Raw genomic sequence first — 288358 nt, 5'->3', positions numbered from 1 at the left:
TGTTTTGTCAATCAGTTCTCTTGTATCTGTAAACCAGTAAATCACTTAGAGTTACATCTACTGTATGAAAGGTTCTATACAAGTTAGATTAGATCTGATAAAGACTTGATCTGTAGTCGCTCCTGTGTGTTCAGAGTCTTGTGGGTTCAGTTGATGATGTATTTGTGTGTGTGTGTGTGTGTGTGTGTGTGTCTGTGTGTGTGTGTGTGTGTGTGTGTGTGTCTGTGTGTGTGTGTGTGTGTGTGTGTGTGTGTGTGTGTGTGTGTGTGTGTGTGTGTGTGTGTGTGTGTGTGTGTGTGTGTGTGTGTGTGTGTGTGTGTGTGTGTGTGTGTGTGTGTGTGTGTGTGTGTGTCAGTCTGCAGTGTCTGTACTGTGAGAAGACGTTCAGAGATAAAACCACTCTGAAGGATCACATGAGGAAGAAATCTCACCGCCGCATCAACGCCAACAACCGAGTCTACGACCGCTTCTACGTCATCAACTACCTGGTACACACACACACACACACACACACACACACACACACACTCACACACACAGAGATGTTGAACCTCTGTCTGTCTTTAGGAGTTGGGTAAAACGTGGGAGGAAGTTCAGAGTGAAGACGACCGGGAGCTGGTGGACGACCAGGACGAGTCAGTCACACACACACACACACACACGTTAACTTAATAACTAAATAACAAAATAGTAGTAGTAGAAATAATAATAATACATTTAAAAAATAAATAAATAAAAATAAAATGTTAGAAAGAGGGGAAAAGATGGGGGAAAATTAAAATAGGAATTAAATCCTAAGACTAGAAATAAATAGATAAAATAAATAAACAAATGAGTTAATTAAATATCAGGGATGCAAACAGCGCACCGAAAAGCGAAACTCGCTTTTTTCATGACCAATTAGGTGACTTGTGTGAATCGTTCAGATCCGAAGAGTTTTTGTTTTTGAGGGGGGGGCGGGGGGGGGGTCTCAGCGTCTCAGCTGGGGTCAGTAAAATGTTTTTCTAACAGGCTGACAGTGACAATCACGTGAAACTGAGGCGAACTCATTCATGGTCTCTGATTATACTGATAACAGCCGACCTCAAACGTAGACGTGCGACATGCGCGCTCATTAAGCGGCGAGTATCCGCGTGCAGTCGGTGCGACGGCGACGCTGTTTTTTCCCCCGTGCATGTCATGGATGTATTATATTAATGGTGCATGTCCGTGGAGCTGTGCACCGTTTCAGAGGTGAAGGAAGCCCTAAAGACATCGCCTCCGATGTAGAATGTGTTCAATTAAAGTGAAACTAACACATTATATAGGCCTATATGTCCATTACACACTGAATGAAACATCCCATGTCTTTATTTATTCAGTTTATTTTAATAGTAATAATTATGACTAACATTCAGTGAAGACCTAAAATTCAGTATCTCCAAAATGGAAATATTGCAAAGGATTTTTTTAAAAAGCATTTTAATATAGAAATGTTGGCCTTCTGAAAACTATGTCCATCTATATGCACTCAATACTTAGTTGGGGTTGAACTACTGGAAATGGACTTTTCCGTGATATTGTAATGTACTTATTTGTTAATGGTGAGCGCCCCCCCCCCGGAAATTCCTCTCTTTTTTGGTCCTGACCCGTTTGCATCCCTGAAATATACATTTCTAATTATATACACAAAATATTTGAAGTATCTATTAATGTATGACCAATTATTATTAATCCCCCACGGGAAATATTCAAGTCATTAATTGTCATCTAGACCAAATGTTTAGGTTTAGTTTTTCATTTAAATTCATTCTACCAATTCAATGTTACGTTGGGTAAACTGACATTACTATGCATTTCTTTATGATTATTGCTGCTCATGTGATCTAACCCTCTGTGTGTGTGTGTGTGTGTGTGTGTGTGTGTGTGTGTGTGTGCGTGTGTGTCTGTGTGTGTGTGTGCTGTGCAGCGATTGGTCGGACTGGCAGGCTCACCCGGTGTCGGCCGTGTGTCTGTTCTGTGATCACCAGTCAGAGACGATGGAGCAGATCTACACACACATGAAGGTGGTGCAACAAACACACACACACACACTCACACACACACACACACACACATGAAGAATTAAAAGTGTTTTTGATCAACGTGATGTTTCCTGTTGTGTTGAACTTGTTTTCATCTCTTCAGGAGTCTCACGGCTTCGACCTCCACAAGCTGAGAACAGAACTCAGTGAGTAAAACAAACCGTCCACTTTGATCCCTGTCTATGTCCTGAAGGTTTTTACAGATATATCATTCACAGCCTCATTTATACAACATTTTATTACTACAAACATGGAAAAATTAGATGTTTTTAAAGGGCTGGTGACAGTATTTTCTCATTTACAGAGTGATAAAAAGAGATATCCAAAATCCTCCTCTGTGAAAACTTTTGACTCTAATATGTCAACAAAATAAAACAAAGTAGCTTTATCCATTGGTCAGATTTATATATGTAATTTAGTGCATATTTAATTAGATATTACCTCATTTACATATTTAAAACCCTGCTGTTATTACACCTGGGTCAAGGAAGGAAGGACAAAGGAAAAGTAGGAGGGAAGGAAGGACAAAGGGAAAGAAAGAAGGAAGGGAGGAAGGACAGAGGGAAAGATGGGAGGAAAGAAGGAAGGGAAAAAGGAAGGACAGAAAGATGGAGGGTCAATTGGATCAAAAGAGGAAGGAAGAAGTAAGGATGAAGGGAAGGAAGAAAGGACAAAGGGAAAGAAGGAAGGGGAAAAGGAAGGAATGAAAGATGGAGAGTCAATTGGATCAAAAGAGGAAGGAAGAAGAAAGAAGGAAGGAAGGAAGGGGAAAAGGATTGTGTAAAGAAGGAAGGGAGAAAGGAAGGAAAGAAGGAAGGATGGAGGAAAGGAACAAATTGTGTCAATTTGACCCAGAAAGACAACAGGAGGGTTAAACATAACATTTGACAAAACTTGTAATACAAATGTTTTTATTCAAACCTTTATTTTAACTCGTTGGTCACTGAGGTTTCCCGCGTTTACAGGGACGATGATACGTTTACAAGCAGCAACAGAAATAAAATAAATACAATTACATGCAGATTTAACAAACTCTGAATGTACAAGACAAATAATACTTGTCTTAATGTGAGTGTTAAACTTGAGAAGTTTCATGGTGATATGTGTTACTTAAACGTTCCTCTGTCTGTCCTCAGACCTCAGGTTTTACCAGCAGGTGAAGCTGGTCAACTTCATCCGGCGGCAGATCCACCAGAGCCGTTGCTATGGTTGCCAGCAGAAGTTTGAGTCCAGCACGGCCGTGCTGCGCCACATCGTGTCCGAGGGTCACGTGATGCAGCTGCCGGACGCGTCCACCTGGGACCAGCCGCAGTGAGTGGAACACGTTTTACTTCCTCGGTCAAATATCAAAACCAAGGATCAGGATTAGGGTTGCAAAATTCTGGGAATTTTCAAAGTTGGAAACGTTCTATTGGAAATAACGGGAATATATGAGAATTAACAGGAATAAATCAGGAATTTACAAAATTGAAGGTTGGCCTTTAACAGGGAAATTTGGGGGTGGGTGGGTGGTAATATTTTACTCAACATTCATGTTTTTGTTGTTCAGTAAAAGAATTGATTGTTCATACAAGAATTAAAACTTGATAAAGTTCTCACAAATAAATCTGTTGAAATGTTTTTTAATTGTATTATTTTGCATGGATGTCACAATGCTTATGACAAAACAAAATATTTACATGTATGTTTGGAAATGATACAGTTTGTTTAAATTACCCCCAATTTCCAGTTAATTCCCATAAATTCCCTTAATTTCCATGGAATGTTTCCCATTTGGAATATTTCAAAAATTCCCCATCTTAAAGGGACAACGAGGAGTTTCTATTTGGTTATAAAAAAATCTCATATTAATGTGGATGAATCTACGCTACCACTTGTTAATGGGTCCATTATGGGCTCATAAATGTAGTGTGAAAACGCTTTGCTTTTCCAAAACTCCTCGTTGTCCCTTTAACTTCCCATGGAAAGTTTCTGGAAATTTACTGGAAATTTCCCGCCCCTTTGCAACCCTAATCTGCAAACAACAACTGACCGTCTCTGTCTCCGTCTCCTCAGGTATTACTTCCCCACCTACGAGAACGACGCGCTCCTGTGCACGCTGTCCGACAGCGACCATGACGACGACAGCGACGCCACCAGACGCCACGGTAGACACGGTGACGGCGGCGACGTCCCGGTGATCGCCGAGGACGTGTCGGAGCTGCGAGCCCTGAAGCAGACGAGCGTCTTGAACCAGCTGCTGAGGAACCGGAGCTCCTGCAGCTGAGACACACACACACACACACACACACACACACACACACACACGGCTCCAACAAGCACTTTACCGCCGCCGCCGGAGACACGGACTCGACCGACCAATCAGAACGCAGCAGCTTCAACAGGTTTATTTTCTTGATGATGAACTTTATTACTGAAAATAAAATAAAAACCACAAAACTGCATCAAAGCTTTTTCTCTGTGTTTAATGACGTCACCACGGGAACAAACACTGATGTATAAATAAATAAATCAATAGACCGAATCTCCTTGTTGTTTACATTCTACTTCCGGGTAGAAAACCAGCACGTAATTTGAATGAGAACAATAGTAACGAACGAGAGTTTAGCTATATATCATATTTTTCACGCCCTATCACCGTTTAGACAAATCTGAAATGATTGAAGAAACATTACTATTTCTGTGTGTGTGTTTTGTGTTGCTATGTGTTGTATTTATTCAGTTTGGGGGAATCACAGTGTCTAGAAAGCATCAGTGGCTCAGCTGACAGGGACAGCTAACAGCTCAGTAGCTAAACTAACGGTAGCTAAGCTAACGGTAGCTAAGCTAACGGCAGGACCAAGGGGGCAGTTGTGGGTCTGAGAAGTGAAGCTCACTTCCGCGTTCAACAAACTGCAATCCCCTCTTCTTCCTCTGGGGGCTGGCTCCAGAAGGGAGCAACTCCACTTGAGCCCCATGTTAAAATAGCCGATTTTACAGCTTAAAAAAACATATTTACAGCCTGGTACATTTCATTTTTTTGGTCTCAACCGATAGTTTCTACCCCCGCACACACTCTGAGGGGGGTGAATTTTTTTTTAACTCTACCGTTTTACTATTATTAGGTTTAAAGTTCTGGCCAATTAGGGCGCAGAACCGTTGAGTGACAGGTCTGGAGACCGCTGCTACGAGGCCAGTGGGCGGGCTCTCGGCCGGCCAACGGCCGCACCGCTCCAAATATGGCAAGTAGAATCCAACATGGCGCGGCTCAAACCCCCGTAGTAGCGGCACAAAACAGACTCCCCCAAACCAATGGTGACGTCACGGTGCTACGGCCGTTCTTTTTACAGACTATGGTCAGGACGTCAGCTGTTAAAACCCTCCCGTTGTGGGACACGACATGAAACTACTCCAGTTAGCTCAGTCATGTTGGAACTCAGATATCCGCTGGAGAAAATATTTTTTCATGGAGCGTTTATTGAGTCACTGAGTTATTAAAGTTAAACAGGTAGCTAACCGTTAGCCCGGCTAATCTATGATAACCATGACTAATTACAAATATGTGCACACAGAAATAGTAATGTTTGTCCAGTCATTGGTTTTATAAACTTTACAAACATCAGATTAGTCTAAACGGTGATATAGTGACATGAAAAATTAGATAAATATAGTGAAACTCTCGTCCGTCACTATTGTTCTCATGCTGGTTTTCTACCAGGAAGTAGTTGTAAACAACAAGGAGATTCGGTCTATAAATAAATAAATAAACAGGAGGCGGAGCTTCAGTTCATCTGTTTCGCCGCCGCCGCCTTGTTGTTGTTGCTGCTCTTGGTTGCCGGGCCGACGTGCTGCGAGGCCTTGCCCAGCGACACCTGGCGGATGGTGGAGCCGAACTGCAGCGTGCTGAGAGTCTCGGCCGCGTCCTTCACGTCCGGACTCACGTTCACAAACACACAGCACTGCAGAGGAAACAACACACACGGCACAGGGTGGGTAAAAATATCGATATGGCAATATTTAAATATTAAATTTACGAGATAAAGTCGTACATTTCCTACGAGAAAAAGTCATAACGTTACGAGACTAAAGTCGTAAATTTACGACTTTATTCTCAAAGTTTGTGATTTTTTTATTCATCAATGTGGCCCTAATACTCCGTCGTAATCATCATAACTACAATAAAAGTCTTCAGATGACTTTGGTTCTCAAAAAAGTGTTATATTTTTGGAAAATATACAATCTGTTGATACACAAAAGACTAGAAGTTTTCAATTCTTTCCAATGGGAAGTTTCTGAAGGTTAAATTTGTTGTAAATTTGAGTTGCGTTTTTTTCCATCCCAAAAGACAACTTGTCACAACTGTCATAACACCTATACGTATAAAATGAACATTTTTCAGCATTTGTCACGCTGTATATAATAATGATACAGTAAAATGAACGTGGTTTCTCACCTTGGCGTCCCCGCTGAGACTCGGCTGCAGCAGGTGGGTGAGTTTAGAGTTCCTGAACGGGATGTGGAGGGCGTTGCACTTCAGAGCGCTGAACACCTGAGGGAAGAAGAACAACAAGGTTCACCTCAGTAGAAGAGACATAAGACTCTTTATTAATCGCACACTTGGGAAATGTGGTTGTTACAGTAGTAACTAGCATAGTAGCGTATATAGCATTTGTAACATAAAAGGTAAAAAAAAAAAAAGTAGAAGAATATGCAAATAAAAAGATCAGAGCCACAACTATAACAGTCTCTGTATTTCCCTCTAAAACAACTCTGTGTGGTAACGTTGTGTTATTATCTCATAGCGTGGTGAATGTGCAGGTCACAACTTGTCCACCAGAGCGTTGTGGAGTTGTTGGATTGTGTATTTGATGAGTTTGATGAGGGAAACCAAGAAATCCCATAATGAGCCTCCGTAGCGTAGCTCTGAGCAGCTCACGGCTCTGCTCCGCCGTTCTAAAAATAGCTTGCACCGACAATTAAAGGTAACGAACCTACTGCTATGAATATAGGGATTATGGCAATGGGCCAATTTGACAAAATGTTGAACTTAAAGAAAAAAAGGCAAAATTCTCTGATTCCAGCTTCTTCAATGTGAATATTTCTGGTTTCTTTGTTCCTTTATGACAATAAACTAAGTCTCTCTTTGGTTTGTGGACAAAACAAGACAAATTGCAGCCCTAAAAAAGATATAAAAACAATGGAGGATAAACATAATAAAAGGTGTAGTTCAGTCGTGTCCTGAAGGAGGCGCTGCTCAGCTGTGAGTCGTCTACCTGTCCGAGCGCCGTCAGCGACTTGTTGATGGCCGCCGCCTCCACCAGCCTCTGGCCCTCGGCCTCGGTCTTGGAGATCCGCTCCGACCCGGCGAGGTCGCACAGGGTGAGCGTCGCCCGTGACGTCAGACCCGACACCTCGTCTGAACCCTCCACCTGCAGCGCCACCACCAGGTGAGAGCGGGAACTGGCGGCGGAGACGAACGGAACGAGAGCCGGTGTGAGTGAGAACGAGGACCATTAGTAGGAACGTGAGTATCGAACGTGAATCACATTGTTCGTTTTATGTCATAAAAGTTTTTGTCAAAAATGTATCGGACAGTGTAACGACCATTTGACCATAATAAGAGTAAATACAGTAATACATATAATATTGATCTTTTTGGAAGTTTTGTTTACGTTAAAGGGACAACGAGAAGTTTCTCCATCGGCAGAACAAAAAATTCTGCGAGAATAAAAAAGTCTCATATTAATGTGGATGAATCTACGTTACCACTTGTTAATGGCTCCATTTTCAATAAATATTTTAATTTATTCATTCATTTTGTCTCTATCGTTATTTTGTTATTATTAGTGGTGGCAGAAATGCTGGTCGAGCCGACCTTAAACGAACAATGTGATTCACGTGCGATACTCACGTTCCTACTGCCATCCATATTGTCCATATTTCGTATCTGTCATATAGCAACAAAACCAATAGTAACCGCATGCAATAGAACATTTAAAAGCATTTAATCGGTTATTAAAAAAGTTTAAAAATGTTCCAAGTTTTACAAACAATTAGATGCAGACAGATACTATTATATATACTACCTTTAAAAAGCAACAATGAGGTAAAATACCAAAGACACATTCAGTTCACATTAATAAATAAGTAGTAACAGTAAGTAACACACATAACACACGTTTGCGGTGGCACAAGGTAGTTAGTCCTGATAATAGTGAGTGAGTGAGAAGAACAAACGGGTGTGAGTGGATGTGACCTCTGACCTCTGGATGTTCATCTTGGTGGAGGCGATCTTCCTGTTCTTCTCGCCCGTCTCCATGACGCCCAGGATGTCGGCCTCGGTCTGCACCTGGATCTGCGTCAGGCCCGGGACCGTCACCGACTTCCCCTGGACCCGGAGCTCCAGAGCGCCGGCGCCGGGGCTTTTGGTCAGGAGGTCGTTCAGAGAGTCGTTGTAAATCTCCAACATGGAAATCTTGGAGAAGACGAGGATTATTATTGGATGTTAAACCGCAGTTTCAGATCAGCAGAGCCCAGTTCAAAAAAGTTCAGAAGGTTTTAATCTGGATCAAAATAATCTGGATTTAAAAATCCCCAGGTAATCCATCTCAAGTTTTATTCCAGTTGTTCAAAGCAAAGTTGGATTGGATCAGTCTGGTCCAGATACAAACTTTTCAAGATTAACAAATCCAGATAATAATGATCATTTTAAACAATCAGACCATTTCTTATCTGGTCTGGATGTTTAAATGAATAAAAACGCAAACATACAGTACCTTAGTCAAATACATAGTGAATATTTTTCCATGTGTTTCATATTCAAACTTCAAATTTCTAATTTAAAAAAAATTTCCAGTAGTTGAGGAAAAGTTCTTAATTTGTGGAATAAACTTCAATTCAATTCATTTTATTTGATGAAGAGGGACAGTGTACATTGACAAACATTTAAAAATAAAATGTAAATGTACTCAATTGTAGCTACCAAACTGAAAGTTAATTTTATTTAATGTAAATGTTTAAAAATCAGGAGCAAAATATAAATCAATTAATGTACACAATATACTACATTATAAATGTTACTCATTAGACCAGTTTGTTCCTGAAAGGAGTGGGAATAAGTAAAACTTTACTCCCACCCCCTAATCATAAATTAGCTATCAAGCTTCTTTGTCATTATAATCTATACAATAAGTTAATTTATAAGTTTATTTAGCTGGATTTATTCTAATATATTATCACTAATCTTTATCTCTCTGAAATATAGGCATATAAAGACATATACTGTATAAAGACAAACTGAAGGTAACACCAACAGAGCAACAAATAAAACTAAGTGGGTAAATACCCAAATAAATAATAATAAGCACCTTGATTCCTGTACATATTGAAAATCATTTCTTTGTATTTCTTTTTGAACTGGATTATGTTTGGGCATTGTTTTAAAGAAGCTGCAGTTCCTCTCCCGACCACTAGAGGGAGTCTCCACCAGTGACCATGGCTTATTTTATAGAGGATTTACGTCATAAAGAACTGGGGGCGTGGCCTCTTTGAGTGACAGGGCCCAGCTCCACACAGGCTCCTCCTCCTTTTGGGATTATCTAGGAATTAGGGGGCGGAGTTACAGAGGTGACGTCCATCTTTGTTTTCAACCAGACAAACTGTCACAGTATCACAGCAGGTAAACATTACATCACCCTGTTACCTTCAGAGTGTAGGAGACCTTCTCTTTCTCTGCACAGATACGAAGCAGCTCACGTATAGACCTGAGAAACACACACACACACACACATACTTTAATCCCAGCCAGGTGTGTGTGTGTGTGTGTGTGTGTGTGTGGAGGAACAGGAGCCGGCTGACGAGCAGGAAACCCGACCCCTCGGTGTGTAAACCACCCAGCTCTTCACCTCGTCTCGTATTGATGAGGAGTTTGTCGTCAGGTGACACGTCGCATAATCAGACACAATTAGTCTCATTTGTCCTCTGACAGCTGCAGGTGTCACCTTCAATATTTAACTCCTCGCCGACACGACGAGGCTCAGGTGACTGAGCTCTGCTTCTCCTCTGTGTTAATGAATGATAAACCACCTGAGGTCCGTGCCATCATTATGACAGAGCATTAGGGCCACATTGAGAGATGACTTTGAGAATAAAGTCATGATTTTACGAGAAAAAAATGTCATATTACCATGAAAAAGTGATAATATTACAAGAATAAAGTCATAATATTACAAAAAGGTCATAATAAAGTCATAATATTATGAGAAAAAGTCATAATTTTAAAAAAAAGGTCATAATATTATGAGGGAAAAAGTCATAATTTTACAAAAAAGGTCATAATTTCATGAGAATTACATCATAATATTACAACATAAAGTCATAATATTACAAGAATAAAGTTATGATTTTATGAGAAAAAATGACTGGATTGTGCATCACAGACCTGAGGTTTTACAGGGATTAATACACAAGGAGAACAGGAGAAGAAAACACAGTAGAATAAAGACAATGCCACAGACTGTGAATGAAGTAAAGGGTTAAAACCTGATGTTGACTCCGGGGTTTTCCCTGGTGCCCATCATGGTGTAGGTTTTCCCTGAGCCCGTTTGTCCGTAGGCCAGGATACAGACGTTGTAGCCGTCCACACAGGAAGTGATGACGGGGAGAGTTCCTGCAAACACGTCCTCCTGCACAGAACAAGACGTATAACAAAATATTAAGTAAAGTCCTCATTGGATAAAAAGTAAAAGTTACAACATTGATCTCACCGGTAAAATAAAGTTTTTATTATCATTATATTAAAGTTTTAAAGCTTTTATTTTGAAGGGCTGATCCATGAGAAGATCTAAAAACCATCTCAGTGTAGTTTTCCATCTCCTTTCTAAGCTTCTCTCTGGAGCTCTAGCAACAAGGTCGGTGTCAGCCAATCAGGAGAGAGGAGGAAGCTCTGAGCCTCTCTTCTGATTGGTTGACTGCTTTTCTAAAGTGATCCAGTAAAAAATAGAGCAGATTTCAGAATAAAACACTCAGAGAAACCAAATCCTGCAAGTTGTTGTTGGATGGTGGGTCCAGGTGGTGAGGGGGCGGGGCTTAGTTGTGACATCACAAAGTGACAGGAAGTCTTGACGGCTGGTTTTAAGGCTTCAATGGAGCTTTAACAGAAACATCTACCTTTATTCTGAAGGAGCTTTATTGTTACCTGGGAGCTGTTCTGGGAGTAGACCTTGTCGAAGCTGAACTTCTTCCTGTTTCCCCCCTTCTGGAGCAGCGCCACCACTTCCTGGTCGTCGTTGGTCTCCAGACTGGACGCGGCGGCGGCGGCGGCCCCGGCGCTCGGACTCTTCCTGCAGCGACAGAAGACCCGGATGTTTCCCTGCAGCTCCAGCAGTTTGTTGTAGAGACTCTTCCTCTCCACCGCCTCCCGCCGGTACAGCGACCGCAGCTCCTCCGCCTCGCCGGCCGCCTCCCGCTCCGCCCGGGCCAGCGTCTCCACGGCGACCCTCAGCTCCTCCAGCTGGTTCCTCATGTCCGTCATGGTCTGGTCCACCGTGGACCGCAGCTGCTTGTTGGAGACGTTCAGCTCGCGGCTCAGAGCGCTCACCGTCCGCAGCCGCGCCGGGTCCACCCACGGTTTGCTGGCGGTTCTGACAGATGGACAGTAATGGAGTAAATTTACTTGAGTGTTAGATTTCTTTGGTACTTATTACTGTGCGTTCACACCAAAAGCTTCCAAAGCGTCAAAACGCCGGAAGTCAATTCATTTTCAATGAGCGCCGACGACACTAAGCGTCCAAAGCGTCAACAGACGAGAAGTTGAACCCTGGTTAAAGCAGAAGTAAGCGATCCGGTCGTTTTGGCTAATGCTGCGTTCCAGGCAGGCTTTTGAAATCGTAAATTACAGCTTCAAGTCACAACTTACGACTTTGTAGCGTTCCAGACAACCCACTCGTGTTTTTCCGACCTGTTTTACCGGTGAAAGTCACTATAACGGCCACTCGTAACTTCTGACCCGTGAACTCGTACCAGATCGAACTGGTACGACTTCACAGGTCGGAAAAACACGAGTTACGAGTTTCCTTGAACGCACCATAACAGTCCTCGTCCCTACGTCGCCACATTTACGGCGTCCCTTGGCTGCACACACAGCCCTGCATGCCGTTCTCTCTCCTCATTGGATAAAAATTGTAGGATACGAGAAAAGTTTTCTCCTGGGCTCAGAGCAGAGCAGAGGGACTGAGAGACCCGTGTTTCAGACCAAACACTCTATGTAAGTGATTGCTGTCGGAAGATAGAACTATTTAAGACTTATATTAACACAAATATATCACTTACTTCTGCTTTAACTTTAAGGTAATGAGCTATAACGCGGTTCAGCAGCAACCTGTCAGAATAGAGATGTCCGTCGGCTGCCTTTTTTTTCTTTTTTTTGTCCTTCGGCTCCCCAATGAGCAGCAAGATCGAACTTTGACGTCAGTCACGTGACAAGCGGCCAAAGCAGCTGAAAATATTTGCAGTTTGGGAGCTGTCTTGTCTGAAGCCCATGACCCTCGCTTTGGAAGCTTTTGGTGTGAACGCACAGTTACGGCGTGTTCACACTGGGCGCGAAATTTTTCGCACGATCAGATTACATACAAAGTCAATGTACAGATGCGAATGGACGTGAATTTGTGCCGGCGGCACGAATGAAGCAAAAACGCAAATTCAAAATATTGAATGCTGCGAGTAAAAACCAATATTCCAGCGTGCAAACTCGAGCGAATAAAGCGAGGCGAATATTTACTCGCGCCCGGTGTGAACGCACCCTTTCTCTTACTTGAATACATTTCCAAGACAAATATTTTTACGTTTACTCGAGTTAATTAGTAGGAAGGCTGAAAAGTACTCGTTACTTTCAGGTCTTTTTCTAAAATCCTATTGGACACAAGCTGTGTTTGTCTGTGAAGGAAACCCTAAGCCCTAAAAGCAGCACATCAGTGCAGCTGCTTTCAAAGAGTTCATTCTCAGAGACAAGAGTTAAAAGCTCCTTACATTCATTTACAAACAATTAGAGTCATTCATTGATGTGGACAATAAGACATTTACTCTTACTCTTACTTTTACTCTCTTGCTCTTTTACTCTCTTACGTAAAGTAAATTTAAAAGCATGTACTTTTGGATACTTAAGTACCTTTAAAAGCAAGTACTTTTTTACTCTTACTGGAGTAACATGTCGACTGAGCTACTTTTACTTGTAACGGAGTACATTTTGACCAGTAGTATTCATACTCTTACTCAGGTACTGGGGTGGAGGACTCTGTCCGTCTCTGGACAGGCGGGACAACGACGGCGGCGGCGGTGTCTCTGCGGTTGAGCAGCGAGCGGATCTTCTCCCGGGCCGTGTGCTGGTCGGTCTCCAGCTCGGCCAGCTTCTGGTTGAGGTGCTGCACCACGTCGTTGAGGTAGCGCAGCTCCCGCGACAGGTAGCTGTTCCTCTGGAGGAGGGTGTCCACGTCCTTCTCTTTGGTCTGGAGCTGCTGCCTCAGCTCCTCGATGACCCGGTCCCGCTCCAGCAGCGCTCTGATTGGACCAAAAGACAAAACAAACACACTGTAGACGGTATTTACTCCCGTGAGAGCCTATGGTAACGTAGAGGAACACACTAGCAAGGATGTTATTAGCTGTAGGTTCCAGAAGGTGGTCTTGGATTGCTACCACCTCTCATCATGTTGCCTCTCTGATGGTACCAACTGGTAGGGTTGGGCACCGGGAATCAAGAATCCAATGGAACTGGTTCTAACGTTACGATTGGAACGTTAAGAAGTTTTCTTAAAGGGATACTTCACCCAAAATTGATAATTCACCAATTTTCTACTCACCATCATGCCAAGGAAGGGTTTGGAGAACTTTCAGAGTCATCAAAATGCTTTTGGAGTTCCAGAGGGGGTCCGGCTGGCAACAAATTTTCATTTCAGTCAGGACCACTATGTCAAAAATAATCTTTATTTACTTGCACAAGATTTATTTGGCGGTATGATACTGTTCTGGGAAAGCCTGAGGCAGGAAGAGCACCTTCCTGCCCTTCATGAGCCATCATGAACGGCATAAGCAGGGAGCACAGCAGCCAAGAAAACCCAGACAGACCAGAGCAACTAACAAGACACAATGACAAGGTTCATAACAGATGACGAGAGGAGCTGGGGTGGAGGTGGGTTGCAAAAAGCCGGCAGAGAAGCAGCAAGGGAGGTGACGTCGGGCTACAGCAGTTTAAATAGCGTTTTCTGAATGCAATTTCCCAATAGGAAGCTGCCACGGGGAGTCAGCTGAGCCATCAGATGCCGATTCAGAGCTTGACATCGTGGCCTGCCAGAACTAACGCTACGCTTGATATACAGTATATGTAGTAGTAGCTCCAGTGGCAGCGGGAGATGCACTATTTTTGCTGCAAGATGTTCTTCCGTGTTTACATCAAACATCCAATAGTTTACAACAACGAACAAACATTTTGCAGCAAATCTCGCGCATGATCACAAACATCAACAGCCACTGGGAGCTGCTGCTACAACAAGGATAAAAACAGAGATCACATTAACTTTTCCATGTCACGGCTTCAGGACACTTGGGTCAGTACAGACGAGCAGTATGGAGGAATCTGGATGTTACATAGTGTGTGTTTTGGACCATTCAAAAATGAACTCTATCCACCGCCATTATATAAAAAGAACTCCTAAAGCATTTTGATGACTCTGAAAGTTCTCCAAACCCTTCCTTGGCATGACGTGAATTATCGATTTGGGATGAAGTATCCCTTGAACAATTTTCATTTGTTGTGTTGACTACGACACTACCACCAACAGACCAGGACCCGGTCTGGATTCTGTGTTTGCTGCCTCGGACCTGAAGGAGTTGAGGTCGGCGTAGTTGTGATCTCCGCCCGGCGGCGCATGAAGCAGGATTTCTCCAAACATGGTGAGGTAGACGGAGGCGACCTCGTCTGGGTCGTAGTTACACTGTCGGAGCGCCGCCGTGATCTCCTTCTGGTCCACCAGGCCCGGCAGCGTGGACTGGACCAGGAGAACCACAACATGTTGTTTTACACACAGGAAGTTAGATATTTCATCAGAAAAGTCAGAAAAGTAACTCCTTGTTTCTCATCATTTACCTCCTTATTTTACAGGCTACATTTCATATTCATTAGGAAACAAATCTTAAATATTCCTGAGGATAACAGGTGTGGAAAGCCAGTCCCATTTCCTTCTGTGCTGTACAAAGTATGAGGATTTAAAAGAGGTACTATTTTGTGTAATCTATACACAAAACCTTCATTATCGTTATTATTTTGGTGCTCTGATGAGCAAAAACTGGACTGGTTGTTTAATTTCGATGTCTGGAAAAGAAGACAGGATAGTTTGTTGAATTCATCTTTGATCAATCCTTCAAAGCTTGGTGTTGTTTCTTTTTTTTTAATAATGGTTTTGAACTCCGTAGATGAGCTGACTGCTCCTGAGGATCTGGCTGTTTTAATTGTATTTTTCTTTGTTTTCCTATTTCTTTGATGTGTTGATGGTGTACTGGTTTGTGTGAGTTTTATTCATTAATTCATTCATAATTTAAATAGTTTCTAATCAATATTGAACATAATTATTCAGAGTCGCTCAAATTCGTGACAAACAAGAAATCAAACATGAGCAATTGATGTATTTTTTGAAATGTCCATCACTATCTTGTCCATTTTCTAAGTTAAGCCTTTGTAATCTCTTATGTTTTCATCATTGATTAATGTTTTATGTTTAGTTATATTTTAATCTTCCTCACCATGACTCTCTGGACTCGAGCTTTGACAAAGTCCACGTCCATCTCCCACTGCAGCGGCAGCAGCAGCCAGACGCCAGCGTGAGGATCCCAGAACCTGCAGACGTTCACGCGCTCCTGGAGGAGAAGAAAGGATCAAACGTTCACATCTTTTTCTTTTTTTTTCGTATATATTTTTTGGCCTTTTTGCCTTTATTGGATAGCACATGGTGAGATAGACAGGAAAGGGGGAGGCAGACGTTCACATCATAGCTGTATCTCCTCATCTCCTCGTCTCCTCGTCTCCTCTCACCTCGAACATGTAGGTCATGACGGTTCCTCGGCCCTGGATGTAGACGCTGGCCGTGCGGTCGTCCTCCCTGACGGCTGATTGGCTGCTGGGCGACGTCTGCAGCTGAGTCTGAGGGAGGAAACACATCAACTCATCACAGCTTTTAGGTCTGGGTGAAAAACTAACCTTCAAACACACACACACACACACATACACACACACACACACACACACACACACACACACACACACACACACCTCATAGCCGGCGGTGAGGAATCGACCCTGGTTGTACCACTCCTGAGGAAACGGCTGCAGCTTCTGGAGACGAGGTCAAAAACAAAACACAACACATTAGAGATCGAAAAATTAAACTTCCACTTACATATTTTATGGACATATTTTATGTCCACATGCTGAACGTCGGTTACCTGCGCCTCGTCGACGTAGACTCTGTTGCCGTGGTGATTGAAGCAGCTGTAGAGCATCCCGTTGTTGTGGAGGAAACTCTCAAAGTCCAGAGACACTTCTTCACCTTCGGCCACGGCTTCCTGAGTCTTAACAACAACAACTACTACTACTACTACTACTACTAAACAACAACAACTACTACTACTAAACAACAACTACTATTACAAGTAAATATTGTATTAAATATTGTACTTGTACTTGTGGTTTCGTTTTCTTAACCTGCTTGTTTCTATTTTAGCATAGGAGGACTGGCAATGGAAATTAGCTTGGTAGCTAGAATTGGGTACATTTACATTTTATGTATATTAAAATGTGTATCAATGTACATTGTCCCTCTCCATCAAATAAAATAAAATAAAATAAAATGAATGAAATAATATAATATTATTTTATTTTTCAAAATAAAACTGGCCTTTTATTGTGAAGTACTCAGAAAAAATAAAACTGAAAACGTAAGTCAAAAAAGTTGCTACATTTTTAATTTTGTTCAATTAAAAACATATGTTGTCTTTTATGACGTGAATTGACGTCAGATAATGTGTGTGTGTGTGTGTGTGTGTGTGTTCTTGTATTTACTACCTTGTGAGGACCGTCGATAGTTTTTAACCAACAGAGTGAGGACATTTTTACCAAGTGAGGACATTTTGGACGGGTTAAGACTTCAGGTTATAATTAGGTTTAAATTAGGTTAAGAGTAATGGTTAAGGTTATAGGGTCAGGGGCTAGGGAACACATTATGTCAACGAGTGTCCTCACAACGATAGCATTGCAAGAATGTGTGTGTGTGTGCAGCTCACAGTCGCAGCCGGGTTCAGGACAGTGTGTGTGGTTCTTTCTTCTGCTTCCTCCTCTTCCTCTTCCTCCTTCCTCAGTGTGTAGTTCTGTTCGCTCTTTAACGACCGGACCTCCATCACATGACTGTCGGCCATCGCTGACCGCCCCTCCCCCTCCTCCTCCTCCTTCTCCTCCACCTGAAACACACACACACACACACACACACACTCACTCTCCTGTCACCAACACACACACTAACCTGCAGCGCCAAATTCTTTTATTCTAAGATGATTCCCCCTCAAAAACGTCAAGTTTGTTAAATATCGTAATACTGTTGGGCAAATACCATATACACACTCCTGCATATGGAAAAATAAATCCCCATCAATAAACATGTTTCAAAAAAGAGTTAAACAAATATTTTAGTTCCTTACATTTACTGGCAGATGGAAATGAAAAAAAAAATGGTGCAAATTGCAATTCAGTGTTTATTTGCAAAGAGTCCCAATGAGTACAGCGCCTTCAATTTGTGTGATACCTTTTATTATATATATGTTTTTCTTTATATAGCCTATATATATACACTGCTCAAAAAAATAAAGGGAACACTTAAAAACAATACATTGTAACTCCAAGTATATCACACCCATGTGAAATCAACCTGGGATGATCATTTTGATTTACATTGATCATTTTTATGTTATGTTGTTTTCAACACAGTCTACTATATATTGAATAACAATTTTAAACTGCAATATTTCATTAATTGAGATCTAAGATGTGTTGTTTAAGTGTTCCCTTTATTTTTTTGAGCAGTGTATATACACACATATTTAAAAGTAGCTATTTTCATATTCTGTATTGCCTTGTAGATTTATTTTTCTATTTTATTGTACGGAAATGTATGTCTTCTGGAAAAAAGAATGCAACATATGTCCCTGTTAAATGTGTATGTAAATTCTGTAATAAGAAGTATTAAGTGTCTTGTCTTTGCCTACGTATCTATTGTCTATGACTAGTTTGTCAGGTTGATTTTGGGTTTGAACAGTTTGCAGTCAGAGCTCGAACTCCAAAGTCTGGTATCTCTGAATGTATTCAAGTCCATGATAAATTCCATCACATCCAGGCTTCAGGAGTGCAAATGTTTTAATTGAGTGCAAATGTTTGACTAATCTTGTAAATTATTTCAACTAATTTTGAAAATTCATTTTTTTGTTTTGTTTGTTCGTTTGTTTTATGTTTTTAATTAATGTGACTATGTGTTGAAACTATGTGCTGTCATTCTTGGCCAGGTCTCTCTTGCAAAAGAGATCTTGGATCTCAATGGGACAAACCTGGTTAAATAAAGGTTATAATAATAATAATAATAATAATAATAATAATAATAATAATACAGAGAATATGATTGTTTTATGTGTTAACAGAAAATTATAAATAAAGTGTTAAAAAAAATAAAGTGTATGTAAATCTGAATACAATAAAGTTAAAAAAATAAAAACTAACCTGCAGCGTGTCGTCGCTCCGTTCTGCAGGAGTGGGGGGTCGTTCTGGTCCTGGTTCTGTTCCTTGTTCTGGTTCTGGTCTTAATACTGGTCCTAGTCCCGGTTCTGTTTCTAGTCCTGGTCCTGTTTCTGGTCCCGGTCCTGGTCCTGGTCCTGGTTCTGGTCCGGCCTCCCCAGGCTCGAGCCTTTCGGGCCGGGAGCCGTCGCTGGCCGAGGCGCCGCTGCCCATCCTGACCACTGACAGAGAGAGAGAGACGGAGAGAAAGAGGTGGTGAGGTGAGAACAGGTGAGAAGAGGTGAGAAGAGGTGAAACGTGACACCTCCTCCTCCTCCTCCTCCTCCTCCTCCTCCTCCTCCTTAGTTACAGTAACCGTCCTGTTACCTGCAAGGAAGTCTGACCCCGCCAAAATAAAGGTTTAGATTTTAGACATAACAATAAAACAGCTGTTTAAGGAGGTAGAGGTGGAAATATAGTTTAGTATTTCTCACTAAACAGCTGCTGCTCAAGTAAACTGATGTAAATGTGAATAATATAAATATAGTTTTAGTTTTAGTTTTTTTATTTGCACATTATAAAACCTGTATAAACAATGAAAATAGTAAAATGAAACATTGTGCAGGAGAGGTAGAAGCCAAAAAAGGCTTAGAAAAATACCTCCCCTATGAAAAAAAACAACAAGAACAACAGTGGTGGTTTTCAGAGTAGGAAGACAACACAGAAATTCACAACATAAAAAACAGAAAAGAAAGAAAAACAAGTTAACATAGAAAAATGAAAGATACTGAATTAACATGTATGTAAAATGTATACATCTGTGTTTATTATATCCATTACATTTAATATGATATGTTAATATGCAATATTTAGTTGCTCAACTCAATTGATGATTTATATATAAGGTGAAATCTGAGACATCTGAAGTCACATCAGAAACGACTCCAAAATGTTCTTAATGAATCAACTTTGTTTGATTCCAATGTTTATTGAATTACACTACAAGCTCATATCAGTCCGTAAGGTGATCACCTGAATCAAATCATATTTTAATGAAGATCATGCTGCGATTAAAAATTGGGGTTATTCCACCTTTGTTGATTTCTGAACCCTTCCTAAGTTTAAAAATGAACATGAACATGTTTTCTTTTGCATTTTCATTCGATGTCTGAAAACAATGCATCTATTTTGACCAGTTGCCATTTTATGCAAACAAATGCATTCTCTAAATAACAATATTTTATTTCAAATTTTGCAGAAATGTTGTAGTTTTGTAGTTTTGTAGAATAAAACACAAGTGATCATTTTACTGAAACATGTACTATCAATACTAAAACCAGAGAAACGGATAAAAGTCTGGATTTGTCTGCACAGCCACCACCGCTCAGCAGGGGGCAGCATCCTCCTGTCTACAGGATCTAAAGCAGCGTTGATGCAGAGAGTGAATGAAATCACATCACAACATGATGCAGGTAAAAACTGAACAGAGAAACATTTAAAGGCCACAGAAACAGCTTAGGGCCAAACTGGGGCCGAAGTAGAATTTTATTTGGAGGCTGAGATGTCTTTACTTGCAGTTAAAAAAAAGTTTATTACAAGACAGAACAATGTCACAGAAATGCAGAATGTGAGATCTCTACTTTCCTTATATATGTTTTCTAACTCCAAAACTCTTCTCCAAAGAGAAGAATGTACCGGATGGTCATAAACTAAGACAATATCTAACCTGTACAATTTACCCTCTGGTATTTAACCTCTTGACCAGGAAGTTAACCTAAGGCTAAAAAGTAAACATAGGTGGGCCAGAACCAGAATAATAATAAGGAAGTCCAGAAAAGTCACATAACCTCTGACCTACTGTAAGTGTGTAGCCTTTAGGCCAAACAAAGCATTAGTTCACATTATAACGGGTCATTTTCCTTAGGTAAGAAAAGAACACAGCTGAAGAAGAAAGTACCGGTAAGATAATTCAGAACATAGAAGTGAAGAGTTTCAGGTGGATAATATACAAGGCCGAACTCTCCCAATTCCAAATGTATAATAGTTACAAAATGACCGTATAAAGATATGCCATTTAATTTGACAACATTCAGTCCGAACAAATCAATTTAAAAATATCTTAAAACTAAAATCAATTAATAAATCTTTTTTCTTTTCTTTGGAGACCACCTCTCTACTGCCTGTTGCTGCATCTGACCACTGATTGGTCACTCTGAGTGTGTTTAAACTTTCAGCAGCTCAGATGAACTCACACACACCGGTCTCTCCATCGACCCCGTGACCTTCCCTCTGGCTCCACCTGCAGGTCGGAGTTCATACATTTTTAACCAGTGCAGCTGCTGAAGCCTCATCGATAATCAATAACCTGGTCTGAAGTCAATCTGAGCGGCTGTGAGGTGGAGGCGCCATCGCTTCTATGGAGCGTTCAGCACAAAAACAACAATATATAACATACAGTATATACGTATGTCCCTGTATATGTGATGTAGTCTTACATGTGCCTTTATAACCTACAGGAACAACATGTACAGAACAATTAAACAACATCTATATGAGCGGTCTTCAACAGGGTTCACATTCTTTTCTTGAAATCATTTTCCAGCACATTCCCAGCTGCTACAATATTGCATTATTATCATTATAGCTACATATTGTTATATTTTTGTGCAGTCTATGGCTGTAATTTATGAAATAATCTAGAAATGATATGATAACTTTCGATCAACTCATAGTCGCTAATGAGAGGTACTCATTTGGAAAAGTCAAACAGAGCTCTGGTATCTGATGTCATGATGTGATACATAATTTTCCAGGACAACTCAATCTTTTCCAGTATATATATTGACTTCTTTTATTCTCATTTTCCATATGTTTTCCATGACTGGAAATTTGCTCAACCATTTTTCCAGGTTTTCAAGGACATGTGGGAATCAATTTGAAGAGCTTGTCTGCATGACTATCATATCTTTATTATTTGAAAAGTTTAGTAGTGAATGCACAATAACAAGATATATTTATACATGGCACTGGGCCCATTCTAATATAGTGCACGTTTATACAATATAGTATATCCCTGCTCCATCTCTCCATCAATGGGGGGGAAAACATTTATGATGAATTTTTATTTGGTATAAGATGTTGTAACCATATAGTGTGTACATTATTAAGCTATATATATATATTTGTGTGTTGGAGCCACTTTAATTTAATTTAAATGCATATTTTCATGTTCACTTCATATTTTTGAGGTGTGGTGAGTGTTTCAGCCTCCAGGGGGCGACGTCAGGCTGCTGTTGTCAGGGTGATCAGTTATCAGTGATCAATGACATCTATAATTCAAGGTATATAATTCTGTCAGTTGCACCTGACTCATCGATCCCACTGTTAATGTCTCACTGATGACTGTGATTTATTTAAACACATTTATCTTTATTCATCTATTGATTAGTGTTTATATGATTTATTCTTTTATCTTTTATCTCTCTGTCTGATCCGTACGTTTTTTTTTTCTTTTTACATCTTATCTATCGATTGATCAGTCTTGATAAAGATGTTTGATCCTATAATTCCTGGTTAAAGGGATAGTGCACCCAAAATTCAAATTTCACTCATTATCTACTCCCCCTCATGTCGACTAGTTTCAGAGTGGTGCTCACTTTTCTTCGTCCAAAAAGACACACCAAAAAAACATCCAAATACCTCCATAGTGCTCATATGTAATGTCCCTCTTGTATTGAAGCCCCGACATGAGAAATTGTTCTGAAAAAAAGTAAATAAGTCTATGTTTTAAGCTTGTTTGTAACGGAAGCTCCCAGTGTCTCAGTTCACTGCTCTTCCTGACCGGTGTAACAATTTCTCATGTCGGGGCTTCAATACAAGAGGGACATTACAGACGAGCACTATGGAGGTATTTGGATGTTTTTTGGTGTGTCTTTTTGGACGAAGAAAAGTGAGCTCCGTTCTCAACCATTATAAGGACAAATCCTGCTGCGCGGACCCCCCCCCGTAACTCAGAGAAGCCACGGAGGACTCTGAAACTTCTCCCAGCCTTTAGTCCACATGAGGGGGAGGAGATAATGAGTGAAATTAGAATTTTGGGTGAACTATCCCTTTAATTTTACTTTTATTTTACTTAATTTTTTAGTGTGTGTTGCAGCTCGTTCCTGCTTCACACCTCTGAACGTCGTCCTGATCTGAATCCGGACCAGTTTTCCAGTTTTCAGACTGAAGTGTGAGCAGATGGTGAAGCCTGGCAGATGTTCCCGTCTCCGCCACTGACTGAGCTGTAAAACCACCGCTGATTGCCCCTTTTAAAAACCGAGAGGGGGTAGTGGTGATGGGAGGAAGAGGAGGAAGCATCATCATCTCTGGCTCCGGTTTGGACGCCGGCTGAATAACGGAGCGCCGGCCTCCAGAGCTCGGGCCAAAATCAGGGAAAGAAAAAGAAAGAAAAGAGGAGAAATGAGCCGATTTCCCCGGAGAACAATCAGGAAAACGACTCTGTTCCTCACAGGAGGAGGAGGACGAGTTTTTATCTGAACCGTCTGAGAGAAACATCTGCTGCTTCCTGTCGGCCTCGCTGCCAAGAGCCGGATTCATCCGGGTTTGTTTGTCTGTTTGTTTTCCAGGTGCACACTAAAAAATGTTGGGTTATCTTTGTAACCCAATTTCTGAGTTATTGGTGTTGAGTTAAATTTTTGGGTTATTTTTCTAGAGTGTAACCCATTTTCAGGGTTATCCACCTTTTTCCGAACGTCAAAAACGTAGCCTGTTTTGCCGGTTTTTCGCTCTTCCAGTAGAATTTTATGTTTACGTTTCCATGGTTTCAGTAGTCACGGTAAATGCATGGATTTCTTTTTCTTTTTTTTTCAATGAAAATCTGTAAAACGCATGGATCATCACACCAGCTTTTAACAGTGGATATTACACAAATTGACATCCGTGTTAAAAGCCAGCGTTAATAGATCCATGTGTTTACCGCAACTATGACAACGACTGAAAACCATGGAAACGTAAACGTATAATTCCACCAAACCGGCAAAACAGGCTTCCGGTTTTGACCATAGATGACGTTCGGAAACTTGTGGATAGGGCTATGAATTTAACCCAATTCCTGGGTTGTGCAAGTAATTGGGTTATTTTTCAGTGAGTAACCCATTTGTTGGGTTGGGTTGGGTAATTCTGTGACTTAACCAGCCGGTTCATTTGAAAAATGCTGTCCGCGCACTACAACATTGGGTTATTCTTAACCCAACTATTGGGTCGAGCAAGTGCTTTATACACGACCCAATGGTTGGGATAAAAATAACCCAACATTGTAGTTAGCGTAACCCAACGCTTGGGTTGAATATTCAACCCAAAAGTTGGGTCAAAAAGATTAACCCAACGGGGTTCGTCCTTATTTGAACCAGCAGTTGGGTTAAAATTGGGTTATTTTTTAACCCAACTGTTTTTAGTGTGTGGAGCGTTGTCTGAAGCTGCAGGTCGACTCGTGTGAGGAAAACATCACCTCTCCGTTTTGTTTTTCTCTCCATCGTGTCCTGTGGAGCCGTGATGGAGAGAGGTTTCACTGTGATAAATAAATAAACACAGCAGCTCCAACTGCACAGATATAAATGATGTTTCCTGGATCGCTGGAGTTTAAACCGGAGGCAGGAATTCATCACAGCCGAGGGAAGAGATGATTAAATGTTCCACTTAAATCATAATTATGGGACAGGGAGTCAACACAGCTCATCTCAAACATTTTAGTTTTATTCTTTACAGATGTCTGACTGTGAGTGATGATGATGAAGTCACACGTACCGGCCTTTTCTCATTGGCTGTCGACTCGTCGCCCCTTTCAAAATGATTTGGAGCAAACAGGAACAAACACAACATCTCCACTGTGTTTGACAATGTATATTATACTATTTAATAATATTAATACTAGTGTTTTAGAGGAAACAAACCTTTAATTCCTTAACTTGAGTAGCCTAATTTATTTGACTCTCTGCCTGTTGGGAGTCCACACATCAGTCAGCAGCGTTTCCCTGGCGACCTGAGCACATGTTTGTTTATGAGTTGGTAATCTGAGCGAAGAGATGATGATAATGAGGAGAATATTTTCAAGAACTGAATAAAAACCGATCCAAACAACAGGGCCCTGGTGTAAATATACAAACAGACTGACACAGAATAAACATGGAGGTGTAAATGAAAGTAAGACAAAGGAAAAAGGGGGAAAACAATATGAACTCTTCTTGGTAAAGTTGTGTGTATTGTTCCTGTCTAAATGATCATGTGCACCACTTATGGTTGGTTTTAAAGATGTAACAGACATTTTTGTATACCGTGCTAAATGTTTTTGTATTGTCCTATTGTACTAACACTATCGTGGTGTGTAACATCGGTGCTATCCTCAAAAACAGGGCTTTTATTGTGAAAGAACTGTCTCATGTTTCTGTCTTTCTGAGTGGAGCTGTCCATGGTCCTGAAGTTGTCAATGTAAGTCAATGGGGCTTTTTTTTTTTTAACCATGAGGGTCCTAATGTCCTAAATTTTAAACTGTGCAAAAACTACTGTTATTGCTAATCCCTGACACTACCAAGACTCTGATATAAAGCAATGACTCATCTCTCCACCATGTATTATATCGGAAATATCTCATGTTTTGTGTTGTTTTTTCACTAAAACAACCGGCATCCCAGCCCAAAACTGGCATTTAAAGAGTTAAAATGCAGAAAATTATTGAACATTTGGCAGTTTTGAGCAGAACTGAAGTGGTTTAAGAGGTTTACGCAAAAAAAAAGCTGAAAAAAATATTGATGTATGATGATTTTATAGCCATTTTTATTTCCGTGTACATTTTTTGGGGGGGATTTTGTGTATCATGTTTCTGTCTTTCTGGGTGGAGCTGTCCATGGTCCTGAAGAGAGGAGCTCTTAAACCTCAGACCCCTTTAAACTGTGCAAAAACTACTAATACTATGGAATTAATGTTATTATTGCTAATCTTTGACACTACCAAGACTCTGATATAAAGCAATGACACATCCCTCCAACATGTATTATTTAGGAAATATCTCGTGTTGTGTGTTGTTTTTTCAATAAAACAACCAGCATCCCATCCCAAAACTGGCATTTAAAGAGTTAAAATGCTGAAAATTATTGAACATTTGGCAGATTTGAGCAGAACTGAAGTGGTTTAAGAGGCTTATGCAAAAAAAAAAGCTGGAATAAATATTGATGTACGATGATTTTATGACTTGGCTTGTGGGTCCCAGTCCACAGAGGTTAAATGAGCATTTACCTTTAGTTCTGGTGTGTGTGACGGTGTCCCCTCTTCTAGTCCACATTAGGACAAGGACAGTGAGGTCAGACCAGGACTTAACTTCAGCTTGAATCCTCTCTAAGTATTTATTTTGTGTTTCCTCCTCTGATCTTGTGTAACATGGAGCCCTGTGGGGAAGTAAAAACTCCACAGCGTCTTATTTCATGCTTCATTGTGAAACTGATCATTCATGCACTAATTAACACCACCATGCTAAACAATGACTGTCCACGTGTTTATCCACTTGTCTGCGGACGAGTGCAGTGATACAGTATGAGGCTCCGGGCTCCGTGGTGCGTTCAGGGGCATCTCGTCATCTTATGTCATCAGGAGTTGTAGCTGATGATGCCCTGAGGTTAAATGTTTCATGTAGCTCCACAATTATGTAAGAAAAAAAGATATATTTACTCAAAAGTTGATGTGTTATGTTCTCATCAGTTCGAGCTTTGCTCCTCTGCCTCCATCTAATCTTTTAATCCGGTGCTTTAATGAGATATTATCTCAGTTGTTATCTGCCTTTTCTCATTACACTTTTTACTTCTCTTCATAAGCTTCTTAAATTTATAAATGTTACATTGAACGACCTCTGCGTACGAACGATAATGTGATGGTGATGTACAAATAAACTTTATTTGCCTTGTTAAGATGCTCACGTAAAATGGAGAGCAAGGTAAATTTATTTTATTTTATTAACATCGGCACGTTAGAACCGTTAGCACATTAGCTTATTGTGTGTTGCTAACGTTGCTGAAGCAAAACGCAAAGACGTAGGACGCAACGATCTGAAGTACACGGCTAACTGCTAACGAGCGGTGCTGGGCACGTTATGTTGAAAAAGTAGCTCATTAGTTATAGTTACTTTCCCCAAAAAGTGAGTTAGGCGACTACTTGATAAAAGTAATAAATAAAAAGCAGAGTTACTGAGTACTTTTTAGAATGCTCAAATATGTCAAATTACTTGGACTTCCCTCCCTAACCCCCGTTTATCTGGAACTAACCAACTCACTCAGTAGTATAGTATTCTTCCACACAGACAGGCTCCACAACAGGATAAACAACTTTTTCCGACCAGTTAATGAACTTAAAATAATGTGTAGCTAACGGGTGTGTTTTTTTCGAATGGGACTTAACGATAACAGTGTTGTAACGGGGGAAACAGTAACTTTTTGGTTTGCTCGTTACTGAAAAAAGTAGTGTCGTTAGTAACGCCGTTATTCCCATCACTGCTAACGACCTAATCTGCTCCTGTAAGATATTAGGATATTCACCCTTGTTGTTGTAAATCCTCTGGGGCTCATGATGCAGTTTGTAGTTGAAGCATGCGGGGGGTGGGACATCACGGGAATTGACATGCTACATTCAGAGCTATGCTGCTAACCGCTAACTAGCTAGCTAGCTCAGCCCCAACCGCCATTTTCTCCTCTTTCCAGCTTTGTAAACAACTGACATCATCTCTATCTGAAAACACCTGCTCTGTTTTTCTCAACAATGTCTCTGTTTGAACCTCACTATTGATCTCACACACAGGCGATCAAACAATGTGATTAGCTTGCTTACTTGTAAGAGCTGCGTTTCACCTCCACACAAAATAAAAGAAAATTGTTTTTTTATAGAAGAAATTACACACAAAATCGCTTCAAAAATAATAGCCAAAAACAATATTGATTTAAAACAGTGGAAAGTTGAGAAGCCTAAAGTATTTAGGCTATCTTCGTTTACTATACTATAGTTCATTTTCTACAGTTCTGATTCTTTTCTTTTTTTAAATCATCACCCTACCAATCATCATTGTTCTGACTTTCTTTGTGTGCTGTTCATATTTTTTGCTGCTTATAACTGTTTTTTTAAAAAAAAAAAGGTTCCCATTTATATTATCCCCAACACTTTTGTCCAAACTATCATTTCAAGCTGACAAACTCCACAAGGGAAGAAAATCAAACTACAGTAGTTGCAGAGATAACAACAAGCTGCTGCCACAAGAAAATTAGCTACATAATGAACCAACAGAGGTATTAGAGCCTTTACAGAACAGAAAGCTGTCCTGGGATCAGATGTAAGGAGAGATATGGCGTCCAGTTCAGTACTGTCCTTACTTATTTTAGCTTTTATTGACGCCATGTTGCTGTTTTTCAATGATATGAGAAGTAAGTGGTATCAGAACTATAGCTATTAGTTAATTAAAAGCATCTTTGCCCACAGATTATCAATAAGTGAGGCCAATATGTGGAAATATGTTCATGAAGGATCCACATCGGAGTCTGGTTTGTAGGAAAATAGGTTTATTTACAAAGAGCAGAGTGAGGAGAGCGTGGACTGAAGGCCTCACCTGAACAAACACCTGTCTGTCAGTCAGCTGATGGTCAGACTTCACAGTGTCGGTCACTCCATCACATGTTGCAGGTCGCCTCCTTCATGACAGTTAAACAGCTGATGTTCGTCTGTCAGGCTCAGATCAGATCAGCAGTTGCTGCACACCAGGGAATCGCTGTCACACTCCTCTGAGGTGTAGATTGTTTGGTTTTTTAAAGAAAGTCTTCAGTATTTTTTGCACATTTCTCCACAACAGGATGAAGTATGACTATAGAAAGTCGTCTTATTAATTCTGACACTTCAGTGCTGCTATAGCTGCCAATTAAAACTGTTATAGACGCCTGAGCATGATGATGATGGTGATGATGATGATGATGGGTCCAGTTCGACCAGATGTTGGGTCTGAATTATTTAATATTTTCACATGGGAACAAATGTATGGCTTTATTATTAAAGGTTCCCATACAGTATAAAGTGTAGTGTGATTATAAAGCAGCTCTAGGTTCTATATTAATACTGTGAAAGTATCAAAGCCTCAGTCCACAGAGAAATGCACACAGCCTGTAATCAGAAACCAGCCGTCAGGACTTCCTGTCACTTTGTGATGTCACAACTAAGCCCCACCCCCTCACCACCACCTGGACCCACCATCCAATAACAACTTTGCAGGATTTGGTTTCTCTGAGTGTTTTCTGCTCTGGTTTTGTTACTAGAGCTCCAGAGAGAAGCTGAGAGGGAGAAAGGAGATGGAAAACTACACTGAGACGGGTTTTAGACCTTTTCATGGATCAACCCTTCAAAATAAAAGACAGTAGAAGAAATAGAAGATTGAAACGTGGAGCTGTGACATCTTCTCCCAACAGTTTACACAACACTCAACAAAGTTCATTCTACACGTTGACACCGAGCAGCTACAGGAGTTTTATGGTTGCAGTCGTTTTCATGCAGCGAACGGACTCTTCTTCAGGCAGCAGCACCTGTTACCATGGTCACCTGAGCCCCCTCCATTCGCTGCATGAAGACCATGACAAGGTGTTGAGAGCTCCTAAACACACAGGACACTGTTCATCACATTTAAAGGGATATTTCACCTAAAAACACACACTAGTAGTCACTCAGACATGGATGGGAGTGATCTGGACCTTCTCATTCAGACAGCAAGTGTTTCCCTAAATATCAAATTATTGCAGTTTAGGGCTGGTTGTTATCACCAGTATCAGGTTTTTCCAGAATAAAATGTATCTAATTAGATTCCAATGCACATTCAAGTAAATGTCTTTTACTTTTAACTTTATATTTGAGCACAAATATGTAAAATAAAGCTATAATACACAGCCAATCCGCAACAGTTTTTTAGATCTTGGGCCAAACATGCTGTAAACCGATTGGCTCATTGATTGATGCTAATGAGATTTACTCATCTACTTCCATTAGGTATTGACATTTGGTTCCAAATCTATAGCATTAAACCATATTGGTCAATTTAAGAATCAAAGTTGAAGCCCCGCCCACTTCATTTTTCTCTGCTGACCATTTAGTTGACTGGTCAACAGCCAGCAGGTGTATGATAAATCTAACACATAGGGATTCATACGCTGCTGAAAATAGTCCCAACTGTTGGGGAAGGTATTGAAATGTGGTTCCAAATCTGTCAATCATCTATAGCATTAAACCATATTGGTCAATTATTGGGCCAAAGTTGAAGCCCCGCCCACTTCCTGTTTCTCTGATTGACCATTTAATTGACTGGCCAACAGCCAGCAGGTGTTTATGATGAAGCTAAGGAGAATGGAGGGGGGAGGAGAGCGCTGCTAGAAGCAACATGGCGGAGAACCCCAAGAAGCAGCCAAGAGGTTCAGAAGTGGATCCTACTAAGGATTCATACGCTGCTGAAAATAGTCCCAACAAAATTCATAATTTCCTGCTGTTTTGGGAAACATTTGGTAAATACCTGCAGAAAGCAGGTGTTGTAGGAAACGACTGAGTGATTTTCAAAATAAAACATCATGTAAGGAAGGTTGTTTTACGACCAACAGACTGAGAGACTTAGAGGAAGTGTTGACAGACGGAGAGACGACATCAGAGACAAGGGGGATTGTGGGTCGACTCCTCCTCCTCCTCCTCCTCCTCCTCCTCCTCCTCAGCTGAAGAAGTCTTTGGAGATGGCCTCCACGAAGTTGGGCGCCGACATGAGGATGCCGATGGTGCAGAGGATGGTGAAGAGCGAGAACGCCACCAGACAGAGGCGGTCGATCACCGCCGCCGCGAACTTCCACTCGTTGCACACCGTCTCCTCCTCGTCCTGCCCGCGGAACCGCTGCGCGATGTACCGCACCTCCTCCAGGATCTGGTTCAGCTCCGCCTCCAGCGTCGAGCTCGCCATCGCTCCTCCTCCTCCTCCTCCTCCTCCTCCTCCTCTTCCCGCCGCTCTCATGGCGTCCTCATCCGCCGCACCGATACCGCCGCCGCCCATCAGCCGCGAGCACAGCAGCTCGGGCTCGGCGGCCGCGGCGTAGTGCAGCCCCTCCATGCCCCTGAAGCCCACGTAGAGGAGGTTGCCGTTGGTTACCTGCTGCTGCGGGTGGTGTCGCAGCGAGCCCTGGCTGACGCTGAGCTCCAGGCTGGACAGGCTGCCGCGGCGACGCTTGGCGTTGTGACACGCCAGCCGGACCTTCTCCTCGCCGGGACGACGCATCCTCAGGAACCAGGCGCACCAGTTCAACAAGATGACACGAGTCTGAGGAAGAGGAAGAAGAAACAGCGTCACTTAGAAAAGCCAGACAAAGGTTCAGCAAACTTTTAAAGGGACAACGAGGAGTTTTGGAAAAGCGAAGTGTTTCCACACTACATTTATGAGCCTCCGCACCGTGAAATTCTTTGACCGGCGCAAGACAGACTCATGTTTTCATTCATCAAGAATTAAAGTCAGAGGTTGGAAGACGATGACATACCGTCGTAGTTCCCACCATAAACGGAGATTCGGCGGCGTTATTCTCATGACTCGCCACAAAACCTAAAGTAAAGAAACGCTGGTCGGCTCGCCCAGCATTTCCACCACCACTAATAATAACAAAATAACCATAGAGACAAAACCATAGATTTATAGAAAATGGAGCCATTAACAAGTGGTAACGTAGATTCATCCACATTAATATGAGACTTTTTTATTGTCGCGGAATCTTTCGTTCTGCCGCTGGAGAAACTCGTTGTCCCTTTAATCTGACAGTGCACACATTGTTCTGTTTGTAAAGTTATTATCATTTAAAGCAGAATTCCGGCCATTTTTGACGCCTAAATCGTTTTCCTCACCCAGTGTTGGGGGGAGCAAAAAACGCACAGTTTTATTGTCAGTAACGGTAGCTGCGTTATAACGGGGTAAACAGTAACTACTGTGTTGGAGTGTGAACCAGAATAACCTGGTTATGTGCTGTTGCTGATCCAAACGTTTCTTTTTCTTTAGAAAAAAGCTCCCGAATTATGAGGAGAAACTTCGGCCAGCAAAACTATTCGGGATCAAAGCGCTATTTGCGTACTTCCGAATACGTATTTGGGTTCGGGTACACCGCTAGCCGTTAGTAACGCTGTTGTTTTATAACGTCGTTATTCCCATCACTGGTTAAGTGTAAACAGATGAGTTGTATAAACAGGAAGTGATGAGATTACGTGTGTTTCTGTTCCAGGCTGTAAACATGTTGAGTCTATGGAGACTGACTCACTCTAGTGGTCAGGAGAGGAACTGCAGCTTCACGTTGTTACAAAGTTAAAAACTTTTGCTTTTACAGTAAAATCAACTTCACTTTTTCCAGATGAGAAGGAGAGAAGAAAATAAAGGAACAAATATTTGAGTGAAAAGAATAAAGGAACAAGTTTGTGGATCAGATGGCTGCAGAGGAGGAAGAGGAGGAGGAGGAGGAGGAGGAGGAGGAGGAGGAGGAAGAGGAGGATGAAGATCTGTCGTGTCGTTAACAGGAAGTTGACTTTACAAAGTACGAGTCAAAAGTATTTACATGAAAACAGGTCGATCAAAATTCATTTATGCAGAAACGCAGAGTTGATGTGGAAAAACGAGCTGTGAACTAATGTGTGTGACAATGTGTGTGTGTGTGTTTGATGATGAAAATGGAGCATGAATAAAGTGTGTGTGTGTGTGTGTGTGTGTGTGTGTGAGCTTCCAGTTGAATCTCTTCACACTCGGCTCATTAAATATTGAAGCGTCGTCGACTCTTTGACAGTTTCGACATCACACACTCGTCCGTCGTCGTCGCTGTGACTCGTCCTTCATCACGCCGCTTCACCATCCTCTTCCTCACCGTCGCATTAATGAACTTCATTAACTGAGTGTTTGTCTAATCGGCTTCGTTTTAGTTTCTTTCATTTGCTTTTTCTATTGTTTTGTTTCTGTTCCTTTCATCTCCTTTTGTTTCTTTTTCTCCTTTTATTTCCTGGGAGTAGCAGCTTTTCTTTTCTTTTCTTTTCTAAAATTCCCTTTTCTGTGTTTTTTGTAATTTTTTTCCATTCTTTGTTCTCCTTGGATTACTTTTCCTTTCTCATATTTACATCACATTGTTGTTTTCTTGTCTTTTCTCTCTCTCTTCTCTCTCTGTCTTTGTATAATTTTTGCCTCCTTCCTCCGTTCTTTCCTCTTCATTTTCTCCTTTTCTAACTCTTCTTTCTCTTCTCTTTCTTTCTTTTCTATGTTTTACTGAAATTGCTTAAATTACTTAACTCTAGCCTCTCTTATGTTCCTGTTGTTTATTTTAATTCTAGTCTTCTTTTATTTCTTTTCGTGCTGTTGTCCGACTCCCGACTCGTCATCTCACTGTGAAAAATCACTGTAATTATCTTCATCAGTGTCACAGATTCTCCTCAGTTTCTCTTCACTCAGTTAAATGTTTTAATTTCAGATTTCAGATCAGAACAGAACGAGACGTCCAGACAGAAACAAGTCAACATCCTTTGTTATTTTGCAGCTTTATGTTAATATTTAAAAAAGTCTTCAATCACTCACCACCTCATCATGACAGCACAAACCTAGAATTTTAGACATTTTTGCAAATTAATTACAAAAGAAAAACTGAAATATCACCTGAACATATAAGTATTCAGACCTTTTGCTGTGACTCTCCTGTTTCTCATTCAGGTGCCATCACTTTCTTTTATTCATCTTTGAGATGATTCTACACCTTCATCTGAGTCCAGCTGTGTTTTATTCAATAGTTTGGACATGATTTGTTTAAATAAGACCTTACATTACTCATTTACAGGAGAGTCACATAAGGGTCTGAGTACTTATGTTCAGGTGATATTTCAGTTTTTCTTTTTGGGTTTGTGCTGCCATGATGGGGCGGTGAGTGTAGATTGATGAGGAAAAAAATTATATTATTTTTATTTTATTTTAAAGCTATAGTGCGTAACTTCTATCGCCCCCTAGAGGATTTCTGCGTTATTACAACGATACGGCCGTCAAACTCGTAACTTCCGAACCGTGAACTCGTACCAGATCGAACTGGTACGACTTCCCAGGTCGGAAAAACACGAGTTGAAGTGGAACGCACCATAACTTCTTGGCTTCCTCACACAACGGCAGCAGATAGTCAAGATGGGGAAAAGAACATCCAGCTCCGTCACTGTGAACACAGGGTCCCCCCAGGGCTGCGTTTTGAGTCCCTTACTGTTCAGCTTACTCACACACGACTGTGCTGCATCACATACTTCCAACAAGATCATTAAGTATGCGGACGACACCACAGTGGTAGGACTCATCAGGGAGGAGGACGAGGCTGCTTACAGGATGGAGGTGGAGCAGCTGACGTCCTGGTGTAGGTCTCACAACCTGCTCCTCAATGTCAGTAAGACCAAGGAGATGGTTGTGGACTTCAGAAAAACCAGCAAGCTGGACCTCAGACCCCTCATCGTCGGCGGGGCTGTGGTGGAAAGGGTCAACAGCGTTAGATTTCTCGGAGTTCATCTGGCAGAGGATCTCTCTTTTACTACTAACACTGTTGCCATCACGAAAAAAGCCCAGCAGAGACTCCACTTGCTGAGGAGACTGAGGAAGGTTGGTCTCCCTACTGTCCATCTGACCACCTTCTACAGGGGCACAGTGGAGAGCATTCTCACCTACAACCTTACCTCCTGGTTCGGCAGCTGCACCAGCAACGAGAGGCGGCAGCTGAACCGGGTGGTAAAAACAGCCAGCAGGATTACAGGCTGCCCCCTTCCAACGCTGGTGGACCTGTACAGAAGGCGCTGCATCCACAGGGCAGCTGCAATTACCCGAGACACTCACCATCCTTCTCACAGCCTGTTCTCCCTGATGCCTTCCGGTAAAAGATACCGGAGCATCCGGTGCAGGACCACAAGGTTCCTCAACAGTTTTTTCCCCCAGGCTGTGAGAGCACTGAACTCTGAGAGCGCACTGTCGAATGGCTGTTAAGAACTGTTGCTGCACCTTTAACCACTTTACCTTAACTGCTGCTGCTTTTTAAAAATTATTATTACTATTAAGAGTATTTATTTAGTATATTTTTAATTAACATAGGATTTTATTTTGTATGCTTTTATTCTATTTGAATGTTCAGATTTTTTGCACTGCTTTTAATCTAGGAGCACACAATTTCATCTCGTGTACACCGTACAAGAAATGACAAATAAAAAACCTTTGACCTTTGACCTTTTTGTCTGCCAGCGCGGGAATGTCGCCAACGTCACCAAATACAAAAAGAACAAATACTGAAAAATAGGGCGAGGTGTTAGAGGAGCAGAACGGCTTCATCAGCGTTGTATCATCTCCTCTTGTTGTGGCTTGGCTGAAACGGATATTTACAGACACGTAGCCTACAAGTTACGCACTAAAGCTTTTAGGGGTGGGAGAAAAAATCGATTCACATAAATATTGCAATATCTTTTTTGACGATTTTTAAATCGATTTCTTTTTTCAAAAATCGATATTTGTTTTTTTTGGGAAATGTTTTTTTCTTTTTTGAATTTTTTAAAATATTGTGCAGTGTGCATTTGTTTGCCTTTTTTACATACAGAGAGTACAAGTTTTGAAAAGGGTTTAAGTTCACTTTACAAGGGAGTATGTTAATTTATAGACTCCTACAGTATTTGTGTGCAGATAAATGTTAAAAATGCAGACTAAAAAATCGAATCGAATCGAATCGCCCAGCCCTAATAGCTTTAACATTAAGCTGCAAAATAAATTTAAAAAATCTGTGACTTCTCTTCCTGTTGTTGTTTGCAGACAGAATATTATATTATATTATATTATGTTCACTGTGTCAGGCCCGGAGGCAGCGGCAGCAGCTCAGGCAGCGTCTCTGATAAGAATCAAACAGCAAACTGGTCCTGGATCAGCGGCCAGGTGTGAATCTGAGGCTGTATTCGAAACCGCATACTATACTGCTAGTACGTACTGATTTGGCCAAAATGTAGTATGTAGTATGCAGTATGCGAACAAAAGCAAAATCTGCAGTATGCGAAAAGTTCCCGGATGTCGTACTGATTCGGAAAATATCTCCAGTATGCATCTGACCAGTCTACATGGCCTACTGTATCCCACAATGCAATGCTCCCCTGACGTCCTAACCGTAACCAGAGCGTAACCAAAGACGGTAGTGTAGCCGTGTACCGTAACTATAGTTTAATAAAATAAAACTTAATGCAGACTGATCGGTTCATTGTAAAATATTTATTTATTTTTTGTAAATGTGGTGATTTCTGTACGTAACGTTAGGCTCCAGAGCCCCGAGGCAGCGCTGCTTACACACAAGAAGCTTCACTTTACATTCAAACAAACTAATGCTACTGCCACAATTGAGATTTCATCAATGAGATCAACATTTATCTCCTGAAAATAATTTAACCAGCCGGTGGTAAACCTTTAAAAACCTGCGGGTAAGTTAATTAGCGACCGTTTTCTCCTCCGGAATGACGTCGTAGTGCTGGGCGGCCGAGCACGTCAGGAGCCGGGCTGCTGTCTCTGTGATGTCCCGGTCGCTGCGGAGCTTCACTTCTCCGAAAAACATCGGAGAAAACTTTTAAACAGCCGTCATTTGGATAAACTGGCTGTATATTTGGGGTCTTAACAGTTACTTTCTCGCATGAAAAAATATTAAAACTTAATAAAGTTACATAATTACAGCGCTAGAGCGAGAAATAAAACAGCTTTTAGCCTGTTTACAGCTGCTGCTACCGGTTGCCGTGAAATGCATTCTGGGAAACTCGTATACTGCATACTGCGATGATAACGGCGTCGGTCTGCTGAAGCAGTATACTGAATCCCACATTCAGTATGCAGTATACAGTACATATAACGCAGTATGTAGTAGGCAGTACGGTAGTATGCGGTTTCGAAAACAGCCATAGTCTAAATGAGTTCACTCTGATGTTTCTTTTACTTTGTGGCTTCAGACGCAGCAGAGACGACGACGGTTCAATCTCTGAACTGTCAGGACCGATCTGAGCCGGGGACACGGTGTGTGTGTGTGTGTGTGTGTGTATGTGTGTGTGTGTGTGTGTGAGGCTAAGAGGACTTGTCCATCATCCCCTCCTACACACACACACACACACACACACACACACACACACCGGTGAGAGCTCTGACCTTCAAACTAAATCCCACCTTAATGGAATTTCTCTTGTTCAGCTTCCCAGCGGAGCTCGAGTGTGTGTGTGTGTGTGTAAAAGCAGTTTTTTTTTCAAGCTGCTGTAAAATAAATAAATCTCATGTAAATAAACAGGACGAACACGTTAACGGGCGTCGGCTCGTTAGGAGCTCGTTAAGGAAACTGAAAGATGAGTCAGCAGATCAGAGAGAAACATGGATGAACCAGGACACACTGAGAGAGGAGGAGGAGGAGGAGGAGGGAGGAGGAGGAGGAGGAGGGAGGTGGAAGAGGAGGAAGAAGAGGAGGAGAGGAGGAGGAGGAAGATGAAGAGGAGAAAGGAGGAAGAGGAAGAAGAGGAGGGAGGAGGAAGAAGAGAAGGAAAAGGAAGATGAAGAGGAGGATGACAAGGAGGAGAAAGATGAAGAGGAGAAAGGAGGAGGAAGATAAGGACAAGGAAGAGTAAAAGAGGAGGAAGAAGAGGAGGAGGGAGGTGGAAGAGGAGGAGAGGAGGGGGGGGAAGAAAAGGATGAAAAGGAAGAGGAGGAAGATGAAGAGGAGAAAGGAGGAAGAGGAAGAAGAGGTGGAGAATAGGGAGGAGGAAGAAGAGGAAGAGGAGGAAAAGGAAGATGAAGAGGAGGGAGGGGGAAGAAGAGGAGGGAGTTTGAAGAAGAGGGGGAAGGAGGAGTTAGGAAGAAGGAAAAGGAAGATGAAGAGGATGAAGAGGAGAAAGGAGGAGAAGAGGAGGAAGAGGAAGAGGAAGGAGAAGAGGATGAAGAGGAGGAAGAGGAAGATGTAGACTGACCCACTGGGGCATGTGTCCTCCGTCGGGGTCGTGGTGATGATACTGTAGAACCAGGACGGTGGCGATGACCGACAGACCCACGATCACCATGGTGGTCGCAAAGTACTGAGCTGCAACACACACACAGGTCAGAGGTCAGAGGTCACAGGAAGCTCCTAACAACATGTCTGCCTCACTCAGCCTCTCTACCTACAGCTGCAACTTCACTGGACGTAAACAAACTGAGAAAAGATGAAGACATGGAGATGAATTCAGTCAGATAAAATGGTTGATGACATTTTACACCGTTTCCCTCTGGTGCAGATTTTGCAGATGGTGATGATGGAGGGATGAAGGAGGAGACATGTGATAAAGTAATGATGAGGTGATGATAAAGTGATGATGTAGTGATGATTGTATTTTTTATTTTATTGTTTGCTCTAACAGACATACAATCAATACAAGTACAAGTACAAGATCAGTAAAAGACAGTTAAAAAAAACAAAATGTATTGTGCAGGAAAGATCATAAAGACCGAGGGGCTTATAAGCGACCTCCCCTTTTAAACCTATGAATAACTTTTCTCAAGACTTTACTCCCCCCTCCCCACCCACTACCCCCCCCTCCTCAATCACACATGCACAAGCACACAAGTGCATATCTTCATCTCATACACAGATATATAAATACAGCATTTAACATTAGTATAATATTATATAGCAAAATAAAAAATAAAATACATACAAAACCCAATGATGCAAAGATGTGACTAGGTCTGTAAGTATTGTTTGAGCTTGGTTTTTAATGTATTTAAATAGAAAGAAAATGTTTTATATCATTCCACAGCACTGCACCTTGATAGACAAATGAGAATTTAGCAATGATGCAGTGATGATGTAATGATGATGTAATGATGATGTAATGATGCAGCTCTCACCGATCAGAGGAACGGAGTCGGACGTGGCCGGCATGATCTCAGCCACCAGCAGCATGAAGACGGTGAGAGAGAGAAGCACCGTGATGCCTGAGGACAGACAGGAGGGTTACTGCACTGGGACCAGGGCTGTAAACTAACGGTCGCCACTCGCCAAATGCGACTAAAATATTCCCCTGGCGACTTAAATTTGGAGGGCTACACGCCACGGGGGCGGGTAGATGTTTGTCCTGCTTGTCCCGTGTTGTTGTTGTTGTGTCGCACTGAAGTAGCTCCCCCGACGACCCCGCTGTAGAAAACAGTTTCCCTCAGAAGCAACGAAGCAACGTAGCCTCACGCCAGTGTCACACGCGGACACCGCGGAAGCGCTACAGCGCTACAGCGCCGCGCTCCGCGTGAGCCGGAGCCCTCCCTTCCACACCAGGCGTGCATTTCTCCGCGCCGGTTGACAGCGCTTTTGCCCCGCAGCTGTGTGTGTGTGCGTGCGTGCCTATCTCTCTTGCGCTCACGGAGCTATAGACCAGAGATGAGGACTCAGTTTGCGACTCGAACTCGAGTCACACACACAGAGACTTCAGACTTGACTAGTTGGACTCGTGTTTTGGGACTCGTGAACAATCATTATTATTATTTTTGGCTCGTGCCAGAGTGCAGCCAAACACAAGAGAGAGAGGGACAGCAGCTCCTCTGACAGCGCAGTCAGCTGCGAGTGAGTGACAGGTGACTGCGAATCGGCTTTTTTTTTTTTTCTTTTTAATAGCCTATAGCCGCACCGTCCGTACAGGTGAGGCACAACGTCTGTTGTCTGGCCCTCCTTCACGGGGACTAGCTGCTGCATAACTGGTCTGGCACATATCAGGCTACTGTAGGATAAGTTGTTGTTGTTTTTTTGCTGCGAAATATGACTGAAGGCCCGTATGGAAGTCTGCACGGGTCGACACGCCCCCACGAGTTGACTGAGCTAATTAAAAAATAATAATAACAGCAGTTAATCTGTCAGACACATGCAGAGGGGCAGAGCAGCCTTGATTCTAGATACAGTTTTTCTTTAAAGGAAAATTCATTGTGTGTTTTCTTCATATTGCATTGCAATAGCCTATTTAAAGTGATCATAAACAACTAATAAATAGGTACTGTATGCTAATAAAGGAGTGATAATAATACAGTAAATGCTTTAAATTTCTTAGATTTAGCTGTGCAGTATTCTTAGTAGACCGGATAGCAGCAGATGATAGAAGGGTCATTACAACCAGAAGAGACAGGAGACTTTTATATTTTGGAGATTTGAGACTTGACTTGAACTCGTGACCAAAGACTTGAGACTTGATGAAGTCTCACCCCACAAAGACTTGAGACTTGACTTGGACTTGCAAAAAAAGACTTGTGAACATCTCTGAGTAACAGAATACAGAATAGAATAAAATAGAATAGAAGGAGTGTTTCGTTTGTTAGTTTTGCAATGTTAAGGATTCCCAATTTGGAATGTTTGGATTATTCAATAAGATTACAATTTATTTGGCTTTGGCTTCTTTTCTAAGCATGTATTGCTATAAAATACTGTTATCTCAATGAAAAGTGCTGAAACTGATGTACTGTAAATGTAACGAAAAGAGGTAATTTATTATTTGGCCGGTAAAAAATGTCCTTGGCCGGTAGATTTTTTCATCTACCGGTCCCCTTGGCAGGTGAGTCAAAAAGTTAGTTTACAGCCCTGACTGGGACCAAGGGGGGAGTTCTCCAAGTGAAGACCACTTCCGCGTTCAAAAAGCTGCAGTTCTCCGTCCGGCCTCTGGGGGCTGGCTCCAGAAGGGAGCAACTGCAATTGAGCCCCATGTTAAACTAGCCTTTAGACTTTACAGCTTAAAAAAACATTTTTACATCCTGGTACATTTTATTTTTTTGGTCTCTACCGATAGTTTCGGGGGTGAATTTTTTTGTACCACAACCGTTTTAGTGATTAGGCTTCAAATTCGTGCAGAAATTACGTTGAGTGACAGGTTCACAGACAGTTTACCGGCCGTTAATTGGTTGCTCTGAGTTCAGTGGGCGGGTTCTCAGCTGGCTAACCGCCGCACCTCTCCAAATATGGCAAATAGACTTCACCTAAAATCCAAGATGGCGGCGCAGTTCAAATCCCAGTAGTAGCGGCACAAAACAGACTCCCCCAAACCAATGGGTGACGTCACGGTGCTACGGCCATTCTTTTTACAGTCTATGACTGGGACAGACACTGGACCAGTTTGGACCAGTATGGACCAGTACGGACCAGTCTGGACTAGCTCCATGTTTGTTCTTCTGTCTTTTATTTTGAAGGGCTGATCGATGAGAAGATCTAAAAACCATCTCAGTGTAGTTTCCCATCTCCTCTCTCTTTCAGCTTCTCTCTGCAGCTCTAGTAACAACAGGTCGGTGTCAACCAATCAGAAGAGAGGAGGAAGCTCTGAGCCTCTCTTCTGATTGGCTGACTGTTTTCTAAAGTGATCCAATAAAAACTGAGCAGATTTCAGAATAAAACACTCAGAGTAACCAAATCCTGCAAGTTGTTGTTGGATGGTGGGTCCAGGTGGTGAGGGGGCGGGGCTTAGTTGTGACATCACAAAGTGACAGGAAGTCTTGACGGCTGGTTTTAAGGCTCAGTTTTCCATCTCCTCTCTCAGGTCGGCGTCAGCCAATCAGAAGAGAGGAGGCTGGTTTCACAAAGTAAGAAGAAAGTTCTTGACTATTAGGTCCAACTGTGGTGCAGTGAATTATGGGTAAATTGAGTCTTTTTTCAAAATAAAACAAATGGACGATTCAGCTCTGTTCACCCTTTTCAGCACATGTTTGTCTGCAGGAGCTATTATTTTGAAAATCCTGCAAAAAAAGTGAAACATTAGACAGATTTCAGAATAAAACACTCAGAGAAACCATATCCTGCAAAGATATTAGAAATAGAATATTTTATCTTATCTTATCTGACGCCACCTCAGTAGCTATAAGCGAACACCTCTGACTATATTAAAACAGCCGGACAGAAGTAACTCTTTGATGACCAGTGTTACAGCTGTGATGGGGTGAAGAGGTCAAAGGTCAGGGCTTTACACGCCGCGGCTCTGCCTCCTCCCAATGAAAACAAACCGGATCAATAAAAGCAACAAAACCAAGAGAAAAAGCTCATCAACAGAAACACACACACACAAAGGAAAGTTAATTGAGCATCATCACGTTAAGTGTGTGTGTGTGTGTGTGTGTCATAAAACTGGTTTATTGATCAGCTGTGTGTCATCAACATCTACGTCCCCTTGACGGTGACAAATAAACACAAGGAGGGGAATAAAAGAGGAGGAGGGGGAGGGGGAGGGGCTGCAGAGTGATGGCCCTGCTGACATCCAGGTTTGATCGAGAGCGTAAATTCATTTTCTAGTGTCTGGTGTCGGAGACAGGAAGCGTCTCAGCAGCTTTAACTTCCTGTTTCAGGATGTTTTACGGCCGATGGGAATCGACTCGGAGGCATCGGTCATCTGAGGACGGAGCTGCTGCACGACTGAACTCTGACTGGCTTTTATTTTGTAGTTTCACTGTAAATCAAAGCCCCCAAACTGTTTCCTCCTGTAGGTCTAATGTTAAAGCTCCATACAGTATAAAGGTAGATGTTTGTGTTAAAGCTCCATACAGTATAAAGGTAGATGTTTGTATTAAAGCTCCATACAGTATAAAGGTAGATGTTTGTATTAAAGCTCCATACAGTATAAAGGTAGATGTTTGTGTTAAAGCTCCATACAGTATAAAGGTAGATGTTTGTATTAAAGCTCCATACAGTATAAAGGTAGATGTTTGTATTAAAGCTCCATACAGTATAAAGGTAGATGTTTGTGTTAAAGCTCCATACAGTATAAAGGTAGATGTTTGTGTTAAAGCTCCATACAGTATAAAGGTAGATGTTTGTGTTAAAGCTCCATACAGTATAAAGGTAGATGTCCATGTGTAGTGTGATTATAAACAGGGGTGCACATAACTTTTTTTGTGAGCTACTCAGATGAGTACCAGGGGATAGTGTTTGGTACTCACCCCTGCGGCGCGCGGTCCTAATAAGTGCAGTCTTCCTCACTATCGTCCTCAGTCGCCCCCCCACTGTCCTCTGCTTCAGCTTCCTGCGTGGTGGATGATGAAGATTCGCCTTCCTGTCTCTGATTGAGCCTCCGAGCAGCTGTCTCCATCCAGAGGTCAACAGCTGGCTTTGGGTCAAATGTCTCTGTGGTCTTTTTTGACAGGTGAATGTGCATCAAGGCTGAGAGACGAGCAGGTGACAAACGAGATCTGTACTTGGTTTTTATGATGTTGAGATGTGAGAATCCCCTCTCGCAAGCTGCACTGCTTAAAGGCAGTGTAAGAGACAGTTTAACCAACTTGTTGATGTTAGAGTAATCATCTGGGCCACTTGTATTCACTATTTGAACTAAGTCATACACAGAGGAGGCTCCCAAACGTTTTCCTGCCTGCTTTAAGCGCATCCATTCTCTCACAGTGGTGTCTCTGTCAAGTTTCAAGGTGGCCTCATATTTCTGAAGAATGCTGCAAACTGTTGTGTTGCCAAAACGGTGGAGTTCTTGCATTTCTTGAGGCCATGTTGAAGGATCAAATACTAAGAAATGATCACATGACTTGAGGGAGTCAAATCTGATTTCAAACTGTTCAATTAATCCCCTGAGTAAGTTTGACTTGTCTCTGTCAGCATCAGCATTAGAAACAGTCTTGCTGCTGTGGTGGCCTTCACTGTCAAGCAGAAGTGTGAATTGTCCAATAGCCACCATGAGTTCATCCTTACATTCTCCAATGGTCAGCTTTTCCTTCTGAAACCTAATGGATGTGGTCTTCAAAATGTTGCCAATATCCAGCATGTTGGCCAGAAAGCACTGAAAACGCTCTGTGCAGACATGCTGCAATTCACTGTTATCACTAGTGGCCAGTTGCATTTTAATGGCTGGCAATAGTCTAGATATTTTTAACAGTGTTTCATGTCTCCATGCAGACCATCTGATATTATGAAACTTGCCCAGTTTCACAAAGGAGATGCCATTTTCTTCACACAATTTCTTCAGTGCTGCAGTGTGTTTTGCTCCACCTTTTTGTAAATAAAACTGCAGCAGCTTGACCACAGAGCGATTAAATGTCTCGCAGTAAGGAACGTTGCGATCAGCTGATTTTGCGCAGTTCTCCAGTGTGTGTGCAGTGCACAGAATATGCACAAGAGAGTTTCCTACCGCCACAAGTTGTCGTAGTTTGGGCACAACACCGTTGTACGTACCGACGTTAACAGCAGCCCCGTCTGTGCACACGGCGACCAACTTCGTTGTCCAGTCATTCAAGCCTGCGTCGTGGAAAAGCCTCACAAGTCCATCTGTTATCGCCTGCGCGGTTCGGTCAGCACCCAGTTCAATCAATCCAAGAAAGTCCGACGTGAATTCTCCGTTGCTGGACACAGACACGATGTAAACGATTTCCTGCTCGGTTTTTGTGATGTCCTCAGATCCGTCAAAAAGCAGCCCCCAAAATTCAGCAGACTGCAACTTTTCTCTTAACTCCCCGCTGATAGTGTGTGCGATGGTCTGCATTATCCGTGTCCCTCCTTCACGTGAGTGATAAGCACCTCCGACATTCACTCCGAGCCGCTTCAGTAAAGTGATATCCTCAGAATAGGAAGACATGGGACGTGTGTGTTTAGCCTTATGAAAGGCAAGGAGAAAAATATTACACAGGGCTTGCCGTTGTTCTTCATTTAGCTTGTCTCGCCATTTGGCAAGTGGACGAGTGGATATTTCTTCTTGACTAGCTTGTTTATTAGCAATGGCGTTTGCCACATTCACGTGCTCCTTGCTCTTTTCGTGTTTATCAAATAAAGGATGATTGAAATTTTTTGAGCCCTTATAAAACGCACCTGTTTTGTCTGCTAGCTGGGGATGCGAGCGGCAAATCTTGCACCACATTTCAGTGCGTTCCTCATTAACATCAAGCCACTGCACATCTTGGAGCCACTTTTCAGAAAAACCTCGTTTCTTCGGCTCAGGCTCAGTTTGTCGTTTCTTTGGTGGTGGTGGTGAAACGCCAAAAAAGCTGCTTAATGTCTTTTGTTTTTTAGACATGTTTTTTAGCTTCGTGTAGACAAGGTCTCCGATGGCGGTAACTGTTGGGTACGCAAATGCGCTGTAGCGACACACGTGATGTTACGCATTTCTCATTTTCGCCGCGCATGCGTACCTGCGTACCAGTTATGTGCACCCCTGATTATAAAGCAGCTCTAGGTTCTATATTAATACTGTGAAAGTATCAAAGCCTCAGTCCACAGAGAAATGCACACAGCCTGGATTCAGAAACTGAGCCTTAAAACCAGCCGTCAGGACTTCCTGTCACTTTGTGATGTCACAACTAAGCTCCGCCCCCTCACCACCTGGACAACACCATCCAACAACTTGCAGGATTTGGTTTCTCTGAGTGTTTTATTCTAAAATCTGCTCTATTCTTATTGGATCATTTCAGAAAGTCAGCCAATCAGAAGAGAGGCTCAGAAACTTTCTCTTCTGATTGGCTGACACCGACCGCTTGTTACCAGAGCCCCAGAGACAAGCTGAGAGAGGAGATGAAAAACTACACTGAGATGGTTTTTAGATCAACCCTTCAAAATAAAAGACATGAGAAGAAGAACATGCATTTTTAGGGAGGTGTAATTGATTAAGGAGCAGAAAAGTCAGAGTTTGACGTCTTCTGAGTCAAAAAACATAAAAATCACTTTTCTTTGACATGAAAAGGTGACTTTGTTTTATTTTGAAGGGTCAAATCAATCGGTTTTGAACACGACAACTGGAAACTGCCATATTTTGACATTTAAATATGTTGCAATAAGAATGTCGGCATCAATAAAGATTGACAGACACAGACACAGACACAGACACAGACACAGACACAGACACAGACACACACAGACTGACCCAGAGAGATCTTCTCCCCGGAGTCGGCCGGCAGCAGGAAGACCAGCAGCGCCAGCGTGGAGATGAGGACGCAGGGGATGAGCAGGTTGAGGCCGTAGTAGAGCGTCCTCCTCCTCATCACCACGGTGAAGGTCACGTCAGGATACGGCTCCTTGCAGCAGTCGTAGAAACGCTCGTTCCTCCGCCCGGGCACCTCTGAACACAACACAACAACATAACAACATAACAACATCAACACACAGTCGAGTGGAGTTGACAGAAAGTTCACTCAGTCGTTTAACTTCCTGACTTCTAATCTGCACAGTGTGATTTTATTTTCCTTCACTTTCTTGAACTTCTCTCGTCTTGTTGCATTTTAAAAACACAGGAGAGTAAAATGTTGTTGTGCAGCCGTCCGACCTTCGGATCAGAGTGAAGCGTGAGAGTTTAACATTGATCCATTCACAGATTAGAAGAGAGAAAAATAAACACAGAGTTTTCTTCAACGCAGCACTGGAGAATTTCATTTTTTTTCTCCATCTGATGAAAGTAAAAGTCAGAGCTCGTCCACAAGGATGCGGGTGTAAGTGAATCTGCATAAGTTATTTATTGTTTCGGCGAAAACTGTATTTTTTGGAAACGGGTCCAAGAATGAGAAAATCTGAAAACACCGCCCCAGTGTTTCCATGTAGACATCCAAAATGGATCTTTTATGAAACAATTTATTTAAGTGTCATGCACATCACTGCCCACATGGGCTTACAAGACACTTTTACACCACAATTAGTGGAGCAGATTGTGGCAAGAATCATTCACTTGGTATAAATACTCTCCGATGGTCACATAAAAAAACTTTAGACCAAAATGAATTGATTTTGATGATTACATGCTGATATCGGACATATTGGTACAATACCATCTTGAAAAATGGCCACCATATTGGATTTTTTGGGTGGCCAGTGAGTATTTGTACCAAATTTGCATGCTTTTATCACCAAGTGAACGATTCTGATAAAAAATAAATGCCATCAATCTGCTGCAGTAGATGTAATGTTTTCTGTCTCAGAGTTCAGGCTTTTTCAATAAATCTGGCTATAGAAAGAGAAAGACATATAGAAGACATATAGAAATCCTCCTTGACAATCCAGCCCAACATACTATAAGTCGGGATTCTTCACCTGAACTTTTTCAAACATGGATTTCCTCAGTTCATTATACAGAGAGCACTGAAACAGGAACTGAGCCACGTACACCTCTAGACACAGATACAGTCTATGGATGTAACACAACAACAACAACAACAACAACAACAACAACAACGTCGTATTTGCACTGAAACAACTCCCTGTCAACATTGAGTGAACTTAGATAGACAAACTAGTCGATAGCCTTCTATAGAACCCACATGCACGGCATTTCTACCACAGCGTTTGGAGTCGTTTTCAGTGAATCCGTGTGAATACGCAGATATTTGTTGAAACAATGACGTGTTTAAGGGAAAACATTTTCAAAACGAACCAGAGCAGAGGCCTGTACTGCGAAGCCAGTTTAGTGGGTTAGCGAGGTATGTTGAGTGTAAAGCCAGCCTCTCCTGTACTGGTCCTGACCAGGTTATGTTCAGAGTTTAATCATAAAACCGGCTATAAAAGCGCCGCTGTTTCACTATTTTAACTCATTTACAGCTGGCGGCACCTTTACTTTGAAAGTCCAGTGGAGCTGGATCAGAACGGAGCGTTTGTACGGAGGGAGAGATCAGCTGATCCGCTGCTGTTGACTTTCTCTCTGAGCGTCTCCGCTGAGTCTCCGCCTCCTCACCGTTGAGCTGAGCGTCAGGAGCTCATTATATATTAGACTATAGCCTATATTTTACTTTTATATAGGTACAGTCAGTCACGACTGATAGAAGTTGTTCGCTCGCAGCAGGACGGATAATCAGATGGATAATCGGTAAAGTTAATAATTTCACTTAATGTGGCCGTGAATAAATTAATTCCGATGTGTCGCCTGTTATATTTCAGTGTTGCCCAAACGCAAATCTTGAATAAGTCTCCGCTGTTTTCACATTTAAAAAGGTCTTTGTTTATGAGATTTGCTTGTAGCTACAGCACCTAAAAAAAACCTCACTGTAACCTATCCAGCCTCGCTTCCAATAAAACACACACTCGCGTTATAATTGCGATCAGTGAAATATATAACAATATAACACAATTTAAAATGACAGTTGATGTTGCTCTAGTTTATATGGATAAAGCTTCATATTTAAAAGTAGCGCAAGAGCTGTCAGAAAAATTAAAAGCAGCCTCCTCTCTTGTCATATTTGCAGCAACACTGTTGCTTCAGGCTGTGATCGTGCTTTTTTTAAATATCGCTCATACTCTCTCCATTAAAACAATTGCACTCGTCTTGGCTGAAATCAGCCCGTTGTGGATCCATTTCGTGCGGAAGTAGAATAATATGACGTCAAACGCCCCCTTTTATGTGAACACGCGCAGAGCACAAAGCTGAGAACCGGACTTGACTAATTAAGTTGATAACCACCGTCACAGTACCGTTTAGCTCTGATTGCGGACTTGAGGGTTTGTTGAGCTGCATCATGAGCACAAAGCCTAGGTATGTTGAGCCTCCTTCGCAGTACAGGCCTCAGGTCAGGAGGCAGTTAGCTTAGCACAAAACATATGATTTTCATTATATTGATTTTAATATTTCATTTAATAATGTAAAACCAAATGTGTTCTACTGACTGTGAGAGAGACAAATAAAGTCTCTTGAATTGACTCTGTCCTGCCTCCTCTGTCAGTGTTTTAGCCTCAGCTCAAAGTTTCCATCTCTACTTTCTTCCTCCTCTTCTTCTTCTTCTTCCCTCTCTCTTTCTTTCTGGTTATTTTACTGATTAATTACTGGACGACGCAGCAGATAACCCCCCCCTCCTGCTCCTGTTTCATCCTCAGTGCTCGGCACCGTACGCCCGGCTGCTTTTCATTAGCCGACACGTGGCTACATTGCTCAGTACACTGGTTTCAATCTGTGGAGGATGGGGGGGGGGAGGAAGGGGGGAGGAGGCGGGGTGGGGGGGTAAATGTGAAACAAACTGCTGAGATTTTCAATTAAGTTCCTGTGAACGGCCGATTGGCTGAGAAACTTCCTCTACACTCGTTTTTAACTCTCTGTTCATTTCATCCTTTATTCCACCAGAGAAGATCTTCATCCTCGTCCTCATCCTCATCTTCCTCCCTCACCGTCCTCCGTCGGGTCAGAACCAGAACCAGAACCAGAACCAGAACCAGAACCAGAACCAGAACCAGGTGTGAACAGTGAGGTCAGGATCCACAGCTGAAGTCGACTCAGTTCTGGTTCTGGTTCTGGTTTTGTTTTGTTCCTGGTTGTAGTTTTACTTCTAGTTTTAATTCCTAAAAAAGACCAGATGGGGTGTTTTTTTTTTTTTCATCATTATTATTTCCTTTCTCGTCTTTTCCTTTTCCTTTTCCACTCTGTTTGTGTCATTCCCGTCTCCATGGCAACGGAATCATGCATCTTTCAGAAAGGCTGCATTCAAAGGCCGGTCATGTCTCCCCGGTTGGAAAAGAACAAAAAAAAAAACATCTTTTCTTCTCCTGTCCTGTGTGTGTGTATGTGTGTGTGTGTGTGTGTGTGTGTGTGTGTGTGTGTGTGTGTGTGTTTGTGTGTCCAGTCTATCACATATAATCCAGACAGATGGTCCAATCACACGTCTCATTCATGTCCCTCCACCTGTGAAATGAGACATTATCACTAAACCAGAGCATGTGGTCATCACCTGCATCATGACTCACTGATCTCAGTTATTTAAAAAAAAAAGAAAAAAAGGTCAGATTGATCCTCTGCTGCATCAGATGTGAACTGTGCTGTCGAATCAGATCGATCAGATGTTCAAACCACCTCATGATCAAACTTCATGTCTTTTTATTTGTTGTTCAGGTTGAGGTCGATTTGTCTTTTTCTCTTTCCTCCAGTCGTTTCCAGCTGCAGCTTAAGCAAAGACAGTTTAGAAACAAGACGCTCCACTATGAGCCAGTTTCCTGTTTCTGTGTCCCGTGGGTTTCTCCATGACTCCGCCCCCTTTAGGAAACCAACAGACTGTGACTCCGCCCCCTTTAAGAGACCAGCAGACCATGACTCCGCCCCCTTTAGGAGACCAACAGACCGTGACTCCGCCCCCTTTAGCAGACCGTGACTCCGCCCCCTTTAGGAGACCAGCAGACCATGACTCCGCCCACTTTAGGAGACCAGCAGACCGTGACTCCGCCCCCTTTAGCAGACCGTGACTCCGCCCCCTTTAGGACACCAGCAGACCATGACTCCGCCCACTTTAGGAGACCAGGAGACCGTGACTCCGCCCCCTTTAAGAGACCAGCAGATCGTGATTCCGCCCCCTTTAGGAGACCAGCAGACCATGACTCCGCCCCCTTTAGGAGACCAACAGCCCGTGACTCCGCCCCTTTTAGGAGACCAGCAGACCGTGACTCCGCCCACTTTAGGAGACCAGCAGACCGTGACTCCGCCCCCTTTTAGGAGACAACCAGACCGTGGCTCCGCCCCCTTTAGGAGACCAACAGCCCGTGACTCCGCCCACTTTAGGAGACCAGCAGACTGTGACTCCGCCCCCTTTAGGAGACCAGCAGACCATAACTCCGCCCACTTTAGGAGACCGTGACTCCGACCCCTTAAGGAAACCACCAGACTGTGGCTCCACCCACTTTAGGAGACCAGCAGACCATGACTCCGCCCCCTTTAGGAGACCAGCAGACCATAACTCCGCCCATTTTAGGAGACAGTGACTCCGCCCCCTTTAGGAGACCAGCAGACCATAACTCCGCCCCCTTTAGGAGACCAGCAGCAGCAGCAGGTCTTGAGGACAAAGTTTTGAAGCAAATACCAGAAATACATAGGCTAAATATTTGTTCTGAGATATTTGTACAAGTTAATGTAGATTCAAATTAGGGCCAATGCCGTGAATTTTTGGAAAAATGTAAGAGAAATTTCTGTCAAATAATGTAATATTTCAGGGAAAAAAGTGGTAATATTTCGAGCAAATATGAAAATATGACCCCGGATGAACTGAAAACTAAACTGAACATCTCTGCAGCTGTTGACCACTCGTTTCTCCGTCTCTTACCCACGAGGTCCCACTCTCCGTTGGCGATGTACCCGGTGATGTCGGCCTCGACCATCTGCAGGTCCAGGCTCCAGCCGCCGTACGTCCACGAGCCGAACTTCAGGTCGCAGCGCTGCACGTCGAAGGGGAACCAGCGCACGTCGATGTAGCAGGTGCTTTTAAATATTCCTGAAATATACGACAAAAATATTAAACAAACACACAGGAGGAGGCAGCGGCAGCTGAGAGGAGGAAGATAAAGACGGCAGCAAAAAAATAAATAAATAAATAAAAGTAAACAAAGATTAGAAACACTGGAGGGAAAAAGGAGCTCAGCGAGAAACAGAAAATGACTGTTTGTGTTTGTGAGTGTCAGCGGGAGATCGTTATCAAAAAATACATGCAGAAAATAAATAACAAGCTGGAAGAAGAGGAGGAGGAGGAGGAGGAGAGAAGAGGAGGAGGAAGATGAGTAGGAGTAGGATGAGGGAAAAGAGGAAGAGGAAGAGGGAGGAGAAGGGAGAGGAAGAGGATTTCAGACTCTGACTTCAGGAATAAGGAATAAAAGCAGGAGGACAGAGAGGAGGAAAAGGAGGGGACGGAGGAGGAAGAGGAGTAGGATGAGGCAGAAGGGGAAGAGGAGGAGGGAGGAGAAGGGAGAGGAAGAGGAGGAGTGAGCAGAAGGAGGAGGAGAAGAACAAGGTTGAGGAGGAGGAAGAGGAGAAGGAGGAAAAAGAAATAGGAAGAGTAAGAGGAGGAGGAGCAGGATGAGGCAGAAGGGGAAGAGAAGGAGGGAAGAGAAAGGAGAGAAAGAGGAGTAGGAGAAGGGAGGAGGAGAAGGAGGAGGACAAGGATGAGGAGGAGAAAGAGGAGAAGGAGGAAAAAGGAGGAAGAGAAGGGAGCAGAAGTAGGAGGAAGAGGAGGAGGAGGAGGAAGAGGCAGAAGGGGAGGAGGAGGAGGAGGAGGAAGAGGAGGGAGGAGAAGGGAGAGGAGGAGGAGGAGAAGAGGAAGAGGGGGAAGAGGAGGAGGAGAAGGAGGAAAAAGAGGAAGATTTCAGGAGGAGGAGGAGGAGGAAGAGGAGTAGGAGGAAGAGGAGAAGAGGGAAAAGAGGATGATTTCAGGAGGAGAAGGAGGAGGAGGAGGAAGAGGAGTCCAGCGTTGGTTCAGGTGAACAACAACAACAACAACAACAACAACAACAACAACAGGAGAAGTTTCCATTAACTCTGAACAGGAGAGAAAACAATCTGATCTGAGAGCAGCCGACACCTGAGCCCCGGGATAAATCACCACACAGCTGAGACATCGCCACGACAACCACCACGACAACCACCACGACAACCACCATGACAACCACCACGACAACCACACCATGACCTTCAGGTGCAACCATAAATAACACAGCGAAGAGGAAGAGGAAGGTGGCGAGGTGACGACGATAAAAATGAAAAAAAGAGGAAACTGTGAAATTCTCTGTTTAGATTTTTATTACATCACATTAAATCTCCTGTTGAAGCCTCTTCCTCCTCCTCCTCCTCCTCCTCTTCCTCCTCCTCCTCCTCTTCCTCTTCCTCCTCCTCCTCCTCCTCCTCCTCCTCCTCCTCTTCCTCTTCCTCCTCCTCCTCCTCCTCCTCCTCCTCCTCTTCCTCTTCTTCCTCCTCCTCCTCCTCCTCTTCCTCCTCCTCCTCCTCCTCCTCCTCCTCCTCCTCCTCCTCCTGATGAGCAGTGATCAATGCCAGCTGTCAGCAGTAATGGAGCTGTTAACCACATTTTATTGGTTATTGATCACCGATCAGCTGATGAGTTTCTCTCCTCTCACTGACAGAACTGAGTCTGAGTCTGATTCACTCACGATGTTCAACTGTCTCCACTATTCACACATATTCATATTATATATATTTTTAAATATATATATAATTTTTCTAGATATTAAAGTTTGTTTCAACACAAATAAATAAAATAAAACATAAAACAAGACGACGAGATGAGATGAGAAATAGAAACGAGTGGACGTCCATCATGGTGATGAGGATGAGGATCATAACTCCTCCTGACCTCCTCATGTCGACCCCACGACCTCCTGATGACTCCCCTCCCCCCTCAGTGTGTGTGTGTGTGTGTGTGTGTGTGTGTGTGTGTGTGGCCTTGAACAGACGACTGATGAAGGAAACAGATGAATCTTCTTCAGTCTGTGATGAACAGCAGATAAAAGTGTTTCCTAATCTGTTTTCAGTCTACAGCCAGAGAGGTGATGAAGATCCAGTCTTAAAGGGACAACGAGGAGTTTTGGAAAAGCGAAGTGTTTTCTCACTACATTTATGAGCCTCCGCACCGTGAAATTCTTTGACCGGCGCAAGACAGACTCATGTTTTCATTCATCAAGAATTAAAGTCAGAGGTTGGAAGACGATCACATACCGTCGTAGTTCCCACCATAAACGGAGATTCTGCTGCGTTATTCTCATGACTCGCCACGAAACCGAAAGTAAAGAAACGCTGGTCGGCTCGACCAGCGTTTCCACCACCACTAATAATAACAAAATAACCATAGAGACAAAACCATAGATTTATAGAAAATGGACCATTAAAGCAGATATCATCGGCACGGCCGTTTCGGCTAATGCTGTGTTCAAGGCAGGCTTTTGAAACCGTAAGTTACAGCTTCAAGTCACAACTACGACTTGGTAGCGTTCCAGGTAACCCGTAGCTCGTGTTTTTACCGTCCTGTTGTCTGTGAAAGTTCCCTATAACGGCCACTCGTAACTTCCGACCCGTGAACTCGTACCAGATCGAACTGGTATGACTTCACAGGAAGGAAAAACACAAAGTACGAGTTTCCTTGAACGCACCATGAGTTAGCAGCCCCCGCCCTTGTCAGGCATCAATTGGTCCTCGTGCTACGTCACCACATTCACGCGCATCCCTTGGCTGCACACACAGCCCTTCATGCCGTTCTCTCCCCTCATTGGATAACACTTGTATCCCACAAGGAAAATTTTCTCCTCGGGTTACAGCAGAGCAGAGTGACGGAGAGACTCGTGTTTAGGCTGAAATACTTCATGTAAGTGATTGCTGACGGAAAATAGGACTATTTGGGACTTATATTAACAAAAACATTCCACTGATATCTGCTTTAACAAGTGGTAACGTAGATTCATCCACATTAATATGAGACTTTTTTATAACCAAATAGAAACTCCTCGTTGTCCCTTTAATAACATGTTGGACAGTTCTTAACCCAGTTCTAGTCTCAGTAATCTCCTTAGATGTTTTATTTGATTGATTAATTTAATAACTTGACCCCATCTTTTCCACAACAACAGGATGTGTCTTCAGACATGGTTGTTTAAGAAGTGAGATGCATCACGGTTAAATAAGTTGTTTCCAGCTGAAACATCATCATCCATGCAGTAATTACCCAATGGGAGGCTCTGACCTGTTACCTGCTTACAGTAGTTATATCCAAGTGGTGACGTGTTTTTGGACGGGCAGTTTATATGTGTTTATATGTTATATGTTTATATGTTATTGTAGCTGAATTTGCCTTACTTTGTGTTACTTTGTAAAGATTTAATTCATTGATATATAGTTGTTAAATGTTGTTCGCAGGTGAACTCTGAATTTTTTCATTGCTATTTTATATTTTTGTGTATTTGATCACTGATCATTAAACAAATAAATCAGAGGTGACTCAGCAGTTACTCAGTACTTGAGTAGTTTTTTTCACTAATAAGTACTTTCTTACTCTTACTCATGTAAATGTCTGGATGGCTACTTTTTACTTTTACTTGAGTAATATTCTTACTTGAGTAAAATGTTTGGCTACTCTACCCACCTCTGAACTACAGTATCTGAGTGTGTGTGTGTGTGTGTGTGTGTGTGTGTGTGTGTGTGTGTGTTACCTGGGGGCAGGTACTGACAGTATCCGGTGGAGTTGACCAGGATGTTGGTGTGGAAGGAGGCGTCGAACCGCTCGTCAGCGCTGAGAGAGAGAGAGAGATGATGATGATGATGATGATGATGTCAGAGCTTCATCATGGCTGTAGTCACACACACACACACACACACATACAGCTGGAAACATGTGGCCACCCTCAGCCCCTGGTCTAAAGTTTCTGTTAAAGGGACAACGAGGAGTTTTGGAAAGCAAAGTGTTTTCACTACATTTCCCATGAGCCTCAGTGTGCACGGTGAAATTCTTAGACCAGCGCAAGACGGACGAAAGAGAAAACATTTACCGAGAATGTTTTCATTGATCAAGAATGAAAGTTGAATTCGAAGACGATCAGATACCGTCATAGTTCCGACCATAAACGATGCCAACCAGCGTTATTCCCATGAGCCGCCGGGCAGCGTCTGGGAAACCGAAACGAGGAAATGCTGGGCGTGTTGACCACTAAATAATAATAACAAAATAACGATGAAGACAAAACGATATATTTATTGAAAATGGACCCATTAACAAGTGGTAACGTAGATTCATCCACATTAATATGAGACTCTTTTAGAACCAAAAGCAAACTCCACATTGTCCCTTTAATGTGAACAGTTCAGCAAGTGGAAGATCAAATGATTTCCAAAGTGCCTGTAGCGCCACATTATGTATAAATCTGCCACATTTTGTAATACATTCTTGAACATAATATGCAATAAACTTTGTCACATTTTGTAATAAGTAGTTACATGATGCACCAAATGATTATCTTTTCTTCATTAAAAAAAGAGCAACACCCACATTTTGTTATATCTATCTTGGGGCGGTGGATTTCTTGCTTGACATTTTCTCTAGTGGCAGCCATAAGGCACGGCTCATGCGTGCTCAAGCGTGTGTTAGTACGTCAAGTCCTGAGCACGTGGAGAACGAACGCAGCCAGAAATCAACCCGCTTCAAGGTTTACATGACAGACACAACGCTTTAGAAAAGGTTTAAACTAAATCCTTCAAACCCATTGGAAGTTCAATCGGTTTGGGGTCATTGAGACGGTTTGAGGTGTTTATATGAAGCATTTTCAATCAGTTTGGTCTCCCAAACCTATTGAAACCGTTTAAAACTGTCCATGTAAACCCACCTACACTGCAAAAAGTCAAAGTCTTACCAAAAATATTTGTCTAATTTCTAGTCAAAACAAATCTCATTCTACTTAAAATAAGACTCATCACGTTAAAAGTAGCTTGTTTTTAGACACTTTTTACTTCTTTCAAGCAGATTTTCACTTGAAATATGTAGAAAAATCTGAGCAAGTTTTTCTTTCTTATTATAAGCACAAAAAACTTACTTTCACTGACAGATTTTTCTACTTATTTCAAGTGAAAATTATCTAAAAACAGAGCTACGCTACGGAGGCTCATGGGATTTCTTGGTTTCCCTCATCAAACTCATCAAATACACAATCCAACAACTCCACAACGCTCTGGTGGACAAGTTGTGAGCTGCACATTCACCACGCTATGAGATAATAACACAACGTTACCAGACAGAGTTGTTTTAGAGGGAAATTCATGCAAAACCTCTGATGCACGTTGCCTTCAGGGACAGTTTTTCATCAACAGTCTCTGTATTTCCCTCTAAAACAACTCTGTGTGGTAACGTTGTGTTATTATCTCATAGCGTGGTGAACGTGCAGGTCACAACTTGTCCACCAGAGCGTTGTGGAGTTGTTAGATTGTGTATTTGATGAGTTTGATGAGGGAAACCAAGAAATCCCATAATGAGCCTCCGTAGTGTAGCTCTGAGCAGCTCACGGCTCTGCTCCGCCGTTCTAAAAATAGCTTGCACTGACAATTAAAGGTAGGGATTATGGTGATGGGGCAATTTGACAAAATGTTGAACTATCCCTTTAAACTAGTGTTGAAACTGAAAAACCAACCAGCACCCAGAGAAAAGCAGCGCTGCCGTTTCCTCTGAACAGAGTTTGTTCAAGTAAAAACACACAAGTTTGTTTTAAAACTTGACTCTGTGCCTGATAATAATTCAAAGTCTGTGTATCTGCCCCCCCACCCCCCCACCCCCCCAGCCCCCACCTTCCTCCTCCTCCTCCTCATTAATGACCACCAGACCCACAGTCCTGCTCTAACAGCCGGCCTCTTCCCACCAACATCAAACTTTGCTCCTGAACGCTGCTGCTCAGTTAATGAGCTGAAACGCTGTTTAGCATCCAGCAGAGAGCCCCCGACCCCCCCTCACCCTCCCCCTCCTCCCCGTCAGCTCTGATGTGAGCTCACACTGAGGTGTTAATCCTGACAGAGAGAGGAACCTATCTTTGGCGCCGATAACAGGAAGGGAATTAGCTGAATCAGTGCCGAGGCGACGGAAATAAACCGTGACGACGAAGCAAAGTGAGTCGTCTCCAGTGTTTGTGGATGAAAACCTCCTCGGTCCGACACCAGGCCTCGGTTCAACTCTATCGATCCGTGGGAAAGGGAAGAGAAAACATGGATCCTGTTGTTCTTTGTTCTGACGTTTTCTTTTACATTTTAAAGGAGAAACTTTATCGATCGTTTCTCTTTAGAAGTGGAGGAAGTTAAACTGCAGAGATGAAACTGAATGTTAAAGTGATACAACACAATATGATTTCAGCAGTAATGATGCAGCTTAAACGCAGCAGCGATGGTTCAATAATTAAAGCTGCAGGAGAAAGTGGGCGGAGCCTCACACTGCTGAGAATCCATCCATCAATCAATCATCTATCTTTCAGCAGCTGCATTTCCATCACAGGTTTTTGCAAATTAAAAGCGATATTTCTACATTTTCGAAAAAGTACAATTCCTGTTTGCAGGTGTGCAGGTTTCCATTGAAAGGAGTTTTTTGTGAATGAGCCTAGTCTCATCAAAGTCTAGTAACAGAAGGAACTATTGTTTGGTTAACCACACAGACATGTTACTGTGTGACACCGCCTGAGTTGGATGATTGGACCTCACAGGCCAAAGTTTTATTAAAATAACCCTCAAATCGTAAATGGTAAATGGTCTGTATATATAACGCTTTATACCTGCAACGATACCCAAAGCGCTTTTACATCATACATCACATTCACCCACAGACACCGATGAAAACACAGTTAAAAATGTTTTACTCTTCATTGATAATAACAAACTATATTTATAAACTACATACTGATGAGTATTCATGTGTTATAAATGAATAATTCAGTATTTATTAATGCTTAACTAATGCTTAATAGTGTGTATTTATTATAAAGTGTTACCATATGAAAAAAAGTGTTTAAATATCGACATGTATGAAAAACCGGCTAATGAGAGCGTAAAAATGTTTTTGCAATATTTGGGAGGTTTTTCCAAGATGGAGGTGTTTCCAATACTAGTTTCTGTCTGGACGAAATGCTAACGCGATAAAAAAAAGAAAACTTACGTAAAGTCCAAGTAATTCAACATATTTGAGCAACTCATAATAAAGGTAAGACAACAGTTACTTTTTCCAGTTAGTTGGTTACTTTTATAATGTATCAACTCAGTTACTTTTTGGGTAAAGTAACTAGTAACTAGTAACAGTATGGTGGTTACCTGTTGTACAGCAGGATGTCCGGCCTCCAGATCTGGCTGTCGGGGAACCGGACGTTGGTCACACCTGGATAGTCGGACGTGTTCCACTGCAGGTAGAAGTCTGTCCAGTACTGCACACACACACACACACACACACACACACACACACTGGCATTAAAGGTTGAATATGGAGAATTACCAGAATACCGCCATCTATTGGTCAAGATAGGCAACAACAACAACATAAAAGTAATTCTAGCAGTCGGTTGCCAGACCGTTGCTATGTAAAAAAAAAAAACGTTGCTAGGGATGCTGTTCTGACCAGAGGACACATAACAGAGGAGGAGAACTATACAGGATATTTATCTTATGTTTCATTTTTACTTTGCTTCATTAAACAGCTTTGGATGACTTGCACTACAAAAACTCAAAATCTTTCCAAGAATATTTGTCTTATTTCTTGTCAAAATGTCTCATTTCTAGTCAAAATTAATCTCTTTCCACTTGAAATAAGACTCGTCACCTAAAAATCAACTTGTTTTTAGATCATTTTCATTTGTTTCAAACTAATTTTCACTTGAAATAAGTAGAAAAATCTGCCAGTCAAAGCAAGTTTTTTGTGCTTGTAATAAGAAAGAAAAACTTGCTCCACTATCAGATTATTTCAAGTGAAAATCTGCTTGAAAGAAGTAAAAAGTGTGTAAAAACAAGCTACTTTTTAATGTGATGAGTCTTATTTTAAGTAGCCTATAATTAAATGTATTTTTTACTAGAAATAAGACAAATATTCTTGGTAAGATTTTGAGTTTTTGCAGTGTGTAACTTGTTACAGGATCTCTTGTTTATGACAGATAAGACTAAACAAATACAGGCATCGTAACATGTGTATGATAATCTATTGATCCACCGATTGATTATTAAAAAGGCTTCGTTGGAAAACAAACGCGAACTACCGGGAGGAAAACAGCGGAGAATTGAGCCACAATGGCGGCGACTGCAGGGACGATGTAAACATAAAGTCACTGTCGAACCCGGTAAAATCATTTTTAAATAATTCATTCAGATTAAATAGAATTTTTTATGGAAAAACAATACTTTCATTCTGCACCCCTCTAACACCTCGTGGGTGTATTATTATTGAAAAAATATAGCTTTTAATAAAGATTCTACATATTCAACCTTTAATACAGACGTCTGCACTTGTTACCCTCAGATGACCCCTGGACATTTTTGTCGTTCACCTCTCACACTTTCCCAACTCCCGACGGTCAAATGAAAGGTCACTGGGGGCTGATTTCAGAATGAAAGTCCATTTTCTGGACTCGTAATGCATTTTTACAACATGCACACCTATGTTTTTATTTTTTATTTTTTATGTATTTTAAGGTAAAAAGATATCACCATGAAACATCCCAAGTTTATCACTCACATGAAGACATATATTTTTTGGTATTACAAGTGTTGTCAAATTTTATGTTCAAATATGTAAATTAAGCAATATCTAATGAAATATGCGCTAACTTTACTTGCATACATTTCCAGAACAGAAATCTGAACAATGGAAAAGCTACTTTCAAAATTCTTGTTTTATTTTGTCAACACATTAGAGTCAAAAGTTTTCACCGAGGGGATTTTGGATTTTATCTCTTTTTATCACTAAAATAGTCGCCAGCCATAAAAAAAAAAAAAAAAAAATTAGATTTCGCTTTTTTTGTTTTTGTTTTTTGGAATAAAATGTTGTATGAATGATATATCAACAATCCCCTCTGTAAAAACAGGGTATCCGCGGGGTCTTGAAAAGTATTAAAAGGTGATAAATCAATTTTGGGAAAATTAAGACCCTTCAAAAGTATTAAAAAGTCTTTTCACGACTTTATAAAGTCTTAAATATTGAAGGTAGTTTTTCTGAATTAGCTGTCCAAGAGTTTGAGTTGTAAAAAACATTGCGGAAGTGTGTGAATTTATGTGTTTTATTAAAAAACAAAGATGAACCGGTTCATGAAAAAGAAAAGAAGATTGTTGTTTTTGTTTTTTTTGACAGTTGAGCAATGTTTTTTTTTATAAACTTTGCCTTTGATTTATTATCCCAGCCTTTTTTTTATTCTGTTATATCATAGTGGTCTATAGTCTGTATCACAAACTAAAACTGTTCAGTTAAAAGTGTTACTGATGTAAATGGTTACAGCTTGAAGTGGCGGTGAGGTGTTAAAAAATGTTGAGAAGGTCTTGAAAAAGTCTTAAAAGGTTATTAAAATTAACTTCAAGATTCCTGTATATAGCCTGAAAAATCTTCAGAATATAGACAGGAATAAAAAATAATAATACAAAAAATAAAAAAATAATAAATACTTATTATGAGAAATCATGTGTTTTTGCTGCAAAAACAACTGGCCAGGAACATTTTTGAAACCCATGACAAAAGCGATCTTCATGTTTAGTCAAGACCCAGACCTATCAGTTATGTATCACACATATTTTGGGCGTAACTGATGTTAAATGTCTCTCACTAGGTGGACATTTTTGTCCTGGTGGGAAAAACTGAGAGGTCATCTGAGGGTAAACTGAGCAGAAACTTTTTGTTGTTGTGGTGGTGGATTAAACAGCTGCTGCTCCTGCACAGTGAACTTTTTTTATTTATTTTTTTAATATATTTGTGCAGTTTGTGGGTCGTTGTTTAAATCACAGAGGGAAGCGACAACAGACAGGAAGTGGGTCTCTATAAACAACAGAGGTAATTTGTGTGTTTGTATCGTCTGAGTGCAGCTGATAAAGCTGCAGCACGTTCCAGCTGCTCACACACACACACACACACACACACACACACACACACACACACACACACACACACACACACTTATGTAAGAGGCATTGTTACAGAGAAGTGTGTGTGTGTTTGTGTGTGTTAGTGTGTGTGTGCTGCCAAGAAACATAGGAGTGTGTTGATTTGCATACACAGCTCTGCCGGCCCTCATTACACTTCAGATCCTCTCTGAGATCTCTGCTCTGTGTGTGTATGTGTCTGTGTGTGTATGTGTGTGTGTGTGTGTGTGTGTGTGTGTGTGTGTGTCGATGTGAGGCTGCAATGGCTGGAGGTTGCACACACACACACACACACACAAACACACACTCATCGTCCTCTATCCTTGTTTACTTCCTGTCACTGAGCTCAGACGTTTCTCCCTGAGGAATCTGTTGGAAGCTATAAGTCGGATCGGCCACACACACACACACACACACACACACACACACACACACACACAGACTCTGAAGTGTGACGATCTCATCTCGTATTTGTGACAAACTTCTAACAAACGTGTTTGATGTTTCTCTTTTATCACCACGCTGCGATGAATCTGTTTGAATTTAACACGTAAAGAAGCAGAAAATGACTTTTTAATTTGTGTCAGCTGTGTGTGTGTGTGTGTGTGTGTCAGCTGTGTGTGTGTGTGTCTGTATGTGTGTGTGTGTGTGTGTGTGTGTGTCTGTGTGTGTGTGTCTGTGTGTGTGTGTGTCTGTATGTGTGTGTGTGTGTGTGTGCTGTCTCTCCGTCAGACGTCGGTGACCTGGATGTTTGAACACACACAGCTGATGTTTCTGAAACCAACTCTACGTGAAGCTGATGAGGATCTGAAAAATATTCACCCATCCGGTTACTATGGCAACGATTCAGAGTTTCCTTCGGGAAAATGCAGCATTTAACACTTCAGTGTGGACGTCAAGGAAACGGACCAGTCGACCCGACACCAGTCTGACTCCACCGGTCGGACTGGAGAGATGCTGACTTCACATTAAACCTCCATGTTTTCTTTTTCTGTGCTTTTATTTTGAAGGGCTGATCAATGAGAAGATCTAAAAACCATCTCAGTGTAGTTTTCCATCTCCTCTCTCTCTCAGCTTCTCTCTGGAGCTCTGGTAACAACAGGTCGGTGTCAGCCAATCAGAAGAGAGGGGGAGGCTCTGAGCCTTTCTTCTGATTGGCTGACTGTTTTCTAAAATGATCCAATAACAAAATAAAGCAGATTTCAGAATAAAACACTTAGGGAGACCAAATGTTGCAAGTTGTTGGATGGTTGTGGGCGGGGCTTTGGGTGACTGCTTTGTTGTGACATCACAAAGTCACAGGAAGTCCTGACAGCTGGTTTTAAGACTTTAACACAAACATCTACCTTTATACTGTATGGAGCTTTAACACAAACATCTACCTTTATTATGAAGGAGCTTTAACAGAAACATCTACCTTTATTGTGAAGGAGCTTGTAATACAGAAATCTTACTTTAATACAAACATCTACCTTTATTTTGAAGGAGCTTTAATTGAAACACCTACCTTTATTAGGGTAATTAAGTTGCTTTTCTGTAATTAACACTTAATACTAAGTAACTATCAGTATTTAAAACACTAAACTTCCATTATAATGATTTTACTTTGTGTCTTGTGTCATTTCCTGCAACATTTTACACTTTAATCCTCTGTTTCATTAAAGTAAAAAAAATAAAAAAATAATAATAGAAACCTCAGTTGTTGAATTACATCAGTCTGCTTCCAGTCAGAGCAGCAACATCATGAAATCACCACAGAGACACAGAGAGAGGAGGAGAAGAAGACGAGGAGGAGGAGGAGGAGGATGAAGGACCAGAGGACAGATGTGAAAGTGTTTCTGTGTGAACGTGTAATTTCGATGAGCAGGTGAGGACGAGTCGACTGATCAGGTTCAAAGAGGACGAGACCAAAAAGACCTAAAAAAAAAAAGACCAAAAAGAGACCTGAGAGTGACGCAACGCTGCAAAAAAAAAAAAAAAAAAAGTTCAAGAGGATTTAATGAGGATGAGAAACACACAAAGAGACTGGAGACGTCCCGCTGGAGCAGAATCTGATCCAGAGTCAGCGTTCGGATAAAACTCTGTGTCCAGTTTTAACCAGATTATCGGCCCTGACACAGTTATTATTAGTATTATTATTATTATATTATTCTAACTGTCCACGTTTGGACCAGTGCTGCTGCTGCTTTTTTAAACTCTCCTCCGCTGCACAAACAGGATTTAACACAAACAGACCCACCGTCGCCCCGGGAGACACGGAGGAGTCTGAGATGCCTTGTTCGCCATGACAACGCCGTCGCACCGTGAGAAAACAACAACTCGTGTAAACATGTGGAGACACGATGATAAAACCAGAGACCGACCGGTCCTGGGTGTTTAGAGGATGGAGGTCTGATTCTGGAGCATCTTGAATCCCTGTTCAGACTGTGTGGGTTCACACGGAGCCAGATGTTCTGAATAGAATCAGTTTAGAACCAGAACTGGAACCTGAACAGGACTCGGGACCACCACCGGGACCAGGAACTGGAACCAGGACTGTAACCCTTACCAGAACTGGGACAAGTAGTAGGTCAACCTATACAGACCCCGGATGTTGATAACAGCTAACCCCGGACTCAGAGGGGAATAGCACTAGCCTATCAGAACTAAATATTGGTGAAATGAACGAGTTTCTCTGCAGATAATGTGTTATTTAGAGGCTGCATTCTGCTGCCCTGTAGACTCCATTATACGGATATACGCGGCTCTCGACTGGAGATAATTTCATCTGAACGACTTGTAATGACACCAAAGTTATCTGGGGGAGGAAATGATCAGATTTTATGCTAGAAATAAGGTCCAGATTGTAAAAAACGGAAATTATCCTTTAACACCTGCAGTGTTAAAGGATTTGGTCCCGTTTGGGTCAGTGTGAAAGCACCATCGCACTCTAATGCGCACCAAAACTAGTGCGGCCTGAGGAGGTGGTCTCGGTTCGGCTCCAGCTGAACTCTGGTGCGAGCCAACTGCCAGACGAACTCAACGCGTTTGAGCTAAAAGGGCTCCCGTAGTTGTTGACAACGGGTTAACGCAGCGGGGAGACGCAGCTCTGTCCCCACAAACGAAGCAGCAGCAGCAGCAGCAGCGGGGCAGCCGGTCGGTGCGTGTCCGCTGAGTCGCTCAGACATTGGACAGGTCGGCGGGTCCGTCCCTCGGGTCCGCGGAGCAGCTGATTACCGAGCTGCAGCAGCAGAGGTCCACCGTGTTTAACGTTTAACCGGGAACTAACGGGGCCGAGCTGGGTGAACGCAACCGGAAACCAGCCGGAAGTACCAAACTAGAAAAGTAGATCGGAACTATCGTTTGCCAAGAGTTATACATCAATCAATATAGAAATAAATGACCAGAGCTACTAACAACTTACTTGAGTCTCCATCATGAAAGTTTTATCAATTCATCTCTGGTTTAATTAAGCTAATGCTTCCAGATTTCAACCGGTAGTCATGGAGACATAACGCTCTCCAAGCAGCTATTGCGGCGTTTGGTCCCGAGTGACAAAAAGCAGGTGTGAAAGCAACCGCACTAACTGAAAAATGAAACAATGTATCATTTTAACATTTGGAGCCACACTAAACATGTGTGAAGACACCCTAAGACCTGGACCAGAACTGGTACTAGAACCAGGACAAGGACTTGATTGGCTGCAGCACAGATGAACTTCCTGTAGCCAATCAGACGAGACCATTTTTTTTTGAGCAGTGGAGTTGAAACAAGAAGAAAAAAAAACTGAAAATGATCGAAAACGCTGTAAAAATCGGAGCTCATCCTGACGCCCCTGAAGGCAACACGCTCTCTCTGCTCTGGAAATGTCGATACCGAGGCTGTTTCTGTTCTCACAGAGATGAAGTTCAGGAGGAGAAAAAACTTCCAGCACTTTGACATTAAAGAACTACACACACACACACACACACACACACACACACACACAACCTGCTGCTGAAATGTTTCCTCTCGCTTCAAGACATTCACTAAAAAAACACACAATGAGAGGGAGGAGGAGGGGGAGGAGGAGGAAAGTAGACGAAGATGAGGAGGGGGAAGACGAGGATGAGGAGGAAGAGGAAGGAAGACGAAGAGGAGGAGGAGGAGGAGGAGGAGGAAGAAGAGGAGGAGGAGGTCAGGCGGTCTACAGATTATATTAAATAAAGCTAAAACTGTGTCTGGTCTGATGGAAGGAACTGCAGAGGAGGAGAGGAAGTTCCTCCAGGGAGGAAGCAACCTTCTCCTTTTCTTTCTCCTTTCCTTTTCCATTTCCTTCTCCCTTTCCTTGTCCTTCACATTTTCCTTCTCCTTTCCTTTTCCTTCTCCTTTTCCATTTCCTTCTCCTTTCCCTTTCCTTGTCCTTCTCCTTTTCCTTGTCCTTCTCCATTCCTTCTCCTTTCCCTTTCCTTGTCCTTTTCCTTTCCTTTTCCTTTTCCTTTCTGTGACAGTGGTGGTCCTGTCACTATGCCTCCAATTGATCATGCGCCCTGGCTACTTGGCCAAGGGGATGTCCCTTTGGGTGACTGGCAATCGCACATGACTCTTACCCGGGAGGTGTGGGTTCAATCCCCGCCCGGGCCCTCTTCACCTTGCCACATTCTGGCGTTGTTGGCAGGATCCATGTAGCACTAGGGGTGGGTCCATGGATTCCTAATGTGTGGCAGCCTGCGTGGAAGCACGAGGACGTGCTTGTGAAAAGAGGGGGAGAGATGTGACAGTGGTGGTCCTGTCACTATGCCTCCAATTGATCATGCGCCCTGGCTACTTGGCCAAGGGGATGTCCCTTTGGGTGACTGGCAATCGCACATGACTCTTACCCGGGAGGTGTGGGTTCAATCCCCGCCCGGGCCCTCTTCACCTTGCCACATTTCCTTTTCCTTCTCCTTTTCCATTTCCTTCTCCTTTCCCTTTCCTTGTCCTTCTCCTTTCCTTGTCCTTCTCCTTTTCCTTGTCCTTCTCCTTTCCTTCTCCTTTCCCTTTCCTTGTCCTTTCCTTTTCCTTCTCCTTTTCCTTTTCCTTTTCCTTCTCCTTTCCCTTTCCTTGTCCTTTCCCCTTTCCTTTTCCTTTTCCTTGTCCTTCTCCTTTCCTTCTCATTTTCCTTCTCCTTTCTCTTTCCTTGTCCTTCTCCCTTTCCATTTCCTTTCCTTTTCCTTCACCTTTTCCTTTTCCTTTTCCTTTTCCTTCTCTTTTCCTTCTCCTTTTCCCTCTCCCTCTCCTCCTCCCTCTCCTCCTCCTCCTCCTCCGTGTCGGTGGCGGGAGCAGCAGATTAAGGCGGATTAGTGCTTCACCACGTTACAAACACACTGACGCTCCGGAGCAGAAACCAGAGATAATTAAATCTGGACAGACGCATGAAACGAGATCAGGAGGAAACTGCTCTGACATTCACACCAGAGGAGGAGACAAAGGAGGAGGAGAGGAGGAGGAGGAGAGGGTTCACCGAGCAGGAGGAGGAAGGAGATGGGGGGAGGAGGAGGAAGAGGAGGGGGAGGAGGAAGAGGAAGGAGGAGGAGGAGGGAAAGGGGGAAGAGGAGGAGAGAGGAGGAGGAGAAGATACAGGAGGAGGAGGAAGAGGAGGGAGGAGACGTGAAGAGAGGAGGAGAGGGTTCACTGGGCAGGAGGAGGAGGAGGAGGAGGAAGAGGAAAAAGATGAGGAAGAGGAGAAGGAGAAGGAAGAGTTAGAGAAACAGGAGAAGAAGAATGGGGAGGAGGGGGAGGAGGAAGAGGAGGAGGAGGAGGAAGAGGAGGATGAAGGAGGAGGAGAAGGAGGAAGTGGAGGAGAAGGAGGAGGAGGAAGAGGAGAAGGAGGAGGAAGAGGGAGAGAAGGAGGAGGAGGAAGAGGAGGAGGAGGATGAAGGAGGAGGAGGAAGAGGAGGAGAAGGAGGAGGAGGAAAAAGATAAGGAGGAGGGAGTGGAAGAGGAGGCGGAGAAGGAAGAGGAGGAAAGGGAGGAGGAGAAGAAGAAGGAGGAGGAAGGAGGAGGAGGGGGAGGAGGAAAGGGAGGAGGAGGAGGAGAAGGAGGAGAAGGAGGAGGAGGAGAAGGAAGAGAAGGAGGAGGAGGAGGAGGAGGAGAACAAGAGTCTGTGTAGAGAAGTTTTGATCCGGTTCGTCTCCATCACAGGAAACTAATCTGGGTCAAACTCCTCCGTCTCTCTGGGATTCAGACTGAGAGAGGAGACGGGACGGTGCTGCTGCAGGTTTCCATGGAGACGGGTACCAACATGGACTCACTTCAAACCACCTTAAACATCTGCAACAGCTGGACCAGACCAGACCAGAACAGACCAGTTCACCATTTACATCAACATCTATGTTTTAATAACTTATCAATCAGAAACCAGCCGTCAGGACTTCCTGTCACTTTGTGATGTCACAACTAAGCCCCGCCCCCTCACCACCTGGACCCACCGTCCGACAACAACTTGGAGGATTTGGTTTCTCTGAGTGTTTTATTATGAAATCTGCTCTATTTTTCTTTTTCATGGATCACTATAGAAAGGTAGATGTTTCTGTTAGAGCTCCTTCAAAATAAATGTATGTTGGTATTAAAGTTCCTTCACAATAAAGGTAGATGTTTCTGTTAAAACTCATTCAAAATAAAGGTAGATGTTTGTATTAAAGCTCCTTCAAAATAAAGGTAGATGTTTGTATTAAAGCTCCTTCAAAATAAAGGTAGATGTTTCTGTTAAAACTCATTCAAAATAAAGGTAGATGTTTGTATTAAATCACCTTCAAAATAAAGGTAGATGTTTCTGTTAAAACTCATTCAAAATAAAGGTAGATGTTTGTATTAAAGCTCCTTCACAATAAAGGTAGATGTTGATGATGTATTAAAGCCTAAAACCAGCCGTCAGGACTTCCTGTGACTTTGTGATGTCACAACAAAGCAGTCACCCAAAGCCCTGCCCACAACCATCCAACAACTTGCAACATTTGGTCTCCCTAACTGTTTTATTCTGAAATCTGCTTTATTTTGTTATTGGATGCTTTAGAAAACAGTCACTCAATCAGAAGAGAGGCTCAGAGCCTCATCCTCCTCTCTTCTGATTGGCTGACACCGACCTGTTGTTACTAGAGCTGCAGAGAGAAGCTGAAAGAGGGAGGAGATGGAAAACTGCACTTCTCATGGCTCAGCCCTTCAAAATAAAAGACAGGAGAGGAAGAAAACATGCAGCTGGTTTGTTTAGCTTAGCATCAACTCTGTAAACAGTCTGTGCAGAGTGAATAAAATCCATTTTCCAGCTCCTCTAACGATGTTTGATGTTGTTTTTTTCTTTGTCTCTGAGACTTAATTGTTTCTGCAGCGTCAGACTTAAACACTTTTCCGTCACAAATTTAATCACAAAAACCAAACTGTTGTTTTCACACTTTGGTTTTTTGTCTGGATTAAAAGCAAAGTGACTATTAATAGCCACCAGAGGCTGGTTCCAGAAATCCTCCTCCTCCTCCTCCTCCTCCTCAGAGAGATAATCAGAGCAGCCGGTTTCTACCACAGGAACAATTATAGATAAATCAGGATTAAGTGGATTTTCCATCAGAGGAACCAGAGTCGACCTGAGGGAGTCTCTGATCTGGGGGTCGCCCTCGCTCACGGCCCGGGAGGAGGAGGAAGAGGAGCTAATACACCACATCTGGAGCAGCTGCATCACAGAGGGGGGTCGTCATGTGACATACAGCTACAGCTACAGCTACAGCTACAGCTACAGCCTTAAAATAGCTTAGACAAGTTGAACAAAATGTGTAACAGAAGAAAGAAGATGATGCTAACTAGCCGCAGTGGGTAACACTTCATAATAAATTACACAAAATTAGTAGCTAGAAATCTTGCTGCACCCTAGCGGCAGCAAATATATTTGCTCTGTAGATGGGTCTAGAAACGAGCCATAGGAACTTTTTGAGTCTGGAACACCGTTTGTGTTAACCAATCACAGTGCTCTATCTGTTTAGAGAGTCGTTGGGCGGCTTAACGCCATGACGACATACTTGCGACGGTGAAAAACATGACAAGATGGCTTTGGCAAAGGAATCGTTTGAATCGGCGTTGGTATCAACTTTGAAAGAATTAAACTTGTCATTTTCTTTAAAAGTTGAGCAAGAAACTGAACTGAAGTCGTTCATTTAGAAGAATGATGTATTTGGTGTTTTGCCGACGGGATATGGGAAAAGTTTAATCTACCGACGTCATCCTGCTCTTTGCTCTGATTGGTCGTAGCGCTGCCCTATTGGTGCAGAGGCAGTTTGAAAGACAGCCTTCATCCCGCCCCCTGGACTGAGCCGAGGTCTACCGGTCGTTGCCAGACTAGACATGTTAATGATATAGTCTGGCTTGTCAGGCTACAAAATTAGTGTAGTTACTGAGGAACAAACTTTTACTTAAGGAGCTACTGCTACAATAAGATAAAAACAGAGATCACATTAATTTTTTCAGAACAACTTTTCCATGTCTTGGCTTCAGGACACTTGGGTCCGTACAGACGAGCAGTATGGAGGTATCTGGATGTTTCATTGTGTGTGTTTTGCAGTGAACTCTGTCCGCCGCCATTGGGTCCAGTGCGGCATTCTGAAGGGCTGCCATTCCGAACGTTTACTTTCATGTTTTGTAATGCTGGCTCTTAATTATTTTAGAAAAAGGGCCGCTGTTCCAAACCTGAAATAAGTTCTGCCATTTTGAAAGCTAGTAATTGAATGTTAAAAATGAACAAGAATTTATGTCACTGTGAACATTTAATCTGACGTGAAAGATAAAAAAAAATCTTGTAGTTTGAACCCGGCCTAAGAGAGTTATGTGTGTGTTTCTGGCGTTTGTTTCAAATTTTTGTCCACTGGAGTCTGCAGTGTAATTTGTGTCAGTTAATGTAAAAAAGTTTCATAACCACTGGTCTAGTTTAATGACATGTAACTGTAGCAACACAACATCCAGAGTGATGTGATGCTAGTTAGCTTTGATTCGACTGATGGATCCTGCAGATGTTTGGCCACATCGAGTATTTAAATCATCCAATAAACAGCTTCAGGCCACAGACTTAATTAAAACACATGCAGCTGTTTCCATTTAGTTTTTAGACTTTTTTTTAATATATATACTGTATATAACTTTAGTTATTTCAAAGTTTTCGGGAGGATCAAAGCTGCTTTTCCTTTGGATCCTCTGGCTCAGCAGCTCCGGGGAGACGTTCCTTTACTCTGTAATATACTCTAATATTTTACACTAGGTTTGTAGATAAAAGAGGGTTTTTTTTTTGTAGCTGAAACAACAGAAGAGAAGCTGCAGACGACGGGTGGATGGAGAAAAAAGAGTGAGAGAGGAACACTTCCTCTCTGGAGGAGGACAAATGTCTTTGATGGAGATGAAAACTCACCAGCTGCAGCCAGATGTTGGTCGTCAGCACCTGGTTCTTCTCATCCTGAGGAACAAGAAGAAGAAGAAGAGGAAGAAGAAGAGAGCAGTCAGTGTGTGTGTTGTGTTCTTTTGGAGTCACTGGTTCGAGTCCGTCCGCCCTCTCCCACTGCTCCTTTCATCGAGCCAGCGAGAGAGAGAGAGGATGAATATGAATAACGTCACTTTGATGAATGTCCGGCCTCTCTAATGTATTCACTGGAAGCCGAGCGTTCAGAGGGAATTAAAGAGAGGGAAGGACATAAAGAGATAAACAATAAAGACTGACCTTCGCTTAGTTCACTTAGTTCTGCTGTGAGCTGCAGTTTTGCTCCTGTAAAGACCTGAACATCGCAAAACGATGTGTGTCACAACTAAACATATTGTTCTTTTTCTTCTGTCTTTTAGTTTTACATCTGCTTCAATAAAGAACAGAGCAGATTTCAGAATAAAACACTCAGAGAAACCAAATCCTGCAAGTTGGATGGATGGTGGTTTCCAGGTGGTGAGGGGGCAGGGCTTTGTTGTGACGTCACAAAGTCAAACAAAGTCCTGACGGCTGGTTTTAAAGGCATAGTTCATCCAAAATTCAAGTTTCAGAGTCCTCCGTGCCTTCTCTGAGTTACAGCAGGGCTCCGTGCAGCACTGCATGTCCATATGACGGTTGCGAATGGGCCTCACTTTTCTTCGTCCAAAAAGACACACCAAAAAACATCCCAATACCTTCATAGTGCTGTAGTAATGTCCCTCTTGTATTGAAGCCCCGACATGAGAAACTGTTCCGAAAAAAAAAAAAAAAAGTATAGGTTTAAGCTTGTTTGTAGCAGAAGCTCCCAGTGTCTCAGTTCACTGCTCTGTGTCAATGCAAATCTCACGCGATTCGCACTGACACCCAGTTCACGGCTCCGCAAATCGTGCAAGATTCCGGCAGAGCAACACTGTGAAATTTCAATTTTGGGTGAACTATCCCTTTAAGGCTCAGTTTCTAAATCCAGGCTGTGTTGCTTTAACTTTTATTTAACTCAGGGGGGGAAAGTGTGTGTGTGGATAAGAACCCCAGGCTGATCATCACCTGTGGTGATCTGAATCATTATTGATATAAATGATTGATCCGTGCAGCTTCACGGTGGAGTCGGTCCCCACTGTGACTGTGGATTGATGAGAGATTCCTGGGCTCTGATGTTAATCAGTTTGCTGCTGGAAACCTCCTCTGATGGACGACGCTCTCTCGCCGTGACAAAGTATTTGCCCGACTAAAAGTACAGAAATGATGCGATAAATTATTTCTCTGCGGAGGTATTGACCGTGAGCTCCGGTGTTTCATCACTGTGTCGCAGCAGCAGCAGGAGGAGGAGTAGGAGGAGGAGGAGGAGGAGGAGGAGGAGGAGGAGGAGGAGGAGGAGGAGGAGGCCTCACCTGGGGGCCACAGAGCGACACCTTCAGCTGGAGACAAAACCTGTTTGTCCAAATTCAAACCTCCGGAGCGACGAGGCAGAGCAGCAGCAGCTGTGACCGTGTGGAGCAGCTGAGCTGATCGGAGCTGATAACTCCACCCGCCCAGAGCCGCCTCCTCCTCCTCCTGCAGTCTCTGGGAGGACAATCTGGGCCTCCACAGAAAAATGTCTCTTTATGAGACGCCAGTTAATGCAGCGTGTCGTGATGAGCAGCTGCTGCTTCACCGTCGACACCAGAGACTCTGTAGCTGTGGTTAGTTCACTGTCTCGTTAACCTGCCGCTCCACCAACAGGAAAACTGCAAAAACCATGATCCTCAATCAAGAGAGAAAACATGTCTGATGTATGTTATTCCAATTTGGATTACAACGAAGAGAAGTTTCCATCAGCTCCTTTACTTACTGAGACTTTCGGACAGATGGATGCATGGATGGGTGGATGGATGGACAGAAGGCTGGACAGGTGGTTGAAAGGATGGATGAATAGTTGACACATTTCATTGATCTCAAATTGGTAAATTCTTGTTGGAGCAGCTGAGTGGAAAATAAATGAATAATAAAACAGATGTCCTCATTACAGCTGCTGTAAAACACAACGGATTCCAAGTCAAGAATAAAGTAAGATGTCTCCATGAATAACTCCAGATAATACAAGAATCTACTGTTTTAACTGTTGTTAGCTCAGTGTGCTACATGCTAAAGCTGCCGTGATTCGTTACGTAGTGTCTTCAGTCACATGATTGGACGAAAACATGAACTCAAACATCAAGTCATTGGTTGTCATGTTGTGTGACAGGATGGTTTTTCGTCTCCTGGTGAGCTGGGACATCTTCACTACTATCGTCCTTTCTAAAGTCCCCACTAATGTTTTCACCATCGTCCTCACCACTAATGTCCTTGTTAACGTCCTCTCTAACATCCTCACCAACGTCTTCACAAACGTCCTCACTAACTTTTGTCCAGTTGTATGGAACAGCTCCCAGTTTGCCCTCTGGGGTACTTGCCATTTCAATGTTGTGTAAAGTCTGTGTGGATGTGCTCTATATGTTCTGTGTTTTTTGCCTTTCTGCAACATGAATTTCCCTTTGGGGACAATAAAGTTGAAAGTTGAAACTTCTTCACCAACATCCTCACTAACTTCCTCATCAATGTCCTCACCAACTTCTTCACCAACGTCCTCACCAATGTCCTCACCAACATCTTCACCAACGTCCTCATCAACTTCTTCACCAACGTCCTCATCAACTTCTTCACCAACGTCCTCATCAACTTCTTCACCAACGTCCTCACCAACTTCTTCACCAACGTCCTTACTAATGTCCTCTAATGTCCCCACCAACGTCCTCACCAACTTCTTTACCAATGTCTTCACCAATGTCTTCACCAACTTCTTTACCAATGTCTTCACCAATGTCTTCACCAACGTCTTCACCAACGTCCTCACCAATGTCTTCAGCAACTTCTTCACCAAGTCCGCACTAATGTCCTCACCAACTTCCTTACTAACATCTTCACCAACGTCCTCACCAACGTCCTCACTAACATCTTCACCAACGTCCTCACCAACGTCCTCACTAACATGTTCACCAACGTCCTCGCCAATTTCTTCACCAACGTCCTCACTAATGTCTTCACCAACGTCCTTACTAACATCTTCACCAACGTCCTCACCAATTTCTTCACCAACGTCCTCATCAACTTCTTCACCAACGTCCTCACTAACATCTTCACCAACGTCCTCACTAAATTCTTCACTAATGTCCTCACCAACGTCTTCACCAACGTTCTCACCACTGTTCTTACAACGTCTTCACCAACGTTACAATGTCCTCAACACTGTTCTTACAACCGTCCTCATCAATGTCACAACGTCCTCACCAATGTCCTTACCACTAACATCTTCACCAACGTCTTCAGCAACCTCCTGACCGTCCCAGCTATTGTCCTCAATAACATCCTCACCAATGTCCTTGTTAATGTCCACTCTAACGTCCTCACCAACGTCCTCACCAATGTCCTTACCACTAACATCTTCACCAACGTCCTTGTTAATGTCCACTCTATCGTCCTCACCAACGTCCTCCCACTTTAATACAGTGTGGGAACTGATTAGAGCGCAGTGGGGAACTCCCTGAAGTGACTACGCTTTCCCACAACAGCCTGAGTGTTGACTCTGCAGCCACCAGACTGATGCTGCATCCTACATGAGTCGAACTGTCTGTGAATGCACCATCAGAGGTGGTGGTGGTGGAGGTGGGGGTTCACCTGAGATCAGAGGAGTTGAAATCCTCCAGGAGCTGAGAGACGACAGAGGGCAGAGCTGCTGAATGTGAATCTGTGTCATTATCAGTCATTAATAACTAATGAAGCGTGAGGCTCAGTAATGAATCAGGATTAAAACAGAGAGAGTGAAGCTCTGAGGCCTCAGAGACACAAACTGATCCAAAGTGACGCTTTAATGATGAGACACAGATCAGAGCATGTGATGAATAAGTGACAGATACAGATGGCGAGGAAAAAATGAGAATTAGGACCAGTAATGTGAGGATAAGGATGAAGAAAGATGGAGACCAGGGAAAAAGAGGTGAAAATAATAAGAATAAGAAGACTGGACGAGCAAAATAATTATTATGATTATAAATGAAAAGACAATGGTGGTATATGTACGATGTACGGTGGTATATATATATATATATATATATATATATGTATATATATATATATATATATGATTTAAGGTGGTGTATGTATATATGTCAATTAAGTAACTGTCAATTTGATTTAATGTGGGCATATTGTAAAACGGGCAGGGGGGATGAAATAATAAAAACTTGATCACAAAAAAAAATAAATGAAAAGACAATGGGATATAATTGTTAGATATAATTCATCTCCACAATATTAAAGGTAGATTTCCATGTTCATAAATGTCTTAAAACCTTAAAACTAGCCGTCAGGACTTCCAGTCACTTTATGATGTCACAACAAAGCCCCGCCCCCTCACCACCTGGACCCACCATCCACCAGTTTGCAGGATTTGGTTTCTCTGAGTGTTTTCTTCTGAAATCTGCTCTATTTTTATTGGATCACAGTCAGCCAATCAGAAAATAACCTCAGAGGTCCACTCTTCTGATTGGCTGACACCGACCTGTTGTTACTAGAGCTCCAGAGAGAAGCTGAGAAAGGAGATGGAGAAATACACTGAGATGGTTTATACATCTTCTCATGGATCAACCCTTAAAAAAAACAGAAGAACAAGTAGAAAAATAATGTTATCCAATATGGGACCTTAAATACTGTACTAAAACTACAAACTGAGTATTAACTGCAGTTGGGGTGAAGTTAGAGGCCAAAAGTTAGAGTCAGTAGAAGCTGAGTCACCTCTATTGATCAGCGACTCTGTCGAGCCCCCACAAAATCTGTTGACTCTGTTCTGTGGAGCAGCGAGAGGAGCCGTAATTGACTCGTTTAACTAATCAAGAGCGTTCATCAACATGGAGAGACTGATGCTGACTGCCTCATCCTCCTCTTCCTCTCTGCTTCCTCCTGGAGGAGCTGTTGGGTCGAATCTCCCGACTCGACCCTGAGCTGCTCAGACAGGTGGAGATCAGGGAGGGAAAGTGTGGATGACAGGAAGTTCTCCCCCAGCAGAGAGGCTGTCAGAGAGCCGACAGAGAGTGGGCGCGGTGAAGACTGGAGGAGCCGGAGGAGAGAACAACATGAAAGACGACATCCGATGAGATGAGACAAATCGAGATGAAGCGAGAGATGAGACGGGACGACGGGAAACGGGTTTGAAACAGGCTGACGGATGTTTACAGATGAAACGAGACGCTACAAAAACAAAGTTTACATCAGGTTATGAAAGGAAGATGTTAGTGTGTTTTCTCTGTCGCTTCACGACAGCTTCAGCTTCAGACATCTTTGAGTTTACAAAACGAAAAATGTTAGAATACGTCCAACTTCAGGACAGACTGGAGGCTGCAGTGACTCGCTATCAGAAAATGACTAAATAGAGTGATGATGGCTGGTTAGCATGCTAACTTTAGGAGAAGAGTAGATGTGAGATAAAAAATAGTTCATTAGCTATGTTTCCACCTCTTGAGAAAATGGAAGAAAAATTTACAAATTCTGATGCTAACCCTAATGCTAACGGTAGCAACACCAAAACTTAGACAAAACTCTTTAGCTTGGTGCTAATTATTTGCATTTGTTGTTAGTGAGTTAATGGATTACATTTGATGCTAAATTCACATTTCCCCCCAGACAAATTAGTAAACAGCTGATAAATCTTCAATTATAGCCATGCAGCAAAAATGACAAACTGAGCCTAGTTGGTTAACATGCTAAATTCCGTAGAAGAAAAGACACGACAAACACAAGATGGTGTTTGTTTCCACATTCATTAGTGAGTAAATTAATAAAGCCTGATGCTCAAATGGTAAGTTGTAGCAATATGTTTGTAGCAATAGCAAAATTAACATTTAGCCAATTTAGGCAAGTTTCAGAAACTGTGAAATGTGAAAACCACGAGGAGGACATTAATGTTTCTATTTAAGCTTCATATGTCTAGCCTTAAAACCAGCCGTCAGGACTTCCCGTGACTTTGTGATGTCACAACAAAGCAGTCACCCTAAGCCCCGCCCACCACCACCTGGACCCACCATCCAACAACTTGCAGGATTTCTTTTTCTCTGAGGGTTTTTGGTTTACATGCTGTCATTTCAACACACCACCATTCCGACATACCGCTATTCCGACATGCGAACGTCCCACCATTCCGACAAGGCTTTCCATATAAGGAAATGTGCGTTACTCAACAGGTACCTCCCTTCTTTAAGACATGCTAATAGAGGAATACCCACATGGTTGTGTGTAATTACGCAGCAGAGCGCAGACAGGGACTAGTCTTTTTACTGAACTTAACCAACTCCTTTCTTCATCGCCTAAGCCCAACCAGTACAAAATCTTTTTGGGAAAAAAATACGCTATTAAAGGAATTGTCGGAAAGGCAGGATGTTTAAAAAAAGAAAAAAAAATACCGTCATTCCGCCAGAGGAGGCAAAAATTGTCGGAATGACGGGACATTTGATAGAAAATTAAGTGTTGCCATTTAGACAATTAGAGGCCTATGTCGGACTGGTGGGATGTTGGAATGGCGGTTACCCCCCCGAGGGTTTTACCCGCTACATCTTATCTGGATACACAGGTTGCATTGTGGGTAACGTAACATTTTCATTACCTCTACGTCTGTGTGTGTGTGTGTGTGTGTGTGTGTGTGTGTGTGTGTGTGTGTGTGTTCTCACCACGTCCATGATCTGCAGCAGGCTGAAGCTGAAGTGCACCGTGAGGCTGTGAGAGTCGTTGTTGACCGGTCGCTCCAACGGGTTGTAGTTCCTCATCAGCTCCTTGTAGAGGCGCCGCTGGTACACGCCCTGCAGAGAGCCTGCACACACACACACACACACACACACACACACACACACACACACACACACACAAAGTATTCAGTGGAGTCTCTCTCTCTCTCCCTCTCTGCTGTTTTGTAGTGATGTCGTTTTCTCTCTGAGTCGCTGCATGAAATGTAAATTTTAATCCTGTTACTGCCGGAGAGCGGAGACAGTGTTGAGACAGCGAGCAGGTCTCATGAGGTCTCATGAGGTCTCATGAGGTCACAGCGTGGGCGGAGTCTAGACCTCTGTCAGGTTGTGTTACATCACAGTGAGGTCATCAGGTCGAGTGATGACTGACGGTGCTTCATCAGCTCCCTTGGTTTCTGTCTCTGTGTTGACCCACGCTGCTCTCTGATTGGCCGGTTTGGCCTTAGGCAACTTAGATTAGACTTCTTTTTTTTTTAAACTGAGTTAAAGTTTCCCTTAAAATAAAAAGTGTAGTCTTTTCCTAAATTTCCTCTCAAGCATTTAAAGTTTTACATCCTCTTAGAAACTTAAGGAATCACTGACCAAACACCTTAATTTAAGATTTTTCTTTAAAGACTGACTTTAGGTTCTCTCCTTAATGTTTCCCCTCAAGTATTTAAGATTATCTGATTGTCTTAGTTTAAAACTTCAGGGATCACTTAATGCTAATTAAACTGCACCTTAAATTTAGATTTTCTTTAAAGGGATAGTTCACTCAAAATTGAAATTTCCATGCAGCACTGCATGTCCATATGACGGTAGCGAACGAAGCTCACTTTTCTTCGTCCAAAAAGACACACCAAAATCCAAATACCTCCATAGTGCTCGTCTGTAATGTCCCTCTTGTATTGAGCTTCCGCTACAAACAAGCTTAAAACATAGACTTATTTAATTTTTTTCGGAACAATTTCTCATGTTGGGGCTTCAATACAAGAGGGACATTACAGACGAGCAGCATGGAGGTATTTGGGTGGTTTTTGGTGTGTCTTTTTGGACGAAGAAAAGTGAGCTCCGTTAGCAACCGTCATATGGACATGCAGTGCTGCACGGAGCCCCGCTGTAACTCAGAGAAGCCACGGAGGACTCTGAAACTTCTCCCAGCCCTTAGTCCACATGAGGGGGAGGAGATATTGAGTGACATTTCAATTTTGAGTGAACTATCCCTTTAAAATCTGAGTGATGATTTCCTTAAATATACAACCAGCTGCACAAAAGTAAAGTATTCCTACTTAAACATGTAATATTTTCTCCTTATCTCAGTCCAACACTTCAAAAAACCACTTGAACAGCTGAAGAAAGAAACTAAGTGACCAAAGTTCAAAACAACACTGGAAACAGCAGATTATTGCTGCTGTAAAATGTCTTTTCATTGTTGCAAATGACTTAAAGAGTTTCAGTGCGTCACCCTTAAGTTCCTCCCTCAGCTAAGGGGAAATTAAACCTTAAAGTAGGAAACTTCAGGTGGTAAATCTCTGTCTTCTTCTTTTTCTTTTATCTGTGAAGTTCAACGGTTCAAAGACCCGTCACCTTTCATGTGAGCGGGGGCGGAGCCTCAAAGCTTCACGAGCTCATCAACCTCAGTGGAGATGAAAGCTTGTCAGGATGATTGACAGGTGCTGGGTTGAGGGGGGGGGGTTGGGGGTGGCTAACAGCAGCTCTGGTGGTGAGTTCAGGGTCACTGTCAGGATGTGGGACAAATTGATGTCGTGTCAGAGCAGCTCTCACTTCACTGACTCTGTACAGACAGAAGCCCCGAAGTGTCTGTATTTAAATAATAATGGTTATACTAATAAACATATAAAATAACAGTAATAACATCAACAAATCCAACATGTGACTTTTAAATTAAACACGACTCCTCTGTGTCTTTGATTCACACATGTTCTTGCAGCCGAGGGCAAAAGAGATAAAATGTAAATTTAAACAAATTAAATATGACAAAGGTTCAAGCTTCAGGTAAAAACATGATGATTAAACCTTCCTCACATCGACACACAACAGAAATGTAACGTCACTAACTCTTCTTCATCTTCATCTTCTTCGGTTTATTGGCCACTCAGCTGTTTTTCCTTTGCTCATTCAGTTTAAACACTATTTAAACACATATATCTGATCAATAATCAGTAAAATAGAAACAATCAGAGTCACATCAGATGTTTTCAAACAGGCTGATTTCTCACTTTCATTTTTTTTTCTCTGAAGTTTTCGAGTAATCTTTGTTTTTAGAATAATATTCTAATAATCCTAAATACAAAGATGTGAAAAATGTGACTTTCATCAATCATTTTGATTTTTTTTTCTTCCATTTTCAAATAATCTATAAATAATAATCAGAATTTTAGTCTCTACCATCTGTTCCCTGCTGCTCAGACTGAGATAAAACTGAAGCACCGCAACTGATGCAGTGACAGGTGAAGACAAGGGTGTGTGTTTGTGTGTGTGCGTGTGTGTGTGTGTGTGTGTGTGTTGATCATCCTACCGTGGATGAGGCAGCAGAGCGTCAGGACGTGCAGGGTGAAGATCCGAGCGTCCATCCTCAGCAGAGACGAGAGAGCGAGTGGAGTTCCTCCTGAAGAGGCAGAGAGAGACGGAGAGAGAGAGAGAGAGGAGGATAAATGGAGAGGGGGAAGAACAAAATGCTCCTCCCCCCAAAAAACATCCACTGAAAAATATTCGGCAGCTGCAGAGAGAGAGAGAGAGAGTGTGTGTGTGTGTGTGTGTGTGTGTGCTGATGATTTATTGGATGTTTCTGTTTTTTTTAAGCTCAATACTCGAAGCTGCTGAAAATCAATAATCCAAATATTCACAGTTGCTTCTAATAGAGGACAAGTTCGTGAAAATAATTAAAGCTCCATGTAGATGTTTGTGTTAAAGCTCCTTCAAAATAAAAGTAGACGTTTGTGTTAAAGCTCCTTCAAAATTAAGGTAGATGTTTGTGTTAAAGCTCCTTCAAAATAAAGGTAGATGTTTGTGTTAAAGCTCCTTCAAAATAAAGGTAGATGTTTGTATTAAAGCTCCTTCAAAATAAAGGTAGATGTTTGTATTCACTGAGTGTTTTATTCTGATAACATCTCTATGAACACACATTTAAATGTCTGACTGTAGTGTTCAATCATATGTTGCATTGTGTGTAATGTAGGTAGCAGGTGTAGATTAGTTCCCTCTGATGTAAACTTCAGAGAAGCGTCTGATTGTGTCGCTGCAGTTTTGTTGTTTTCTCACTTTATGAGTCACAACAGGAAGTGACATCACCAGCGCTCGTGTCGTCGCCGCTCGTTCGACCTCAGTTGAACTTTTCACACTCGAACAGACTGAACTCCCCGAGGGACGAACAGAGAAAACACCTTCAGTCCCATTTACACTGTTCTGCTGACTGAAGCACTGGAAACACAAGGACACTGTGACCTGCTGGATGACTGACACATACACACACACACCCACACACACACACACACTCAGCCTCTGACTATCCCTGTAGATATAAATCTGAGTTGATGTTTGATGTGAGAACATTTGATGTTGTTCACTTCACACAGACACAAAATGTTTCTCCAACGTCTTCATGGGTTTTTCTGTTTAATATTTAAATTAAAAAAAATCTTATCAGGCTTTTGATGAATGAGTTTCCTCTGTCACTTTGGCTTATATATTTATAAGCCAAAGTGTACATCCCACCCAATGGCAACTGCTTAAGTTCCATCTGAAGTTCTCCATGAAGTTGTTGTTAGGATACAGACTAAACATCCTGAGGCACTAGAGCACTGAAGAAGGAGGCAATTCTGGACAGCCTGGATCATCCACTTCATGGCACCTTGACTGACCAGGAAAGCAGTGGTGGACGGCTCCTCTCTCCTTGCTGCAAGATGGAGGACTGTAGTAGTGGGGCAGATAAGCAAAATGATTTGGCCCCTCCAACAATGATCCTGATCCACCCAGCTGCCCCTTCACCATCGGTCCTGCTCCATCCAGCGGTCCTGCTGCATCCGGTGGCCCTGCTCCACCTGGTTGTTCCTGCTCCACCTGGCGGTTCCTGCTCCACCTGGCGGCCCTGCTCCACCTGGCGGCCCTGCTCCACCTGGCGGCCCTGCTCCACCTGGCAGCCCTGCTCCACCCAGAGGCCCTGCTCCACCCAGAGGTCCTGCTCCATCCAGAGGTCCTGCTCCACCCGGTGGCCCTGCTCCACCCAGAGGTCCTGCTCCATCCAGAGGTCCTGCTCCACCCGGTGGCCCTGCTCCACCCAGAGGTCCTGCTCCATCCAGAGGTCCTTCTCCATCCAGAGGTCCTGCTCCACCCGGTGGCCCTGCTCCACCCAGAGGTCCTGCTCCATCCAGAGGTCCTTCTCCATCCAGAGGTCCTGCTCCATCCAGAGGTCCTGCTCCACCCAGAGGCCCTGCTCCATCCAGAGGTCCTGCTCCATCCAGAGGTCCTGCTCCACCCGGTGGCCCTGCTCCACCCAGAGGTCCTGCTCCATCCAGAGGTCCTGCTCCACCTCGCGGCCCTGCTCCACCCAGAGGTCCTGCTCCATCCACAGGTCCTGCTCCACCTCGCGGCCCTGCTCCACCCAGAGGTCCTGCTCCATCCAGAGGTCCTTCTCCATCCAGAGGTCCTTCTCCATCCAGAGGTCCTGCTCCACCCGGTGGCCCTGCTCCATCCATAGGTCCTGCTCCACCCGGTGGCCCTGCTCCATCCATAGGTCCTGCTCCACCAGGCGGCCCTGCTCCACCCAGAGGTCCTGCTCCATCCAGAGGTCCTTCTCCATCCAGAGGTCCTGCTCCACCTGGTGGCCCTGCTCCACCCGGTGGCCCTACTCCATCCGGTGACACTGCTCCATCCGGTGGCCCTGCTCCATCCGGTGGTCCTGCTCCATCCAGAGGTCCTTCTCCATCCAGAGGTCTTGCTCCACCCGGTGGCCCTGCTCCACCCGGTGGCCCTGCTCCATCCAGAGGTCCTGCTCCACCCGGTGGCCCTGCTCCATCCAGAGGTCCTGCTCCATCCGGCGGCCCTGCTCCATCCAGAGGTCCTGCTCCACCCGGCGACCCTGCTCCATCTAGAGGTCCTGCTCCATCTTTCTTTCTTTTTTGTGTCATTGTCATGTGAGCTACTGGACTAATTTGCATTTCCCTCCTAGGGACATAGACATTTTTTCTAAAAAATGGTTCTATGTTCCCCGGTCCGGTTTTGGGGAATAGCGGGGAACATAAGATCCTTTTTTAGAAAAAGGGTCCTATGTTTCCCGGTTCGGTTTTTTGGGAAAAGCGGGGAACATAAGACCCTTTTTTAGAAAAAGGGACCTATGTTTCCTGTTCCGGTTTTGGGGAAAAGCAGGGAACATAGTTGTATGTTTTCCCGTCCGGTTTTGGGGAAAGTTTCGGTTTATGTTCCCCGGTCTGGACACAGTGGGGAACATAGGACCCTTTTGGGAAAAAAAACACATAAAAAGTGGGGAAAAAGTGGGGAACATAGGACCCGGGGAACATAGGGATGACCCCTTGGAGCACCGATGTCGACTAACTCGACTCAGGATGAAGGAAACGAACAGAAAAACGACAACCTCTGTGATGAATCCTCCTCTTCCTCCAGCTCAGAGGAGAGGGGAATTGTTTCCACACTCTACAGGAACAGGAAGTTAACGGAGGCAAGCAGCGGTTTTCTATTTTCAACTACTCTAACGACGAGCAGAGGAATTTGGAGCAGACCAAATGAAAACAGCAGAGAAGCTATTTCATATTTTAATACTAAAAATTATTACTGTCTGAAATCCACATGTGAAATTGTCTCAAAAAAATGACCGGAAATATCCCGAAAAAAACCCAAAAGATGTGAATTGAACCGATAGTCTTTTTTTTTTTTTAAGTATATTTTTGTTGGGCTTGTATTGCCTTTAATTGATAGTGCAGTCGAGAGAGAGAGAGGAAATGGGGAGGCAGAGAGTGGGGGAATGACACGCAGGAAAGGGCCGTCCGACGCGGGACTCAAACCGGGGCCGCCTGCACCGAGGACTGAGCCTCAACATGGGGCGGCAGTTCTACCCAGTGAGCTAAACGCCGCCCCGAACCGACAGTCTTTTGACATAGTTTTGTCTTCAGGGTTGAGACACACAAGTCTTCATGTTATCTCACTGCAGATTAAACGTGTTAAAGTTTCCTCACATGTATGAAAACTGAAAACTGTGGAGGTCAGAAGGCCGTGATGTGTAAAAACTTTTGACTAAAGCAGCAGATTTGAGCCGATCTCTGCTGATCATGATCTCAACTAATGATTGATGAGCTAATTAGAGCTGAATAATGAGCTCGTTTTCTTAACGATCGTCTCCATTAGAGACGTCGCTGACGATCAGCAGAAGGAGCGGGAACACGTCAGATGTTTGGCAGCGGCTTCACCGAGCGGCTCCGTGGTTGTGTGTTTACCTGGCGGCCATGACGCCGTCACACCGAGCCGAGACAGATGGCTTTAATACTCAACAATGTTTCCCAGCATGCTCTGCTCTCTCTGCAGATCGGTGCCAGCTCCCTGCCTGCAGCGCTGATGAGAGAAAACCACACACAAACACAAAGGAGTCAAGTCTGCAAGTGTCAGCAACTTCAAGCTCCAGGAAATCCTGTTAATGTCAAGGAGAAGAAGAAGAAGAAGAAGAAGAAGAAGAAGAAGAAGAAGAAGAAGAAGAAGAAGTGAAAACAAAAGAAAAGAGAAACAGATTTAAACATCTGCAGCTCAAATCAAGTCAACATCTGGAACATAAGGAGCAGGTTCATGTTTAACACTGAGAAGACGTGAAGGAAACTCACTGAGGCTGCGCTGCCACCTGGTGGAGAAACAGAGAACTGCAGCTTCATCCTTCAATCATTCAATTTCAGTTCATTTTTCATTTGACATTTAATTCAACTTTAAACTTAAAATTAAGAGTTTATAAGTCTGTCCTTTTTTTAATTGTATTTGCAAAAATGTAGGCTACAATTCCATTATAAGTTGAAGTTACAACACTTAGACACAAAGTTGATGACAACATGTGTGATGAATGAGACAGAGAACAGACTGAGCTGTAACTTGTAGTGGAGTGTCTTTAAATCTCTCAGCAGCTCTTCTACCACAGCTGGATCTCAGCTCACTGTTTATTCATGGTGTCAGCGTCATGCTCAGTTTAAAGTTCATGGTGACAGAGCGAGGCTTTTGTGGTTTCCTGTAAACGTAGAGTCAGGAAGTGAAAGTAAAGATGTTCAGACGCCATTTTAGAGTGAACGGAGCAGAAGGAGAGAAACTGAAGTCTGAGACGAGTGAGTGTCAACACAACATTATTATTATTATTGTTGTTGTTGTTGTTGTTGTTGTTGTTGTTGTTGTTGTTGTGTCAGAGTGTGAGAGTCAGTGTGTCTGTGTGGACTGTGGAGGGAAGAAGAGTCAGACGTAGTCCGTACATACGTCAGCACATTGTCTCAGATTCACCTCCACACAACTTCTTCAAACTCACAACAATCAAAGGTCAAAGGTCACGGTGACTGGATGAACATGGATTTAATGTCAAAGTTCTATGAGTGGTGGAGGTCAACGACTGGATCAAACAAGGAAGTGATTATAGTTTGTCCTCGTGGATTTGGGTGTGTCTTGATTGTGTGTGTGTGTGTGTGTGTGTGTGTGTGTGTGTGTGTGTGTGTGTGTGTGTGTGTGTGTGTGTGTGTGTGTGTGTGTGTGTGTGTGTGTGTGTTACTGGTTTCCCTCTCAGACTGACTGAAGTCCTGAAGATGAGTGTTAATGTGGAGGAACAGGAGGACAGATCAAAGTCTCTGGAGAGTGACCGGTCCAAACATGAACCTCCAGACTCACAGTAAGAGACCAGATAAAAACCTGAAGTGTGTGTGACGTCACAGAAGATGAAATGTGTGTGTGTGTCCACTGATCAATGTAATGTGAATAAAAACATGTTTGTGTTTGCAGAGGTCAGAACCACAGACTGAGAGCAGAGTCTCCAGGATCCATCTGTCTGTCCATGAGGAGTGACTGGTCCATGGGACTTTTTCCAGACTTCAGTCTTGGACCTGGACCTCCAGAGTCACAGTAAGAGACCAGATTCAGACCTGTGTGCAGGGTTTGGAGGGTTACTTTAAAAATGTAAGCAGTAACTTACTTTAAGTATCACACAATTTGTAATCAACCAGATTACTTTTAGTTACTTTTGGATTACTTTAATACAAAATATGCAAATTAAGAATATCACACAACCAGCACACATCAATTCACGTCGATAAGATATATCAAAACAGGAAGTGAAAGTCACTGAGCATCCGGTAAATTTCAAAATAAAACACGATGGACAAACTCCCATGACAAACGACCTTGAGTCATCGGTCAGTCAGAGTCCTGAAGCTGACGTCATGAAGGAAATGTGTGTCCTCTGTATGAGTGTGTGTGTCTGGAGACTTCCCACAATGCATCTGTGATCAGAGAACTGGTCAGTGATCAATGTGATGTGAATAAAAACATGTTTGTGTTTGCAGAGGTCAGAACCACAGACTGAGAGCAGAGTCTCCAGGATCCATCTGTCTGTCCATGAGGAGTGACCGGTCCAAAGATTGGCCTGTGCAGTTCAGACCTGGACCTGGACTTGGACCTTCAGAGTCACAGTAAGAGACGGTTTCTACTGTAAACTGAGCTGAAGATGATTCAGTCATTAGACTCATGTGAAGGAAACAGAGAGAAACCAGGAACCAGATCCATCAGACTCTGAAGGTTCACAACAAACCTCAGAGACAGAAACATGCACACACACTCTGTCCATCAGACTGATGAAGCACAGCATCCTCATGTTCCTGTGTCATCAGCCTCAGTCAGTGTGAACGTTGCTGCACCAACACTTTAATGATCCACACGTCTGAACCTTTAAACTGAAGTCACAGTAGAGATTAAAGCAGCTGATACACACAGACTTTTATTTTGAAAAGTCAGGAACCAGACAGGAGTGATCAGTGTTTCCTGTTTCCTGTCTGTGACTGTCTGAGCTTCTCCACAACATGTAGTGAAGCTCAGGTGGAGCTGCTGAAGCTTCTGTTGTCAGCTTCAGTCTCCTCACACTGGATCAGAGCTCCAACACAGGTTGATTAGAGCCACACAGCAGCGTCTGGATGAGGAGCTCATTAGTTAAAGAGCTGATAGGACTCAGTCCAGAACCAACATCAAACACATGATCAGTGTCTGAAAGAGGAAAACACCACCAACAGCTTCTCAATCATTTTTTTAAAAATACTTTATTGCAGAATTCAAGTTCATATTCCAGCACATATCTTATCAGTCACTGGCACGTTCCTGCAACATTTATGACATTTTTTTTTTTTTGTGAAAACCATCAAAGGAAAAATGAAAAATAAATGGATAAAAAAAAAAAAAGTAAAATAAGAATAAAAAATAAGCTTCTCAATCATTTCACACATTTGGAGTAAAAACCAGACGAGACGACGCAGAACTGAAGAGACTCAAACTAACAGGGAGTTTTTTTTAGAGTCCAGATTTAAGGTCAACAGATAAACAGAGACAGAAACCAGACCAGTTCAGGACCAGGTCTTCATTCAGCTCGTCTCTCTACACTCTACTTTCTCTCTCTCTGCTCCTCTGCTTAATGAAGCCCCGCCCCCTTGAGGTGGTTAACCAATCAGAGCTCAGATGTGCAGCTGTGACATATTGTTGATCCAGAAATGTCTTGACAGGAGGAAGAGGAGTGGTGTCTCTGTGGACCAGCAGCTGTCCTGCTGTGGTCTCTGTCAGGACGTCCTGAAGGATCCAGTCTCCACCAGCTGTGGACACTGGTTCTGCAGACAGTGCTTCACCTCAGACTGGGACCAGTCTGGTTCTTCAGGACCCCCCTCCTGTCCCCAGTGTGGAAAAAGACCCAGAACCAGAGGTGAGCTGCAGACAGCCAATCAGAGCAGCTGTGTACAAAGTGAGACTGAACATCTGTCTGCTGATGTGGTCATTTGTGAAACCAGGACCTGTTGTTTTCTCCAGAGTCATTGTTCCATCACACAGCACTGACATTTAAGATGATGATTCAAACCTTCTCTTTGTTGTCTGTAGTTTTTCTGTAGCTGATGAAAATAATCTGATCACATTGTCAGACTCTCTGTCTTCAGTCTGACTCTGTCTCTTCTCTCTCAGCAGATCGTGGTCTGCAGGAGGTTTTAGATCAACATAAGATCAGTCTGAGGAGCAGATGTGAACGAGTGACTGAAGGAACTGAGAGAACAGGAAGTGGAACCCTCCTCAACAGTGTCTACACTGAGCTCTACATCACAGAGGGACAGAGTGAAGAGGTTAGTACCCAACATGAGGTGAGACAGCTGGAGACAACGTCCAAGAAGAAGACCCTCCATGACACTACAATCAAGTGCAACGACATCTTTAAAGACTTACCTGTCCAACAGAGAGAGGACGTCTCTACGGTCTCATCTGTCCAACAGAGAGAGGACGTCTCTACGGTCTCATCTGTCCAACAGAGAGAGGACGTCTCTACGGTCTCACCCGTCCAACAGAGAGAGGACGTCTCTACGGTCTCACCCGTCCAACAGAGAGAGGACGTCTCTACGGTCTCATCTGTCCAACACAGAGAGGACGTCTCTACGGTCTCATCTGTCCAACAGAGAGAGGACGTCTCTACGGTCTCACCCGTCCAACAGAGAGAGGACGTCTCTACGGTCTCACCCGTCCAACAGAGAGAGGACGTCTCTACGGTCTCACCTGTCAAACAGAGAGAGGACATCTCTACGGTCTCACCTATCCAACAGAGACTCATCAGAGTGGTTCTGACCAACGGTGTCGCTGGCGTTGGAAAAACCTTCTCGGTGCAGAAGTTCACTCTGGACTGGGCCGAGGGCTTGGAGAACCAAGATGTCAGTCTGCTGGTTCTGCTTTCCTTCAGGGAGCTGAACCTGATCAGAGATCAGCGGTTGAGTCTTCTCAGGCTGCTCCATGTTTTCCATCTAACATTACAGAAGGTCACAGCAGAGCAGCTGGCTGTCTGTAAACTTCTTTTCATCTTTGACGGCCTGGATGAAAGCCGACTGTCACTGGACTTCAACAACAGGGAGGTTGTGTCTGATGTCACACAGACGTCATCAGTCAACGTGCTGCTGACAAACCTCATCCAGGGGAATCTGCTTCCCTCGGCTCTGGTCTGGATCACCTCCAGACCTGCAGCAGCCAATCAGATCCCTCCTACATGCGTTGACAGGGTAACAGAGGTCCGAGGCTTCACTGACGCCCAGATAGAGGAGTACTTCAGGAGGAGGTCCAGTGATGAAGATCTGTCCAGAAGAATCATCTCACACATCAAGACGTCCAGGACCCTCCACATCATGTGTCAAGTCCCAGTCTTCTGCTGGATCAGTGCTACAGTTCTGGAGCACATGTTGACCACAGACCAGAGAGGAGAGCTGCCCAAGACCACGACTGACCTGTTCTCACACTTCCTGCTGGTCCAGACAAAGAAGAAGAAGAACAAGTACGGTGAAGGACATGAGACGAGTCCACAGGAGCTGACGAAGGCCGACAGGGAAGTTCTTCTGAAGCTGGGGAGGCTGGCGTTTGAACAGCTGGAGGAAGGAAACATCATATTCTACCAAGAAGACCTGGAGCAGTGTGGTCTGGATGTCACAGAGGCCTTGGTGAACTCAGGACTCTGTACTGAGATCTTCAAAAGAGAGAGTGTGATCTTCCAGAAAACAGTCTACTGCTTTGTTCATCTGAGTGTTCAGGAGTTTCTGGCTGCAGTCTACATGTTCCACTGTTTCACCAACAGGAACTCACAGGTCCTCAAGAAGTTCCTTGGTAAACAACATTTTATTTTAACCCTGGATGTTTTCCTGCAGGGAGTCTTGCAGAAATCCCTCGGCAGTAGAAACGGTCACCTGGACCTGTTTGTTCGCTTCCTTCATGGCCTCTCTCTGAACTCCAACCAGAGGCTGTTAGGAGGTCTGCTGGGTCAGACAGACAACAGTCCAGGAACCATCCAGAGAACCATCAACAACCTGAAGGAGATGAAGACTGATAAAATCTCTCCTGACAGAAGCATCAACATCTTCCACTGTCTGACGGAGATGAAGGACCAGTCAGTTCATCAGCAGATCCAACAGTTCCTCAAGTCAGAGAACAGATCAGAGAAACTCTCTGAGATCCAGTGTTCAGCTCTGGCCTACATGCTGCAGATGTCAGAGCAGGTTCTGGACGAGTTGGACCTGCACAAGTACAACACATCATGGGAGGGACGAGTGAGACTGATCCCAGCTGTGAGGAACTGCAGGAAGACTAGGTGAGTCCAGACATGATCAATATAATTATTGATCAGTAGTTTAGATCAGTAGTTCACATAAACAGAGTTATTCTTTTTTTCTCATTATTTATAGTTTGACTTTGACAACATTACGTAAGGGATAATATAGAGTGAGCAGGCTTTGCTTCAGGGTCCCGTCCATCCTGTGAGAGTGATGAGGATCAATGTTTCCTGTCAAACTCAGTCAGAGAAGATAAGCTGAAGCTCAGATGTTCATCACATCATCACGTCCTGTCATCAGATGCATCAACTGTGTTTTTACTGCAGCTTTCATCTGATTTGATTCTGACATTTGATATTTTCTCTCTTGACAGACTATGTAGTTGTTTCCTCTCAGAGAGTCACTGTGAAGTCGTGGCCTCAGCTCTGAAGTCCAACCCCTCCCACCTGACAGAACTGGACCTGAGTGGAAACCACCTGAGTGGTTCATCATTGAAGGTTGTGTGTGCTGGACTGGAGAGTCCAAACTGTAGACTGGAGACTCTGAGGTGAGTTCACTGACTGGACCTGTTGGACTTTTGTCTGTGTTCAGTTCAAATGTGTGAAGTTCAGTTTGAAGCAGCGACTGATTGTGACTCCATGTTACTGCAGCTGGTAGAAGGTGAAGGGTCAGAGGTCACTCAGAGGTCAGTGTGGTGATGATGATGATGATGATGATGATGATGATGATGATGATGATGATGATGATGATGATGATGAGCTGGCTCTCAGATGAAGCTGCTAACAGAACAGCTGGATCAGCCACTGTAGCTGAAGCTGAGGAGATGTGATGTAGATCTGAGTTTTCCCTCTTTGCTTGGTTCAGGGTCAAAGGTCAAAGCAGCTTCCCAGTGTGAGAGGTCAGGTTAAAGTCCTGTAGCTCAGAGAACAGTGTTGGTTTGATGATCCCACTGTGGAGACACTGAGGCTCATGAACATCAACACTGGGCTCCACAGGAAGGAAGCTTCAGCTCATGGTCACATGACATGAAAGGAGTTTACTTCCTGTCCACAGTGTCTGTGAAGCTGTATTTTGTTTTTCGTGGGATGGAGAGCAACACTGCCATAATACAACTTCTAATTATTCTTGGAAAGTTTCATATTCACAAATCAAAATGGTCTGAAACGAAACCCTGTTTTCTTCATTTCATTGTTGAACTCCAGCAATATGGCACCGTACTTGGACTGCTTAACAACAACAAAGCTGAGAAGACTCTCAACCTGTTAAAAACTATGCATTTAATTTGACTCTTGAAAGGACTGACAATGAACTGCAGTGTCCCCTGGTCTGTTCAGTGTTCAATGAATTTCTGTCATGTGTTTGTTAAACCTCACGTTTACAAATAAAAATTGTGAGGGGGAAAAAGAAAAAAAGGGGCTGTGAAACAGCCTCTGGTCACATGACTCCACTGTCAGTGAGGGGTCAGAGGTCAGCTTCGGACAGTGGACAGTTTCTCCTGAGCCACTGTGACTGTGTCCACAGCCTCTGGACCTGAAGCTTCTTCAGCTCTGAACAGATGATGAGACACTGAACGCTGTCAACAAGGAGCTTTGTCCTCAACTCACTGCTTTTATTCTTTTTTCAGATTGAACAGCTGCAGTTTGTCAGAGATCTGCTGTTCTTCTCTGGTCTCAGCTCTGAAGTCCAACCCCTCCCACCTGAGAGAACTGGACCTGAGTCACAACGACAAGCTGCAGGATTCAGGAGTGAAGCATCTGAGTGGTTTTCTGGAGAGTCCAGAATGTAGACTGGAGACTCTGAGGTCAGTTCACTGACTGTTACTGTTGTAGATCTTAGATCTTTGATCCACAACTGAACCTGATTGATCTTCACTCAGAACTTGAATCATTGACTTTGATGTCATGAACTAAGGACGTTTTAAATAGTTGTTGTCTCATGTTTCCACTTGTTCTTCTCTCACACTGACAATGACTCTTCACTTTCAGCTCATTTCACTGTGTGTGTGTGTGTGTGTGTGTGTGTGTGTGGGGTCCTGGATCAGGTCTGGACCTTTAACCTTTGATCCAGTTCAGTCCTGAATCAGAGAGTTGTAGTCAGTGTTTAGTCCAATAGGTATTGATCAGATATTGATTGCATATTGACAGACTGATCTGAGGTCAGCAGCAGCTGGTGAATCTGTGCTGACATGTGGATGATGTGTGTAGAAGGCCACATGATGATGATCCACAACAACACAAGGACAAAGTCCCTCTACTCATTTACACACTGATCATTGATCAGGACACATCTGATCAATCATCAATCATTTCATTTTCTTCTTTTAATCTTCATTCAGATTGAGGAGCTGCAGGTTGTCAGAGATCAGCTGTTCTTCTCTGGGCTCAGCTCTGAAATCCAACCCCTCCCACCTGAGAGAACTGGACCTGAGCGACAACAAGCTGCAGGATTCAGGAGTGAAGGGTCTGAGTGGTTTTCTGGAGAGTCCAGACTGTAGACTGGAGACTCTGAGGTAAGACTCTGTTTTATTTCTGTGCTCAGATGAATGTGATGTGAAAATTGTGTTGATACTGAGCTGCAGACATGAGGCTGATATTCTACTGAGCCACACTGAGGCTGTAGGACAGGGTAGGCAGGCGCTCACAGACCAAGACCAGGGCTGTGGGGGGTCGGCACCTCAGACAGCTCATCACACAACAACCTCACAACAAACACATTCATGCACAATGGTTTACACAGATCCAAGTCTTAAATATGTGCAACACCTTTTCCCCACAATCCATGCCGTCCTGACATCAGCTGTTATTAACACACAACTCAGATCAATAACAGGATCACATGTTGGAGCACCGCTCACATCACACAACAAACCTTTAACAACATCCACACTCAGACCTGAGCAACAAGGATGTTAACTGTACACAACAAGCTGTTATTACAAGGTTTACAACAGATAAGACACACAACCTGGGCTGTGTGTGTGTGTGTGTGTGTGTGTGTAAAAGTGTGTAAGTGTCAGAGAGAGTAGGTTAAAACTTGCTAACTGTTAGCCATCTTTAGCTCAGTCGTTGGTCTCCCGTCAGATAAAAGCTGCTGTTGTTCTTCAGATGAAAGCTCATTAAGGTGTTCACCTCTCCAGTGGAGCATCACTGCAGTTGAATTAGCTGCTAAACTGCTGGACGCTAAAAAGCCAGGGGACACGTCTGTGTGTTGACCATTCACCAAGGCAACGTGAACAGAAGTGCAGCTCAGACATGGTGCAGTTAAAGCAGATATCAGTGGAATGTTTTTGTTAATATAAGTCCTAAATAGTCCTATTTTCCGTCAGCAATCACTTACATGAAGTATTTCAGCCTAAACACGAGTCTCTCCGTCACTCTGCTCTGCTGTAACCCGAGGAGAAAATTTTCCTTGTGGGATACAAGTGTTATCCAATGAGGGGAGAGAACGGCATGAAGGGCTGTGTGTGCAGCCAAGGGATGCGCGTGAATGTGGTGACGTAGCACGAGGACCAATTGATGCCTGACAAGGGCGGGGGCTGCTAACTCATGGTGCGTTCAAGGAAACTCGTACTTTGTGTTTTTCCTTCCTGTGAAGTCATACCAGTTCGATCTGGTACGAGTTCACGGGTCGGAAGTTACGAGTGGCTGTTATAGGGAACTTTCACAGACAACAGGACGGTAAAAACACGAGCTACGGGTTACCTGGAATGCTACCAAGTCGTAGTTGTGACTTGAAGCTGTAACTTACGGTTTCAAAAGCCTGCCTTGAACACAGCATTAGCCGAAACGGCCGTGCCGCTGTTATCTGCTTTAAGTTAAGAGGCAGCGTAGCGTTGTGCCTTTTCACCTCCATGTGAACTCTCTGTGGGAACTTACTGCACATGTGCAAACAGCCACATCCACACCGTACTGACAGAAGAGGCAGAGCAGCTCTGGGCCTTTGCTCTGTAATACTACACATGGCTGAGTGGTTTGTGCAGCTGCTGCCTGGACAGAAGCTAGCTCTGTTTACTGGCTTTTATTAGACCATGAAAATCACCACATTCTGACACATTGAACTTGTAGTAAAGTTATCTGAAAGTCCAAAAGAATCCAACTTTAGATGAAGTGAATAAATCAAAGCCCTGACTGCACGTCACTGGTTTTTAGTCCAGTCTCTGTTTCCCTTCATGTTTACTGTTTACTGTTTATTTCACACCAGACCACAGCAACCAAACAGAACAAACTACAGACACCAACATACCAATACAACAACAGCACAGTTAGAAAACAACAACACCTGGTGTGAAAAGGGGATGGACGAAGCATAGCTTTTAAATTTCCATCCCCCACATAAAGACACTATCGAGACATACATAACAAAAAAAACAAAACAAAAAAAACAAGCGAGCAAACAAACAAACAAAAAGCATTGAAGTAGGAGCATTGCGAGCTCCCTCAACAGTCCTACATTTGTCCTATATTATTTATGTATTTATTTAATCAATTTAATTTAATTTAATTTAACCACCACCGTCTTCCCTACTGTACACATCAAACATCTGCTGTTTAAACTTTCTTTTAAACTCGCTCAGGCTTTTACTATTTCTAATGTTTTCAGCCAAACTATTCCACATAATTACTCCACAAACTGAGACACACATAGATTTAAGGGTTGTTCTTGTGAGCTGCTGTGCCAGTTTATGTTTACCCCGGAGGTCATATCGCACTTTCCCTTTCACAGAAGAGACCTTGTATAGTATCAGGTAATTGATTATGTTTGGCCATATAGGCAATTTGTACAGTTTTTAGTTTAATCAGGTCCAGGAATTTCAATACTGCTGCCCTAAAGAACAAGTCATTTGTATGATCATTGTACTTTACATTACAAACATTACGAATAGCTCTTTTCTGTAGAATAATCAATGGGTGCAAATTAGTGTTGTATGTATTGCCCCAGACCTCCACACAGTAGTTCAGATAAGGAAAAACAAAAGCATAATATAGTGAAAGTAAAGACTTATGATTTAGTATATACTTAACTCTTCGGATGACACCCACACTCCTTGCAACTTTAGAACAAACATGTTTTATCTGAGGTTTCCAGCACATTTTTTCATGAATGATCACTCCAAGAAATGTAGTTTCTTCTACTTTTTCAATTATTACATTATCAATTTTAATTTGAACTGGGACATCAGTGTTGTGTTTACCAAATAACATAATCTTTGTTTTTTTCAAATTTAGAAATAGTTTGTTCAAAGTGAACCAATTTTTCAGCTTGTTAATTTCATGTGTAGTCGTTTCCAGGAGTTGCTGTAAGTTTTCACCGGAGCAAATAATGTTGGTGTCATCAGCAAAGAGTATCCATTTCATCACATTTGATATCAAACAAATATCATTAATGTACAGTATAAATAAGATGGGGCCTAATACCGACCCTTGAGGAACACCACAAATGATATCTCTACAGGTTGAAACATGGTTATCTATTTGGACAAATTGCTGTCTCTCATTCAGATAGCTTCTCAGCCATCCTAGAGCAATACCCCTTATACCATAACGCTATAGCTTATTTAACAAAATTGTATGATCTATCGTATCGAATGCCTTTTTAAGATCGATAAAGATACCGACTACAAATTTCCTTTCATCAATACAGTTTGTTATTTCTTCAACCAAGTCTATCAACGCCAGCGCAGTTGATCTCTTTTTCCTAAATCCATATTGGCAGTCTGAAAATAAATTATATTTCTCAATAAATACATTCAACCTATTAGCAAAAAGCTTTTCTATAATTTTTGAAAACTGTGAAAGGAGTGAAATGGGCCTGTAGTTTGTAAAAAGATGTTTGTCACCTGTTTTGAATAATGGGATTACTTTAGCAGTTTTAATTTTACTTGGGAAAACTCCTGTTTGGAAGGACAAATTACAAATATATGTGAATGGTTTAATCATTCCAGCCATGACCTTTTTGATTATTGTCATATCAAAATCATTAAAATCTGTGGATGTCTTATTATGACAATTATTTAGTATGCCAATTATTTCATTTTCATCTGTTGGTTTGAGAAACATTGTATGTGGATTTTGCTCCACTAATTCCCCTGGTGACCCGGAATTTTCCATTCCACTCTCGATGATTTTTTCAGAGAGCTGGGGCCCAACATCCACAAAAAAATTGTTAAAACCTTCCACCACTTCCTCCATATTTGTAATTGATTTATTATTTTCTATAAAGTAATCTGGGTAAAAGTTCTCATTTTTCCTACTGATAATGTTGTTAAGTACTTTCCATATGTCCTTCAAATTATTTTTCTTACTTTCAATTAAATTAGCATAATAGTCCTTCCTGCAGAACCTCATAATAGTAGTCAACTTATTTTTATATTTTTTATATTTCAGTTCTGCCTCCTTGGTTCTACATTTAATAAATTGCCTATATAAATGATTTTTCTTTTTACAGGCATTTTTCAGTCCTTTTGTTAACCATGGGCTGTTCGTACTATTATTTTTCAGATTGACCTTTTTAAGTGGACAATTCTTATCATACATTCGTGTAACTATTTCTAAAAATTTATCATAAGCTATATCTACGTCGTTTTCTTTCAAAACTGGATCCCAGTTTTGAGCTAATAGGTCAGCTTTGAATGCATCAACTGATTCTTCTGTTCTTATTCGTTTGTATTTGATATTTAATTTATCTTTCCATAATCTATAGTTACAATCATACACCATAAAAACTGGTAGATGGTCACTTGTATCATTATACAAAAGCCCACTGACTATATTATTATATGTAATGTTGGTGAAAATATTATCAATCAAGGTGGCACTTTGCAGGGTTATCCTACTAGGTCTTGTAATTGCTGGAAACAAACTCATAGAGAACATTGTATCAATGAAATTCTCTGTTGGTTTGTGTTTCCTGGCATTTAAAAGATCTATATTATAATCCCCACATATAAGTAAATCTTTCTGGGTGCTTGAAGAAAACAGCTTTTCTATCTCTTCCTTAAATACCTCTATATTTGCTCCAGGAGCCCTGTAAATACAGCTAACTATTATGTTTTTCTGTTTTCCCATATATATTTCCACTGTTATGGATTCATACACATCTTCTACAGCCACAGACATATTTTCTATCACTTTGTAATCAAAGTTTTTGTCTATATATAGCGCAACACCACCACCATTTTTACATTCTCTGTTTGTGTAAAACATTTCATACCCTTTAATTGCAAAATCTGTACCTTTGTTTGATTTTAGCCAGGTTTCAGACATAGCTATTATGGTAAATGGTGAATTAAATTGGTCCAGACAATGTATTATGGAATCATAGTTTGCATAAAGACTTCTGCAATTGAAGTTTATAAGAGATATTTTATTTTGAAGATCAATACATTCGTTAAATTTTGTTTCTGAATAATATTTACAGCTATGATTAAATTTTGCATAGAAATTATTATCTGGATCAATCTCATCCATCATGCTATAAGGTTTGTAGTCTGTGAACACAGAAGTTTCTATTTCTAGATTGTCGTGTTCCATCCACAAGGAGTTTTCATTCACAACATCATTCCCCAGGGAAGTATGAACATCAACAGACATACAGCAAACTTGTCCAAATTAACGGGCATGATGGGGAGTGGCTGGACAATACACTAAGCGGGGAGCAGACGGCGCAACACATAAAACAAACAGGCACACAGACAAGAAAACAGTTGTGAAGAAAATACACACACCTCCACACACATCCACTTGCAAAATAAGACAGGCCAAAACTTGCTGCTGGAGAGGTCATGTAAGTTGTGTTGAAAACAGTAGGTAAGCGTGCACACTGACATAACACAAAGACAGACAGACAGACAACGGACAACATACAGACAGACGGATAGACAGACAGACAACAGACAACATAGAAGGCACAGAGCAACATCCTCCTTAAATACAGGCAGGAGCAAAAGGACAGGATGGACAAAAACAAAACCAATAGTCCCATGCCAATAAATGAATATGTCCACATATGTAGATGACCCATAGAATGATCTGCAATGAGATCCTAAGGTTGACAGGAGTCAGAGCATGAGTCACGTGGCTACTGTTTTGTAAGGGGAAGGGCGCAGAGCGCACTGATGACGTCAGCAGCATGCGACCTTGTTTACATGTAAGCGCAACACAGGATCACAGCATGGAGCATAGCCATAGCATGGTAACTCCATCAAAGTTGGGCAGAAAGTTACAAAACAGAGTCAAAAGTGGAGATATACATACGGTTGCCAATGGAGATCAGTACAGGCTTGTAGGCTCATCACGCCGAAGGATTAGATGTCGGAATACTTGGTGACGACTCGGGCGAGGCACCTGCTGGAGCCAGGTGAGCTGTGGACGGAGCATCTTGCAGCGGCGGCTGCACCTCAGTCTGTTCTGGCCTCCGGTTCTCGTCGTTTCACCTCCACTGCAGAAACACATGTGATGTATCAGACAATAACTGATCTATAATCAATAGCTGCTGGCTCCACCTCTTTCCTGAGGCTCTGTGATGTTTATAGTGAAACATTCAACGACAACATCCCATAATGAGCAGGTTTCAGGTTTTTCTGTCTCTGAGCTCCATTCAACATCTACACGTTAGTTGTCATGGTAACAGAGTTCAGCCTCACATGTTTGTTGTCTTGAGCATGGTCAGTAAATCTCTGATCAATGTGGCTGCACAACATGAGTTTGTCTGGATGGAGCCACAGGTGGAGCTGACAGGTGAAGAGGCGGAGTCACTGCGTCTGTGTTGAAGCAGCAGCAGCTTCTCATGAATATTAATGAGCTGTTTTCTCTCTATGTGACTGTTTAACCTGCTTCCTGTTGCTTCAGCTGTTGGACTTTGATTTTCTAAACTTGTTCTTTCTGAAGCTTCTTCAGCTCTGAACAGATGATGAGACACTGAACGCTGTCAACAAGGAGCTTTGTCCTCAACTCACTGCTTTTATTCTTTATTCAGATTGTGGAGCTGCAGTTTGTCAGAGATCAGCTGTTCTTCTCTGGGCTCAGCTCTGAAGTCCAACCCCTCCCACCTGAGAGAACTGAACCTGAGGAACAACAACCTTCATGATTCAGGAGTGAAGGGTCTGAGTGGTTTTCTGGAGAGTCCAGACTGTAGACTGGAGACTCTGAGGTCAGTTCACTGACTGTTACTGTTGTAGATCTTAGATCTTTGATCCACAACTGAACCTGATTGATCTTCACTCAGAACTTGAATCATTGACTTTGATGTCATGAATGAAGGACGTTTGAAATAGTTGTTGTCTCATGTTTCCACTTGTTCTTCTCTCACACTGACAATGACTCTTCACTTTCAGCTCATTTCACTCAGTCTGATCAATAATCAATGATCTGATCACTGCAGCTGTGTGTGTGTGTGTGTGTGTGTGTGTGTCCTGAATCAGAGAGTTGTAGTCAGTGTTTAGTCCAACAGGTATTGATCAGATATTGATTGTATATTGACAGACTGATCTGAGGTCAGCAGCAGCTGATGAATCTGTGCTGACATGTGGATGATGTGTGTAGAAGGCCACATGATGATGATCCACAACAACACAAGGACAAAGTCCCTCTACTCATTTACACACTGATCATTGATCAGGACACATCTGATCAATCATCAATCATTTCATCTTCTTCTTTTATTCTTCATTCAGATTGGAGCGCTGCAGTTTGTCAGAGATCAGCTGTTCTCTGGGCTCAGCTCTGAAGTCCAACCCCTCCCACCTGAGACACCTGGACCTGAGTGACAACAAGCTGCAGGATTCAGGAGTGAAGGATCTGAGTGGTTTTCTGGAGAGTCCAGACTGTAGACTGGAGGCTCTGGGGTCAGACTCTGTTTTATTTCTGTGCTCAGATGAATGTGATGTGAAAGTTGTGTTGATACTGAGCTGCAGACATGAGGCTGATATTCTACTGATCCACACTGAGGCTGTAGGACAGGGTAGGCAGGCGCTCACAGACCAAGACCAGGGCTGTGGGGGGGTCGGCACCTCAGACAGCTCATCACACAACAACCTCACAACAAACACATTCATGCACAATGGTTCACACAGATCCAAGTCTTAAACATGTGCAACACCTTTTCCCCACAATCCATGCCCTCTTGACATCAGCTGTTATTAACACACAACTCAGATCAATAACAGGATCACATGTTGGAGCACCGCTCACATTACACAACAAACCTTTAACACAATCCACACTCAGACCTGAGCAACAAGGATGTTAACTGTACACAACAAGATGTTATTACAAGGTTTACAACAGATAAGACACACAACCTGGGCTGTGTGTGTGTGTGTGTAAAAGTGTTTAAGTGTCAGAGAGAGGGTAGGTTAAAACTTGCTAACTGTTAGCCACCGTAGCTCAGGCGTTGGTCTCCCGTCAGATAAAAGCTGCTGTTGTTCTTCAGATGAAAGCTCATTAAGGTGTTCACCTCTCCAGTGGAGCATCACTGCAGTTGAATTAGCTGCTAAACTGCTGGAGGCTAAAAAGCCAGGGGACACGTCTGTGTGTTGACCATTCACCAAGGCAACGTGAACAGAAGTGCAGCTCAGACATGGTGCAGTTAAGTGAAGAGGCAGCGTAGCGTTGTGCCTTTTCACCTCCATGTGAACTCTCTGTGGGAACTTACTGCACATGTGCAAACAGCCACATACACACCGTACTGACAGAAGAGGCAGAGCAGCTCTGGGCCGTTGCTCTGTAATACTACACATGGCTGAGTGGTTTGTGCAGCTGCTGCCTGGACAGAAGCTAGCTCTGTTTACTGGCTTTTATTAGACCATGAAAATCACCACATTCTGACACATTGAACTTGTAGTAAAGTTATCTTAAAGTCAAAAAGAGTCCAACTTTAGATGAAGTGAATAAATCAAAGCCCTGACTGCACCTCACTGGTTTTTAGTCCAGTCTCTGTTTCTCTTCATGTTTCACCTCCACTACAGAAACACATGTGATGTATCAGACAATAACTGATCTATAATCAATAGCTGCTGGCTCCACCTCTTTCCTGAGGCTCTGTGATGTTTATAGTGAAACATTCAAAGCCAACATCCCATAATAAGCAGGTTTCAGGTTTTTCTGTCTCTGAGCTCCATTCAACATCTACACGTTAGTTGTCATGGTAACAGAGTTCAGCCTCACATGTTTGTTGTCTTGAGCATGGTCAGTAAATCTCTGATCAATGTGGCTGCACAACATGAGTTTGTCTGGATGGAGCCACAGGTGGAGCTGACAGGTGAAGAGGCGGAGTCACTGCGTCTGTGTTGAAGCAGCAGCAGCTTCTCATGAATATTAATGAGCTGTTTTCTCTCTATGTGACTGTTTAACCTGCTTCCTGTTGCTTCAGCTGTTGGACTTTGATTTTCTAAACTTGTTCTTTCTGAAGCTTCTTCAGCTCTGAACAGATGATGAGACACTGAACGCTGTCAACAAGGAGCTTTGTCCTCAACTCACTGCTTTTATTCTTTATTCAGATTGAACAGCTGCAGTTTGTCAGAGATCAGCTGTTCTTCTCTGGTCTCAGCTCTGAAGTCCAACCCCTCCCACCTGAGACACCTGGACCTGACCGACAACAAGCTGCAGGATTCAGGAGTGAAGGATCTGAGTGGTTTTCTGGAGAGTCCAGACTCTAGACTGAAGAGTCTGAGGTCAGTTCACTGACTGTTACTGTTGTAGATCTTAGATCTTTGATCCACAACTGAACCTGACAATGACTCTTCACTTTCAGCTCATTTCACTCAGGCTGATCAATAATCAATGATGACGATTCTGGTGTGTGTGTGTGTGTGTGTGTGTGTGTGTGTGTGTGTGTGTGTGTGTGTGTGTGTGATCTTAATCATCCCTTTTCTGTTCTTAATAATATAGTATGTACATTCACACATTTCAATGTCTTCTCCCTGAATGTCCTCCCATACAAAGTATCTACTCATTTAGACGCTGATCATTGATCAGGACACATCTGATCAATCATCAATCCTTTCATCTTCTTATTTTATTCTTTATTCAGATTGGTGAACTGCGGTTTGTCAGACATCAGCTGTTCTTCTCTGGTCTCAGCTCTGAAGTCCAACCCCTCCCACCTGAGATACCTGGAGCTGAGAGACAACGACCTGAGTTCTTCATCTCTGCAGCAGCTTCGTGATCTTGTGAAGAGTCCAGACTTTCGACTGGAGACTCTGTATTGAGTCTGATCTGTAGCTGTTTCCACAGCTGATGAGACTATGGGAGTGAAATAAAGTGTAAAGTGCAGCAGGTGAACCTGTCAGGATGTGACATCACACATGACATCATCTATGACATCACAGACTCAGAAAACGCTGCAGCAGCTTCAATGTGTCAATCATCAGTGATCCAGTCACAGGTAAAGGTGTTGAGTCAAACAGGAACAATGAGCTTCATCTGTCACTCAAGTACAGGAAGTACTTTTACTCCAGTGACTACTAACTAAATACTTTTACTGTGATACTGTAATTATAGAAACTTTTACTCTGCTCCTAGTATTCACTGTGATACCTTGTAAGAAGTACTTTTACTGTGATGCTGTATGTACAGAAACTACTCTTATTGTTCTACTGTAAATACATGAGTTATTTTTACTGTGTTACTGTAAGTACAGGGAGTACTTTTACTGTTGTACTGTAAATAAAGGATACCTTGAAGTGCAATTATTGTGATTCTGAAAATACTTTTACTCTGGTACTGTAAATGTGATAATATCCACTGTGATACCTTGAAAGAAATACTTTTACTCTGATACTCTCTACAGAAACTACTTTTATTGTTGTACTATAAATACATCAAGTACTTTTACTTTGGTACTGTAACTAAAGGATACCTTATATAAAGTACTTTAACTCTGATACTCTATCTACAGGAAGTACCTTTATTTTTATATTATTACATATGGCTCATTAGGTAATTTTACTGTGTTACAGTAACTACAGTGAAGAACTGTTTACTTTGGTACTATTAATACAGTAAGTGTTTATAATATTATAACTACAGGAAGTACTTTTGCTGTGGAACTTTAAGTACTGTGAAGTAAAAATATCACTAACTTTTCTCTCCAAAAGAAAGAAAAACAAACATCTCTTATCAAAACTTTATTGACACAAACTCTAAACTGAAAAAGCAAATCTCATATTGTCTCTTTACAAAGACAACAAAGAGCTTTTTAACTGTGAAAACAGTTCAATCTGTTCAAGAGTTGTGTTTGGGCAACACGGCCACATAACAGGAGAAACACTGAAATAGTTTATTCTTGTCCACATCAGAGTGAAGTTATTAACTTTACTGATTATCCATCTGATTATCTGTCCTGCTGCGAGCGCTCAGCTTCTTTCAGTGGCCTCCATAGACTGTAGAGAGAAGTAAAACATCCCATAATGAGCTCCTGACGCTGGGCTCAACAGGTGAGGAGCGAATTCCCTCAGCTGAACGTCTGTAGGAGGAGACGCTCAGAGAGAAAGTCAGGAGGAGGTGGAGGAGGAGGAGGAGAAGGAGGAGGAACTGAAGGAGTAGGAGGAACTGGAGAAGGGGGAAGAGGAGGTGGAGGAGGACAAGGAAGAGAAGAACAAAGAGGAGGAGGAGGGAGAAGAGAAGGAGGAGGAGGTGGAAGTGGAGGAGGGAGGAGAAGGAGGAGGAGAAAGAGGAGGGATGAGGTGGAGGAGGAGGTGGAAGAGGAGAGGGAGGAGGTGGAGGAGGAGAAGGAGGAGGAGGAAGCGGAGAAAGAGGAGGGAGGAGGTGGAGGAGAAAGAAGATGAGGAGGAGGAAGAAAAGGAGGGAGGAGGTGGAGAAGGAGGAGGAGGAGGGAGAAGAGGAGGGAGGAGGTGGAGGAGGAGGAGAAAGAGAAAGAGGAGGGAGAAGGGGAGGGGGAGAAGGAAGAGGAGAAAGAGGAGGGGGAAGAGGAGGGGGAGAAGGAGGAGGTGGAAAAGGAGAAAGAGGAGGGAGAAGAGGACGGAGGAGGTAGAGGAGGAGGAGGGAGAAGAGGAGGGAGGAGGGGGAGAAGGAGGAGGAGGAAGAGGAGAAAGAGGAGGGAGAAGAGGAGGGAGGAGGGGGAGAAGGAGGAGGAGTAGGAAGCGGAAGAGGAGGGAGAAGCGGAGGGAGGAGGTGGAGGAGAGGAGAAAGAGGAGGGAGAAGAGGAGGGAGGAGGTGGAGGAAGAGGAGAAAGAGGAGGGAGAAGAGGAGGGAGGAGGAGAAGGAGGAGGAGGAAGCGGAGGAGGAAGCGGAGAAAGAGGAGGGAGAAAAGGAGGAAGGAGGAGGAGGAGAAAGAGGAGGGAAGAGGGGGAGGAGGAAGAAGATGAGGAGGAGGAAGAAAAGGAGGGAGGAGGTGGAGAAGGAGGAGGAGGAGGGAGAAGAGGAGGGAGGAGGTGGAGGAGGAGGAGGAGAAAGAGGAGGGAAGAGGGGGAGGAGGAAGAAGATGAGGAGGAGGAAGAAAAGGAGGGAGGAGGTGGAGGAGGAGGAGGAAGAGGAGAAAGAGGAGGGAGGAGGTGGAGGAGGAGGAGGAGAAAGAAGATGAGGAGGAGGTGGTAGAAGAGGAGGAGCTGGAGGAGGAGAAAGAAGATGAGGAGGAGGTCGACACAAACACACCGTTGTAACGCTCTTTCAAATAAATGTCGTCACTCTGGTGAAAAACTCTCTCCGGTCCTCACAACGTAGTAAGAACAAGAACACACACACACACACACATGAAGCCTCGGTCTGATCCGACGTCAGGAGACGAGCAGCGTCAGATCACCTGACTCACCTGAACGTGACGTGAGTCGTCCTCACCGTCACCAACGTGCACTGAAACAGACGGAGGAGAAGATCCACTTCACTGGAGTCTGAGAAAAACCGGTTTCCTTGAACGCAGCCTGAAGAGTCATGAGTTATTAAACCAGGAGACAAACTCATTCACAAAACCTGACGAAGCTTCAGACATGTGAACACAGCGACACCTGGTGGTCGATCAGAGTTACAGCAGCTTTTTACACATCACTGACTTCACTGTGTCAATCTGGTCTCAGAGTTATTAGATCTAGATAATTAATGTTTAATGGTTATTAGTGTCGTTTACATGTGACGCTGTTAATGAGCTACAAACGATGGGACGTGATTGGACAATAAAACACCATCAAAATACAACTTCACTACAGTAAAGGAAGGAGAGAAAAGAGAGAAGAGAGAGGGGGAGAGATATGAGGGGGAGGAGAGAGGGAGAGAAGAGAGAGGAGGAAGAGGACGAGGAAGGGGGAGGAGGAGAAAGAGGAGGAGGAAGAGGAAGAAGAGAGGGAGGAGGAGGAGAAAGTGGAATAGGTGGAGGGGGAGGAAGACAAAGAGGAGGTGGAAGAGGAGGAGGCAGAATAGGAAGAGGAGAAGAAGGATTTGTGATCCTGTTGGCTTGCCATAGAGGACATACATGTGCTATATTCAAATCCAGATTGATATTAAAAGGAAACTACCTGTTTCCACCATAGACTGTACAAGAAACACTGGTTTGTGGAAACAGTATGGGCCGGATTTACTAAAGGTTTGCGTGTATTAAAACGTGTGCAAACGTGATTGCACGCGCAAACACATGTGGAACCTGATCTACTAACCGGACGCACCTAGGATTGCGTCTCTCACACGGGCAGAATAGCACGTGCGATCCATTTAGCGTGTTTGCCTTGATGAATATGTAAATATGGTCCAGTGTCCAGCTGCTGAACATCTGTCTCACATCAGCTCTACACAGGATCACTGACACTGACACTGACACACACACACACACACACACACACACACACACACACACACATACACACACACACACAGGACACACAACACAGGCAGGCTTGGGGAGTAATGGATTTCATGTAGGAATGACGTAAGAGGAAAAAAAGGAAACTGTAATGGCAAGGCAATTTTATTTGTATATTCTGTTTTTACAAACAGTTTGTCTCAAAGCAAGGCCGTAGCTACCATTGAGGACACCGAGGTCATGACCTCGGTATTTTTTTCGGCCTAATGAATGAAAAAAAAAAAAAAAAAAAAGTGCAAAGTATTAGGGAGGACAGATGGAAGGTGACTGAGTGACTCTCCTCTCTTGTCCAAACAATTCCGGTAGGCCTATAATGCTCTTGTTTATTGACCTCACGTACGCTGGTGTTTGTTTACTGGTCGCGGGAAAAAAGGCGATTCATTCGGAAAAAGCGAGTGATACAGCGCGTCGCGGAGCCTGCGTGCATGGAGGAGAAGGCTACTGAGTGAGTTGGTTGGCTCTAGATAAACTGCTCTTTCCAACCAGTTGTTACACTGTAAAAGTTTCGTACATACGTGCACTTGAAGCGCTGTATTATTTCGGGACGGAACCTCATGTATGCGGAGAAAACAGCTGTTTGGGTCAATTCAGCGCTGTTTACTGTCTGTGTCCTGTATATTAGTTGAGCTACAGTAAGTGGGGGAGAGCAGAGACCTCTTTCCTGCAGATACTATACTGAGGGGGCATCTACTGCACTGTCCATTCTTCCATCAACTTTATGTGAAAAGCACAGTGACATGATACATTTTATGTTTACAGACAGGGGCGTCACTAAGTTTTAAGGACAGGGGGGGCTTAGCCCCCAGGAGACGCACAAGATGTGAGCATATGTGGTGCGCAAGCACAAATATTTCACAAAGACTGTGAAATTTTTTCTAAAAAATTTTGGACAGATTTAACAAAGAGCATACGGTGTAAAGTTTAGGCAACCATTAGTTTTATTTCAGTCTTTTTTATTTATTTAAAGAAAGCTAAGACCTGTGAGATTACTACAGACATGTCTGGAGTAGGCTACAGTAGAAAATGTAAATTTTTCATCTCTGCCTAGTAAGAATACTAACAAAAATCACATTAGAGTAAAATCTACCTTTGAATCATGGGATATCAGGCAAATGAATAAGTAATGTGTAGGCTAACTGTGTAAAAGTAGATGCTAAAAAAAAATGAACCTGAGCAATTTTGCAGCTGTTTTATTATCAGAGATATGTATGTCCAGGTGGAATTTGACCTTTGGAAAACTAATTAGGCTATATTTCACTAATAGCCGGTGTCATAATATTCACTCCATCCAAATACAACTGTTTTTGGCTCATTTTGATTTCACCTAGACCTCTTCATAATTTCCCATTCAAAGAAGACCATACAACCGAAATGAAGTTTGACACCAATATTTTACTCATAAAAAATATGCATAGAAATGTGAAATACTACACAAACCAACAACCAAAATTTGCTGCAACAAGGAGCAGTCAGATGTATGTTTGTGGTAACTATAAGGAAAAGCAAACAAACTTCCTGGGCCTGTTTCAAAGTGAGGAACACAGCTGACGCTCCAGAAGGAAGTCACCCAAAAATAGTAGGCTATAGCTATGGTAAAAAAAGAGTGCACACTTCACCCTAGAAACCTGTTCATCTTTATGTTAACAACCAGGACCTTCACATTGCATTTCAGACTCTTTTTTTTTTCGAGCTGGAATTAAACTTTATAATATAATATTTTTGCTACTCTGTGGCTGCTATGAGTGTGAGGAGCTAGTCTCCTGTTTGTAATAGATGGTGTGTTCTCATCAGAATTCAGTGAAGTTGGGTCTTCTCTGGATGATCACTAGTGATGATAATATCATAAAAATGGCATTAATCTAATATGATGTGTGTAGTTTTTATCTGTCAAAGTGCACCAGATTGAAGCCTTTTAATATAAAATTGCCCAAAATTTCTGACGCCACCCCCCCGCGCACCACGACTATGACCTCGGTATTTCAAAAATCCTGGCTACGGCCCTGTCTCAAAGGGCTTCACATGGCATCGTAACAACATCCTCTGTCCTTAGACCCTCACATAGACTGAAGAAAAACTCCATGGAAAACCCTTTTAACAGGGAAAATCAGAGAAACCTCAGGGTGAGCAACAGAGGAGGGATCCCTCACCCAGGACGGACAGACTTGCAATAGATGTTGTTACAGTAGAAAAAACATGTCATCAGATTGCTGGTCTATTTGTTAAAATGGGGATTACTTCTTGTCAGGATTACATTTTTTAAATGTTGCAGTTGTCCTCCTCCAATATTATTTTCTATTTCCTTTATGACGTCCTATCAGCTTCAGGACTCTGACTGACCGACTGACTCATGGTCGATTGTCACGGGAGTTTGTCAATCGTGTTTTATTTTGAAATTTACCGGATGCTCAGTGAGTTTGACTTCCTGTCTTGAGTGATCTAATCGACGTGGACTGATGTGTGTTGGTTGTGTGATATTCTTAATTTGCATATTTGGTATTTAAGTAATCCAATAGTAACTAAAAGTAATCCAGCACATAACTTTAATTGTGTGATACTTGGCGTAAGTTACTGATTACATTATTTTTCAAATGTAGTTTGTAATTGTACTGGATTACATTTTTAAAGTAACCCTCTGTATCTGGTTTCTTACTGTGACTCTGGAGGTCCAGGTCCAAGACTGAAGTTTAGAGGTTGTCCGTTAGACATGTCACTCCTCATGGACTGACAGATGGATCCTGGCAACACGTTCTCACTCCCAGTGCGTCAACAGCCTGACGAACGGTCACTGTCCCTCACCGTCACATACCTGACTCATTAGGTACCCGTTTTTCGTCAGGTTTTGACGCGCTCGGCTTTCAGTTGATTCCAATGCAGTTCCCTTCGCGGCGATATGTGACGCTCAGAGCAAGTGATCCAGCCGAGCCGGCGTGCGGCACTGACGGACGCTGTGAGCAGAGGAAAACTTTTTTTTTTTTTTTTTTAACTTTTCCTTAAATCTTTATTGAACCTGATGCTGCTGTGTCTGACGTAGCTTTCGGCAAGGACGTCCTTTAGGTTATTTATTCATTTATTTATTTATTTATTTATTTAGTGATCATGGTGTTTGGTGCAGAATAATCAATCAATAAATAAATAAATTACGTCCTTGTCGGAAGCTGCGTCAGACCAGGAGAGGGGGGGGGTGGATTCTACAGGTGTAGACCACTTCCGCGTTCAAAAAGCTGCTCTGTTTAATCAATATTCTGAAGAAAGATCTGATTATTAGCCACAACGCTGTGAAGACTGTGTAACAATATTATGTGCTTCTGCTGAGTCCAAAAGCCCTGTGTAATATCAACTTTATTTTAAGAAAACATGCTTTGTTTCCAATGTCATATCACAGAGAAGCACTACATTACCCATAATCCTCATATTTATCAGCGACGTGTCTGATTGGTTGAGCTTGCTGTTACCAGCAAATGAAAAAATAAAACAAATTGAGCTTATATTATTTTCTTAGTAACTAAAAGGTCTTAACATCTTTTTTGTTTTCAACATTGAATAAAAAAAGGGTGCTATATTGTTAAAATTCAACAATAAAGTGCATAAAAGTTGGCTTGACTTCTTTCTTTTTTTCTTTTTTTTCATAATTTTCACCAGCATCTTTCCGGTCCACATCACATCACATTTATTGTAATTTTTAATTCAATGAGTGACATTTTATTTTTTATCTGAAAAACATTATTATCAATTCAAGGGTCAGAGGTCACTGATTAGTGTTAAATTTAACCTTTTTGACCCTGTTTCCTTGAATAAATCACTAAGACTTTGATGCGGGAAGCTGAGATTTTGATTTGATTTTGTTCAGAGCACTAGGGACAAAGTTTCTGTAGAATTTCAGACCTGTCGGATGTCCAGAAGGGTCACAGCTGACTGTCCAGGCTCGTTTCTCGGCCTTCAAAGCCTAGATTTTGAAGCCTTTTGTCTAATAACGTCCACATCCTTGGGGTTATAAGGCTGAAAGTTTCATGTATTTGTCCGGGGGCCTAAGGCCATCTACCATGTGCAATTTCAAACCCGTGCGACCTTCACAAGTGTCAAAGGTCGCTGATCTGTGACCTTTTTGACCCCGTTTCCTTGAATAAAACACCAAGACTTTGATGCAGGAAGATGAGCTTTTAAAATGTGGTCCAGAATGTCTAGTAGATTGTGTGTGCAAAAGATTCAGAGCTCTGTGACATTCAGAAGGGTCACAAATAGCCAAAAAGCAATGCTCCTTTCTCTGACCTCATATTAAAGGAGAAATGCAATTCTTTAATAGCTTCCAGATGCTTTGGCCTATCAGGCTGAATTTTTAGCTAAAGGAGCTGGTGTACGATCAGGAAGTAGGGGAGCTGTGCATAAAGCCAATTGGTAAGTGTCAAAGGTCACAGGGGTCAAACATCAAAGTGAATCCAGCCATTCCTGCTTTTTCTCAACAAAACATACACGCTTTAAGTTATCATCATGAAATATTAATAGGTTGTATATCAGAGAGTCCTCTATCAGAATATTTTGGTCCCATTGCTCTAGGGGCCCCAGGGGGCCCCGGGGGGCCACTTGGCTTTCCCATGCTCCCACAGAGTTGGGTCTCGGGGTGATGGATAAGGGCCTCACCATGAGTCCACAGGCCAAGTTTCAAGTGATTTGGTCGGTTTCTATGGAAACGGCGGCCTCAAGGATACAGAGGAATGCGACTGTTTGAAGCCCCGCCTCTCGAAAAGTAATGGCTCAATCAGGACCAAACACACATCTACGCGTTCGTCTTGGGCCCCCGAACCATATATTACGAAATCAGAACTGTACGACTTTTGGAAATGTGTTTTGTCTATTTCGGCTTTTCAGACTCAGAGTCTGTCAGACTTAAAGCTTGAGAGACCCTCTTAGTCAGAAAAGCCGAAATAGACTAAACACATTTCCAAAAGTCGTGCAGTTCTGATTTCGTAATATATGGTTCGGGGGCCCAAGACGAGCGCGTAGATGTGTGTTTGGTCCTGATCGAGCCATTACTTTTCGAGAGGCGGGGCTTCAAACAGTCGCATTCCTCTGTATCCTTGAGGCCGCCGTTTCCATAGAAACCGACCAAATCACTTGAAACTTGGCCTGTGGACTCATGGTGAGGCCCTTATCCATCACCCCGAGACCCAACTCTGTGGGAGCATGGGAAAGCCAAGTGGCCCCCCGGGGCCCCTAGAGCAACGGGACCAAAATATTCTGATAGAGGACTCTCTGATATACAACCTATTAATATTTCATGATGATAACTTAAAGCGTGTATGTTTTGTTGAGAAAAAGCAGGAATGGCTGGATTCACTTTGGTGTTTGACCCCTGTGACCTTTGACACTTACCAATTGGCTTTATGCACAGCTCCCCTACTTCCTGATCGTACACCAGCTCCTTTAGCTAAAAATTCAGCCTGATAGGCCAAAGCACCTGGAAGCTATTAAAGAATTGCATTTCTCCTTTAATATGAGGTCAGAGAAAGGAGCATTGCTTTTTGGCTATTTGTGACCCTTCTGAATGTCACAGAGCTCTGAATCTTTTGCACACACAATCTACTAGACATTCTGGACAACCTATCAAAATCTCAGCTTTCCGCATCAAAGTCTTGGTGTTTTATTCAAGGAAACGGGGTCAAAAAGGTCACAGATCAGTGACCTTTGACACTTGTGAAGGTCGCACGGGTTTGAAATTGCACATGGTAGATGGCCTTAGGCCCCCGGACAAATACATGAAACTTTCAGCCTTATAACCCCAAGGATGTGGACGTTATTAGACAAAAGGCTTCAAAATCTAGGCTTTGAAGGCCGAGAAACGAGCCTGGACAGTCAGCTGTGACCCTTCTGGACGTCCGACAGGTCTGAAATTCTACAGAAACTTTGTCCCTAGTGCTCTGAACAAAATCAAATCAAAATCTCAGCTTCCCGCATCAAAGTCTTAGTGATTTATTCAAGGAAACAGGGTAAAAAAGGTTAAATTTAACACTAATCAGTGACCTCTGACCCTTGAATTGATAATAATGTTTTTCAGATAAAAAATAAAATGTCACTCATTGAATTAAAAATTACAATAAATGTGATGTGATGTGGACCGGAAAGATGCTGGTGAAAATTATGAAAAAGAAAAAAAGAAAGAAGTCAAGCCAACTTTTATGCACTTTATTGTTGAATTTTAACAATATAGCACCCTTTTTTTATTCAATGTTGAAAACAAAAAAGATGTTAAGACCTTTTAGTTACTAAGAAAATAATATAAGCTCAATTTGTTTTATTTTTTCATTTGCTGGTAACAGCAAGCTCAACCAATCAGACACGTCGCTGATAAATATGAGGATTATGGGTAATGTAGTGCTTCTCTGTGATATGACATTGGAAACAAAGCGTGTTTTCTTAAAATAAAGTTGATATTACACAGGGCTTTTGGACTCAGCAGAAGCACATAATATTGTTACACAGTCTTCCTTGGATGGTTACAGCGTTATGGCTAATAATCAGATCTTTCTTCAGAATATTGATTAAACAGAGCAGCTTTTTGAACGCGGAAGTGGTCTTCACCTGTAGAATCCACCCCCCCCCCCCCCCCCCCCCCTCCTGGTCTGACGCAGCTTCCGACAAGGACGTAATTTATTTATTTATTGATTGATTATTCTGCACCAAACACCATGATCACTAAATAAATAAATAAATAAATAAATAAATAACCGAAAGGACGTCCTTGCCGAAAGCTACGTCAGACACAGCAGCATCAGGTTCAATAAAGATTTAAGGAAAAGTTAAAAAAAAAAAAAAAAAAAAGTTTTCCTCTGCTCACAGCGTCTGTCAGTGCCGCAGCCGGTCGGCTGGATCACTTGCTCTGAGCGTCACATATCGCCGCGAAGGGGACTGCATTGGAATCAACTGAAAGCCGAGCGCGTCAAAACCTGACGAAAAACGGGTACCTAATGAGTCAGGTATGTGACGGTGAGGGACAGTGACCGTTCGTCAGGCTGTTGACGCACTGGGAGTGAGAACGTGTTGATCCTGGAGACTCTGCTCTCAGTCTGTGGTTTTGACCTCTGCAAACACAAACATGTTTTTATTCACATCACATTGATCAGTGGACACACACACACACACACATTTCCTCTTCTGTGACGTCACACACACTTCAGGTTTTTATCTGGTCTCTTACTGTGAGTCTGGAGGTTCATGTTTGGACCGGTCACTCTCCAGAGACTTTGATCTGTCCTCCTGTTCCTCCACATTAACACTCATCTTCAGGACTTCAGTCAGTCTGAGAGGGAAACCAGTAACACACACACACACACACACACAGAATCAAGACACACCCAAATCCACAGAGGACAAACTATAATCACTTCCTTGTCTGATCCAGTCGTTGACCTCCACCACTCATAGTACTTTGACATTAAATCCATGTTTATCCAGTCACCGTGACCTTTGACCTTTGATGTTTGTTGTGAGTTTGAAGAAGTTGTGTGGAGGTGAATCTGAGACAATGTGCTGACGTATGTACGGACTACGTCTGACTCTTCTTCCCTCCACAGTCCACACAGACAAACTGACTCTCACACTCTGACACAACAACAACAACAAAAACAATAATAAAAATAACAATAATATATGTAATAATAAATGTTATGTCGACACTCACTCGTCTCAGACTTCAGTTTCTCTCCTTCTGCTCCGTTCACTTTAAAATGGCATCTGAACATCTTTTCTTTCAGTTCCTCTGCATTTACAGAAAATCACAAGTTCATGGTGACAGAGGGAGGGGAAGTGACTTTCTACAGTGGAGTGGCGCCACCTGCTGGGTAACTCCTGGTATTACACCTGTATGGACAGGTGAACTCTGACACCATGAATAAACAGTGAGCTGAGATCCAGCTGTGGTAGAAGAGCTGCTGAGAGATTTAAAGACACTCCACTACAAGTTACAGCTCAGTCTGTTCTCTGTCTTATTCATCACACATGTTGTCATCAACTAATTTGTGTCTCAGTGTTGTAACTTAACTCGCCCCGGTCTGGCAACACGACCATATATGGAAAACACAACCACAACTAAATGTAAGTCCACACAGAAACCAGGAGGATACAAGGAGAATCATGATGAACTCCTTTTAGAAATGCACTCATTGACATAATGTGTTCCCTAGCCCCTTACCCTAACCTTAACCATTACTCTTAACCTAATTTAAACCTAATTATAACCTAAAGTCTTAACCCTCAAACAGCCCTTGGAAAAAGTGAGGACCGGCCAAAATGTCCTCACTTCCCCTAAATGTCGTCACTCTGTTGGTTAAAACTCTCGACGGTCCCCACAACGTAGTAAATACAAGTGTACAACTGTAACCAAACACAAACTGAAACAATGGTTTTTGACCTCAGAGGAGCCTCTGATGGCGAGAAAAGGAGGGAAGAGTAGGAGAATGAGGAAGAGGAGAAAGAGGAGCGAGAAGAGGAGGTGGAGGTGTAAGAGGAGGGAGAAGAGGAGGGAGAAGAGGAGGGAGGAGGGCGAGGAGGAGGAGGAGAAAGAGGAGGAGGAGGGCGAGGAGGAGAAGGAGGAAGCGGAGGAGGAGGGAGAAGAGGAGAAAGAGGAGGGAGAAGATGAGGAGGAGGTGGAGGAGGAGAAAGAAGATGAGGAGGAGGTGGTAGAAGAGGAGGAGGAGGACACAAACACACTCTTGTATCTTTCAAATAAATGTCGTCACTCTGGTCAAAAACTCTCTCCGGTCCTCACAACGTAGTAAGAACAAGAACACACACACACACACACACACACATGAAGCCTCGGTCTGATCCGATGTCAGGAGACGAGCAGCGTCAGATCACCTGACTCACCTGAACGTGACGTGAGTCGTCCTCACCGTCACCAACGTCCACTGAAACAGACGGAGGAGAAGATCCACTTCACTGGAGTCTGAGAAAAACCGGTTTCCTTGAACGCAGCCTGAAGAGTCACGAGTTATTAAACCAGGACACAAACTCATTCACAAAACCTGACGAAGCTTCAGACATGTGAACACAGCGACACCTGGTGGTCGATCAGAGTTACAGCAGCTTTTTACACATCACTGACTTCACTGTGTCAATCTGGTCTCAGAGTTATTAGATCTAGATAATTAATGTTTAATGGTTATTAGTGTCGTTTACATGTGACGCTGTTAATGAGCTACAAACGATGGGACGTGATTGGACAATAAAACATCATCAATATACAACTTCACTACAGTAAAGGAAGGAGAGAGAAGAGAGAGGAAGAGGGGGAGGAGAGAAAGAGGAGGGAGGAGAAAGAGAGCGTAGAGAGAGGGAGGGGGAGAAAGAGAGAGGGAGAGGAGAGAGAGAAGGAGGGGAGAGACTAAGAGGGGGAGGAGGAGGAGAAGGAAGAGGTGGAGGAGGAGGAGGAGGAGGAGAAAGTGGAATAGGTGGAGGGGGAGGAAGAGAAGGAGGAGGTGGAAGAGGAGAAGGCAGAATAGGAAGAGGAGAAGAAGGAGGAGGTAAGGAGGTAGAGGAGGGAGGAGGAAGAGGAGGAGGGGTGGAGGAGGAGGAAGAAGAGAGGGAGGAAGAGGAGGAGAAAAAGGAAGAGGAGGAGGAAGAGGAAGAGAAGGAGAGGGAGGAGGAAGAGGAGGAAAAGGGAGGACAAGAAGGAAGAGGAGGTGGAAGAGGGGGACGAGGAGGAGGAACAGGAGGAGGAGGAGGAGGAAAAGGAAGAGGAGGAGGAGGAGGTTGAGGAAAAGAGGAGAAGGAAGAGGAGGAAGAAGAGGAGGAAGAGGAGGAGATGGAGGAGGAGGAAGAGAAGGAGGAGGTGGAAGAGGAAGAGGAGAAGGCAGAATAGGAAGAGGAGAAGAAGGAGGAGGAAGAGGAGGAGACGGAGGAGGAGGAGGAAAAGGAAGAGGAGGAGGAACAGGAGGAAGAGGAAGAGGAGGAGGAGGAGGAGGAGGAGGAGGAGGAGGAGTAGAAACAGGAGGAGGAGGAGTCCAAACGTGTAGAACTAAAAGCATGAATCTCTAAATCTCTCAGAGACAGATCAGAGTCTTTTATCTTGGATCGAAGCCTCAGACGATAAAAACTGGTTTTGACGACAGAGTTGATGTGTTGGTCCAGTTATAAATCTCTGTCCAGCTTCACTCCACCATGAGAAACTGTGGTTTAACATGAGGCAGAAGGAGGTGCAGGTCCTTGAGAGGGGCATCAGGAGGAGGTCCAGGTCCTTGAGAGGGGCATCAGGAGGGGGTCCAGGTCCTTGAGAGGGGCATCAGGAGGAGGTCCAGGTCCTTGAGAGGGGCATCAGGAGGGGGTCCAGGTCCTTGAGAGGGGCATCAGAAGGAGGTCCAGGTCCTTGAGAGGGGCATCAGAAGGAGGTCCAGGTCCTTGAGAGGGGCATCAGAAGGAGGTCCGGGTCTTTGAGAGGGGCATCAGAAGGAGGTCCAGGTCCTTGAGAGGGGCATCAGGAGGAGGTCCAGGTCTTTGAGAGGGGCATCAGAAGGAGGTCCAGGTCCTTGAGAGGGGCATCAGAAGGGGGTCCAGGTCCTTGAGAGGGGCATCAGAAGGAGGTCCAGGTCCTTGAGAGGGGCATCAGAAGGAGGTCCGGGTCCTGGAGAGGGGCATCAGAGGGAGGTCCGGGTCCTTGAGAGGGGCATCAGGAGGAGGTCCAGGTCCTTGAGAGGGGCATCAGGAGGAGGTCCAGGTCCTTGAGAGGGGCATCAGAAGGGGGTCCAGGTCCTTGAGAGGGGCATCAGGAGGAGGTCCAGGTCCTTGAGAGGGGCATCAGGAGGAGGTCCAGGTCCTTGAGAGGGGCATCAGAAGGGGGTCCAGGTCCTTGAGAGGGGCATCAGGAGGGGGTCCAGGTCCTTGAGAGGGGCATCAGAAGGAGGTCCGGGTCCTTGAGAGGGGCATCAGAAGGAGGTCCAGGTCCTTGAGAGGGGCATCAGGAGGAGGTCCAGGTCCTTGAGAGGGGCATCGGAAGGAGGTCCAGGTCCTTGAGAGGGGCATCGGAAGGGGGTCCAGGCCCTTGAGAGGGGCATCAGAAGGAGGTCCGGGTCCTTGAGAGGGGCATCAGAAGGGGGTCCGGGTCCTTGAGAGGGGCATCAGAAGGGGGTCCAGGTCCTTGAGAGGGGCATCAGAAGGAGGTCCGGGTCCTTGAGAGGGGCATCAGAAGGAGGTCCGGGTCCTGGAGAGGGGCATCAGAGGGAGGTCCGGGTCCTTGAGAGGGGCATCAGGAGGAGGTCCAGGTCCTTGAGAGGGGCATCAGAAGGAGGTCCAGGTCCTTGAGAGGGGCATCAGGAGGAGGTCCAGGTCCTTGAGAGGGGCATCAGAAGGGGGTCCAGGTCCTTGAGAGGGGCATCAGGAGGAGGTCCAGGTCCTTGAGAGGGGCATCAGGAGGGGGTCCAGGTCCTTGAGAGGGGCATCAGGAGGGGGTCCAGGTCCTTGAGAGGGGCATCAGAGGCTCCTCTGAGGTCAAAAACCATTGTTTCAGTTTGTGTTTGGTTACAGTTCTTGTATTTACTACGTTGTCGGGACCGTCGAGAGTTTTTGACCAACAGAGTGAGGACATTTAGGGGAAGTGAGGACATTTTGGCCGGTCCTCACTTTTTCCAAGGGCTGCTGGATGGTTAAGACTTCAGGTTATAATTAGGTTTAAATTAGGTTAAGAGTAATGGTTAAGGTTAGGGTAAGGGGCTAGGGAACACATTATGTCAATGAGTGCATTTCTAAAAGGAGTTCATCATGATTCTCCTTGTATCCTCTAGGTTTCTGTGTGGACTTACATTTAGTTGTGATTGTGTTTTCCATATATGGTCGTGTTGTCAGACCTGGGCGAGTTAAGTTACAACACTGAGACACAAATTAGTTGATGACAACATGTGTGATGAATAAGACAGAGAACAGACTGAGCTCTAACTTGTAGTGGAGTGTCTTTAAATCTCTCAGCAGCTCTACTACCACAGCTGGATCTCAGCTCACTGTTTATTCATGGTGTCAGAGTTCACCTGTCCATACAGGTGTAATACCAGGAGTTACCCAGCAGGTGGCGCCACTCTACTGTACTGTGTTTTTTCTTTATTCTGAAGAATTTACTCCCATAGTGTGCGTCTCACTCCCTAACTACATAACACAACGCAGAAAATCAGCTGCATGTAGAAAGTGACTTCTCCTCCCTCTGTAACAATGAACTTGTGTGATTTCCTGTAAATGCAGAGGAGGAAGTGAAACTAATATGCCACCATTTTTGAGTGAACGGAGCAGAAGGAGAGAAACTGAAGTCTGAGACGAGTGAGTGTCAACACAACATTATTATTATTATTGTTGTTGTTGTTGTTGTTGTTGTTGTTGTGTCAGAGTGTGAGAGTCAGTGTGTCTGTGTGGACTGTGGAGGGAAGAAGAGTCAGACGTAGTCCGTACATATGTCAGCACATTGTCTCAGATTCACCTCCACACAACTTCTTCAAACTCAGAACAAACATCAAAGGTCAAAGGTCAAAGGTCACGGTGACTGGATAAACATGGATTTAATGTCAGAGTACTATAAGTGGTGGAGGTCAACGACTGGATCAGACAAGGAAGTGGTTATAGTTTGTCCTCGTGGATTTGGGTGTGTCTTGATTCTGTGTGTGTGTGTGTGTGTGTGTGTGTGTGTGTGTGTGTGTGTGTGTGTGTGTGTGTTACTGGTTTCCCTCTCAGACTGACTGAAGTCCTGAAGATGAGTGTTAATGTGGAGGAACAGGAGGACAGATCAAAGTCTCTGGAGAGTGACCGGTCCAAACATGAACCTCCAGACTCACAGTAAGAGACCAGATAAAAACCTGAAGTGTGTGTGATGTCACAGAAGAGGAAATGTGTGTGTGTGTGTGTGTGTGTGTCCACTGATCAATGTGATGTGAATAAAAACATGTTTGTGTTTGCAGAGGTCAGAACTACAGACTGAGAGCAGAGTCTCCAGGATCCATCTGTCTGTCCATGAAGAGTGACCAGTCCAAATATGCATTTATTGACTTCAAGTCTGGACCTGGACCTCCAGAGTCACAGTAAGAGACCAGATTCAGACCTGTGTGTACTTCATTACCAAATATGCAAATTAAAATGATTTTTCAACATTTTGGCAAATTGGCCCATTGCCATAATCCCTATAGTCATAGCAGTAGGTTCGTTACCTTTAATTGTCGGTGCAAGCTATTTTTAGAACGGCGGAGCAGAGTAGCGAGCTGCTCAGAGCTACGCTACAGAGGCTCATGGGATTTCTTGGTTTCCGTCATCAAACTCATCAAATACACAATCTAACAACTCCAAAACAGCAGGTCAAACCCACCAAGCATCCGGTAAATTTCAAAATAACACACAATAGACAAACTCCCGTGACAAACGACCATGAGTCACCAGTCAGTCAGAGCGTCCTGAAGCTAACTGGACGTCATGAAGAAAATAAAAGGTAATAGTAGAGTGGGATGGGTCGTTGGTCCGACGGGGGGGGGGGCGTGCGCCCCTGTCTGTATGCAGAGATCAGAGATGGTGTTTTAAATAACCATGCTAGTGTTTCACCAGCTCTCATCGCGTAGACACACGTGAGAAAAAAAAAAAAAAAAAAAAATTCCTGTGAGAGACTGTGGTGGGCCCAAACTCTTTAATTAATGGGAAACACTGATGTTTGTGTTTGCAGAGGTCAGAACCACAGACTGAGAGCAGAGTCTCCAGGATCCATCTGTCTGTCCATGAGGAGTGACTGGTCCATGGGAAATCGTCCAGAATTCAGTCCTGAACCTGGACCATCAGAGACAAAGTAAGAGACCTGTTACCAAGCTGTGAACTGATTGAACTGTTGCAGTTGAGGTCACTTCCTGTAGAGACAGAACTTCTTATCAGCTGATGAACCTGACAGTGATGTCCAGATGTCTCTGATTAAAGGTCTGTGTTGGACAGAGAGGAAATGGTTTTATAGTGAGCAGCTGTTGGAGGGAATCACTGAACCTCCTTGTAAATGTAACTCTACGTCTCTGTGCTGCTGTGTTTCTAAAGAAAAGCTTCTTCAGTAGGAATCAGTGGAGTCCAGAAAAAGACAGACGGTGTGGAGGAAGAGCAGGACACTCTACAGGACTCTCTACACTCGTCTTCCTCTACTTTCTCTCTCTCTGCTCCTCTGGTTACTGAACCCCGCCCCCTTGAGGGGGTTAACCAATCAGAGCTCAGATGTGGAGCTGTGACATGTTGTTGATCCAGAAATGTCTTGACAGGAGGAAGAGGAGTGGTGTCTCTGTGGACCAGCAGCTGTCCTGCTGTGGTCTCTGTCAGGACGTCCTGAAGGATCCAGTCTCCACCAGCTGTGGACACTGGTTCTGCAGACAGTGCTTCACCTCAGACTGGGACCAGTCTGGTTCTTCAGGACCCCCCTCCTGTCCCCAGTGTGGAAAAAGACTCAGAACCAGAGGTGAGCTGCAGACAGCAAATCAGAGCAGCTGTGTACAAAGTGAGACTGAACATCTGTCTGCTGATATGGTCATTTGTTAAACCAGGACCTGTTGTTTTCTCCAGAGTCATTGTTCCATCACACAGCACTGACATTTAAGATGATGATTCAAACCTTCTCTTTGTTGTCTGTAATTTTTCTGTAGCTGATGAAAATAATCTGATCAGATTGTCAGACTCTCTGTCTTCAGTCTGACTCTGTCTCTTCTCTCTCAGCAGATCGTGGTCTGCAGGAGGTTTTAGATCAACATAAGATCAGTCTGAGGAGCAGATGTGAACGAGTGACTGAAGGAACTGAGGGAACAGGAAGTGGAACAGGAAGTGGAACCCTCCTCAACAGGATCTACACTGAGCTCTACATCACAGAGGGACAGAGTGAAGAGGTTAATACCCAACATGAGGTGAGACAGCTGGAGACATCGTCCAAGAAGAAGACCCTCCATGACACTCCAATCAAGTGCAACGACATCTTTAAAGACTTACCTGTCCAACAGAGAGAGGACGTCTCTACAGTCTCACCTGTCCAACAGAGAGAGGACGTCTCTACGGTCTCACCTGTCCAACAGAGAGAGGACGTCTCTACGGTCTCACCTGTCCAACAGAGAGAGGACGTCTCTACGGTCTCACCCGTCCAACAGAGAGAGGACGTCTCTACAGTCTCACCCGTCCAACAGAGAGAGGACGTCTCTACGGTCTCACCTGTCCAACAGAGAGAGGACGTCTCTACGGTCTCACCTGTCCAACAGAGAGAGGACGTCTCTACGTTCTCACCTGTCCAACAGAGACCCATCAGAGTGGTTCTGACCAACGGCGTCGCTGGCGTTGGAAAAACCTTCTCGGTGCAGAAGTTCACTCTGGACTGGGCCGAGGGCTTGGAGAACCAAGATGTCAGTCTGCTGGTTCTGCTTTCGTTCAGGGAGCTGAACCTGATCAGAGATCAGCGGTTGAGTCTTCTCGGGCTGCTCCATGTTTTCCATCCAACATTACAGAAGGTCACAGCAGAGCAGCTGGCTCTCTGTAAACTTCTCTTCATCTTTGACGGCCTGGATGAAAGCCGACTGTCACTGGACTTCAACAACAGGGAGGTTGTGTCTGATGTCACACAGACGTCATCAGTCAACGTGCTGCTGATAAACCTCATCCAGGGGAATCTGCTTCCCTCGGCTCTGGTCTGGATCACCTCCAGACCTGCAGCAGCCAATCAGATCCCTCCTACATGTGTTGACAGGGTAACAGAGGTCCGAGGCTTCACTGACGCCCAGATGGAGGAGTACTTCAGGAGGAGGTCCAGTGATGAAGATCTGTCCAGAAGAATCATCTCACACATCCAGACGTCCAGGACCCTCCACATCATGTGTCAAGTCCCAGTCTTCTGCTGGATCAGTGCTACAGTTCTGGAGCACATGTTGACCACAGACCAGAGAGGAGAGCTGCCCAAGACCACAACTGACCTGTTCTCACACTTCCTGCTGGTCCAGACAAAGAGGAAGCAGAACAAGTACGGTGAAGGACATGAGACGAGTCCACAGGAGCTGATGGAGGCCGACAGGGAAGTTCTTCTGAAGCTGGGGAGGCTGGCGTTTGAACAGCTGGAGGAAGGAAACATCATGTTCTACCAAGAAGACCTGGAGCAGTGTGGTCTGGATGTCACAGAGGCCTTGGTGAACTCAGGACTCTGTACTGAGATCTTCAAAAGAGAGAGTGTGATCTTCCAGAAAACAGTCTACTGCTTTGTTCATCTGAGTGTTCAGGAGTTTCTGGCTGCAGTCTACATGTTCCACTGTTTCACCAACAGGAACACAAAGGTCCTCAAGAAGTTCCTGGGAGAAAAACATGTTGATTCAACCCTGGATGACTTCCTGAAGAGAGTCTTGGAGAAATCCTTCAGAAGTAGAAACGGTCACCTGGACCTGTTTGTTCGCTTCCTTCATGGCCTCTCTCTGGAGTCCAACCAGAGGCTGTTAGGAGGTCTGCTGGGTCAGACAGACAACAGTCCAGAAACCATCCAGAGAACCATCAACAACCTGAAGGAAAAGAAGACAAAGATCTCTCCTGACAGAAGCATCAACATCTTCCACTGTCTGACGGAGATGAAGGACCAGTCAGTTCATCAGCAGATCCAACAGTTCCTCAAGTCAAAGAACAGATCAGAGGAGAAACTCTCTGAGATCCAGTGTTCAGCTCTGGCCTACATGCTGCAGATGTCAGAGCAGGTTCTGGACGAGTTGGACCTGAGCAAGTACAAGACAATACAGGAGGGAAAACAGAGACTGATCCCAGCTGTGAGGAACTGCAGGAAGGCTCGGTGAGTCCAGACATGTTTAATTTAATTATTGATCAGTAGTTTAGATCAATACTTAGATAAACGCTGTGGTGTTTAAAGGTCCCATATTATGAAAAACATGTTTTTTCTGGTCTCTACATATATGAGCCTACCAACTCCTAGAATGAGGAAAGCAAATAGGTCCTGCAGCCCACCCACTGGTAAAACGGTGCTCATACATGCTGTTCAGACTCAGCTCCTGTGGTGACGTAACGACGGGAGTGAGGCCGGCCCCTCTGCGCAAGAACACTCCTACTGGAGACGAAGGACTTTGCTCCTACCACGTCTGTGTCTATGGCTATAGTGCACAGCAAGAAACACCTCCCGAGCTAAGTTGATGAAATACTGACCAATTTTAAGTCATAAAGTGGTAATAATCTTTGCTGTGTAAAGTAACTTAACTTACTTAACAAAATAAAATTTATTGTAGACTGATCGGTTCATTGTAAAATATTTATTTATTTACGTAAATGTGGTGATTTCAGTACGTAGCCCAGAGGCAGCACATTCAAAAAAACTAATGCAACTGCCACAGTTGTTAGATTTCATCACTGAGACCAACATTAATATCCTAAAAATAATTTAACCAGCCAGCGGTAAACCTCTAAAAGCATGCGGATAAGTAACTTGGCTCGTTTTCTCCGCCGGGGTGACGGAGGTTGGCCCCAGCCGACCAGCTCAGTAGACCGACTGCTGCCGCTGTGACAGCCGCTGCGGCTCCCAGACTCTGCACTTCTCCCAAAACAAACGTTGGAGCAAATTTCCTAACAAACGTAATAAACTGACCACAGACTCTGGATTAAACTGTGACTTTCTCGCATGAAATGGTTGTGATAATGGCTGTGTGTGTTTTGAACGTTGTTTCAAGCCTAGTTTGGAACTGTTGGGAGCTACATGAACCACGTGACCGCGCTGGTGGTCCACTGGCGCCGCCAAACTCAACCAAATTGAAAGTTCTTTAGTACTGCTTTAAAGAGAACCACAGGAAAATTATATTTTCTAAACATTGTCATGTTCTACAGTGCCCTGCTGTTGAAGATGAATCAATCAATCGATTAAATGTCTTTATTTATTCCATGGGGGAATTTAAAAGGCAAGCAGAGTAGAACATGAAATCACACACACAACAACAATAAATAAAAAATCAAAAGAATATATAATGGAGTACCAATGTTTTTCCTTTATTGGTAGGCTATTTGTACTGATTGTTATTGGTGTATGTATTGATCTCACAGTGGAGGAAGCTGCAGTAGTGGACAGTAACAAGAGAAGAGCAGAACCTATTGTTATAGTTTAACAGGTCAGATGTGAAACAGACATGAAGCCACTTGAGTTGAACTTTGTAGCTCCGCCTCCAGCTGCTTCACAGCACCGGTGGTGGACACCTCATCAAAACTCGTGTCCTGTAGGTGTGTCAACAATAATCGATTCGGCGATGCATTGCAATGCGGGACATGCACGATTCAGCATCGATGCGGCAACGTGCCATAATCGATTATGTCAATGTTTATTTTTTGGCCTCAAATAAAGTTGTGAAGTTTCAATTACCCCCGGGGGCATAGCTACATGCTAAGCGGCAGCACCACGGGCAGCACCAGCAGTAGCAGTGTTGCCTGGCTTTCTTTTTTGTTTTTTCACCCGCGGTCAGGTTGAGAATGAATTAATTAACGCTCATGAGTCTGGCCGTGTTGGGTCCGAGATTCAACAAGCCGGTCAGGTTTTACCGTTACTACAGGCAGTATGCCCGTTTATCACCAATAAACACAAAAAACAGCAACAAAAAGTGTCACGACTTCCTGTATCTGGCCCTTCAAAATAAAAGCCCCATAGTCTTTCATATAGTTCAGTCATATTGATTTTGAGTTAATTTTGACAAGACACGGCTCCAAAGGTTTGTTTGTTTTTTCCTGCGACCAATCGACCAATGAAATTGTGGTCGGCTAATTTTTGGGGGCAGCCCTATAAGTGATTTATGTTTTCTTTTTCAGGTTTGAAAATGCCATATCTAATACCCTGTACCATTCAATTTTATTTTATTTAATGACATTTATGTCAAAGATACAGGAGAGTGATAATACACACATGCCAGCCGATAAAATCTGTTGTTCAATATCTCATGACTGATGAAAAATTTTGCCGTGTTGTGTGCCGTAGAATTTTGATGCATTGCAATGCATCGTAGAATCGAATCGAATCGTTACCTGCTGAATCGTAATCGAATTGAATCGTGAGGGCAGTGCAAATGCACACCCCTAGTGTCCACACACACACACACACACACACACACACACACACAGTCAGAGAAGATGAGCTGAAGCTCAGATGTTCATCACATCATCACGTCCTGTCATCAGATGCATCAACTGTGTTTTTACTGCAGCTTTCATCTGGTTTGATTCTGACACATTTGATATTTTCTCTCTTCACAGACTTGTTGATTGTAAACTCTCAGAGAGTCACTGTGAAGTTGTGGCCTCAGCTCTGAAGTCCAACCCCTCCCACCTGACACAACTGGACCTGAGTAACAAAATCAGCTACAACAAACTGAGTGATTCATCAGTGAAGGTTCTGTGTGCTGGACTGGAGAGTCCAAACTGTAGACTGGAGACTCTGAGGTGAGTTCACTGACTGGACCTGTTGGACTTTTGTCTGTGTTCAGTTCAAATGTGTGAAGTTCAGTTTGAAGCAGCGACTGATTGTGACTCCATGTTACTGCAGCTGGTAGAAGGTGAAGGGTCAGAGGTCACTCAGAGGTCAGTGTGGTGATGATGATGATGATGATGATGATGATGATGATGATGATGATGATGATGATGATGATGATGATGATGATGATGATGATGATGAGCTGCTCTCAGATGAAGCTGCTAACAGAACAGCTGGATCAGCCACTGTAGCTGAAGCAGCAGATGTGATGTAGATCTGAGTTTTCCCTCTTTGCTTGGTTCAGGGTCAAAGGTCAAAGCAGCTTCCCAGTGTGAGAGGTCAGGTTAAAGTCCTGTAGCTCAGAGAACAGTGTTGGTTTGATGATCCCACTGTGGAGACACTGAGGCTCATGAACATCAACACTGGGCTCCACAGGAAGGAAGCTTCAGCTCATGGTCACATGACATTAAAGGAGTTAACTTCCTGTCCACGATGTCTGTGAAGCCAAGGGGGTGGATCGGACTACACGCAGGCGTAGCTCACAGTCGGCCATATTGGAATGGGCAACTGTCTCTGACTCTGGCTGCAGTTACAGTGCAGTAGATGGTGATCCAGTCATCTGCACTAAAAACACGATTCATAACTCTGTGAAAAATTAATCAGTATGTAGCTATTACTTTAACTATTTGCATAATGTTACTTTTACAAAAAAAAAAACATTATTAAAATGATCCGTGATTTTAAGTATGCTGCATCATAACTGCATAAACGTTCATAAAAATCAAACCGTTTTGAAATCGGACAAAAACTGAGCAAGTTATGGTCATTATAGCAGAACATGCAGCAGAGGCTTAATGCTCTGAGGGAGAGAGTTGACCTTACCAAGATGGCCGCCGTACTGGCTACGCCCTGTCATTGGGAAACAGCTGCGGGTGAGTCATCTAGTTCTTATATATATCTATGTGTGAAGCAGCCTCTGGTCACATGACTCCACTGTCAGTGAGGGGTCAGAGGTCAGCTTCACACAGTGGACAGTTTCTCCTGAGCCACTGTGACTGTGTCCACAGCCTCTGGACCTGAAGCTTCTTAACAACAAAGAGCTGCTGCCTAAACTAACGTCTTAAAAAAATAAAAATGTAGCGATATTCGCCGCCGCCAACCCCCCCCGCCTCCCCCCCCCGTCGGACGATCGCCTTTGTTCCTTTCCATTCATCTCCGCATCCTCTCACACACATACACACCACAGAGAAGCGTGCATGCATAACAGCAGCACCTGGTGAAAGCGAAACTTAATACGGCAAAAATCGTCACGCAGTGATGCACTTTGTGGTTCTCTCACTTGTAGAGAAGTGAAAGAGAAAAAGTCTCCATCCTGAGAGGAGCCAGTAGCGAGGGGATCTGCTGCTTGTTAATGAGCAGCGGAACTCTCAGCAGAAATCATGATCACTTCAACAGTTTATTTTATGTCAGTGGTCCAGTTTGATAGATATTGATTATTAGCTCACACAGTAAACAGAAGACGGTCAATTTCCATGATCCTGAACAGTGGCTGGCGCACGCTCACACACAGACACAGACACACACACGTGAACAGCGGCTGGCGCACGCACACACGCACACAGACAGTCACAGACACAGACACTCAGCGGTGATCCCCCCCCCCCTCTCTCTCCCTCTCCAGCCTCGAAACGCTGATGTGATTGGTCAAAAGGCTTTTCACGGATGCGAAAAACGCATTAAATCGAACCTGTTCCGAAAAGTTTAATGACGGACGAAAGTTTTGGACTCGGTGTGTAAACATGATCGACACAACATGAGGTCAAATTTATTTTTTGACGTGCGGCAATTTCGGACGAAAAAAACAGCCTCAGTGTGCAAAGGCCTTTACTGTTGTAGATCTTAGATCTTTGATCCACAACTGAACCTGATTGATCTTCACTCAGAACTTGAATCATTGACTTTGATGTCATGAATGAAGGACGTTTGAAATAGTTGTTGTCTCATGTTTCCACTTGTTCTTCTCTCACACTGACAATGACTCTTCACTTTCAGCTCATTTCACTCAGTCTGATCAATAATCAATGATCTGATCACTGCAGCTGTATGTGTGTGTGTGTGTGTCTTTGATCCAGTTAAGTCCTGAATCAGAGAGTTGTAGTCCAACAGGTATTGATCAGATATTGATTGCATATTGACAGACTGATCTGAGGTCAGCAGCAGCTGATGAATCTGTGCTGACATGTGGATGATGTGTGTAGAAGGCCACATGATGATGATCCACAACAACACAAGGACAAAGTCCCTCTACTCATTTACACACTGATCATTGATCAGGACACATCTGATCAATCATCAATCATTTCATCTTCTTCTTTTATTCTTTATTCAGATTGGAGTACTGCAGTTTGTCAGAGATCAGCTGTTCTTCTCTGGTCTCAGCTCTGAAGTCCAACCCCTCCCACCTGAGAGAACTGAACCTGAGCTCCAACAAGCTGCAGGATTCAGGAGTGAAGGGTCTGAGTGGTTTTCTGGAGAGTCCAGACTGTAGACTGGAGACTCTGAGGTCAGACTCTGTTTTATTTCTGTGCTCAGATGAATGTGATGTGAAAGTTGTGTTGATACTGAGCTGCAGACATGAGGCTGATATTCTACTGATCCACACTGAGGCTGTAGGACAGGGTAGGCAGGCGCTCACAGACCAAGACCAGGGCTGTGGGGGGGGTCGGCACCTCAGACAGCTCATCACACAAAAACCTCACAACAAACACATTCATGCACAATGGTTTACACAGATCCAAGTCTTAAACATGTGCAACACCTTTTTCCCACAATCCATGCCGTCCTGGCATCAGCTGTTATTAACACACAACTCAAATCAATAACAGGATCACATGTTGGAGCACCGTTCACATCACACAACAAACCTTTAACACAATCCACACTCAAACCTGAGCAACAAGGATGTTAACTGTACACAACACTGTTATTACAAGGTTTACAACAGATACAACACACAACCTGGGCTGTGTGTGTGTGTGTGTGTGTGTGTGTGTGTGTGTGTGTGTGTGTGTGTGTGTGTGTGTGTGTGTGTGTGTGTGTAAAAGTGTCTAAGGGCCTGTCCCAATATGCACACTTGATCACACTTACACACTTGGGCACTTGGCGTGTGCATTCACGGGCTTAGTGTCAGTGCGCAAGTGTGTCCCGTTTCTCCAACGACTGAAAGTGCAGCGCGCTTGATTTGCACTTTACCCACACTTAAGGTAAGACCGCATCCGAGCGGTATTTGGCCAAGTATAAATCCCACAATGCACCACGGTGAAGTCCGCGTCACCGGGAGCCAAAAGCCCGTTTAGGAAACGCAATTGAATTAATCTCAATAAAATAAAATGAAATTAGCTTTCTATCTTATAATTATGACTTTTTAATTTTATATTCATCATGCTCTGTTCATGTTTTTATTTTTTCGTTTTTCTTGTTTGTTTTATTTACTTACAGAGTTGGGCTTACACATTTATGATTTGAATCTAGTGCATAGAGACACTTTTGGAGTAGATGAGACTGTGATCCAGCAGCACTGTTTATTAAAACTTATGCTGTGCTGTGTGTGTGTGTGTATCGTAGTTGTGCTACTGTGCGCAATGGCACAGGCTGCACTTGTCAAGTATGTCCCGATTGCTTTTAAATATCCCCCCACACGCTTGGCCACTTAATACATTCTTGCACACTATATGCAAATATACGTTCCGCCGGCAAAACGTCACCAAAGTGTGTACGTAACCAAGTGCACTGAGCCAAGTGTGGAGAAATGGGACAGGCCCTAAGTGTCAGAGAGAGAGTAGGTTAAATCTTGCTAACTGTTAGCCACCGTAGCTCAGGCGTTGGTCTCCCATCAGATAAAAGCTGCTGTTGTTCTTCAGATGAAAGCTCATTAAGGTGTTCAGCTCTCCAGTGGAGCATCACTGCAGTTGAATTAGCTGCTAAACTGCTGGACGCTAAAATGTCAGGGGACACGTCTGTGTGTTGACCATTCACCAAGGCAATGTGAACAGAAGTGCAGCTCAGACATGGTGCAGTTAAGTTAAGAGGCAGCGTAGCGTTGTGCCTTTTCACCTCCATGTGAACTCTCTGTGGGAACTTACTGCACATGTGCAAACAGCCACATACACACCGTACTGACAGAAGAGGCAGAGCAGCTCTGGGCCTTTGCTCTGTAATACTACACATGGCTGAGTGGTTTGTGCAGCTGCTGCCTGGACAGAAGCTAGCTCTGTTTACTGGCTTTTATTAGACCATGAAAATCACCACATTCTGACACATTGAACTTGTAGTAAAGTTATCTGAAAGTCAAAAAGAATCCAACTTTAGATGAAGTGAATAAATCAAAGCCCTGACTGCACGTCACTGGTTTTTAGTCCAGTCTCTGTTTCTCTTCATGTTTCACCTCCACTACAGAAACACATGTGATGTATCAGACAATAACTGATCTATAATCAATAGCTGCTGGCTCCACCTCTTTCCTGAGGCTCTGTGATGTTTATAGTGAAACACTCAAAGACAACATCCCATAATAAGCTGGTTTCAGGTTTTTCTGTATTTGAGCTTCATTCAACATGTTTTTCTACACGTTAGTTGTCATGGTAACAGAGTTCAGCCTCACATGTTTGTTGTCTTGAGCATGGTCAGTAAATCTCTGATCAATGTGGCTGCACAACATGAGTTTGTCTGGATGGAGCCACAGGTGGAGCTGACAGGTGAAGAGGCGGAGTCACTGCGTCTGTGTTGAAGCAGCAGCAGCTTCTCATGAATATTAATGAGCTGTTTTCTCTCCATGTGACTGTTTAACCTGCTTCCTGTTGCTTCAGCTGTTGGACTTTGATTTTTAGGGTCCGGGCAGCTAAGCTGCCGGGACACTATTGTATTCCTAGGAATTCTTCTTCTTCTTTCTTCTTCCAAGGAAGTCATACTCCCCATGGGCGAAAACTCACCAAACTCTGCAGAAACGTCCAAACCCATGCCAGATTCACTCAACTCCAAGGACATGTGCACCCCCCCTCCTAGGGGGGGGCACAATAAGCGTTTCAATTTAAAAACTTTAAAAATTCCTACCAAACCAACGGTACATGCTACAGTTTTGAAACTTCACCACGATGTAGCCTCAATACTGCTGAAACTTTTGTCCACTTAAACTCATTACAAATTATGAAGTCCATCACTCTGTTTTTTTCAATAACTGTAAAACTTTTAAAAAGTATCTCCTCCCACAATTTTTGCTCAATTGACACCAAACTTGCTACAGAGCATCTCCAGACTGTCCTCCACAAAACTTGTTTCTCGGATTTTTGATTAAGCAAAAATTGAGCCTACAGTGCATGAAAACGTTTGACTGTAAACAGTACTGTAAATATATACCATCAAATTCTTGATAAATACATTTTCAATCTTCCTGAAAAAAGAGAATATTCTGGAGTCATGGTTGATGAAGTTTGGCAAATATCAGAATTTTATCTCAAAAACTGAATTTTTGAGAATATTTTGAATTCTGCTCTCATGGGAACAACTGCAGTCAATGTAAGAGTGACATTTGTAAATATCAGATTTTCTCTTATGAAGCAAAACACTTACTATTAAAAACAAATCACCAACATTTCCATGCTGTCAAGATGCAATTCATGTATTAACAGATTTTTGTTTAGATAACAGAATTTCTGACATTTTGACCATTTTTGAAATCTGCCTTTACAACAGCTGCCCGGACACTGACTCCTTGAGTCTATTTGAGAAGACACACACCATGTCGCACTTCCAGGTAATTAGCTCACTGAGTTAAGCGCTGGTTTGTGGTGCGAGGAGATGTGAGTTCAAGACCCAGCAAGGGTGATGATGATAATGACACATCAAAACGCCAGATGTCCACATGGTGACATCACAGCAAGCCTCTAAATTAAAAAAAACTAACAAATAGCTTGGCCCAGACCATGGGCGAAAGCTCACTAAATTTTGCACAAAGGTCCAGTCTCCTCTTCTTCTTTCTACTTCCACGGAAATCATACTTCCCATGGGTGAAAACTCACCAAACCTTACAGAAATGTCCAACCCCATGCCAGATCCCATGAGATTTTTGTTTAGATAACAGAATTTCTGACATTTTGACCATTTTTGAAATCTGCCTTGACAACAGCTGCCTGGGCTCTGACTCCCTGAGTCGATAAATGAAGCTACACAGCAGGTCTCACTACCAGCCAATTAGCTCAGCGAGTTAGGAGCTGGTTCTTGGTGTCAGAGATTGTGAGTTCGAGACCCAGCAAGGGTGATGATGATGATGATGATGATGACAGATCAAAATGTCAGATGTCCTCAACATGAAACACAAGACAGTTGTACTGATGGTGGCATCACAGCAAGCCTCTAAATTTAAAAATCCAAATAGCTTGGACTGGACCATGTGCGAAGGCTCCTAACATCTTAGAGTCACAGTAGATGTTTAACAAATACATATCATTATTTTACCTAAAAAACTGATTTTTCTTTTTACTGTGGTTTCAAATCTGCCTGCACGACAGTGAATGGCTTACTCAATTTGTGAAGCCACTGTTGAACTGCCACTTGCCAGTTAGCTCAGTGTGATAGACAATGGTCTTTGGTTCCCGAGGTTGTGGATTCAATCCTCAACTGATGCAAATTGGACATTATAAGGTCAACTGTCTTGTCTTCCTATTCTCCTGTTTGTTGCTCAGAATTGCCTAAATGTGCCCAAAAGTAGCCCGGACCCGACCCATCGCTGCGCAGCAGCTATAATCTAAACTTGTTCTTTCTGAAGCTTCTTCAGCTCTGAACAGACGATGAAACACTTAACGCTGTCAACAAGGAGCTTTGTCCTCAACTCACTGCTTTTATTCTTTATTCAGATTGAGGAGCTGCAGTTTGTCAGAGATCAGCTGTTCTTCTCTGGTCTCAGCTCTTAAGTCCAACCCCTCCCACCTGAGACACCTGGACCTAAGCCACAACGACCTGCAGGATTCAGGAGTGAAGGATCTGAGTGGTTTTCTGGAGAGTCCAGACTGTAGACTGGAGACTCTGAGGTCAGACTCTGTTTTATTTCTGTGCTCAGATGAATGTGCTGTGAAAGTTGTGTTGATACTGAGCTGCAGACATGAGGCTGATATTCTACTGATCCACACTGAGGCTGTAGGACAGGGTAGACAGGCGCTCACAGACCAAGACCAGGGCTGTGGGGGGGTCGGTGCCTCAGACAGCTCATCACACAAAAACCTCACAACAAACACATTTATGCACAATGGTTCACACAGATCCAAGTCTTAAACATGTGCAACACCTTTTCCCCACAATCCATGCCGTCCTGACATCAGCTGTTATTAACACACAACTCAGATCAATAACAGGATCACATATTGGAGCACCGCTCACATCACACAACAAACCTTTAACACAATCCACACTCAGACCTAAGCAAAAAGGATGTTAACTGTACACAACAAGCTGTTATTACAAGGTTTACAACAGATAAGACACACAACCTGGGCTGTGTATGTATCTAAGTGTCAGAGAGAGAGTAGGTTACAACTTGCTAACTGTTAGCCACCGTAGCTCAGGCGTTGGTCTCCCATCAGATAAAAGCTGCTGTGGTTCTTCAGATGAAAGCTCATGAAGGTGTTCACCTCTCCAGTGGAGCATCACTGCAGTTGAATTAGCTGCTAAACTGCTGGATGCTAAAAAGCCAGTGGACACGTCTGTGTGTTGACCATTCACCAAGGCAACGTAAACAGAAGTGCAGCTCAGTCATGGTGCACTTAAAGCAACATTGCAGAGTTTATCGGCCTTAAAATAATGTTTCCAGAATCATTGCAATGGTAGAAAAATGTTCAATGGGATGAGCCGGGTCGCGGCGGCTGAAACTGCACTATATAACTTCCCTGCACGGATCGGATCACCCCCACCCCCCAGACCCGTTCTGACACGTTGAACTTGTAGTAAAGTTATCTGAAAGTCCAAAAGAATCCAACTTTAGATGAAGTGAATAAATCAAAGCCCTGACTGAGCCCAGTCTCATGTGATGTATCAGACAATAACTGATCTATAATCAATAGCTGCTGGCTCCACCTCTTTCCTGAGGCTCTGTGATGTTTATAGTGAAACATTCAAAGACAACATCCCATAATAATCAGGTGTGTTTCAGGTTTTTCTGTCTCTGAGCTTCATTCAACATGTGTTTCTACATGTAAGTTGTCATGGTAACAGAGTTCAGCCTCACATGTTTGTTGTCTTGAGCATGGTCAGTAAATCTCTGATCAAGGTGGCTGCACAACATGAGTTTGTCTGGATGGAGCCACAGGTGGAGCTGACAGGTGAAGAGGCAGAGTCACTGCGTCTGTGTTGAAGCAGCAGCAGCTTCTCATGAATATTAATGAGCTGTTTTCTCTCTATGTGACTGTTTAATCTGCTTCCTGTTGCTTCAGCTGTTGGACTTTGATTTTCTAAACTTGTTCTTTCTGAAGCTTCTTCAGTTCTGAACAGATGATGAGACACTGAACGCTGTCAACAAGGAGCTTTGTCCTCAACTCACTGCTTTTATGTTTTATTCAGATTGTATAGGTGCAGTTTGTCAGAGATCAGCTGTTCTTCTCTGGGCCCAGCTCTGAAGTCCAACCCCTCCCACCTGAGAGAACTGGACCTGGGTGACAACACCAACCTGCAGGATTCAGGAGTGAAGCATCTGAGCGGTTTCCTGGAGAGTCCAGACTGTAGACTGGAGACTCTGAGGTCAGTTCACTGACTGTCACTGTTGTAGATCTTAGATCTTTGATCCACAACTGAACCTGATTGATCTTCACTCAGAGCTTGAATCATTGACTTTGATGTGTGTGTGTGTGTGTGTGTGTGTGTGTGTGTGTGTGTGTGAGTGCGTGTGTGCGTGTGTATGTGTGTGTGTGTGTGATCTTAATAGTCCCTTTTCTATTCTTAATAATATAGTATGTACATTCACACATTTCAATGTTTTCTCCCTAAACGTCCTCCCATACAAAGTCCCTCTACTTATTTACACACTGATCATTGATCAGGACACATCTGATCAATCATCAATCATTTCATCTTCTTCTTTTATTCTTTCAGATTGTGGAACTGCAGTTTGTCAGACATCAGCTGTTCTTCTCTGGTCTCAGCTCTGAAGTCCAACCCCTCCCACCTGAGAGAACTGGACCTGAGCTTCAACAACCTGAGCTCTTCAGCTCAGCAGCAGCTTCGTGATCTTGTGAAGAGTCCAGACTTTCGACTGGAGACTCTGGAGTGTTACTGATATGTAGCTGTTTCCACAGCTGATGAGACTGTGGGAGTGAAATAAAGTGTAAAGTGCAGCAGGTGAACCTGTCAGGATGTGACATCACACATGACATCATCTATAACATCACAGACTCAGAAAACGCTGCAGCAGCTTCAATGTGTCAATCATCAGTGATCCAGTCACAGGTAAAGGTGTTGAGTCAAACAGGAACAATGAGCTTCACCTGTCACTCAAGTACAGGAAGTACTTTTACTCCAGTAACTCCAAACTAAATACTTTTACTGTGATACTGTAATTATAGAAACTTTTACTCTGCTCCTATATTATAGTATTCACTGTGATACCTTGTAAGAAGTACTTTTACTCTGATGCTGTATGTACAGAAACTACTCTTATTGTTCTACTGTAAATAGGCTACATGAGTTATTAGGGCCACGGGCAATCGCACCGGGCACTGGTCCCAACAGCTATTTCCAGTGCCCGGGCCATAATTAGTGTGAATGCTTTCAGCATTCACACTATTGTTCTTCTGTTCGGCCATTTTCTTCGGCCTTTTTACGGTCTTCTCCTAGTCCTTCATACTTTGTGCTATTTCAACAATTCATATATCAAAACGTGCAGCTTTTTCTGGACTTTATCGGATGTATTCAAATTTTTCATACTTTTTATACTTTTTCAAATATTTAACTTTTTCTGATTTTTTTCAGCTTTATAATGGGTGTGTGTTGCGTCTAACGAGCAGAGCTAGAGTGGTGCCAGAGTGGAGAGAGGCAAAAAAACATTCTAGAGTTTTTCTGGCTAAACTGTCAGCACGGCCACAAATTAAACTCTAGACAAATTATTTTTCTCCAGTTTTGTAGCCACACTTGTCTTCTGGCTAAAATTCTGGTCAAAAATGCAAAGAGACTTAGAGAATAATTTAAAACATTTTTTAAATGCAGCCAGGGAGCTCTCTGCTCTCATTCAGCCTAATGCATTTTTTTCACAGCAGCAGGAGAAGGAGCTCAACTTTGTAACTTGCTGTTAAGTGCTTTTTAATTCATTTTAATTCACCAAAAAATAGTCACAGGTCACAAAAAAGTCCTCTACTTACTTGTTGTGGCTCATTTATACAATTTTCTCCTTTTTTTTAAGCATCATTGAAAAATCTCACATTCATCAAAGTCTCAACCTCTCTTCTCCACAACTCTGTCTGTAGTCCAGTTGGTAAGGTGGCTGCTTGCCAACCCCAAGGTCACTAGTTCGAATCCAGGCTGAGCAATCTTGTTATGTGATGTTGAATTCTGCTCCCCTCCCCCACCCTCAATTGGTTACAGGTGTTCGTTAAGAGACGCATTAATTGCTACTGCCACCGTTTGCAGCACATCATCACATTACAATGGCAACATGCTTATGTCTGTGCTCTCTGTGGCGAAGCGGCAGAGTAAAGGTTTAGTGATCATGAGGTTGTGGGTTCAATTCCTGGTTCAAATCTTGCCTCAACAACAATTATAGTGAATTATTTTCCCAGTCGTCCTCTGTTGACTTCTGATAATGTGCTTCATGTTGAAACTGCTGCTCTCAGCCTGAAATTCACAGAAATTTTCATTGTAAGTCATTCAAGCTTGACTCTCAAGCTTTCTTGGTGTTGACACAGTGTGTTTCCAACAGGTGCAGCTTTGGGCTTGTTAACTTCAGAGTGAGACAGAGTGCAGCTCATCTACAGACAACAGTCTCTGTAACTGTGTGTACACTGTGGCTTTGAGGCAGAGTGAAAGTCTACTGACCATGAGGTTGTGGGTTCGATTCCTACCTCGGTCAAACATTTGTATGGTGATCACTGCTTGCACTATTTGCTAACTCTGCAACAGCGTTCAGCTGCTTTCAGCATTCACACCATTTCCATTCTTGGAAATGCTTTTTCTAGTATTATTTTTCATCTTTCGGACTATTTTCGATTCGCTACAAATTATATATCAAAACGTGCAGTTTGATCGGGATCGGTGTGATATTACTTTTCTCAATAGTTTACGAATTTTTCGCGACGTAAATCGCGAAAAACTGCGCAAAATTTTTGCATTGAAATCAATGGGACGGGCGGGAAAAAAAGAGCGAAAAAGACCAATCATTGGAGTTTAACAAACGTCTACTGCTCAAGCATACTTTCACCTAGAGACTTCATTTAAACTTTAAACAGTAGACACAAGTCTTGCGTATTGTCGTATTACTCCACATTTTAATAGGTCATATAGTTTTTGATCAATCCATGATCAATGACCATGATCATTTTTGGAGAAATTATGAGATTATAATGGTTGTGTATTGCACGGAATGTTCGTGTCAGAGCGCGTGACATCATCGGTTAGAGTGAGAGAGAGTGAAAAAACATTCTGGATTTTTTCTGGATAAACTGTCAGCACGGCCACAAATTAAACTCTAGACACATGATTTCCTCACCGTTTGTAGCCACACTTGTCGTGTCTCATATGATGTGCTCAAAACAGCAGACAGACTTACAGAATTTTATTACGGAGCCTCTTTGTGCAGCTAGACCCGCTCCAGTGGCTCATTGACTTCAATATAAAAGTAGGAGCTGATTTTTTGAGAAAAGCAGAAATGACCCCCTTTTCTAACCTGCGATTCTGAGAAAAGTTTTTGCCCTACAAACATTTAATGCACATCAAATTGCTCAGGAAGGTCTTCTTGCCCAGAAAATCATGGCCACATTCTGATAAGAGGTACGGTTCTCTTTTTCTGGGCTGTTGTTCGGTTGCTGCACCGAGCTCAAATCTCTCTGCTCTGCTCTGCTCTGCTCTGCGTGCAGTGGCCAGCTGGCCAGCTCGTTATCAACGTCTATAAATAGAACAGGTGCAGGTGCAGCCTGGCCGCTCGTTAAGATGTTTTTAAACACAGCCCCACACAGACACATGATAAACCAGACTGACAGAGGATGTCCATAGGAAATGAATTCAGTCAGTCACACACCAAGGCATGCACACTCACAGACGCTCACACACAGTCACACATGCACACATACACAAACAGACACAACACAACACTGTTCCACACAGTAAAATGTAAGCAGTTAAAGTCGCCATGGTAACTTCTGAGGGCAGGCTGCCACACAGGTGTAATCAATCAGATCATTAGGGAGGGAGGAGTTTTGTGGCGCTTATCACACAGCTAAATCAGACTGACACAGGATGCAGCTCATGACATGTGTCAAGTCAGTCACACACACACACACACACACACACACACACACACACACACAGACTCTAGAACCAGCTTCATGTGATTACTGTTACAGACACACACACACATCAAAACACACAGACAACATACAAATGCGCGCGGAAGCACACACTCCTCTCCCACACTCTACCACACACAGGTAACTTCATGTGATTACACTTCCTTTACTGCTCTTAGCGGTGAGCTCAAGCAATACATAACCTCCATCAAATTTTCAAGCAACCAGAAAGTGATTAAGACTTTCAATATGTGAAAACTTGAACATTTTTTTGTAAACTTGCAAATTCCCCCTGGCGTATAATATAGATATGCTTTATAGATTGCATTTTATTATGAAAAACTGTTTTTGTAATGTGAAACAAAGTTTTGAACAAAAACAAAACAATAAAAAATCACACGTGAAACGGAAATTATGTCGCTGTTTATTAATATTCTGTTCGTGAAGTTTCCGGTCGGAAGAAAAGGACATCACCTTTATTATAAACGTATTCATTTTGTATGGCAAATTTCACATACATAAATGTAAACACTCCAAAACCTCACCCAACTTCAGAAGTTTCTTGCATGAGTTCAAAGAGTACATGAAATCCCTTACACTAATTGACACTAAACAAAGCATCACATCCATAGATATTTATGAGAGATTTTTCAAAGAATAAAGAAGTAGAATAAAGCTTACACATTCTATTTCCCTTTTTTTCCTTTTCTTTTTTTCTGTCATACCATATGTTAATTTATTTATTTTTTCCATGATTTTATGCTTTCTAATATTGCTTAAAACCACCTGATTTTATTTTGATTTATTTATTATTTATGTTTCTTGATACATATTGGAGCACCTGTCTGATGTTTCATGTTTGATTGTATGTACAACCCATAGACTGGTACAACCCTGTTCTCTGTACATCCCGTTGTATGTACAATGTTTTCAATAAAGCTCATTGAAGAAAAAAAAAAAAGAAGAAGTTTCCGGTCGGAACCTTTCTCTTCCTCATTCACAGACTTATTTTAACCACCGTTTTGCATTTAAAAGTGTATTTTAATACCCGAAACATTTTCATACATTATATTTTTAAGGCATGTGTGCAGTCGTGTGGCTGTTTTTTATTTATAAGACTTGCATTCCCCGCTGTCCTGTCGCTGGGGCGGTAATATTCTGGTGTCGCCAGAAAACCCTTCCTTTACTTCCTTTACTGCTCTTAGCGGTGAGCTCAAGCAATACATAACCTCCATCAAATTTTCAAGCAGCCAGAAAGCGATTAAGACTTTCAATATATGTGAAAACTTGAACATTTTTTTGTAAACTTGTAAATTCCCACTTGCGTTTCATATAGATATGCCTTACAGATTGCATTTTATTATGAAAAACTGTTTTTGTAATGAATAAAAAAATTCACACGTGAAACGGAAATGATGTCACTGTTTATTATGTTTGTGAAGGTTCCGGTCGGAACTCTTCTCTTCTTCATTCACAGACGTGTAAAAATGTAACTTTACATTATTTTAACCACCGTTTTGCATTTAAAAGTGTATTTTTTCACCTGAAACATTTTCATACATTACATTTTTAAGGCATGTGTGCAGTCGTGTTGTTGTATTTTATTTATAAGACTTACACTCCCCGCTGTCCTGTCGGTGGGGCGGTAATATTTTGGTGATGGACCTCTGGCTCTTCACCGACACATGTGAGCGACCATGGCTTCACCCGGCGGCGGCACTGAGGAATCGAACCTGATCGGTGTGTGTGACGGGGAGCTGGACCCGAAGAGATACCGCTCATCTTTCCTCACCAACAAAGTGGGGGGAGGGGGCAGCCAGAATGGTTACCGAGCCTCACGCTGCCCTCCTGTGTCCGTGGCAGGTCCTCAGGTATAGGGACGTCACGATTACCTGTTTTCACAATTAATCATGGTATTGATTAAAGATTCCTAAATACCGTCACTTTCCAACAAAGATTATGTCTGAACCGTATCGGCAGATGCACCAAAATAAAAGTAAATGCACAGACAGGGCCGTTGTATAGGGGAGAAAGGTGATGATGATTCTAGGGGCCCAGCGCCCAGTAGGGCCCCCAAAAACCCCAGTAATCTAATCTTTGTATGACTGAATTATTCTGCATAAGACCCTGACTAATACTCATAGTAATGGTGCATTAGCATCAAAACAAAGTAGGCTAAATAAAAAATGATAATACATACGTAGTCTAAGAAAAAAGTGGAAAAGTCAGGGGCCCACTTTAGTATTCTTTCAGGGGGCCCAGAATTCCTAGCAACGGCCCTGTGCACAGAAACTGGTCCATTTACTTCACGTTAGACTGAATTGGTAGGAATTTAAATGTTAGGACACTGTGGACCACAAGACCTTAGTGGCTCAGTTACACCACCTAGTGGGTATTCATGGTGCTGCTCTGGAGTGGCTAGAATCATATCTGGCTGACAGAAGCATGAGTGTCAGCCTTGGGAATGTGTAGTCCAGCTCTGCTCCACTGTTGGATGTTGTATTTCTTTGTGTTTATTGCCCCTGGGCTCCATCCTGAGAAAGCATGGCGTCTCTTTTCATCGTTACGCAGACGACAGTCAGATGTATGAGGAGGAGGAGGAGGAGGAGGAGGAGAGGAGGAGGAGGAAGAGGAGGAGGAGGAGAAGGAGGAGGAAGAGGAGGAGGAGGAGAAGGAGGAGGAAGAGGAGGAGGAGGAGGAGGAGAAGGAGGAGGAGGAAGAGGAGGAAGAGGAGGAGGAGGAGGAGGAAGAAGAGGAGGAGGAGGAGGAGGAAGAAGAGGAGGAGGAGGAGGAAGAGAAGAGAAGGAGGAGGAGGAGGAAGAGAAGAGGAGGAGGAGGAAGAGAAGAGAAGGAGGAGGAGAAATAACAGGAGGAGGAGAGAGGAGGTGCAGGAGGAGGAGGAATGTGAGGAGGAGGAAGAGGAGGAGGAGAAATAACAGGAGGAGGAGAGAGGAGGAAGAGGAGCAGGAGGAGGAGGAAGAGGAGGAGCATTAGGAGGAGGAGGAAGAGGATGAGGGGGAGGAGAAGGAAGAGGAGGAGGAGAAATAACAGGAGGAGGAGAGAGGAGGAATGTGAGGAGGAGGAAGAGAAATAACAGGAGGAGGAAGAGGAGGGGGAAGAGGAGGAGGAGGAGAAGGAAGAGGAGGTGTTTCTACACAGTCTGAAGATCAGAACAGAGAACCAGAACCAGAACCAGGACCAGGACCAGAACCAGAACCAGGACCAGGACCAGGACCAGAACCAGGACCAGGACCAGAACCAGGACCAGGACCAGAACCAGGACCAGGACCAGAACCAGAACCAGGACCAGGACCAGGACCAGAACCAGGACCAGGACCAGGACCAGGACCAGGACCAGAACCAGGACCAGGACCAGGACCAGAGTGGGACTGAGCAGCATGTGGACGTGGTGCAGGAGGTCCAAGCCCAGGAGGAGCAGCTCCATCAGCAGGTCGGTGTAGTAGATGTAGGAGGACTTGTTCTCCCAGCTGCTCTCCTGGTTCATGTCCCACAGCTGGAGGGAGGACCTGCACCTTTCCCACTAATAAAGACACTCACATTTACTAACCCGGATTTAAACCCTGTGGAGCAAAGATGACAAGTGTACACTGATCACAACAACCATGCACACCTGGTGCAGGACTACCTCTGAAACAACTATCAAGCTAGGTTGCTAACAGCAGAGTTGGCAGGCGAGCACGCTAGCTAATACCTTGCTGATATACACTATTTACCATAGCAGTAAGTCTCACAGCCATTCAGTTTGGCATATTTATCAGAATACTTCACACCAGCGGAATTAGACACAATATTCTGTATTAGCTGACTTGGTTACTGACTAGCTGACCAGCTATTATCATCACAAGTGAGCTAGCTTTTATAAGTTTCAGCTAATAACATTGCCACCAAATGTCCTTTAAGGGCACAACAAGAATTCATCTACTCTTTCAAATTTTCTTACCATTTCAGCAGAGTTGGCACGCTAGCTAATACCTTGCTGATACATACAATTTACCATAGCAGTAAGTCTCACAGCCATTCAGTTTGGCATATTTGTCAAAATATTAAGCGGAATTAGGCATAATATTATCTATTAGATGACTTGGTTACTGACTAGCTAGTCTGGCTTGACAGAAGTGCGTTGCTGCGATTAGCCTCTGATTGGTCGGAAAGAGCCACCGTGTTGCAGCTTTCACAGTCCGCCCGGTAAAGGTAAACATCAACAAACAACAACAGGAACCGAACCATGGATCTATTATACATCCGTGTCATGAACCGAACAGAAGAAGACATATCAGTCAACGGTTGCCAACCGCCGTTACACCGCAGGCCGAAATCCAGTTTCCAACCGGGAATATTTTGCAAGCGCACCGTTGCTACGCCGTTGCTATGGCGCCGACCACAACGACTGTGACTGGTTGAAAGAATTCCAAACAGCCGGAGCGTTTTTTTCTGTTATCGCAGAATCATAGGCGGAGCAGCCAGACTCTCTTTCTTCTTTGGAGGAGGGTCTGGCGAGCGAGACTACTGACTAGCTGACTAGCTATTATCATCACAAGTGAGCTATCTTTTATAAGTTTCAGCTAATAATATTGCCACCAAATGTCATTTAAGGGCACAACAAGAATTCATCTTACTCTTTCAAATGTTCTTACCATTTCCGGGTAAATGCTGGTTAAGGTTCAGTCTGGCTGAGTCAGAGGGTCAGCCTCGTGTGGATCCCATCCAGGTCCTGTCTTCAACCCAGTGAGGTGGGTCACAATATTTAACCCAACCTTGGTTCAAACCAACGACGGTTACACCCCGCCTCTCTGAAACCAGCCGCTTCGAAAAGAAAAGATTTCCATTCTTCGTAATGGCGGGGTTTCCCATTTGTCTTAAGATCCTGCTATTTGGAAAAAGCTGTTGGGAAAAACCTTCCATTCCAAAACCCCCCCACTCCGAATGGACAGACGGACGCAATCAGAAAGGAAATGGAGGCTGCAAATTGATTGTTTTTTTTTTCCTTTTTGGGGTCAAATGGATCTTGTACATAATTATCTGCAAAACAAGCAAATACTTCATGACATATATGATGTGATGAGATATAACGCTCATTATGCTTCAGCTGAATCCTCTAAGCAAATGGCCACGTTGAATTGAAATTGGTTTATCGTGTTAAATGTCCGAAATTGCTCCAATGGGTTAAAATGATCTTGGTGCATAATCACACAGCCTGATATGCCCTGACGCACACAGTGGGAGCTGCTGTACAGACCGTTGGTCTTACCCTAACCCTGGTTATTTTCTGAAAGTACCGAGCAAAGAAATGTTTTTTTTTCTCCTCCGGTCGGCTGTCAGCAGGAGCGGTGGCTGCAGCAGGCTTGCACCCGTGAAGTGGTCGTTTTGTGTTGAGAGAGAAATTAATTTGAACAGAGCCCCTCAACTTGATAGAAGAAGCTATGCATTTCTCTGTTCTGTTAATTTTGGTTCATTGTTTGTAATAGTATGTTTTTTTGTGTTATTGTTTCTTATGAAAATCTATTAAAACTAGTTTGTGTACCGTTATCTCTTCTAAAATGTTAGCTTAGTTGCATGAACAGGTTTTCAGTAGCTTTTATGCCTTAATTGAATTGAATTGAATTGAATTGAACTGAATTGAATTGAATTGAACTGAATTGAATTGAACTGAATTGAGTTGAATTGAATTGAATTGAATTGAATTGAATTGAATACCTACCTAAATGCTGCACTGCTGAAGATGTCTAGTGTAGTCGCGTACTGAAAATAGTATTGTTGATGGTCTGCCAGTGTTCTGGTGAGAGAACCAGTTACTGTCCACCCTTGCGTACTATTTTCATGCAGTTATGGGAGGTTGTGTTACTTTTTGTTGTTTCATTCTACAACATGAGTTATATTCTAAAAATGTAAGATACTGTATGGTTCACTACTCTGATGTACTGTATATTTTTGTGTTTACATGCTTTTCTACTGGAATGTAAATTACTCGTGCATGTTCTTGGCTGCTGAACTTGATGGGAGAAGGTGCAGTAGAGTGTGAGAGAGCCAGTTATTGACCACCAGCAAGCCATGTCATCATTTGGTTTGTTTATATTCTGATTATTAACAATCACAACAATAACTTAATGTATGGTTACAAGGAGTACAGCTCACATAGGCACTTTGGCCAACTAAGTGTCCCCAGGGGTCGTCTCAGCAAAGGTGTGGACAGATGTGTCAGTCAGTAAACAGACAGCCTGCAATGAGACGCTAAGTTGCTGATGTGCTTGTGTTTGTGTATTCTCAGGTGAACAAAACTCATGAAACCATGTATAAAAGAAAAATTAAGTTTTTTTTGTTGTTTTTTTTAAGTAGCATCACAGATTTATAATAAATCTGTAAGAGTTATGGACTGTTGGTGACAAATACGGGGTTTATATCAGAGTTTACAAGTTAATTAATGGCCATGATGTCGGAGACGGTGCTTCACCAAATATTAGTCATTTGCTGAGGAAAATAGTGCATCTGTAGCTAAAATATGAGTTGTCTGAATATTGTGAATGTGAATTTGTTTTGAGCATCATTAAGAAAACTGACATTTTATACATATCGGAAACCTGACAGAGCCATAAATGGTTTGAACAGAAATGTCATAAATTAACTACATTGCGGTGCATTATTAAGACCATGTTTGTTATAAATAATTAATAATCAACTGTCTTCACTTATTATCATGTTCAAACCATCCTCTCATTATCAAACTAAAATCACCTCACCCTTCATATAGCACGTACCTGCAACTCTGAAGTGTTGGCGCTCCCTGCATCACCCTCACCAACATCAGTTGAATCACCAGCATAACCAGCTGAACTTCATCTGGTCTCTAATATGAAAGCAGAGGACATGAATAGTTTTACTGTCACTTAGGGCTGCCACAAACGATTATTTTGATAGTCGACTAGTCACCGACTATTTTTTTCGATTAGTCGACTAATCGGATCATACGTAAATTGAATGTAAAACATACGGCTTATCGCACCAGCATGCAGCTGCTCTTATATACCATCATTAGCTTTCAGCTTGAAGTGTTTAAGGTATATGCTAACTAAAAATAAAGACAATTAAGATGATAGTTCATTAAACTTTTAATGAAATATGCAGCTTTAACTGTAGCATAAAGTGCAAACAGCTGAGTAAAATAAGGATAAGGCACTGGCCTAAACAACACCAAAATAAATACTTAAAGGTTTTTTGTCTTTCCTTCATTTGTCTCTGGCATTAAACATAGCTACATTTAAATAAAATGAGATGGACACCTGAAACTAAGGAATTGTTCACAATAAGAAAGTTTTGGTAGGCCTATCAATCAAATATAACTTGTGCTCATTGTAAATAATAGGAGTTGTTCTGTTAAAAAAAATCAAATAATTTATAAGACAATCGTCTTGTCTGAAAAAATGTAAATGTCCTTTTTACTGTCACAGAAGGAGAAACATAGAAAGACTCCACCAGAAAGTTCTGTGTGAAACTCTGTCAAATGAAAACAAGTGAAACTGAGGTGCAGCTCAAACTCTGCGAGGTGTTGACTGTGATGAGAAGCTACCGGAAAATATTGACGTGGTTTTACGCCGGTAGAGAAGACTTCCTCGTTAAGATGAGCGCTCATTACGTGACCAGGACGCTGTGACCGGACGCGGTAACGTTCTAGTATTCTCCAACACCGACTCTCAAAGTCCGTGGTTTTATTTTTAAATGAGGAACGGCTGTTTTTCAGTCCGTGACTTAAAACGGTGGAGCGGCGGTAGCTACCGCTCCTAGTAGCGCTTCTCATTTAAAACGACAGGAGAGAGAGAGAGAGAGAGAGAGAGAGAGAGAGAGAGGGAGAGGAGCGGCGGCGGCGGCGGCGGCGGCGGCGGGGGGGCGGGCGGGGGGTTACACCGGTGCCGCTTGATGAGGGACAAGACAGGTAGAGAGAGAAAAGAGAGAGACCACCTGTAAACTCACCTTGAGTGAGTGAGTGCACGTGTGTATGTGTGGTGGGCGGCTGCAGTGGTGGGTGCGTGTGTGGAAGGTGCCCCAGCAGTTTTGAGAGAAAAACAAAGTTTAAAAAAAAGAAAAGAAACGACGCATCGACTATTAAATTAGTTGTCGACGATTTTAATAGTCGACGTAGTCGTGACTAGTCGACTAATCGTGGCAGCCCTACTGTCACTGTTTTAAAGAGTAAGAATAGAGGAGAGGAGCATCTATTAAACTCAGCAACATGGAGCGTGCTGACCCCCCTGCAGCGGGAACTGTTCCCTAACATTACCGTGAGAGTGACTGCCGGTGAGCAACCGCTGCTCGTCGAAGACAGTTATACGTGCTACACAGACACAGCCTGCTTTCAATAAAACACACACTCATATTCTATAATTGCGATGAGTAAAATATATTCAAACAATATAAAACACAATTTAAAATAACAATTATTATATGGAAAAAGCTTCATATTTAAAAGTAGCATAATGTCCAGCTGTCAGAAATGAAGCAGCCTCCTCTCTAGTGATATTTGCAGCAACACTGCGATCACGCTTTTTTGTATCGCTCAGACTCTCTCCATTAAAACAACCTGCTGGTCTTGGCTGAAATCAGCGGCCACATGAATTTGCTCCATTTTTGGCTCCAGTAGAATCATATGACGCCAAACGCCTCCTTTGATGTGAACGCGCACAGAGCACAAAGCTGAGAGCCGGACTTAACAAACTAAGTTGATAGCCAGCGTCGTAGCACCGTGTTAACTCTTTTGTTTAGTTGAAATATGAACACAAAGCCTGGCTATGTTGAGCCTTCTTCATAGTACAGGCCTCTGCTCTGCTGCCTAACCAATATATAAAATCTTTTTTTATTTTTTTATTTAGCACAAACATATCATTTAAAACAGCATGGACAATCATCATGACTGGGATGTGCAAGGGGGAGGCATGAAACCCAAAAGGGCTTATATGAGCAGGCTCCCCCGCTGCTCAAGAGAGCGATATAAACATTCATTTATACCCACTGCAATACAGCTGTACAACTCCTCAATCTGATTAATTAATTCAGTCACCATAAGCATCCTGGACCCAGCACTTCTTTAACTTCTTAACTTTTTAACCTTCTACACGCATCTCTTATTCATATATTTATTTCTTTTTTATTCTGTGTTTTAATACACTATGTGTTTTTATGTCTTCATGTATTTTACTCAGTGTTTGTGATCTGTGTTGTTGTCTGTATTGTCTTGCTGCTGCTCTGTGACATTTTTAATTTCCCCTCAGGGATTAAATAAAGTATTTCTAATTTCTAATAAAAATCTCACCCACATAATACAAATCATTATTCTTTGATATAACAGGCTACAGAGTTCTTACTTGTGTTTTGGTGGAATCAAAAATGCTGTGATGTCTGGCCCCTCTTCTTTTTTCCGTCATGGTTGGCTGACTACAACAGACACAAACACACAAAAAAAAAACACAGTGCAGGTTATTTATTTTTGTTCTATCATCCATTATCTTCCAGCTGACTCTCATTCAAAGTGCTCCAAACACTGGCTGACTGATGTTACTGTAACTTAGCTAGCTAGCTAAGCTAAAACATCAGCGAACCGTTTTAACAACACAGTGAGCTGTAATTCAACGCTCCAGAAATATAAATGAAGCCATTAAAAGCCACGAGCAGTAAACTTATTTTTTTAAAGTTCATCTCATACCGAGCTTGTTACTGTGACAGCAGCCTGTGAGCAGACAGCCGGACTCACCCACCTGAGGAGCTGGAAGAGGACGGTGTTTGTTGCTGCTCCCGCCTCGACAGGAGCAGCGGGGGGAGCGAAAACACGGGGTGGAGTTTCATTTATAAAGACTCTGAATACGCGAGTCCAGTGGAATGGATCTGGAGCGAGGATACGGAGGGAGGAGCGAAAACACGGGGTGGAGTTTCATATAGAGACTGTGTGAGTACGAGTTAAGTGGAATGGATCGTGGATACTGAGGGAGGAGCGAAAACACGGGGTGGAGTTTCATTTATATGGACTCTGAATAGGCGAGTCCAGTGGAATGGATCTAGACTAGCGAGGATATGGAGGAGTTTCATTAATCAGGAAATTCGTCAGTGGAATGGATTTAACTGACGGCGCTCTGGAAGTACACAGAATTACAGACGGTGAGTGAGTGGGTTCAATATTATTTATCTCAAAATGTGTCAAATATAATCACATACACACAATTGCATATCATGCAGATGTCAGCCAATCAGAAGAGAGGCTCAGAGCCTCCTCCTCTTCTGATTGGCTCTATGTGCTACATATTAAAGTCCGCCCAATGACCACTGACCCAATGAGCTAGTTTAGTGAAGTATCCCGGGGCGACGCAGCACACTGCAGTGATTGGCTCTTCATCCAGCTGATGGATGGATGTGGGTTTAGAGGCTGACAGCAGACTGATACTGAGTGCTGCAGTGGTAGTTGGTCATTAGTTTGTTTCCATCCTGCTTCAATCTGACTGTGCACAAAGCCACTTCACCCAGTGTCTGTACTGGACCTTTACTGAAGCTCTAACGGGTCTGAATGGGATCAGGTCCCTGCAGCAGGATCCCAGACCTGATGGAGAGACTGGAACCAGAACTAAACTAATAGCAGGAGGCTGAGATGTGCTTTTTGTTTTATTGCAGAAAGATTAAACACTTCATAGACACACTTTTAGATTAAGTTTAATATATTTCAAGTATTTGAAGTCGTTTAATTTCAACATAGACAGAAACTGAATCAGTACCAGTCTCAGTGAAATGCATCCAGGACGGACTCAGTCAGAATAAACTCTTCTCTGAATGTGTATCTGTGCAGCTCTGGAGAAGAGTTTTTCTCACTTTTTTTACTCCCTTCAAGCAGCGGCAGGTCTTTCTCTTTGAACCTCGCTGCCCACCGTCCGTTAGCCTCGTAAACCCGCCTCTCCCGGAACTGCATTTCATTTCATTCTGAGGGAGAGTCTGGCCTCATCCCCGCTCTAACCGTCTGGGGTGGGCGGCAGCTGGGCGGGAGTAGTAGCGTTGACAGACAACCCCATTCAGCCAATCAGCAAGTTGGTGTAGTGACGGGGCTTTGCACCAGTCGGTCCCTGATTGGCCAACGTGCTGTGTCAATCACAGCGGCGACGCTGATTGGCTCGGCCTTCTGAGGGTTTCAGTCCAAATGCTTAGAATGGGGATGAGGCCAGACTCTCCCTCGGAATGAAATGAAATGCAGTTCCGGGAGAGGCGGGTTTACGAGGCTAACCGTCCGTCAGCCTGAAGTCACGACTCTCAGACTCAAGAGGAGGCCCAATAAACTGCCAAAGACAACACGACTGAAGTCTGCAGCTGGACTCTAATCTCCCTGAGTAACGCAGATCAAGGAGTCCACGGTTCTCCACCTGCACCGGAGCCTCTGAAGTTGGGTCTGATGAAGCCTGAAGATCTGGACTCTCTGGTCAGTGGAGCTCCTCCTCCCAGCATCACAAGTAGCTGAGCAGCATGGGAAAGTAGGAACCTGTAGTTTTCCATGGTCTCACACGCCTTCTTTGATAGTTCTCTCTCTGATAGAACAGGAAACAAAGATTTGATGTGAGTTGTAATCACTTGGTGACCTCCAATATTCAAAAGGTGACGTTTCTAAAAGGAGTTCATCATGATTCTCCTTGTATCCTCCTGGTTTCTGTGTGGACTTACATTTAGTTGTGGTTGTGTTGTCTTGTTGCCAAATCGGAGCGAGTTAAGTTACAACACCGAGACACAAATTAGTTGATGACAACATGTGTGATGAATAAGACAGAGAACAGACTGAGCTGTAACTTGTAGTGGAGTGTCTTTAAATCTCTCAGCAGCTCTTCTACCACAGCTGGATCTCAGCTCACTGTTTATTCATGGTGTCAGAGTTCACCTGTCCATACAGGTGTAATACCAGGAGTTACCCAGCAGGTGGCGCCACTCTACTGTAGAAAGAGACTTCCCCTCCCTCTGTCACCATGAACTTGATTTCCTGTAAACACGTAAAGGTAAAGGTGTTCAGATGCCATTTTAGAGTGAACGGAGCAGAAGGAGAGAAACTGAAGTCTGAGACAAGTGAGTGTCAACACATTATTGTTGTTTTTGTTGTTGTTGTTGTGTCAGAGTGTGAGAGTCAGTTTGTCTGTGTGGACTGTGGAGGGAAGAAGAGTCAGACGTAGTCCGTACATACGTCAGCACATTGTCTCAGATTCACCTCCACACAATTTCTTCAAACTCACAACGAACATTGACTTGAACTCAACAATGACCTGACAAGACTTTAGAGGTCAAAGGTCAAAGGTCGCAGAGATGAACATGGATTTAATGTCAAAGTAGGGGAGAGTGGGGTAAAGTGAGACACTTTTTACATTTGCTCCCCTCTAAGCGAGCTAAAATGATTTATCAGTAAAATTTACACATTTCCAATTAATTCAGGATGTTTCCTAGCAATGGAAATGATCACAATGTGTTCAGGATGAAGGACAGTGAAAATATGATAGTTTAAAAAAAAGTGGTCTTGTGTCTCACTTTACCCCAGCTCAGGGGTAAACTGAGACAAACCAGAGAAATCAATGGGGTAAACTGATCCACTTACTTTTTCCACTCTGAAACTACCATAACAACACATGTTGTAACAGTTAGAGTCCTGACAGCTAGCTTGACAACCACACTTCCTAAAACTAATGTCGGACTAGTAGCAGAATCATGGGGATTGGTCAATTAAGCACTTTTGTTTTCTCAACACAAAGTGACTCAAGAACAAAATCAAAACACAAAATGTTTTAATTAACATTCAAATGACAGATAGAATCAGTTAGATAGTCTGGGGGTCAGATTGTAGGCCTCGACAATCGTGACCATTTTGATCAAAAGTCCTCTTTTATGTGGGGGGAGCTGACAAAGTGGAATGTGACTAAAATTGAATGTAACCGATATTAAGCGAGCTGACTGAAGAGCACATCATAACAAAGCAGTGTGGCTACAGATCATGTTTGATCACGCGAGATTTCGGGCTTGGGGGACGATCGATTCTAGTGTAAATCTTTGTGTGTGGTGTGCTCACAGTGTCTCACTCATGGATTTATTATAATACATCCATAGTCTCACTTTACCCCGCAGCATTTGTCTCACTTTACCCCAACACCCCCATTTTAGAAAAAACGACCTCTCTTAGAAATTCAGGCTAATTTTCAGCCAGCATCATCACATGGTTTTATGTGTTGGTAGTTCATCATCATGTATCATATAAGTTTTTCTACCTGAATCAATTTGCTTTGGCACAACAGTTGATTAAGTTGACAGCAAGAAAATTTACTTTTACATGCAAAAATTACATTTTTGTGAAAAAAACATGCTTTCCACAGCATCATGAGGTCCCCTCCTTCATGACCATGGGGAAATGGAAGGGGCTTGAAAACATAATGGTCAGATGACCAAAAATGTGTTCCGTTTTCTAGATATAGGGGGTGTCTCACATTACCCGGTGTCTCACATTACCCCACTCTCCCCTACTATGGTAGTGGCAAATTCATACAAGGAAGTAACTGCTTTTTTGTTGTGTAATTTGGTCTGACAAGTGAAAAGACTTGTTTGTCTTGATTCTGTACGCGCGCGCATGTGTGTGTGTGTGTGTGTGTGTGTGTGTGTGTGTGTTACTGGTTTCCCTCTCAGACTGACTGAAGTCCTGAAGATGAGTGGTAAAGTGGAGAAACAGGAGAACAGATCAAAGTCTCCAGGATCCATCTGTCTGTCCATGAAGAGTGACTGGTCCAAACATGAACCTATTGTCTTCAGTTCTGGACCTGGACCCTCACAATCACAGTAAGAAACCTGAACCTGTGTGTGTGTGTGTGTGTGTGTGTGTGTGTGTGTGTGTGTGTGTGTGTGTGTGTGTGTGTGTGTGTGTGTGTGTGTGTGTGTGTGTGTGTTCTTGTATTGTACTTACTACGTTGTGAGGACCGTCAAGAGTTTTTAACCAACAGAATGAGGACATTTTTGGGAAGTGACACATTATGTCAATGCGTGTCTTCACAAAGATAGCATTACAAGCATGTGTGTGTGACATTACCGAACAGGAAATGACTTCCTAGTTTGTGTGTGTGTGTGTGTGTCCACTGATCAGTGATCAATGTGATGTGAATAAAAACATGTTTGTGTTTGCAGAGGTCAGAACCACAGACTGAGAGCAGAGTCTCCAGCATCCATCTGTCTGTCCATGAAGAGTGACTGGTCCAAAGAACAACCTCCAGACCTCAGTCCTCAGCCTGGACCTGGACCTGGACCTGGACCTGGACCTGGACCTGGACCTTCTGAGTCACGGTAAGAGACGGTTTCTACTGTAAACTGAGCTGAAGATGATTCAGTCATTAGACTCCTGTGAAGGAAACAGAGAGAAACCAGGAACCAGATCCATCAAACTCTGAAGGTTCACAACAAACCTCAGAGACAGAAACATGCACACACACTCTGTCCATCAGCCTGATGAAGCACAGCGTCCTCATGTTCCTGTGTCATCAGCCTCAGTGTGAACGTTGCTGCACCAACACTTTAATGATCCACACGTCTGAGCCTTTAAACTGAAGTCACAGTAGAGATTAAAGCAGCTGATACAGACAGACTTTTATTTTGAAAAGTCAGGAACCAGACAGCAGTGATCAGTGTTACTGAAGCCCCGCCCTCTTGAGGTGGTTAACCAATCACAGCTCAGATGTGGAGCTGAGACATGTTGTTGATCCAGAAATGTCTTGACAGGAGGAAGAAGAGTGGTGTCTCTGACGTCCTAAAGGATCTTGGACAAAGACCCAGAACCAGAGGTGAGCTGCAGACAGCCAATCAGAGCAGCTGTGTACAAAGTGAGAATGAACATCTGTCTGCTGATGTGGTCATTTGTGAAACCAGGACCTGTTGTTTTCTCCAGAGTCTTTGTTCCATCACACAGCACTGACATTTAAGATGATGATACAAACCTTCTCTTTGTTGTCTGTAGTTTTTCTGTAGCTGATGAAAATAATCTGATCAGATTGTCAGACTCTCTGTCTTCAGTCTGACTCTGTCTCTTCTCTCTCAGCAGATCGTGGTCTGCAGGAGGTTTTAGATCAACATAAGATCAGTCTGAGGAGCAGATGTGAACGAGTGACTGAAGGAACTGAGGGAACAGGAAGTGGAACAGGAAGTGGAACCCTCCTCAACAGGATCTACACTGAGCTCTACATCACAGAGGGACAGAGTGAAGAGGTTAATACCCAACATGAGGTGAGACAGCTGGAGACAACGTCCAAGAAGAAGACCCTCCATGACACTCCAATCAAGTGCAACGACATCTTTAAAGACTTACCTGTCCAACAGAGAGAGGACGTCTCTACAGTCTCACCTGTCCAACAGAGAGAGGATGTCTCTACGGTCTCACCTGTCCAACAGAGAGAGGACGTCTCTACGGTCTCACCTGTCCAACACAGAGAGGACGTCTCTACGGCCTCACCTGTCCAACAGAGAGAGGACGTCTCTACGGTCTCAGCTGTCCAACAGAGGGACAAAGTCTCTATGGTCTCACTTGTCCAACAGAGAGACAAAGTCTCTTCCAACTTTTTTGACAAGATGAGACGTAAGTTCTCTAAATATTTGCATCTCAAACCGAGAGACAAAGTCTATACGGCCTCACCTGTCCAACAGAGAGAGGACGTCTCTACGGTCTCACCTGTCCAACAGAGAGAGGACGTCTCTACGGTCTCACCTGTCCAACAGAGACCCATCAGAGTGGTTCTGACCAACGGCGTCGCTGGCGTTGGAAAAACCTTCTCGGTGCAGAAGTTCACTCTGGACTGGGCCGAGGGCTTGGAGAACCAAGATGTCGATGTGCTGCTTCTGCTTTCGTTCAGGGAGCTGAACCTGATCAGAGATCAGCGGTTGAGTCTTCTCAGGCTGCTCCATGTTTTCCATCCAACATTACAGAAGGTCACAGCAGAGCAGCTGGCTGTCTGTAAACTTCTCTTCATCTTTGACGGCCTGGATGAAAGCCGACTGTCACTGGACTTCAACAACAGGGAGGTTGTGTCTGATGTCACACAGACGTCATCAGTCAACGTGCTGCTGACAAACCTCATCCAGGGGAATCTGCTTCCCTCGGCTCTGGTCTGGATCACCTCCAGACCTGCAGCAGCCAATCAGATCCCTCCTACATGTGTTGACAGGGTAACAGAGGTCCGAGGCTTCACTGACGCCCAGATAGAGGAGTACTTCAGGAGGAGGTCCAGTGATGAAGATCTGTCCAGAAGAATCATCTCACACATCAAGACGGCCAGGACCCTCCACATCATGTGTCAAGTCCCAGTCTTCTGCTGGATCAGTGCTACAGTTCTGGAGCACATGTTGACCACAGACCAGAGAGGAGAGCTGCCCAAGACCACGACTGACCTGTTCTCACACTTCCTGCTGGTCCAGACAAAGAGGAAGAAGAACAAGTACGGTGAAGGACATGAGACGAGTCCACAGGAGCTGACGGAGGCCGACAGGGAAGTTCTTCTGAAGCTGGGGAGGCTGGCGTTTGAACAGCTGGAGGAAGGAAACATCATGTTCTACCAAGAAGACCTGGAGCAGTGTGGTCTGGATGTCACAGAGGCCTTGGTGAACTCAGGACTCTGTACTGAGATCTTCAAAAGAGAGAGTGTGATCTTCCAGAAAACAGTCTACTGCTTTGTTCATCTGAGTGTTCAGGAGTTTCTGGCTGCAGTCTACATGTTCCACTGTTTCACCAACAAGAACACACAAGTCCTCAAGAAGTTCCTGTGGATACCACGCGGGACCCTGGGTGTCTTCCTGAAGAGCGCCATGCAGAAATCCCTCTGGAGTAGAAATGGTCACCTGGACCTGTTTGTTCGCTTCCTTCATGGCCTCTCTCTGGAGTCCAACCAGAGGCTGTTAGGAGGTCTGCTGGGTCAGACAGACAACAGTCCAGAAACCATCCAGAGAACCATCAACAACCTGAAGAAGATGAAGAGTGATAAAATCTCTCCTGACAGAAGCATCAACATCTTCCACTGTCTGACGGAGATGAAGGACCAGTCAGTTCATCAGGAGATCCAACAGTTCCTCAAGTCAGAGAACAGATCAAAGAAACTCTCTGAGATCCAGTGTTCAGCTCTGGCCTACATGCTGCAGATGTCAGAGCAGGTTCTGGACGAGTTTGACCTGAGGAAGTACAACACATCAGAGGAGGGACGACGGAGACTGATCCCAGCTGTGAGGAACTGCAGGAAGGCTCGGTGAGTTCAGACATGATCAATATAATTATTGATCCGTAGTTTAGATCAGTATTTCAGATAAACACAGTTTTTCTTTTCATTATTCTTAGTTTGACGTTGAAAACATTATGTGAGGGATTATATAGAGTGAGCAGGCTTTGCTTCAGGGTCCCGTCCATCCTGGGAGAGTGATGAGGATCATTGTTTCCTGTCAAACTCAGTCAGAGAAGATGAGCAGAAGCTCAGATGTTCATCACATCATCACATCCTGTCGACAGATGCATCAACTGTGTTTTTACTGCAGCTTTCATCTGATTTGATTCTGACACATTTGATATTTTCTCTCTTCACAGACTTGTTAGTTGTGGACTCTCAGAGAGTCACTGTGAAGTCCTGGCCTCAGCTCTGAAGTCCAACCCCTCCCACCTGACAGAACTGGACCTGAGTGGAAACAACCTGAGTGATTCATCAGTGAAGGTTCTGTGTGCTGAACTGGAGAGTCCAAACTGTAGACTGGAGACTCTGAGGTGAGTTCACTGACTGGACCTGTTGGACTTTTGTCTGTGTTCAGTTCAAATGTGTGAAGTTCAGTTTGAAGCAGCGACTGATTGTGACTCCATGTTACTGCAGCTGGTAGAAGGTGAAGGGTCAGAGGTCACTCAGAGGTCAGTGTGGTGGTGATGATGATGATGATGATGATGATGATGATGATGATGATGATGATGATGATGATGAGCTGGCTCTCAGATGATGTTTGTGTGTGTGTGTGTGTGTGTGTGTGTGGTCCTGCATCAGGTCTGGACCTTTGATCTTTGATCCAGTTCAGTGCTGAATCAGAGAGTTGTAGTCAGTGTTTAGTCCAACAGGTATTGATCAGATATTGATTGTATATTGACAGACCGATCTGAGGTCGGCAGCAGCTGATGAATCTGTGCTGACATGTGGATGATGTGTGTAGAAGGCCACATGATGATGATCCACAACAACACAAGGACAAAGTCCCTCTACTCATTTACACACTGATCATTGATCAGGACACATCTGATCAATCATCAATCATTTCATTCTCTTCTTTCATTCTTTATTCAGATTGGAGTGGTGCAGTTTGTCAGAGATCAGCTGTTCTTCTCTGGGCTCAGCTCTGAAGTCCAACCCCTCCCACCTGAGAGAACTGGACCTGAGCTACAACATCCTGCAGGATTCAGGAGTGAATGATCTGAGTGGTTTTCTGGAGAGTCCAGACTGTAGACTGGAGACTCTGAGGTCAGACTCTGTTTTATTTCTGTGCTCAGATGAATGTGATGTGAAAGTTGTATTGATACTGAGCTGCAGACATGAGGCTGTAGGACAGGGTAGGCAGGCGCTCACAGACCAAGACCAGGGCTGTGGGGGGGTTGGCACCTCAGACAGACCATCATACAACAACCTCACAACAAACACATTCATGCACAATGGTTTACACAGATCCAAGTCTTAAACATGTGCAACACCTTTTCCCCACAATCCATGTTGTCCTGACATCAGCTGTTATTAACACAACTCAGATCAATAACAAGGCAAGGCAAGGCAAGGCAATTTTATTTGTATAGCCCGTTTTTACAAACAGTTTGTGGGGAGGGGAGGCCGGTCTAACAGCAGGGGAAAGGTTGGGAGGGGGGCGATGCAGGCGGCGGCTGGTGCAGAGAGATGGAGCGTGATGGTGTGTAAAAGTGTCAAAGTGTCAGAGATAGTAGGTTAAAACTTGCTAACTGTTAGCCACCTAACTCATCTGATCAATCATCAATCATTTCATCTTCTTCTTTTATTGTTTATTCAGATTGGAGGGCTGCGGTTTGTCAGACATCAGCTGTTCTTCTCTGGTCTCAGCTCTGAAGTCCAACCCCTCCCACCTGAGAGAACTGAACCTGAAAAGAGGACCCAGTTTCCTGAGCAACAACAAGCTGAGCTCTTCAGCTCTGCAGCAGCTTCATGATCTTGTGAAGAGTCCAGACTTTCAACTGGAGACTCTGGAGTGAGTCTGATCTGTAGCTGTTTCCACAGCTGATGGGACTGTGGGAGTGAAATAAAGTGTAAAGTGCAGCAGGTGAACCTGTCAGGATGTGACATCATCACGTATGACATCATCTATGACATCACAGACTCAGAAAACGCTGCAGCAGCTTCAATGTGTCAATCATCAGTGATCCAGTCACAGGTAAAGGTGTTGAGTCAAACAGGAACAATGAGCTTCACCTGTCACTCAAGTACAGGAAGTACTTTTACTCCACTAACTCCTAACTAAATACTTTTACTGTGATACTGTAATTATAGAAACTTTTACTCTGCTCCTATATTATAGTATTCACTGTGATACCTTGTAAGAAGTACTTTTACTCTGATGCTGTGTGTACAGAAACTACTCTTGTTGTTCTACTGTAAATACATGAGTTATTTTTACTGTTTTACTGTAAGTACAGGGAGTACTTTTACTGTGGTACTGTCAATAAAGGATTGAAGTGCAATTTTGTGTTGCAAAAAAATTGTTGCAATATTGTGATTCTGAAAATACTTTTACTCTGGTACTGTAAATATGAGAAGTATTCACTGTGATACCTTGAAAGAAGTACTTTTACTGTGTTACTGTTAGTAGCCTACTGCCACATCCACTTGTTGTGCACAACAAAACACAGAAAAAGACCAAAATACATGTTTTATAACAAATTTCTTCTTTTCGCCGTCAGTCTTATTAAACAGAAAGATGCCATTTAATTAAATTATTTAGTATTATTGATAAGTATGATTTACAAAAGAAACCCTAGCCTTTATGTTATAACTTAACACACATATGTACATAATTTCCTGTACGTTTTTTTCTTTTTTTTTCAATATTTGCTCTTTCAAGACTCAACACGTAGTCATAACACATCAGAATATCTTTGCAGAGCAGCTAAAACAACAGCAGTGTTTATTTTCGCAAATTACAATAAAAGGATGTTTTTTTCATGGTTTTACAGTGAATGTGTTGTCGAACAAGAGATTATGAATAAATGCAAGAACTGTCAGGTTTAGTTTTTTAATTCACATGTGAAAAACTATGGAGTGATATTTGTAATTTTGTTGCTATCAATGTTGATGGTGATTTTATTTTGTTTTGGAGGAATGTACTACTGTTTGGGCTCCCTGACCTGAAAAAAAATCAAGGAAAAAGCTAACATAACTTTTATTATCAACCTTATCATTTTAATGGCAAAATTTCATATTCACAAATGTAAGTTCATTTAAAAAAAAAAAAAAACCTTCTTTTACCGGTGAGCTCAAGCAATACATAACCTCCATCAAATTTTCAAGCAGCCAGAAAGCGATTAAGACTTTCAATATATGTGAAAAGTTGAACATTTTTTTGTAAACTTGCAAATTCCCCCTGGCGTATAATATAGATATGCTTTATAGATTGCATTTTATTATGAAAAACTGTTTTTGTAATGTGAAACAAAGTTTTGAACAAAAAAAAAAAAAAAAAAAAATCACACGTGAAACGGAAATTATGTCGCTGTTTATTAATATTCTGTTCGTGAAGTTTCCGGTCGGAAGAAAAGGACATCACCTTTATTATAAACGTATTCATTTTGTATGGCAAATTTCACATACATAAATGTAAACACTCCAAAACCTCACCCAACTTCAGAAGTTTCTTGCATGAGTTCAAAGAGTACATGAAATCCCTTACACTAATTGACACTAAACAAAGCATCACATCCATAGATATTTATGAGAGAATTTTCAAAGAATAAAGTAGAAAAAAGCTTACACATTCTATTTCCCTTTTTTTCTTTTCTTTTTTTCTGTCATACCATATGTTAATTTATTTATTTTTTCCATGATTTTATGCTTTCTAATATTGCTTAAAACAACCTGATTTTATTTTGATTTATTTATTATTTATGTTTATTGATACATATTGGAGCACCTGTCTGATGTTTCATGTTTGATTGTATACAACCCATAGACTGGTACAACCCTGTTCTCTGTACATCCCGTTGTATGTACAATGTTTTCAATAAAGCTCATTGAAAAAAAAAAGAAAAAAAGAAGTTTCCGGTCGGAACCTTTCTCTTCCTCGTTCACAGACTTATTTTAACCACCGTTTTGCATTTAAAAGTGTATTTTAATACCTGAAACATTTTCATACATTATATTTTTAAGGCATGTGTGCAGTCGTGTGGCTGTTTTTTATTTATAAGACATTCACTCCCCGCTGTCCTGTCGCTGGGGCGGTAATATTCTGGTGTCGCTCTTAGCGGTGAGCTCAAGCAATACATAACCTCCATCAAATTTTCAAGCAGCCAGAAAGCGATTAAGACTTTCAATATATGTGAAAACTTGAACATTTTTTTGTAAACTTGTAAATTTCCACTGGCGTTTCATATAGATATGCCTTACAGATTGCATTTTATTATGAAAAACTGTTTTTGTAATGTGAAACAAAGTTTTGAATAAAAAAATAAATAAAAAAATTCACACGTGATACGGAAATGATGTCACTGTTTATTATGTTCGTGAAGGTTCCGGTCGGAACTCTTCTCTTCTTCATTCACAGACGTGTAAAAATGTAACTTTACATTATTTTAACCACCGTTTTGCATTTAAAAGTGTATTTTATCACCTGAAACATTTTCATACATTACATTTTTAAGGCATGTGTGCAGTCGTGTTGTTGTATTTTATTTATAAGACTTACACTCCCCGCTGTCCTGTCGGTGGGGCGGTAATATTTTGGTGACGGACCTCTGGCTCTTCACCGACACATGTGAGCGACCATGGCTTCACCCGGCGGCGGCACTGAGGAATCGAACCTGATCGGTGTGTGTGACGGGGAGCTGGACCCGAAGAGATACCGCTCCTCTTTTCTCACCAACAAAGTGGGGGGAGGGGGCAGCCAGACTGGTTACCGAGCCTCACGCTGCCCTCCTGTGTCCGTGGCAGGTCCTCAGGTATAGGGACGTCACGATTACCTGTTTTCACAATTAATCATGGTATTGATTAAAGATTCCTAAATACCGTCACTTTCCAACAAAGATTATGTCTGAACCGTATCGGCAGATGCACCAAAATAAAAGTAAATGCACAGACAGGGCCGTTGTATAGGGGAGAAAGGTGATGATGATTCTAGGGGCCCAGCGCCCAGTAGGGCCCCCAAAAACCCCAGTAATCTAATCTTTGTATGACTGAATTATTCTGCATAAGACCCTGACTAATACTCATAGTAATGGTGCATTAGCATCAAAACAAAGTAGGCTAAATAAAAAATGATAATACATACGTAGTCTAAGAAAAAAGTGGAAAAGTCAGGGGCCCACTTTAGTATTCTTTCAGGGGGCCCAGAATTCCTAGCAACGGCCCTGTGCACAGAAACTGGTCCATTTACTTCACGTTAGACTGAATTGGTAGGAATTTAAATGTTAGGACACTGTGGACCACAAGACCTTAGTGGCTCAGTTACACCACCTAGTGGGTATTCATGGTGCTGCTCTGGAGTGGCTAGAATCATATCTGGCTGACAGAAGCATGAGTGTCAGCCTTGGGAATGTGTAGTCCAGCTCTGCTCCACTGTTGGATGTTGTATTTCTTTGTGTTTATTGCCCCTGGGCTCCGTCCTGAGAAAGCATGGCGTCTCTTTTCATCGTTACGCACACGACAGTCAGATGTATGAGGAGGAGGAGGAGGAGGAGGAGAGGAGGAGGAGGAAGAGGAGGAGGAGGAGAAGGAGGAGGAAGAAGAGGAGGAGGAAGAGGAGGAGGAGGAGGAGGAGGAAGAGGAGGAGCAGGAGGAGGAAGAGGAGGAGGAGGAGAAGGAGGAGGAAGAAGAGGAGGAGGAAGAGGAGGAGGAGGAGGGGGAGGAAGAGGAGGAGCAGGAGGAGGACGAGGAGGAAGAGGAGGAGGAAGAGAGAGGAGGAGGAGGAAGAAGAGAAGGAGGAGGAGGAGGAGGAAGAGAGAGGAGGAAAGAGGAGGAGCAGGAGGAGGAAGAGGTGGAGGAGGAGAAATAACAGGAGGAGGAGAGAGGAGGAAGAGGAGGAGGAGGAGGAAGAGGAGGAGGAGGAGGGGGAGGAAGAGAGAGGAGGAAGAGGAGGAGGAGCAGGAGGTGGACGAGGAGGAGGAGGAGGAAGAGAGAGGAGGAGAAGGAGGAGGAGGAAGAGGAGGAGGTTTCTACACAGTCTGAAGATCAGGACCAGGACCAGAACAAGAACCAGAACCAGGACCAGGACCAGGACCAGGACTAGAACCAGGACCAGAACCAGGACTAGAACCAGGACCAGGACCAGGACCAGGACCAGGACCAGGACCAGGACCAGGACCAGAGCCAGGACCAGGACCAGGACCAGGACCAGGACCAGAGCCAGGACCAGGACCAGGACCAGGACCAGGACCAGGACCAGGACCAGGACCAGGACCAGAACCAGGACCAGGACCAGGACCAGAGTGGGACTGAGCAGCATGTGGACGTGGTGCAGGAGGTCCAAGCCCAGGAGGAGCAGCTCCATCAGCAGGTCGGTGTAGTAGATGTAGGAGGACTTGTTCTCCCAGCTGCTCTCCTGGTTCATGTCCCACAGCTGGAGGGAGGACCTGCACCTTTCCCACTAATAAAGACACTCACATTTACTAACCCGGATTTAAACCCTGTGGAGCAAAGATGACAAGTGTACACTGATCACAACAACCATGCACACCTGGTGCAGGACTACCTCTGAAACAACTATCAAGCTAGGTTGCTAACAGCAGAGCTGGCAGGCGAGCACACTAGCTAATACCTTGCTGATACACACAATTTACCATAGCAGTAAGTCTCACAGCCATTCAGTTTGGAATATTTGTCAGAATACTTCACACCAGCGGAATTAGACACAATATTCTGTATTAGCTGACTTGGTTACTGACTCGCTGACTAGCTATTATCATCACAAGTGAGCTAGCTTTTATAAGTTTCAGCTAATAATATTGCCACCAAATGTCCTTTAAGGGCACAACAAGAATTCATCTACTCTTTCAAATTTTCTCATCATTTCAGCAGAGTTGGCACGCTAGCTAATACCTTGCTGATACACACTATTTACCATAGCAGTAAGTCTCACAGCCATTCAGTTTGGCATATTTGTCAAAATATTAAATACCAGCGGAATTAGGCTCAATATTATCTATTAGATGACTTGGTTACTGACTAGCTAGTCTGACCTGACGGAAGTGCGTTGCTGCGATTAGCCTCTGATTGGTCGGAACGAGCCACCGTGTTGCAGCTTTCACAGTCCGCCCGGTAAAGGGAAACATCAACAAACAACAACAGGAACCGAACCATGGATCTATTATACATCCGTGTCATGAACCGAACAGAAGAATACATATCCGTCAGTGGTTGCCAACCGCTGTTAAACCGAACAAAATAATAAATATCCGTCAACCGTTGCTGACTGTCGTTACACCGCGGACAGAAATCCAGTTTCCAACCGGCAATATTTTGCAAGCGCACTGTTGCTACGCCGTTGCTATGGCGCCGACCACAACGACTGTGACTGGTTGAAAGAATTCCAAACGGCCTGAGCGTTTTTTCTCTGATCGCAGAATCATAGGCGGAGCAGCCAGACTCTCTTTCTTCTTTGGAGGAGGGTCTGGCGAGCGAGACTACTGACTAGCTGACTAGCTATTATCATCACAAGTGAGCTAGCTTTGATACGTTTCAGCGAATAATATTGCCACCAAATGTCCTTTAAGGGCACAACAAGAATGCATCTACTCTTTCAAATGTTCTCACCATTTCCGGGTAAATGCTGGTTAAGGTTCAGTCTGGCTGAGTCAGAGGGTCAGCCTCGTGTAGATCCCATCCAGGTCCTGTCTTCAACCCAGTGAGGTGGGTCACAATATTTAACCCAACCTTGTGTCAGACCAATGATGGTTACACCCCGCCTTTCTGAAACCCAGCCGCTTCGAAAAGAAAAGATTTCCATTCTTCGTAATGGCGGGGGTTTCCCATTTTGTCTTAAGATCCTGCTATTTGGAAAAGGCTTTTGGGAAAAACCCACTATGAATGGACAGACGGACGCAATCAGAAAGGAAATGGAGGCTGCGCATTGATCGTTATTTTTTCCTTTTTGGGGTCAAATGGATCTTGTACATAATTAACCGCAAAACGAGCAAATACTTCATGACATATATGATGTGATGAGATATAACGCTCATTATGCTTCAGCTGAATCCTCTAAGCAAATGGCCACGTTGAATTGAAATTGGTTTATCATGTTAAATGTCCGAAATTGCTCCAATGGGTTAAAATGACCTTTTTGCATAATCACACAGCCTGATATGCCCTGACGCACACAGTGGGAGCTGCTGTACAGACCGTCGGTCTTACTCTAACCCTGGTTATTTTCTGAAAGCACTGCATGAAGAAGTTTTTTTTTTCTCCCCCGGTCGGCTGTCAGCAGGAGCGGCGGCTGCAGCAGGCTCGCGCCCGTGAAGTGGTCGTTTTGTGTTGAGAGAGAAATTAATTTGAACAGATCGTCTCAACTTGATGGGGGAAGCTATGCATTTCTCTGTTCTGTTAATGTTGGTTTATTGTTTGTAATAGTATGTTTTTTGTGTTATTGTTTCTTATGAAAATGTATTAAAAGTAGTTTGTGTACCTTTATCTTTTCTAAAATGTTAGCTTAGTTGCATGAACAGGTTTTCAGTAGCTTTTATGCCTTAATTGAATTGAATTGAATTGAATTGAATTGAATTGAACTGAACTGAATTGAATTGAAACCTATCTAAATGCTGCACTGCTGAAGATGTCTGGTGTAGTCACGTACTGAAAATAGTATTGTTGATGGTCTGCCAGTGTTCTGGTGAGAGAACCAGTTACTGTCCACCCTTGTGTACTATTTTCATGCAGGTATGGGAGGTTGCGTGACTTTTTGTTGTTTCATTCTACAACATGAGTTATATTCTAAAAATGTAAGATACTGTATGGTTCACTACTCTGGTGTACTGTATATTTTTTACTCAGATTATTTTTGTCTTTACATGCTTTTCTACTGGAATGTAAATTACTCGTGCATGTTCTTGGCTGCTGAACTTGATGGGAGAAGGTGCAGTAGAGTGTGAGAGAGCCAGTTATTGATCACCAGCAAGCCATGTCATCATTTGGTTTGTTTATATTCTGATTATTAACAATCACAACAATAACTTAATGTATGGTTACAAGGAGTACAGCTCACATAGGCACTTTGGCCAACTAAGTGTCCTCAGGGGTCGTCTCAGCAAAGGGATGGACAGATGTGTCAGTCAGTAAACAGACAGCCTGCAGTGAGACGCTAAGTTGCTGATGTGCTTGTGTTTGTGTATTCTTAGGTGAGCAAAACTGATAAAATCATGTATAAAAGAAAAATAAAGTTTTTTTTTAGTTTTTTTTTTTTTTTAAAGTAGCATCACAGATTTATAATAAATCTTTAAGAGTTATGGACTGTTGGTTTTTATGTTTATATATATTATACATATATGTTTATATCAGAGTTTACAAGTTAATTAATGGCCATGATTTGCTGAGGAAAATAGTGCATCTGTCGCTAAAATATGAGTTGTCTGAATATTGTGAATTTGTTTTGAGCATCATTAAGAAAACTGACATTTTATACATATCGGAAACCTGACAGAGCCGTAAATGGTTTGAACAGAAATGTCATAAATTAACTACACTGTGGTGCATTATTAAGACCATGTTTGTTATAAATAATTATAATTTTAATTCAACTGTCTTCACTTATTATCATGTTCAAACCATCCTCTCATTATCAAACTAAAATCACCTCACCCTTCATATAGCACGTACCTGCAACTCTGAAGTGTTGGCGCTCCCTGCATCACCCTCACCAACATCAGTTGAATCACCAGCATCACCAGCTGAACTTCATCTGGTCTCTAATATGAAAGCAGATGACATGAATAGTTTTACTGTCACTGTTTAAAAGAGTAAGAATAGAAGACAGGAGCATCTATTAAACTTCTTCTAAATGAATGTGTATGTGTGCTCCGGCCACAAAGATACAGGCCAAAATGCTCTGGCTCATTTCGGCTGACGCGGGTTCGAGTCGAAAATGTATGGAATGAATGCATCGAGCCGCTGGATTTATTTATTTTTTCCACCGCAGTCGGGCTGAGAATGAACGCTTGTGAGTCCGGTCGTGTTGGGTAGCATGCCCGTGTGTCATCAATAAATACAGTAGATGAGGTAAGTGACTGAGCTGAGACTCTGTAAGACAGGTGGGGTGGGGGGGTCAGCGACGTGGAGCGTGCTGACCCCCCTGCAGCGGGAACTGTTCCCTAACATTACCGTGAGAGTGACTGCCGGTGAGCAACCGCTGCTCGTAGCACTGTGTTAACTCTTTTATTTAGCTGAAATATGAACACAAAGCCTGGCTATGTTGAGCCTTCTTCATAGTACAGGCCTCTGCTCTGCTGCCTAACCAATATATAAAATCTTTTTTATTTAGCACAAACAAATCATTTAAAACAGCATGGACAATCATCATGACTGGGATGTGCAAGGGGGAGGTATGAAACCCAAAAGGGCTTATATGAGCAGGCTCCCCCGCTGCTCAAGAGAGCGATATAAACATTCATTTATACCCACTGCAATACAGCTGTACAACTCCTCAATCTGATTAATTAATTCAGTCACCATAAGCATCCTGGACCCAGCACTTCTTTAACTTCTTAACTTTTTAACCTTCTACACGCATCTCTTATTCATATATTTATTTCTTTTTTATTCTGTGTTTTAATACACTATGTGTTTTTATGTCTTCATGTATTTTTACTCAGTGTTTGTGATCTGTGTTGTTGTCTGTATTGTCTTGCTGCTGCTCTGTGACATTTTAAATTTCCCCTCGGGGATTAAATAAAGTATTTCTAATTTCTAATAAAAACCTCACCCACATAATACAAATCAATTATTCTTTGATATAACAGGCTACAGAGTTCTTACTTGTGTTTTGGTGGAATCAAAAATGTTGTGATGTCTGGCCTCTCTTCTTTTTTCCACCATGGTTGGCTGACTACAACAGACACACACACACACAAACAAAACACAGTGCAGGTTATTTATTTTGTTCTATCATCCATTATCCTCTAGCTGACTCTCATTCAAAGTGCTCCAAACACTGGCTGACTGATGTTAACATCAGCCTAATACTGTAACTTAGCTAGCTAGCTAAGCTAAAACGTCAGCGAACCGTTTTAACAACACAGTGAGCTGTAATTCAACGCTCCAGAAATATAAATGAAGCCATTAAAAGCCACGAGCAGAAAACTTATTTTTTTAAAGTTCATCTCATACCGAGCTTGTTACTGTGACAGCAGCCTGTGAGCAGACAGCCGGACCCACCCACCTGAGGAGATGGAAGAGGACGGTGTTTGTTGCTGCTCCCGCCTCGACAGGAGCAGCGGGGGGAGCGAAAACACGGGGTGGAGTTTCATATTGACACTGTGTGAGTACAAGTTAAGTGGAATGGATCGTGGATACCGAGGGAGCAGCGAAAACACGGGGTGGAGTTTCATTTATATGGACTCTGAATAGGCGAGTCCAGTGGAATGGATCTAGACTAGCGAGGATACGGAGGAGTTTCATTAATCAGGATGTTCCTCAGTGGAATGGATTTAACTGACGGCGCTCTGGAAATACACAGAATCACAGACGGTGAGTGAGTGGGTTCAATATTATTTATCTCAAAATGTGTCAAATATAATCACATATAGGCTACATACACACAAATGCATATCATGCATATGCCAGCCAATCAGAAGAGAGGCTCAGAGCCTCCTCCTCTCTTCTGATTGGCTCTATGTGCTACATATTAAAACACTCTCAAATTCTGTGTGTGAACTAGTTTAGTGAAGTATCCCGGGGCGACGCAGCACACTGCAGTGATTGGCTCTTCATCCAGCTGATGGATGGATGTGGGTTTAGAGGCAGGCAGCAGACTGATACTGAGTACTGCAGTGGTAGTTGGTCATTAGTTTGTTTCCATCCTGCTTCAATCTGACCGTGCACAAAGCCACTTCACCCAGTGTCTGTACTGGACCTTTACTGAAGCTCTAATGCAGGGGTCTTCAATGTTTTCCAGGCCAAGGACCCCTAAACTAATGGAGGGATGAAGCAGCGACCCCCTACTTTTACTTCATATTATTATAAAATTGTGTATTAAATTAAACTGTGCCTAATAACACGTATAAACATACCCTATACTAAGCTATTCAAACAATACACAGGTTCATATATTCATATATTCATATATTCATATATTCGTGTTTCATTCATGTTTTTTTTTATTTTAAAGGTACAGTAGGGTCCGTGCCACTGTCATTTATAAACATACCTTCTTACATCAACAATGTCTGTCACTTGCATGATAATCATGCATACAAGCTATTCCAATGTATGTTATTATTTAAGATTGTATAATCAACCAAAATTTTCATGACCCCTCTGCAGTACCTCTGCGGACCCCCTAGGGGTCACGGACCCCCTGTTGAAGACCTCTGCTCTAATGGGTCTGAATGGGATCAGGTCCCTGCAGCAGGATCCCAGGCCTGATGGAGAGACTGGAACCAGAACTAAACTAACAGCAGGAGGCTGAGATGTGTTTTTTGTTTTATTGCAGAAAGATTAAACACTTCATATACACACTTTTAGATGAAGTTTAATGTATTTCAAGTCTTGTCTTGAAGTTGTTTCATTTAAACATAGACAGAAACAGAATCGGTACCAGTGTCAGTGAACTGCATCCAGGACGTACTCAGTCAGAATAAACTCTTCTCTGAATGTGTATCTGTGCAGCTCTGGAGAAGAGTTTTTCTCACTTTTTTATTCCCTTCAAACAGCAGCAGGTCTTTCTCTTTGAACCTCGCTGCCCACCGTCCGTCAGCTTGAAGTCACGACTCTCAGACTCAAGAGGAGGCCCAACAAACTGCCTAAGACAACACGACTGAAGTCTGCAGCTGGACTCTAATCTCCCTGAGTAACGCAGATCAAGGAGTCCACGGTTCTCCACCTGCACCGGAGCCTCTGAAGTTGGGTCTGATGAAGCCTGAAGATCTGGACTCTCTGGTCAGTGGAGCTCCTCCTCCCAGCATCACAAGTAGCTGAGCAGCATGGGAAAGTAGGAACCTGTAGTTTTCCATGGTCTCACACGCCGTCTTTGATTGTTCTCTCTCTGATAGAACAGGAAACACAGATTTGATGTGAGTTGTAATCACTTGGTGACCTCCAATATTCAAAATGTGACGTTTCTAAAAGGAGTTCATGATTCTCCTTGTATCCTCCTGGTTTCTGTGTGGACTTACATTTAGTTGTGGTTGTGTTTTCCATATATGGTCGTGTTGCCAGACCGGGGCGAGTTAAGTTACAACACTTAGACACAAAGTTGATGACAACATGTGTGATGAATAAGACAGAGAACAGACTGAGCTGTAACTTGTAGTGGAGTGTCTTTAAATCTCTCAGCAGCTCTTCTACCACAGCTGGATCTCAGCTCACTGTTTATTCATGGTGTCAGAGTTCACCTGTCCATACAGGTGTAATACCAGGAGTTACCCAGCAGGTGGCGCCACTCTACTGTAGAAAGAGACTTCCCCTCCCTCTGTAACAATGAACTTGTGTGATTTCCTCTAAACACGTAAAGGTAAAGGTGTTCAGATGCCATTTTAGAGTGAACGGAGCAGAAGGAGAGAAACTGAAGTCTGAGATGAGTGAGTTTCAACACATTATTATTATTATTATTATTATTGTTGTTGTTGTTGTTGTTGTTGTTGTTGTTGATGTGTCAGAGTGAGAGAGTCAGTTTGTCTGTGTGGACTGTGGAGGGAAGAAGAGTCAGACGTAGTCCGTACATACGTCAGCACATTGTCTCAGATTCACCTCGACACAACTTCTTCAAACTCACAACAAACATTGACTTGAACTCAACAATGACCTGCGAAGACTTTAGAGGTCAAAGGTCACAGAGGTGACTGGATGAACATGGATTTAATGTCAAAGTACTATGGTAGTGGCAAATTCATACAAGGAAGTAACTACTTTCGACATCTATTTTGGTCTGACAAGTGAACAGACTTGTTTGTCTTGATTCTGTGTGTGTGTGTGTGTGTGTGTGTGTGTGTGTGTGTGTGTGTGTGTGTGTGTGTGTGTGTGTGTGTGTGTGTGTGTGTGTGTGTGTGTGTGTGTGTGTGTTACTGGTTTCCCTCTCAGACTGACTGAAGTCCTGAAGATGAGTGGTAATGTGGCGAAACAGGAGGACAGATCAAAGTCTCTGAAGAGTGACCGGTCCAAAAGAAAACCTCCAGACTTCAGTCCTGGACCTGGACATTCAGAGTCACAGTAAGAGACCTGATAAATCCTGAACCTGATTCACAGAACAGGGAATGACTCCCTGGTTCTTGTGTGTGGCAGTGTCAGTGTGTGATGTATAGCTGATGTGAGACAGATGTTCAGTAGCTGGACACTGGACACAGTTAATGACTGACTGACTATACACTGTTGTCTATGATGCTGCTGTGTTGCTTCCATCCTTCACTACAGTGTGTGGTGCTGGACGCTGACGTCACTGGAGACTTCCCACAATGCATCTGTGATCAGAGAACTATCAGGGATCAATGTGATGTGAATAAAAACATGTTTGTGTTTGCAGAAGTCAGAACCACAGACTGAGAGCAGAGTCTCCTGGATCCATCTGTCTGTCCATGAGGAGTGACTGGTCCAAAGAGTTTCCTTTAAACTTCAAGTCTGGTACTGGACCTGGACCTTCAGAGTCACGGTAAGAGACGGTTTCTACTGTAAACTGAGCTGGAGATGATTCAGTCATTAGACTCATGTGAAGGAAACAGAGAGAAACCAGGAACCAGATCCATCAGACTCTGAAGGTTCACAACAAACCTCAGAGACAGAAACATGCACACACACTCTGTCCATCAGACTGATGAAGCACAGCGTCCTCATGTTCCTGTGTCATCAGCCTCAGTCAGTGTGAACATTGCTGCACCAACACTTTAATGATCCACACGTCTGAGCCTTTAAACTGAAGTCACAGTAGAGATTAAAGCAGCTGATACACACAGACTTTTATTTTGAAAGGTCAGGAACCAGACAGGAGTGATCAGTGTTTCCTGTTTCCTGTCTGTGACTGTCTGAGCTTCTCCACAACATGTAGTGAAGCTCAGGTGGAGCTGCTGAAGCTTCTGTTGTCAGCTTCAGCCTCCTCACACTGGATCAGAGCTCCAACACAGGTTGATTAGAGCCACACAGCAGCGTCTGGATGAGGAGCTCATTAGTTAAAGAGCTGATAGGACTCAGTCCAGAACCAACATCAAACACATGATCAGTGTCTGAAAGAGGAAAACACCACCAGTGTTGGGTAGTAACGCGTTATTAGTAACGCCGTTAAGTAACGCCGTTACTTTTTTCAGTAACTAATAACGTAATGCGTTGTGTTTTTAAATCAGTAACTCCGTTACCGTTACCAGACGCTGCGTTACTCCGTTCCTTTTGGTGAGGTTTTACAGCGGCACACACTTCCCATTACATTTTAGCGATCAATAAAGTTTCATTGAATTGAAAGAAAGACAGAGCACAATGCAACACTGTGAAAAACAAAGCGCTTGGTGGCCGCCCTCTAGCGTCCCACACGTAATCAAACACGCTCCATGAAGGGGACTGGACAGGTCAGGGCATGACGGCGAGCTAAGGTAACTTTGCTAACGCAGCATCCGAGACCGAAGCTGTGTGTCAGTTCAGGCTGCAGCCCCTGAACCGGGACACAGCTCCAGAGTCACAGCGAGACAACAAGCACCCACTCCACCCGAGCAGCAGCGGTTAGAGTCCGACAGACGGACGCCTGAAACGGTAAACACAGAGTGATCACTCTGGGTAAACACAGCTGATCGATCGATAAAAAATTACCGCTGGAGTGAATTTAGTAGCCTACTTTCCGTCATCAGGTTCTTGAACGTAACTCGGTCAAAGTAGTATCCTCAAGATGTTTGCAGTTCTGTCATGCTGCTGTAGGCTACATGCTGACATCATGCAGCATGATGATGATGATGATGATGGTAAAATTTTAAAGATGAAAACCGTTTTTTCATCAGCATCAGTACAGAACTGAAATGAGGTTAGAGGGGAATTCAATCAACCTTTATTTAATGGGAGTATTGGGGAAAAAATGTTTTAAAGTAACGAAAAAGTTACTTTCTCAGTAACGCATTACTTTTTGGTTGAAGTAACTGAGTTACTAACTGAGTTACTTTTTTAATGAAGTAACTAGTAACTGTAACTAGTTACTATTTTCCAGTAACTAGCACAACAGCTTCTCAATCATTTCACACATTTGGAGTAAAAACCAGACGAGACAACGCAGAACTGAAGAGACTCAAACTAACAGGGAGTTTGTTTTAGAGTCCAGATTTTAGGTCAACACCGCAAAAACTCAAAATCTTACCAAGACTATTCATCTTATTTCTCGTCAAGATGTCATTTATAGTCAAAACAAATCTAATTATACTACTAAGACACATCATATTAAAAAGTAGCTTGTCTTTAAGACACTTTTTACTTCTTTCAAGCATATTTTCTATTGAAATAAGTAGAAAAATCTGATAGTCAAGCAAGTTTTTCTTTCTTATTACACGCATTAAAAACTTTCACTGGCAGATTGTTCTAGTTATGTCACGTGAAAATTTCTTTGAAACAAGTGAAAATGATCTAAAAGCAAGTTAATTTTTGGGTGATGAGTCTTATTTTAAGTTGAAAGACATTAGTGTAAACTAGAAATGAGACATTTTGACAAGAAATAAGACAAATATTCTTGGAAAGCTTTTGAGTTTTTGCAGTGAACAGATAAACAGAGACATAAACCAGACCAGTTCAGGACCAGGTCTTCATTCAACTCGTCTCTCTGCACTCGTCTTCCTCTACTTTCTCTCTCCCTGCTCCTCTGCTTACTGAAGCCCCGCCCCCTTGAGGAGGTTAACCAATCAGAGCTCAGATGTGGAGCTGTGACATGTTGTTGATCCACAAATGTCTTGACAGGAGGAAGAGGAGTGGTGTCTCTGTGGACCAGCAGCTGTCCTGCTGTGGTCTCTGTCAGGACGTCCTGAAGGATCCAGTCTCCACCAGCTGTGGACACTGGTTCTGCAGACAATGCTTCACCTCAGACTGGGACCAGTCTGGTTCTTCAGGACCCCCCTCCTGTCCCCAGTGTGGACAAAGACCCAGAACCAGAGGTGAGCTGCAGACAGCCAATCAGAGCAGCTGTGGACAAAGTGAGACTGAACATCTGTCTGCTGATGTGGTCATTTGTGAAACCAGGACCTGTTGTTTTCTCCAGAGTCATTGTTCCATCACACAGCACTGACATTTAAGATGATGATTCAGACCTTCTCTTTGTTGTCTGTAGTTTTTCTGTAGCTGACGAAACTAATCTGATCAGATTGTCAGACTCTCTGTCTTCAGTCTGACTCTGTCTCTTCTCTCTCAGCAGATCGTGGTCTGCAGGAGGTTTTAGATCAACATAAGATCAGTCTGAGGAGCAGATGTGAACGAGTGACTGAAGGAACTGAAGGAACCGATAGTGGAACAGGAAGTAGAACCCTCCTCAACAGGATCTACACTGAGCTCTACATCACAGAGGGACAGAGTGAAGAGGTTAATACCCAACATGAGGTGAGACAGCTGGAGACGTCCAAGAAGAAGAAGATCCTCCAGGACACTCCAATAAAGTGCAATGACATCTTTAAAGGTGAAGTCTTTTACGATGTTTCTGACAAAATGAGACGTAAGCTCCCAAAATATCTGCATCTCCAACAGAGAGACAAAATTAAACAGAGACCCATCAGAGTGGTTCTGACCAACGGCGTCGCTGGCGTTGGAAAAACCTTCTCGGTGCAGAAGTTCACTCTGGACTGGGCTGAGGGCTTGGAGAACCAAGATGTCAGTCTGCTGGTTCTGCTTTCGTTCAGGGAGCTGAACCTGATCAGAGATCAGCGGTTGAGTCTTCTCAGGCTGCTCCATGTTTTCCATCCAACATTACAGAAGGTCACAGCAGAGCAGCTGGCTGTCTGTAAACTTCTCTTCATCTTTGACGGCCTGGATGAAAGCCGACTGTCACTGGACTTCAACAACAGGGAGGTTGTGTCTGATGTCACACAGACGTCATCAGTCAACGTGCTGCTGACAAACCTCATCCAGGGGAATCTGCTTCCCTCGGCTCTGGTCTGGATCACCTCCAGACCTGCAGCGGCCAATCAGATCCCTCCTATATGTGTTGACAGGGTAACAGAGGTCCGAGGCTTCACTAACGCCCAGATGGAGGAGTACTTCAGGAGGAGGTCCAGTGATGAAGATCTGTCCAGAAGAATCATCTCACACATCAAGACGTCCAGGACCCTCCACATCATGTGTCAAGTCCCAGTCTTCTGCTGGATCAGTGCTACAGTTCTGGAGCACATGTTGACCACAGACCAGAGAGGAGAGCTGCCCAAGACCACGACTGACCTGTTCTCACACTTCCTGCTGGTCCAGACAAAGAGGAAGAAGAACAAGTACGGTGAAGGACATGAGAAGAGTCCACAGGAGCTGACGGAGGCCGACAGGGAAGTTCTTCTGAAGCTGGGGAGGCTGGCGTTTGAACAGCTCAGGAAAGGAAACATCATGTTCTACCAAGAAGACCTGGAGCAGTGTGGTCTGGATGTCACAGAGGCCTTGGTGAACTCAGGACTCTGTACTGAGATCTTCAAAAGAGAGAGTGTGATCTTCCAGAAAACAGTCTACTGCTTTGTTCATCTGAGTGTTCAGGAGTTTCTGGCTGCAGTCTACATGTTCCACTGTTTCACCAACAGGAACACACAGGTCCTGGAGAAGTTCCTGAGAGAACAAGTCAGGGAACATTATTTCAGTGACTTGTCCTTAGCAGAAAAAGACGGTGGCGGCAGTGGCAGCGGCAGCAAAGAAGAAAAAGAAGAAAACTACAAACAGAGAGAGAAACCAAAACAGAAGTCTTTGTTTGAGAAGGTTCAGATTTTTTTTGGATTCAATGCAAGCAGTCCTCCACAGATCAATAACAGTCCTCCACAGATCTATAACAGTCCTCTAACCCTGGATGTCTTCCTGCAGGCAGCCATGCAGAAATCCCTCAGCAGTAGAAATGGTCACCTGGACCTGTTTGTTCGCTTCCTTCATGGCCTCTCTCTGGAGTCCAACCAGAGGCTGTTAGGAGGTCTGCTGGGTCAGAGAAAGAATAGTCCAGGAACCATCCAGAGTACCATCTACAACCTGAAGAAGATGAAGAGTGATAAAATCTCTCCTGACAGAAGCATCAACATCTTCCACTGTCTGACGGAGATGAAGGACCAGTCAGTTCATCAGGAGATCCAACAGTTCCTCAAGTCAGAGAACAGATCAGAGAAGAAACTCTCTGGGATCCAGTGTTCAGCTCTGGCCTACATGCTGCAGATGTCAGAGCAGGTTCTGGATGAGTTGGACCTGAACAAGTACAAGACATCAGTGGAGGGACGACGGAGACTGATCCCAGCTGTGAGGAACTGCAGGAAGGCTCGGTGAGTCCAGACATAATCAATATAATTATTGATCAGTAGTTTAGATCAGTAGTTCACATAAACAGAGTTTTTCTTTTTTTTCTCATTATTTTTAGTTTGACTTTGAAAACATTGCGTCAGGGATAATATAGAGTGAGCAGGCTTTGCTTCAGGGTCCCGTCCATCCTGTGAGAGTGATGAGGATCATTGTTTCCTGTCAAACTCAGTCAGAGAAGATGAGCTGAAGCTCAGATGTTCATCACATCATCACGTCCTGTCATCAGATGCATCAACTGTGTTTTTACTGCAGCTTTCATCTGATTTGATTCTGACACATTTGATATTTTCTCTCTTCACAGACTTGTTGGTTGTAAACTCTCAGAGAGTCACTGTGAAGTCGTGGCCTCAGCTCTGAAGTCCAACTCCTCCCACCTGACAGAACTGGACCTGAGTAACAACGACCTCAGTGATTCATCAGTGAAGGTTCTGTGTGCTGGACTGGAGAGTCCAAACTGTAGACTGGAGACTCTGAGGTGAGTTCACTGACTGGACCTGTTGGACTTTTGTCTGTGTTCAGTTCAAATGTGTGAAGTTCAGTTTGAAGCAGCGACTGATTGTGACTCCATGTTACTGCAGCTGGTAGAAGGTGAAGGGTCAGAGGTCACTCAGAGGTCAGTGTGGTGATGATGATGATGATGATGATGATGATGAGCTGCTCTCAGATGAAGCTGCTAACAGAACAGCTGGATCACCACTGTAGCTGAAGCTGAGCAGATGTGATGTAGATCTGAGTTTTCCCTCTTTGCTTGGTTCAGGGTCAAAGGTCAAAGCAGCTTCCCAGTGTGAGAGGTCAGGTTAAAGTCCTGTAGCTCAGAGAACAGTGTTGGTTTGATGATCCCACTGTGGAGACACTGAGGCTCATGAACATCAACACTGGGCTCCACAGGAAGGAAGCTTCAGCTCATGGTCACATGACATTAAAGGAGTCTACTTCCTGTCCACAGTGTCTGTGAAGCTGTATTTTGTTTTCGGTGGGATGGAGAGCAACACTGCCATAATACAACTTCTAATTATTCTTGGAAAGTTTCATATTCACAAATCAAAATGGTCTGAATCGAAACCCTGCTTTCTTCGTTTCATTGTTGAACTCCAGCAATATGGCACCGTACTTGGACTGCTTAACAACAACAAAGCTGAGAAGAATCTCAACCTGTTAAAAACTATGCATTTAATTTGACTCTTGAAAGGACTGACAATGAACTGCAGTATCCCCTGGTCTGTTCAGTGTTTAATGAATTTCTGTCCTGTGTTTGTTAAACCTCATGTTTACAGATAAAAATTGTGAGGGGGAAAAAGAAAAAAAGTGTCTGTGAAGCAGCCTCTGGTCACATGACTCCACTGTCAATGAGGGGTCAGAGGTCAGCTTCAGACAGTGGACAGTTTCTCCTGAGCCACTGTGACTGTGTCCACAGCCTCTGGACCTGAAGCTTCTTCAGCTCTGAACAGATGATGAGACACTGAACGCTGTCAACAAGGAGCTTTGTCCTCAACTCACTGCTTTTATTCTTTATTCAGATTGAGGGACTGCAGTTTGTCAGAGATCAGCTGTTCTTCTCTGGTCTCAGCTCTGAAGTCCAACCCCTCCCTCCCTGTGTGTGTGTGTGTGTGTGTGTGTGTGTGTGTGTGTGTGTGTGTGTGTGTGTGTGTGTGGTGTCCTTGACCTTTGATCCAGTTCAGTCCTGAATCAGAGAGTTGTAGTGTTTAGTCCAACAGGTATTGATCAGATATTGATTGTATATTGACAGACTGATCTGAGGTCAGCAGCAGCTGATGAATCTGTGCTGACATGTGGATGATGTGTGTAGAAGGCCACATGATGATGATCCACAACGACACAAGGACAATACATCCCACAATAAGCATTTTTTCTGTCTCTGAGCTTCATTCAACATGTGTTTCTACATATTAGTTGTCATGGTAACAGAGTTCAGCCTCACATGTTTGTTGTCTTGAGCTTCGTCAGTAAATCTCTGATCAATGTGGCTGCACAACATGAGTTTGTCTGGATGGAGCCACAGGTGGAGCTGACAGGTGAAGAGGCGGAGTCACTGCGTCTGTGTTGAAGCAGCAGCAGCTTCTCATGAATATTAATGAGCTGTTTTCTCTCTATGTGACTGTTTAACCTGCTTCCTGTTGCTTCAGCTGTTGGACTTTGATTTTCTAAACGTGTTCTTTCTGAAGCTTCTTCAGCTCTGAACAGATGATGAGACACTGAACACTGTCAACAAGGAGCTTTGTCCTCAACTCACTGCTTTTATTCTTTATTCAGATTGGAGAACTGCAGTTTGTCAGAGATCAGCTGTTCTTCTCTGGGCTCAGCTCTGAAGTCCAACCCCTCCCACCTGAGAGAACTGGACCTGAGCAACAACAAGCTGCAGGATTCAGGAGTGAAGGATCTGAGTGGTTTTCTGGAGAGTCCAGACTGTAGACTGGAGACTCTGAGGTCAGTTCACTGACTGTTACTGTTGTAGATCTTAGATCTTTGATCCACAACTGAACCTGATTGATCTTCACTCAGAACTTGAATCATTGACTTTGATGTCATGAATGAAGGACGTTTGAAATAGTTGTTGTCTCATGTTTCCACTTGTTCTTCTCTCACACTGACAATGACTCTTCACTTTCAGCTCATTTCACTCAGTCTGATCAATAATCAATGATCTAATCACTGCAGGTGTGTGTGTGTGTGTGTGTGTGTGTGTGTGTGTGTGTGTGTGTGTGTGTGTGTGTGTGTGTGTGATCTTCATTTCATCATCTTCCTTTATTCTTTACTCAGATTGAGGAACTGCAGTTTGTCAGAGATCAGTTGTTCTTCTCTGGTCTCAGCTCTGAAGTCCAACCCCTCCCACCTGAGACTCCTGGACCTGGACCTGAGAAACAACAACCCAGACTTTCGACTGGAGACTCTGTTGTGAGTCTGATCTGTAGCTGTTTCCACAGCTGATGAGACTGTGGGAGTGAAATAAAGTGTAAAGTGCAGCAGGTGAACCTGTCAGGATGTGACATCACACATGACATCATCTATGACATCACAGACTCAGAAAACGCTGCAGCAGCTTCAATGTGTCAATCATCAGTGATCCAGTCACAGGTAAAGGTGTTGAGTCAAACAGGAACAATGAGCTTCACCTGTCACTCAAGTACAGGAAGTACTTTTACTCCACTAACTCCAAACTAAATACTTTTACTGTGAGACTGTCATTATAGAAACTTTTACTCTGCTCCTATATTATAGTATTCACTGTGATACCTTGTAAGAAGTACTTTTACTGAGATGCTGTATCTACAGAAACTACTCTCATTGTTCTACTGTAAATACATGAGTTATTTTTACTGTGTTACTGTAAGTACAGGGAGTACTTTTACTGTGGTACTGTAAATAAAGGATACCTTGAAGTGCAATTGTTGTGATTCTGAAAATACTTTTACTCTGGTACTGTAAATGTGATAATATCCACTGTGATACCTTGAAAGAAGTACTTTTACTCTGATGCTGTTTACAGAAACTACTTTTATTGTTGTACTATAAATACATCAAGTACTTTTACTTTGGTACTGTAACTAAAGGATACCTTATATAAAGTACTTTAGCTCTGATACTCTATCTACAGGAAATACCTTTATTTTTATATTATTACATATGGCTTATTGAGTAGTTTTACTGTGTTACAGTAACTACAGTGAAGAACTGTTTACTTTGGTACTATTAATACAGTAAGTGTTTATAATATTGTAACTACAGGAAGTACTTTTGCTGTGGAACTTTAAGTACTGTGAAGTAAAAATAGCACAAACTTTTCTCTCCGAAAGAAAGAAAAACAAACATCTCTTATCATAACTTTATTGACACAAACTCTAAACTGAAAAAGCACATTACAATGTTATTACATTAGCAATGTTACATCTCATATTGTCTCTGCACAAAGACAACAAAGAGCTTTTTAAAGGGACAACGAGTAGTTTTGGAAAAGTGAAGCGTTTTCACACTACATTTATGAGCCTCCGCGCGCACCGTAAAATTATTTTGACCGGCGCAAGACAGACTCATGTTTTCATTCATCAATAATTAAAGTCAGAAGTTGGAAGACGATCACATACCGCCGTAGTTCCCACCATAAACGGCGATTCAGCTGCGTTATTCTCATGACTCGTTGCGAAACCAAAAGTAAAAAACGCTGGTTGGCTCGACCAGCATCTCCGCCACCACTAATAATAACAAAATAACGATAGAGACAGAACGATATATTTATCAAAAATGGGCCCATTAACAAGTGTGGGTAGCGGAGATTCATCCACATTAACGTGAGACTTTTTTATAACCGAATAGAAACTCCTCGTTGTCCCTTTAACTGTGAAAACAGTTCAACCTGTTCAAGAGTTGTGTTTGGGCAACAGGAGAAACACTGAAATAGTTTATTCTTGTCCACATCAGAGTGAAGTTATTAACTTTACTGATTATCCATCTGATTATCTGTCCTGCTGCGAGCGCTCAGCTTCTTTCAGTGGCCTCCATAGACTGTAGAGAGAAGTAAAACATCCCATAATGAGCTCCTGACGCTGGGCTCAACAGGTGAGGAACGAATTCCCTCAGCTGAACGTCTGTAGGAGGAGACGCTCAGAGAGAAAGTCAGGAGGAGGTGGAGGAGGAAGAGGAGAAAGAGGAGTGATGAGGTGGAAGAGGAGAAGGGGGAAGAGGAGGTGGTGGATGAAGAGGAGGGAGGAGGAGGAAGAGAAGGACAAAAAGGAGGAGGAGGGAGAAGAGGAGGAGGAGGAGGTGGAGGAGGGAGGAGGAAGAGGGGGAGGAAGCGGAAGAGGAGGGAGGAGGTGGAGGAGGAGAAGGAGGAGAAAAAGCAGGGAGGAGGTGGAGGAGTAGGGGGAGGAGGAAGAGGAGAAAGAGGAGGGAGGAGGAGAAGGAGGAGAAAAAGGAGGGAGGAGGAGGGGGAGAAGGAGGAGGAGGGAGGAAGTGGAGGAGGGAGGAGGAGGAGAAAGATGCGGAGGAGAAGGAGGATGAAGAGGGGGAGGAGGAAGAAAAAGAGGAGGAAGTGGAGGATGAGGAGGAAGAGGAGGAGGTGGAGGAGGAGGAGGGAGGAGGTAGAGGAGGAGGTGGAGGAGGAGGAGGGGGGAGGTGGAGGAGGAGGAAGAGGAGGAGGAGGAGGAGGAAGAGTAGGAGTAGGAGGTGGAGGGAGAAGCGGAGGGAGGAGGTGGAGGAAGGGGAGAAAGAGGAGGGAGAAGAGGAGGGAGGAGGTGGAGGAGGAAGAGGAGAAAGAGGAGGGCGAGGAGGAGGGAGAAGAGGAGGGAGGAGGGGGAGAAGGAGGAGGAGGAAGAGGAGGGAGGAGGGCGAGGAGGAGGGAGAAGAGGAGGGAGGAGGAGGAGTAGGAAGCGGAGGAGAAAGAAGATGAGGAGGAGGTGGTAGAAGAGGAGGGAGGAGGAGAAGGAGGAAGCGGAGAAAGAGGAGGATGAGGAGGAGAAAGATGAGGGAGGAGGTGGAGGGGGGGAAGGAGGAGGAGGAAGAGGAGGAGAAAGAGGAGGGAGAAGAGGAGGAGGAGGAGGGAGAAGAGGAGGGAGGAGGTGGAGGAGGAGAAGGAGGAGGAGGAGGAGGAGGGAGGAGTAGGAGGAGGAGGAGGAGGAGGAGGGAGAAGAGGAGGGAGGAGGTGGAGGATGAGAAGGAGGAGGAGGGAGAAAAGGAGGGAAGAGTAGGAGGATGAGGAGGAGAAAGAGGAGGGAGGAGGTAGGGGGGGGGGGGGGGGAGGAGGAGGAAGCGGAGGAGGAGGGAGATGAGGAGGAGGTGATAGAAGAGGAGGAGGTGGACACAAACACACTCTTGTAACGCTCTTTCAAATAAATGTCGTCACTCTGGTGAAAAACTCTCTCCGGTCCTCACAACGTAGTAAGAACAAGAACACACACACACACACACACACATGAAGCCTCGGTCTGATCCGACGTCAGGAGACGAGCAGCGTCAGATCTCCTGACTCACCTGAACGTGACGTGAGTCGTCCTCACCGTCACCAACGTGCACTGAAACAGACGGAGGAGAAGATCCACTTCACTGGAGTCTGAGAAAAACCGGTTTCCTTGAACGCAGCCTGAAGAGTCACGAGTTATTAAACCAGGACACAAACTCATTCACAAAACCTGACGAAGCTTCAGACATGTGAACACAGCGACACCTGGTGGTCGATCAGAGTTACAGCAGCTTTTTACACATCACTGACTTCACTGTGTCAATCTGGTCTCAGAGTTATTAGATCTAGATAATTAATGTTTAATGGTTATTAGTGTCGTTTACATGTGACGCTGTTAATGAGCTACAAACGCTGGGACGTGATTGGACAATAAAACATCATCAAAATACAACTTCACTACAGTAAAGGAAGGAGAGAGGAGAGAGAAGAGAGAGGAAGAGTGGGGGGATAGAGGAGGAGGAGGGGAGAAAGAGAGTGGGAGAGGAGAGAGAGAAGGAGGGGAGAGACTAAGAGGGGGAGGAGGAGGAGGAAGGGGAGGAGGTGAAGGAGAAGGAAGAGGAGGGAGGAGGACGACGAGGAGGAAGAAGAGGAGGTGGAGGTGGAAGAGGAGAAGAAGGAGGAGGAAGAGGAAGAATAGAGGGAGGAAGAGGATAAAGGGGGAGGATGAGAGAGGAGGAGGGGGAGGAAGTGGAGGTAGAGAAGGAGGAAGAGGAGGGAGGAGGAAGAGCAAGAGGAGTAGGAAGAGGAGGTGGAGGAGGATGAAGACGAGGAGGAGGTGGAAGTGGAGGAGGAGAATGAGGAAGTGGAGGGAGGAGGAGGAGGGACAGGAGGAGGAAGTGGAGGAGAAGGAGGAGGAGGAGGTGCAGGAGGAAGAGCAGGAGTAGGAAGAGGAGGGAGGAGGAGGAACAGGAGGAGGTGGAAGAGGGGGAGACAGAGGAGGTGGAAGAGGGGAAGGCAGAATAGGAAGAGAAGAAGGAGGAGGGAGGAGGAGCGGGTGGAGGAGGAAGAGGAGGGAGGAGGAGGAAGAGGAAGAAGAGAGGGAGGAACAGGAGGAGGAACAGGAGGAAGAGGAGAAAGGAGGAAGAAGAATGAGGAAGAGGAGGAGGAGGAAGTTGGAGGAGGAAGAGGAGGAGGTTTAGGAGGAGGAGGAGGTGGAGGAGGAGGAGGAAGAGGAGCAAGAAGAGGAGGAGGAGAAAGAGGGGGGAGGCAGAAGAGGAGGAGAAGGGAGGACAAGAAGGAAGAGGAGGTGGAAGAGGGGGAAGAGGAGGAGGAAAAGCAAGAGGAGGAGGGGGTGGAGGAGGAGGAGGAGAATGAGGAAGAGGAGGGAGGAGGAGAGAGAAGGAGGAGGAAGAGAAGGAGGAGGAGGAAGAGGAGGACGAGGAAGGGGGAGGAGGTGGAGGAGGAAGAAGAAGAGAAGGAGGAGGAGAAAGAGAAGGAGGAGGAGGAAGAGGAGGAGGAGAAAGAAGAGGAGGGAGGAGAGAGGAAGATGAGGGGGGTGGAGGAGAAGGAAGAGGAAGAAGAGAGGGAGGAAGAGAAAGTGGAATAGGTGGAGGGGGAGGAGGAGCAGGAGGAGGAGAAAGAGGAGGGAGAAGGTGGAGGAGGAGGGAGGAGGGTAGAAGGAAGAGGGGGAAGAGGAGGAGACGGAGGAGGAGGATGAAAAGGAAGAGGAGGAGGAGGAGGAGGAAGAGGAACTTGGAGGAGGAGGAAGAAGAGGAGGAGGAGGACGAGGGGGAGGAGGAGTAGGAGGAGGTGAAGGAGGAAGTGGAGGAGGAGGAACAGGAGGAAGAGGAGGAGGAGGAGGAGGTGAAGGAGGAAGTGGAGGAGGAGGAGGAGGAGGAAGAGGAGGAGGAGGAACAGGAGGAAGAGGAGGTGGAGGAGAAACAGGAGGAGGAGGAGGAGGAGGAAGAGGAAGAGGAGGAGAAGGAGGAGGAGGAAGAAGAGGAGACGGAGGAGGAGGAGGGAGGAGGAAGAGGAGGATGGGGAAGAGGAGGAACAGGAGGAGGAGGAGGAGGAGGAGGAGTCCAAACGTGTAGAACTAAAAGCATGAATCTCTAAATCTCTCAGAGACAGAACAGAGTCTTTTATCTTGGATCGAAGCCTCAGACGATAAAAACTGGTTTTGACGACAGAGTTGATGTGTTGGTCCAGTTATAAATCTCTGTCCAGCTTCACTCCACCATGAGAAACTGTGGTTTAACATGAGGCAGAAGGAGGTGCAGGTCCTTGAGAGGGGCATCAGAAGGAGGTCCAGGTCCTTGAGAGGGGCATCAGAGGGAGGTCCGGGTCCTTGAGAGGGGCATCAGGAGGAGGTCCAGGTCCTTGAGAGGGGCATCAGGAGGAGGTCCAGGTCCTTGAGAGGGGCATCAGAAGGAGGTCCGGGTCCTTGAGAGGGGCATCAGAAGGAGGTCCGGGTCCTTGAGAGGGGCATCAGGAGGAGGTCCAGGTCCTTGAGAGGGGCATCAGGAGGAGGTCCGGGTCCTTGAGAGGGGCATCAGAAGGAGGTCCAGGTCCTTGAGAGGGGCATCAGAGGGAGGTCCGGGTCCTTGAGAGGGGCATCAGAGGGAGGTCCGGGTCCTTGAGAGGGGCATCAGAGGGAGGTCCGGGTCCTTGAAAGAGGCATCAGAAGGAGGTCCGGGTCCTTGAGAGGGGCATCAGGAGGAGGTCCAGGTCCTTGAGAGGGGCATCAGGAGGAGGTCCAGGTCCTTGAGAGGGGCATCAGAAGGAGGTCCAGGTCCTTGAGAGGGGCATCAGAAGGGGGTGCAGGTCCTTGAGAGGGGCATCAGAAGGAGGTCCGGGTCCTTGAGAGGGGCATCAGAAGGAGGTCCGGGTCCTTGAGAGGGGCATCAGAAGGAGGTCCGGGTCCTTGAGAGGGGCATCAGGAGGAGGTCCGGGTCCTTGAGAGGGGCATCAGAAGGAGGTCCGGGTCCTTGAGAGGGGCATCAGGAGGAGGTCCGGGTCCTTGAGAGGGGCATCAGAAGGAGGTCCGGGTCCTTGAGAGGGGCATCAGAAGGAGGTCCGGGTCCTTGAGAGGGGCATCAGAAGGAGGTCCGGGTCCTTGAGAGGGGCATCAGAAGGAGGTCCGGGTCCTTGAGAGGGGCATCAGGAGGGGGTCCGGGTCCTTGAGAGGGGCATCAGAAGGAGGTCCGGGTCCTTGAGAGGGGCATCAGAAGGAGGTGCAGGTCCTGGAGAGGGGCATCAGAAGGAGGTCCAGGTCCTTGAGAGGGGCATCAGAAGGAGGTCCGGGTCCTTGAGAGGGGCATCAGAAGGAGGTCCAGGTCCTTCAGAGGGGCATCAGGAGGAGGTCCGGGTCCTTGAGAGGGGCATCAGGAGGAGGTCCGGGTCCTTGAGAGGGGCATCAGAAGGAGGTCCGGGTCCTTGAGAGGGGCATCAGAAGGAGGTCCGGGTCCTTGAGAGGGGCATCAGAAGGAGGTCCGGGTCCTTGAGAGGGGCATCAGAGGGAGGTCCGGGTCCTTGAGAGGGGCATCAGGAGGGGGTCCGGGTCCTTGAGAGGGGCATCAGAAGGAGGTCCGGGTCCTTGAGAGGGGCATCAGGAGGAGGTCCGGGTCCTTGAGAGGGGCATCAGAAGGAGGTCCGGGTCCTTGAGAGGGGCATCAGAAGGGGGTCCGGGTCCTTGAGAGGGGCATCAGGAGGAGGTCCGGGTCCTCGAGAGGGGCATCAGAAGGACGTCCGGGTCCTTGAGAGGGGCATCAGCAGGGGGTCCAGGTCCTTGAGAGGGGCATCAGGAAGTGGAATTTGGAGCCGACCAAATTAAAACAGCAGAGAGGCTATTTAATATTTTAATACGGAAAATCAATACTGTCTGAAATCCACATGTGAAATTGTCTAAAAAAAAATGGCGGAAATATCCCGAAAAGTGAAACATGTGAATTGAACCAACAGTCATGTGACATAGTTTTGTCTTCAGGGTTGAGACACACAAGTCTTCATGTTATCTCACTGCAGATTAAACGTGTTAAACTTTCCTCACATGTATGAAAACTGAAAACTGTGGAGGTCAGAAGGCCGTGATGTGTAAAAACTTTTGACTAAAGCAGCAGATTTGAGCCGATCTCTGCTGATCATGATCTCAACTAATGATTGATGAGCTAATCCACTTTATGCACAGGTACACTACTTCCTGAAATAAGCCAGCTTGTTTAATTCCTGTTTTACATTATTGGACCAACTGATTAATCCAGGTGTGTCTGACCACTGTGACTACTCAGACACACCTGGATTAATCAGTTGGTCCAATAATGTAACACAGGAATTAAACAAGCTGGCTTATTTCAGTAAGTAGTGTAGCTGTGCATAAAGTGAATTAGAGCTGAATAATGAGCTCGTTTTCTTAACGATCGTCTCCATTAGAGACGTCGCTGACGATCAGCAGAAGGAGCGGGAACACGTCAGATGTTTGGCAGCGGCTTCACCGAGCGGCTCCGTGGTTGTGTGTTTACCTGGCGGCCATGACGCCGTCACACCGAGCCGAGACAGATGGCTTTAATACTCAACAATGTTTCCCAGCATGCTCTGCTCTCTCTGCAGATCGGTGCCAGCTCCCTGCCTGCAGCGCTGATGAGAGAAAACCACACACAAACACAAAGGAGTCAAGTCTGCAAGTGTCAGCAACTTCAAGCTCCAGGAAATCCTGTTAATGTCAAGAAGAGGAAGAAGAAGAAGAAGAAGAAGAAGAAGAAGTGAAAACAAAAGAAAAGAGAAACAGATTCAAACATCTGCAGCTCAAATCAAGTCAACATCTGGAACATAAGGAGCAGGTTCATGTTCAACACTGAGAAGACGTGAAGGAAACTCACTGAGGCTGCGCTGCCACCTGGTGGAGAAACAGAGAACTGCAGCTTCATTCCTCAATCAGGAGTGGATTTAAATCAAACCCAATTTCAGTTAATTTTTCATTTGACGTTTACTGTTTACTTATGGTGTTATTCTTTATGTTTTTATGAGTTTATAAGTCTTTCTTTTTTTATGTTTTTTTTAATTGTATTTGCTAAAATGTAGGCTACAATTCCATTATAAGTTGAAGTTACAACACTTAGACACAAAGTTGATGACAACATGTGTGATGAATAAGACAGAGAACAGACTGAGCTGTAACTTGTAGTGGAGTGTCTTTAAATCTCTCAGCAGCTCTTCTACCACAGCTGGATCTCAGCTCACTGTTTATTCATGGTGTCAGAGTCGTGTTCAGTTTTGAGTTCATGGTGACAGAGCGAGGCTTTTGTGGTTTCCTGTAAAGGTAGAGTCAGGAAGTGAAGGTAAAGATGTTCAGACGCCATTTTAGAGCGAACGGAGCAGAAGGAGAGAAACTGAAGTCTGAGACGAGTGAGTGTCAACACAACGTTATTATTATTATTATTATTATTATTATTGTTGTTGTTGTTGTTGTTGTTGTTGTTGTTGTTTTTGTTTTTGTTGTTGTTGTTGTGTCAGAGTGTGAGAGTCAGTGTGTCTGTGTGGACTGTGGAGGGAAGAAGAGTCAGACGTAGTCCGTACATACGTCAGCACATTGTCTCAGATTCACCTCCACACAACTTCTTCAAACTCACAACAAACATCAAAGGTCAAAGGTCACGGTGACTGGATAAACATGGATTTAATGTCAAAGTACTATGAGTGGTGGAGGTCGACGTCTGGATAAAACAAGGAAGTGATTATAGTTTGTCCTCGATGGATTTGGGTGTGTCTTGATTCTGTGTGTGTGTGTGTTACTGGTTTCCCTCTCAGACTGACTGAAGTCCTGAAGATGAGTGTTAATGTGGAGGAACAGGAGGACAGATCAAAGTCTCTGAAGAGTCACCGTACCAAAGGAGAAGCTCCAGACTTCAGTTCTGGACCTGGACCTCCAGACTCACAGTAAGAGAGCTGATAAAAAACCTGAACCTGAGTGTGTGTGATGTTAGTGAACAGGAAATTACTTCCTGGTTCTTCTTTGTTTGTGTGTGTGTGTGTGTGTGTGTGTGTGTGTGTGTGTGTGTGTGTGTGTGTGTGTGTGTGTAGAGCTGATGTGAGACAGATGTTCAGCAGCTGGACACTGGACACAGTTACTGACTGACTGACTCTACACTGTTGTTTATGATGCTGCTGTGTTGCTTCCATCCTTCACTACAGTGTGTGGTGCTGGACGCTGACGTCACTGGAGACTTCCCACAATGCATCTGTGATCACAGAACTGATCAGTGATCAATGTGATGTGAATAAAAACATGTTTGTGTTTGCAGAGGTCAGAACCACAGACTGAGAGCAGAGTCTCCAGAATCCATCTGTCTGTCCATGAGGAGTGACTGGTCCAATGATCATCCTCCAGAATTCAGTCCTGGACCTGGACCTGGACCTGGACCTAGACCTGGACCTGGACCTGGACCTGGACCTGGACCTGGACCTGGACCTGGACCTGGACCTGGACCTGGACCTCCAGAGTCACGGTAAGAGACGGTTTCTACTGTAAACTGAGCTGAAGATGATTCAGTCATTAGACTCATGTGAAGGAAACAGAGAGAAACCAGGAACCAGATCCATCAGACTCTGAAGGTTCACAACAAACCTCAGAGACAGAAACATGCACACACACTCTGTCCATCAGACTGATGAAGCACAGCGTCCTCATGTTCCTGTGTCATCAGCCTCAGTCAGTGTGAACGTTGCTGCACCAACACTTTAATGATCCACACGTCTGAGCCTTTAAACTGAAGTCACAGTAGAGATTAAAGCAGCTGATACACACAGACTTTTATTTTGAAAAGTCAGGAACCAGACAGGAGTGATCAGTGTTTCCTGTTTCCTGTCTGTGACTGTCTGAGCTTCTCCACAACATGTAGTGAAGCTCAGGTGGAGCTGCTGAAGCTTCTGTTGTCAGCTTCAGTCTCCTCACACTGGATCAGAGCTCCAACACAGGTTGATTAGAGCCACACAGCAGCGTCTGGATGAGGAGCTCATTAGTTAAAGAGCTGATAGGACTCAGTCCAGAACCAACATCAAACACATGATCAGTGTCTGAAAGAGGAAAACACCACCAACAGCTTCTCAATCATTTCACACATTTGGAGTAAAAACCAGACGAGACGACGCAGAACTGAAGAGACTCAAACTAACAGGGAGTTTGTTTTAGAGTCCAGATTTAAGGTCAACACTGGAAAAACTCAAAATATTACCAAGAATATTTGTCTTATTTCTAGTTAAAATGTCATTTCTAGTCAAAACAAATCAAAATTATACTTAAATTGAGACTCATTAAACATGAAAAAGTAGCTTGTTTTTAAGACACTTTTTACTTTTTTCAAAAATATTTTCAATTGAAATACTGTTAAGTAGAAAGATCTGATAGTGGAGCAAGTTTTTCTTTCTTATTACACTAAAAACCCGCTTTCACTGGCAGATTGTTTCACTTATTTCTCGTGAAAATTTGTTAAAAACAAGTGAAAATGATCTAAAAACAAGTTAATTTTTAGGTGATGAGTCTTATTTTAAATTGAAAGAGATTAGTTTAGACTACAAATGAGACATTTTGAAAAGAAATAAGACAAATATTCTTGGAAAGAATAAGAAAGAAGAAAAAAAGAGTTTTTGCAGTGAACAGATAAACAAAGACAGAAACCAGACCAGTTCAGGACCAGGTCTTCATTCAGCTCGTTTCTCTACACTCGTCTTCCTCTACTTTCTCTCTCTCTGCTCCTCTGCTTACTGAAGCCCCGCCCCCTTGAGGAGGTTAACCAATCAGAGCTCAGATGTGGAGCTGTGACATATTGTTGATACAGAAATGTCTTGACAGGAGGAAGAGGAGTGGTGTCTCTGTGGACCAGCAGCTGTCCTGCTGTGGTCTCTGTCAGGACGTCCTGAAGGATCCAGTCTCCACCAGCTGTGGACACTGGTTCTGCAGACAGTGCTTCACCTCAGACTGGGACCAGTCTGGTTCTTCAGGACCCCCCTCCTGTCCCCAGTGTGGACAAAGACCCAGAACCAGAGGTGAGCTGCAGACAGCCAATCAGAGCAGCTGTGGACAAAGTGAGACTGACCATCTGTCTGCGATGTGGTCATTTGTGAAACCAGGACCTGTTGTTTTCTCCAGAGTCATTGTTCCATCACACAGCACTGACATTTAAGATGATGATTCAAACCTTCTCTTTGTTGTCTGTAGTTTTTCTGTAGCTGATGAAAATAATCTGATCAGATTGTCAGACTCTCTGTCTTCAGTCTGACTCTGTCTCTTCTCTCAGCAGATCGTGGTCTGCAGGAGGTTTTAGATCAATATAAGATCAGTCTGAGGAACAGATGTGAACGAGTGACTGAAGGAACTGAGGGAACAGGAAGTGGAACCCTCCTCAACAGGATCTACACTGAGCTCTACATCACAGAGGGACAGAGTGAAGAGGTTAATACCCAACATGAGGTGAGACAGCTGGAGACAACGTCCAAGAAGAAGACCCTCCATGACACTCCAATCAAGTGCAACAACATCTTTAAAGACTTACCTGTCCAACACAGAGAAGATGTCTCTACGGTCTCACCTGTCCAACAGAGAGAGGACGTCTCTACGGTCTCACCTGTCCAACAGAGAGAGGACGTCTCTACGGTCTCACCTGTCCAACAGAGAGAGGACGTCTCTACGGTCTCACCTGTCCAACAGAGAGAGGACGTCTCTACGGTCTCACCTGTCCAACAGAGAGAGGATGTCTCTACGGTCTCACCAGTCAAACAGAGAGAGGACGTCTCTACAGTCTCACCAGTCAAACAGAGAGAGGACGTCTCCACGCTCTCACCTGTCAAACATAGGGACAAAGTTTTTAACAACTTTTTTGTCAAAATGAGGCACAAGTTCTCTAAATATCTGCATCACCGAGAGAAAAAGAATGTCTCTACGGTCTCACCTGCCCAACAGAGAGAGGACGTCTCTACGGTCTCACCTGTCCAACAGAGAGAGGACGTCTCTACGGTCTCACCTGTCCAACAGAGAGAGGACGTCTCTACGGTCTCACCTGTCCAACAGAGAGAGGACGTCTCTACGGTCTCACCTGTCCAACAGAGAGAGAACATCTCTACGGTCTCAGCTGTCCAACAGAGAGAGAACATCTCTACGGTCTCACCTGTCCAACAGAGAGAGGACGTCTCTACGGTCTCACCTGTCCAACAGAGAGAGGACGTCTCTACGGTCTCACCTGTCCAACAGAGAGAGGACGTCTCTACGGTCTCACCTGTCCAACAGAGACCCATCAGAGTGGTTCTGACCAACGGCATCGCTGGCGTTGGAAAAACCTTCTCGGTGCAGAAGTTCACTCTGGACTGGGCCGAGGGCTTGGAGAACCAAGATGTCTGTCTGCTGGTTCTGCTTTCGTTCAGGGAGCTGAACCTGATCAGAGATCAGCGGTTGAGTCTTCTCAGGCTGCTCCATGTTTTCCATCCAACATTACAGACGGTCACAGCAGAGCAGCTGGCTGTCTGTAAACTTCTCTTCATCTTTGACGGCCTGGATGAAAGCCGACTGTCACTGGACTTTAACAACAGGGAGGTTGTGTCTGATGTCACACAGACGTCATCAGTCAACGTGCTGCTGACAAACCTCATCCAGGGGAATCTGCTTCCCTCGGCTCTGGTCTGGATCACCTCCAGACCTGCAGCAGCCAATCAGATCCCTCCTACATGTGTCGACAGGGTAACAGAGGTCCGAGGCTTCACTGACGCCCAGATAGAGGAGTACTTCAGGAGGAGGTCCAGTGATGAAGATCTGTCCAGAAGAATCATCTCACACATCCAGATGTCCAGGACCCTCCACCTCATGTGTCAAGTCCCAGTCTTCTGCTGGATCAGTGCTACAGTTCTGGAGCACATGTTGACCACAGACCAGAGAAGAGAGCTGCCCAAGACCACGACGGACCTGTTCTCACACTTCCTACTGGTCCAGACAAAGAGGAAGAAGAACAAGTACGGTGAAGGACATGAGACGAGTCCACAGGAGCTGACGGAGGCCGACAGGGAAGTTCTTCTGAAGCTGGGGAGGCTGGCGTTTGAACAGCTGCAGGAAGGAAACATCATGTTCTACCAAGAAGACCTGGAGCAGTGTGGTCTGGATGTCACAGAGGCCTTGGTGAACTCAGGACTCTGTACTGAGATCTTCAAAAGAGAGAGTGTGATCTTCCAGAAAACAGTCTACTGCTTTGTTCATCTGAGTGTTCAGGAGTTTCTGGCTGCAGTCTACATGTTCCACTGTTTCACCAACAGGAACACACAGGTCCTGGAGAACTTCCTTGGTCAAAAACATGTTGATTTAACCCTGGATGAGTTCCTGCAGAGAGTCTTGAAGAAATCCCTTGGCAGTAGAAACGGTCACCTGGACCTGGTTGTTCGCTTCCTTCATGGCCTCTCTCTGGAGTCCAACCAGAGGCTGTTAGGAGGTCTGCTGGGTCAGACAGACAACAGTCCAGGAACCATCCAGAGAACCATCAACAACCTTAAGTGGATGAAGAGTGATTACATCTCTCCTGACAGAAGCATCAGCATCTTCCACTGTCTGACGGAGATGAAGGACCAGTCAGTTCATCAGCAGATCCAACAGTTCCTCAAGTCAGAGAACAGATCAGAGGAGAAACTCTCTGAGATCCAGTGTTCAGCTCTGGCCTACATGCTGCAGATGTCAGAACAGGTTCTGGACGAGTTGGACCTGAGGAAGTACAACACATCAGAGGAGGGACGACGGAGACTGATCCCAGCTGTGAGGAACTGCAGGAAGGCTCGGTGAGTTCAGACATAATCAATATAATTATTGATCCGTAGTTTAGATCAGTAGTTCACATAAACAGAGTTTTTCTTTTTTTTCTCATTATTTTTGACTAAGTTTGACTTTTAAAACATTACATAAGAGATAATATATAGTGAGCAGGCTTTGCTTCAGGGTCCCGTCCATCCTGTGAGAGTGATAAGGATCAATGTTTCCTGTCAAACTCAGTCAGAGAAGATGAGCTGAAGCTCGGATATTCATCACATCATCACATCCTGTCATCAGATGCATCAGCTGTGTTTTTACTGCAGCTTTCATCTGATTGGATTCTGACACATTTGATATTTTCTCTCTTCACAGACTTGGTGGTTGTGGACTCTCAGAGAGTCACTGTGAAGTCGTGGCCTCAGCTCTGAAGTCCAACTCCTCCCACCTGACAGAACTGGACCTGAGTAAAACCACCAACCTGAGTGATTCATCAGTGGAGGTTCTGTGTGCTGGACTGGAGAGTCCAAACTGTAGACTGGAGACTCTGAGGTGAGTTCACTGACTGGACCTGTTGGACTTTTGTCTGTGTTCAGTTCAAATGTGTGAAGTTCAGTTTGAAGCAGCGACTGATTGTGACTCCATGTTACTGCAGCTGGTAGAAGGTGAAGGGTCAGAGGTCACTCAGAGGTCAGTGTGATGATGATGATGATGATGATGATGATGATGAGCTGGCTCTCAGATGAAGCTGTTTGTGTGTGTGTGTGTGTGTGTGTGTGTGTGTGTGTGTGTGTGTGCTCGTGTGTGTGTGTGTGTGTGTGTTTGTTAGTCCTGGATCAGGTCTGGACCTTTAACCTTTGATCCAGTTCAGTCCTGAATCAGAGAGTTGTAGTCAGTGTTTAGTTCAACAGGTATTGATCAGATATTGATTGTATATTGACAGACTGATCTGAGGTCAGCAGCAGCTGATGAATCTGTGCTGACATGTGGATGATGTGTGTAGAAGGCCACATGATGATGATCCACAACAACACAAGGACAAAGTCCCTCTACTCATTTACACACTGATCATTGATCAGGACACATCTGATCAATCATCAATCATTTCATCTTCTTCTTTTATTCTTTATTCAGATTGGAGGGCTGCAGGTTGTCAGAGATCAGCTGTTCTTCTCTGGTCTCAGCTCTGAAATCCAACCCCTCCCACCTGAGACTCCTGGACCTGAGCTGGAACGACAAGCTGCAGGGTTCAGGAGTGAAGGATCTGAGTGGTTTTCTGGAGAGTCCAGACTGTAGACTGGAGACTCTGAGGTCAGACTCTGTTTTATTTCTGTGCTCAGATGAATGTGATGTGAAAGTTGTGTTGATACTGAGCTGCAGACATGAGGCTGATATTCTACTGATCCACACTGAGGCTGTAGGACAGGGTAGGCAGGCGCTCACAGACCAAGACCAGGGGTCTCATTTATAACCGTTGCGTACGCACAAAACGGGGCTGAAAGTGGCGTACGTGACTTTTTACGCCAAGGTAGTGATCTATAAAAAACTAACCTGACGGGAGAATGTGCGCAGCTCTAAGCAAACTCTGACCCATGCGTACGCATGGTTTGGAGGAAAAGGGGAATTGGCGACACAGACGGTGTGGTGGTGAACTGAAGTCAGACTCAGGAAATGATGATTGAGAAGAACGATTATGTTTTTATTATCGGCCGTCACACATTTAATTTCAACCCGTATGCGTTAGATCCATGTTGCCACGGTGATTTAATTCAACAGCGCCCTTATTTTGCATCGGACTGGTGTTTCAGAAACATCTTCTTAGAATCTAACTTAAAATTCAAAATCAAAATTCCGCTATATTTAATCACCACCCTCTCTCCGTCATATTGTCCACTCGCAGAGCGCAGGAGGAGGAGAGGACGCCGCGGCTGCATGGAATAAATACATGGTGTAAATAACTATATGTTCCTATGATACTGTGAACATATGATCGAGAGTCAATTAAATCTCAAACCCCGGAGAAAAAAATCTAGTAATCGTTCACACAATTGTTACATTCTGTTTTCTTGTTATCAAGAGAAGTGTCATGTTTGATCATTCATCAGAATGTAACTGATTCCGCTAATTATTCAAAGTTTTATCGATCAGTCTAATTACTGTAAATGTATGAATACAGCGGTGAGCCCCGTGCGTAATTCTGCACCACGGCACCGCTGGAGGAGAAAGGAGGGAGAGGGAGACCATGATGAATGGTTAATAACTCTTTCAGATTAAAACTGTTGTCATTGTTGTAACTATGTGACGAACCGGGTCCAGCATGTGAGAGGGCAGCGCACCAAAACAACACCGCGTGCGCTCTGTGCCGCTGACGCCGTTAACAGCTGCAGCAACACGTCACGTTGTCACTTTCACACCTGCAGCTAATTCACAACAGAACAACAGCACGTCAGGCTCATTGACATGGAGATCACATTCATGTGGTGGTTTGCATCGACCATCTAGGGTTAAAACAGGGCGTGTACAGGGCGGAACGTGAAGCTGATTCAGCTGCGCACAATTGTAGGAACTCTGTGATTTATAAAGGGAAGTTTGCTTGCAAGTGTGCGTACGCAGGGTTTTATAAGTCTGAATATTTACTGGCGCACGCAAAACCTGGCTTTTGGGCGTACGTACACTTTTAGTAACGATCCCACGCACAGTTTTATAAATGAGACCCCAGAGCTGTGGGGGGTCGGCACCTCAGACAGCTCATCACACAACAACCTCACAACAAACAGATTGATGCACAATGGTTTACACAGATGAAAAAAACCAAGCCTATTTTTTAGGCCTTTTCTCGAAAATTGCATATCCATAATGAAATGAGTATATCTCTGCAACCACAAGGTCTATTTGAATACTTTTGGTGTCATAGTAAAGGGAAAAAATTGAGGAATTGCTGAGATGTGTAAATTTCAGTATATCTGTTACTGGTGAAGAGTAAATGAAGATGACACAGAAAAAAAAATAGTAAAATTAATATTTGCCTAAAAAAAATCATATTTTTGATGAGTGCCCTTTAGAATAATGCTAATGAAGCTCAAACTCTCTATAAAATCATTGTACAACATATGAACATTGTCTCTGCAGTGGTGGATTCTGATTAATTGAAGCAGGACAAAATTATTGAGATTTTACTACAAAATATTCAGGCGAACTTTCCAAAATGTCCATTTTTGGCACAGCTTGGAACCACCTGCTACTATAAACTATTGTTTAATCTTTATTTTCACACAATTTGGATAAACTAACTGAAAATGAATCTACTGGAACCGATTGGAAATAACTAACATGTTGATTTCAGTCTCTCTGCGTACTGCTGCACTCAGAGCAGCTTATTTGGGTGGGTTTGGCTTTCAGCCTCTATCTCTGCAGCGCATTGGTCGATTCGAGTGATTGACGGCTCAGTCTAACCATTAGAGAGCATAGAATGAAGCTAGACCCACTTCGATGTGATTGGCCGCACTGGCAGCCATGAGCCAGCCATGAACCAATCAGAATCAGCAGCAGATCCACGTGCAGGCTAGAGTGCCTATAGAGAGAGAGTGGCGCCACCTCCGTTCACTGCAATGGTTCAGTTTTTTCACAGCAATGGCGGCGCATGGAGCCCCTCAAAAGTTCCCGGAAGTTAGCATAAGCTAACCGCCGCTCAATGTATTCCAATGGAGCAGCTGGTCGGAGCAGCACTTGTTCAAGGTAAAATGTTTAAAAAATGGCATTTTCATATCAGTAGTGCATCTGAATTAAATCGACATGAGTAATTAAGTATGTTGGCGGATTATCCCCGTCTAGATTTGAATATTTAGAGAATATTAACAGATAAAAGTTTAGGCTAGCACTCTGGCTAACGATAGCAACACATGCAACAGGCTGCTAAATGTAATTCTGTTCTCTAAATATAACTTAATCCAACACTGTCAATTGTCAGACTAGTAGCGAGGTTAATGTATAGGGAGTGTGATTGCAGTTAAACATAAAATTAATATCATTGAGGCTGCGGAAAGATGGGTGAAGTTTATGATATGAGGACATTCTGGACTGCTGTCTCAAACATGGGAAAATGTTCTGATTTGCTAATTTATTTTTTAAACCACTGACTGATTAAAATACACATCTTGCCATGGCATGTTCTCAAGTAATCATACTAAACATTATATAAACTATTGGTCATATTATTTGATACACCTGTGCAACATCATGCAGTGCAGTATACCAGCTGTGCCATAAATTCTGCTTTCATAAATTTTATACATGTTCAGTTTTTGTTGACATCAGAAAAGTAGTGTTCATTGTACTTTATGTTATTTGTTGAGATCATTGTGTGTTGGACTGCATTATCTCAATAATTGTTGCTCATATTTTGCCTTCAAGTATTTTAATGGAGAGGAACACTGTTGAATGTAATGCACCCCAGCACAGCAGCATCCACTATGACTCCTGTAAATAAACAGCAACTAGTGACTAGTGATCACCTTTTTGACTATGTCAGCTATAACTAGAATTTTTTATTTTATTTTTATAAATGAAGAATGTATGGGCCAGAGCAATAAATAGTTAATCAATAATCATAGACATTGATGCTGTACATCAGGAGAAGTAAGGACCAATGATCTTATAGCTCAGGAGTGATGATGACAAGGATGTAACATGTCTCTTATGTGTTAACTGTTTCACCAGATGTGGGACAACAGCCATGAAGAAGAAATGCCTGTCTGGTGTTGCTGGATGTGTCACCTATGTTTTATTCAACCCCAAAGGATTTCCACATGGCCTGTGTGACCGGGTGAGTCATCTCCCTCCTGGTCACTGCATGGCGCTGTGTCAGCCTGGCGCAGGTTAATGGGGGGACGGCACTGTTAGGTGATTAAAACAGCTGTGTTGGTCGGCATTTTCCCTCTCTGCTTCTGCTGTGCGGTGCGTCCGGTGAGCTGGCCGGCGTGCTTGCTTGTGTCTTCCCGTCGTATCATTAAGTGTTGGAGCAACGGCGAGCTGGTGGAGCGACGCTGTGTGTGTGATTGGGACAGGTGTGTTTGGTCGCTGTTCTCCCTCTCTGCCTCTGCTGTGCGGCGCGTTCGGTGAGCGGGCTGGCGTGCATGCCCGAGTCTCCCCGTCATATCACTAAGTGCTCGGAGCGGCGGTGAGCCGGAGGGAGCGAGCGGTTCTGGTGGGCGCATGTTGGGTGCAGTAGAGCTCAGAGCGGGGCGCTGTAACCAGCGGCCCCCACTCTCCTCGTTCTGCACACTAACCTGCGTCCTGGTGTGTTCCGGTCATCGGCCACCACGATGTTTGCTGCTGTTTTGTTTGGCTCGATTACATGGTTTTGATTAAATGATTGTTGTTGCCGACGATAGTGACCTCAGAGACGTTTAACAATTTATTTCTTTTGTTTCTTGTTTTCCCTTTTCTTTTGTGGGGGGGCGGGTTTGATAATTGTTTAATTGTTTTCTTCTAATTTGTATTTGAATATTTTAAGAAGACTTAATTATGTTTAATTTGGTTTGGTATTATAAATAATATTTAATTGTTTTTGGTGTGTGTGAGGAGGTCAGCTAGACTGCGGCCATCTTAATTTTTCCCTCTCTCCCTGTGGACAGGTGCTGTAGTCCAGCGCGGCGGCCCAATCCCTGGTGGTGGCTTCTTCACTTCTCCATTGCGTGTGTGTGCAGTGTCACGGGTGATATTATTTTCTTGGTTTTTCCCCTTCCCCTTGGTTTGGTTTAGGGTCGCCGTGGCTGGCCCAGCCCTGTCCATTCCCCTTTCTTTGGCCCAGTCTTTTGTGAATGTGAAATATTTTGGCAACTATTGAAGTTTTATAGAAACAATATTGTGACAATAAATTATTATTCTTTTGATAACTGAACTCTCCCCTGTGGTGATTCGAGCCTGCGTGACCTTTTTCATTTTTATAAAAATACAGTAACTATCTCCTGGGGCGAAACTCCCCAGGTGGCGTTGTTGGCAACCACTCACCACTACTCACCACCCCACCTCGCCACATCTTGGCGTTGTTGGCAGGATCACCACATTTAAAGGGGCAGGGACTTGTTTTTTTTGTTGTGTTTGTGTTTTTTTGTGTTTGTTTTTTTTGCTATTGAGATTGATTTCTTTTTCTTTTTCATTGATATTATTGTTTCTAGTTACAGAGTCAAAACAGCAGCATCCATCCCAAGAACCAGACTTCGGTATCGTGAGTATTGGTGCTATTTCACAGCCATCATGGCGGATGAGGTACAGCGACTTAGGGATTTAGTGTCACAGCTAGAGGCAGACAATGAGCAGCTACAGCGGGAGCGCACTGCTTCCCGGGACGTGCCCGGTGGAGCTGTTGCAGGTCCCTCCGGTTCAGCTAGCTATGCCCCATCTAGTGCTGCTACTGTCACGGAGCGGTTGGTTGTGGTTCCCAGAGACCGTAAATGTCCTTTGTTTAATGGGAAGACAGGTGTAGGGATAGCTGAGTGGACGGAGGAGATCGAGGCATGCATGCGGGCTCGCCACCTTTCCGCCGCCGACAAAGCCCTGTTCATTTTTGATCATTTAGATGGGGAAGCTCGAGAGGAGATCCGGTTTAGGCCCAGCACAGAGCGAGGAGATCCAGCTAAGATTTTTGCTATTCTGAGGGAACTGTATGGCTGTGCACAATCTTATGTAACGTTGCAGCAGGCCTTCTTCTCTAGGAGACAACAGGAGGGGGAGACTCTGCAGGAGTATTCCTTGGGCCTGCTGGCTTTAATGGAGCAGGTTGAGCGGTGCGCACCCGACGGGATTCCTAATGCTGGGGATCTTTTGCGTGACCAATTTGTAGAGCATGTTCTTGACAGTTCTCTCCGTCGAACGCTTAAACAGTACGTCCGTAGCAAGCCGACCGCTTCCTTGTTGGACGTACGCGCTGAGGCTATCAGATGGGAAAGGGAGGGCCAATCAAGTGGGTTTAGGGGGCGAAGCCATTCGTTACCATCAGCTTACGGTCTCCAGTATGGGGTGCAAAGCGACTCCCACCCACGTCATCCCGTTGCCCCTCCCAGGTCAGAGATGAGTGATTTAATGGAACTTTTGAAGCGTCAACAGGCCCAACTTGACCAGCTCACGCAGACTGTGGCTGCTCTGCAGGCCCCACGACCACCAGGGAATTTCTTTCGAAATGGTCCTTTAATTTGTCGAAGGTGTCAACAGCCAGGCCACATCGCACGGGAGTGCCGGGGCCCAACCGTACCCCCTCGTGCACGGGCCAACTCTTTTGGTGGTGCAAACCCTCAGGTTACCAGGGCGACCTCCTCGGCTCATCAGCCGGAAAACTGACACCCTCTGAGTTGGCGGGCCTCCGCTCAGATGTGGAAGTCAAGGGCTCACAGGAAGAGTTAGTTGCTGGTTTGATGTCGTCATGTCCAAAAATTGATGTTGTGTTTAGTGGTGTTCATGTCCCTTGTTTGGTCGACACAGGGTCTATGGTGTCCACCATTACTGAGAGCTTCTTTCAACAGCAGTTCTCATCTTGGGACCAGGATCGGCTTCGGTCGTGCAATTGGCTGCAGCTGCGTGCCGCTAACGGGTTAGAAATTCCCTATGTTGGTTACTTAGAGCTTAATGTTGTATTGTGTGGAAAGGTCATTCCTCGCTGTGGGGTGTTAGTCGTCAAGGACCCCCCCCGGCACTGTGTCTTCCGTCCCTGGCATCTTGGGGATGAACGTCATTCGCAATTGTTACAGAGAGCTTTTTGGAACTCATGGTTCTTCCTTGTTTGCCTCGCCACCCGTGTCGCACGCTCCAGGTCCAATCTTTGAAGCGCTGCAGCAGTACCATCAGTCTTCAGTCAGCGAGCCAAACCCGTGCACAGGCACTGTGAGGGTCGGGGGTGAGTGGACGATACGAATACCTGGTCCTTAGGCTTGTCGCCAGCACTTGTCCCGAGCAGGCCAGCGATCAGGCTGTGCTTTTCGAACCCTTGGAATCTGGTCTGCCATGTGGCTTGCTTGCTTCTCCCTGTCTTGTTCGTGTCATCCGAGGCACTGCTTACATCCCGGTGATCAATGTGGGGACGACAGATGTTCTTCTGTACCCTCGGACTCGTCTTGGCTCCCTCTGTGGGGCCCAGGTAATCAGTCTACCTCCGGGCGTGACTGAGGTTAAGTCGATCACCGCCAGTGTTTCTGCCCAGGGAGCAACCAGTGTAGCACAGGATGAGCTAGCATCTATTGACTTGGCTACATTGTCTGATGAGGACCAGAGGGAGGTGAGATCATTATTGCAGCGGTACTGTTCTGTCTTTTCCACCCACGATGGTGACTTGGGTTGCTCAAATCTCATATCGCATAACATACCACTGCTGGATGATGCGCCAGTCCGGCAGCGTTACCGCCGCATCCCACCCTCTGAGTACGAAGAGGTGAAGTCTCATATCAACCAGCTTCTTGAGACCAAGATCATTAGGGAAAGTTGCAGTCCTTATGCGTCGCCGATTGTTTTGGTCAGAAAGAAGGACGGGAAACTTCGACTGTGTGTAGACTATCGTTTGTTGAACACCAAGACCCGGAAGGATGCGTTCCCTCTCCCTCGCATTGAGGAAAGTTTGGATTCTCTCTGTGGTGCTCGTTGGTTTTCCACGATAGATCTGGCTAGCGGATACAACCAGGTTCCAGTTGCAGAGGAAGACAAACCCAAAACAGCATTCTGTACACCGTTTGGACTTTTTGAATTTAATCGAATGCCTTTTGGGTTATGTAATGCCCCGAGCACTTTTCAACGATTGATGCAGAGAATGTTCGGGGGTCAGCAAGGCCAGTCTTTGCTTCTTTACTTAGACGACATTATTGTCTTCTCTTCCTCCGTCAGCGAGCACTTACAACGGCTGGAGGCCGTTCTGGGCCGGCTCCAACAAGAAGGCCTGAAAGTCAAGCTGGAGAAATGTGCGTTCTTTCAGCAGCAGGTCAATTATTTGGGGCATGTTATCTCCAGCCAAGGTGTTTCCACCGACCCTGCTAAAATCGAGGCCGTGGCAAAATGGCCACGTCCACGCCAAGTGGCTGAGTTGCGCTCGTTTCTCGGCTTTGCGAGTTACTACAGGCGGTTTGTAGAGGGCTTCGCAAAATTGGCTGCCCCCCTTCACAAGCTGGTGGCGACTCTTGCTGGTACGAAGTCCAGAAGAGGGTCAGGGCAGGCCTTTAGTGATGCTTGGACGTCCCACTGCGAGGAGAGCTTTGAGGCCCTTAAGTCCAGGCTGGTTTCCGCTCCTGTGTTGAGCTATGCAGATTTCTCGCGTCCATTTATCCTGGAGATCGATGCGAGTTATAGTGGTTTGGGAGCTGTCCTTTCCCAGGAGACAGAAAATGGCGTAAGACCAGTGGCTTATGCTAGTAGAGGCCTCCGGCCCACGGAGCGCAACATGAGCAATTACAGCTCGATGAAACTAGAGTTCTTGGCACTTAAGTGGGCCATGTCTGAAAAATTCCGTGACTATCTGATGGGGCACAAGTGCATCGTCTTTACAGACAACAACCCACTGAGTCATCTCAATTCGGCCAAGCTTGGGGCGACAGGCTTCGCAGCTTGCCATCTTTGACTTTGAAATAAAGTATCGTTCGGGTCGCAGTAATAAAAATGCAGACGCGCTCTCCCGGAAGCCCGAGGTTGTATCCAGCGCCATCGGTCAACTCTTGCCTGGTACGTCAGTCCCCAAGGTCCTTCAGGAAGTGTCACGTCCAGCTCCTGGGGCGACGGTGACCCAGTCCATCGTTTCGGCCCTCCCAGGCCAGTCCACTGTCGACATTGGTTCATTGCAGGAGGCGGATCCGCTCCTGAAGGAGGTCTTGTCTTTCTGGAGGAGGCAAACTCGGCCTTCTGCAGCTGAACGGCGTCAGCTTTCTCCATCAGTCATGGCTGTGTTACGTCTTTATTCTGGTTGACCATGAAGGGGTACTGCATCGTCGGATCTTCCTCCCGGAGGGTGGAGAGGGGATTCTTCAGCTCCTCCTCCCAGCAGTTCTCAAAGAGGAAACTTTGAAACAACTTCACGAACAGCATGGTCATCAGGGCGTTGAACGGACCACCGAATTGGTCAGGCGTCGTTGTTATTGGCCAGGAATGTTCCTGGACATAAAGAGATGGGTACAGGAATGTGAACGTTGTCAAGTTGCAAAAGACTCTGGCTCGATGCCACATAGCTTTATGGGCCATTTGTTGGCCTCCCGGCCAAATGAAATTGTGGCTGTGGATTTTACACTGCTTGAGCCTTCCCGAAGTGGTTTTGAAAATGTTCTTGTCATGACTGATGTCTTTAGTAAATTTTCTGTAGCTGTCCCCACCCGGGATCAGCGGGCTTGTACCGTTGCTCGCGTTTTGTTACATGAATGGTTCTACCGGTACGGGGTTCCGAGTCGCATCCACTCAGATCAAGGTCGTTGCTTTGAGAGTCTGTTGATCAAACAACTTTGCTGCTTGTATGGTGTTAATAAATCCCGCACCACTCCATACCACCCTGCTGGGAATGGGCAGTGCGAACGGTTCAACAGAACTCTCCACAATCTTCTTCGCACCCTGCCAGTTTCACAGAAACAGGACTGGGCTTCTTGTTTGCCACAGCTGCTTTTCAGTTATAACAGCACACCACATCAGGTTACTGGCGAGTCCCCCTTTTTCCTGATGTGTGGGCGGGAGCCACAGCTTCCCATCGATTTCCTTCTTGGTCGAGTTAAGGACCCGGTCCCAGGCGAGGTACAGGATTGGATCATTGAGCATCAAGCGAGACTTGAGGTAGCATTTGAGGGTGCTAAGGAGCGGCTGTTGGCTGCTGCAGGCCGCCGAAAGGAGAGGCATGACCAGAGAGTCAGAGAGGTGCCTTTTCAGGTTGGTCAGTTGGTATATGTGCGGGACCTTGGTGTCAGAGGTCGGCGCAAGATTCAGGATGTCTGGAGCTCTTTGGTCTATCAAGTAGTGAAAGCTCCAGGTCAGGGTGCAGTGTACACTATCGCTCCTGTGGAGGCTTTGCATCAAGAGCGGACAGTACACCGTGACATGTTGAAGGCTGTCGTCAGGCCCGAGCCCCTTACTCCACCCCCGGAGGAGCAACCTCCCCCAGCTGTGCTGGAAGCTGACAGCGACTCTTCTGTTGATGATCTTTACTTGCTGGTTCCAGAAACCCCATTGCCCCGCACCCCAGTGGTGCCAAGCTCGGTTGGCTCCTCACGCCAACTTCGGAGAGACCACCTAGGAGGTGGGTCCAGCCCCGGCGCTGCTCCACAGCCGGGAGGTTCTGTACCAGCTCCGTCGCACCCTCCCAGGGATCCACCCTGTTCCAGTCAGCAGGCTCCACGTCGTACACCTCGTTTAACAGCTGGTCTGCACTCAAATGTCTATCATCTCCCACGCTCCATCGGTCAGGTAGATGGTGCTACCAATGAGCAGCCCGTACTTACCGCTCAGTCTGCTCATTTTAGGCCTTGGAGTTGAGGTTTCACGGTGGTTCATCGTCGGGACGCCGATGCAAGAAAGGTGGGGTAGATGTGACCGGGTGAGTCATCTCCCTCCTGGTCACTGCATGGCGCTGTGTCAGCCTGGCGCAGGTTAATGGGGGGACGGCACTGTTAGGTGATTAAAACAGCTGTGTTGGTCGGCATTTTCCCTCTCTGCTTCTGCTGTGCGGTGCGTCCGGTGAGCTGGCCGGCGTGCTTGCTTGTGTCTTCCCGTCGTATCATTAAGTGTTGGAGCAACGGCGAGCTGGTGGAGCGACGCTGTGTGTGTGATTGGGACAGGTGTGTTTGGTCGCTGTTCTCCCTCTCTGCCTCTGCTGTGCGGCGCGTTCGGTGAGCGGGCTGGCGTGCATGCCCGAGTCTCTCCGTCATATCACTAAGTGCTCGGAGCGGCGGTGAGCCGGAGGGAGCGAGCGGTTCTGGTGGGCGCGTGTTGGGTGCAGTAGAGCTCAGAGCGGGGCGCTGTAACCAGCGGCCCCCACTCTCCTAGTTCTGCACACTATCCTGCGTCCTGGTGTGTTCCGGTCATCGGCCACCACGATGTTTGCTGCTGTTTTGTTTGGCTCGATTACATGGTTTTGATTAAATGATTGTTGTTGCCGACGATAGTGACCTCAGAGACGTTTAACAATGTATTTCTTTTGTTTCTTGTTTTCCCTTTTCTTTTGTGGGGGGGCGGGTTTGATAATTGTTTAATTGTTTTCTTCTAATTTGTATTTGAATATTTTAAGAAGACTTAATTATGTTTAATTTGGTTTGGTATTATAAATAATATTTAATTGTTTTTGGTGTGTGTGAGGAGGTCAGCTAGACTGCGGCCATCTTAATTTTTCCCTCTCTCCCTGTGGACAGGTGCTGTAGTCCAGCGCGGCGGCCCAATCCCTGGTGGTGGCTTCTTCACTTCTCCATTGCGTGTGTGTGCAGTGTCACGGGTGATATTATTTTCTTGGTTTTTCCCCTTCCCCTTGGTTTGGTTTAGGGTCGCCGTGGCTGGCCCAGCCCTGTCCATTCCCCTTTCTTTGGCCCAGTCTTTTGTGAATGTGAAATATTTTGGCAACTATTGAAGTTTTATAGAAACAATATTGTGACAATAAATTATTATTCTTTTGATAACTGAACTCTCCCCTGTGGTGATTCGAGCCTGCGTGACCTTTTTCATTTTTATAAAAATACAGTAACTATCTCCTGGGGCGAAACTCCCCAGGTGGCGTTGTTGGCAACCACTCACCACTACTCACCACCCCACCTCGCCACACCTGCTTAGGGCTACCCATGTCGGTGGTGACATTTATTACATGTAGCCCAATGGATTCTGCCCTCTGTTGTCATTGCTACTGTTTTAGGAGCTGTGATTCTGTGATTCTTCTTGCATTGTTTTTCCTGTTCTGCTCTGTTAATTAAAAAAGTATTAAACTTCCCAGTGGCGTGGTATTTGAAAGTGTGTGAAAGAGCAAATTGTTTGAATATGATTACCTCGCATATTTTTTCATTGTTGAAATCTAGGTGTTTAAATTGCTCCTTCTGACTTTAGCCAGCCATGCTTTTCTCCTGTCCCTGTGTTTGGGGAAGCCATACATGTGCAGGCCTTTCTCCAAGGGACTGGAGCATCCCTGTGAAGCACATCATACCATGGTGAAGACTATATTCAAGGACAACACAGCGGAAAGGACGCAAACAGCTTGACATGCTGATCTGTTTGACTTCTGTAGATACTGTTTTTAAGGAATTTATTGTGATATTAAGTGCACTGGGCAAAACATGACTCTGTGTTTTATTATGCATCACTGAGTACAGTAAGTTTGGGATAAGTATACAGTTAACAAATAGTGATAAAATTCCATATATTTGCATGGATTTTCTATTAGAGTTATCATCATAATGCTGTTGTGTAGTCAATTGTCAAATCATAGTCACTTGTTACTCTGCCTCAACCAAGTCTGAAAGTAAAAAAAAAGAGGAAATATTACAGTTTTATTGCTATCAACAACTGTACGGGTTTAGTAAAGGTTAACAGAGTTCAAAGCAACACAAGCATAGCCTAATAAGAAGAATAGTTAACAAATAGTGATAGAATTACGTGTATTTACAATGAATTCAAATCAAATTTTAGCATTTGCATGGATTTCCTATTTGAACACGGTTGTCATCATTATGCAGTTGTGAGTCCAGACATGTGAGTGACCTGTCAGTTTGCCTCATTCAAGTCTGAAAGTTTGAGAAAAACAGAGAAAATGCTACGATTTTATTGCTGTTGATGACTGTAGGGGTTAAGTAAACTTAACACAGTTAAAAGTAATTAACACAAGCATATAAATACCGCAAAACAAAGCATTTATTGACTGTTATTTAGCAATTATCGGGGTTTTCCTATTGCTTTCAATTGCCCGCCAAGCACTTCCGGGAACTTTCTGAGGCTACATGGACCACGTGATCGGCCAGCATTTTGAACTTCCGTTGTCGCCACTCTCTCTCTAGGCACTCTAGTGCAGGCCAACGTGGGGTTGTGTGCGCTCCGTGCAGGCTTCCCCGGGTCCTAAAGCCGTCGGATTGCGGCCAGGCTGATTTAGATGTAAACACTAGGCAGAGTTCAACTGGAAATATTGTGGATTTACCCACAAAACAACCTTTTCACGGCAAAACAGCAAAGGTAAGAGGAAATGTACGACCATGTTTTGGCCACGCAGCGTCTGTTTTTGCTCGACTTTGCTCGTTGTTGGCTTCTCCCTCTGCCGTGCTGCTGCTAGCTGCTGTGTTAGCCGCGGTTGCTATATAATGCCCATAGACAGTGGCCGTTTCTCAATACCAAGAATGCAAAGAACGGACTTGTGTTCTTGAGGAGAATGTTCTTGCTAGTCGTTCTCCGAAGAATGAACTCCGGAGATCACAAGAATACAGAATGCTCGTTTTCAGTTTTGAGACGATGCGTTCTTGTGGTGCCACAGGCAGCCTGCACTGATCAAACAGCTGATCAAACAGCTGATTAAACAGCTGGGCGTTAACATCCAAAACAAATGCTCTCTCTCTCTCTCTCGTGTGTATGTGACATGTAAGTAAATAAATAAATAAATATACCTATCTCGTGTGTATGTGACATGTAAATAAATAAATAAATAAATATACCTATCTCGTGTGTATGTGACATGTAGCCTAAATAAATAAATATACACGTAAACAAAGCAGCAACAACCCTCATTCGTTAAGTGCTTCTAAAGCTCACGAGCCATGAATCTTCCTACGTGACGCGACAACAGCGGGAAAAACAAACCCCGCGAAAAGGCTGTTGTGTGTAGAGGATCGCCATTGTCGGTTTGCGTTCGTAGATTGTGAGTAGAAGTAACTTAGTAGTTTAGTATTATCAGAGACGTTCGGTATTACCACCGTCATGTACCAGCAAGTGTTGCTCGCTGTCGCGGTCGGTATTCTTTACCGGGAGGCAGAGGAGGAAGCTGCCGAGCTGAGGGGGCGTCTTCAGCGGAGGAGAGCCAGGATGAGGAGGAGGAGTCTGGAGAGACGTCGCGCTATCCTAGCCTTTGCTGGATTTGTAAGTTATATTTTCTTCACGATCACTTGGTTTTTCATTCATATTAAAGTTAACAAAACAACTATGGTACGATTTAGAAATATAAACACCGGTGTATTATAAATATTAATGTATGAAACAGGATTAACAAGGTCCGTCCCAAGTAACGGAAGGTAGACACGCCCCTTTCATTCATAAATTTCCTACTACTCATTCATACAATTTGACATCTGATACCTAGCACCACCTCTGCCTGTTAGCCGGTGACCTGCAGGAAGAGGAGGAGGCAGAGGAGGATGACGGGGAGGATGAGGAAGCTGGGGGAAACGCTGCGGAAGACCAGGAGCTGTCGGGAGCCAATCTCAGAGGCCGACTTGCTGCCCAGGTGTCTGCCCCTCAAGAGCTCCCGTCTTGTCTGAGGGAGCACGATTATTAAGGAAAAACCCCAAATTATAATCAGTTCAGTAGTTGTAATGTTAATTAATGTTAATTGTAAATATTGTTTTGTTGATTTAAAATGATTGTATAAATAGTGTATCAATGATTGTGTTAGTTTATCTTAACTCATTGAGTGCCAACCACGTAATTTCTCGTTTTTTGTTCCCATGCGTTGAGTGCCAAAAACGAGTTTTTTCGTTTTTTGCTTTTTTTTTAAATTATGAAAATAGACACTTTAATACACATTATATGTAAATTTGGGGACTCTACGATGAGGAGAACTGAAATAGATGACGATCAAAGTCACATGACAGCTCATGATCTGGAAGTTTTTATCATAACTCGGCTTCTGCAAACGGAGTTCTGCATGTGGATGCAGCGCAGCTGCTCTGCTCTCACCCGCGAGGCTGCAGCAGCAGCTCCAGCAGCTCGGAGCAGAACCAGGAAGCTCTCAGCCGACAGTCCCGCCCGGTCTTCACCTCGAGCAACACCGTGTCCTCCCCAAAGTCCCCCCGCGGTAAAATCTGATGGTCTCTGGGCCAAAGCAGACCGGCATCACCGACCCGTACCACAGAAGGACCGCGACCACCGGCGGGACCGGTGAGAGCGAGCCGCTGTGGCCGACAGACCCTCACGTTCCGCGGCGCGAGGCTGTGACACGGCGCGGTGCGTCTGTGTTATTGTTGTTTAGTGGCGCCCCCCCCGCCCCCGCTGGTGGTTTTGTGAATAGAACAACCATTGTTGTATATATTTATCTTATACGAGCCCTTTGATCCAGAAATGCGAGTGTCAGAAGAGCGACAGACACAAACAGCGCACCTTTCATAAAAGACGCTCTATCTCCTTTTCTAGAAAAAAAGGAGGGATTTTGGTGAAACCCAGCCATGTTTAGCTTGACTTTTCTCAGGAACGGAGGCACGTAGAAACAAACGGTTTGTGGTCATTTGAAGCATAAAGTTAAACCTTTCAATTGAGCTACAGTATGTGTTGGTGGCAATAATATAGAATACACTATGGCTCTACATAAAAAGTCAAAAATGGTCTAAATTGCCGGTACACTTGACTAAAACTTTGGAAAGGAGCGCGGCACTCAATGAGTTAATTAAAAATGATTATGTATATAGTTTATCTTGATTAAAAATATAGTTTATCTTAATTAAAAATTATTGTGTGTATGTATTTCATCTTAATTAAAATGATTTTATAGTTCATCTCAATTAAAAATGATTATATTATGTATATAGTTAAACATATAACACCTGTAAGTAAAGTCAACCTCCCATCAGATTTCAGTTTCAGAAGCATTCTTTGTTGTGACCACGTTACAAGCCTTGGTGCCTCGAAGTCTGAACACCTAACCTGCATATTACCACTTCATTCAGCCTGTGCATATTCTCATTTGTCCAGGTCATAGTTATCTCAAAGAAATTTAAATCGAAAGGCAACTGGACTTGGTTATTTGTCTAGGAAGACACTTCATTCACAACTGATAAAATACTGTACAGGCTGACACTCAATATTCACAATATTTAATTCACACAAAACAATAAAACATCAATTCAGAACTACATTTAAAAAATAACTATAACTACTTCTATATACTATCTATATACACTATTCACATCTTATCCACAAGTCTCTCAAAAAGAGACAGAAACTTCTCAGCCCTCTGAGCTGCTGCCCTCTCCCTCTCCTCTTCCCTCGCCTCTGCCCTCTTCTCCCTGTCTTCCTCTTTCTCTGCCTGCTCTTTAAGGAAGTCCAGCAGCTGCCCACTGGCCCTGGCCCTCTTGGGAGCTGGTGGTGTTTCCCCTTCTCTGGGAGGGGCAGAGGACGGGGGGGTGACAACGCCACCTGTAGTGGGGGTCAGATTAGCCACAACAACCAGGGGCGGACTAATGGAGTGCTGCCCCCGGAGTGCGGCATCCATCTGACCATACCATGGCCAGGTGGCAGCTGTCACCCCTCCCGCCTCCATCCCTTTCCCTGTTGGTGGGTCCCTAAGCTCCTAAAAGATAACAATTCACTGAATGAATGTTGCCATGTCCAACTTATTTACTGAAAAGTGGATAGAATGGTGGTACCTTGTATTTTTCTTTCATGTTGTTCCATTTTTTCTGTGCCTGTTTTGGGGTGACAGGCACACCACTGTCTCGCACAAAGACTCTGGATAAAGCACACACATTCACACAAAGAAGGGCAAGTTAGACATATTACTACACATTGAGAACACATGTTAACAAAGACATTACAGTGACTAACACACAAGCTGACAGAGACTACTGAATGTGATGTAGTTAGGATGATTGCACTTACATGCATGCAAGGAAGAGAATAGTGATATTATATAGTAAATGTCTGTGTAAATTCTCATTAGTCCAGGTCAAAGTCATCTCTAGGCAATTGAATCAAGTCAACTGGACTTAGTTTTGTCTTTGAAGACGTTTCCACTCTTATCCAAGTGGCTTCATCAATAGTTATATTGATAATATATAGTTAATATTGTTAGTACATCTAGTATATCACTTAGGTTGATAACTGCACCTGTACTATTGCCCTTCACTTGTACTTTGTGGCACTTTAAGTCATTTTTGTTCACCATGCAGGTTACAATTCACACAACTTATTTGATTCGTAGTATTATAACATTTAGTTTAGCGTTATACTATATTTTTCATTTGTTTATTTAGGTTCCATCAAACCATTTTAAGAGGCTGTAAAATCTGGCACAAACAAGCACACTCTCACTGCTCCTCGTATAAAAACACATAAGAAGCTTACTCACTCCCATCCAGTCTTGGAGGAGTTCCTCCGGCCGGTGAAGAGGGCTTCATTTGCGGCTCTCCAGGTGATGAGAGCCGCGGTCTCGTCAGTTGTCCCTTGATTGAAGTCAAAACAATACGAAATCAACCAAAATACAGGTCGTTAAACATTTGGTTAGGCTAAGTATACCGGTAATCTCTTGAACTAACGTTAGTTACATTTATATTTACTCGGATATTAATTTAACGGAATGGCAGCTGTACGAATATTAATTTAAAATACTCTTACAGTTGTGGGTTGCCGTCTCGTCCGCCATTGTGTTCTCGTTTTCTGTAACAGAGGGAAAACAATACGGGTCTGTGAGCAGTAGACGAGCCGCTTAGAGAGCAACTACCCCTGCATACGCTGCCTGCCGCCCCCGTTCATGGAGCTTCTCAACTCCGAAAATAGTCGAGCAAAAGTTCGATTTGCCATAAATCTTCGTGCTCATGCTGATATTTGAAATCTAAACAGTTGATTTATCACATCAAAATTAACTTTATTGATTAAATAGCATACGAAAACTGTAAAAGAAAGACCGCTTACCACTTCGCTGTTGACGTCTTCCCGCTGCTGGTTTGACTGCCGAAAGGCATGCTGGGATATCTGAGCTGACAAGTTAGCACAAGTCAGCTACCGATGCATCCTCGGTAAAATGGGCGTGGCGAGAACACTTCCGGGAATTTTGACCGTTCTCGGCGAAATGCGAACTTGTGTATTGGGACAGTACTTGGGCTGCGACTGATGACGTTTCAGTAGAACACAAGAACACAAGAACGGACAAGAACGTATATTGAGAAAGGGCCAGAATTTTTTTTTTTTTTTTTTTGGTAACGCCCCAATGTTTGTATCCGGTGTTGTGGCCCAACTGGTTTCTAATTTAACTGGTTACCGTGCTGAACAGCTGCAGATGTTTTGCGCTCCCTCAGCAGATTCGTCACAAATTCACAAACATACACAACATATTACCAGCGAGTTTCAAGCCACAATTCACATCTACCGCGGCGAATATGCTGCTGTGAGTGAGCACTAACAGTTACGTACCAGCCACATGGAAAAAAATAAAATAAAGTGGAGAAAAAATAATCTTCACATATTTGCGTGGGTCGGGACTCGATCTCGCTTCAGCAAAACCAATTACACCACTAACCACCTGTCTAGCTCTGTGAGCCACTCAAGCTCACAGGTGACAACCGTTTCACTGCATATCAGTAAATTACGTCACTACAGGTAACGTTTTGACTCGAGCTGATCTCAAACAACAGGTTACCATCGGTTTGCCTTTGAAATACACAGACAATGCCTCGGTGTTTATTGTTCTCTTTCCTCCAGTCTAATCAACATATTCAGCGCTACACTCCACTCCGCACAACACTACACACTATGACAAAGCCTGTCGTGTTGAGAAAGTGATTAAATAACTCGGAAATACTGTCAAAATGGGGTCATGCCTATGTTCCCACAGCCCTATGTTCCCTCAGCCCTATGTTCCCTCATTTCTAACTTTTGTTGTCACTGAAAATTAGGCCCTATGTTCCCTCACCCTTTGGTCCCACCATTGGTTGGGTTTAGGCAATGAAGAAAGGAGTTGGTTAAGTTTAGTAAAAAGACCAGGTAGAGGCTAGACAGGCCAGATAGATAGAGTCCAGATAGGTACAGAGAGTCCAGAGGGAACATAGGGCTGAGGGAACATAGGGCTGTGGGAACATAGGCACGCTCCCGTCAAAATACGCTAAACAATATGTAAACAAAAGCAAAACACTTGAGCCACTGCATGTGTACATGGTTGAAAAGTACGACTTGCATTTAATCACATTACTGTATTGCGAATGTTTTGTGTAGGCCTACTTACATTTCTTTACACTTCTCTACAGATCTTATTAAACGCAAAACGAATTTATTGGCGTGCATTAAAAGAAATGTTCACTTCAAGTCGCCGTGGTTCGAGGAAGAGGCAAGAGGTGAAGTTAACCTGTTTCTGCCTGCTGGGTATGATGCGTTCAAGGGAACAGGGCAGCGTCGTACGTGAGTCGATTGTTTACTGAAGTCAAGCCAGCCCACACTTTGAAATCCTTGGTCAAGCCAGCCCACACGTTGTTTTAAGGTGCGCGCATATACGGCACATTACGGCAAGAGCGAGAAAGTGCCCGTAAAATGAAAGCAATGACCCCGAAACGTCTGATGTAGCATTTCAAAATAAAAGCCAGCCTTTCAAAATAAAAGCCTTGAACACTGCATTTATGTAGAGTATCATTTAAAAAAACTGCTAGTTATTACTGTACCATTCCACTTCAGACTGATAGTACTCGACCTGAAGATGATACCCAGAAAAAATCAGACCAATCTGATGTGGAATTTCAGAATAAAAGCCCTCTAAACTTGGATATTTTTAAGTATTTTGTGTACATTTACAGTATCATTTTTTTTAAAACTACTAGTTATTACTGTACCATTCCACTTCAGACTGATAGTACTCGACCTGAAGATGATACCCAAAAAAAATCAGACCAATCTGATGTGGAATTTCAGAATAAAAGCCCTCTGAACTTGCATATTTTTGTGTATATTTACAGTATATTTTTTTAAAAACTACTAGTTATTACTGTACCATTCCACTTCAGACTGATAGTACTCGACATGAAGATGATACTCAGAAAAAATCAGACCAATCTGATGTGGAATTTCAGAATAAAAGCCCTCTGAACTTTAATATTTTGAAGTATTTTGTGTATATTTACAGTATCTTTTTTTTTAAACTGCTAGTTATTACTGTACCATTCCACTTCAGACTGATAGTACTCGACCTGAAGATGATACCCAGACATAATCAGACCAATCTGATCTGGGATTTCAGAATAAAAGCCCTCTGAACTTGCATATAGTGTACATTTACAGTATCATTTAAAAAAAAACCTGCTAGTTATTACTGTACCATTCCACATCAGACTGATAGTACTCGACCTGAAGATGATACCCAGAAAAAATCAGACCAATCTGATGTGGAATTTCAGAATAAAAGCCCTCTGAACTTTAATATTTTGAAGTATTTTGTGTATATTTACAGTATCATTTGTTAAAAACTGCTAGTTATTACTGTATCACTCCACTTCAGACTGATAGTACTCGACCTGAGGATGACACCCAAAAAAAATCAGACCAATCTGATGTGGAATTTCAGAATAAAAGCCCTCTAAACGTGGATATTTTTAAGTATTTTGTGTACATTTACAGTATCATTTGTTAAAAACTGCTAGTTATTACTGTACCATTCCACTTCAGACTGATAGTACTCGACCTGAAGATGACATCCAGAAAAAATCAGACCAATCTGATGTGGAATTTCAGAATAAAAGCCCTCTGAACTTTAATATTTTGAAGTATTTTGTGTACATTTACAGTATAATAAAAAAAAAACTGCTAGTTATTACACTGCAAGAAGAGATGTGTTAAAAATGACACATGTTGTGCAGTATTTTAACACATGTCGTGAGTGTGCTCAGGGACAACACATGTTGTGTCAAAATTAACACAATAAATGTGTGAGCTATTTTAACACATAAATTGTGTCAGGTGATTTAACACACAAAATGTGTCATTCTAACATGTTTTACACAATAAATGTGTGAGCTATTTTAACACACAAACTGTGTCAGGTAATTTAACACACAAATGTGTCATTTCAACACATAAAATGTTGATTATGTGTAAATTAAAATTTCCAAAAACTACTACTTAATGTGTTAATATTGCAATTGAATGTGTTAACTTTGAGGCATTTGTAATTCTAAATATTAAAGGGACAGACCATGTAAAACTGATTTAATCATTACACATTTAATCAGTTAAAGGTTGACAGAATCCAACATCAATTCAGCAGTGGCAACAGGCATGACATAGAGAACATTAACAATAAATACAACAATCATACACAGTTTGAATAGATCTGCTAGAATTATCATTAGTTGCAGCCCTAACAGGGTCCTACATCAACTTAGCAGGCAAAAACACTGGACAAACAACATACTCTCCCTTCGGACATTTTGCAACTTTAAAATATTATTAACCTTTTGTTTGATTAACCATGTATTGTATTATATTGTATCAACTTGCTCCTTTTTATTTATTTTTCTATCATGTTATACCCAAATAAAGTATTTGTAAAAAGCAACAGGCATGACATAGAAAACATTAACAACTACAACATCCATACACAGTTATAATAGACCTGCTAGAATTATCATTAGTTGCAGCCCTAACATAACAGGATCCTACTACTCATTATTGCATTCTTGAGAAGCTAGACAATCTTATACCTTGGGTTTAAAGGGATAGTTCACCCAAAATTCAAATTTCACTCATTATCTACTCACCCTCATGTGGACTAAGGGCTGGGAGAAGTTTCAGAGTCCTCCGTGGCTTCTATGAGTTACAGCGGGGCTCGGCGCAGCACTGCATGTCCATATGATGGTTGCGAACGGAACTCACTTTTCTTGGTCCAAAAAGACACACCAAAAAACATCCAAATACCTCCACACAGCTCGAATGTAATGTCTGCCTTGTATTGAAGCACCAACATGAGAAATTGTTCCGAAAAAAATTAAAGGGATAGTTCACCCTAGAATGATATTTCGCTCATTATCTACTCACCCTCATGTTGACTAAGGGCTGGAAGAAGTTTCAGATTCCTCCGTGGCTTCTCTGAGTTACAGGGGGTCTCGGCATAGCAGTGCATGTCCATATAACGGTTGCAAAGGGACACCGGAGCTCTTCGTAAAAAAACACACACAAAAAAACATCCAAATACCTCCATGCTGCTCGTATGTAATGTCCGTCTTGTGCTGAAGCCCCAAATTGCGTAATTGTCCCGAAAAAAATTAAATAAGTCTATATTTTAAGCTTGTTTGTAGCGGAAGCTTCTCGAAGCTCCTCTTCCTGGTCCGTCCAAATCTCGCGTGATTCGCAGTAACCGCACTGACGCATGCTGACGCCGGCGCAAATCACGCGAGATTTGGACGGACCAGGAAGAGGAGCTTCAAGAAGCTTCCGCTACAAACAAGCTTAAAATATAGACTTATTTAATTTTTTTCGGGACAATTACGCAATTTGGGGCTTCAGCACAAGACGGACATTACATACGAGCATCATGGAGGTATTTGGATGTTTTTTTTGTGTGTGTTTTTTTACGAAGAGCTCCGGTGTCCCTTTGCAACCGTTATATGGACATGCACTGCTATGCCGAGACCCGCTGTAACTCAGAGAAGCCACGGAGGAATCTGAAACTTCTTCCAGCCCTTAGTCCACATGAGGGTGAGTAGATAATGAGCGAAATATCATTCTAGGGTGAACTATCCCTTTAAATAAATCTATGTTTTAAGCTTGTTTGTAGCGGAAGCTCCTTCACTGCTCTTACTGGTCCGTCCAAATCTCGCACGATTTGCGCCAATTGAGAGCCGTGAAGGAGCTTCCGCTACAAACAAGCTTAAATACAAGGCGGACATTACAGACAAGCTGTGTGGATGTATTTGGATGGTTTTAGGTGTGTCTTTTTGGACCAAGAAAAGTGAGCTCCGTTCGCAACCGTCATATGGACATGCACTGCTACGCCGAGACCCCCTGTAACTCAGAGAAGCCACGGAGGACTCTGAAACTTCTCCCAGCCCTTAGTCCACATGAGGGGGAGTAGATAATGAGTGAAATTTGAATTTTGGGTGAACCATCCCTTTAAGTATAGTCATCATTTCATATTCTTTAGTTTTTTGTACCGCATAAGCATACAATGCTCTTTAAAGAACTTCACTGTAAGAATTCTTACAAACATCAGAATGGATACATTGTCAGCCTGTGGTATAATATTTCCATACCCATAGTCAAAACTGGAAATTCTTTGATTCAACAGTTCTAGGGTGAAAAGCTTTTCTTCATAAATTAAGTGTTGTAACATTAGTCTCACAATCTCTTAAGCTCGGAACCAGCATTGCATCCCTCTGCAGCGACCCTAACACAGCATCAAGGATCCAACCACAGCTGATCTGCATCGGCAATTTGAGGAGCACAGCACACCAGTACATCATCATCACGAGGAATGATGGAGTGACCATTCCTGTAGATGAAGGCCTGTGCCATAGACAAGCTATTTAGGCTGTACTGGGTCTGCAACTTGTCCTATCCACCACAACTCAGCTCTGTGTTCACCTTCTTTGAATACATCTATGAAGTGACCATCTCAACCAAGAGGAGAGCCATGGTACTAGAGCTTATCTCTAAGCTTCAGGCTGCAGAGTAGATCACGAGAGAATGTACATATGTCCAAGGTGCAGACAGTCAATATCTACAGAAGTAAAGACACTCATTTGGCATTTACAGATGTTACTGGTTCAAAATTGCGGGGTTTGTCCTGCACTGCAGGATCGCGTGAACGCGTGACTTTTCACCACAACTGTTTTCCTCTAGGTGGCAGCACCGTACTAAATACTGCTCAGACGTTTTGGGGACAATGCTGACAGCCTGATAGCCGCGATTAGGAGTGGCGCTGTTCATGATACAGAATACAAGAGGATGAAAGGAGAACTAGCTGCAGACAGTAAATAATATAGTAGCCTAGTTTTTCAATGACCAAATGTAACGACGGGAGCTACAGTAGACTATAGCCCACGTCTCACTCTCTTTTTTTGGTCATCTGTCTCGTCATCTCCAAAATGTGTTTTTAAAATGAGCCAACTACAGTACTGTGCAGTAGTGCCGCAGATTTCTCACTCCGCACCTTGTTTGAGAGTGCAGCTGGATGATTTCTTGTGAATGAACGGGTCTGTGTCACTTTGGGGCTGGGCGATAAAACATAGGATAAATAACTTTCCCTCGATAGAAGACGCGGCCGATACAAAGTCGATAGGTTTCATTCATCCATTTTTTGACAGACAAGACAAACAGCCAGTGATAATGAGAGTGGTGACACCGTCAGCCATGCAGCCGGCCTGGACTTTTTATTTTTAATTATGAAGGATCATCTGCGCAAGGCAAAGATGATAGCATCAATAAAACACGGCGTAACACACGCGGCTGTATGGGACAGGCTTTTATTTAATTCAGAACAAACCGCTTAGCAAAAATGGAAAATATAGTCTATAATAATTAATTGATCTGTTGTTTGGCCACTGTTTGAAAATAACCCGAATTATCAGTCCCTCCAGGAATTCGCGATGTTGCGATCGCAACAATTAACGCAAATTCAGCCAATCCCCGCGAATTTTTGCGATCTTGCAATTTTGTACAATCACCGCAACTTTTCCGCAAATTGGACCAATCGTCGGTGCTTTCCGCGAGTTACACAGCAGAGAGTGCGAGTGTGGACGGAGCGGTGGTTGAAAGTGAGTCCACGGAGGAACAGCGTGGCTGGGCTGACGGCAAGAAACTTGATACAACGCGCACAAAGTGTTAATTAAAGGAACACAAGCTGAGTTGAACGTGTTGAGTGTGTGAGTTGTCCTGGTTGACCACCCGAGGCTGTGTCAACCCCGCAGCACTCGCCGAGGGGGAATCCAGTGAGTGCGCCACTGCAGGGCCGGAGCGGAGCAGCCAGCGGCCAGGTGCCCCTCCCCCCATCCTAAGGCCCTGGCCCTGGACTTGAGTAGCCACCCACCCCTTTTTATTCAAAGACTGGACTGTTTTAATAAAACAGTTCTTTTACCACGATTTTTAAACAGACATTTTAATTAAAAGTAAATCAACTTTCAACTCTATATAATTTTCCTGTGCCTTTCTTAACAAGTGGAAAATTGCTGGTATAACATGACATCACATTAATTTGTGACATTTTAAAATTTTCAATTTTCCTTTGATTTTTAATTATTCAGAACAAAACTGCAACTTTTTTTTGCAACTTTCGCTGTCTCCCGCAATTTAATCGCAACAAAAGGGCTGAAAACATCGCAACATTCACCGCAATTTTTTCAAAATGTGGCCGCAAATTCAGGCATTTTAGGCCGCAACAATCACAAAAAAAGCCCGCGAAATCCTGGAGGGACTGAATTATGAGCAAATAATCTGATCCAGAGCAGCAGTCATAATCAGACTTCTTCTAAATAAACCTTAACATTCAATAACTGGGTCAGGTCGGACCATGGGTTACGCTCACGGACGCGTTGATGTTTTGTGATTTATCTGCTGCCTTGACTCTGCCCTTTATACATGTGCGTTCAGATTAACAATAAGACAAGCCATGGTTGAGTTTATTGAGTTAATAATCAGCATCTTAGTACCTCTGATCCGGAGCGATAGTGTTATGAAAATCGCTACAGTTGAACTGGTCTGGTTTTTAGCTGCTCAATCTCATTGTTTCAAAGAAAAGGGATTGATTTTTATAACGAAATGAAACGAAAACAATATTATATTGATACATTGTTGTAAAAAAAATCCAAAAGAAACGAAAATGAACTAAAGAAAATAACTTTCACACACACATTAAAACAGTGCGATTGGTTGAAAGCTGATAATTAGCCATGTGCTTATAAGATGATTGGCCGAAACCAAGAACAAAGCCGCGTGAATGGCCAATCGCCATGTGTTAACGGACACACATCGACTCCTGATCTTTCCTCGTCGCAAGCCTTGATGTCTCCGCTGGTTCTATCTTCAACCTCGGACAGCATTAACATCTCTCACCAACACCCCGATGTAAGCTTGAGGCAGAGGGAGGAGGGGGAGGGGGGCTGTCGGGGGGGAGCTGCTGAAATGGAGAGCTGTCCCCCACAAGGTGCTAAAGTGAGGGAGAGGAGTGGAGAGACTGGCCGTCCTAAGAAACGCCGGTTGATTTGAGCGATTTAAGCAAAGCAAAGCCTGGGCTTTTATTATATGCTTGTGTTTTTTCTCTATTTTTGCCTGTTTTCACTCTGCACCTGCCCTAATGTGTGTCTCCCTTGTCTCTAGTAAATGAATATTTCCCACAATAAAATGAGTCTTTAGAACAAAGAACTGATTTTTTTCTCTAGCTTTATAGAGCTTTATAGGCTATAATAACCTTGCTTACTGCTTTTTGAATCACTTGACAAAATAAGATGCCTCAAGCAAACTTGGATATGAAAACATTTTATTGAAGAAGAAAAAACACACACACATTGTAGCATCAAGTACTGTAGGCTACTGTAGGCTACAGTAGGGTGAGGATAGGACCCTCAGATGATCTTCTCGGAGTTCGCAAGAACTCGTTGATCTTATCTATGCAGTCTTTCAAGTCCTTTCTGTCCATGCCTGGAAACTCCGTTCTCAGTGACTGCACTACAAAGTTGTGTTGGTGAGAGATGTTAATGCTGTCCGAGGTTGAAGATAGAACCAGCGGAGACATCAAGGCTTGCGACGAGGAAAGATCAGGAGTCGATGTGTGTCCGTTAACACATGGCGATTGGCCATTCACGCGGCTTTGTTCTTGGTTTCGGCCAATCATCTTATAAGCACATGGCTAATTATCAGCTTTCAACCAATCGCACTGTTTTAATGTGTGTGTGAAAGTTATTTTCTTTAGTTCATTTTCGTTTCTTTTGGATTTTTTTTACAACAATGTATCAATATAATATTGTTTTCGTTTCATTTCGTTATAAAAATCAATCCCTTTTCTTTGAAACACTGAGATTGAGCAGCTAAAAACCAGACCAGTTCAACTGTAGCGATTTTCATAACACTATCGCTCCGGATCAGAGGTACTAAGATGCTGATTATTAACTCAATAAACTCAACCATGGCTTGTCTTATTGTTAATCTGAACGCACATGTATAAAGGGCAGAGTCAAGGCAGCAGATAAATCACAAAACATCAACGCGTCCGTGAGCGCAGCGCACCTCATTTTCTCCTGTGAAGAAGAAGAGAAAAAAGAACCACATGGTCCGACCTGACCCAGTTATTGAATGTTTAGGTTTATTTAGAAGAAGTCTGATTATGACTGCTGCTCTGGATCAGATTATTTGCTCATAATTCGGGTTATTTTCAAACAGTGGCCAAACAACAGATCAATTAATTATTATAGACTATATTTTCCATTTTTGCTAAGCGGTTTGTTCTGAATTAAATAAAAGCCTGTCCCATACAGCCGCGTGTGTTACGCCGTGTTTTGTTGATGCTATCATCTTTGCCTTGCGCAGATGATCCTTCATAATTTGTGATACATAATCATCAAGTCATAAAGCAAGACAGGCTTTATCATATTACAATAGTTTCTGTGATTTAGGCAGGGTATACAGTAGTTAGTTCTAGTTTAATAGCCTAGAGTTTAAGCTGTGGATTACTGCACAGATCACTGAGTCATCCGCCTGTCATCCTCCGTTCTCACAGATGCCACCTGGTGGTTGTTTTGGCACATTGAGGCTTTTCATTAAAACCTCTTGTCTCGCCAAAGAAAAAAAATGCCTGAGTCTTGTGGCGTCTCGCGTGAACCACGCGTGAAGTCCGCAATTTTGAACCAGTAACATCTGTACGTGAAATACATGCCTTATCAGATGGACAGGACTTGACTATCATCTGCAGCCAAGATGGTTGCCCGAGGATGTACCACAACTTCAATTCATTTTCCAAACATCTTCATAGAGACCACCAGTCCAACACAACAGTCATGGATAATGTGTCTTTCCACGCTAATGACCACAGTCGCTGCAGAGGGATGCAATGCTGGTTCCAAGCTTAAGAGATAAACATACAGAAGAGATACAAATAATTATAGGTGTGGTGTGATATAAAATTATGCAAAACAAGACGTACTATGGTAAAACAGACAACAACACAGTAATCAAACAGATAATTGCTGACCTCTGGAGAGGAAGTGTGGACAAATTTCAAAGTGTTCCCTGACACATACTGGCCTTATGAAGTGAGCACTTTATCAATCCCTTGCACTTTGGCACTGGTTGCACTTTATTTGCTTAATAGTATTTGTAATTTTGTATTGTGAAATTCATAAACAATCTTTAAAAACATAAAAGGTGTTCAGTATACATAACATTTCTTTCTTACAAAACATACCAGTACAAAATCCAGTAGGAATGATATTGCAGATTTCACACTGCAGCGACTCCCAGGTATTGGTGGCAGAAGATGTGTGAGGACAACCAGCATCGTGTAGCACTTCTCATCTGAAAATGAAATGAGAACAGAAAACTAGATATCCACAGAACTAGATACGCGCCGCTTTGTCTAACTAGCCACAAACTAATGCAAATGCGATATGACACTTACCAGACTCGGCATATCCAAGAAGTGTGGGTATTCGCTGAAGATTTTAGCCATTGTGGGAGTCTCCTTTGATATCCATGACCTACGCCTGGTGTACGTCTTCTCCATTGCTGATTTGATTGAAGGAATGTTCTCTGAAGAGGGCCTTAGCCGTTTCATGAGTGTGATCCACTCACTGGTCACACTGCTGTCACCCTGTTCCTGTTCTGACCCTGGTCTGTTGTCGCAGGTTATCTTGCGCTTTGTGTAGCGACGCTGACCAGCTTCCAGCTTTCGGCGGATGTTGTGCAGTCTCATTTCCAAGAATCCAGAACGGGATGTTGGATCATAAAAATGCTCCTGAAATTACAACAAAATGTTTTTTTTTTAAGAATACTGAATAGTGTACAGTAAGTAAATACACAATGAGATAAAAGTTAGACTTTAGGTGCTAAAAGTTCTAATACTGTTACCTACACAGTCAGATGACGTAACAGTCAATAAATTAGCTAATCATGAGATAATAAGGCTAACTGACAACAGTCAAGGAATGACAAACACAAAATATGTTCATTCAGAGTTAAAAAAAAAGAAAAAAAAAAACTTGACTGTTATTTAGGCCATATAAATCATTAGATGTTACTTACAAATCCATCTCCTTTTCCATCATTCTGAACCTTCAAGGATGGGAAAGTGTTGATGATACTCTTTGCGAGAGCAAGCTTTTCATCATTTGGTGGGTAACTGGGGGGACAGAGAAGAGCAAAATCTAAAACTGCCATCTGTCAGGGCAATGACTATTAAGTACAATTCAAAGTCGTTCAATATTTTTTGAGCTTATATACTTACAATCCATGCTTCTCCACCAGGTGACTGATGCATATTTTGAACACTCTGACCGATCCAGGCTCATGGTCTGGGTCCTGGGAAGGAAGAAAAGAGGGGGAAATTCTATTTACACTCATTGTATAGTATGATGAGTTTATAAATAAATCTCAAACCAAAACTAATCTGACTACATGAACTTGGACTGTGCAGCCGTCCTTGACTTAACAAAAAATTGCTAGCACAGCTAAAGTTTTCATAAAAACGTGTCACCTACACTGTGTGATAAAGAGCTAATTTTATGTACTCAGTCACTAGTACAATAAATCAAGTTTGTGTAACCAAGAGCTACAAGATCCAAAATAATAAGAATCATTCACTCTTACACATGCGCACACATGTCATTCTTATCAATATCAACCAGCTCCACAAAAATCCACACAGCCTTTAACACCTTGCTCTGACACGCACGCACGCACGCACACACACACACACACACGCGCGCGCGCACACACACACACACCTGCCCCCCACAGACACAGTGACTACCTTTACATGCACTTCAAGAAGCAGGTTAGAGTCCGTGTTTTGCAGTCGGGGACTTTCGGGCTCAAAGCGCTGTTACCGTGACACTTGAACTCTATTTCTAGTGGGGCTAGCAACCCCCAACTCTGCTGCACGTAACGTCAGCTTCATCTGAGCTCCCTCAAAACACCAACTCGGTCTCTCCGCTCAGAAACGTCCACGCCCTCCACCGCCACTACTTTTTTTTTTCAATTACATCAACAAAAGAAATTAATTACAGAACATTAATACACATAGATGTCAGACAAACAGCCCTTCCCCCTCCCCACCACACACACACACTCACTCACTCCTTGAGAGCAGATGAAGCTACGAGCACCGAGTCGGGAGGCTAGTAACGTTAGCCTCGCTAGCTGTCATGGATGCTAACGTTACCTACACTGACAACAATAAGCGACGAAGTGGCCTCACAATATGGCGGCTTTTACCGCCAGCCACCGCGCGGTCAGCGACGTCACGTCTCCCCTCCCCCGTGCCCTTCCCGCCACTCATCTGTAACGTTACCGTCTCTCCGGTGTAGGTACTTTCCGCCAACTGCTAACGTTAACGGCTTCTGTTGCCCGGTAACGTTAGCTTCGAGTTCACAGCAGTTAACGTACATTAACATAACCAGTTGTCCTGGTTCTTCAAAATAAAAGCACCGCTGTTTCCGCTTTGATTCTGCCGAATCATTCATAACGTTACTTCTGTGGTTATTTAACAGTAAAGTAACGTAAAAAGTGAAGCGTTACTCTACACTGACGGGGATATTGTCCAATACATTTTGAAAGTAACGTTAACTTAAACACTGGCAATGGCGCAGTTTGCGGGCTAATTTCCAATCATGTTCAGAGGTTAGCTAACTTAGGTTAACTTTGGCCGGCCTGCTAATATTACCTTAGCACGCAAAAAAACCCGTTAGCAACAGGAAATGTGTAGCCATCTGACCTGGCGATATATTTTATGCTGTAAACCTTTCTATTTTCCCCGTCAAATGTCGGCATAGCCTGACCGTTAATATATTATCATTAACGTTAAGTTACTGCAAGGGAGGTCACCAAGTTTATTGAAGCTAACAGATAGCTATGGCTAACTCTAACCAGGAGCAGGTTATTACAAACGTTATTTAGCTCCTTAACATATTTTAAATGTTATTTTCTGCATGTTATCTTGCTAATAAATATGAACACCAAATGGAAAACATAACTTACAGGTGGCTGCGACTCCGACTCCGACTCCATCCTCCTCTCCTCCCTCGAAGAAGTGAAAAGAGCGGTGACAGCGGTCAAATGCAGAAATTCAAAAGGAGCATGACGTGATCGGACCGTTAAATTTTTAAACTAGATTATTTTCACGTGCAAAAATATTCACTTTTATTTATTTTTATTCGTTTTAAGGCTATTTCATGTACTACTATAAAAAATATACATATATATATTTGTTGTTGTTGTTTTTTAAAAATTAATTTCAAATTATTCTCCCCCCATCATGACACATGTACTGTGTGAATAATAAAATAACAAAATAACACATTGTGTGCTAAAATCTACACAACATGTGTCAAAATGATATCAACACAAACTGTGTGTTGTTTTTTGACACATCCCTTTTTGCTGTGTACTGTACCATTCCACTTCAGACTGATAGTACTCGACCTGCAGTTTTTAAAAATTTATACTGTAAATGTACACAAAATATTTCAAAATATTAAAGTTTAGAGGGCTTTTATTCTGAAATTCCACATCAGATTGGTCTGATTTTTTCTGGGTGTCATCTTCAGGTCGAGTACTATCAGTCTGAAGTGGAATGGTACAGTAATAACTAGCAGTTTTTTTTTAAATGATACTGTAAATGTACACAAATACTTCAAAATATCAAAGTTCAGAGGGCTTTTATTCTGAAATTCCACATCAGATTGGTCTGATTTTTTCTGGGTATCATCTTCAGGTCGAGTACTATCAGTCTGAAGTGGAATGGTACAGTAATAACTAGCAGTTTTATACTCTACATGAATGCAGTGTTAAAGGCTTTTATTTTGTAAGGCTGGCTTTTATTTTGAAATGCTACATCAGACGTTTCGGGGTCATTGCTTTCATTTTACGGGCACTTTCTCGCTCTTGCCGTAATGTGCCGTATATGCGCGCACCTTAAAACAACGTGTGGGCTGGCTTGACCAAGGATTTCAACGTGTGGGCTGGCTTGACTTCAGTGATTGTTTGAAATTTATTTATAGAATGTATTATTTGAACTAAGATGAAGTGTGACGATGATGATTTAAATTGACATGCCCAAAATAAACAAATTGATTGATTAATCCTTTCCAAACAATCGACTCACGTCCGACGCTGCCCTGTTCCCTTGAACGCATCATATTCACCGCAGCCAGAAACAGGTTAACTTCACCTCTTCCTCGAACCACGGCGACTTTAAATGGACATTTCATTTAATGCACGCCAATAAATACGCTTTGCGTTTAATAAGATCTGTAGAGAAGTGTAAAGAAATGTAAGTACACAAAACATTCGCAATACAGTAATGTGATTGAATGCAAGTCGTACTTTTCAACCATGTACACATGCAGTGGTTAAAGTGTTTCGCTTTTGTTTACATATTGTTTAGTGTATTTTGACAGTATTTCCGAGCTAGTTCATCACTTTCTCAACACGACAGGCTTTGTCATAGTGTGTAGTGTTGTGCGGAGAGAAGTGTAGCGCTGAATATGTTGATTAGACTGGAGGAAAGAGAACAATAAACACCGAGGCATTGTCCGTGTATTTCAAAGGCAAACCGATGGTAACCTGTTGTTTGAGATCAGCTCGAGTCAAAACGTTACCTGTAGTCACGTAATTGACTGATATGCAGTGAAACGGTTGTCACCTGTGAGCTTGAGTGGCTCACAGAGCTAGACAGGTGGTTAGTGGTGTAATTGGTTTTGCTGAAGCGAGATCGAGTCCCGACCCACATGTTTAGTTGTTTGTTTGAGTAGTGTTTGGGCTGTGTTTGGGTCATATAAACATGGTTTTTACACGTTGTAGCCCAGCTGCTGCTGTTTAATTTGACATATAATATGACTATATTCTTTCATAATTGTGCAGTGGTGGCTCTGGTGTGTGTGTGTGTGTGTGTGTGTGTGTGTGTCTCAGAGAGAGTAGGTTCAAACTTGCTAACTGTTAGCCACCGTAGCTCAGGCGTTGGTCTCCAGTCAGATAAAAGCTGCTGTTGTTCTTCAGATGAAAGCTCATTAAGGTGTTCACCTCTCCAGTGGAGCATCACTGCAGTTGAATTAGCTGCTAAACTGCTGGAGGCTAAAAAGTCAGGGGACACGTCTGTGTGTTGACCATCACCAAGGCAACGTGAACAGAAGTGCAGCTCAGACATGGTGCAGTTAAGTTAAGAGGCAGCATAGCGTTGTGCCTCTTCACCTCCATGTGAACTCACTGTGGGAACTTACTGCACATGTGCAAACAGCCACATACACACCGTACTGACAGAAGAGGCAGAGCAGCTCTGGGCCTTTGCTCTGTAATACTACACATGGCTGAGTGGTTTGTGCAGCTGCTGCCTGGACAGAAGCTAGCTCTGTTTACTGGCTTTTATTAGACCATGAAAATCACCACATTCTGACACATTGAACTTGTAGTAAAGTTATCTGAAAGTCCAAAAGAATCCAACTTTAGATGAAGTGAATAAATCAAAGCCCTGACTGCACCTCACTGGTTTTTAGTCCAGTCTCTGTTTCTCTTCATGTTTCACCTCCACTACAGAAACACATGTGATGTATCAGACAATAACTGATCTATAATCAATAGCTGCTGGCTCCACCTCTTTCCTGAGGCTCTGTCATGTTAATAGTGAAACATTCAAAGACAACATCCCATAATAAGCAGGTGTGTGTGTGTGTGCTGGTTTCAGGTTTTTCTGTCTCTGAGCATCATTCAACATGTGTTTCTACACGTTAGTTGTCATGGTAACAGAGTTCAGCCTCACATGTTTGTTGTCTTGAGCATGGTCAGTAAATCTCTGATCAATGTGGCTGCACAACATGAGTTTGTCTGGATGGAGCCACAGGTGGAGCTGACAGGTGAAGAGGCGGAGTCACTGCGTCTGTGTTGAAGCAGCAGCAGCTTCTCATGAATATTAATGAGCTGTTTTCTCTCTATGTAACTGTTTAACCTGCTTCCTGTTGCTTCAGCTGTTGGACTTTGATTTTCTAAACTTGTTCTTTCTGAAGCTTCTTCAGCTCTGAACAGATGATGAGACACTGAACGCTGTCAACAAGGAGCTTTGTCCTCAACTCACTGCTTTTATTCTTTATTCAGATTGGAGTTCTGCAGTTTGTCAGAGATCAGCTGTTCTTCTCTGGTCTCAGCTCTGAAGTCCAACCCCTCCCACCTGAGAGAACTGGACCTGAGCTGGAACGACCTTTATGATTCAGGAGTGAAGCATCTGAGTGGTTTTCTGGAGAGTCCAGACTGTAGACTGGAGACTCTGAGGTCAGTTCACTGACTGTTACTGTTGTAGATCTTAGATCTTTGATCCACAACTGAACCTGATTGATCTTCACTCAGAACTTGAATCATTGACTTTGATGTCATGAATGAAGGACGTTTGAAATAGTTGTTGTCTCATGTTTCCACTTGTTCTTCTCTCACACTGACAATGACTCTTCACTTTCAGCTCATTTCACTCAGTCTGATCAATAATCAATGATCTGATCACTGCAGCTGTGTTTGTGTGTGTGTGTGTGTGTGTGTGTGTGTGTGTGTGTGTGTGTGTGTGTGAGTGATATTAATCGTCCCTTTTCTTTTCTTAATAATATACAGTAGTATGTACATTCACACATTTCAATGTCTTCTCCCTAAACGTCCTCCCATACAAAGTCCCTCTACTCATTTACACACTGATCATTGATCAGGACACATCTGATCAATCATCAATCATTTCATCTTCTTCTTTTATTCTTTATTCAGATTGTACAACTGCAGTTTGTCAGACATCAGCTGTTCTTCTCTGGTCTCAGCTCTGAAGTCCAACCCCTCCCACCTGAGACACCTGGACCTGAAAGGATACAACCACCTGAGCTCTTCAGCTCTGCAGCAGCTTCATGATCTTGTGAAGAGTCCAGACTTTCGACTGGAGACTCTGAAGTGAGTCTGATCTGTATCTGTTTCCACAGCTGATGAGACTGTGGGAGTGAAATAAAGTGTAAAGTGCAGCAGGTGAACCTGTCAGGATGTGACATCACACATGACATCATCTATGACATCACAGACTCAGAAAACGCTGCAGCAGCTTCAATGTGTCAATCATCAGTGATCCAGTCACAGGTAAAGGTGTTGAGTCAAACAGGAACAATGAGCTTCACCTGTCACTCAAGTACAGGAAGTACTTTTACTCCACTAACTCCAAACTAAATACTTCACTGTGATACTGTCATTACATATACTTTTACTCTGGTACTGTAAATATGAGAAGTATTCACTGTGATACCTTAAAAGAAGTACTTTTACTCTGATACTGTCTATAGAAACTACCTTTATTGTTGTGCTGTAAATACATTAAGTGTTTTTACTGTGTTACTGTTAGTAGCCTACTGCCACATCCACTTGTCGTGCACAACAAAACACAGCAAAAGACCAAAATACATGTTTTATAACGAATTTCTTCTTTTCGCCCTCAGTCTTATTAAACAGAAAGATGCCATTTAATTAAACTATTTAGTATTATTGATAAGTATGATTTACAAAAGAAACCCTAGCCTTTATTTTAGAACTTAACACACATATGTACATAACTTCCTGTACGTTTTCTTCTCTTTTTTTCAATATTTGCTCTTTCAAGACTCAACATGTAGTCATAAAACATCAGAATATCATTGCAGAGCAGCTAAAACTACAACAACAGCATGAAAAGATAAATATTATTTAGGTGTCAGGCTCAGTTACATTTCAAAATTAAAGTGTTTATTTTCGCAAATTACAATGAAAGGTTGTTTTTTTTCATGGTTTTTACAGTGAATGTGTTGTCGAACAAGAGATTATGAATAAACGCAAGAACTGTCAGGTTTAGTTTTTTAATCACATGTGAAAAACTATGGAGTGATTTTTTTTAAAACAACCTGATTTTATTTTGATTTATTTATTATTTATGTTTATTGATACATATTGGAGCACCTGTCTGATGTTTCATGTTTGATTGTATGTACAACCCTGTTCTCTGTACATCCCTTTGTATGTACAATGTTTTCAATAAAGCTCATTGAGAAAAAAAAAAAGAAGTTTCCGGTCGGAACTCTTCTCTTCTTCGTTCACAGACTTGTAAAAACTTAACTTTACATTATTTTAACCACCGATTTGCATTTAAAAGTGTATTTTAATACCTGAAACATTTTCATACATTATATTTTTAAGGCATGTGTTCAGTCGTGTGGCTGTTTTTTAAATTTATTTATAAGACTTGCATTCCCCGCCGTCCTGTCGCTGGGGCGGTAATATTCTGGTGTCGCCAGAAAACCCTTCCTTTACTTTCTTTACTGCTCTTAGCGGTGAGCTCAAGCAATACATAACCTCCATCAAATGTTCAAGCAGCCAGAAAGCGATTAAGACTATCAATATATATGTGAAAACTTGAACATTTTTTTGTAAATTCCGCCTGGCGTTCAACATAGATATGCTTTATAGATTGCATTTTATTATGAAAAACTGTTTTTTTTTTGTAATGTGAAACAAAGTTTTGAATTAAAAAAATTAAAAATTCACACTCTCTTCCTCGTTCACAGACGTGTAAAAACTTAACTCTACATTATTTTAACCACCGTGTTGCATTTAAAAGTGTATTTTAATACCTGAAACATTTTCATTCATTACATTTTTAAGGCATGTGTGCAGTCGTGTGGTTGTATTTTATTTATAAGACTTACACTCCCCGCTGTCCTGTCTGTGGGGAGGAGGTATTTTGGTGACGGACCTCTGGCTCTTCACCGACACATGTGAGCGACCATGGCTTCACCCGGCGGCGGCACCGGGGAATCGAACCTGATCGGTGTGTGCGACGGGGAGCTGGACCCGAGGAGATACCGCTCCTCTTTTCTCACCAACAAAGTGTGGGGGGGGGCAGCCAGACTGGTCACCGGGCCTCACGCCGCCCTCCTGTGTCCGTGGCAGGTCCTCAGGTATAGGGACGTCACGATTACCTGTTTTCACAATTAATCATGGTATTGATTAAAGATTCCTAAACACCGTCACTTTCCAACAAAGATTATGTCTGAACCGTATCGGCAGATGCGCCAAAGTAAAAGTAAATGCACAGAAACTGGTCCATTTACTTCACGTTATACTGAATTGGTAGGAATTTAAATGTTAGGACACTGTGGACCACAAGACCTTAGTGGCTCGGTTACACCACCTAGTGGGTATTCGTGGTGCTGCTCTGGAGTGGCTAGAATCATATCTGGCTGACAGAAGCATGAGTGTCAGCCTTGGGAATGTGTAGTCCAGCTCTGCTCCACTGTTGGATGTTGTATTTCTTTGTGTTTATTGACCCTGGGCTCCATCCTGAGAAAGCATGGCGTCTCTTTTCATCGTTACGCACACGACAGTCAGATGTATGAGGAGGAGGAGGAGGAGGAGGAGGAGGAAGAGAGAGGAGGAAGAGAAGGAGGAGAGAGGAGGAGGAGCAGGAGGTGCAGGAGGAGGAGGAGGAAGAGGAGGAGGAGGAGGATGAGGAAGAAGAGGAGGAAGAGGGGAGGAGGAGGAGAGAGGAGGAAGAGGAGAAGAAGGAGGAGGAGAGAGAGGAGGAGGAGGAGGAGCTGGAGGAGGAGCAGGAGGAGGACAAGCAGGAGGAAGAGGAGGAGGAGAGAGAGGAGGAAGAGGAGGAGCAGGAGGAGAAGGAGGAGGAAGAGGAGGAGGAAGAGGAGGAGGAGAGAGAGGAGGAAGAGGAGGAGCAGGAGGAGGAAGAGAAGGAGGAGGAGGAGGAGGAGGAGGAAGAGAAGGAGGAGGAGAAGGAGGAGGAGGAGGAAGAGGAGGAGGAAGAGGAGGAGGAGAGAGAGGAGGAAGAGGAGGAGCAGGAGGAGGAAGAGAAGGAGGAGGAGGAGGAAGAGGAGGAGGAAGAGAAGGAGGAGGAGAAGGAGGAGGAGGAAGAGGAGGAGGAAGAGAAGGAGGAGGAGAAGGAGGAGGAGGAAGAGAGAGAAGGAGGAGGAGGAGGAGGAGGAGGAGGAAAAGGAGGAGGAAGAGAAGGAGGAGGAGAAGGAGCAGGAGGAGGAGGAAGAGAAGGAGGAGGAGAAGGAGGAGAAGGAGGAGGAGGAGGAAGAAGAGGAGGAACAGGAGGAGGAGGAAGAGCAGGAGGAGGAGGAGAAGGAGGAAGAGGAGCAGGAAGAGGAGGAGGAGAAGGAGGAGGAGGAAGAGGAGGAGGAAGAGTAGGGGCAGGAGGAGAAGGGTGAAGAGGAGGAGGTTGAAGAGGAGGAGAAGGAAGAAGAGGAAGAGAAGGAGGAGGAGGAGGAAGAGGAGGAAGAGGAAGAGGAGCAGGAGAAGGAGGAGGAGAAAGAGGAGGAGGAGGAGGAGGAAAAGGAGGAGGAGGAGCAGGAGGAGGAGCAGGAAGAGGAGGAGCAGGAGGAGGAGGAGGAAGAGGAGGAGGAGGAGGAAGAGAAGGAGGAGGAATAAGTGGAGGAGGAGAGAGGAGGAAGAGGGGAGGAGGAAGAGGAGGAAGAGGAGGAGGAGGGTGAAGAGGAGAAGGAGGAGGAGGAAGAGGAGCAGGAGGAGGGGGAGGAAGAGAGAGTAGGAGGAAGAGGAGGAGCAGGAGGAGGAGGAGAAGGAAGAGGAGGAGGAGGAAGAGGAGGAGGAAAAGGAGGAGAAGGAAGAGGAGGAGGAAGAGAAGGAGGAGGAATAAGAAGAGGAGGAAGAGGAGGAGGAAGAGGAGGAAAAGGAGGAAGAGGAGAAGGAGGAGGAGGAAGAGAGAGGAGGAAGAGGAGGAGCAGGAGGAGGAAGAAGAAGAGGAGGTTCACAGTCTGTACAGAACCAGGACCAGGACCAGGACCAGGACCAGGACCAGGACCAGAACCAGGACCAGAACCAGGACCAGAACCAGGACCAGGACCAGGACCAGGACCAGGACCAGGACCAGAGTGGGACTGAGCAGCATGTGGACGTGGTGCAGGAGGTCCAAGCCCAGGAGGAGCAGCTCCATCAGCAGGTCGGTGTAGTAGATGTAGGAGGACTTGTTCTCCCAGCTGCTCTCCTGGTTCATGTCCCACAGCTGGAGGGAGGACCTGCACCTTTCCCACTAATAAAGACACTCACATTTACTAACCCGGATTTAAACCCTGTGGAACAAAGATGACAAGTGTACACTGATCACAACAACCATGCACACCTGGTGCAGGACTACCTCTGAAACAACTATCAAGCTAGGTTGCTAACAGCAGAGTTGGCAGGCGAGCACGCTAGCTAACACCTTGCTGATACACACAATTTAGCATAGCAGTAAGTCTCACAGCCATTCAGTTTGGCATATTTGTCAAAATATTAAATACCAGCGGAATTAGACACAATATTCTGTATTAGCTGACTTGGTTACTGACTAGCTGACTAGCTATTATCATCACAAGTGAGCTAGCTTTTATAAGTTTCAGCTAATAACATTGCCACCAAATGTCCTTTAAGGGCACAACAAGAATTCATCTACTCTTTCAAATTTTCTTACCATTTCAGCAGAGTTGGCACGCTAGCTAATACCTTGCTGATACATACAATTTACCATAGCAGTAAGTCTCACAGCCATTCAGTTTGGCATATTTGTCAAAATATTAAGCGGAATTAGGCATAATATTATCTATTAGATGACTTGGTTACTGACTAGCTAGTCTGGCTTGACAGAAGTGCGTTGCTGCGATTAGCCTCTGATTGGTCGGAAAGAGCCACCGTGTTGCAGTTTTCACAGTCCGCCCGGTAAAGGTAAACATCAACAAACAACAACAGGAACCGAACCATGGATCTATTATACATCCGTGTCATGAACCGAACAGAAGAAGACATATCAGTCAACGGTTGCCAACCGCCGTTACACCGCAGACCGAAATCCAGTTTCCAACCGGCAATATTTTGCAAGCGCACCGTTGCTACGCCGTTGCTATGGCGCCGACCACAACGACTGTGACTGGTTGAAAGAATTCCAAACAGCCGGAGCGTTTTTTTCTGTTATCGCAGAATCATAGGCGGAGCAGCCAGACTCTCTTTCTTCTTTGGAGGAAGGTCTGGCGAGCGAGACTACTGACTAGCTGACTAGCTATTATCATCACAAGTGAGCTAGCTTTTATAAGTTTCAGCTAATAATATTGCCACCAAATGTCATTTAAGGGCACAACAAGAATTCATCTACTCTTTCAAATGTTCTTACCATTTCCGGGTAAATGCTGGTTAAGGTTCAGTCTGGCTGAGTCAGAGGGTCAGCCTCGTGTGGATCCCATCCAGGTCCTGTCTTCAACCCAGTGAGGTGGGTCACAATATTTAACCCAACCTTGGTTCAAACCAATGATGGTTACACCCCGCCTTTCTGAAACCCAGCCGCTTCGAAAACAGATTTCCATTCTTCGTAATGGCGGGGTTTCCCATTTTGTCTTAAGATCCTGCTATTTGGAAAAAGCTGTTGGGAAAAACCTTCCATTCCAAACCCCCCCCACTCCGAATGGACAGACGGACGCAATCAGAAAGGAAACGGAGGCTGCAAATTGCTCGTTTTTTTCCTTTTTGGGGTCAAATGGATCTTGTACATAATTATCCACAAAACAAGCAAATACTTAATGACATATATGATGTGATGAGATATAACGCTCATTATGCTTCAGCTGAATCCTCTAAGCAAATGGCCACGTTGAATTGAAATTGGTTTATCATGTTAAATGTCCGAAATTGCTCCAATGGGTTAAAATGATCTTTGTGCATAATCACACAGCCTGATATGCCCTGACGCACACAGTGGGAGCTGCTGTACAGACCGTCGGTCTTACCCTAACCCTGGTTATTTTCTGAAAGCACTGCGTAAAGAAATTCATTTTTTTTCTCCCCCGGTCGGCTGTCAGCAGGAGCGGCGGCTGCAGCAGGCTTGCACCCGTGACGTGGTGGTTTTGTGTTGAGAGAGAAATTAATTTGAACAGAGCCCCTCCACTTGATGGGAGAAGCTATGCATTTCTCTGTTCTGTTAATTTTGGTTTATTGTTTGTAATAGTATGTTTTTTGTGTTATTGTTTCTTATGAAAATCTATTAAAACTCGTTTGTGTACCTTTATCTTTTCTAAAATGTTAGCTTAGTTGCATGAACAGGTTTTCAATAGCTTTTATGCCTGAATTGAATGGAATTGAATTGAATTGAATTGAATTGAATTGAATTGAATTGAATTGAACTGAATTGAATTGAATTGAATTGAATTGAACTGAATTGAATTGAATTGAATTGAATTGAATTGAATTGAATTGAATACCTATCTAAATGCTGCACTGCTGAAGATGTCTAGTGTAGTCATGTACTGAAAATAGTATTGTTGATGGTCTGCCAGTGTTCTGGTGAGAGAACCAGTTACTGTCCACCCTTGCGTACTGTTTTCATGCAGGTATGGGAGGTTGTGTTACTTTTTGTTGTTTCATTCTACAACATGAGTTATATTCTAAAAATGTAAGATACTGTATGGTTCACTACTCTAATGTACTGTATATTTTTGTGTTTACATGCTTTTCTACTGGAATGTAAATTACTCGTGCATGTTCTTGGCTGCTGAACTTGATGGGAGAAGGTGCAGTAGAGTGCGAGAGAGCCAGTTATTGACCACCAGCAAGCCATGTCATCATTTGGTTTGTTTATATTCTGATTATTAACAATCACAACAATAACTTAATGTATGGTTACAAGGAGTACAGCTCACATAGGCACTTTGGCCAACTAAGTGTCCTCAGGGGTCGTCTCAGCAAAGGTGTGGACAGATGTGTCAGTCAGTAAACAGACAGCCTGCAGTGAGCCGCTAAGTTGCTGATGTGCTTGTGTTTGTGTATTCTCAGGTGAACAAAACTGATGAAACCATGTATAAAAGAAAAATAAAGTTTTTTTTATTTTTATTTTTTAAAGTAGCATCACAGATTTATAATAAATCTTTAAGAGTTATGGACTGTTGGTGACAAATACGGGGTTTATATCAGAGTTTACAAGTTAATTCATGGCCATGATGTCGGAGACGGTGCTTCACCAAATATTAGTCATTTGCTGAGGAAAATAGTGCATCTGTAGCTAAAATATGAGTTGTCTGAATATTGTGAATGTGAATTTGTTTTGAGCATCATTAAGAAAACTGACATTTTATACATATTGGAAACCTGACAGAGCCGTAAATGGTTTGAACAGAAATGTCATAAATTAACTACATTGCGGTGCATTATTAAGACCATGTTTGTTATAAATAATTAATAATCAACTGTCTTCACTTATTATCATGTTCAAACCATCCTCTCATTATCAAACTAAAATCACCTCACCCTTCATATAGCACGTACCTGCAACTCTGAAGTGTTGGCGCTCCCTGCATCACCCTCACCAACATCAGTTGAATCACCAGCATCACCAGCTGAACTTCATCTGGTCTCTAATATGAAAGCAGAGGACATGAATAGTTTTACTGTCACTGTTTAAAAGAGTAAGAATAGAGGAGAGGAGCATCTATTAAACTCAGCAACATGGAGCGTGCTGACCCCCCTGCAGCGGGAACTGTTCCCTAACATTACCGTAAGAGTGACTGCCGGTGAGCAACCGCTGCTCGTCGAAGACAGTTATACGTATATACACAGACACAGCCTGCTTTCAATAAAACACACACTCATATTCTATAATTGCAATGAGTAAAATATATTCAAACAATATAAAACACAATTTAAAATAACAATTATTATATGGAAAAAGCTTCATATTTAAAATGTCCAGCTGTCAGAAATGAAGCAGCCTCCTCTCTAGTGATATTTGCAGCAACACTGCGATCACGCTTTTTTGTATCGCTCATACTCTCTCCATTAAAACAACCTGCTGGTCTTGGCTGAAATCAGCGGCCGCGGTCGCTCCATTTTTGGCTCCAGTAGAATCATATGACGCCAAACGCCTCCTTTGATGTGAACGCGCACAGAGCACAAAGCTGAGACCCGGCCTTAACAAACTAAGTTGATAACCAGCGTCGTAGCACCGTGTTAACTCTTTTGTTTAGCTGAAATATGAACACAAAGCCTGGCTATGTTGAGCCTTCTTCATAGTACAGGCCTCTGCTCTGCTGCCTAACCAATATATAAAATCATTTTTATCTTTTATTTAGCACAAACATATCATTTAAAACAGCATGGACAAGCATCATGACTGGGATGTGCAAGGGGGAGGCATGAAACCCAAAAGGGCTTATATGAGCAGACTCCCCCGCTGCTCAAGAGAGCGATATAAACATTAATTTATACCCACTGCAATACAGCTGTACAACTCCTCAATCTGATTAATTAATTCAGTCACCATAAGCATCCTGGACCCAGCACTTCTTTAACTTCTTAACTTTTTAACCTTCTACACGCATCTCTTATTCATATATTTATTTCTTTTTTATTCTGTGTTTTAATACACTATGTGTTTTTATGTCTTCATGTATTTTTACTCAGTGTTTGTGATCTGTGTTGTTGTCTGTATTGTCTTGCTGCTGCTCTGCGACATTTTAAATTTCCCCTCGGAGATTAAATAAAGTATTTCTAATTTCTAATAAAAACCTCACCCACATAATACAAATCAATTATTCTTTGATATAACAGGCTACAGAGTTCTTACTTGAGTTTTGGTGGAATCAAAAATGCTGTGATGTCTGGCCCCTCTTCTTTTTTCCACCATGGTTGGCTGACTACAACACACACACACACACACACACACACACACACACACACACACACACACAAAAACACAGTGCAGGTTATTTATTTTGTTCTATCATCCATTATCCTCTAGCTGACTCTCATTCAAAGTGCTCCAAACACTGGCTGACTGATGTTACTGTAACTTAGCTAGCTAGCTAGCTAAGCTAAAACGTCAGTGAACCGTTTTAACAACACAGTGAGCTGTAATTCAACGCTCCAGAAATATAAATGAAGCCATTAAAAGCCACGAGCAGAAAACTTATTTTTTAAAGTTCATCTCATACCGAGCGTGTTACTGGGACAGCAGCCTATGTGAGCAGACAGCCGGACCCACCCACCTGAGGAGCTGAAAGAGGACGGTGTTTGTTGCTGCTCCCGCCTCGACAGGAGCAGCGGGGGGAGCGAAAACACGGGGTGGAGTTTCATTTATAAAGACTCTGAATACGCGAGTCCAGTGGAATGGATCTGGAGCGAGGATACGGAGGGAGGAGCGAAAACACGGGGTGGAGTTTCATTTATATGGACTCTGAATAGGCGAGTCCAGTGGAATGGATCTAGACTAGCGAGGATATGGAGGAGTTTCATTAATCAGGAAATTCGTGAGTGGATTTGATTTAACTGACGGCGCTCTGGAAGTACACAGAATTACAGACGGTGAGTGAGTGGGTTCAATATTATTTATCTCAAAATGTGTCAAATATAATCACACACAAATGCATATCATGCATATGTCAGCCAATCAGAAGAGAGACTCAGAGCCTCCTCCTCTCTTCTGATTGGCTCTATGTGCTACATATTAAAACAACACACTGTCAAATTCTTCTTAAAGTCCGCCCACTGACCATTGACCCAAAGACTCAGTGTGTGAACTAGTTTAGTGAAGTATCCCGGGGCGATACTGAGTACTGCATAGCTGATAGTTGGTCATTAGTTTGTTTCCATCCTGCTTCAATCTGACTGTGCACAAAGCCAGTTCACCCAGTGTCTGTACTGGACCTTTACTGAAGCTCTAACGGGTCTGAATGGGATCAGGTCCCTGCAGCAGGATCCCAGACCTGATGGAGAGACTGGAACCAGAACTAAACTAACAGCAGGAGGCTGAGAGATTTAACACTTCATGGACACACTTTTAGATGAAGTTTAATGTATTTCAAGTATTTGAAGTCGTTTCATTTAAACATAGACAGAAACAGAATCAGTACCAGTCTCAGTGAAATGCATCCAGGACGGACTCAGTCAGAATAAACTCTTCTCTGAATGTGTATCTGTGCAGCTCTGGAGAAGAGTTTTTTTCACTTTTTTTTACTCCCTTCAAGCAGCGGCAGGTCTTTCTCTTTGAACCTCGCTGCCCACCGTCCGTCAGCTTGAAGTCACGACTCTCAGACTCAAGAGGAGGCCCAACAAACTGCCTAAGACAAGACGACTGAAGTCTGCAGCTGGACTCTAATCTCCCTGAGTAACGCAGATCAAGGAGTCCACGGTTCTCCACCTGCACCGGAGCCTCTGAAGTTGGGTCTGATGAAGCCTGAAGATCTGGACTCTCTGGTCAGTGGAGCTCCTCCTCCCAGCATCACAAGTAGCTGAGCAGCATGGGAAAGTAGGAACCTGTAGTTTTCCATGGTCTCACACGCCGTCTTTGATCGTTCTCTCTCTGATAGAACAGGAAACAAAGATTTGATGTGAGTTGTAATCACTTGGTGACCTCCAATATTCAAAAGGTGACATTTCTAAAAGGAGTTCATGATTCTCCTTGTATCCTCCTGGTTTCTGTGTGGACTTACATTTAGTTGTGGTTGTGTTTTCCATATATGGTCGTGTTGCCAGACCGGGGCGAGTTAAGTTACAACACTGAGACACAAATTAGTTGATGACAACATGTGTGATGAATAAGACAGAGAACAGACTGAGCTGTAACTTGTAGTGGAGTGTCTTTAAATCTCTCAGCAGCTCTTCTACCACAGCTGGATCTCAGCTCACTGTTTATTCATGGTGTCAGAGTTCACCTGTCCATACAGGTGTAATACCAGGAGTTACCCAGCAGGTGGCGCCACTCTACTGTAGAAAGTCACTTCCTCATTATAATTTATTGTTCAATTTTGTTTAAAGTCCATGAGATGAACTTTAAACTGAACAATAAATGATTGTAACTGCAGAGCAGAGGGAGGAGGTGAAGGTAAAGGTGTTCAGACGCCATTTTAGAGTGAACGGAGCAGAAGGAGAGAAACTGAAGTCTGAGACGAGTGAGTGTCAATACAACATTATTATTATTATTATTGTTGTTGTTGTTGTTGTTGTTCTTGTTGTTGTTGTTGTGTCAGAGTGTGAGAGTCAGTGTGTCTGTGTGGACTGTGGAGGGAAGAAGAGTCAGACGTAGTCCGTACATACGTCAGCACATTGTCTCAGATTCACCTCCACACAACTTCTTCAAACTCACAACAAACATCAAAGGTCAAAGGTCACGGTGACTGGATAAACATGGATTTAATGTCAAAGTCATAGATATATACATGTAGATGCTGCATTCAGGTTTGTCAGGCGCGTCAACATGGCCGCCATCTTGGTCAGGGGTTTCTGGCCATAGACATAATAAGTCTGACAAGCAGCCAGACCTGCTCAGACCCTTGTAGAACAAATTACAGTCTATGTATTCATGTGTGTGTGTGTGTGAGGATGTAAGTGTAGGTATGTTCAATATAAAAAACAAAACAATTAACAATCTATGTTGTATCATAAATTTATGCCTGACATTTATAATAAAACAAACTTGAAAATCAGTTGAATATTCAGTGAGTTATGGTGATTTTAATGGTGGATAGACTTCTGCCTCTGTAGACTAATGCAGTAAGTAGACACAGCTTCCCCCTGCCCAAGATGGCGGCCACGTTGCAGCATCGTTCCAATGGACAGCAGCATCAGAGGAGGCGTCTACGTGTTCATATCTAAAGTCAAAGTACTATGAGTGGTGGAGGTCAACAACTCTATTAGTTTAAAGTCCATGAGATGAACTTTAAACTGAACAATAAATGATTGTAACCGCAGAGCAGAGGGAGGAGGTGAAGGTGTTCAGACGCCATTTTAGAGTGAACGGAGCAGAAGGAGAGAAACTGAAGTCTGAGACGAGTGAGTGTCAATACAACATTATTATTATTATTATTATTATTATTATTATTATTATTATTATTATTATTAGGGCCACGGGCAATCGCACCGGGCACTGATCCCTACAGCTATGAAATAGCTGCAGGGACCAGTGCCCGGGCGAAGCCCGGGCACTACTGTTATTGTGTGGATTTTTTCCTAGTTATTTTTCCACTTCCGGCCAACTTTCGGTTCGCTACTAGTCCTGCAACTCGAAGAGTTGCAGGACAAATTATATATCAAAATGTGCGTCCTGATCGGGATCGGTGTGCTATTACTTTTCTCAACAGTGTACGAATTATTCGCGACGTAAGTCGCGATTTACTGCGCAAAATTTTTGCATGTAAGTCAATGGGACGGGCGGGAAAAAAAGACCGAAAAAGACCAATCATTGGAGTTTAACAAAAGTCTACTGCTCAGGCATACTTTCACCTAGAGACTCCATTTAAACTTTAAACAGTAGACACAAGTCTTGTGTATTGTCGTATTACTCCACGTTTTGATAGGTCATATAGTTTTTGATCAATCCCTGATCAATGACCATGATCATTTTTGGAGAAATTATGAGTTTATAATGGGTGTGTATTGCATAGAATGTTCGTGTCAGAGTGCGTGACATCATCGGTTAGAGTGGGAGAGAGTGAAGAAACATTCTGTATTTTTTCTGGATAAATTGCCACCACGGCCACAATTTACACTCTACAGACATAATTTTTTCAGAATTTGTAAGACAAACTTGTTATCTCTCATGTCATGTGCTCAAAATATCAGAGAGACTTACAGAACTTACAGAATCAGCCTCTGAGTGCGGCCACGTCTGTCCCTGCTCCTCATTGAGTCCAATACAAATATTTTCTGAGAGGAGCAGAACGGCCTGATGTTTTAAAACTGCCAGCGTCGCCAAAATATTTACTGTAGAAACACCAAATCGTACCGAAATTTTCAGTAAGTCCTTAGAGCAACGTTGATCTGTGTTTTGTTCTGATAGGAGTTACCGTTTTGTCATGCTAAGCCTAATTGTGAGGCCGGTTTCGAGGCAGAAAATGGCTGTTTTTCTCCACGTTTCTGTCTGTCTCAGCCTGCGGGGGCCCCTATCGCCGTGGTAACCTCTTTGATCCTCAGGCCAGGGCTCGTTAACTTCATAAACAATCCACCTGGCGCTCGTTTAAATGTTTATAAACACAGACACAGCTAAATCAGACTGACACAGGATGCAGCTACTAACTAACTATGTGACAAGTCAGTCACACACACACACACACAGACTCTAGAGCCAGCTTCATGTGATTACAGTCACACACACACACACACACACACACACACACACACACACACACACACACACACACACACACACACACACACACACACACACACACACACACACACAGGTAACCTAATGTGGTTACAGCTCCTCCATATCAGTGCTTATAGAAAGATGATCATGTGTCTGTCTGATCAGCTCTGTCTTGACCTTAAGATCGTGGGTTTGATTCCCATGTTGACAGAGATGGCACAACCCGCAGTAGCTCCCGTGGCCCATTCAAAATTTCCCGAGAGGAAATTTTCTAGTTAGGGCCGCGGGCAATCGCACCGGGCACTGGTCCCAACAGCTATGAAATAGCTGCAGGGACCAGTGCCCGGGCGAAGCCCGGGCACTACTGTTATTGTGTGGATTTTTTCTTCTTATTATTATTCTCCTTCATCTTCCGGACGATTTTCGATGCGCTACTAGTCCTGCAACTCGAAGAGTTGCAGGACATATTATATATCAAAATGTGCGTCCTGATCGGGATCGCTGTGCTATTACTTTTCTCAACAGTTTACGAATTTTTCGCGACGTAGTCGCGAAAAACTGCGCAAAAATTTTGCATGTAAGTCAATGGGACGGGCGAAAAAAAAAGACCGAAAAAGACCAATCATTGGAGTTTAACAAAAGTCTACTGCTCAGGCATACTTTCACCTAGAGACTCCATTTAAACTTTAAACAGTAGACACAAGTCTTGTGTATTGTCGCATTACTCCACGTTTTGATAGGTCATATAGTTTTTGATCAATCCCTGATCAATGACCATGATCATTTTTGGAGAAATTATGAGTTTATAATGGGTGTGTATTGCATAGAATGTTCGTGTCAGAGTGCGTGACATCATCGGTTAGAGTGGGAGAGAGTGAAGAAACATTCTGTATTTTTTCTGGATAAACTGTGAGCACGGCCACAATTTACACTCTACAGACATAATTTTTTCAGAATTTGTAAGACAAACTTGTTATCTCTCATGTCATGTGCTCAAAATATCAGAGAGACTTACAGAATTGACAGAATCAGCCTCTGAGTGCGGCCACGTCTGTCCCTGCTCCTCATTGAGTCCAATACAAATATTTTCTGAGAGGAGCAGAACGGCCTGATGTTTTAAAACTGCCAGCGTCGCCAAAATATTTACTGTAGAAACACCAAATCGTACCGAAATTTTCAGTAAGTCCTTAGAGCAACGTTGATCTGTGTTTTGTTCTGATAGGAGTTACCGTTTTGTCATGCTAAGCCTAATTGTGAGACCGGTTTAGAGGCAGAAAATGGCTATTTTTCTCCACGTTTCTGTCTGTCTCAGCCTGCGGGGGCCCCTATCGCCGTGGTAACCTCTTTGATCCTCAGGCCAGAGCTCGTTAACTTCATAAACAATCCACCTGGCGCTCGTTTAAATGTTTATAAACACAGACACAGCTAAATCAGACTGACACAGGATGCAGCTACTAACTAACTATGTGTCAAGTCAGTCACACACACACACACACACACACACACACAGACTCTAGAGCCAGCTTCATGTGATTACAGTCACACACACACACACACACACACACACACACACACAGACTCTCGAGCCAGCTTCATGTGTTTACAGTCACACACACACACACAGACTCTCGAGCCAGCTTCATGTGATTACAGTCACACACACACACACAAACACACACACACACACCTTCATGTGATTAAAACACAGTTAACGTGCAACAGAATTTAAACTTAAACCATGATTTAATCTGGTTTTAAAGTTAAACCTTGTTGGTGTCACACACACACACACACACACACACACACACACACACACACACACACACACACACACACACACACACACACACACACACACACACACACACACACACACACAGGTAACCTAATGTGGTTACAGCTCCTCCATATCAGTGCTTATAGAAAGATGATCATGTGTCTGTCTGATCAGCTCTGTCTTGACCTTAAGATCGTGGGTTTGATTCCCATGTTGACAGAGATGGCACAACCCGCAGTAGCTCCCGTGGCCCATTCAAAATTTCCCGAGAGGAAATTTTCTAGTTATTATTTTTCCACTTCCGGCCGATTTTCGATGTGCTACTAGTCCTGCAACTCGAAGAGTTGCAGGACATATTATATATCAAAACGTGCGTCCTGATCGGGATCGCTGTGCTATTACTTTTCTCAACAGTTTACGAATTTTTCGCGACGTAGTCGCGAAAAACTGCGCAAAAATTTTGCATGTAAGTCAATGGGACGGGCGAAAAAAAAAAGACCGAAAAAGACCAATCATTGGAGTTTAACAAAGTCTACTGCTCAGGCATACTTTCACCTAGAGACTCCATTTAAACTTTAAACAGTAGACACAAGTCTTGTGTATTGTCGTATTACTCCACGTTTTGATAGGTCATATAGTTTTTGATCAATCCCTGATCAATGACCATGATCATTTTTGGAGAAATTATGAGTTTATAATGGGTGTGTATTGCATGGAATGTTCGTGTCAGAGTGCGTGACATCATCGGTTAGAGTGGGAGAGAGTGAAGAAACATTCTGTATTTTTTCTGGATAAATTGCCACCACGGCCACAATTTACACTCTACAGACATAATTTTTTCAGAATTTGTAAGACAAACTTGTTATCTCTCATGTCATGTGCTCAAAATATCAGAGAGACTTACAGAACTTACAGAATCAGCCTCTGAGTGCGGCCACGTCTGTCCCTGCTCCTCATTGAGTCCAATACAAATATTTTCTGAGAGGAGCAGAACGGCCTGATGTTTTAAAACTGCCAGCGTCGCCAAAATATTTACTGTAGAAACACCAAATCGTACCGAAATTTTCAGTAAGTCCTTAGAGCAACGTTGATCTGTGTTTTGTTCTGATAGGAGTTACCGTTTTGTCATGCTAAGCCTAATTGTGAGGCCGGTTTAGAGGCAGAAAATGGCTGTTTTTCTCCACGTTTCTGTCTGTCTCAGCCTGCGGGGGCCCCTATCGCCGTGGTAACCTCTTTGATCCTCAGGCCAGGGCTCGTTAACTTCATAAACAATCCACCTGGCGCTCGTTTAAATGTTTATAAACACAGACACAGCTAAATCAGACTGACACAGGATGCAGCTACTAACTAACTATGTGACAAGTCAGTCACACACACACACACAGACTCTAGAGCCAGCTTCATGTGATTACAGTCACACACACACACACACACACACACACACACACACAGGTAACCTAATGTGGTTACAGCTCCTCCATATCAGTGCTTATAGAAAGATGATCATGTGTCTGTCTGATCAGCTCTGTCTTGACCTTAAGATCGTGGGTTTGATTCCCATGTTGACAGAGATGGCACAACCCGCAGTAGCTCCCGTGGCCCATTCAAAATTTCCCGAGAGGAAATTTTCTAGTTATTATTATTATTTTTATTACTGTTTTTGTTGTTAGTATTGTGTCAGAGTGTGGGAGTCAGTTTGTCTGTGTGGACTGTAGAGGGAAGAAGAGTCAGACGTAGTCCGTACATACATCATATAAAAAAAAAAACAATTTATGTAGTATCATAAATATATGTCCCACATTTATAATAAACCAAACGGCTTGAGAATCGGTTGAATATTCAGTGAGTGATGGTGATTTTAATGGTTGATAGACCTCTGCCTCTGTTGACTAATGCAGTAAGTAGACATGGCTTCCCCCTCAAGGTCAAGGTCAAGGTCAGGTTTATTTATAGAGCACCTTATAGACAACCTTGGTTGACCAAGGTGCTTTACATAAAATAAATAACAATAAAATACAATGGTACATTTCAAAAGACCATTTAGGCAATGACACATACATTCAGCAAACCAAACAACTTCGTTTCACACAGGTCTGAAAGCCTGGGAGAAAAAATGGGTTTTGAGAGAGGACTTAAAAATCTCTGACGACTGGATAGTGGATATGCTGTGGTAAACTGTTCCACAGCTCAGGTTCAACCACTGCCAACGCTCCATCGCCTCTAGTTTTCAGCCTGCTTTGAGACACATCCAGATTTATTTCATTTGCAGATCTCAGAGCTCTGATTGGTCTGTGAACATGTATGAGTTCTGCTAAGTACAGAGGGGCCATACCGTTCAAACTGGACAGGAAGCCAGTGCAGAGAGGCCAGAACTGGGCTTATGTGCTCCTGTTTCTTTGTGCCTGTCAAAAGACGAGCTGCAGCGTTCTGCACAAGCTGCAGGCGTCGCTAAGAGCGCTGGTCTAAACCTACAGACAGTGAATTACAAGTCTGCATCTTGGGCGGCAACATCAGAGGAGCTTCTATGTGTTTATATGTTGTCCTCTGTGGATTTGGGTGTGTCTTGATTCTGTGTGTGTGTGTGTGTGTGTGTGTGTGTGTGTGTGTGTGTGTGTGTGTGTGTGTGTGTGTGTGTGTGTGTGTGTTACTGGTTTCCCTCTCAGACTGACTGAAGTCCTGAAGATGAGTGGTAATGTGGAGAAACAGGAGGACAGATCAAAGTCTCTGAAGAATGACTGGTCCAAAGGAAAGCCTCCAGTCTTTAGACCTGGACCTGGACCTGGACCTGGACCTGGACCTGGACCTGGACCTGGACCTGGACCTGGACCTGGACCTGGACCTGGACCTGGACCTGGACCTAGACCTGGACCTTCAGAGTCACAGTAAGAAACCAGATACAGACCTGTGTGCAGGGTTGGGAGTGTTACTATAAAAATGTAATCCAGTATAATTACAAATTACATGTTAAAATAATGTAATCACACAATTAACCCTTTGATGCACAACATATGCACACCCCCTCTAATGCGCAACATGGGTCTAAAATGACCCGCATTCATTTTCCACGTGAATTCATGCTGGGTGAGTGTTTCTTTGTGGTATCTTTTAAAATCAATATATTTAATGATTGAATCCTCCAAGTATCATTTGAATATCTTGTTTTTAATTAGTACAGGGTGTTATTTCCATTTTTACTTTCATATTTTATGAACAAACAGACAAAAAGTCTCAGAGAGTGGACCAGTTAGCTAGCTAGCTGTTGACATTTCTACATTCTACTGTATTAGTTAACTACAGTAGAACATGTCACCAGCTAGCTAGCTAGGTAGCTGTTGACATGTTCTAGCTGGTGTCTACAATATAACATTATTCTATTGTAGACACCAGCTAGAACATGTCATCATGTTAACAGTTAGCTAACTTGCTAATATTAAGGTATTTCCCTTTATGACGAGTAATTTAGCTACTTATTCAAGGTAACTAAAACCGTATTAATTATGCACAGTTATCTTTAATGAGTCATCAAATGTTTCTTTAGGTAAATTGGAATAATTGTAAAACAAGTAAATATGATTATATGTGCTTAAAAAATAATATTTACTGAAGAAAATGATAAATACTGTGCAGTGATTTCAAAGATATAACATTGAAATAGCCTATTCAGATAGAATAAACTATGGCTAGCTGTTGACCACAGTAGAATATGTCAACAGAGCTATTAATGGGGAAAAAAGGACAAGTAATGACTAGTGATTATTGTAATCAAGGAAACAATGGTCTGTTGTTGGTATAGATAGTGAGGGAATGCTAAAATGAAAGTATTCTTGCTATACTTGTTTTTTCAACTGGTCCACTCACTGAGACATTTTTGTTCATTTTTGTTCACAAGTAAGAAATTAAAAATGGAAATAATGACCCCACTAATAAAAAACAAGATATTAAATAATACTTGGAACATTCAATCATAAAATAGATAGATTTCAAAAGTTACAGCAAAGAAACTATCACTCAGCATGAAATCACATTGGAAATGAATGTGGGTCATTTTAGACCCATGTTGCGCATTAGAGGGGTAGTGATACAAAATGTGTTTTTATTAAAAAAGTGAAAAAGTAAAAAATAAAATAAGGATGTATTATGATCAAAAACAAGTTAATTGAGGAATACCTGGAATTCTATATGATGAAATAAATTTTTCGCAAAGATATAGCACAAAAAAAACTCACTCGGGTCTATTTAGACCCATGTTGTGCATCAAAGGGTTGTAACATACTGGATTATGTTTAGTTACTTTTGGATTACTTCAATACCAAACATGCAAATTAAGAATATCAAGCAGCCAGCATGCATCAATCCTCATTGGTTAGATCACTCAAAGTCTAAAGCACTGAGTATCCCATAAATGTCAAAATAGAACAATGGACAAACTCCAGATTGTAGTCCTTCAGAGTCCTGAAGCTGACAGGACGTCATGGAGGAAGAATAAAATAATAGTGGAGGTGGAAAACTGCAACATTTTATGATCAAACACATCTGCTCCACAAGAACAACAACAGCAGATCGACCTCAGAAAGGCAAAGTGACCTGTTGTTCACATTTCAGTCTCACTTTCTACACGGCTGTCGTCAGGTCAGCTGGTAGTTCTCTGTGATCTTGTGATCTGGTCTCCAGCTGCTCTGGGATCTGGAGACAGAGCAGTGGGCCGTGGTTTGATCCCACAGTCGGAGCTAAACCGCCACCCAAATGGAGACAGTGTGTGGCTTTGGGCTCCACACAGATGGAGGCTAGGTTTTTTAAACGCGGGTCGACCCGCTAACAATCGGCATTTGGCCCCTTTCCCATTGACCAAAATGAGCCGAGTCTGACCCCCGCTGAGGGATCAGACAGAGCATAAACCAGCCCTGCCTTTTTTTCTATCGTTTTTGGTCAGTGTTCTCTGATCTTTTGATCCCAGTCTCGGATGAGAGCAGAGCGGAGAAGAGCTTTGTTTTGGTACGTGATATGAGACGCGACCGGTGCGATGACGTAGCGTCACGTAACGTTCAGTGTCATCACGTAAATTAGCGGGTTGACCCGGGTCTGGCGTTCCCACTGCAAGCCGTTCGGAGCCGAGCCGATTAAAGGCGATTTTAACCCGCGTCGCTTGCTGAGTCGTTTGACCCGCGTCGACGCGGCTCGGTGCGCCTTTCCCACTGCCACCAAAAGCCGATTGTTAGTGGGTTTAAACAGGTTTTTTGGCCAGTGGGAAAGGGGTATAAGTGTGGGCACTGTGCACATGTCTGCTGCATTGTACTATGTGTTTGATTTTAAAAATGTAATTCTGACAATCCATCCCTCACTACAGTGTGTGGTGCTGGACGCTGACGTCACTTCCCACTTCCCACAATGCATCTATGATCAGAGAACTGATCAGTGATCAATGTGATGTGAATAAAAACATGTTTGTGTTTGCAGAGTTCAGAAGCTCAGACTGAGAGCAGAGTCTCTAAGATCCATCTGTCAGTCCATGAAGAGTGACTGGTCCAAAGGAGAACCTGGACCTGGACCTGGACCCACCTGCTGGTCTGTGAGGAGTGACCGGTCCATGGGACATCATCCAGTATTTAGTCCTGAACCTGAACCTGGACCTGGACCCCCCAGCTGGTCTGTGAGGAGTGACCGGTCCATGGGACATCATCCAGTATTTAGTCCTGAACCTGAACCTGGACCTGGACCCCCCAGCTGGTCTGTGAGGAGTGACCGGTCCATGGGACATCATCCAGTATTTAGTCCTGAACCTGGACCTGGACCTGGACCCCCCAGCTGGTCTGTGAGGAGTGACCGGTCCATGGGACATCATCCAGTATTTAGTCCTGAACCTGAACCTGGACCTGGACCCCCCAGCTGGTCTGTGAGGAGTGACCGGTCCATGGGACATCATCCAGTATTTAGTCCTGAACCTGAACCTGGACCTGGACCCCCCAGCTGGTCTGTGAGGAGTGACCGGTCCATGGGACATCATCCAGTATTTAGTCCTGAACCTGAACCTGGACCTGGACCCCCCAGCTGGTCTGTGAGGAGTGACCGGTCCATGGGACATCATCCAGTATTTAGTCCTGAACCTGGACCTGGACCTGGACCTGGACCTCCAGAGTCACGGTAAGAGACGGTTTCTACTGTAAACTGAGCTGAAGATGATTCAGTCATTAGACTCATGTGAAGGAAACAGAGAGAAACCAGGAACCAGATCCATCAGACTCTGAAGGTTCACAACAAACTTCAGAGACAGAAACATGCACACACACTCTGTCCATCAGACTGATGAAGCACAGCGTCCTCATGTTCCTGTGTCATCAGCCTCAGTCAGTGTGAACGTTGCTGCACCAACACTTTAATGATCCACACGTCTGAGCCTTTAAACTGAAGTCACAGTAGAGACTAAAGCAGCTGATACACACAGACTTTTATTTTGAAAAGTCAGGAACCAGACAGGAGTGATCGGTGTTTCCTGTTTCCTGTCTGTGACTGTCTGAGCTTCTCCACAACATGTAGTGAAGCTCAGGTGGAGCTGCTGAAGCTTCTGTTGTCAGCTTCAGTCTCCTCACACTGGATCAGAGCTCCAACACAGGTTGATTAGAGCCACACAGCAGCGTCTGGATGAGGAGCTCATTAGTTAAAGAGCTGATAGGACTCAGTCCAGAACCAACATCAAACACATGATCAGTGTCTGGAAGAGGAAAACACCACCAACAGCTTCTCAATCATTTCACACATTTGAAGTAAAAACCAGACGAGACGACGCAGAACCTGAAGAGAATCAAACTAACAGGGAGTTTGTTTTAGAGTCCAGATTTGAGGTCAACACTGCAAAACTCAAAATATTACCAAGAATATTTGTCTTATTTCTAGTCAAAATGTAATTTCTAGTCAAAACAAATCAAATTATACTTAAAATAAGACTCATTAAACGTGAAAAAGTAGCTTGTTTTTAAGACAGTTTTTACTTTTTTCGAGCATATTTTCAATTGAAATACTGTAAGTAGAAAAATCTGATAGTGGAGCAAGTTTTTCTTTCTTATTACACTAAAAACCAGCTTTCACTGGCAGATTGTTATACTTATTTCACGTGAAAATTTGTTTGAAACAAGTGAAAATGATCTAAAAACAAGGGTGGTGATGAGTCTTATTTTAAGTTGAAAGAGATTAGTTTAGACTAGAAAAGAGACATTTTAAAAAGAAATAAGACAAATATTCTTGGAAAGTTTTTGAGTTTTTGCAGTGAACAGATAAACAGAGACATAAACCAGACCAGTTCAGGACCACGTCTTCATTCAGCTCGTCGCTTTTTTTTATTTTTTATTTTTTAAGTCAGGACAATGCACATTAATAAAACATGTACCGTAGTACGTGCAAATGTGCCAGATTGTAGCCCGTGGGCTAATTTCCATCTGGAGTCCTCTAGGCAGGTTGGTGTTACAATACAATACAAAAGGTTAGAATACATTTTAAGTAGAAAATAGCATAGACACATACAATATTACAACACATTACTAGTACTAATATATGTTAAAACAGATCAGTACATTAGAGACAGACAGATCAGTACATTAGAAGCATGCAGTTAGAACATTAAAGGTGATTACATGTTTGGTTGGCTCTAAGCCATACCTTCAGGTAGCTCTTAAAGGTAGTCAAGGTAGGGCATTCCTTTATGGGTAAGGGTAGTGTGTTCCAGATTGCAGTTCCTTTCGTAGACAGGGCATTTTGACTGAAAGAGGTTTTCCTGTATGGAACCACACAGTCCCTATTAGTAATTGATCTGGTGGTCCTCGTTTGTTTAAATGCAATAAACTCTTTAAGTGGAGATGGCGCCAGGCCATTAAGTACTTTATATATTAAGCATACAGAGGAGAATTTACAAAAATTAGGAAAACTCAGCAAATTATATTTCACTAGAATGTTACAATGATGGTAAGAAAACGTTTTTTTGTCTAAGATTTTGAGTGCTTTTTTATACAGTAGCTCAATTGGTTTCACGATAGTAGAGCCGGTCATAGACCAGCTGGTAATACAGTAGCTTAAATGAGAAAAAATCATAGAGTGCAGAAACATCAAAGCGGCAGCTTCTGACAATGATCCTCTGATTTGCTTAAAGTTGCAAAGGTGATATTTAATTTTTTTTGATAACATTTTAACATGATTTTTAAAAGAAAGTTTAGAGTCTATAATCACACCTAAATATTTAAATTCATTAACAACTTCCAACTCGTCAGCACCCAAAAAAACACCTGAGCGAGAAGGCATTGAAGAAGCAGATTGCTTCGACAGAAATAGACAAACAGTTTTTTTTGCATTCAAAATAAGACACAAACTTGTGAGCCATGTTTGTATGTGTGTGAGTGCTGTAGAAAGCACCCGTGCTGCCTCCTCAGGATTTTTAGCTTTAGTAAAAATTACCGCATCATCAGCGCAAAGCTGAACATCCACATTTAAACAAAAATCGGGTAAATCATTAATATACAATGTGAATAAAATGGGCCCCAGTATGGACCCTTGGGGGACCCCTAAAAGAGGAGCTGGCACCGGCCACCACAGTTTGTTGTTCTCTATGTGACAAGTATGAGTCAAACCATTTAAAGCAGATATCACTGGCACGGCCGTTTCGGCTAATGCTGCGTTCAAGGCAGGCTTTTGAAACCGTAAGTTACAGCTTCAAGTCACAACTACGACTTGGTAGCGTTCCAGGTAACCCGTAGCTCGTGTTTTTACCGTCCTGTTGTCTGTGAAAGTTCCCTATAACGGCCACTCGTAACTTCCGACCCGTGAACTCGTACCAGATCGAACTGGTATGACTTCACAGGAAGGAAAAACACAAAGTACGAGTTTCCGTGAACGCACCATGAGTTAGCAGCCCCCGCCCTTGTCAGGCATCAATTGGTCCTCGTGCTACATCACCACATTCATGCGCATCCCTTGGCTGCACACACAGCCCTTCATGCCGTTCTCTCTCCTCATTGGATAACACTTGTATCCCACAAGGAAAATTTTCCCCTCGGGTTACAGCAGAGCAGAGTGACGGAGAGACTCGTGTTTAGGCTGAAATACTTCATGTAAGTGATTGCTGACGGAAAATAGGACTATTTAGGACTTATATTAACAAAAACATTCCACTGGTATCTGCTTTAATAGATTGAAAAGAAAAATTAAAATGAGACAGTTTGGATAAAAGTACCTTGTGATTAACGGTATCAAACGCTCTTTTTAAATCTAAAAAGACAGCACCAACACATCCATGAGCATCTAAATAACACTTAATTCTCTCCATGAACATGGTCAATGCAGTCTCGGTGGAATGGTAAGGTCGAAACCCAAACTGCATGGGATGTAAGGGAGTAAGGCTATTGCCAAGGAAATCAATAACTTGTTTGGCGACCCACTTTTCAATTACTTTAGAGACTACGGGCACAATACTAATAGGTCTGTAATTATTTTAATCAGACTTGTCGCCAGCTTTAAATACTGGAGTAACTGAGGCCATTTTCCATGCCTTAGGTACAGTTGAGTTTTTGATCGATAAATTAACCAGATGCACAAGTGGGGGAGCTATGGCCTCCTTATGTGATTTCAAGAAACTGGTGGTCTCTACACTCGTCTTCCTCTACTTTCTCTCTCTCTGCTCCTCTGCTGCATGAAGCCCCGCCCCCTTGAGGTGGTTAACCAATCAGAGCTCAGGTGTGGAGCTGTGACATGTTGTTGATCCAGAAATGTCTTGACAGGAGGAAGAAGAGTGGTGTCTCTGACGTCCTAAAGGATCATGGACAAAGACCCAGAACCAGAGGTGAGCTGCAGACAGCCAATCAGAGCAGCTGTGGACAAAGTGAGACTGAACATCTGTCTGCTGATGTGGTCATTTGTGAAACCAGGACCTGTTGTTTTCTCCAGAGTCATTGTTCCATCACACAGCACTGACATTTAAGATGATGATTCAAACCTTCTCTTTGTTGTTTGTAGTTTTTCTGTAGCTGATGAAAATAATCTGATCAGATTGTCAGACTCTCTGTCTTCAGTCTGACTCTGGGTGTGTTCGAAACCGCATATTACATACTATATACTTCCATACTGCATACTGTCCATACTCCATACTACATACTCATCAATCAGACAGTATGCAGAGCGTTTACACTGCAGCATACTACATGATAACCCATAATGCATTGCGCTCCTACCCGAGCCAAAATCAACAGGCTAAAGCTGATTTCATTTTAGCTCTAAATTCTTTAAATATATCACTTTATTAACATTTCAAACGTTTTTAGGCGAGAAAGTAGCCGTTTAGATCAGCAGTGTGTCGTTAATTTGTCTAAATACCAGCTGTTTACAATTTTGTTCGGACCATTTCGGCGCTACTAAAGCTAGCCGTCATGAGCAACGCACTTCCGGTTACTTTCACAAAATAAAACACCCGTTGCCCTTTACTATATAGCAGGGGTTCCCAAACTTTTCTTACTCAGGGCCCACTTGAGAATCTAAAAAATGTTCGAGGCCCACCTTCATCCCTACATTGACCAAATGATGCGTACTCATAGCTTTTTTATTTTATTTTTTTAATTTAATGATAAAGATTCAGGACTCAACTAAAAGCAGGGGGCATGTACAGTAGGAAGCTCCACAGTCACTACTGTAACACAGCTGATGCTGCCAGTTGGAGGAGCATCCTGACTAAATCCTGAATAACAGAGAGGCTTCAGTTTGGGAAGATGACATGAGTTCACTTTCATGTTCACTGAGTGAGACGGGCCACAGTTTGGTTTGGTTTGATTTACATTGTTGTTGTTTTCCTATAACTCTCCAGAAACACCATTATGTCCGTTTCATTTTAAAGAATATTAATGTTTTATTTTTATTTTAATCATATTTTTTGTATTATAATATTTTCATTATAAAGATGTGCATGCCTCACTGTTCGATGTTAGACTGCATTAGTTAGGACTAGGCTACCAGTGAGAGGATGCAGCTGTACATCTACTAGCCTACATCTGTTATTTTGGTAAAATAGGATCTCCTTCTATGGATCTTGATGAATATTTAGCTTTTTTACTCTTAAAAATCCGAGGAGCCCCGACATCGATTCACTTCACACAGATAAGAACCCATACACAAATCTACCCGGGTAGTAATTGAACATTGGACTGAACATTACACAGAACATAAACGCAATTGAACTCTGACCTTCGAAAAAGAGAAGGATGGACAATTTTCTTTGAACTTTTTTATTTTTTTTATTTTGACAAATTAAAGAGCTCTATTTTTCTGTATTTTATTTAATTTTTTTATTTTCATTCATTGCAATTCAATAATTGTGACAATAAATTGTTCACTATTACCAGCACTTACGAACCTAGAGAATGTAGTGTTATTATTGTTATTAGCCAGAAAGACTACAGGCGCTACATAACCATGTTTTTTTATTCAAACAAACTTCTGCTACAGCCACAATTGTTAGATTTCATCAATGAGACCAACATTTAGAACCCCAATGTGCGGTTAGTTTATCCAAACGACGGCTGTTTTAAGTTTGCCCCGATGTTTTATCCCCTAAAAAGAGTTTAATCAGCCGGTGGTAAACCTCTGAAAGTCATCGGGTAAGTTAATTAGCGGTCGTTTTCTCCACCTGGGCGAGGACCGTAGGCTGGCCGGCGGAGCACGTCAGGAGCCAGTCTGCTGCCTCTATGATGTCGCGGTCGCTGCTTGGACCTGGAGCTTCACTTCTCCGAAAAACATCGGGGCAAACTTAAAACAGCCGTCGTTTGGATAAACTAACCGCACATGGGGATCTAAACAGTTACTTTCTCGCATGAAAAAATATTAAAACTTAAAGCAGATATCAGCTTCACGGCCGTTTCGGCTAATGCTGCGTTCAAGGCAGGCTTTTGAAACCGTAAGTTACAGCTTCAAGTCACAACTACGACTTGGTAGCGTTCCAGGTAACCCGTAGCTCGTGTTTTTACCGTCCTGTTGTCTGTGAAAGTTCCCTATAACGGCCACTCGTAACTTCCGACCCGTGAACTCATACCAGATCGAACTGGTATGACTTCACAGGAAGGAAAAACACAAAGTACGAGTTTCTTTGAACGCACCATGAGTTAGCAGCCCCCGCCCTTGTCAGGCATCAATTGGTCCTCGTGCTACGTCACCACATTCACGCGCATCCCTTGGCTGCACACACAGCCCTTCATGCCGTTCTCTCCCCTCATTGGATAACACTTGTATCCCACAAGGAAAATTTTCTCCTCGGGTTACAGCAGAGCAGAGTGACGGAGAGACTCGTGTTTAGGCTGAAATACTTCATGTAAGTGATTGCTGACGGAAAATAGGACTATTTAGGACTTATATTGACAAAAACATTCCACTGATATCTGCTTTAATAAAGTCACGTATTAACAGGCACATTTCTGTTGTCCTGTTTAGTTGTTTTTTTTCCCCTGTTCGCGGTAAGGAAAAGACTATCCGTGACGTCACGTTACGTTGCATCTTGGGTAATTTGAGTGTGAGTAGCAAGCTCCTCATGTATACTCACATTCTGGCGAATCTAGTATGCCATCCGGGAACTTCTCGCATACTCAGACCGACTCAAACTCGCATACTGTGCATTCGCATACTCAAAATGACGTCAGAATTAGTATGAGTAGTAGGAAAGTATGCGGTTTCGAACACACCCTCTGTCTCTTCTCTCTCAGCAGATCATGGTCTGCAGAAGGTTTTAGATCAACATAAGATCAGTCTGAGGAGCAGATGTGAACGAGTGACTGAAGGAACTGAGAGAACAGGAAGTGGAACCCTCCTCAACAGGATCTACACTGAGCTCTACATCACAGAGGGACAGAGTGAAGAGGTTAATACCCAACATGAGGTGAGACAGCTGGAGACAACGTCCAAGAAGAAGACCCTCCATGACACTCCAATCAAGTGCAACGACATCTTTAAAGACTTCCCTGTCCAACAGAGAGAGGACGTCTCTACAGTCTCACCTGTCCAACAGAGAGACAAAGTCTCTACGGTCTCACCTGTTCAACAGAGAGAGGACGTCTCTACGGTCTCACCTGTCCAACAGAGAGAGGACGTCTCTACGGTCTCACCTGTCCAACAGAGACCCATCAGAGTGGTTCTGACCAATGGCGTCGCTGGTGTTGGAAAAACCTTCTCTGTGCAGAAGTTCACTCTGGACTGGGCCGAGGGCTTGGAGAACCAAGATGTCAGTCTGCTGGTTCTGCTTTCGTTCAGGGAGCTGAACCTGATCAGAGATCAGCGGTTGAGTCTTCTCAGGCTGCTCCATGTTTTCCATCCAACATTACAGAAGGTCACAGCAGAGCAGCTGGCTGTCTGTAAACTTCTCTTCATCTTTGACGGCCTGGATGAAAGCCGACTGTCACTGGACTTCAACAACAGGGAGGTTGTGTCTGATGTCACACAGACGTCATCAGTCAACGTGCTGCTGACAAACCTCATCCAGGGGAATCTGCTTCCCTCGGCTCTGGTCTGGATCACCTCCAGACCTGCAGCAGCCAATCAGATCCCTCCTACATGTGTCGACAGGGTAACAGAGGTCCGAGGCTTCACTGATGCCCAGATAGAGGAGTACTTCAGGAGGAGGTCCAGTAATAAAAAGCTGCCCAGAAGAATCATCTCACACATCAAGACGTCCAGGACCCTCCACATCATGTGTCAAGTCCCAGTCTTCTGCTGGATCAGTGCTACAGTTCTGGAGCACATGTTGACCACAGACCAGAGAGGAGAGCTGCCCAAGACCACGACTGACCTGTTCTCACACTTCCTGCTGGTCCAGACAAAGAGGAAGAAGAACAAGTACGGTGAAGGACATGAGACGAGTCCACAGGAGCTGACGGAGGCCGACAGGGAAGTTCTTCTGAAGCTGGGGAGGCTGGCGTTTGAACAGCTGGAGGAAGGAAACATCATGTTCTACCAAGAAGACCTGGAGCAGTGTGGTCTGGATGTCACAGAGGCCTCGGTGAACTCAGGACTCTGTACTGAGATCTTCAAAAGAGAGAGTGTGATCTTCCAGAAAACAGTCTACTGCTTTGTTCATCTGAGTGTTCAGGAGTTTCTGGCTGCAGTCTACATGTTACACTGTTTCACCAACAGGAACACACAGGTCCTCAAGAAGTTCCTGGGAAAAGACTATGAAGAGAGAAAGAAGAGCACAAAGCCTTCCTCAGATGGATTCAATGCAAACAGCCACCCATCAATCAATAACAGTCCTCCACCCCTGGATGTCTTCCTGCAGGGAGCCATGCAGAAATCCCTCCTCAGTAGAAATGGTCACCTGGACCTGTTTGTTCGCTTCCTTCATGGCCTCTCTCTGGAGTCCAACCAGAGGCTGTTAGGAGGTCTGCTGGGTCAGACAGACAACAGTCCAGAAACCATCCAGAGAACCATCGACAACCTGAAGGAGATGAAGACTGATGAAATCTCTCCTGACAGAAGCATCAACATCTTCCACTGTCTGATGGAGATGAAGGACCAGTCAGTTCATCAGCAGATCCAACAGTTCCTCAAGTCAGAGAACAGATCAGAGAAGTTCCTCTCTGAGTTCCAGTGTTCAGCTCTGGCCTACATGCTGCAGATGTCAGAGCAGGTTCTGGACGAGTTGGACCTGAGGAAGTACAACACATCACCAGAGGGACGACGGAGACTGATCCCAGCTGTGAGGAACTGCAGGAAGGCTCGGTGAGACCAGACATAATCAATATAATTATTGATTAGTAGTTTAGATCAGTAGTTCACATATACAGAGTTTTTCTTTCTTTCTTCTCATTATTTTTGACTAAGTTTGACTTTGAAAACATTACATAAGAGATAATATAGAGTGAGCAGGCTTTGCTTCAGGGTCTCGTCCATCCTGTGACAGTGATGAGGATCATTGTTTCCTGTCAAACTCAGTCAGAGAAGATGAGCTGAAGCTCAGATGTTCACCACATCATCAGGTCCTGTCCTGTCATCAGATGCATCAACTGTGTTTTTACTGCAGCTTTCATCTGATTTGATTCTGACACATTTGATATTTTCTCTCTTCACAGACTTGGTGATTGTGGACTCTCAGAGAGTCACTGTGAAGTCGTGGCCTCAGCTCTGAAGTCCAACCCCTCCCACCTGACACAACTGGACCTGAGTGACAACTACCTGAGTGATTCATCAGTGGAGGTTCTGTGTGCTGGACTGGAGAGTCCAAACTGTAGACTGGAGACTCTGAGGTGAGTTCACTGACTGGACCTGTTGGACTTTTGTCTGTGTTCAGTTCAAATGTGTGAAGTTCAGTTTGAAGCAGCGACTGATTGTGACTCCATGTTACTGCAGCTGGTAGAAGGTGAAGGGTCAGAGGTCAGTGTGGTGATGATGATGATGATGATGATGATGATGATGATGATGATGATGATGAGCTGCTCTCAGATGAAGCTGCTAACAGAACAGCTGGATCAGCCACTGTAGCTGAAGCTGAGCAGATGTGATGTAGATCTGAGTTTTCCCTCTTTGCTTGGTTCAGGGTCAAAGGTCAAAGCAGCTTCCCAGTGTGAGAGGTCAGGTTAAAGTCCTGTAGCTCAGAGAACAGTGTTGGTTTGATAATCCCACTGTGGAGACACTGAGGCTCATGAACATCAACACTGGGCTCCACAGGAAGGAAGCTTCAGCTCATGGTCACATGACATTAAAGGAGTTTACTTCCTGTCCACAGTGTCTGTGAAGCAGCCTCTGGTCACATGACTCCACTGTCAGTGAGGGGTCAGAGGTCAGCTTCACACAGTGGACAGTTTCTCCTGAGCCACTGTGACTGTGTCCACAGCCTCTGGACCTGAAGCTTCTTCAGCTCTGAACAGATGATGAGACACTGAACGCTGTCAACAAGGACCTTTGTCCTCAACTCACTTTTATTCTTTATCCAGACTGGAGCGCTGCAGGTTGTCAGAGATCAGCTGTTCTTCTCTGGGCTCAGCTCTGAAGTCCAACCCTCGAGGTCGAGGAGCACTAGAGCAGCTGAGTTACCAGTATCAAGGATTAAAAGCAGGTCATTATACACTCTAAGGAGGGCTGTTTCTGTGCTGTGGCGTGTTTTAAAACCGGACTGGAATTTTTCAGAAATGCCGTGGAGGTCAAGGTGTGACTGGAGCTGTTCATTAACCCACTTTTTCCAAAACTTTCAGCTCATTTCACTCAGTCTGATCAATAATCAATGGTGTGTGTGTGTGTGTGTGTGTGTGTGTGTGTGTGTGTGTCCCTCTACTCATTTACACACTGATCATTGATCAGGACACATCTGATCAATCATCAATCATTTCATCTTCTTCTTTTATTCTTTATTCAGATTGAGGACCTGCTGGTTGTCAGAGATCAGCTGTTCTTCTCTGGTCTCAGCTCTGAAGTCCAACCCCTCCCACCTGAGACACCTGGACCTGACCTGGAACAACCAGCTGAAGGATTCAGGAGTGAATCTGAGTGGTTTTCTGGAGAGTCCAGAATGTAGACTGGAGACTCTGAGGTCAGACTCTGTTTTATTTCTGTGCTCAGATGAATGTGATGTGAAAGTTGTGTTGATACTGAGCTGCAGACATGAGGCTGATATTCTACTGATCCACACTGAGGCTGTAGGACAGGGTAGGCAGGCGCTCACAGACCAAGACCAGGGCTGTGGGGGGGTCGGCACCTCAGACAGCTCATCACACAAAAACCTCACAACAAACAGATTGATGCACAATGGTTCACACAGATCCAAGTCTTAAACATGTGCAACACCTTTCCCCCACAATCCATGCCGTCCTGACATCAGCTGTTATTAACACACAACTCAGATCAATAACAGGATCACATGTTGGAGCACCGCTCACATCACACAACAAACCTTTAACACAATCCACACTCAGACCTGAGCAACAAGGATGTTAACTGTACACAACAAGCTCTTATTACAATCCATGCCATCTTGAATGATCAGCTCTGGGCCTTTTCTCTGTAATACTACACATGGCTGAGTGGTTTGTGCAGCTGCTGCCTGGACAGAAGCTAGCTCTGTTTACTGGCTTTTATTAGACCATGAAAATCACCACATTCTGACACATTGAACTTGTAGTAAAGTTATCTGAAAGTCAAAAAGAATCCAACTTTAGATGAAGTGAATAAATCAAAGCCCTGACTGCACCTCACTGGTTTTTAGTCCAGTCTCTGTTTCTCTTCATGTTTCACCTCCACTACAGAAACACGTCATGGTAACAGAGTTCAGCCTCACATGTTTGTTGTCTTGAGCATGGTCAGTAAATCTCTGATCAATGTGGCTGCTCAACATGAGTTTGTCTGGATGGAGCCACAGGTGGAGCTGACAGGTGAAGAGGCGGAGTCACTGCGTCTGTGTTGAAGCAGCAGCAGCTTCTCATGAATATTAATGAGCTGTTTTCTCTCTATGTGACTGTTTAACCTGCTTCCTGTTGCTTCAGCTGTTGGACTTTGATTTTCTAAACTTGTTCTTTCTGAAGCTTTTTCAGCTCTGAACAGATGATGAGACACTGAACGCTGTCAACAAGGAGCTTTGTCCTCAACTCACTGCTTTTATTCTTTATTCAGATTGGAGCTCTGCAGTTTGTCAGAGATCAGCTGTTCTTCTCTGGTCTCAGCTCTGAAGTCCAACCCCTCCCACCTGAGACACCTGGACCTGAAATACAACAAGCTGCAGGATTCAGGAGTGAAGCATCTGAGTGGTTTTCTGGAGAGTCCAGACTGTAGACTGGAGACTCTGAGGTCAGTTCACTGACTGTTACTGTTGTAGATCTTAGATATTTGGTCCACAACTGAACCTGATTGATCTTCACTCAGAACTTGAATCATTGACTTTGATGTCATGAATGAAGGACGTTTGAAATAGTTGTTGTCTCATGTTTCCACTTGTTCTTCTCTCACACTGACAATGACTCTTCACTTTCAGCTCATTTCACTCAGTCTGATCAATAATCAATGATCTGATCACTGCAGCTGTGTGTGTGTGTGTGTGTGTGTGTGTGTGTGTGTGTGTGTGTGTGTGTGTGTGTGTGTGTGTGTGTGTGTGTGTGTGTGTGTGTGTGTGTGTGTGTGTGTGTGTGTGTGTGTGTGTGTGTGTGTGTGTGTGTGTGTGTGTGTGTGTGTGTGTGTGTGTGTGTGTGAGATCTTCATTTCATTGTCTTCTTTTATTCTTTATTCAGATTGTACAACTGCGGTTTGTCAGAGATCAGCTGTTCTTCTCTGGTCTCAGCTCTGAAATCCAACCCCTCCCACCTGAGACTCCTGGACCTTGGTGGAAACAAGCTGAGCTCTTCAGCTCTGCAGCAGCTTCATGATCTTGTGAAGAGTCCAGACTTTCGACTGGAGACTCTGTGGTGTGACTGATCTGTAGCTGTTTCCACAGCTGATGAGACTGTGGGAGTGAAATAAAGTGTAAAGTGCAGCAGGTGAACCTGTCAGGATGTGACATCACACATGACATCATCTATGACATCACAGACTCAGAAAACGCTGCAGCAGCTTCAATGTGTCAATCATCAGTGATCCAGTCACAGGTAAAGGTGTTGAGTCAAACAGGAACAATGAGCTTCACCTGTCACTCAAGTACAGGAAGTACTTTTACTCCACTAACTCTAAACTAAATACTTTTACTGTGATACTGTAATTATAGAAACTTTGACTCTGCTCCTATATTATAGTATTGACTGTGATACCTTGTAAGAAGTACTTTTACTCTGATACTGTCTACAGAAACTACCTTTATTGTTGTGCTGTAAATACATTAAGTATTTTTACTGTGTTACTGTTAGTAGCCTACTGCCACATCCACTTGTCATGCACAACAAAACACAGCAAAAGACCAAAATACATGTTTTATAATTAATTTCTTCTTTTCACCCTCAGTCTTATTAAACAGAAAGATGCCATTTAATTAAACTGTTTAGTATTATTGATAAGTATGATTTACAAAAGAAACCCTAGCCTTTATTTTATAACTTAACACACATATGTACATAATTTCCCTGTACGTTTTTTTCTTTTTTTTTTTCAATATTTGCTCTTTCAAGACTCAACATGTAGTCATAACACATCAGAATATCATTGCAGAGCAGCTAAAACTACAACAACAACATGAAAAGATAAATATTATTTAGGTGTCAGGCTCAGTTACATTTCAAAATGAAAGTGTTTATTTTCACAATGTTTTTTTTCATGGTTTTACAGTGAATGTGTTGTCGAACAAGAGATTATGAATAAATGCAAGAACTGTCAGGTTTAGTTTTTTAATCACACGTGAAAAACTATGGAGTGATATTTGTAATTTTGTTGCTATCAATGTTGATGGTGATTTTATTTTGTTTTGGAGGAATGTACTACTGTTTGGGCTCCCTGACCTGAAAAAAAACCAAGGAAAAAGCCAACATAACTTTTATTATCAACCTTATTATTTTAATGGCAACATTTCATATTCACAAATGTAAGTTCATTAAAAAAAAACCTTCTTTTACCGGTGAGCTCAAGCAATACATAACCTCCATCAAATTTTCAAGCAACCAGAAAGTGATTAAGACTATCAATATATGTGAAAAGTTGAACATTTTTTTGTAAACTTGTAAATTCCCCCTGGCGTATAATATAGATATGCTTTATAGATTGCATTTTATTATGAAAAACTGTTTTTGTAATGTGAAACAAAGTTTTGAACAAAAAAAAATAAAAAATTCACACGTGAAACGGAAATTTTGTCACTGTTTATTATTATTCTGTTCGTGAATTTTCCAGTCAGAAGAAAAAGGACATCACCTTTATTATAAACATATTCATTTTGTATGGCAAATTTCACATACATAAATGTAAACACTCCAAAACCTCACCCAACTTCAGAAGTTTCTTTCATGAGTTCATAGAGTACATGAAATCCCTTACACTAATTGACACTAAACAAAGCATCACATCCATAGATATTTATGAGAGATTTTTCAAAGAATAAAGAAGTAGAATAAAGCTTACACATTCTATTTCCCTTTTTTTCCTTATGTTAATTTATTTATTTTTTCCATGATTTTATGTTTACAACCCTGTTCTCTGTACATCCGTTTGTATGTACAATGTTTTCAATAAAGCTCTTTGAAAAAAAAAGAAAAAAAGTTTCCGGTCGGAACCTTTCTCTTCCTCGTTCACAGACATGTAAAAACTTAACTTTACATTATTTTAACCACAGTTTTGCATTTAAAAGTGTTTTTTATTTATGGGTCATTCTTCAACTACGGGCAAATTTGTGTCCCTGGCAGATATAACAAAAACTGAAACACATTTCTTGTTTTTTATTTTTGGCACACTTACATGACATCAAGAGGAACTTTGAAAAAATTAATTATAGATAACTTATTAATTTTACTATATAAATCATAGGTTTATATGTATTGTTTTAACTATATTCCCATTGTCCCTGGCCCAGATTTGTGACATTCAATCCCTCTTAACGTTGAACTTAATTGTGATCTAATAGTAACTTTATAGACAAGTGGTACATAAATCTCTATTTTAATGAAATGTATCATGTATTGTAAGATATATTAGTGTTTTATGTCTTTTTTGATAAAAAGAACACCTGTCCCTTGAGGTCTCAGTCATTTCCACCACACGCCACAAAATGTAACTTTAGGGATGTTTTTTAAAGGTCAAGTATAGTTCTAATTACTCCAACAGTCTTTGTTAGGAGAGCACATGGCTGGAGAGCAGAGTTGGCTCCCTGGAAGGAACTGAAAGTAGAGAAAATTAAGGTTTAATGTTTTGAAAACAAAGAGTATGTTTATTGGTCGTCATTTCCAAACAGCTCATATTTCCTTTGAATGTACAAATAATGTAAAAAATAATATTTGATATTGTGTATTTTGTGTACATTTATTGATAGCTTTAAAGCTGAGATCATCATGCCAACATAGCATGAGATTTTTTTAAAAATGTGACAGAATGTCATTTCCACAACAGTCATTTCCATCACTTTTTTTGGAGGTGACTCAGCAATTTGTATGTCAAATGTCATTTCCAACACGTGAAGTCCTTTCCACCACACATTGTCATTTCCATCACATTACACATTTTCACATAAAATTCATAAAAATTAACAGTCAAACTAATAATATTTTGCAGTTTTGGAAATTATGCAGCTGAAATTTCAATAAATGCTCTGAAAAATGTGTTATTTTCATAATTTTGTTTGGAAAAACAATTTTTTTGTGGTGTGATGGAAATGACGCTTTCCACTTAATGTTAGACTAAAATGTCAAAAATCTTATATTATCTAAATAATTTTATCACAACAGCTATCAGAATGTGTTTCTATACATAACTGAGAAGTAAAACATCTAAAAAAAATTTCTCAAAATATACATTTGATTTTCTAAAATTTTCAAGACCAAATTTGCCCGTAGTTGAAGAATGACCCTTATAAGACATTCACTTCTGACATGAGGAAGAGGAAGAAGAGGAGGAGGGAAAGGAGGAGGAGGAGGAGAAGGAGAAGGAAGAGGAGGAGGAAGAGGAGGAGGAGGAGGAGGAGAAGGAGGAGGAGGAGGAAGAGGAGACAGAGGAGGAGGAGGAGGAGCAGGAAGAGGAGGACGAGGAGAAGGAGCAGGAGGAGGGTGAAGAGGAGCAGGAGGAGGAGGGAGAAAAGGAGGGAGAAGGTGGAGAAAGAAGATGAGGAGGAGGTGGTAGAAGAGGAGGAGGTGGAGGAGGACACAAACACACTCTTGTAACGCTCTTTCAAATAAATGTCGTCACTCTGGTGAAAAACTCTCTCCGGTCCTCACAACGTAGTAAGAACAAGAACACACACACACACACACACACACACACACATGAAGCTTCGGTCTGATCCAAGTGGCAACCCTCCGTGACGTCACCCATTGGTTTGTGAAGGGCCGTGTCGCTACCCGATCCGCGACGCTACCGGATCCGTGACAGCCACGTACGGCAACTCCACTTGGACAAACTTAGTTGAATTGACTTAGGATCACTGCCCTATGTGCGTCGCCACAGACGGTTTATCTTTTTATTTATTTTTTTAAATACTTTATTAGTAATGTAAATTGAGGGTTGGTTGTGGTGGTCTGGATCTTGATGCTCAGAAAACAGGAACACAGGCGGACTTTTAATGTTTACTGTCCTCTTTTCTCGCCGGCCTCATCACCATGACAACCACAAACAATTACAACTACCACAACACTCACTGAATAAACGAGTCTGCCGCGGCTGTCTTATGACGGACCTACGCGGTTTTTATTTTATTTTATTTTATTTTATTTTTTTAATCATTTTCACAGTACCGTATTTTAATTTCACAGAACTTAAAGCATGTACGCAAATCGGGCAGTGCCCAAATGAAGTTTGTCCAAGTGGAGTTGCCGTAGGCAGCTGTCCAAGATGGCGGCCGGTCTGCGCATGCGCAGACCAGTTTTGTCACGGATCCGGTAGCGTCGCAGATCGGGTAGCGACAGGCCGTTTGTGAAGCCCGGAGATTGGCTTTCAGGGCGCCGCCATTTTTGATTTTTGGAGCCAGAAGAAACCATATTTGGACGAGGGGGCGGAGCTAAGGAGGTCGAGGGGCGGGTTGGACCCGTGTCTCCGAGGCTGCTAGTTTACCCAGCAACACCGGCTAACTGCCGAGCGGCTACGCTGCTAACACCGTTAGCATCTACAACTCGAGGTAAACTTTATATTTAACGGTGAAAGTAATCTCAGAAGCTTATTAAATTGAACTACATATACATAGATCCCATGAGGAGTAATGTGTCACGTTATTGTAGCCGATGTTAGCATTAATAAGCTAATGTAAAGCTGTGAAACGTATTTTGATATTGTTTTAAATTGTTTTACAGAACCCAGAGACTAGTTTCTGTCTCAAACTGTGAAGCTGCAACACATTAAACTGTCATGGACTGAGACTGGTGGGTGACGGCTCCTGGACTTGATGTTACCTCACCTGCATCACCGATGATCGGCTGCTGCAGCTCCGACCTGTCGACCACGTTACAGCATTCACCCAGCTATTAGCTATTATTTTACATTCCTATTATATATATATGCACATATTTTTTGCAGGTTACCAACATGATGTTACAACATCTTACAAGTACTGGAAATTCAGCTAATATAATACAAGCTTGTCTTTTGACAGTATGGCTCACCTTTACATCATCCACAGCTCATAAAACGTTTTCAATGCTGTGAAATGCTGAAATTACTAGTGCAGTTTAAACATGAAATTGATTTATTTACTAAGATTTGCTTTACTGATTTTTAATGGGCCTTTACAGTAACATTAACACCACGACACACTGCTGTAATCAATAATAAATTCAGGAAAAAACTTTCCAGGACTATTTCTATGTATGCTTTCACTACACACAAGAAAGATACAAATGTTTAATCTTGTTACCCTCCTTGAAATAATAAAGCATCCAGAGATGAATATCAGAGCTTGTGCTTTCCTGATGTGTCTTGTCAACTAATCTATGATACTGAAAACAATAATTCACCAAAGTGTCACATTACATTGACCATGAGGTTATGGTAAATATGTAAAAGAAATACTACAATTTAATCACAGTAACTTTCTTTATTATTACATTTTCAATGATAACAATCATCGACTGAATAAAACATTTGTATTAACTGGACTATGAAAATAGCTGCTTCCAAATCTTCACTGTCAATTTTAAGTTCACCCTAAAAAGTGTGAGGTCAAATGTGGACATGGAATAATAAACAAACAGTTGGTCTGTTCTCTCATCAGAGGTTTTCTGGTTTCATCATCATCACAGCTCCATAACTTCACATGATGTCCTCCTTCTGTTGGCACCGGTCACTCAGTTCTCACTGTGGCTCCTTAGAATCACAGTAAAACACAAGAACTTAAATTAAAACATGGCAGGTGCATGACTGTCTGCTTCAATTAAAGACATTTGTGTGTGAATTTACAGCAGTAAATGACAAACCCCCACCTCTATATATTGTATTTATCCTACAGTATGACACCAGCAAGATAGCAAGTTGATGGATAAACCTGGGGGGGTTGCAGCTTGTAGACCGATCCTACCGATCACTGTTCTGCCAACATGACGCCGTGGTCGTTAAATATTAAACCGGATTTATCCCGGTCCGGTAAAAGTCGGAGACGAGCTACGGTTAGCATGGCTAACACGGGAGCTAACGCGGAGCTAACACGGAGCTAACGTTAGCCGTGTGACTCGATTATTCACATTAACTATAAATTAACTTGTCTTGGACGGTGACAGTCTCATGTTATCCGGTCAGAACACACAGGAGAACACACGGGAAAGTAATCAGTGGTCTTCTGGAATATACAACAAATTAAATATAATTTTTACACATTCAGAAAAAGAAAAAAATACTCACCGAACCGTGATATCAGCTCCCTCCGGGTCTGTTAGCACCGTCGGACGAGGTGAAACGAAAACTGGCTGAAATTAATTAACTGCCAGCACTGCACCTGTGCTGTCTATCATCCACACATATCGACAAAATATCAGAAATTAAATTAAAACTGACTGAACACAATACGCAAACGACGGGAGGTCCCCTCCGGTGTTAATCCTCGGTGTCTGATCCACTGTGTCTGACCTGTGACGTCTCAGTCATCAGGCTGTCAATCATATTCCGTGCTGGAAGGTGATTGGTCAGTTATACCAACCAGGAAGGACTAATATCTAAATAATTATAGATTTTTTTTCAGAAGGACCACCAGGTCATATTTAAGGATGATGAACTTTAGCTGTTTAGACCGTTATCAGTTGAGAAAAAAAATTATTGAGCGAGTATTTCATGATTGAAAATGAATGGGAGTGGATTGGAACCAGGGCTTTCTGCAGCCACCCCCTGCAGGATGCGGCTGGGATTGCACGTAAAGTCACTTCCGCATAGGCTTCACTTTTCAGACCGGAAGTCTACGTCCATTTTTTTTTACAGTCTATGGTCTGATCCGACGTCAGGAGACGAGCAGCGTCAGATCACCTGACTCACCTGAACGTGACGTGAGTCGTCCTCACCGTCACCAACGTGCACTGAAACAGACGGAGGAGAAGATCCACTTCACTGGAGTCTGAGAAAAACCGGTTTCCTTGAACGCAGCCTGAAGAGTCACGAGTTATTAAACCAGGACACAAACTCATTCACAAAACCTGACGAAGCTTCAGACATGTGAACACAGCGACACCTGGTGGTCGATCAGAGTTACAGCAGCTTTTTACACATCACTGACTTCACTGTGTCAATCTGGTCTAAGAGTTATTAGATCTAGATAATTAATGTTTAATGGTTATTAGTGTCGTTTACATGTGACGCTGTTAATGAGCTACAAACGATGGGACGTGATTGGACAATAAAACATCATCAAAATACAACTTCACTACAGTAAAGGAAGGAGAGAGGAGAGAGAGGAAGAGTGGGGGGATAGAGGAGGAGGAGGGGAGAAAGAGAGAGGGAGAGTCTTAGAGGAGGAGGAGGTTGAGGAGAAGAGGAGAAGGAAGAGGAGGAAAATGAAGCGGAGGAGGGGGTGGAGGAGGAGGAAGAGGAAGAAGAGATGGAGGAAGAGGAGGAGGAGAAAGTGGAATAGGTGGAGGGGGAGGAAGAGGAGGAGACGGAGGAGGAGAAAGAAGAGGATGAGGAGGAATATGAAGAGGAGGAAGGAGGAGGAGGAAGAGGAGGGAGGAGGAAGAGGAGAGAGGAGAAGGGGAAGGAAGTGGAGGTAGAGAAGGAGGAAGAGGAGGAGGAGGAGAATGAGGAAGAGGAGGGAGGAACAGGAGAAGGAGGAAGAGGAGGAGAAAGAAGAGGAAGAAGAGAGGGAGGAAGAGGAGGAGGAGAAAGTGGAAAAGGTGGAGGTGGAGGGGGAGGAAGAGGAGGAGACGGAGGAGGAGGAAGAGAAGGAGGAGGTGGAAGAGGAGAAGGCAGAATAGGAAGAGGAGGAGGAGGGGAAGAGGAAGAAGAGGAGGAAGAGGAGGAGCAGGAGGAAGAGAAGGAGGAGAAGGAGGAAGTTGGAGGAGGAAGAGGATGAAGAAAAAGTGGAGGAGGAGGAAGAGGGGGAGGAAGAAGAGGAGGAGAAGGGAGGACAAGAAGGAAGAGGAGGTGGAAGAGGAGGAACAGGAGGAGGAAGAGGAAGAGGAGGTGGAAGAGGAGGAGGAAGAGAAACAGGAGGAAGAGGAAGAGGTGGAGGAGGAGGAAGAGAAACAGGAGGAGGAGGAAGAGGAAGAGGAGGAGGAGGAGGAGGAGGAGGAACAGGAGGAGGAGGAGGAGTCCAAACGTGTAGAACTAAAAGCATGAATCTCTAAATCTCTCAGAGACAGAACAGAGTCTTTTATCTTGGATCGAAGCCTCAGACGATAAAAACTGGTTTTGACGACAGAGTTGATGTGTTGGTCCAGTTATAAATCTCTGTCCAGCTTCACTCCACCATGAGAAACTGTGGTTTAACATGAGGCAGAAGGAGGTCCAGGTCCTTGAGAGGGGCATCAGGAGGAGGTCCGGGTCCTTGAGAGGGGCATCAGGAGGAGGTCCAGGTCCTTGAGAGGGGCATCAGGAGGGGGTCCAGGTCCTTGAGAGGGGCATCAGAAGGAGGTCCAGGTCCTTGAGAGGGGCATCAGGAGGAGGTCCGGGTCCTTGAGAGGGGCATCAGGAGGGGGTCCAGGTCCTTGAGAGGGGCATCAGAGGGGGGTCCAGGTCCTTGAGAGGGGCATCAGAGGGGGGTCCAGGTCCTTGAGAGGGGCATCAGGAGGAGGTCCGGGTCCTTGAGAGGGGCATCAGGAGGAGGTCCAGGTCCTTGAGAGGGGCATCAGGAGGGGGTCCAGGTCCTTGAGAGGGGCATCAGAGGGGGGTCCAGGTCCTTGAGAGGGGCATCAGGAGGAGGTCCAGATCCTTGAGAGGGGCATCAGGAGGAGGTCCGGGTCCTTGAGAGGGGCATCAGAAGGAGGTCCAGGTCCTTGAGAGGGGCATCAGAAGGAGGTCCAGATCCTTGAGAGGGGCATCAGGAGGAGGTCCGGGTCCTTGAGAGGGGCATCAGGAGGAGGTCCAGGTCCTTCAGAGGGGCATCAGAAGGAGGTCCAGGTCCTTGAGAGGGGCATCAGAAGGAGGTCAAGGTCCTTGAGAGGGGCATCAGGAGGAGGTCCGGGTCCTTGAGAGGGGCATCAGGAGGAGGTCCGGGTCCTTGATAGGAGCATCAGGAGGAGGTCCAGGTCCTTGAGAGGGGCATCAGGAGGAGGTCCAGGTCCTTGAGAGGGGCATCGGGAGGAGGTCAAGGTCCTTGAGAGGGGCATCAGAAGGAGGTCCAGGTCCTTGAGAGGGGCATCGGAGGAGGTCCAGGTCCTTGAGAGGGGCATCGGAAGGAGGTCCAGGTCCTTGAGAGGGGCATCAGAAGGAGGTCCGGGTCCTTGAGAGAATCTGTGGGCCGTCCAGGCTCTGAAGTCCCTGAGATGTCGAGCTTCAGGCAGATCTTCTTCTTCTGCTGCTCCTCCTCCTCCTCCACCTCCTCCTCCTCCTACTCCTCCTCCCCCTCTCTCCTATTCCTCCTCCTGCTCCTCTTCTTCCTCCCCCTCCTCCTCCTTCTCTTCCTCCTCCCTCCTATTCCTCCTCCAACTCCTCCTCCTCCCCCTCCTCCAACTTCCTCCAACTCCTCCTCCACCTCCTCCTCCTCCTACTCCTCCCCCCCCCCTCTCTCCTATTCCTCCTCCTGCTCCTCTTCTTCCTCCCCCTCCTCCTCCTCCTCCTCCTCCTCCTCCTCTGAACACATCAGGTCCACTGTAGGCAAGTAGCCGTCCTGAACCAATCAGAGAGAGAGATGAAAATAATGCTGATAATGTGATTGGCCACCAGTGACACGCCCACTTGTTACACATGATAATTTATTCTTTCTAATCCCAGAGTCAGAGATGAACTCAGCACAATCAGCTTCTGTTCCCCACAGAAAAACACCTGTAAGATCTGTGTGTGTGTGTGTGTGTGTGTTCTTGTATTTAGTACGTTGTGAGGACCGTCGAGAGTTTTTAACCAACAGAGTGAGGACATTTTTGTGAATGAGGACATTTTGGCCGGTCCTCACTTTTTCCAAGGGCTGTTTGAGGGTTAAGACTTCAGGTTATAATTACGTTTAAATCAGGTTCAGAGTAATGGTTAAGGTTAGGGTAAGGGGCTAGGGAACACATTATGTCAATGAGTGCATTTCTATAAGGAGTTCATCATGATTCTCCTTGTATCCTCCTGGTTTCTGTGTGGACTTACATTTAGTTGTGGTTGTGTTTTCCATATATGGTCGTGTTGCCAGACCGGGGCGAGTTAAGTTACAACACTGAGACACAAATTAGTCGATGACAACATGTGTGATGAATAAGACAGAGAACAGGCTGAGCTGTAACTTGTAGTGGAGTGTCTTTAAATCTCTCAGCAGCTCTTCTACCACAGCTGGATCTCAGCTCACTGTTTATTCATGGTGTCAGAGTTCACCTGTCCATACAGGTGTAATACCAGGAGTTACCCAGCAGGTGGCGCCACTCTACTGTAAAAAGTCACTTCCTCATTATAATTTATTGTTCAATTTTGTTTAAAGTCCATGGGATGAACTTTAAACTGAACAATAAATGATTGTAACTGCAGAGCAGAGGGAGGAGGTGAAGGTAAAGGTGTTCAGACGCCATTTTAGAGTGAACGGAGCAGAAGGAGAAAAACTGAAGTCTGAGACGGGTGAGTGTCAACACAACATTATTATTATTATTATTATTATTGGGTTGTTGTTGTGTCAGAGTGTGACAGTCAGTGTGTCTGTGTGGACTGTGGAGGGAAGAAGAGTCAGACGTAGTCCGTACATACGTCAGCACATTGTCTCAGATTCACCTCCACACAACTTCTTCAAACTCAGAACAAACATCAAAGGTCAAAGGTCACGGTGACTGGATAAACATGGATTTAATGTCAAAGTCATAGATATATTCACGTAGATGCTGCATTCAGGTTTGTCAGGCACGTCAACATGGCCGCCATCTTGGTCTGGGGGTTCTGACCATAGACATATACGTCTGACAAGCAGTCAGACCCGGTCAGACCCTTGTAGAACAAATTTCAGTCTATGTATGCATGTGGGTGTGTGTCTGAGTATGTAAGTGTATGTATGATAAATATATAAAAAAATATCAATCTATGATGTATCATAAATACTGTATATGTCTGACATTTATAACCAAACGTCTTGAAAATTGGTTAAATATTCAGTGAGTTATGTAAGGGATAATGCCCGACGAGGTGTCCATTATCAGAAATTAATGGACGACGCGGAGGTGTGAACCGTCCGACGCGAAGTGGAGGACGCTTGCTTCAGCGAAGTCCATTAATCTCTGATAATCGGACACCTCGAAGGGCATTATCCCGCTTATACCATGGTCACTTACGAGATAAATACATATTAAATCAATTACTTGTAATATAATGTTGTTTTTACCGTTAAAATGTTGTTTTTACCGTTAAAACCATACGTCTTTAAGCGGCTGAGCCGAGCGGACTATTTTAATAACACTCGTCGGCGATAAAAGAAAAAAAAAAAGAGGGACCCGCTGTGACCGCAGCGTACAGCCAGTGACTCTGCCACAGCCTGATAGTTGATCAGTAAAGGGAGGTGAGGTGACGGCTTAAATGTTACGTGACACAAAGTTTTTCAGAGGTCCAGTGCACTTCTTACCGCTTGTGTGTTTACAGACTCCAGTGCCGTGATGCGCTGAAAAAAAGTTGTTTTGGTCCGAGTGTCCGTTGCCGTGGTTACCAACAAGCGTTTGAGCCAGCGCAGTAATATTTAGAACGTAATCAGGCAATTTTACCGGAACATCTTTATGGGTGTCCATTATCACTTTTTAATGGACACCCAGCAGCCAATCAGAATCGAGGATTCACCCAGACCATGGTATAAGGTGATTTTAATGGTTGATAGACCTCTGCCTCTGTAGACTAATGCAGTAAGTAGACACGGCTTCCCCCTGCCCAAGATGGTGGCCACGTTGCAGCATCGTTCCAATGGACAGCAGCGTCAGAGGCAGCTTCTACGTGTTCATATCTAAAGTCAAAGTACTATGAGTGGTGGAGGTCAACAACTCTATCAGTTTAAAGTCAATGAGATGAACTTTAAACTGAACAATAAATGATTGTAACTGCAGAGCAGAGGGAGGAGATTAAAGGTAAAGGTGTTCAGATGACATTTTAGAGTGAACGGAGCAGAAGGAGAGAAACTGAAGTCTGAGACGAGTGAGTGTCAACACAACTTTATTGTTATTATTATTATTATTATTGCTATTATTGTTGTTGTTGTTGTGTCAGAGTGTGAGTCAGTTTGCCTGTGTGGACTGTGGAGGGAAGAAAAGACAGACAGACAGAGGCCAGAACTGGGGTTATGTGCTCCCATTTTTTTGTGTCTGTCAAAAGACGAGCAGCAGCGTTCTGCACAAGCTGCAGGCGTCGCTAAGAGCGCTGGTCTAAACCTACATACAGTGAATTACAAGTCTGTATCTTGGGCGTGTAGGGGAGGAAATATTCATCAATATTTAACAATATCTCCCCAATACGTGTCTTGTCTTTCCGGTGTTAAGATGAGGTTTTAAAAATAAAGTAAAGTAAATACTCGTTTAATCTGACTCCATTTAAAAATAACTTTACTCTTAAATATTGGTGGAATTAAAAGTTAATCAATCATTTAAAATATAAACACTTTAAGAATCAATTCTATTGTTAAGAAAACAGGAATCAATCTTAGTTCAGTGATGGATTATTAAAACCACTCAGTGACCTTCTTAACATAGAAGAATAGCCTTGATGCCTGGGTTGAAGTATTCAGAGGTATAAGAACATGATACTCAATCTTGTCTGTCCAACTCAGAGGTTAAGGGTGTGAATAGTGTCCAGTGAAACTTACCATATAACTAAGATCTTTTTAGACTAACTTAGTTCAGGGATGGCAGATATAGACTTAAACTATTCAGTGACCTTCTTAACATAGAAGAACAGCCCAGACACCTAGGTTGAGATATTCAGAGGTCATAAAATATAACTCAATGGTTAAAGGACATGATACTCAATCTTTTCTATTCAACTCAGAGGTTAAGGGTATGAATGTTACCAAATGAAACTTACCATATAACTAAAGACCAAATAAATATCCAATAACAGATTCTTAATTATTTAGAACAAAGTCTCAATAAGGCAATATCAGAAATGAAGGGTTAACATTCCAGTTTATTGTGATGTACAAAATGAACAAACTATAGCAAATAGTAACAATACTTAAGAAACAGATAATGCAACACACTCGATGTGTGGGAGCTCTGGTAAGCAGATCAACTCGAAGTGAGGTTCTTGCTCTTTCCCTTAAATACCCAACCAGAACAGAAACACTTCTAATTCACATAACAATTGGGACTTTGCATAGAGACACCATTCGCATCTGGAGACCTTTGATCATCAGGGGTCTTGACAATAAGTCACCTAGATCCTTTCACTTCTCGCACTGAGACCAACAGAGTGAATCAAGTAAACAGAAGGTGTTACATTTTAGAGTGATGAGAAACAGTTCCCAAATGATGAGGTTTGAGCCTAGGTGGTTGATTAGTTTACAGATAATCAAAAAGGCAGAGAATGGTGACATTCAGTCTAGAGAAAACTTAGACAACATTTCAGGGTGGGTGTCTGACTGTCTTACAGGCGGCAGCATCAGAGGCTTCTACGTGTTTATATCTACAGTCAAAGTCTATGAGTGGTGGAGGTCAACGACTGGATCAAACAAGGAAGTGATTATAGTTTGTCCTCTGTGGATTTTGGTGTGTCTTGATTGTGTGTGTGTGTGTGTGTGTGTGTGTGTGTGTGTGTGTGTTACTGGTTTCCCTCTCAGACTGACTGAAGTCCTGAAGATGAGTGGTAAAGTGGAGAAACAGGAGGACAGATCAAAGTCTCTGAAGAGTGACCGGTCCAGAGGAAAACTTCCACTCTTCAGTCCTGGACCTGGACCTGGACCTGGACCTGGACCTGGACCTGGACCTGGACCTGGACCTGGACCTTCAGAGTCACAGTAAGAAACCAGATACAGACCTGTGTGCAGGGTTGGGAGAGTTACCATAAAAATGTAATCCAGTATAATTACAAATGACATGTTAAAATAATGTAATCACATAATTAAAGTGACATATTGGATTATGTTTAGTTACTTTTGAATTACTTCAATACCAAACATGCAAATTAAGAATATCAGGCAGCCAGCATGCATCGATCCTCATCGTATCCCATGAATGTCAAAATAGAACAATGGACAAAATCTAGACTTTCAAATCAGCATTTTGTCAACATTAGTCAGACCCGCCAGCACAAACCATGAGTCAGCAGTCAGTCAGCGCGTCCTGAAGCTGACAGGACATCATGGAGGAAGAATAAAACAATAGTGGAGGTGGAAAACTGCAACATTTTATGATCAAACACATCTGCTCCACAAGAACAACAACAGCAGATCGACCTCAGAAAGGCAAAGTGACCTGTTGTTCACATTTCAGTCTCACATTCTACACGGCTGTCGTCAGGTCAGCTGGTAGTTCTCTGTGATCTTTTGATCTGGTCTCCAGCTGCTCTGGGATCTGGAGACAGAGCAGTGGGCCGTGGTTTGATCCCACAGTCGGAGCTAAACTGCCACCCAAATGGAGACAGTGTGTGGCTTTGGGCTCCACACAGATGGAGGCTACACAGGAGGTCGTTTCATGTGTTGGTCTGTTGTGGTGTTGTGTCCTACAGTGTCACTATGTGTGCGCACTGTGCACATGTCTGCTGTATTGTACTATGTGTTTGATTTTAAAAATGTAATTCTGACAATCCATCCTTCACTACAGTGTGTGGTGCTGGACGCTGACTTCACTGTAGACTTCCCACAATGCATCTGTGATCAGAGAACTGGTCAGTGATCAATGTGATGTGAATAAAAACATGTTTGTGTTTGCAGAGGTCAGAACCACAGACTGAGAGCAGAGTCTCCAGGATCCATCTGTCAGTCCATGAAGAGTGACTGGTCCAAAGGAGAACCTTGGTGGTTCAGACCTGGACCTGGACCTGGACCTGGACCTGGACCTGGACCCAGTTGCTGGTCTGTGAGGAGTGACCGGTCCATGGGACATCTTCCAGAATTCAGTCCTGAAACTGGACCAGGACCCAGTTGCTGGTCTGTGAGGAGTGATCGGTCCATGGGACATCTTCCAGAATTCAGTTCTGGGCCTGGACCTGGACCCACCTGCTGGTCTGTGAGGAGTGACCGGTCCATGGGACATCTTCCAAAATTCAGTCTTGAAACTGGACCAGGACCCAGTTGCTGGTCTGTGAGGAGTGACCGGTCCATGGGATATCTTCCAGAATTCAGTCCTGGACCTGGACCTGGACCTGTACCTGGACCCACCTGCTGGTCTGTGAGGAGTGACCGGTCCATGGGACATCTTCCAGAATTCAGTCCTGAAACTGGACCTAGACCTGGACCATCAGACCCAAAGTAAGAGACCTGAGCAGCTGTTGGAGGGAATCACTGAACCTCCTTGTAAATGTAACTCTACGTCTCTGTGCTGCTGTGTTTCTAAAGAAAAGCTTCTTCAGTAGGAATCAGTGGAGTCCAGAAAAAGACAGACGGTGTGGAGGAAGAGCAGGACAGAGCAAATATTTAGTCTTGACCAAATATCAGAAACCTGCTGTGATAAACCCTGAGAACTAGGACCGTCTCTCCTGAACTTAATTATTCAGTTGTTTGTTCTACACTGTGAACTTTATTGCTGTCATGTCAGTGACAGTGGTAGATATGGATCAGCTGCAGCCATCGATCAACACTCTGAAACTTTTATTCAGGAAGAAATCAAATATTCACAGTTCACATAACTCACTGAAACATAGAGACGGACTGAAGAACTTGAAGATCTGATCATCACTAAAGTGTCTCAAGTTTAGAGAGCTCAAACAAATGTTAATACTGACATATAAGGTGGACTGATTGATTTCCAAATATCAGTCACGTATTTGGTAACACTCAAGAAAATCATAACTTACCATGAACAATGACTCAGAGTATTGATCAGTGATCAATGTGAAAAAAAAACATGTTTGTGTTTGCAGAGGTCAGAACCACAGACTGAGAGCAGAGTCTACAGGATCAATCTGTCTGCCCATGAAGAGTGACTGGTCCATGGGACAACCTTGGCGGTTAAGACCTGGACCTGGACCTTCATGGTAAGAGACAGTTTCTACTGTAAACTGAGGTGAAGGTCTGAACCACCTTCCTGCTCTCTTCCTGCTCTCAACAAGGTGGACCCTCTCTCCCCTCTCCCTTATCTTTCCTGCTTTACTTCTCACGTCTCATCCTGTCTAGTCTCAAACTTTGGGAGCCTCTCTCCGCATTGCTCTCCAAATTTAAAATCATGGAATTGGTCAACTGGTCTCTCAAAGCAATTGACAGAAAACGAGAAGCTCGGGTTCGGGGGAACCTGTCTGACGGAGCGTTCGCTGCTGGTTACACGATGGACTTGTGGGAGAAGTGGAGGGTCGTGTGCCTGGCGATTCTTTCCGTTGAGGACATTGAGGATATCTACATATTCGGACCCATGATAACAGGCTATCTGCTGATTCGATTATGCATTGCCCTGACGTATCGGAAAATTTGGAAGGCGGTGACAGCAGTCCAAAGGCCCATGAAGCTGCCCGACATGATTGATGGAGTGAGCAGAGCTGTTAGCGCTCAGACTGTGGTCATAAACCGCAACATGGAAAACATCTTGGAGAAGCTTTCGGCTTTGCAAAGGCAAATGGATCAATTTGAAGACCAGAATGGACAAACAGAGTAAGTTGAGTCTATTGAAATGCGACTACTCGCCCTAACCCAAACAATCATAATCTAATCTGCATTCCGGGCTCGGCCAAGGCCGGTGCTGGAACAACTCCCCAATGAGATCGCTGCAGTGGGACGCTCTCTACTCCTATTCCTCCCTCCCTTCTTCATGAACACCTGTTGATTGTTGACTCTGTCCGGGACCTGGGGCCCGTTGTTCGAAAGTAGAATAAAGATATCCAGGATAAGTGGAAAAGCCAGGTTGGACAAAGTCTCATAAATCCATCCTGGCTTAATTGGTTGTTGGAACGCCGAGCCAGGCTGAGGAGGGGTGGCTTTGTCAAGCCAGGTGTAATTTATTCTCTCGTCAGTAGACCACAGAGATTGATCACAGATTCACCGATGAGTGGACAGGTGTGGCCACTTTCCTCCAATCAACAACGGATCTTGACGTAAGGTGACACACCTCTTAGAAAAAAAAAAAAAAAAGCACCACCGCTGTCGTAAAGCTCAGAGAGAGTGCAGCGGACAACTGCGGACTGATTGAATGTGGAAGTAGCCTAATCCAAAATTATAATCACAATTTAAGTTCCTTTCACAAATTAACAGCTGTGCACTTTGCCTTAATGATGAGCAGTGGAAGTTGATACATTGCACTCATCTCTTATCATCTAAAGTAAAGTTCATACAGCACAAATACAAGTGGCCAAAAGTGCAACAGGTGAAAATTAATTAAATATAAGAACATTATGCAGTCTGATGCTTCAATAAATTGCCGATAACAATGTTCAAATGAGGTGTATAAATTATTTGGAAGGTGCCTGCTCAAACAATTGTATTCTTGTTTTCTTCCCTCAACCAATATTCGGCCAATATACTGTATTTTGTAACATATTTTATAATAATAAAAATAAATCTATTGCTAATTTTGCTTTTTTTTTTTTTTACTAGTGGTCATAGAAAATATCATAGATGGGTCACAGATATCGAAAATAGTTTGTATTGTCTCAAGAACAGTGTGCACAATTCTGTGCTACAGATTTCACAAACCGTCAGACATCTTTATGCCCTGCATTTGAAGAAGCAGGCAGCGCTCGCAGATGCAATGATTCAGTGTGAGAAGCAAATGAATAGCCCTAATTATGAAAAAAAGAAAAGAAAAAAAACCTAATAAATATTGTAAATGTTTCATGTTATTTGATTATTGTAAATGTATTTAGTTTGTTTAGAAATCAGGCCAATATGTAGGGTACATAACATGGAATAACTGTATAAAACATTGATTTCTGATCAGAGTGACTGCTGACTTCACAGATAAAGACGACAGAATCAACTTAGCCTGGCTGTTAGCCTGGTCTGGAGCAGGCTAGCTGCAGAGAATAAATCACCATAGTAACTTGACCAGGATAAAGGTATCCAGCTTTCGAACAACCAAGTTGAGGCTAAATTCAAACAGGATAACCAACATATCCTGGCTTAATCCCTTATCTAGGTTTCGAACAACAGGCCCCAGATCAAGGACGTCTCCAAAGCAACCTGCTGTGTTTTCGCGATGACACCCTGTGAACTGAGGCACTGATTGTGAGGCTAGATGAAGCAACTCTCCAGGCTTATAACTCTCCAGGCTTATTTACACACACGCATCCATGGACACTCACACACATGCACATATGCACCACATGCCCCTACACCCCCATCCCACGCCTTCGCCGCTTTCACCCCCCAGTGCATATGTATGTATGTGATGCAGAGAGTTAGGTGTGTGAATATTGCACATACACTGGGCCTGATCTACTAAAGGTTTGCTTGTATAAAAACGTGTGCTAACTTGATGTCACCCGCAAAAAAATGTGCAAGCCGATCTTCTGAGGACTGCGTCTTTGAAGTGAGCAAAATGGCATGCTGTCCATTTAGCACCTTGGCCTTAATGAATATGGAATATGGGGCGTTTCTGCCAAAGTGATCAAAATACTGGAAGGAGAAAATGCAGATAAGAAATATTAGCACACGCATTATGATTTATCAAACCTGGAGGTAATTGCAGTGATTATGAATGCTTTAAACGTTGATCTGGAGCCAACAACGAGGAGGAGTCACGCAATACCGGCCATGACCAAACTTCTGGCAGCTCTCCATTTCTTTGCGTCTGGTTCATTCCAGCACACGGTTGCCATTTCTGCTGGGGTCTCTCAAAGCAGTTTGTCAGGTATGCTCTCAGAAGTGTTAAATGCTATGATACGCAGAATGGGCCGGTACATAACATTTCCATCCACGCGGGAAGCACTGAATGAAACCAAACAAGGGTTTTATGCGGTTGCTGACTTCCCAAGAGTAATCGGAGCGGTTGATTGTACTAACGTGCAAATTGTTCCCCCCTCTACCACTGAGCATGTGTACAGGAATCGCAAACACCGCCACTCATTAAACGTGCAAGCCATTTGTGACTCCAGAGGAGTCATTATTATTGTTGTGGCAAAATATCCTGGGTCGGTGCACAACTCATTTATCATGAGAAATAGCAATATATTTTCAAAGTTGGGAGATGGCGAGTATGGTGATGGCTGGCTGTTGGGTGAGTAGTTTTATATACTCTATGCTACATAAATCATTTCTCTCATTGAATAAATTAACACTAGAACCGCCGTGAGGTCATTTTGACCTCTCTTGCTTCTTAAAATGCACGTAACTCTGTTTGCGTAAAAACCCTATGTCTCCCAGTCGGTGACTTTTCCTAAAAGTGTGTTCTACATCATCTTATGCGTTTTCACGATTCTAGTATAAAAGATAACGAAAAAAAGAGTGATTTTACCTAGAACCGCCAAGAGGTCATTTTGACCTCCATTCATTCTAATGCAAAAATGCTAAATGTACTGCATTTACACAGCCATATACATTAAATAGCCAGCCAGACACACAGTTCAAAACACTTTATGGTAATGCTTCACATTCATATACATACACATACTTTACCAAAAATAACAATAGTCGTTGCTAGGCAACCAATATCGACGACTCTTTATTTTTCTATTTTTCGAACAGTGTGTGTATATAAAAGTTTATAAAAATGATTTTCCAATCATTGCAACCTGGGCTAAAGAATGTCAATTTAGTCACTCAGTTTGTCAGTTAGTTAGTTTGACAGTTAGTTATTTAGTTAGTTAGTCATTTTGACCTCATCCCACAACACAACACGAGTTCAGATATTAAAAAGCTGTCAAACAGTTAAAACAGGTGTCAAACAGATAACAAATGAACATTACTCATAAACATTGAACATAACAATGACAGTCCCTTGCTCTCATGAGAAAGTGACATGAATTCTGAAATTTCTAACAATTTTGAAAATTTTTATATACACACATTGTTCGAAAAATAGAAAAATAAAGAGTCGTCTATATTGGTTGCCTAGCAACGACTATTGTTATTTTTTGTAAAGTATGTGTATGTATATGAATGTGAAGCATTACTATAAAGTGTTTTGCGCTGTGTGTCTGGCTGCTTATATAATATATATGGCTATATAAATGCAGTCCATTTACCATTTTTGCATTAGAATGAATGGAGGTCAAAATGACCTCTTGGCGGTTCTAGGAGTACATGGAATGTTGGCGGTTCTAGTGTTAAACAATGCATTTCATATGTTCCAAAAGTGCATATCCCCTTCATCCCTTCCTCCTGACTCGGATACTCAACCCTACTACTCCGGGAGAGAATCAATACAATAGGGCTCATATACACACACGGAACATTGTGGAGCGCACTTTTGGGGTGCTGAAAAGCCGGTTCCGGTGTTTGGACCGCACAGGAGGAGCGCTACGATACAGCCCCAGGAAAGTGGCTCAAATCATAGTGGTCTGTTGCATTTTCCACAACATTGCATGCACGGGTTGGAGCAGGATGTCGCTGAAGTTGAGGCTGAGGACAATGAGCTTCATGTGGTGCAACATGGCAATGCTGCAGGAATACAGACTTGTGCCGCTTTGATTCTAAGTAACCTCATGTGAGCTGTTTGTGGTGTGTATTTGTTTTATTTTCATTCAAAAACAAGAAAATCTGATTTTAAGCATGGAGAACGTGATTAAACATATATTTCAAAAATAAACATAAAGAAATCTGAAATCCAAAAGAAACATTAACAACCACTGTTGCCAATAGAACATCGATGTGTGCCTCTATTTTGTTTTTTTTGCGCCACACACATAGTTCATTGCACTTTTTCTTTTACGCAGTGTGCGCACTCGTCCCTCTCCTGCTCCTGTCTGCTCCAGTCCCTCAGCTCTGGCCTCGATGGAAGAACCGGACACTGCCTGCACCCCGGCTTCAACTCCTCTCGCTAGTGTGTTTATGGCCATTGTTAGGCCAGACACGGCACTGACCAGCTGTTTTGTGTGCGCAGCAATGGCCCGAGTGTCCCACCGGAGCGCACAAGCCATATTAGATACGGCTTGCACCTCCCATGCAATGGATGATAACCCGTGATCGAGGGCAGCAGACTGCTTTTTCTTTTATCTTGACCACGGTTCTCTTTGTCTTCCTGACAGCATTCACTTTGGCACAGATGCCACTCCATCTGATTTCTTTTGGTAATGTTCAGATTCCTCTGTTGGAGGTCGTTCAGATGTTTATTTGCCTCTTCTACAAGTACTTCCAAAGTAAATCAAATTTCATAAGTTTTATTGTAAGTTTTCATTGGAGGGACTGGCAAACCTCTCTCAGCTGATCGAACTGTGTTGTGCGCTCACTGTCCCACTACAGTGATGTCATTTTCCAAGAGAATGATTGGTCAGGAGGCTGAATTTTTCTACCTGGTGATCTCAATCTGGAACGTAACCTGCTCCGGACCAGGTTAGCCGTTCAGCACAAGTTACCGTGGAGATGTATCCCGGTAAGAAGTGAACCACCGTCGTAGTACGGAAAACCCAGAGTTAGCCCTGAAGTTACCTCAATAATCTCAAATCCTGCTTCATAGTACAGGCCCCAGGTCTTCATTCAGCTCATCTCTCTACACTCCTCTTCCTCTACTTTCTCTCTTTCTGCTCCTCTGCTTACTAAAGCCCCGCCCCCTTGAGGAGGTTAACCAATCAGAGCGAAGATGTGGACATGTTGTTGTGACATTTTGTTGATCCAGAAATGTCTTGACAGGAGGAAGAGTGGTGTCTGTGGTCTCTGTCAGGACGTCCTGAAGGATCCAGTCTCCACCAGCTGTGGACACCGGTTCTGCAGACAGTGCTTCACCTCAGACTGGGACCAGTCTGGTTCTTCTGGACCCCCCTCCTGTCCCCAGTGTGGACAAAGACCCAGAACCAGAGGTGGGTTGCAGACAGCCAATCAGAGCAGCTGTGTACAAAGTGAGACTGAACATCTGTCTGCTGATGTGGTCATTTGTGAAACCAGGACCTGTTGTTTTCTCCAGAGTCATTGTTCCATCACACAGCACTGACATTTAAGATGATGATTCAAACCTTCTCTTTGTTGTCTGTAGTTTTTCTGTAGCTGATGAAATAATCTGATCAGATTGTCAGACTCTCTGTCTTCAGTCTGACTCTGTCTCTTCTCTCTCAGCAGATCGTGGTCTGCAGGAGGTTTTAGATCAACATAAGATCAGTCTGAGGAGCAGATGTGAACGAGTGACTGAAGGAACAGAGGCAACAGGAAGTGGAACAGGAAGTGGAACCCTCCTCAACACGATCTACACTGAGCTCTACATCACAGAGGGACAGAGTGAAGAGGTTAATACCCAACATGAGGTGAGACAGCTGGAGACAACATCCAAGAAGAAGACCCTCCATGACACTCCAATCAAGTGCAACGACATCTTTAAAACCTTACCTGTCCAACAGAGAGAGGACGTCTCTACAGTCTCACCTGTCCAACAGAGAGAGGACGTCTCTACGGTCTCACCTGTCCAACAGAGAGAGGACGTCTCTACAGTCTCACCTGTCCAACAGAGAGAGGACGTCTCCACGGTCTCACCTGTCCAACAGAGAGAGGACGTCTCTACAGTCTCACCTGTCCAACAGAGAGAGGACGTCTCCACGGTCTCACCTGTCCAACAGAGAGAGGACGTCTCCACGGTCTCACCTGTCCAACAGAGACCCATCAGAGTGGTTCTGACCAACGGCGTCGCTGGCGTTGGAAAAACCTTCTCGGTGCAGAAATTCACTCTGGACTGGGCCGAGGGCTTGGAGAACCAAGATGTCAGTCTGCTGGTTCCTTTTTCGTTCAGGGAGCTGAACCTGATCAGAGATCAGCGGTTGAGTCTTCTCAGGCTGCTCCATGTTTTCCATCCAACATTACAGAAGGTCACAGCAGAGCAGCTGGCTGTCTGTAAACTTCTCTTCATCTTTGACGGCCTGGATGAAAGCCGACTGTCACTGGACTTAAACAACAGGGAGATTGTGTCTGATGTCACACAGACGTCATCAGTCAACGTGCTGCTGACAAACCTCATCCAGGGGAATCTGCTTCCCTCGGCTCTGGTCTGGATCACCTCCAGACCTGCAGCAGCCAATCAGATCCCTCCTACATGTGTCGACAGGGTACACAGGAAAAATGAGAGAGTAATTTTCTCAGAGTTACCATTATTTTACTCTAAAGGAGTATTTTTTATTCATTTTGGATAGTAATTATTTCCAATGGCCACTAGAGTAGGAGGAAAAAAATAGAGTAAATCCTATTGGAGTAATTTCAAGAACACGCCCACTAATTTTTCTTAGGTTTCGTTTCTGCCGCCATTTTCTATCCCAGCAGTGGAAGGTCGAGGTGAACGGCAGTGGTGGACGGCGGTAAGCCAGGTAAGTCAGCAAAGTACTGTAATCGATTTTATTTCAGATAAAATGTCAGCAGAATTTTTGTTGGCTTACTTTAAAGGTAATTTGTGAGTAACATTGCAGCTGGTGAGTGTGTGGGTCTCACACACTGCAAATGTCGATGCTAACGTTAGTTTCAACACAAACTATAATGTTAAATGTGAATTTAAACCGAGCCTCACTCTTGTTAGCTTAATTTACCACGTGTGTGTTTTATTGAGCTTAATTTTTACTGACCATTTTATCGAAGGTTTACTCTGAATTGAGTTGTGCCTAGGTTAGCAAGTGTGTTTGATTTTTTTTTTTATGGACCAGTCTAGTATGTGTGGACTGTTTTCTCTGCTGTTCGGTTAGCAAGCATGTGTGTTTCACTAGTCATGACGTTTTACCAGACTTGTTTTTCGGTTACTAAGTGGGTTTTTGTGTGTGGACCGCAAGCACGTGTATTTTACTCTGAATTGAGGCATTTACACCGACCGTTTTAATTGTTCTTCTGTTACGTTAGCTACCCGACATGTGGACCGTTAGCAAAGCACGTGTGTTTTACTCTGAATTGAGGCATTTAACTTTACACCGACCGTTTTAATTGCTCTTTGGTTAGCTATAGTGTTTTTTTAATGTGGGCCGTTTTCACCTGCTGTTTGGTTAGCAAGCATGTGTATTTTACTCTGAATTGAGTCAGTTAAGGAGCGTATCCTCGAAGACATGTTCGGACAGCTTTTTCAAAAACATGAATTAATTTCTGAACCGTTTGTGAAAAAGACTAGATCATTTGAATCACGGGATCTTCCGCTTTCCGAGCATATTTGAGTGGTGCCTGTGTGACAGTGTGTGTATGTAATCACGTCAGTGTTTCCTCGTTTGGGCCCGCCACAGTCTCTCACAGGAAAAAAAAAAAAAAAAAAGAAATTCTCACGTGTGTCTACGTGCGGTGCGCCCGCACTCGAGAGAGGCGGCAGTTTGAGAGGCTGACCGGCAGAGATGAGAGCTGGTGAAACGCTAGCATGGTTATTTAAAACACCATCTCTGATCTCTGCCTGCACATAGATTTACATTACAAGTCCCATATTTTGTTTTTGTTGCCTTCTGGTCTTCCATTTATCAATACATTGTCTATTTTCCAATTATAGCTATATAACACTTTTATGTGAGCCAAAGTCATCATCTATTATTGTTGAGATAAGATAAATGTTGACAAAATGTATTTATTTGCTGTTAGTAGTTGTTTATCTGGCTTCACATGTAGCTTCAAAACACTTAAGAGTTTTAATTAGATGCAAATGCAGAGTGGTATCAAGCCTACCTGTAGCTAGGGCTTTTGTAATACTTAAGCTAATTGTAGCATTCAATGCATGAATTGTGGTGCTCTATATTATCTTAGTAACTGTCTTATTTTTTTTATTTCCCATAAAGGATGCAGGCTGTAAGAGTGAAATACCGAGACCGCCAGAAATACATTTGTTATGAAGGGCAACTGACCTTCAAATCATTTTTGGAGTGTGGTGAGTGAAACAAATTGCACAACCTATGAGTGTCATGTTTAAATTAGTGATGCTGTCTTACATTTATTATTATTATTATTATTATTATTATTATTATTATTGTTATTATTGTCAAGGACCCTTAGAAGTATATTTATTTGATTTTGGACCCCCATCTCTAAATGTTGTTTCGTGTACCCTGCGAAAAAGAATGATTTGAGTTAGAAATGTTTGCTGTAAAAGTATATTCAAAAATTTGCAAAAATCTTCATGATTAAAAAAAAAAATTAAAGGCAGATCTACAAGCTCATAGCGCGGCACTTGTGCTATGAGCTTGCAGGTCTGCAATCTTGAATATTTATTTTTTTATTGCTAAAGTATAAAATCGTTGTTTTTAAGTGGTTCAGATCTAAAGTGACACAGATGTATGACCCTTTATAATAAAAATAAGATTAATGGCACAACAGAATGTCAATCTTGTGCAATATTGTTTTGTCTTCACAGTTTCCAAGAAATTTGAAATTCCTACCTTGGACTTAAAAGTCTATGATGATTTGAACACTGAAGTTGACGAGGATGCGTTTGCGTTTCTTGTAACGAAACCAGACCTGGGTGTGCTTGAGGTCTGTTTGCCCACGGGCTCAGATTTTGAGGGTGAGTCACTTGTTAACTTGGGAGTCTTATACAGTAATCCATGCAGTCCTGGCTAACCTTGTAATGCAACATAGTAAAGAGAGACTTATCCACGTTGCATCACATTTTGAATAAACATGCCTTTTCAGACACTTAAGAATCTGAGGAATAACTAGCTTGGTGTGTGGATCCATCCTAATCTATTGTGATCTTTTACATTATTCTTATTACAGATGATCCCCTCTTGCTAATGACATATTATTATTATCACACCTGTTATGTCAACATGCTAGATTCAGTGAGCCCCTCTACAAGCCACTCCATTGCCAGCAGCAACAGCTCCTTTCTCAGCTCTGGTGCAGATAATGAAGGGGACTCTGATGACACCATCATTTTGCAGCCTAGTCCTGCCCAAAGAAACAGAGCCGACGTGACTTGTCTCGCTCAGGTAGTAAGCTTTGCAGATGGAGAGATCAAGATCAAGATGGTGATTCTGATAAAAAGGGTAAGGGGGGGAAATGGCCAAGTAAATTTGCAGAGCAGTACGGGGCATGGTTTACATTTTTGTCACTGTAAATGTAATGGGGCACCAAATCCCTGTGTCCCTCACCTTTTTTTCCTCTCACACTTAGAACATTGAAAACATTCTGAGGGAGAAACCTGGAGGAGAGAGGATCCTTGCAGAGTATGCTCGGAAAAAAAGCCTAACAGATTCCAGAAGACGTGACATGGTGAAGATATTGGTTGCACACATGGCGAGTGAACATGGGTATGTTATGTAATTAATATCCGACCCTAACATTTATGGTTTTATTTGGTGCAGACCAAGTGCTGAAGGCATCGGCATAGCACTACTTTTGATTGGATCTCGTGTGTGTGTGTGTGTGTGTGCGCGCGCGTGTGTGCTGTAGGACAAGTCCTTCAAGGCGTGTTAAAGAGGACTACGCAAAGGGCATCACTGCCTTGTTTCCATACCTGGCCGATCCCCAGGGCACTTTGGGCTATGTAAGTACATAAAACAAGTCTAACCTCTTTACTCATTACTTCTGGTATTGATCAAAAAACGAGTGAGATTTCAACTAAATAATAACATTTCTGTATGCTGACCCTTTCTCCTAACCTCAACAAGTTGAACACAGCAGATGTTAGACTGGTTGATCTTGATTTTAGCAATTCTCCAGACAAGGACATGTGTTAAGTTTTTTAAGGAGGAAAAATAAAACACTTTCTTGGTTTTTAGGAGCAGTATTACAATCCAGTAGATGGGAGTGGATTTCTTGCATGGAGAGTGAAAACGCTTCAAAAAGAAGCCTCAGAAGGACAAAAGAAAAGAAACCCTCAGCCACTGACAGGTACATGATTTTGAGTGTAGTTAGATTTTTTTTTATGAGAATGGGCTTTATGCACCACTCCACTACTTCCTGAACTTCAGCCAATTCCTTTATTTCCTGTCTTACATTATTGGACCAACTGATGAATTCAGGTGTGCCTGATCATTGTTGTGAGGTCAGACATACCTGGATTAATCAGTTTGTCCAATAATGTAAGACAGGAAATAAAGGAGCTGGCTTAGATTCAGGAAATAGTGGAGCTGTGCATAAAGCCCATTCACATGTTAAATTCATTTTTAATGTGCATAGTCCTTGTTTTGTTACAGTGGTGGGCATCGCAGGGTGTTTAGCAAAAAGATGAGTGGTCATCTGTGTAAGGGGTGAAAGTGGCTCAACTTTTTTGAGAAGTAAAGAAAGTATTGCATCAGTGTGTGGTTTCACTGTTACATGTCACTGTTTACTGATCACTGTTACAGGTGGTCCAGATTCTGGTGACAGAACCCCCTTCAGTAAGGAAAACCAGCTAACCACAGAAACCCAGTGTCGTGAGGCCATCGCACTGATGAAGCATACAACTGATGAAGCAATCATCAAGGAGAAGATGAGACAGACCTTCACCCATCGCCAAGCAATGGTTCATGACCCAGTGAAGTCCTCTGAAATATTCACCACCTTTCCAAGATTTCTTGACATCACGGGACTGGTATATCACTCTTAACTGCCTTGCATTAAAATCGAGCTGAAATGAAAAATGAGTTTAAACAGACCACATCCCTGGTCATCCCTGGTGTACCTATTAACAATGTATGCCATGTTGTTTTCTGTATTCCATCTTGTCTGCAGATAGAGCAGGATTTCAGTCTGATGTTTGGTGATGACATCTCTGCAAAGTTCCTGGAGAAGTGGCCTACTCACTACAGGCAGAAAGTCCTTGAACAAAGCCGTGGCCTCACCCAGACAAGCGACCTTGAAGATCTCCTTCATAACGCTGAATCCACAACAGAAGAACTGGAAGATGGTACACTCGAATTAAAGAAATAATAATAATAATGGAAGAGGGAAATGGATTTGGAACAAAAAAATATAAACATTGTAGTAAAAATGTCTTTCTGAATTTGCTTGTATTTTCAGGATGGGACAGTGAGATGTCCTCCATCTTGCTCCTTATACACCTCATGCCACCATCACCTCATGGCCG

At 43.5% G+C, this 288358-nt stretch overlaps 9 protein-coding genes and 1 pseudogene across 11 annotated transcripts in view; 7 read left to right on the top strand and 3 right to left on the bottom strand.

Annotated features, from left to right (window-relative positions):
* znf277 (zinc finger protein 277) overlaps positions 1–4418 on the top strand; it is a 10411-nt gene extending 5993 nt beyond the window's left edge. For both annotated transcript variants that reach the window (XM_085780277.1, XM_085780276.1), the window contains exons 7-12: positions 356–488; positions 568–635; positions 1949–2045; positions 2167–2209; positions 3200–3374; positions 4119–4418. In XM_085780277.1, coding sequence (XP_085636403.1) covers positions 356–488; positions 568–635; positions 1949–2045; positions 2167–2209; positions 3200–3374; positions 4119–4329 — 727 coding nt within the window. In that variant the 3' untranslated portion in view covers positions 4330–4418. The remainder of the gene's footprint in view (positions 1–355; positions 489–567; positions 636–1948; positions 2046–2166; positions 2210–3199; positions 3375–4118) is intronic.
* Positions 4419–5824: 1406 nt separating this feature from the next.
* Positions 5825–19074, bottom strand: LOC146986565 (uncharacterized). The gene is made up of 16 exons (XM_085780505.1): positions 19014–19074; positions 18847–18905; positions 17367–17540; positions 16530–16649; positions 16357–16419; positions 16120–16227; positions 15831–15944; positions 14913–15079; positions 13332–13595; positions 11239–11683; positions 10584–10726; positions 9745–9805; positions 8306–8517; positions 7316–7502; positions 6496–6591; positions 5825–6001 (listed from the first exon to the last, which is right to left on the bottom strand). The coding sequence occupies exons 1-16, from the start codon at positions 19072–19074 to the stop codon at positions 5825–5827; spliced, it is 2451 nt and encodes an 816-aa protein (XP_085636631.1).
* Positions 19075–30559: 11485 nt separating this feature from the next.
* LOC146986564 (neuronal acetylcholine receptor subunit alpha-7-like) lies at positions 30560–83988 on the bottom strand. 2 transcript variants are annotated; one of them, XM_085780279.1, is made up of 12 exons: positions 83856–83973; positions 80671–80864; positions 79928–80017; positions 77335–77474; positions 70559–70603; positions 58381–58490; positions 54762–54841; positions 50882–51049; positions 45751–45945; positions 38792–38878; positions 37876–37985; positions 30560–31198 (listed from the first exon to the last, which is right to left on the bottom strand). In XM_085780279.1, the coding sequence occupies exons 3-12, from the start codon at positions 79980–79982 to the stop codon at positions 30602–30604; spliced, it is 1587 nt and encodes a 528-aa protein (XP_085636405.1). In that variant the 5' UTR covers positions 79983–80017; positions 80671–80864; positions 83856–83973; the 3' UTR covers positions 30560–30601. The 2 variants fall into 2 exon arrangements, with proteins under 2 accessions (XP_085636405.1, XP_085636404.1); XM_085780278.1 differs by lacking the exon at positions 80671–80864 and having other exon boundaries at positions 83856–83988.
* A 7149-nt stretch (positions 83989–91137) lies between these two features.
* LOC146986563 (uncharacterized) lies at positions 91138–98911 on the top strand. Its single transcript, XM_085780504.1, has 4 exons — positions 91138–91166; positions 91324–91500; positions 92035–92208; positions 98673–98911. The coding sequence occupies exons 1-4, from the start codon at positions 91138–91140 to the stop codon at positions 98857–98859; spliced, it is 567 nt and encodes a 188-aa protein (XP_085636630.1). The 3' UTR covers positions 98860–98911.
* Positions 98912–120005: 21094 nt separating this feature from the next.
* LOC146986559 (protein NLRC3-like) lies at positions 120006–226448 on the top strand. Its single transcript, XM_085780503.1, has 7 exons — positions 120006–120015; positions 120147–122283; positions 124731–124916; positions 131856–132029; positions 155822–155995; positions 176648–176821; positions 226210–226448. Exons 1-7 carry the CDS (start codon positions 120006–120008, stop codon positions 226394–226396), a joined length of 3042 nt encoding a protein of 1013 aa, XP_085636629.1. The 3' UTR covers positions 226397–226448.
* Positions 139178–155263, top strand: LOC146986562 (protein NLRC3-like). The gene is made up of 4 exons (XM_085780400.1): positions 139178–139343; positions 152515–152829; positions 153226–154753; positions 155086–155263. The coding sequence occupies exons 1-4, from the start codon at positions 139178–139180 to the stop codon at positions 155261–155263; spliced, it is 2187 nt and encodes a 728-aa protein (XP_085636526.1).
* LOC146986561 (protein NLRC3-like) lies at positions 188076–196697 on the top strand. The gene is made up of 5 exons (XM_085780399.1): positions 188076–188363; positions 188579–191087; positions 191431–191607; positions 195772–195877; positions 196689–196697. Exons 1-5 carry the CDS (start codon positions 188087–188089, stop codon positions 196695–196697), a joined length of 3078 nt encoding a protein of 1025 aa, XP_085636525.1. The 5' UTR covers positions 188076–188086.
* Positions 215571–223131, bottom strand: LOC146986560 (uncharacterized; annotated as a pseudogene).
* Positions 226449–254672: 28224 nt separating the features above from the next.
* Positions 254673–288358, top strand: part of LOC146986534 (uncharacterized) — a 1046957-nt gene continuing 1013271 nt past the window's right edge. Inside the window, exons 1-4 of the mRNA XM_085780502.1 lie at positions 254673–254679; positions 254732–256736; positions 257087–257260; positions 259617–259790. Of these exons, the coding sequence (XP_085636628.1) occupies positions 254673–254679; positions 254732–256736; positions 257087–257260; positions 259617–259790 (2360 nt within the window). The remainder of the gene's footprint in view (positions 254680–254731; positions 256737–257086; positions 257261–259616; positions 259791–288358) is intronic.
* The window catches only part of LOC146986556 (uncharacterized), a 73251-nt gene continuing 68488 nt past the window's right edge, over positions 283596–288358 (top strand). Inside the window, exons 1-10 of the mRNA XM_085780284.1 lie at positions 283596–283700; positions 285129–285217; positions 285701–285850; positions 286063–286277; positions 286462–286598; positions 286741–286834; positions 287070–287181; positions 287637–287863; positions 288004–288178; positions 288292–288358. The exon at positions 288292–288358 is cut by the window's right edge and continues 64 nt beyond it. Of these exons, the coding sequence (XP_085636410.1) occupies positions 285130–285217; positions 285701–285850; positions 286063–286277; positions 286462–286598; positions 286741–286834; positions 287070–287181; positions 287637–287863; positions 288004–288178; positions 288292–288358 (1265 nt within the window). The 5' untranslated portion in view covers positions 283596–283700; position 285129. The remainder of the gene's footprint in view (positions 283701–285128; positions 285218–285700; positions 285851–286062; positions 286278–286461; positions 286599–286740; positions 286835–287069; positions 287182–287636; positions 287864–288003; positions 288179–288291) is intronic.

This window comes from Trachurus japonicus, chromosome 6 (genome assembly GCF_045865225.1).
Source record: "Trachurus japonicus isolate A0001 chromosome 6, Traja_1.0".
NCBI classification, from domain to species: domain Eukaryota; kingdom Metazoa; phylum Chordata; class Actinopteri; order Carangiformes; family Carangidae; genus Trachurus; species Trachurus japonicus.
The sequence above is the reverse complement of the archived record's forward strand: the minus strand, read 5'-3'. Positions and strand labels throughout refer to the sequence as shown.

Excerpts from the sequence above, each read along its gene's own strand:
- LOC146986565 (XM_085780505.1), bottom strand. The coding sequence starts at position 19,074 with ATGGGCAGCGGCGCCTCGGCCAGCGACGGCTCCCGGCCCGAAAGGCTC. Across the intron at positions 18,906-19,013 it reads AAGGCTCGAGCCTGGGGAGG|CAGAACCAGGACCAGAACGA; the intron begins CCGGACCAGAAC and ends CAGAACAAGGAA. Across the intron at positions 13,596-14,912 it reads GCCGACCTCAACTCCTTCAG|AGCGCTGCTGGAGCGGGACC; the intron begins GTCCGAGGCAGC and ends TGGTCCAATCAG.
- LOC146986564 (XM_085780278.1), bottom strand. The coding sequence starts at position 79,982 with ATGGACGCTCGGATCTTCACCCTGCACGTCCTGACGCTCTGCTGCCTC. Across the intron at positions 51,050-54,761 it reads CTGTCAGTACCTGCCCCCAG|GAATATTTAAAAGCACCTGC; the intron begins GTAACACACACA and ends CGTATATTTCAG. Across the intron at positions 31,199-37,875 it reads GAGGACACATGCCCCAGTGG|ACTCGTGTCATCTTGTTGAA; the intron begins GTCAGTCTACAT and ends CCTCTTCCTCAG.
- LOC146986563 (XM_085780504.1), top strand. The coding sequence starts at position 91,138 with ATGACTCCACTGTCAGTGAGGGGTCAGAG. Across the intron at positions 91,167-91,323 it reads CTGTCAGTGAGGGGTCAGAG|ATTGAACAGCTGCAGTTTGT; the intron begins GTCAGCTTCGGA and ends TTCTTTTTTCAG. Across the intron at positions 91,501-92,034 it reads TGTAGACTGGAGACTCTGAG|ATTGAGGAGCTGCAGGTTGT; the intron begins GTCAGTTCACTG and ends ATCTTCATTCAG.
- LOC146986559 (XM_085780503.1), top strand. Across the intron at positions 122,284-124,730 it reads AGGAACTGCAGGAAGGCTCG|ACTTGTTGATTGTAAACTCT; the intron begins GTGAGTCCAGAC and ends CTCTCTTCACAG. Across the intron at positions 176,822-226,209 it reads TGTAGACTGGAGACTCTGAG|ATTGGAGTTCTGCAGTTTGT; the intron begins GTCAGTTCACTG and ends TTCTTTATTCAG.
- LOC146986562 (XM_085780400.1), top strand. The coding sequence starts at position 139,178 with ATGGCTTCACCCGGCGGCGGCACTGAGGAATCGAACCTGATCGGTGTG. Across the intron at positions 139,344-152,514 it reads CCCTCCTGTGTCCGTGGCAG|ATTGTCAGACTCTCTGTCTT; the intron begins GTCCTCAGGTAT and ends TAATCTGATCAG. Across the intron at positions 154,754-155,085 it reads AGGAACTGCAGGAAGGCTCG|ACTTGTTAGTTGTGGACTCT; the intron begins GTGAGTTCAGAC and ends CTCTCTTCACAG.
- LOC146986561 (XM_085780399.1), top strand. The coding sequence starts at position 188,087 with ATGTGGAGCTGTGACATATTGTTGATACAGAAATGTCTTGACAGGAGG. Across the intron at positions 188,364-188,578 it reads TCAGAGCAGCTGTGGACAAA|ATCGTGGTCTGCAGGAGGTT; the intron begins GTGAGACTGACC and ends TTCTCTCAGCAG. Across the intron at positions 191,088-191,430 it reads AGGAACTGCAGGAAGGCTCG|ACTTGGTGGTTGTGGACTCT; the intron begins GTGAGTTCAGAC and ends CTCTCTTCACAG.